General features: G+C 49.4%; 80 protein-coding genes across 80 annotated transcripts; 48 read left to right on the top strand and 32 right to left on the bottom strand.

The window, feature by feature from the left end:
- The first annotated feature begins 282 nt into the window (after positions 1–282).
- On the top strand, positions 283–2,908 carry EI90DRAFT_3044009 (uncharacterized protein). The gene is made up of 2 exons (XM_039059303.1): positions 283–1,783; positions 1,836–2,908. The coding sequence occupies exons 1-2, from the start codon at positions 589–591 to the stop codon at positions 2,429–2,431; spliced, it is 1,791 nt and encodes a 596-aa protein (XP_038919554.1). The 5' UTR covers positions 283–588; the 3' UTR covers positions 2,432–2,908.
- EI90DRAFT_82949 (uncharacterized protein) lies at positions 2,264–4,003 on the bottom strand. Its single transcript, XM_039068117.1, has 3 exons — positions 3,773–4,003; positions 3,084–3,693; positions 2,264–3,033 (listed from the first exon to the last, which is right to left on the bottom strand). Exons 2-3 carry the CDS (start codon positions 3,595–3,597, stop codon positions 2,438–2,440), a joined length of 1,110 nt encoding a protein of 369 aa, XP_038919553.1. The 5' UTR covers positions 3,598–3,693; positions 3,773–4,003; the 3' UTR covers positions 2,264–2,437.
- Positions 4,004–5,560: 1,557 nt separating this feature from the next.
- On the top strand, positions 5,561–9,225 carry EI90DRAFT_3013878 (uncharacterized protein; the record flags this gene model as incomplete). Its single annotated transcript, XM_039056708.1, has 6 exons — positions 5,561–6,700; positions 6,756–7,241; positions 7,301–7,723; positions 7,784–7,862; positions 8,748–8,821; positions 8,878–9,225. 6 exons carry the CDS (start codon positions 5,561–5,563, stop codon positions 9,223–9,225), a joined length of 2,550 nt encoding a protein of 849 aa, XP_038919552.1.
- A 2,604-nt stretch (positions 9,226–11,829) lies between these two features.
- Positions 11,830–12,691, top strand: EI90DRAFT_82692 (uncharacterized protein). Its single transcript, XM_039068110.1, has 3 exons — positions 11,830–11,966; positions 12,037–12,323; positions 12,392–12,691. The coding sequence occupies exons 1-3, from the start codon at positions 11,962–11,964 to the stop codon at positions 12,571–12,573; spliced, it is 474 nt and encodes a 157-aa protein (XP_038919551.1). The 5' UTR covers positions 11,830–11,961; the 3' UTR covers positions 12,574–12,691.
- A 323-nt stretch (positions 12,692–13,014) lies between these two features.
- Positions 13,015–13,872, bottom strand: EI90DRAFT_3044005 (uncharacterized protein). The gene is made up of 2 exons (XM_039059302.1): positions 13,616–13,872; positions 13,015–13,557 (listed from the first exon to the last, which is right to left on the bottom strand). Exons 1-2 carry the CDS (start codon positions 13,650–13,652, stop codon positions 13,037–13,039), a joined length of 558 nt encoding a protein of 185 aa, XP_038919550.1. The 5' UTR covers positions 13,653–13,872; the 3' UTR covers positions 13,015–13,036.
- A 10,613-nt stretch (positions 13,873–24,485) lies between these two features.
- Positions 24,486–25,451, top strand: EI90DRAFT_3043972 (uncharacterized protein; the record flags this gene model as incomplete). Its single annotated transcript, XM_039059301.1, has 4 exons — positions 24,486–24,545; positions 24,633–24,728; positions 24,833–25,174; positions 25,308–25,451. The coding sequence occupies exons 1-4, from the start codon at positions 24,498–24,500 to the stop codon at positions 25,449–25,451; spliced, it is 630 nt and encodes a 209-aa protein (XP_038919549.1). The 5' UTR covers positions 24,486–24,497.
- A 667-nt stretch (positions 25,452–26,118) lies between these two features.
- EI90DRAFT_81962 (uncharacterized protein) lies at positions 26,119–28,672 on the top strand. Its single transcript, XM_039068094.1, has 3 exons — positions 26,119–26,283; positions 26,336–27,934; positions 27,992–28,672. Exons 1-3 carry the CDS (start codon positions 26,232–26,234, stop codon positions 28,588–28,590), a joined length of 2,250 nt encoding a protein of 749 aa, XP_038919548.1. The 5' UTR covers positions 26,119–26,231; the 3' UTR covers positions 28,591–28,672.
- On the bottom strand, positions 28,568–31,319 carry EI90DRAFT_3043966 (uncharacterized protein). Its single transcript, XM_039059300.1, has 5 exons — positions 30,784–31,319; positions 30,649–30,726; positions 30,204–30,591; positions 29,237–30,156; positions 28,568–29,188 (listed from the first exon to the last, which is right to left on the bottom strand). The coding sequence occupies exons 1-5, from the start codon at positions 30,992–30,994 to the stop codon at positions 28,599–28,601; spliced, it is 2,187 nt and encodes a 728-aa protein (XP_038919547.1). The 5' UTR covers positions 30,995–31,319; the 3' UTR covers positions 28,568–28,598.
- A 981-nt stretch (positions 31,320–32,300) lies between these two features.
- Positions 32,301–33,057, bottom strand: EI90DRAFT_3043961 (uncharacterized protein). The gene is made up of 2 exons (XM_039059299.1): positions 32,736–33,057; positions 32,301–32,649 (listed from the first exon to the last, which is right to left on the bottom strand). Exons 1-2 carry the CDS (start codon positions 32,822–32,824, stop codon positions 32,505–32,507), a joined length of 234 nt encoding a protein of 77 aa, XP_038919546.1. The 5' UTR covers positions 32,825–33,057; the 3' UTR covers positions 32,301–32,504.
- Positions 33,058–33,616: 559 nt separating this feature from the next.
- On the bottom strand, positions 33,617–34,793 carry EI90DRAFT_3043957 (uncharacterized protein). Its single transcript, XM_039059298.1, has 2 exons — positions 34,252–34,793; positions 33,617–34,204 (listed from the first exon to the last, which is right to left on the bottom strand). The coding sequence occupies exons 1-2, from the start codon at positions 34,377–34,379 to the stop codon at positions 33,940–33,942; spliced, it is 393 nt and encodes a 130-aa protein (XP_038919545.1). The 5' UTR covers positions 34,380–34,793; the 3' UTR covers positions 33,617–33,939.
- Positions 34,794–35,049: 256 nt separating this feature from the next.
- Positions 35,050–35,787, top strand: EI90DRAFT_81926 (uncharacterized protein). The gene is made up of 2 exons (XM_039068093.1): positions 35,050–35,715; positions 35,764–35,787. Exon 1 carries the CDS (start codon positions 35,164–35,166, stop codon positions 35,665–35,667), a length of 504 nt encoding a protein of 167 aa, XP_038919544.1. The 5' UTR covers positions 35,050–35,163; the 3' UTR covers positions 35,668–35,715; positions 35,764–35,787.
- A 5,138-nt stretch (positions 35,788–40,925) lies between these two features.
- Positions 40,926–42,669, top strand: EI90DRAFT_3043949 (cytochrome P450; the record flags this gene model as incomplete). The annotated part of the gene is given in 11 exon segments (XM_039059297.1): positions 40,926–40,960; positions 41,015–41,021; positions 41,032–41,130; positions 41,200–41,299; positions 41,364–41,502; positions 41,574–41,683; positions 41,742–41,758; positions 41,814–41,839; positions 41,888–42,034; positions 42,100–42,243; positions 42,316–42,669. Coding segments are annotated over 7 exon segments (614 nt in total), but the record flags the coding sequence as incomplete, so codon positions are not given.
- On the top strand, positions 41,011–41,181 carry EI90DRAFT_2911026 (uncharacterized protein; the record flags this gene model as incomplete). The annotated part of the gene is made up of 1 exon (XM_039054414.1): positions 41,011–41,181. A coding segment is annotated over one exon (171 nt), but the record flags the coding sequence as incomplete, so codon positions are not given.
- A 381-nt stretch (positions 42,670–43,050) lies between the features above and the next one.
- EI90DRAFT_3152322 (acetate--CoA ligase) lies at positions 43,051–46,442 on the bottom strand. The gene is made up of 8 exons (XM_039065784.1): positions 45,977–46,442; positions 45,416–45,565; positions 44,847–45,353; positions 44,598–44,749; positions 43,929–44,502; positions 43,781–43,862; positions 43,569–43,716; positions 43,051–43,503 (listed from the first exon to the last, which is right to left on the bottom strand). Exons 1-8 carry the CDS (start codon positions 46,124–46,126, stop codon positions 43,233–43,235), a joined length of 2,034 nt encoding a protein of 677 aa, XP_038919541.1. The 5' UTR covers positions 46,127–46,442; the 3' UTR covers positions 43,051–43,232.
- Positions 46,228–47,379, top strand: EI90DRAFT_80126 (uncharacterized protein). The gene is made up of 2 exons (XM_039068069.1): positions 46,228–46,602; positions 46,687–47,379. Exons 1-2 carry the CDS (start codon positions 46,328–46,330, stop codon positions 47,006–47,008), a joined length of 597 nt encoding a protein of 198 aa, XP_038919540.1. The 5' UTR covers positions 46,228–46,327; the 3' UTR covers positions 47,009–47,379.
- On the bottom strand, positions 47,288–49,919 carry EI90DRAFT_3119194 (Peroxin-3; the record flags this gene model as incomplete). Its single annotated transcript, XM_039063186.1, has 6 exons — positions 47,288–47,717; positions 48,101–48,226; positions 48,349–48,712; positions 48,772–48,916; positions 48,983–49,598; positions 49,756–49,919. 6 exons carry the CDS (start codon positions 49,917–49,919, stop codon positions 47,288–47,290), a joined length of 1,845 nt encoding a protein of 614 aa, XP_038919539.1.
- Positions 49,920–50,244: 325 nt separating this feature from the next.
- EI90DRAFT_3043935 (uncharacterized protein) lies at positions 50,245–50,842 on the top strand (the record flags this gene model as incomplete). Its single annotated transcript, XM_039059296.1, has 4 exons — positions 50,245–50,494; positions 50,556–50,657; positions 50,709–50,738; positions 50,796–50,842. A coding segment is annotated over exon 1 (158 nt), but the record flags the coding sequence as incomplete, so codon positions are not given.
- Positions 50,245–51,025, bottom strand: EI90DRAFT_2968629 (DUF543-domain-containing protein; the record flags this gene model as incomplete). The annotated part of the gene is made up of 6 exons (XM_039055625.1): positions 50,245–50,494; positions 50,556–50,657; positions 50,709–50,738; positions 50,796–50,845; positions 50,896–50,930; positions 50,981–51,025. 5 exons carry the CDS (start codon positions 51,023–51,025, stop codon positions 50,560–50,562), a joined length of 258 nt encoding a protein of 85 aa, XP_038919537.1. The 3' UTR covers positions 50,245–50,494; positions 50,556–50,559.
- A 994-nt stretch (positions 51,026–52,019) lies between these two features.
- On the top strand, positions 52,020–52,980 carry EI90DRAFT_2911367 (nucleoporin complex subunit 54-domain-containing protein; the record flags this gene model as incomplete). Its single annotated transcript, XM_039054420.1, has 4 exons — positions 52,020–52,225; positions 52,280–52,373; positions 52,432–52,806; positions 52,870–52,980. 4 exons carry the CDS (start codon positions 52,020–52,022, stop codon positions 52,978–52,980), a joined length of 786 nt encoding a protein of 261 aa, XP_038919536.1.
- A 662-nt stretch (positions 52,981–53,642) lies between these two features.
- On the top strand, positions 53,643–55,299 carry EI90DRAFT_80189 (uncharacterized protein). The gene is made up of 4 exons (XM_039068071.1): positions 53,643–54,076; positions 54,133–54,649; positions 54,710–54,775; positions 54,829–55,299. The coding sequence occupies exons 1-4, from the start codon at positions 53,985–53,987 to the stop codon at positions 55,021–55,023; spliced, it is 870 nt and encodes a 289-aa protein (XP_038919535.1). The 5' UTR covers positions 53,643–53,984; the 3' UTR covers positions 55,024–55,299.
- A 197-nt stretch (positions 55,300–55,496) lies between these two features.
- On the top strand, positions 55,497–56,675 carry EI90DRAFT_3043929 (uncharacterized protein). The gene is made up of 3 exons (XM_039059295.1): positions 55,497–55,556; positions 55,657–56,039; positions 56,097–56,675. Exons 1-3 carry the CDS (start codon positions 55,532–55,534, stop codon positions 56,598–56,600), a joined length of 912 nt encoding a protein of 303 aa, XP_038919534.1. The 5' UTR covers positions 55,497–55,531; the 3' UTR covers positions 56,601–56,675.
- Positions 56,676–58,176: 1,501 nt separating this feature from the next.
- Positions 58,177–60,309, top strand: EI90DRAFT_3144589 (uncharacterized protein; the record flags this gene model as incomplete). The annotated part of the gene is made up of 14 exons (XM_039065163.1): positions 58,177–58,192; positions 58,247–58,265; positions 58,321–58,472; positions 58,535–58,634; positions 58,692–58,743; positions 58,883–59,196; positions 59,255–59,318; positions 59,375–59,401; positions 59,457–59,570; positions 59,621–59,674; positions 59,727–59,783; positions 59,848–59,935; positions 60,005–60,138; positions 60,244–60,309. The coding sequence occupies 14 exons, from the start codon at positions 58,177–58,179 to the stop codon at positions 60,307–60,309; spliced, it is 1,257 nt and encodes a 418-aa protein (XP_038919533.1).
- A 129-nt stretch (positions 60,310–60,438) lies between these two features.
- EI90DRAFT_3119190 (uncharacterized protein) lies at positions 60,439–61,646 on the top strand (the record flags this gene model as incomplete). The annotated part of the gene is made up of 8 exons (XM_039063185.1): positions 60,439–60,698; positions 60,765–60,782; positions 60,852–60,976; positions 61,059–61,077; positions 61,142–61,148; positions 61,212–61,434; positions 61,489–61,569; positions 61,630–61,646. The coding sequence occupies 8 exons, from the start codon at positions 60,439–60,441 to the stop codon at positions 61,644–61,646; spliced, it is 750 nt and encodes a 249-aa protein (XP_038919532.1).
- A 390-nt stretch (positions 61,647–62,036) lies between these two features.
- On the bottom strand, positions 62,037–63,884 carry EI90DRAFT_3119189 (uncharacterized protein; the record flags this gene model as incomplete). The annotated part of the gene is made up of 4 exons (XM_039063184.1): positions 62,037–62,468; positions 62,524–63,289; positions 63,348–63,796; positions 63,855–63,884. 4 exons carry the CDS (start codon positions 63,882–63,884, stop codon positions 62,037–62,039), a joined length of 1,677 nt encoding a protein of 558 aa, XP_038919531.1.
- A 1,154-nt stretch (positions 63,885–65,038) lies between these two features.
- On the top strand, positions 65,039–65,630 carry EI90DRAFT_3013863 (uncharacterized protein; the record flags this gene model as incomplete). The annotated part of the gene is given in 4 exon segments (XM_039056707.1): positions 65,039–65,187; positions 65,267–65,492; positions 65,555–65,593; positions 65,613–65,630. 4 exon segments carry the CDS (start codon positions 65,039–65,041, stop codon positions 65,628–65,630), a joined length of 432 nt encoding a protein of 143 aa, XP_038919530.1.
- A 639-nt stretch (positions 65,631–66,269) lies between these two features.
- EI90DRAFT_3043897 (uncharacterized protein) lies at positions 66,270–68,236 on the bottom strand. The gene is made up of 3 exons (XM_039059294.1): positions 67,843–68,236; positions 66,991–67,792; positions 66,270–66,930 (listed from the first exon to the last, which is right to left on the bottom strand). The coding sequence occupies exons 1-3, from the start codon at positions 68,226–68,228 to the stop codon at positions 66,451–66,453; spliced, it is 1,668 nt and encodes a 555-aa protein (XP_038919529.1). The 5' UTR covers positions 68,229–68,236; the 3' UTR covers positions 66,270–66,450.
- Positions 68,237–69,273: 1,037 nt separating this feature from the next.
- EI90DRAFT_3043894 (uncharacterized protein) lies at positions 69,274–74,042 on the bottom strand. The gene is made up of 11 exons (XM_039059293.1): positions 72,968–74,042; positions 72,880–72,946; positions 72,376–72,767; positions 72,125–72,292; positions 71,378–72,041; positions 70,992–71,290; positions 70,799–70,928; positions 70,285–70,731; positions 70,081–70,214; positions 69,603–70,008; positions 69,274–69,512 (listed from the first exon to the last, which is right to left on the bottom strand). Exons 1-11 carry the CDS (start codon positions 73,817–73,819, stop codon positions 69,418–69,420), a joined length of 3,654 nt encoding a protein of 1,217 aa, XP_038919528.1. The 5' UTR covers positions 73,820–74,042; the 3' UTR covers positions 69,274–69,417.
- A 665-nt stretch (positions 74,043–74,707) lies between these two features.
- Positions 74,708–76,213, bottom strand: EI90DRAFT_3043892 (Arv1-like family-domain-containing protein). The gene is made up of 8 exons (XM_039059292.1): positions 76,092–76,213; positions 75,779–76,000; positions 75,662–75,716; positions 75,585–75,605; positions 75,450–75,533; positions 75,276–75,381; positions 74,951–75,210; positions 74,708–74,874 (listed from the first exon to the last, which is right to left on the bottom strand). The coding sequence occupies exons 1-8, from the start codon at positions 76,176–76,178 to the stop codon at positions 74,735–74,737; spliced, it is 975 nt and encodes a 324-aa protein (XP_038919527.1). The 5' UTR covers positions 76,179–76,213; the 3' UTR covers positions 74,708–74,734.
- Positions 76,214–78,930: 2,717 nt separating this feature from the next.
- EI90DRAFT_3013859 (metalloprotease) lies at positions 78,931–80,075 on the top strand (the record flags this gene model as incomplete). The annotated part of the gene is made up of 5 exons (XM_039056706.1): positions 78,931–79,165; positions 79,222–79,378; positions 79,445–79,686; positions 79,763–79,913; positions 79,979–80,075. The coding sequence occupies 5 exons, from the start codon at positions 78,931–78,933 to the stop codon at positions 80,073–80,075; spliced, it is 882 nt and encodes a 293-aa protein (XP_038919526.1).
- A 667-nt stretch (positions 80,076–80,742) lies between these two features.
- EI90DRAFT_3043883 (uncharacterized protein) lies at positions 80,743–82,507 on the top strand. The gene has a single exon (XM_039059291.1). It carries the CDS (start codon positions 80,885–80,887, stop codon positions 82,046–82,048), a length of 1,164 nt encoding a protein of 387 aa, XP_038919525.1. The 5' UTR covers positions 80,743–80,884; the 3' UTR covers positions 82,049–82,507.
- A 655-nt stretch (positions 82,508–83,162) lies between these two features.
- EI90DRAFT_3043880 (uncharacterized protein) lies at positions 83,163–83,741 on the top strand (the record flags this gene model as incomplete). Its single annotated transcript, XM_039059290.1, has 1 exon — positions 83,163–83,741. A coding segment is annotated over one exon (225 nt), but the record flags the coding sequence as incomplete, so codon positions are not given.
- A 149-nt stretch (positions 83,742–83,890) lies between these two features.
- On the top strand, positions 83,891–85,041 carry EI90DRAFT_78879 (uncharacterized protein). The gene is made up of 4 exons (XM_039068049.1): positions 83,891–84,264; positions 84,346–84,483; positions 84,539–84,599; positions 84,649–85,041. Exons 1-4 carry the CDS (start codon positions 84,185–84,187, stop codon positions 84,871–84,873), a joined length of 504 nt encoding a protein of 167 aa, XP_038919523.1. The 5' UTR covers positions 83,891–84,184; the 3' UTR covers positions 84,874–85,041.
- On the top strand, positions 85,042–87,048 carry EI90DRAFT_79049 (uncharacterized protein). The gene is made up of 3 exons (XM_039068052.1): positions 85,042–86,306; positions 86,371–86,605; positions 86,664–87,048. Exons 1-3 carry the CDS (start codon positions 85,209–85,211, stop codon positions 86,933–86,935), a joined length of 1,605 nt encoding a protein of 534 aa, XP_038919522.1. The 5' UTR covers positions 85,042–85,208; the 3' UTR covers positions 86,936–87,048.
- Positions 87,049–88,937: 1,889 nt separating this feature from the next.
- On the bottom strand, positions 88,938–92,835 carry EI90DRAFT_3043868 (BRO1-like domain-containing protein). The gene is made up of 6 exons (XM_039059289.1): positions 92,686–92,835; positions 91,956–92,633; positions 90,987–91,892; positions 90,534–90,932; positions 90,167–90,474; positions 88,938–90,112 (listed from the first exon to the last, which is right to left on the bottom strand). The coding sequence occupies exons 1-6, from the start codon at positions 92,701–92,703 to the stop codon at positions 89,245–89,247; spliced, it is 3,177 nt and encodes a 1,058-aa protein (XP_038919521.1). The 5' UTR covers positions 92,704–92,835; the 3' UTR covers positions 88,938–89,244.
- A 2,078-nt stretch (positions 92,836–94,913) lies between these two features.
- On the bottom strand, positions 94,914–95,955 carry EI90DRAFT_3013854 (uncharacterized protein; the record flags this gene model as incomplete). Its single annotated transcript, XM_039056705.1, has 5 exons — positions 94,914–95,233; positions 95,438–95,441; positions 95,492–95,582; positions 95,748–95,836; positions 95,887–95,955. 5 exons carry the CDS (start codon positions 95,953–95,955, stop codon positions 94,914–94,916), a joined length of 573 nt encoding a protein of 190 aa, XP_038919520.1.
- Positions 95,956–98,429: 2,474 nt separating this feature from the next.
- On the top strand, positions 98,430–99,258 carry EI90DRAFT_2875848 (uncharacterized protein; the record flags this gene model as incomplete). The annotated part of the gene is made up of 3 exons (XM_039053880.1): positions 98,430–98,479; positions 98,534–99,011; positions 99,061–99,258. Coding segments are annotated over 3 exons (726 nt in total), but the record flags the coding sequence as incomplete, so codon positions are not given.
- A 10,299-nt stretch (positions 99,259–109,557) lies between these two features.
- EI90DRAFT_3119179 (uncharacterized protein) lies at positions 109,558–112,464 on the bottom strand (the record flags this gene model as incomplete). Its single annotated transcript, XM_039063183.1, has 7 exons — positions 109,558–110,630; positions 110,690–110,914; positions 110,966–111,282; positions 111,330–111,613; positions 111,672–111,886; positions 111,936–112,061; positions 112,128–112,464. The coding sequence occupies 7 exons, from the start codon at positions 112,462–112,464 to the stop codon at positions 109,558–109,560; spliced, it is 2,577 nt and encodes an 858-aa protein (XP_038919518.1).
- A 2,855-nt stretch (positions 112,465–115,319) lies between these two features.
- EI90DRAFT_2910760 (uncharacterized protein) lies at positions 115,320–119,299 on the bottom strand (the record flags this gene model as incomplete). The annotated part of the gene is made up of 4 exons (XM_039054409.1): positions 115,320–116,326; positions 116,391–117,799; positions 117,860–118,436; positions 118,507–119,299. The coding sequence occupies 4 exons, from the start codon at positions 119,297–119,299 to the stop codon at positions 115,320–115,322; spliced, it is 3,786 nt and encodes a 1,261-aa protein (XP_038919517.1).
- A 3,570-nt stretch (positions 119,300–122,869) lies between these two features.
- Positions 122,870–124,910, top strand: EI90DRAFT_78252 (uncharacterized protein). The gene is made up of 2 exons (XM_039068039.1): positions 122,870–124,647; positions 124,706–124,910. The coding sequence occupies exon 1, from the start codon at positions 123,307–123,309 to the stop codon at positions 124,456–124,458; it is 1,152 nt and encodes a 383-aa protein (XP_038919516.1). The 5' UTR covers positions 122,870–123,306; the 3' UTR covers positions 124,459–124,647; positions 124,706–124,910.
- On the top strand, positions 124,517–125,315 carry EI90DRAFT_3043843 (uncharacterized protein). Its single transcript, XM_039059288.1, has 2 exons — positions 124,517–124,659; positions 124,704–125,315. Exon 2 carries the CDS (start codon positions 124,768–124,770, stop codon positions 125,272–125,274), a length of 507 nt encoding a protein of 168 aa, XP_038919515.1. The 5' UTR covers positions 124,517–124,659; positions 124,704–124,767; the 3' UTR covers positions 125,275–125,315.
- EI90DRAFT_3043840 (uncharacterized protein) lies at positions 124,849–126,006 on the bottom strand. The gene is made up of 3 exons (XM_039059287.1): positions 125,342–126,006; positions 125,232–125,268; positions 124,849–125,171 (listed from the first exon to the last, which is right to left on the bottom strand). Exons 1-2 carry the CDS (start codon positions 125,598–125,600, stop codon positions 125,264–125,266), a joined length of 264 nt encoding a protein of 87 aa, XP_038919514.1. The 5' UTR covers positions 125,601–126,006; the 3' UTR covers positions 124,849–125,171; positions 125,232–125,263.
- A 677-nt stretch (positions 126,007–126,683) lies between these two features.
- On the top strand, positions 126,684–127,905 carry EI90DRAFT_3043838 (uncharacterized protein). The gene is made up of 6 exons (XM_039059286.1): positions 126,684–126,806; positions 126,831–126,961; positions 127,056–127,192; positions 127,243–127,421; positions 127,488–127,542; positions 127,594–127,905. Exons 1-6 carry the CDS (start codon positions 126,761–126,763, stop codon positions 127,691–127,693), a joined length of 648 nt encoding a protein of 215 aa, XP_038919513.1. The 5' UTR covers positions 126,684–126,760; the 3' UTR covers positions 127,694–127,905.
- A 1,381-nt stretch (positions 127,906–129,286) lies between these two features.
- Positions 129,287–131,082, top strand: EI90DRAFT_3013848 (DASH complex subunit Ask1-domain-containing protein; the record flags this gene model as incomplete). The annotated part of the gene is made up of 5 exons (XM_039056704.1): positions 129,287–129,311; positions 129,409–129,557; positions 129,608–129,715; positions 129,771–131,009; positions 131,077–131,082. 5 exons carry the CDS (start codon positions 129,287–129,289, stop codon positions 131,080–131,082), a joined length of 1,527 nt encoding a protein of 508 aa, XP_038919512.1.
- Positions 131,083–131,549: 467 nt separating this feature from the next.
- Positions 131,550–134,343, bottom strand: EI90DRAFT_2911082 (carbamoyl-phosphate synthase L chain, ATP binding domain-containing protein; the record flags this gene model as incomplete). Its single annotated transcript, XM_039054417.1, has 11 exons — positions 131,550–132,365; positions 132,422–132,737; positions 132,792–132,916; positions 132,969–132,981; positions 133,045–133,199; positions 133,254–133,626; positions 133,683–133,790; positions 133,904–133,962; positions 134,020–134,067; positions 134,118–134,220; positions 134,282–134,343. 11 exons carry the CDS (start codon positions 134,341–134,343, stop codon positions 131,550–131,552), a joined length of 2,178 nt encoding a protein of 725 aa, XP_038919511.1.
- Positions 134,344–135,041: 698 nt separating this feature from the next.
- EI90DRAFT_3119174 (uncharacterized protein) lies at positions 135,042–137,570 on the bottom strand (the record flags this gene model as incomplete). Its single annotated transcript, XM_039063182.1, has 11 exons — positions 135,042–135,206; positions 135,283–135,506; positions 135,569–135,582; positions 135,648–135,744; positions 135,798–135,961; positions 136,029–136,495; positions 136,550–136,620; positions 136,683–136,902; positions 136,959–137,051; positions 137,110–137,174; positions 137,240–137,570. 11 exons carry the CDS (start codon positions 137,568–137,570, stop codon positions 135,042–135,044), a joined length of 1,911 nt encoding a protein of 636 aa, XP_038919510.1.
- Positions 137,571–139,197: 1,627 nt separating this feature from the next.
- Positions 139,198–141,699, bottom strand: EI90DRAFT_3119173 (uncharacterized protein; the record flags this gene model as incomplete). The annotated part of the gene is made up of 11 exons (XM_039063181.1): positions 139,198–139,314; positions 139,387–139,610; positions 139,667–139,680; positions 139,746–139,842; positions 139,906–140,075; positions 140,136–140,602; positions 140,657–140,727; positions 140,790–141,009; positions 141,065–141,157; positions 141,216–141,280; positions 141,351–141,699. 11 exons carry the CDS (start codon positions 141,697–141,699, stop codon positions 139,198–139,200), a joined length of 1,887 nt encoding a protein of 628 aa, XP_038919509.1.
- Positions 141,700–143,241: 1,542 nt separating this feature from the next.
- EI90DRAFT_3043810 (uncharacterized protein) lies at positions 143,242–145,099 on the bottom strand. The gene is made up of 2 exons (XM_039059285.1): positions 144,680–145,099; positions 143,242–144,623 (listed from the first exon to the last, which is right to left on the bottom strand). The coding sequence occupies exons 1-2, from the start codon at positions 145,016–145,018 to the stop codon at positions 143,427–143,429; spliced, it is 1,536 nt and encodes a 511-aa protein (XP_038919508.1). The 5' UTR covers positions 145,019–145,099; the 3' UTR covers positions 143,242–143,426.
- An 8-nt stretch (positions 145,100–145,107) lies between these two features.
- Positions 145,108–147,356, top strand: EI90DRAFT_76118 (uncharacterized protein). Its single transcript, XM_039068010.1, has 13 exons — positions 145,108–145,445; positions 145,501–145,718; positions 145,780–145,873; positions 145,941–146,028; positions 146,087–146,147; positions 146,199–146,286; positions 146,346–146,413; positions 146,474–146,510; positions 146,570–146,578; positions 146,635–146,646; positions 146,694–146,886; positions 146,949–146,972; positions 147,034–147,356. Exons 2-13 carry the CDS (start codon positions 145,606–145,608, stop codon positions 147,231–147,233), a joined length of 987 nt encoding a protein of 328 aa, XP_038919507.1. The 5' UTR covers positions 145,108–145,445; positions 145,501–145,605; the 3' UTR covers positions 147,234–147,356.
- Positions 147,357–147,547: 191 nt separating this feature from the next.
- Positions 147,548–149,696, top strand: EI90DRAFT_3043804 (uncharacterized protein). The gene is made up of 4 exons (XM_039059284.1): positions 147,548–147,789; positions 147,856–147,990; positions 148,050–148,083; positions 148,142–149,696. Exons 2-4 carry the CDS (start codon positions 147,860–147,862, stop codon positions 149,351–149,353), a joined length of 1,377 nt encoding a protein of 458 aa, XP_038919506.1. The 5' UTR covers positions 147,548–147,789; positions 147,856–147,859; the 3' UTR covers positions 149,354–149,696.
- Positions 149,697–152,523: 2,827 nt separating this feature from the next.
- On the bottom strand, positions 152,524–154,532 carry EI90DRAFT_3043797 (uncharacterized protein). The gene is made up of 3 exons (XM_039059283.1): positions 153,318–154,532; positions 152,913–153,260; positions 152,524–152,857 (listed from the first exon to the last, which is right to left on the bottom strand). The coding sequence occupies exons 1-2, from the start codon at positions 154,506–154,508 to the stop codon at positions 152,919–152,921; spliced, it is 1,533 nt and encodes a 510-aa protein (XP_038919505.1). The 5' UTR covers positions 154,509–154,532; the 3' UTR covers positions 152,524–152,857; positions 152,913–152,918.
- Positions 154,533–154,601: 69 nt separating this feature from the next.
- EI90DRAFT_3279798 (UDP-glucose 4-epimerase) lies at positions 154,602–156,509 on the bottom strand (the record flags this gene model as incomplete). Its single annotated transcript, XM_039066713.1, has 7 exons — positions 154,602–155,039; positions 155,091–155,330; positions 155,398–155,538; positions 155,602–155,641; positions 155,714–156,223; positions 156,304–156,337; positions 156,483–156,509. 7 exons carry the CDS (start codon positions 156,507–156,509, stop codon positions 154,880–154,882), a joined length of 1,152 nt encoding a protein of 383 aa, XP_038919504.1. The 3' UTR covers positions 154,602–154,879.
- Positions 156,510–156,791: 282 nt separating this feature from the next.
- On the top strand, positions 156,792–157,724 carry EI90DRAFT_3279797 (late endosome to vacuole transport-related protein; the record flags this gene model as incomplete). Its single annotated transcript, XM_039066712.1, has 5 exons — positions 156,792–156,969; positions 157,034–157,119; positions 157,203–157,294; positions 157,352–157,584; positions 157,651–157,724. The coding sequence occupies 5 exons, from the start codon at positions 156,792–156,794 to the stop codon at positions 157,722–157,724; spliced, it is 663 nt and encodes a 220-aa protein (XP_038919503.1).
- A 1,601-nt stretch (positions 157,725–159,325) lies between these two features.
- On the top strand, positions 159,326–159,858 carry EI90DRAFT_3043791 (uncharacterized protein). Its single transcript, XM_039059282.1, has one exon. The coding sequence runs from the start codon at positions 159,360–159,362 to the stop codon at positions 159,846–159,848; it is 489 nt and encodes a 162-aa protein (XP_038919502.1). The 5' UTR covers positions 159,326–159,359; the 3' UTR covers positions 159,849–159,858.
- Positions 159,859–161,040: 1,182 nt separating this feature from the next.
- On the top strand, positions 161,041–163,340 carry EI90DRAFT_3119168 (cytochrome P450; the record flags this gene model as incomplete). The annotated part of the gene is made up of 12 exons (XM_039063180.1): positions 161,041–161,163; positions 161,224–161,386; positions 161,447–161,517; positions 161,573–161,626; positions 161,682–161,714; positions 161,771–161,966; positions 162,016–162,281; positions 162,342–162,508; positions 162,574–162,780; positions 162,848–162,991; positions 163,051–163,222; positions 163,275–163,340. 12 exons carry the CDS (start codon positions 161,041–161,043, stop codon positions 163,338–163,340), a joined length of 1,662 nt encoding a protein of 553 aa, XP_038919501.1.
- A 457-nt stretch (positions 163,341–163,797) lies between these two features.
- Positions 163,798–167,236, top strand: EI90DRAFT_3287209 (uncharacterized protein). Its single transcript, XM_039067047.1, has 4 exons — positions 163,798–164,224; positions 164,283–164,938; positions 164,992–165,490; positions 165,541–167,236. Exons 1-4 carry the CDS (start codon positions 164,030–164,032, stop codon positions 166,834–166,836), a joined length of 2,646 nt encoding a protein of 881 aa, XP_038919500.1. The 5' UTR covers positions 163,798–164,029; the 3' UTR covers positions 166,837–167,236.
- A 131-nt stretch (positions 167,237–167,367) lies between these two features.
- On the bottom strand, positions 167,368–169,401 carry EI90DRAFT_3043785 (uncharacterized protein). The gene is made up of 4 exons (XM_039059281.1): positions 168,793–169,401; positions 168,642–168,734; positions 168,490–168,568; positions 167,368–168,436 (listed from the first exon to the last, which is right to left on the bottom strand). Exons 1-4 carry the CDS (start codon positions 169,024–169,026, stop codon positions 167,607–167,609), a joined length of 1,236 nt encoding a protein of 411 aa, XP_038919499.1. The 5' UTR covers positions 169,027–169,401; the 3' UTR covers positions 167,368–167,606.
- A 3,161-nt stretch (positions 169,402–172,562) lies between these two features.
- EI90DRAFT_3119165 (uncharacterized protein) lies at positions 172,563–173,396 on the bottom strand (the record flags this gene model as incomplete). The annotated part of the gene is made up of 3 exons (XM_039063179.1): positions 172,563–172,755; positions 172,812–173,130; positions 173,195–173,396. 3 exons carry the CDS (start codon positions 173,394–173,396, stop codon positions 172,563–172,565), a joined length of 714 nt encoding a protein of 237 aa, XP_038919498.1.
- A 101-nt stretch (positions 173,397–173,497) lies between these two features.
- EI90DRAFT_3119164 (uncharacterized protein) lies at positions 173,498–174,564 on the top strand (the record flags this gene model as incomplete). The annotated part of the gene is made up of 3 exons (XM_039063178.1): positions 173,498–173,792; positions 173,856–174,092; positions 174,143–174,564. 3 exons carry the CDS (start codon positions 173,498–173,500, stop codon positions 174,562–174,564), a joined length of 954 nt encoding a protein of 317 aa, XP_038919497.1.
- A 2,014-nt stretch (positions 174,565–176,578) lies between these two features.
- EI90DRAFT_3287206 (uncharacterized protein) lies at positions 176,579–178,704 on the top strand (the record flags this gene model as incomplete). Its single annotated transcript, XM_039067046.1, has 11 exons — positions 176,579–177,018; positions 177,055–177,265; positions 177,403–177,434; positions 177,507–177,525; positions 177,575–177,633; positions 177,667–177,707; positions 177,749–177,791; positions 177,908–178,002; positions 178,309–178,414; positions 178,613–178,634; positions 178,684–178,704. Exons 1-11 carry the CDS (start codon positions 176,999–177,001, stop codon positions 178,702–178,704), a joined length of 669 nt encoding a protein of 222 aa, XP_038919496.1. The 5' UTR covers positions 176,579–176,998.
- Positions 178,705–179,620: 916 nt separating this feature from the next.
- On the top strand, positions 179,621–180,999 carry EI90DRAFT_3043776 (uncharacterized protein). The gene is made up of 4 exons (XM_039059280.1): positions 179,621–179,760; positions 179,808–179,913; positions 179,971–180,171; positions 180,231–180,999. The coding sequence occupies exons 1-4, from the start codon at positions 179,698–179,700 to the stop codon at positions 180,920–180,922; spliced, it is 1,062 nt and encodes a 353-aa protein (XP_038919495.1). The 5' UTR covers positions 179,621–179,697; the 3' UTR covers positions 180,923–180,999.
- Positions 181,000–182,960: 1,961 nt separating this feature from the next.
- EI90DRAFT_74756 (uncharacterized protein) lies at positions 182,961–184,051 on the bottom strand. Its single transcript, XM_039068008.1, has 5 exons — positions 183,934–184,051; positions 183,802–183,868; positions 183,668–183,745; positions 183,450–183,614; positions 182,961–183,380 (listed from the first exon to the last, which is right to left on the bottom strand). Exons 1-5 carry the CDS (start codon positions 183,949–183,951, stop codon positions 182,992–182,994), a joined length of 717 nt encoding a protein of 238 aa, XP_038919494.1. The 5' UTR covers positions 183,952–184,051; the 3' UTR covers positions 182,961–182,991.
- A 590-nt stretch (positions 184,052–184,641) lies between these two features.
- On the top strand, positions 184,642–185,407 carry EI90DRAFT_74069 (uncharacterized protein). The gene has a single exon (XM_039068004.1). It carries the CDS (start codon positions 184,855–184,857, stop codon positions 185,302–185,304), a length of 450 nt encoding a protein of 149 aa, XP_038919493.1. The 5' UTR covers positions 184,642–184,854; the 3' UTR covers positions 185,305–185,407.
- EI90DRAFT_3119162 (uncharacterized protein) lies at positions 185,391–185,856 on the top strand (the record flags this gene model as incomplete). The annotated part of the gene is made up of 2 exons (XM_039063177.1): positions 185,391–185,547; positions 185,612–185,856. The coding sequence occupies 2 exons, from the start codon at positions 185,391–185,393 to the stop codon at positions 185,854–185,856; spliced, it is 402 nt and encodes a 133-aa protein (XP_038919492.1).
- Positions 185,808–186,597, top strand: EI90DRAFT_74889 (uncharacterized protein). The gene has a single exon (XM_039068009.1). It carries the CDS (start codon positions 185,999–186,001, stop codon positions 186,536–186,538), a length of 540 nt encoding a protein of 179 aa, XP_038919491.1. The 5' UTR covers positions 185,808–185,998; the 3' UTR covers positions 186,539–186,597.
- Positions 186,598–187,205: 608 nt separating this feature from the next.
- Positions 187,206–188,589, bottom strand: EI90DRAFT_3043761 (uncharacterized protein). Its single transcript, XM_039059279.1, has 4 exons — positions 188,243–188,589; positions 188,120–188,195; positions 187,983–188,060; positions 187,206–187,932 (listed from the first exon to the last, which is right to left on the bottom strand). The coding sequence occupies exons 1-4, from the start codon at positions 188,396–188,398 to the stop codon at positions 187,448–187,450; spliced, it is 795 nt and encodes a 264-aa protein (XP_038919490.1). The 5' UTR covers positions 188,399–188,589; the 3' UTR covers positions 187,206–187,447.
- A 180-nt stretch (positions 188,590–188,769) lies between these two features.
- Positions 188,770–189,703, top strand: EI90DRAFT_3043755 (uncharacterized protein). Its single transcript, XM_039059278.1, has 3 exons — positions 188,770–188,863; positions 188,915–189,023; positions 189,075–189,703. The coding sequence occupies exons 1-3, from the start codon at positions 188,774–188,776 to the stop codon at positions 189,293–189,295; spliced, it is 420 nt and encodes a 139-aa protein (XP_038919489.1). The 5' UTR covers positions 188,770–188,773; the 3' UTR covers positions 189,296–189,703.
- A 1,862-nt stretch (positions 189,704–191,565) lies between these two features.
- On the top strand, positions 191,566–193,260 carry EI90DRAFT_3152288 (uncharacterized protein). The gene is made up of 6 exons (XM_039065783.1): positions 191,566–191,883; positions 191,938–191,995; positions 192,053–192,133; positions 192,194–192,245; positions 192,301–192,645; positions 192,699–193,260. The coding sequence occupies exons 2-6, from the start codon at positions 191,960–191,962 to the stop codon at positions 193,085–193,087; spliced, it is 903 nt and encodes a 300-aa protein (XP_038919488.1). The 5' UTR covers positions 191,566–191,883; positions 191,938–191,959; the 3' UTR covers positions 193,088–193,260.
- Positions 193,261–194,257: 997 nt separating this feature from the next.
- EI90DRAFT_3287201 (uncharacterized protein) lies at positions 194,258–195,474 on the bottom strand (the record flags this gene model as incomplete). The annotated part of the gene is made up of 4 exons (XM_039067045.1): positions 195,029–195,474; positions 194,885–194,977; positions 194,418–194,832; positions 194,258–194,334 (listed from the first exon to the last, which is right to left on the bottom strand). The coding sequence occupies exons 1-4, from the start codon at positions 195,143–195,145 to the stop codon at positions 194,258–194,260; spliced, it is 702 nt and encodes a 233-aa protein (XP_038919487.1). The 5' UTR covers positions 195,146–195,474.
- Positions 195,475–195,600: 126 nt separating this feature from the next.
- EI90DRAFT_3287200 (uncharacterized protein) lies at positions 195,601–196,665 on the top strand (the record flags this gene model as incomplete). Its single annotated transcript, XM_039067044.1, has 3 exons — positions 195,601–195,624; positions 195,671–195,730; positions 195,789–196,665. The coding sequence occupies 3 exons, from the start codon at positions 195,601–195,603 to the stop codon at positions 196,299–196,301; spliced, it is 597 nt and encodes a 198-aa protein (XP_038919486.1). The 3' UTR covers positions 196,302–196,665.
- Positions 196,666–196,961: 296 nt separating this feature from the next.
- On the bottom strand, positions 196,962–199,326 carry EI90DRAFT_3287199 (uncharacterized protein). Its single transcript, XM_039067043.1, has 4 exons — positions 198,690–199,326; positions 198,539–198,631; positions 198,367–198,445; positions 196,962–198,294 (listed from the first exon to the last, which is right to left on the bottom strand). The coding sequence occupies exons 1-4, from the start codon at positions 198,906–198,908 to the stop codon at positions 197,402–197,404; spliced, it is 1,284 nt and encodes a 427-aa protein (XP_038919485.1). The 5' UTR covers positions 198,909–199,326; the 3' UTR covers positions 196,962–197,401.
- Positions 199,327–199,658: 332 nt separating this feature from the next.
- EI90DRAFT_3043742 (uncharacterized protein) lies at positions 199,659–200,219 on the top strand. The gene is made up of 2 exons (XM_039059277.1): positions 199,659–199,676; positions 199,731–200,219. Exon 2 carries the CDS (start codon positions 199,846–199,848, stop codon positions 200,077–200,079), a length of 234 nt encoding a protein of 77 aa, XP_038919484.1. The 5' UTR covers positions 199,659–199,676; positions 199,731–199,845; the 3' UTR covers positions 200,080–200,219.
- Positions 200,142–200,606, top strand: EI90DRAFT_3013829 (uncharacterized protein; the record flags this gene model as incomplete). The annotated part of the gene is made up of 1 exon (XM_039056703.1): positions 200,142–200,606. One exon carries the CDS (start codon positions 200,142–200,144, stop codon positions 200,604–200,606), a length of 465 nt encoding a protein of 154 aa, XP_038919483.1.
- A 2,237-nt stretch (positions 200,607–202,843) lies between these two features.
- Positions 202,844–203,684, bottom strand: EI90DRAFT_3043739 (uncharacterized protein). The gene is made up of 3 exons (XM_039059276.1): positions 203,570–203,684; positions 203,441–203,518; positions 202,844–203,386 (listed from the first exon to the last, which is right to left on the bottom strand). Exons 2-3 carry the CDS (start codon positions 203,466–203,468, stop codon positions 202,878–202,880), a joined length of 537 nt encoding a protein of 178 aa, XP_038919482.1. The 5' UTR covers positions 203,469–203,518; positions 203,570–203,684; the 3' UTR covers positions 202,844–202,877.
- Positions 203,685–204,053: 369 nt separating this feature from the next.
- On the top strand, positions 204,054–206,016 carry EI90DRAFT_3119153 (uncharacterized protein; the record flags this gene model as incomplete). Its single annotated transcript, XM_039063176.1, has 6 exons — positions 204,054–204,096; positions 204,145–204,215; positions 204,263–204,353; positions 204,403–204,900; positions 204,963–205,163; positions 205,232–206,016. The coding sequence occupies 6 exons, from the start codon at positions 204,054–204,056 to the stop codon at positions 206,014–206,016; spliced, it is 1,689 nt and encodes a 562-aa protein (XP_038919481.1).
- Positions 206,017–206,815: 799 nt separating this feature from the next.
- On the bottom strand, positions 206,816–207,936 carry EI90DRAFT_3013826 (uncharacterized protein; the record flags this gene model as incomplete). The annotated part of the gene is made up of 6 exons (XM_039056702.1): positions 206,816–206,887; positions 206,939–207,250; positions 207,309–207,361; positions 207,417–207,485; positions 207,547–207,762; positions 207,816–207,936. The coding sequence occupies 6 exons, from the start codon at positions 207,934–207,936 to the stop codon at positions 206,816–206,818; spliced, it is 843 nt and encodes a 280-aa protein (XP_038919480.1).
- A 7,054-nt stretch (positions 207,937–214,990) lies between these two features.
- Positions 214,991–216,383, top strand: EI90DRAFT_73757 (uncharacterized protein). Its single transcript, XM_039068003.1, has 5 exons — positions 214,991–215,454; positions 215,523–215,643; positions 215,706–215,874; positions 215,932–216,001; positions 216,062–216,383. The coding sequence occupies exons 1-5, from the start codon at positions 215,330–215,332 to the stop codon at positions 216,279–216,281; spliced, it is 705 nt and encodes a 234-aa protein (XP_038919479.1). The 5' UTR covers positions 214,991–215,329; the 3' UTR covers positions 216,282–216,383.
- Positions 216,384–217,877: 1,494 nt separating this feature from the next.
- Positions 217,878–219,423, top strand: EI90DRAFT_3043716 (uncharacterized protein). The gene is made up of 6 exons (XM_039059275.1): positions 217,878–217,911; positions 217,977–218,032; positions 218,089–218,169; positions 218,250–218,307; positions 218,363–218,731; positions 218,802–219,423. The coding sequence occupies exons 2-6, from the start codon at positions 217,997–217,999 to the stop codon at positions 219,158–219,160; spliced, it is 903 nt and encodes a 300-aa protein (XP_038919478.1). The 5' UTR covers positions 217,878–217,911; positions 217,977–217,996; the 3' UTR covers positions 219,161–219,423.
- Positions 219,424–219,932: 509 nt separating this feature from the next.
- On the bottom strand, positions 219,933–221,619 carry EI90DRAFT_73381 (uncharacterized protein). The gene is made up of 4 exons (XM_039068001.1): positions 221,455–221,619; positions 221,322–221,404; positions 221,164–221,256; positions 219,933–221,102 (listed from the first exon to the last, which is right to left on the bottom strand). Exons 2-4 carry the CDS (start codon positions 221,355–221,357, stop codon positions 220,029–220,031), a joined length of 1,203 nt encoding a protein of 400 aa, XP_038919477.1. The 5' UTR covers positions 221,358–221,404; positions 221,455–221,619; the 3' UTR covers positions 219,933–220,028.
- A 266-nt stretch (positions 221,620–221,885) lies between these two features.
- EI90DRAFT_73411 (uncharacterized protein) lies at positions 221,886–222,866 on the top strand. Its single transcript, XM_039068002.1, has 3 exons — positions 221,886–221,985; positions 222,038–222,097; positions 222,145–222,866. The coding sequence occupies exons 2-3, from the start codon at positions 222,085–222,087 to the stop codon at positions 222,678–222,680; spliced, it is 549 nt and encodes a 182-aa protein (XP_038919476.1). The 5' UTR covers positions 221,886–221,985; positions 222,038–222,084; the 3' UTR covers positions 222,681–222,866.
- A 773-nt stretch (positions 222,867–223,639) lies between these two features.
- Positions 223,640–226,112, top strand: EI90DRAFT_3043699 (uncharacterized protein). The gene is given in 14 exon segments (XM_039059274.1): positions 223,640–223,694; positions 223,766–223,947; positions 223,963–224,000; positions 224,055–224,186; positions 224,235–224,358; positions 224,420–224,480; positions 224,554–224,605; positions 224,676–224,717; positions 224,846–225,087; positions 225,148–225,250; positions 225,374–225,723; positions 225,780–225,828; positions 225,891–225,929; positions 225,991–226,112. The coding sequence occupies 12 exon segments, from the start codon at positions 223,977–223,979 to the stop codon at positions 226,039–226,041; spliced, it is 1,269 nt and encodes a 422-aa protein (XP_038919475.1). The 5' UTR covers positions 223,640–223,694; positions 223,766–223,947; positions 223,963–223,976; the 3' UTR covers positions 226,042–226,112.
- The last annotated feature ends 33,197 nt before the right edge of the window (positions 226,113–259,309 follow it).

Below are 259,309 nucleotides of genomic sequence, written 5' to 3'. Positions count from 1 at the left end.
TCAGATCTGTATAGTTATTCGGTTGTTGTGAACTGTCTCGAGGCATAATTTACCGACCCCGCTGTAGTGAGTTTTCCCTTCAAACCAAAGCATCCAAGCGCAATCCTGACTCTTCGGGCTCGCAGATCACCTCTCCATTGTCTCCATATGCACCAGGAAGCATCTTTTTCTGTCTTAGAGCCAGGGAAACAGAGGATCATGGCTCCAGGTCCGTCGTGCGACTCCAAACGACTTTCTGTTCAAGACTGACCTCCATAAGCATATTTGTTATCTAAATTACGACAGAGGACGAAGCGACTTCTCAGTGGAACTGGAGTTCATGTCCATAATACTCTCGCATGTCGGGAACATGAAGACCAATCGTATGACAGGTCGGATGCACAAACACAAATTTTGGTTGGTCTCTCAGCACCAAGACCCACTGTCGCACCAGCGGAACCCCCACCTAATCCACCCGAGGAGAGCCACATTCAAGTGAATTTGACGGATTTTTGTAATGCAGTATTTGGAACGCCACCTCCACAACTGTCCGAGGCAGCCGAGCGAGTGGTAAAAAGTAGGAAATTCCTTTCCTGCAGAAAACGATACATGGAAATGTACGGTTTCAAGAAGGACTTGCCTGTGTTCAGAGCGGACCCGGATATTCAGCTCATGCGTCTTTTCAACCTGATACTGATCAAAGTACGCGAATTCGCCTTCGATCAGCAGTACCTCCACGACATACACTATGCCAAGCGTCCCGGGCGATCCAAGTCAGGTCAGTCACCTTCCTCCAGATGTCTCGGCGTTGAGGTGCATACAACGGCGAACGGGAAGCTCAAATTCGGGTTTTCAAATGCACTCGTAATCATCGATGTAAACCCCAGCCTTATTCCTTCACCCTCTTCCGACGCAAGTTCATGGCGACCCCCCGACAATCGAACCTCGCCTTCGTCTTCCCCTTACCATTCTCCCGAGCCACGACATGATCACTCTCCAGGAGGAACCAAACGTCAACATCGCGAGTCGCCACCTGATATGTCCGCCGAGTGCAGTCGACATGGAAAACGACAAAAGCACAACCCCATTCCCGAAACATGGTCACCTCCAACCCCCGATCCTTCTTCGCTCAAGCAGTGCGCTCTTCGTACCTTATCAGCAATTGGAAACCGACGCCATGTTTTGGGGATTCATGTCGACGGGAACATGTTTCAGCTTTGGTATTTCGATCGTGCCGGTTCAATCTGCTCGAGTAAGATTAGCATTAAGGACGATGCAGAGCTATTCGCTACCTCCATTGTGTTGTTCTCGCTCGCTAGCAAAGAGCGGCTTGGCTATGAACCCTTTTTCGAAGCGCCAGCTAGCGTAAAGCGTCGGTCGTGGTTCACCATCCAGAATCACGAGATTGGAGTGGAAGGACATCGTCTCAGGATATTAGGAATCGTTCATCCTGCTGCGTCATTGTATGGGCGAGGAACGGTCGTGTACGAAGCTCAGCCGATAGCAGGCTCGATAGACTTGTCCAGCCGGGTGGTTGTCAAGTGCTCCTGGCAGCTTATCGCGAAGCACTCTGAAGATAAACTTTATCGCTTAGCCAATCAAAGAGGAGTGAAAGGCTTGGCGACTCTGCACACCTCATGCACGGTTGCCTTACTGTCTGAGGGTGTGCGTGGTGATCTCTGTGCAAACCACACTTACCGCGATCGTGAACTTCGAGTGCAAGTATTGAGTCCATTTTGTGTGCCACTTTATGCGGTTAAGAATATAAACACATTTCAAATGGCATTCATATCACTGATAGAAGGTTCATGTTGTCGTTCTTCCTCCTGCATTCTTACGCTAATGCTCTCATGTAGCTCACCATGAGCTTCACAAGAAGGCTGGAATTTTACACAGGGACATCAGTTTCAACAATCTGATGGTTGATTCCGATGATCCTACCAAAGGAATCCTCATCGACTTGGATATGGCGGTCTGCGACAAAGATGCCGACACTGGGGAAACTCTCGATGTACCAGACCTCCCTGGCGGCACTCCGCATTCCCGAGCCATAGACCTTTGCCAACCTGATCCACTGCCTCGGGCCCTTTATCGTCACGATCTAGAGTCATTCTTTTATGTGTTGTTCCTCATTTGTTACAAACGTGCAAATATCGCCGACCCGGTGGATTACTTTACGGACTGGAGTACGAGAACATGGACAGACATGTGCACCTTAAAAGAGGGGTTCTTATTGGTTGCCATATCGGACCCAGTAACTGATGCTGTGCCATTAGGAGCGAGCTGGATCCAACCTCTCCGGTTGATCTTTCGCGATGGCTATTCAGCAAAGAATCAAAGACGTCGACGGCGATTCGTGAATTCGCAACTACCCCCATTTGACGAGGAGACTTTAGATCACCATGTCACCTACGAAAGGTGTATGACAATTCTAAGGACCGGGTCTGCATAACAGCTGCTATTCTACCGCACGCTTGAGTGCAGCCACAAAGTTTGTGTATACAATATGGCCGTCTGCCGTTTCAACATTCGTTTTCTGAGTCCTCCTCTCCAACACATTTTGACCTCTGGATATCATATCACCCAGTGCGGAGAGGCACTCTGTCACGCCTGCATGCGACAGACTGGTTTGTTTACTCATCTGCAGCGTCTCAAGCACATCATGTTGCCCTCTATCCAGGAAAGCGAATTTTGAGAACTTGCGATGACCTACATTACCCTGCTCCCATCGTGACACCATCGCGAACTTGTCGAGGTCGACAATTCCCACTTTTGAAATGATGATTGACCAAAGGACCCAAAAGAAGGATTCAAGATCGTGTCGATAGAAGCGAGATGAGCATTCCTTTTGAAGTAGATCGACTGCGAGGAATGCAACGTTAAGCGTGAAAGCACTCTGCTGAGGATCTTCGGGAGGATGAGAAACTGGGCCGCTGGCAAAATCCCAATCTATCAGCACCCCGACGGGTCGCCCGTCTTCTATCCCCCACATGAGGTTGTTTGTGTGGATGTCACGATGGAGGATCCCTGCCTCCACGTATGCCCGGTGATGTGCTGGGAAAGCGTTACTGTGTGGTGAGCTGGAGCGAAATCTGCATACTCACTTTCAACAATGGAAAGGAAGATCCGAAAGAACAGCTTGGTGTCCTTGTTTATATCGATCGATGTGATAGGCTTGTACTTGTCGGCCATGACAATGGCCTCCAGATAGCGTATGGGACCAAACACGTAATGAGGTAAACATTTCATAAGTGCTCCTCGAGGTCCATCCCCAAGGCTGCTCAGCTTTTGGGCGCACAGGATCTCAGGTACACCTTCGATTCCCTTTTCCGCCAACAATCGGTAGTGGTCAATTTCTGATATGATACGGCGAGAAGGCTGATACGATAGTTTCAGCACGCACGTTCGGTCTCGACCAGTGACATCGTCTCGGGTGCTTGCAGTAAAAACGGATGTGCATCTCCCAGTGAGACCTCGCGTGACGTATATGGGCTTAGAGGGATCGAATGAAATGACATGGCCTTCAACGGTTATTCGTTGCCGGTCATGAGGGACGGGCCAATTGAAAGTGTCAAAGTGAGGGCAGAAACCGACTTCCTGAGGGCTCGCATACGTCATCGCCAAGATATGCCTACAGAACAACTCGAAGTCGTCCGGTTTCCGAATGTCTATGATACTCGACCCAATCGGCCCACAGTGATCGTAGTACCAGGTCTCGACAAGGGAACCAATAACGACCATGCCGGTACCGAAGCGGTTAAGAGAATTGCTTGACAGTTGTTCCAAACCATACCCAGCCAATTGTTGCCTCCCATCCAACGCTGCCTCGCCGGCCTTCTCAGACTCCCGCTCAATCTGCTCCTCTGTCATTTCACTATCTGAGGTGGGAGGGAGCAGTGAAGCACGGAAATTCTCCTTTCGCTTCAGGTCGATGGGAAAAAGAACATCTCTCCAATGTACTTGATCGGGGGGTATCGGGGCCCTCCGCCCGCGTCTCTTGCGAACAAAAACACCATCGGGACTAATGAACTCAAAGGTTTCAGCATTAAAGCGATGGTGAAATCATGGGGACGAGATGACGTGCCTCCTCATTGCACTACTTAAGGCTCCTAGAAGCTTCTTCTTCCCGTGCGTTTTTACGTAATCGATCCTCCCTCCATTGGCCTTGATAATACTGGAGACCATCTCGGCAAAGGGGGCATACAAATCGCGCTCTAGGCTATCTTTCTTATCGACCACCTCAAGATACTCATCCCGGAGCTTGCGTAGCGGACCTTTGACCTTCCTGAGCAGGTCCGGTGGTAGTTCCTTCAAGGTGGGATGTATGACATCCAAGAACTGGTCATAGGGGATTCCTCTAGCGTTCATTTTCCCGAGTTCGCATCTTAGTTTATGATGTTCCGTTGATTTGCGTCCATCAGAATTTGGGATTCCCGCGACGGTTGAGGTTGAACGCATTGACCCTATAGAGAGACTCAGGAGGTTGCTCATTTGAGAAATAAATAGGCCACGTACCATATCTACGATCCTCACAGTCAGGAGCTCTTGGCGAAACATTTACGTCGCCAACTAAAGTGACACTCGTCAAAAGGCCTGAGAACACTGGTGAGTGGACGTGGGATTGAAATAGCCGACAAATACTTTTTCCATCCTCAATTTCGTCCTTCCACTTTACCGTCCCAGCTGGACTGTCCACGACGCCGTCTGGTATCTTAGTCTCCGAGATGATAGGGGAGGGATCCGGAGTGCTGGAAGCCAAGTGGAGACGGGACGCCCTAGTGCGTCCGATGGTATCGAAGTGATACACATACTCCTTTGTAAGACGTTTCCGCTTCGTTTTTGCTTTGGGAAGCGTCGTATTGAGGCGGGAGGATGATGCGATGGATGGGCTCATGCTCGCCTTGCCCTCAGGTAAGTTAAGCCGCAGGGGATCGGAATGGGTGTACTAAGGAGGTCGGGGGAGGGGAGAACAAAGATCAACTCAGGGTGGCACAAGATGAATGGTGGCGAGAATGAGCATCCAACTTGGGAACTTCATGAGTGGCACTGTAGTTTTGAGTGGTCCGGTGGTTCGGTGGCCAAGATCGCTGACGACGCGTACACATAGGTAAACAGCACGTGCCGCACGTCAGCGCGTTTCCAAAGGAAGAACGCGCCACTAACTCCGCGTTCCTATTGTTATCTCAATTAATAAGCAAGCCTTTGTTGGCGGTGGATCTGCAGCACTCCGTTCATACCACCCCTGACATGTGGCTCGATCCAGTTGTACACGACGCTCGTCTTTCTGTTGCCATCGAGCACAGCCGACGATTAGGCAGGATACCAGCCTCTAAGTATACTGTACTATAACGACCATAGGTTCATTCCCACGGTTTTCGGGGATTGCCGTGTCCTGCTCGCTTAGTTCATCTATGCATGTGACATGTGACATTCGCTGCCCGAGGTTCAATGTCTATTCAAGGTTGCCATCTCATTAAACCTTTTCTGGCGTCCTGGTGTGGCGTCTACCAGCTAAGTCTAGGACGGAGAATCGTGTTTCGATGATAAATAGGTGGAGAATATCTATAGGTACGCTTAGGTGATGTCCATGGATCCCTTTGCATTTGCTAGCTACATTGAAGCGCTCACAACAAAACCTTGTAATTTCAAGGATGTTCCACTGTCCCTTATCGGGACTCTCTTGCCTGACCCACATCTCTCTGTGATGTCTTTTCTCGAATTTTCCCTTCCACAATTGCCACTCGAGGATGCGGAGACACATCTCACCTACACATCTTACATTCCTATCACTCCCCTTGACCTTAAGGTGGTCGAGTCTCTGCGATGGCCTCCACTATACTCTATCAGGCATTTTCTTGCTCTGAGTCCGCCTCCTGGTACCCGATCTATCGCCATCAATGACACCCCATATCCACTGAACTTAGCTCCAGTCCTGCAATCCATACTATTGGTGCGGGATCTCCAGGACCTATGGCGTACTGCCTTCAAGTGGCTGACCAATGGCCTGCGTCAAGAGGCCTTATCGCTTGAGTTGAAAGAAATTTTCCACTTGTTGCTTGGGATGACCACATGGTCCGAATGTGTTCATGGCTTCAGGGACATGCTGGGGGTGAGCTCGCTGGTACGGATTGTGTCACATGCGTGTCTGAATGACACTGACCATGAGCGGTACTGCTCAATTCTTCGTGGAGAACCTGAAATAACTCGTGCTGCCGTCCACGTTGCGTCCCCCAACTTTTTTGATCGGGTCCGTGAATTTTTTGGTGAAGAGAATTTGCCTCCAAAAGTGTATGGCTCTCGATCTTACCGTTTTATGCGAGACTGTGCAGCGCAATTAGCAGATGGGACATTGGAGACACTTATTGGGATTGCATTTGTCAATCAAAATCACTGGATCGCTATTGTCATAGAAGGTAGATCGAAGACCATCCGAGTTGGGGACTCATTGTTTCATCCAACAACTGCCCATAAGGTCCCTATCTGTGCAGTTCCACTCATTAATGCTCTTTCCCGGTGGCTTATGTATCCTCCATTTGCTGCGGGGTCTGTTGAAACTGTTTTAATTCCGACTACACATCAAGATGACGTTTCTTCATGTGGTCTACATGCACAGAACGTGCTTGACAGCATATTTCGACCAGAAATCAAGTACCTATCAACTTCGCAATTTCGCCTCTGTTTATTTGCTTTTATGCGGGTTCTGAACCACCACTTGCTTAATGTAAGCTTTTCAGTTGGTCTCTTACTGTTCACGCATTAATGTATTGACTATCCAGACTGGTGCATCAGTTGATGGCGTGGTCGAACAGACACTATCACTATTGGTACCCTCCATGACATTGTCTCTTCTGCCTACCTCTCCCACATCGTTAAGGTCCCCGCTTCCCTTTTCCCCTGCCCCGACACCACCCTCATCTCCCAAAGCACTAGGGGCTGCAGCTAAGGCTCCGAAGGAAATCATTCCGAAGGTTGAGAAGGTGATGAAGTTAAAGCTGGATCTCTGTTCAGACATCTCCAGTGCGGTGGATGGTGAAGGGCTACTCAGTTTTTTCCCCCAAATAACCCCGGAGCAAAAGGTTCTTCAGACAAAGCACCAATTTGAAGAGCTACGTGAATCCCAGGACTCCAGGGCCAAAGCTGTGAAGTTGAGGGCAGTGATGGTTGCGGCTGATCGGAGGGAATATGATCGTGTACGACAAGCCAATTATCGTGCTAGGAAGCGGACATTTGATGGGGAGTCAAGGAAGGACAGTGGGAAAAGGGTATGTTGCTAGCTATTCAGCTGATTACTATTTTTTTCACATGAAGTTATCGTGAACAGCATCAAACTGACACTCCAGACACCGTGACAGACCCAGAATCACATTCTACTCAGTTGAATGTTGCTCAAATTTCTCGTGCTAAGCGTGGATTGGCAGTCATCAAACACGAGTTACATAAGGTGAAGGAACCTCACCGAAGTGGACGGAAACAGACAAAAGAGGTCAAGGCTGCTGTACGGACCTATTGGTGGGGCCCTACATTCTTTTTGCTTCTAACAGAGGCTGCAAAGAAAGTTCATTGGGCAAACCCGTCGAAAATTGTACAGCAGGCACAACGTACCTCGCCTTCACTCTTCAAGAAGCTCACTTCTCAAGTAATTGGGAGACATATCATCAAAGGGAAAGGGTGGAATGAGGATGCTTTGAGGAAGGCAGCACAACGAGATTCTCCAGGTGGTAAAACAACGCGGCGGGGGATTTTGGTATGTAATTCATGCTAGTTATCACAATAGTTTTTTCATACTAAGTTCCCCTCTCTCAAGGATGGCTACCCCGAAATCACCGCTGAGATTACTCAAAAACTTAAGGGCTTGAGACAGATAGGCGCTGCAGTATCTCTTAGTGATGCACGCTGTCTGATCATTGCTACAATTCAGTTCCGTGACCCTTCTATATTCAAGAAGAAGTTTAAGGATAGAAGTGTCTTTCGTGCAACTGAAGGGTGGGTCTTGAAGTTTCTCCACAATACCGTGGGTTGGAGCTATCGGAGGCCTACCCAGGCCTCGCAAAAAGCCCCAAGTGATGCTCAAGTTCTTATTCACAATTCACTTCTTCGCCAAGCATGGTCAATCCGCTCATACAACATACCCGCTGAACTTCATGTCAACTCTGATCAAACTCAAGTTGTTTACTCTGATCCGAAGACATCAACATGGAACGATATTGGGGCAAAGCAAGTCTCAGTTTTTGGAAAGGAGGAGAAGCGCGCAATCACGGTGAACATTGCGATCTCGGCAAGTGGTATACTGCTGCCGCTTCAGGCTATTTTCCGTGGCCACACTGCCAAATCCCTCCCCCTTCCATCATCTCCCTACTATAATGAAGCTATGGAATTGGGGTTTTGCTTTGTCATCTCGAACACAGACACCTATTGGGCAACTATTGAGACGATGAAGCAATATGTTGAAGACATTTTAGTGCCATACTTCCGTCAACAGAAGAGAAGACTCATGCTTCCTGAGGATTACCACTGTATCTGGCAACTCGATGTATGGGCTGTCCATACATCTCGGGAATTTCGTGAATGGCTTTATAGCCAATTCCCTTGGATTATTCTCGATTACGTCCCCGGAGGTTGCACTGGTCTCTTTCAACCTTGTGACCTTGTTATTCAACGGGCATTCAAGCTTGCTGTCAATCGAGAGCACCGTGTTGACACAATTAATGATGTCCTCAAGCAGCTCGAAGAGAGGAGGGATGTTGTTGCAGTGGAGAATGGCCTTCCAGAATTGCGCCGACGGATGGTTCGCATCCTTGTCAAGGCTTTCCATGAAGTAAACAAGCCCCACATCGTACTTAAGGTATGAGTGCTTTGCAAACTGACTCATGTGCAACTGCCACTCATTCCTCCTATCAGGCCTTCGAGAAAGCGCAATCTGGTGAATTCAGTCTATCACATTCCAGCCTCACAAGCCCTGCCATGCTTGACATCCTGAGGACTCTCCACATCGACAACCCACTGCTCTTTTCCGAGTTCTCAAAACCTCGATCAGCTCCAATAGCACCACGCAACCGCACTCAGCGTGCAGATGGCACACAATTGGATGAGCCCCCATTCCCACCTGATGTCAACGAACCATCTGATATTCCCTTCGACGCCGCACTTACACATACTCTCACAGGGGAGGTTTGCGAGGGTCTTATGCTTCAACCTGGCACCCAAATCCTTCAGCCACGGCCTACATGTTGGAGGAGCAAGTCATAATGGGTGTTGTGCACTTTCCATACTTGTCTCGATGTGTATTTACATGTATTTACACCGACAAATATATCTTCAGAGTCTACTGCCATCCCAACCGAGCCACCGCACTGAGTGGTGCAACTTTAGGTTATGAGCCCAGAGCGGCTCACCTGGGTTGGTTCAAGTATAAGTCCACATGACTCTCGTGGCACCCTGGCCAGGTTCAAGTGGCTTATGAGGAAGACTTCAAGTTTGTCTGCGATAAGTCCTTGAAAAGGCACGCATCTTTGGAAAACCCAAGGCTGAGATACAATCTTGGAAAGCCCTATTTGAGGCTGATTGCAAGCCCCTTGGATGAAGCCCTCACACTGGGAATGCGGCACAGACTACCACTCCTTCTCTATTTTCCGTCGTGCCACGTCATAAAATTCCCACGGTCTTTGCGCTGCGAACCATAACCCTCTGAAGCATGGAATGCTCTCAGGAGGGACTTGGAGATCTCTTGGGCTGATCCTTTGGATCTTTATTCTTTGGGACTGATATATTCCACATGAATGAGAGGAGGACTAGGAACTGATTTGGACATGCGCGCGCGATTCTTGCGGCTTTTATGCATGCAATATACTCCCTTAACATCGCCTCAAGCAATTTTACTGTTGACTCCACACCCCTTGGGCTGGGGGCATGATGCAAATTCAACAGGACCGGGTTCAGCTTGGCTCCGGACCATGCTTTATAAAAATGCGCAATATTTCCACTTCCACCTCCCGTTTTCGTCCTCGCTATCACACCAATTGGCTCCGGCCTTAATCCACCTCAATAAATCAACAATCACATACTGCAACATCTACAAATGCGGCAGCGTCCTATGAGTCAGCTTATAATCAGCGACTCCGATGCAAATAGCTATGGAGCGCAACCCGCTTTTCAATGCATGCAGGGGGGGGACTAAGATTCCCTTTTGAGGACAAGGATCTTTTGAAGCGAAGACATATGTGAGCAAAAAAAAACTCATGCAAAACTACCATTCATGTCCCGTTTGCCCATTTTACGATCATTTTCGTGCACAATCCATTCCTTTCCAACAATCGCCCTGTGACCAATCCGAACCACCATCACACATGCCCCTTTCCCTAACACCTGAGGGGGAGAATAGTCGCTATGCTTCAATCAGCTGTCATAGAAGGAGGGGGAGCTGCCTAACTAAGGGCATTGATAATAAGGAGTGGGTGGTATAATGCGACCAAGAAGGACGCTGAGGGGGAGGTCATCGATTTAAGGGCACAGCAAATGGAGGAATCATAAGGCCATCAAACATTTCTTTATTGGCATAGTCTTTATGACAGCCAACACCTTTGTTGCTCATCATATTGAATATGGTAATGATTTCTACATTCGTTTTTGTCCTATGGACAATTTTCTATCAACCTCTCCTATCAAGTTGTTACTTGATTCCACATTCATTGAATACTTTTGGATCATGACTTGAGGGGGAGTGTTGGAGGAGCAAGTCATAATGGGTGTTGTGCACTTTCCATACTTGTCTCGATGTGTATTTACATGTATTTACACCGACAAATATATCTTCAGAGTCTACTGCCATCCCAACCGAGCCGCCGCACTGAGTGGTGCAACTTTACTACACTCGCAAATGAGCTAGATAATGACTTTCCTGAGGCTGATGCCAATGCTATGGGTGACCACTTCAGTGTGGTTGAAGATGGAATGAGTGAGCTTAAACAAGGATCCAGTGATTCGGATGATTATAACAACAACAGAGCACCTTGTAATCAGGAATCAAACTGGGATTCGGAGCCAGCACGTCGAGGGGGAAGATTGAGGAAACCTGTTGATTTGGTGGCACGAAATAGATGGTGGGAAGGGTGGTAGCATGCATGGAGAATAATATCTTGATTGCTAACTTGATTTGCGGGGACATCCTGCTTCGTTAGTTCAAAGTCCCAATGTGACATGTGACAGAACCTCTTTTAGTTCAGTTCAACAATCTCGTGTGACATGTGACTGAACCTATGGTCGTTATAGTACAGTAGCCGACGATCATGAACTTCTTATCAGAACTAGAGACCTGATTTCAATCGTTCCACATGCGTCAACCCCTCATCAGTCGATAACTATGCAATAATCCATTATCCTCTTTTCTTTCATTCACCTTGCGCACCTCCGGACCTATACCAGCAGAGGTAGCAAAGTGCAAAAAAAAAAAAAAGTCCAATCAGGGGAAAAATGGTGGTCGATCATCATTTATTTGCTGCCTTTTTGGATGATCACATGACTTTCACGGTTATTCATCCAGATCGGGCGCGCCGATTTTTTTGCACCTTCATTTTACGCCATTATGTAGTGCAATTCATCGTCGTCCCCGTTTCTCGCTCGATTCGCCTAATTGTTTTTCTCTTCGATAACGGTCATCAACGATAAACGACGCCCAGATCAGGATCATGCTCCGAGTCTACTTGAGTTTGGATGAACGCTGCCATGGGGTTGCCATGGAGTTTAGAGAAGAGCCGACGTTCAGGAAGCGAGTAAGAACCGGCTTACCTAATCGAAGTTGTTTGCAAGAGCTCAAATCCACCCTAAAGATGAAGACGAAGTGATATTCCATGAAAATTACCCGAACCCAGACATCTGGTCGCCTTCGCCCGGGCCGCTTGCTCATTTCGAGGGGTAAAAATCCATACTGTCAGATGGACGGGGGAGTCCGCTTACCTGTGGAGAAAAGGGGTCGTCTATATATTGCTCATGACGTGTGTCGCCGTCCAACGTGTCGGCGGACACCAGACTTCCATGTGCCTGATCCCTTTGGAATCCCCACAGCGAGATACTTGGTGTACTGCCTGTCGCCTCTCAAAAGGGCCTACCTACGCTTCAAACCGTATACAAGAACGCGCGCTCATATCAGTTTTTCACACACACACACACACTTCGTCCAAAGCCGAACTGGAAGGCTGATCTGGACCATATCTGTAAATGGATGTTACATGAGGCAACTATCAAACACGCAGGAGCCCGTCGATTTCACCATTCCCGTCTTCTTCGGGAATCCTGCAGGAGATCATTCAACGTATATATACGTAGCAAGACCTTTGTAATTCAAGTCCAGGGTTCGTGGGTTACGAACAAATGGTCATCTATACCCGGAACCCTGATCCTGCAATCTTTCTCGATCTAGGTGCTCAAACATCAAGCGTCTATACACTGCGTTCTAGACGCGTAGTTTTTGCAGGGTCAGGGAAACTGGCCGGTCCACCACCTCGGGAAACCAAGAAATCGGTGGGAACGTGCCATAAGAAGATAGTAACGACTGGTATCTCATCGTGGCGCAAGGTTGCTCTTCCGAAACTTATTCGGTGATGCCTCACCGATTTGGGAGGATGGCTTTGGTAGAAGAGACCGTCGTGCTGAATTGGCGCGACGCCAAAACGCCACAAAGAGAGGCTGGTGACCTGCCTACCAAAGAGCCTAGTTTCGAGATCACCTGGTGCCTGGTGGGAATTCCCCCTTATTGTGCGCTCTCAAATAATCCTTTTTTCTGGAGTTGTTTCTCTTTTTCTTTTTTTTGGTCCGCCGTATAGCTCACTTCGTGCTTTTCCCTCTAACGTTCTGGTCTCTTCCTAATTGGTTACCGCTGTGACGCTCGGCAACCCTTTCGTCCAGCTCGCCAGTCAGCCTCCTGTCGAAAGATCCAGGGTTTATGGGTGAATCACAACTCCTCCTTGTGTCTTGTACAGAGTGAGTTAAGGCCGGCCATGTCTCTCATTCGAAACAGCGTTATACAGTAACATACTAGTATGAATCCCATTTCGTGTCCATCATCTTAGCCGGACGGTCCATACGTCTTAACTCCGTTGTCCTGCGTACGGGGTTCCAGGGATGATGGAGGGCGCTGAGATAGTGGGGAAGGAGCGTGGAGCGCCGGAAGACATGACGCCCTGGTGGTGTCGAAGTGATATGGATAATCCTTCCGAGACGTTCTCGCTTCATTTCTTCCTTTGAAGCCATCGTATTGAGGCGGGAGGGGGAGGTGGTCATATCGGTGGGCTAGGCTGGCTGGGTCTGAGTCGGGTAGGTGGTACGTGGAGGTAGTAGGGAAGTGCAAAAACGGCCCAGGTGTAGCAGGCCCGCAGGTGTCTAGGAAGAACTTTAAGCGAGGCGCCTGGGCCATTTTCTCATTTCCGGGAGGGAGCCCGTTCGCGCCAGCGACCATGTTCCGTAGAAAATATGTCGCTCCAGGCCCAGGTTGTGACTCTGACATGGTGCCGACAGCGCCGTCGACCTCACTGATTCTATATATCTCGTTATGCATATTTGCCAGTTCTTCGACGGCAGTGAGTATTTCTGTGAGAATTGATGTTACACACCAGTGGGGAAAACCAATCTACTAGCAGAAGCCTACCTTTGTACGCGTTGCTTCGACGACCCCGGCTCCGCATGGCTTCGCGAAGTTGTTCCTCGGCTTCCTCCCTTTTAGCCTTCAGCTTCTAATTACAGGGGCAGATACGTGGTGAAGGTGGCGGTAGTGGACGTGACAGTAAGATGGTGGTTGCTTACAGGAGGAGTTGACCTAAGTGAACCATTTAATTTGACACATTTAAGTCCAAAACGTTCGCAGGCGTCGCAGCTCAGCCCACAAAGAGGACGACACCTCTGATGAGGCGAGAAAGCGCTGTCAACAGCTGAGCAAGGCCACGGATCCCGAACAACATACCTTCTTCCTTAAGCGGCAATTCACGCAGCCTCGGCTGCTTCGAACGTATCTTTTGGGGTGCTGTGCCGACATCGAGGGAGGGGTGGTGAGGAGGGACAGTAGAGAGTGTCGAAGCCTCGCCTTTTATTCCCAAACGCGCCATGGTTAATCGTCAGGTTCAAGTCAACGGGGAAAATTCCCTCTTTTTTCTGGAATATGGTACAAATTTTATACGATACAATACATACCTATGTGTATAACAATTCATCGTGCATCAATAGGAGATACCAGATATATCCCGCGAAACTCAGTCCCTGTATAACGCCATCCTGAGAAAAGAAGTCATTGTTTGTTACGAGTCCCCCCTGGATCCCACAAAACCCGCTAACGCTGAAATTCCCAACTGAAGCTGATAAAACAGTTATCTGGGCCGTTGAAGGGGCATGAGCGGAAGTAGGCATTGAGTCCCAGGAGACTTCGTTTGGAGGGGTTCAATTCGCTTTAGGTCACCTGAGCTAGCGACCAGAGTGAAAAATTGGCAATCGAGGAGCAACTTATTGCGGCGAATGCAGTCAGTGCCATTACCCAAATCCGTAATATTTTTTACACTCGCTGCAACGCGTGAGGGATTATCAACTCGTCCTGATTGGATTGCCAGCTGTGGTGATCCCAGAGTGCCGGCGCACAGCCTGTCAGGGTCGAAAGCCCAGGTCGGAGAGCTGAGATTTGATCAATTAACCACCCCAACGTGGGGAATTGTTTGTACGATGACGCATATTCAGTGGCGTCACCAAATTTTAGATGTTTCCCACGTCATTAATTTAATTGAATCCAAATTTTTTAATTTTCGTGGTAACAGTATTGCATCCTGAAGATCCCCGCTGTGAACGTATTCGGTGTCCCTGGTTGGGGGGGGGATTGAGACCACCATTGAGCCGCAGTCCATTGCATGCAACCCAGTGTCGCGGCGGCTCGGGACCTGCACGATTTTCACCAAACCACAAGCTGGCGTTTTCGGAGGACCGAAAGGAGGGACTACCCCTGAACCCGTGAGTGAGTTCGTGATCGTACACATGCGTTATTTTTGTTATACATCGCTGTCCTCCGCATCAGCGAGCGGGGACATGCGGTTTCATCATGTCCCAAAGCACCACGTTTTCTGGATGGGCGGATACCTGAGCGGTGAAACTCTTCATGTCGTGACAGAAATTCACTGTGTGCATTCGGTATTCACGACCCACAAAGCCTCTTCCTTCCACGAAATCGTTCACATGCACGAAAATTGACGCGTGGAGACGTCCAATTCAGAGGGCTGACGCAGTCTAAGGATCGCAATATATCCTTGGAAATGTGGCCTCAATAAAATATTGCCTAGTCGAATTCTAACGTCCACACCTTGGGACAAGTCAATGCAGCGGGACTAAATAAACGTACTTCGTAAATGCGACCCGACACAGACTAGTTGATGCCTGTCTCCACGCCTCGCTTGAGTATATATGCATGTCTTGGTGAGCCTTTCCATATCCACCTTCGCTTGCAAGCTAGATGCAGCGTACGCCCCCCGCATTGACACATGTCATTGCGCCTACAGGCATCTCGCAGTGTGAGCGACGAGTCGGGTTTTTCCTTTGGTCGCAACGTTCTTCGAGAAAATTGTCGTTAGGATGGAAGATACCGAGTATATGAAAGTCCCTCTGCTTTGGTTTTCTCGACGTATTTTATCCAATCAGAGAGGACAACTAACCGCGCGGCCACTAAATGTACCGAGGTTTCCTCTGTGACTTCTGGTAAACGGAACGTTCCTCCGGAGAGCCCAGGACTCCATATCTGTGCGTGTTGATTCTCCAGAAAGGGTCACCTGGTCGCCCGTTCCACCATAACTACCCCACATATTCCTAGTATCCCACGCTAATCTCCGCTGCGACGGCTCAGCGTGTAGGATGGAAGCTGGAAAGAATGAATTTGGCGTTTGAAATAAGTATTGTGGACGTGTGTTGGATATGTACGTATGTTGTTGCTGCCCAGGTGGCGCGGGAGCGCGCGGATAGTTGTAAGTACAAGGAGTCCCAGGGACAGGAGAGACGTACTGACTCAGCTCAGAGAAGTGTGGTGAGAGTTTTGGTGCTGTCAACTTAAGGGCGGCGGCTGCTGTTTTACAAGCCACTGCGGGGAGTGTAGCAACTCGTATGATGATTTATGTATGGAGGGTCCCCTATAGTCACAGCATGGTGCGGGGTGGAATCGAATAGGGATATGCCAGAACTGCCTGAATGCGAAAAGTACTACTGTTCGGTGCCACAGTCGTGGAGGAATATCCCAGTCCAAAGGGGATGAACACCGTTGAGCCCGAGCCATAGATTGCCGGAAGAGGAACATATCAGCGCTGAATTTGACTTCGTCGTCCATAGAACGTAGGAGACGAAGGATTAGCGGCGCGCGGCTAGCTGTCACCATATGGACTATAACTGTATTCAGAGTTGAACTCAATTAAAGCTTCCCTATCCTCTTTTAACCGTGTTCGAGTCTCATGGCCGTTGCCTGTGGAAGGGACGATCCAAGTTGCCTTACGAAGCGGGGTTCGACCTTCCATTCGTGCTGGTTGTACCGAAAGGGGTTCCATAAGGATTCCTAAGACAGATCTCGCTTACCTGCAAACAAGAACCCAGGGGCGAAGGACCAAAATCAACCAGAAACGGTGGCGTCGTCACCAATAACTCCGGATGGCCCTTACGGATTGGGAGTCTTTGATTAATGCCCTGAGTGAAGGCGGTGACCGAGATCTGTGCTCTTAATGCTCACCCCAGATAAATTGGTACTTATATAGCTCGTTTTTCCAGTCCGAGTATCTGAAGATGGGAATTTTGTCCTTACGGTATCCGCGCCGCCGCTAATCCATAAAGGTATGTCCCTGGGGCCCTGCTGGACCGTTTTGAGTGAGGTGGCAAAGTTACTAAAAGGGCTCACTGGAATGTGCCGTTGATGAGGGATTTTGTGCTATACCGTCCTATCACGAGGAGTCCAAGAACTGGTTCTGCTCTACCCCCACTTCCCCGCTTCCCCATTCCCTACTTCCTCCTGTGTTGAGTAGCGTCAAACTCTCGTAGAGAGCGTAGCGCTGATTTCGGAGTCGCGCCGCCATGCAGTCTCGCCACCATACCTCGCAGGAGACGAGAGAGAGACCTCACGAAGAATTTCTGAGTCTCGTCCTTTAGTACTAGGTGACCGCTACATCATCAACACCAAACGTTGAACTCGCCGGGTCGGCTGGCGGAAGGGGGATCCGCACCAGAGCCTGGAGGCCCTTTTTCCTGAGGTTGAGACAACGTTTATAGATCAGTTAAACTCACGTCCTTCCCTCTGCCAGACCTGAATTGCACATGGCCTTCGTACAAGTATGACTACGCTACGTAGAGACCCAAACCAATAGCTAACCAAAAGCCAAGACCGCGGTAATCGCCCCGTCAACGTGTATTGTAATGGGTTATGCCTGATGTGCATGTGAGTTGGGCGATAGAGACAGCCAGTTCATCCCCACTAATGGTGAGCGCTGACGACAATCCAATCTTGCATGCGCTTGAACCCCACCCTCACCACATGATGGCATTTGTCAAAACCAAACAGTTCCAAGCTGTCCCGTCCGCCCATTAGCATCCCCAGTCACCCGTCCATCTCAACCCCGGACATGATTTCACCTGGTTCCTACTATCGGACTTCACACTTCGATGCACCGTTACTTGGCTAATCACATCGCAACAGCCAGAATCAATGTACAACGGGGTCACCAGGTGTGCTGGGCTGCTTTGCGCTTCACAATGGAAGGGTCTGAGGATGTTGGACGAAACCGCTTGATGGGTGAATTCCACAAGGTCAGCCAGAACATAGAAAGCTCATTACTGGCTAGCATCTCAAAGATTCCCACAGACCATCAGGAAGCAGAACCTAAAATTAACAGACTTCGCCGCTTATCCCTTCCCGACACGGAACCGATGGCCACCCCGTGCCCATATCCAGCGTCTTCCCTGATCTTTAACACTATTGTCCACGACACCACCAAAAATTAGTCGAGCTATCTTCCAAACTAAGGACCATCGCTACACATGTGGCATAATTCGGGTGTCATCGACGAGACTCGTGCTCATATAAAAATATAAAAGTCACAAAGGCGTGCACCTGTCGCTGGCAGCGAGAAATGAGGGAGCATTTGTCATTCGTCTCCAGAACCAATTATATCAGTGGGTACCTAATCGGTGTTGAATCCCTCGTTTACTCCATTAGAAGCATGAAAAGGCAATGGGGGATGCATCCATATAACGGAAACTACCACAGGAGCGGAGGACGAGGAAGTCTGCCGAGGATGAATAGCAAGCCACGAGCGTAATCAAGTAAGTTCAGTTCAGTTATATAATTTTCGATGGTCGCTGATCAGAGTTAGCCGAGCAATCGGATTGGGAGTCACATCCTAGCCCCATCACTAAACAGCCCGGTCTCACAGGACGCAGGAGACTGGGGTGGTGAGAGCAGGACGGGACCACGGCAAAATTCCGAATCTACGATGGCTCAGAGACTTTCCCTCCCCAGCACGCGCCTCCGGCCATATGAGTTGTATGATCTCGAAGGTTTGGCGTTGTCAAATGTTTACTTTTGGCTGCCTAGTATCCTTGCCCAGTCTAGGTAACCAAATGTAGTATCTATAGTAAGCGCGGCGCCGCCAGTGCATATTCTATGTTCTTCCCTCGGCAGCCGTTTGCGAATACCCAAAAGAATCGCCCCATAGAAGAGCGTTAGTTCCAAAAACGTAGGGTGTCGCGTCAATTGATTCAGATGTATCACGTGTACAAATACATTTCTGCCCCTTGATTTGCGCTACCGTGTTGATGGACTTGCAATTCCCCATGGTGATCGCAGATCGCGGAGGAGATTGAATCCCAGCCCTTTGGGTTGTAACTCGTGCTCGAACTTTTATGTCAGTATTGTCTACCCAGTTCTGGCCACTTACAAATTGGAGACTATTTTAAAATCCTCAGGCTGGGTTCTAAACGTAATGCGCATGCTTAGGATTATCCAGTATCAAAGGGAATCCACAAAGTCGTATTACTTGGGTGACCATTTCCTCCAATCAGTGACAGCAAGGCTCTGGCTTTGGGAAAAGTGTCTGGCCTGTTGGTGTGGCGGTTTCTTACGGGCTATTGCATTCTCCACAGAGTTTGGACCACGCCAAGGGCATAAGTTCCACGGGATATAGCCGGCACTGCCTCAAATCGGACATGAGTTACGAAGCCATGTATTACGATTGCTTTATAATCCCTATAATAAAAAGCGCATCCCCGTTCCCTTTACTATCCATCCTCACGAATATTCTCCCCAGTCCATCGGGCTCCATGCAGCCGAGGCTTGAAAGGAGGCTAGTTGTTGTCATCACGCGTGTTCACCTCCATCACTTCTTGAAAGCTAGGGCCGTATAGTATAGAGAAATGGCCCAACCCGATGAGTGGTTGTTGTGAGCAATGATCATCTCACTCTAATATATCTGGCGATGAGACAAGGCATCAAAACTTAAGAGAAGCCAGTGGGCAGAGGACGCGACCTGGTAGCGCCGAAGCAACACATACAGAAGTGCGCTCCTGCTAAACCGGCTTTCTTGGTTCATTTGTAAGGTTACGTTTTCAGAATTCGAAATGCTCCCGCCATTGAGGAATTTGCAGACCTTCAGAGAAAGGAACGTAGGATCAGTGGGATTGGAGTCATCATCGCGCCTAAGGGGGGAGGGAACCATGGCGGAACGGGCCTCGGACGGTAACCGAACGTCGGCGCCCAAGACATACCGCCAGAGGATCTCCTTGCCGGACTTGAGACTCACTCAAGCACCTTTCCCCATGTCCATCCCGGATGCCAACGGATCTTCCTATAACCTCCAGTCGCGGTTGTTCGTTGTTGTCCTGTGAGTGCGAGAACTGTCAAAGTAGGCCCTCGGTATGGCGATCCCACGGGCTCGACAAGCGACGACATCGGTCACGGTTTCATTATGTCCCAAAAGCATCACTTGCGGGATGAATATCTGAACAACAAGAATTTTGTATCCGTACAGAATTGGTCGGTGCCGATGACTCACCATGCCCCTCGGCGCCAAGCGGCCCCCCTCCATGAAAGCATTCATATCCACGGGAACCAGGCATGAAGACGTCGAAATTCAAGTGGCCGATACAGTCTCAAGAGGGCAGTGTGTCCCATGGTCGGTCGTGAAATGTAAGTTCATACCTGGCATATATATAACCTTAATAAGATGCCACTCCTTCCGAGCAAATTCTAATGTCCACACCTTAGTATCTGGCTTGGGATGGGGCACCTTAGCGGGACCCGCGCAGGCCAACTGATACATGTCCCAAGCTACAGCTCGAGACGTACCACCTGGCAGGTGCCTGCGATAAGGTATGCTTGAACGAGCCCTCTTGTAGGCTGAACGCAACATAGAGAGCCTGAACATTGACACGCGTCACAGAAGTCTTGCCGTATGAACCGTTTGTGCTTTGGTCGCACGTACGAAGAAAGATTACGTATGCCATCCAATCAGATAGGGGGGGGGGTTAGCCGCGCGGCAATGACTCGACATGTTGGATGGGAGCTGGCAAGGATGCTGGTGTTAAAGCAGGTATCACAGTGAGTGGGCACGCATGCGGTTGCTTTCCAGGTGGCAGGGGAGGATGCAGGAACAATGGTCATAAAGATATGAAATGCCTACGCTTCCTAAAGGGGTGGGATGGGCGAGTGATGTAAAAACAGGTTCCTTGACTGCCGGTAGCTTGGTTTGAGGTCTTAGGGGCAGATAGTTGTAAGCGCAACGGAGTTCCAGGGGAAACAGTGAGAGGCTGACTCAGCCTGAAGAGGTGCGACGAGAGTTTCGGGGCTATTAACTTGAGGCAGGGGCTGTTGTCTCCCTGGCCACTGCAGGGAATGTATGTTGCGACGCTTGGGGAGCTTGAGGCCACCCGTATGATGGCTTATGTAGTATGAATGGTTTACCGTAGTAGTCACAGTACGGTACGGGGTGGAATTGAATGCAAATGTGTATGGCCGTGTCAGGGCGCCAAACTATTGCTGTTCGGCGCCACAGTAAAACCCTCAATCGCAGTGGAAAGGCATCCCCATCCGCGACATTGGGCTATATCTGTCAGACAAGCAAGGAGCCGTTTGATGGATAACCTCCGCAGTTGCGCAGCAGAAGTACTCCAGTCCAAAGGGGGCGAATACCGTCGGGCCTATGTTGAGTTGTAGATTTCCGGGGGAAAAAAACGTTGAGCTCGTTAGCACCAGATTCGACCACGTCCGCAGAGTGTAAGGGGAGGGTTAGCTAGCCGTCGCCATATAAACTATAACTGTATTCAGAATTTGAACTCGATTGAATACTTTTCCCTTATCCTTCCTTATAACCATTCATAGGTCCTGTGGTCGTCGCCTCTGTAAGGGATGATCCGGATTGCCCTACGAAGCGGGGTTCGGCCTTCCATTCGTGCTGGTTGTACTGAGAGGGAGCCGAATACCTATAAGGAATCCTAAGACAAAACTCGCTTACCTGTAAGAATCCAGGAGTAAAAAGAAACGGTAGCCTTGACACCAATAACTCCGGATGGCCCCGTACGAATCGAACGTTTCTGATAAATCTGAATTAATGTAAAATGCCTTGAGCGAGGACATCAACCTTGATCTGTGCTTTTATTATTGCTTGACGGATAAATTGTTACTAATTTCCACGAACGTACCATTTTTTTTTAGTCCGAGTATCTCGAGATGGGAGCTTTGTCCTTGCGGCAATTACAATAGTTGCTTCTGGTCCTCATAAGTAAAGGTATGACCCTGAAGTCTTGCTAGACCACATTTGAGTGAAGAGGTGGAGCCACTAAGGGGGGGATTTCTTATCACATGTGCCGTTTTGAGGGATTTATTCTATACCACCCCATCACAACGAGTCCACAAAATGATTCTCCTATTCATCTATCCGCGCTTCTCCCTGTCCTGCTCCCTCGTGTTTTGAGCAACATCGAACTTTCGTGGAGAGGGTGCCCTCAACTTGCAGGTCGCGTCATCGCGCAGTCTAACCACTATGTCTCAGGAGACGAGAGCGGCTTCTCCCCGAAAAAGTTGCTCGTAGAAGGGGCCGGAGCCCAGAGACGCTCCTTTTGTTAAGGACAGGTTCCGAAGACAAGTTGGACTCGTGTCCTCCCTTCTGCCAGGCCTAATTTACACATGGCCGTCGTACAGGTCTAGTTGTACCACGCAGAGACCCAGGCCAATCGCCAGCCGAAGTCAAAAGAATTGTCTTGTCAACGCGCATGGCATGTAATGGTTGTGCTTGATGTCTATTTGAGTTGGGCGACAGAAACTGCTGGTGCTTGCCTGTTGATGGTGAGTACTGGCGACAATCTAATTCTGCAAGCGCCTGCGCCCCCACCCCCCCGCATGATCAGGGCCAAACAATTTCCAGCAGCCTCGTACGTCTATCATCAACCCCAGTCACTCGCCCATCTTAATCCCTGATATCAACTCACCAGGTCCATCTTGTTTATCCCCACACACCAATGCACCATTACTCTGCTAGTCGCTTCAGAACGGAAGTGAGCGCACTGTACTGCTTCTAGGTTTTACATTGGGGATCTGAAAATGTTGGACAGAACTGCTTGACATGTTACAAGGTCAGTCAAACTATAGAGAACTTGTACTGGTCAACATTCTAATGCAGTGATTGGAACTCCCACAGACCATCAGAACGAGAGACTGGTTAACCCAGAATTGACAGATGATCCCTCTATCGTGCCCCGACGCGACCCGATGACCACCCAACTCCTGTATCATCTTCCACAATCCCTATACTTGTCATATTCCCCACGACACCACTAGCCAAGTGACCGTGCAAACCACTTCCGGCCATTGGAATGATTTATCAACGGAACTTACTCAGGTATAAACAAGACAAGGCATATACCTGTCGTTAGCGGAAACATAGGTAACATCCGTCATCTGTGTGTCACGAAATGAAATCTTCAACAATTGGATCAGTGGGTACCTGATTGGGTGTCGAACGCATCATTCACTCTCCATTAAAAGCATATGGCAGAAACTATGAGGGAGGTGGAGATACGAGAAATCCCGCGAGAAAGTCACAGGTAAGTTCATTTCAGAAATGGGGTTTTTCGAAAGTCGCTAACTCAGGGTTGGCTGTGGAGGTCTCATCCTCCCCGCACCACCAACAGCTCCGATAAAGAAAACTGAAATGGTGAAGCCAGGATGAGACCACGACCATTCCGATTACACGAGAGATCAGAGGTTCCATCTACAGAGGCATACGCCTCGTGTACACTATTGAATCGCTTCGAAAGTTTGGTATGATCATCTATGGTAGGTATCACCCCTGCACTTAGTCTGCTGGCATCATATCTAAGCTCTCTTCCCATAGCAGCTATCCAACTATCGGCGGACGCGAATACGGCTCTTAACGCCGGCGGTTCAGGGTTCACCGGGCAAGATTCTAGATCAGTGCTATACAAAAGGACATAGAGTTCGCCAATAAGCGAAACCCAATAGACAGTCCGCCCGACCTTTCAAAATAAGAGTGAGTGAGGGCCAAGCTCCAAAAATGGTCAGAAGCTCAGGCGTAACTCAGAGTCACGCCATCATTCTCCTTGCGGCTGCAATATCGTAGCGGAGTTGGCCGAACCAATTGTCTGTATTGTAACGGAGTTGTCCGCATTATATTGTTATTCTATGTATTTGGAATTGGTGCTTGCGCTTCACTCAAGGTTTACTGCACCAATAAGTAATATAATAAGTGAACCCTTGATCGCAGAGCACGGAGACGCTGAGTCCCAGCTTCCTGGGCTGTGTATTTACACAAATTGGATTCATTGATGTCGATGCGTTCGAAATTCAATTTCCGCCGGTTCGAGTTTGATGGTCACCGGTGACCGGGCCTGCCAGTCTATCCATCAGACTAATTAAGCCGAGCGCCCCCCGTTACTTAGTATCCCTCACACATCGAAAAACAGTGATATTACGAAACCCTGGTCGTATTTGTATTTAAATGCTTTGCCCACTCATTACGATTGTCCGCCCAGCTGCAGCCCTGACTACACACAAAATTAGAGAAATGCGCGGATTTGTAAACCTCATTACGAACCCCCAATATGTCATCCATTTCCTTAGGTGATATGACCATCTTCGGTGATTCCTTCCTCTCAATCGGCAGCAGCGCTAGTAATTTGCCAGCTCTATTTCTAGCAAAGATATCTGTTCTGCGTGTTCTGCGGACGTAGTATTTTCCTGAGGGTGAGAAGACCCAAAAAGGTGGTGTGCTTCTTTTTCCTGGGATGACGTTCGGGGGTGAGATTCGCAAAACAAATCCGGTATCCCCCAATTTATGCGTACCAAATCAGTCATAAAGTTGCATCACATTTCATGAATTTTTTTCCAATTGCCCATACCAGAAAATACCAAACGTTTCCGTTCTCCTCCAATTGAACCCAAGGATCGACCACAGCATGCCTGGAAATAAAAGGCGCCCCTCTTCCCCCTTTCTTACGCATCCTTGCCACTTCCTCCCCTCATGCCAACACAGAGGTCTGCAAGACGCTCTCAGAGTAGCCAGGGCTGTGTTGCCTGCAGAATACGAAAGAAGGCATGTTGTTTGGCACCCTGGGGCACTCATCAGCCGTCAACGGTACATTTCTTCCGACATTAGCGATGTGTACATCTGGACGGGGAGAGTTGTGTAGCATGCGAACGGTTTAGGCTCCAGTGCGTGCCAATAAAGGGCCCAATTCGATCAACAACTATTGTAAGCAACGACCATCTCCCTCACGTTCATGTCTGCTGTGGTTACCCTAACACATCTGGCCACGGGATTAGACGTTGAAGCTTAAAAGGGAAGCCGCTAAGAAGCAAGTACGCGCAGCAGTACGCACCTGGCGACTTCGATGCGATACAAGCAGGGGTGGGCTTCTGTCAGACCGGTTTTCTTGGTTCGCTTGTGACACCATCTCTTCAGTTATACTCCCTGCCGTCCAAGAATTAGCGGAGCTGCACGAGGAGCATCGGACCAGTGGGGGTGACGACGACATTGGGCCTGAAGTCGGGGAAGAAAGCTCTATGGAGTTCCAACCCGAGTTCCTCGCCTCTCCGAGCGTGGTCTTTCAAGATATTTTTCCAGAATGCACGCCTCATGACGTGGAGAGACCCCCTCCTGGACTCAAGATACTGGCTGAAGCACTCGGCCTGACGCTCGTCCCCGATACTGGCGGGCCATCCCCTAACCTCCACCCCCACCCCGAGACGATCATGGTTCCCGTCCCTCATCCTCACGATATTAGCGCATTTCTCTGGGACATATACCTCGGCGTCCACACCCTGGCACGAGACTGGGGCTACTGCGCGGTGCCACCTGAATCCTTTGAGTGACATATGTCGCTCCGGCCTTCGTCACCAGGAGCACACAATGATTCGCTCCGCTGAAACTGGGTGGTTATACCGATCTATTGTTATGAGATGTCAATGGCTGTGAAACAGGATCCTTGGTAGGATAAAGCGCGACAAGTGTTCTGTGTATATAGTTGAGGCAATGTCATCACACGGTTTGAATGTGCCATAGGGCCAACAGGATTTTGACAGCTTGTTCAAGGATGCTGCAGCAACTGGAGGCTCCGAAATGATTCCGACATGAAAGCGATCAAGGGACTGTGGTGACTTCACGCGAGAGACTTCAAGCGGCGAAAACACAAAGGGCACAGATAGCGGACAAGCCTGAATACTGGAAACCCTGATCCAGCTGGTTTGAATCGTTTATCAGTCATGGCGCTCTAGTCTACCATGGTCTTGGTTGGGACGAGGGCTCCCAACCTTGCTTCCGGTGTGGGCCTTGTAATCAGCTTCGGTGAGGGTTGCACGCACACGATCGGACATAGATCCCACAAACTGCCTTTAACAACTGCATCTGAGACTTATTTCGGCAATAAAAAAATTGTGCTCAGACAGGCAGTGAAAAGCGGTGGCAGTGCAAGACGGCCGTTGTTTCTTCGCGACGGGGGAACTCGGACTTCGCACACCGTCAACGAATGACAGTAGCTTAAGCTTGATCTGAGATACCTTAGCCTCTGGATCGGATTTGCGTGTTTGTCGGACGCGCTTCATCTTGGACTAAAATTGGCCTACTACGACTTGTCTGCTCTTTACCTTAGTTTGGCGTTACCTCGTCGGGACAGTTGAAGAACATTCTGGAGTTGCGAGGTTCTCTGCGCTGGAGAATTGACCCTCTTCCCTCCCAAATTGCTGTATGTAATAAGGGATGGCTGCGTCTTCTGTCGAAGTGCTGGGGCAGGGAGGAACAGTGACCTTAGGTCTGTGGCGTCTCTCCCGGAAACCCTCTATTCACCAACTGACTCACATAAGGTCTTTTACCCAAACTCCGTAAGAGGATGAGTCCCTCCCTCCGCTCAAACACGATATATGCCTATAACACCTTGACACATCGAGAACACGAAGATCAACCATATACCACGTCGAATGCACATACCCAAACCACCGCCAACTCTTCCTCATCACCCGAGTCTCTCCCTGCACCAACACAACTTGTCTATAACCCGCCAGGGGAAAGCCATTTGCGAACTTCCTTCACGGATTTCTGCGACGCAGCGTTCGGAGCTCCGCCTCCTAGTTTACCAAAGGCGGCGGAACGCTTGTCAAAAAGTGACACTTTCCTCGCTTACAGAAAGCAATATATAGAAACGTACGATCACAAAAAACTGAGTCCTACATACCCTCACGATCCAGATATTGAACTTATGCGTCTATTCAACTTGATATTGGTCGAGGCTCGGGACTGTGGATTCACCCAACGCTACGCTCACGATATTCACTATGCTAAGCGCATTTCAGCCCAAACGAAAAAATCCAGATCAGGATCATCTCCTACTCCTCAATGCCTTGGTGTGGATGCACAAGCAACGGACAACGGAGCACTGCAATTTGAATTTTCCAATGCGCTTGTCATCATTGAGGCGAATACGAGTCTTATCCCTGTTCCTGGTTCCGACGAAAGCAGATCATGGACGCCTTCGTCACATGGGTCACCGCAACCTTCTCTTGCAACCGCATTTTCGATCCATCCACCTCATCATCATTCCCCTGGAGGAATGGAAAGACGTCGTCGCGAACCGATCCTTGATACTTCTGTGGGGTTTCCGTATCGTACACAGAAAAGACAAAGGTCCAATCACGTTGTCGATTCTATCATACCTGCACAAAATGCTCCCCCTTCTGCCGTTCAGGACGATCCTCCGTTCCTGAAACAATACGCGCTTTCCACGCTATCGTCAGTTGGAAATAGGCGTCACGTACTAGGATTCCATATTAACGGACTAGATTTTCAATTCTGGTATTTCGACCGTGCAGGATCTATCTGTTCATCTACTGTCAACATTCTACACCAGTCAAAGCAGTTCATCACTTCGATTATTCAATTATCTCTCGCAGACAAGGAATGTCTTGGCTATGAGGCTCTCTTTCGGGCTCCAATGGGTTCAAAACGTCGATCATGGTCAGACATTCGGGATCATGAAGTTGAAGTAGAAGGACATTGGTTCAAACTCATTAGTGTCGTCCATTCTTCTTCATCATTATACGGACGAGGGACTTCCGTGTACGAGGCCACCAAAATACCAAGCACAGCATCATCGCACTCTTCGGGCGCATCATTTTCTGAATCCGATCACGTTGTCGTCAAATTATCATGGCAACCCGTTTCGAAACATCTCGAAGATGGGCTCTACCGTCTAGCTCACGAGAAAGGAGTCAAGGGCTTAGCAGCTTTACATGCGTCATGTACAGCCTTCGTTTTATCCGAAGGTCACATCCGTCGCACGCTTTGTAAAGTTGGATCCTATCAAGATCGCGAGTTGCGTGCGCAAGTATTGTCACCCTTTTGTGTTCCTTTGTATACGGTAGAGAGTATAGACACGTTCAAGGAGGCGTTTGTATCGCTGGTGGAAGGTTCGTGTTTGCTTCCCCGCACGCCTTTTCTAACTTCGTGCGATTAACCTCTTCCAGCCCATCGTGAACTATACAACAAAGCTGGAATATTACATCGTGACATCAGCTACAACAACTTAATGGTCGACTCCAATGATCATACTCGAGGCATTCTCATTGACCTCGATATGGCTGTTCGCGATAGAAACCCGGGCACTGGAGAGGTTCTTGATGTTCCTGCGCTTCCTGGTGGCACTGTAGCATTCCGATCCGCCGATTTATGTGGCCCAGAACCTCTCCCCCGGGCCCTTTATCGACACGACCTAGAGTCTTTCTTTTACGTGCTTTTCTTAATGTGCTACGAGCGCGCGGATATACCAGAGAAACGAGATTACTTCTCAAACTGGAGCTCTGGAACGTGGGCAGATGTACGTGCTTCCAAGGAAGGTTGGTTGTTGATTGCACCTTCGGCACCGATTCCCGATGCGGTGCCACTTGTTACCACTTGGATACAGCCCCTCCGACTGGCATTTCGCAACGGCTATTCATCCAGAAACCGGAGGAGCAAACGTCTCCTATTGAAACCGGATTTGCAGAGCCCCTTTGACGACCAAACGTTGGGTGATCATATCACATACGATCAATTCATAACTATCTTGAAGGCTCCGGGCCTATAATCATGTAATCATTGTATCGCAAGCTCCAGAGCAGCTACAAACTTGGCATATGTGATGTGATCATCAGCAGTCTCAACGTTCGTCACCTCAGTCCTGTATAGCAAAGCGTCCTGACCATCGGAAATAAGAAAGCTCAACTGGACAAGACACTCTATGACGCCCGAATGGGAGAGACCGCTCTCTTCGCATTCCATCAATCTTGCAATTACTTCCTGCACTGTCCGATCGAGGAAATACGTTTTCCGGGCCCTACGTTCGTCTACGGTGTCTTGCTCCCATTTAGACACAATTTCCCCCCACTCGACGATACTGGCTTGCGTTAGAACAATTGACCAAAGGAGCCAAAAGAACGATTCGAGATCGTGGCGATAGAAGCGGGCCTGAGATTCTGTTCGGAGGAGATCAATGGCAAGAAACTTCCCATTCAGTGTGAAGGCAGTTTGCTCTAGATTCTCCGGGGGATGAGAATCCGGCCCACTAGCAAAATCCCAGTCGATCAAAAATCCCGTTGGTCCCCCATCTACATCCATACACATGAGATTGTCGACGTGAATGTCCCGGTGGAGTATGTTTGCTTTCGCAAATGCCTGACGATGTACTGAAGACGGTTGAGCTTCTCAAAATGAGGCAGCGCTGTTAAACTCACTTTCAATGGTGGAAAGGAAAACTTGGAAAAACACTTTGGTGTCCTTATTGATATCGATGGACGTGATAGGCTTCAATTTGTCAGCCATGACAATAGCTTCAAGATATCGCATCGGACCGAATTCATGACCAGGGAGATGTTTCATGAGTGCACCCCGTGGCCCTTCCTCTGCAAGACTGGGGAATTTCTCCGAACAGAGAATTTCCGGTATGCCCTCAACTCCCTTTGCCAACAGGAGGGCATAATGGTCTGCCTCCGAAGGCTTACGGTCGCAGGGTTGGTAAGAGAGCTTTAGAACGTATGGGGGTTCCGACTCGGTACCGAAGGTTTTCTCCCACGCAGGGAACACGGTCGTGCACCTCCCAGTGAGCCCGCGTGAGATATGAATAGGCTTAGACGCGTCGAATGAGATGAGCCGGCCGCCGATGGTGATCTTCTGGGAATCGACAGGAATCGGCCATTTGATGGTATTAAAATGAGGATTGAAACCAAGGCCGGAAGGATTTGCGCCCGATATCGCCACCATGTGCTGATAAAACTGCTCAAAATGGTCTTCCTTCCGAAGGTCGATAACTTCAGTTCCTATGGGTCCAGAGCGATCGTAGTACCACATTTCGACGAAGTGGCCAATGACAACCATGCCATAACAAAACTGCTTGAGCGGGTTGCTCGAGAGTTGTTCCAACCCGTAGCTAGCAAGTTGCTGCCTCCCGTCCAATCTCACGCCGCCATCCTTCTTCAACTCATTCTTAATCTGGTCCTCCGTCATCCCCGAATTCGACTTGGGAGGGTTCAGTGAAGCCCCGAAGTTCTTCGTTGTCTTCAAGTCAATGACAAGGTGGAGATTTCTCCAATTCAAATCATCGGCATTTGTTGGGTCGCTCTTTTCACTCGGCTTGCGGATAACGACTCCATCAGGGCTGATGAAATTGGTTAACCGTAGTGCCAAACGAGGTCACTAGGACACATACCCTCGCGCTGCCCCCCGACCGCGCCACCGATCTTTCGTTTCCTATGCGACGGTACATATTCATATTCACTCAGCCCTGCATTGTCACGCAAAAATCCGTGCATGAGATTCGCAAAGGGCGTGTAGAGATCTTCCTCCTTGCTGCCCGGATTCTTCGCAACCTCCAAGTATTTGTCCCTTAGCTCGAGTAATTCATTTCGTAGCTTGTTGACCAAATTTGCGGGAAGGTCTTTCCAGGTGGGAAACGTGGCATCTAAAAACTTCGCGTAGGGAATGCCTCTGGCGTTCATCTTTCCTACTTCGCATCTTAATCTACGATCCTCGGTCCGTCGGTGACCATTTGAGTTGGGAATACCTGCAACCGTTGAAGATGACCGCATTTTGCCTGGGAGAAATGAAGTATTGAGAGCGATGCACTCGAAGCCCAAAAATTATTGCTTGCCATGCCCACTGCTACTCGACTTAACCGCCTTTGAGCGGACTTGTGATACCTCCACAAGTGTGACGTCCGACACAGAACCTGAGGACGCAAATGATTCACGCACGTGCGAAAGCAGAGAAAACCTGATATGCGTACTCTCTCCCTTTGCTCCATTCCTGTCCTTCTGGACCTTTACTGTCGTCCGATGTTCACGCGTCGAACGAGTTTCTCGTGCATTTCGCCGCGGTTGGGATGGCTGAGCCCGCGATCGCCCCCGAGTAGTTGGAACTGTCTTGAGCCCATGGGTACCCAGAGCGCGACACACTCTCCCATGCGAGTTCGATGTGGATCGAGCCGTTCCTTTCATGCTGCCTTCTCAAGACTTTAGGGAGTGGGGAAGAGGGTGCGGGCAGGACTGAGAAGTGGTATCGATAAATAGTCAACAAGGCGGCATAGCACCGTTGGGTGGCATGGCTTGATTGAATTCAATTCCAGTTCAGTGGCCAAAATGTTGCTCCTTGAACAAAGGGTTCCCCAAGCGAAACACCACATGCGGAGTTGTCATAAAATGTGGCATGCTAGAACTAGTAGCATTGGTACAAGCCAACCAGGCAGCATAGCACCGTTGTGTAGGATGTTGATTTGGCCCACAAAGGGTACACTGAAGTACACAGAGCCAAACAGCACGTGGGGTGATGTCATAAACGCTTTGGCGTGTTTACATAAGCTGGTGCCAAAGTCATTGGATGTCATAGAGATGGTTTATCGCCGCACCAGGAATTGAATTGGTCAGTCTTCACGACAACACTGGCAGATCGTCCAGACTTAGTTGGATAGGACCCAGGTGCTGCCAACAGCCTCAGCGAGTTTCATCATCAGAGTCAATGACTATGGAATTGCTCATATGGATCATTCCGCAATCATGGACCCATTTCGCCTGGTTAATCAAGTAGGCCCAACACTGGCATATCCAGAGTGCGTCGGAAGCGAACAGGATTGTTGGAAAACGCCGCCTATGCTGCTCCCAATCTTGAGGATTTTAGCATGTTGGTATTGGAGATGGGGAAGATTCGCATGGTCCGTTGTTGAAAAAATCGCACGGTCACCGGTCTCCTCAAGTTGAGACTCGCAAAGTTAACACATGTCGCTTGCGTCCCCCAGTAAACTCAATTTCTGCACCCCCGGTAGTTATGGTGATGTAGGTACAGCGCTCACTTTGAAATGTCCGTCCGGTAATGCGCCGGATCCGGCTGGGGGCTTTCACTACGGTGCCGCCCCAAGATTGACCTCTCATTCTTGCCACCACTCGGCCTGAGTTCTTCCTGCTCTTCTCGCGTCCACATATCACCCTCAACTCAATCTTACGCTTAAGGCAAGGCTTCGTTGTCTCACAGATCATTTGCTCGGACGCCCTCTTTTCCGGAGTTCAAAAATAAACGCAAACAGGATCCGAGTTGGTCAACAGGTACGTGGCGATATCTCCGCTGCTGGTGGATTAGGTCACACCAGCAAGCTCCTCTGAGATGCGGCCCGAGCAAGCATTACATCACCTCCCTTCTGGTGGTAGCAGGCGAGGAACAAGAAGCCTGGACAGTTTATGAGAGTGCAAACTTAGCCGAGGAGTGGAACTTGGAACCATTTGTGCCGAGCGGATGTATGTAGATATGCTCAGATCAGACCATGGACAATATTATGTGATACGCGTCGTGAGCACTTTGATACAGGCTGTATCTGGGTGAAGCTATTGGCAACTATAGTAGGTAACACTAATAAGAGTGCAGGGAAAATAGAGCTTTCATTCACCTTATGAAAGCCGATATCGCTGGGTGTCTGCACTCCCTCCCGCTCCCATTCGCAAAAAGAATCGAATCTTGTCCTTATATTTGGACCACCATCGGGTTGACACGTGAAGCACTCTTCCCGAGGCGTCTTCTCGACTGTTTGACCGTTTCTCGATGTCGTTTTTTGCATTTATGCAGCAGTTCTGACCGTGTTTCCCCCCATCGACGCTCGATCTCTTCACTGTATGACGCAATGAAGGGATGGGGAGGCAAGTTGTCAGCAAAACGTCTAGTACAGGAGGCGTAAAACGCGATGGGGCAACATACTCAGTTTGGACTTTCCAGAATCCCCCAGACTCGAACCATCTCTCTTCCCTTGCGATGTCAAATATATCCTTAGCCTTTGAGCCTTTCATTTTCCCCTTCGCCTCGCGAGCGAATGGAGGAATTTCAAAGAATAATGGAGTCTGCGGATCAAACGTCACCGCCGCACCCTGACCACTTGCCGGGATGGAAATGGGGCCGGAGGATTCCACCGGCTCAACGAAGGTAGAATAATATTGATCTGGCTCATAGATGGCGAGATCTTCCAGTTCGAAATCGGAGAGCGCGCCGCTGAACCCCAGATTTCCGAGAAGCGAGAATCCGGCTGAACAAGAATGCGGCCATCATCGGTAAGGCACGAGAACAAACTCTAACTTACAGTCCTGTTCTTGTGGCTTAAAAAGATCTTTCAATGACACGGATTGAATGGCTTCCTTGATAGATGGCACGGCGACGTGTTCACGAGATTCCTCTGTGGGGCTGTTACGATCTGTCCTTTGCTGCTGGATGCCGTGACAGACCTGAAAGCACGGGGTTTTGGGAAACAAGAGAAAGGTTATGCGCAGAGTTACTTGAGGGGCGCTTCAGTATGCCATTCTTTCTTCCTCTCTGGAAAACGGGGTGAGAATAGTCTATAGATTAATAGTATGGGACACGCCTTTTCGCTCGCGGGGCTAAAATGAGGTGTGTCTGCCGCACTCCCCGACGCGCTCTCCTTCGGTGGCACCCCTGATTTCATCCCGTCCTTCAGCTGCTTGGCATTATGCGCTGCAGGGTCCGTTGCATCAGGTCGTCGTTTCATTCCTTTTCTTCAAAGCGTAAGTACTAGTAGTCTGAATTACTGAATCCCCGAGTAGATCCACGTGAGCACAAAATGTGACAAACACCACCAAGGTCGAAGCAGGTTCTCTTGAGAATCAAATTATCAAGGCTTCGCTATTCTGCATTTCGACATGTGATAGGAAGATCGACATGCGCCCACCACGTTGGAGGCATCTGTGATTTTTTACTTTCTGATGCGCGTTACAACCTGTGCATGGATTGGTCGTTGCGATCGAACTATGGGTCTACGATGTCTTCTAATAGACTCAGCGTAGTCGCAACTTGCGACCTGAGTCGCAATGCTTGCTTCGTCACATTCATGCAACCGCTGACCTCAACGAAGATAACCAACGAGCACCTCGACGAGCATGTGTTCCTCGTGAATTCACCTCGTAGCCAAGGATTGCACGACACTCAGCATGCACGACATGCTATGAAGTTTTTGGACTGCGGAGGATGAGGTCCATGCAACATTGGACCCAATCAACTCAATAATGAAATATCCTCCAAAGGACACAGAGGGTATCAGATATATCCTGTAACGGCGCAGAATCCATAAAGGGAACCAATCGGCAATAAAGAGGACAAAGTATGTTTCATAAATGACGCGTTTCCTTGCATTGCCGTTGCCTCCACTTTCAACGATAGTTGTAAGCGAAATGTCGTTGGCGCCGCGTGCCCACTAATCCTCCTTTAGGGAACAGGAAGAAGTGCGATGATTCCCTCAAGAGGTGGGGTTGCCAACCTGTCAACTACATCATGTCCGGTTTGCCAGTGCCCCCTACGACTCCGCAGCGCTGGTCTCATTGCAAAGTCTCTTTGCATTTACGCTCAGGCATATACTAATCTAGGTCTTAATTGACGGACTTCAGCACTCCCATGCCGAATTGTGGCATCTGCAGCGTTCTTCGCGCACATGTAGAACGATCAGAATAAATTCCGGGGTGTTATTGGTCCCGGAGAACCTCCTAGCTCCCACCCCGACACGGCAATACCACTTGCCAACACTAGCCACACAGTAAAAGTTCTGAAGGAGCTCGCAAACAAACTATTTCAGCTGGAAATTCCTCTGACCAGTGATCACAATATACTTAATCTGATTACTTGATTGGTACTGGTTTACTCACAGCTTCCTAGCAAGCCCTCATCAAGCGGCATATTTCTAGCTTAGTCGCACCATTGGAACTCAGTCCATGCGCCATCTTTGGATGTCAGTCCTTACTCAGCGCATTCCATGGCGTAGGGGACGGTAGTACGGAGCCATGGGATTTGGCATGGACTGTTAATATGAGCACGGGATCGTCTATGCCTCACTAGTAGTGCTTCTGAATTCCTCTCCGAATCCCCCTCCAAAGGGACGTTTCCAGGGACGGCCGACATTGGTCCAGGAAGATAGTATTAGACAACTCGGGACTATGTAAAGCCACAGCCTTGGTTGCCGCGCCAACACGGTCCTCTGGATGTTCACGTTGCTGGGATACTATACTGCTGAGCTATTGGGTTGTTGCCATGGGGTTGAGAACCGGAGCAAGTGGAACAGGAGTACCCGCTTGGCAGAACTAGCATTTTGGGGTGTTTAGGCAGGGTATCGGTCGTACTTTATGAATATATGAGGGGTTATCGGGCATTCTGTATTAGCCCGATCATTTCGCTGGTGGGATTATATAGGCTAGACTTCCGGTTCTTTGCCTGCGTGTTCATTACAGATCCAGCGTGCAGGACAAATCCCTCTATATATTGGGTCTTTGGGTACTTTCTAGTACTCCATATCTCCCTGTTCAGGATGTACCACTTTTTCTTCGTGGGTGTGGTCCTTGCTATCACTTGGCTATTCCAGCAGAGAAACAAAAGGAAGCTACCCTACCCTCCTGGACCAAAAGGCTATCCAATCATTGGAAATGCTACAGAACTTAAAGTATCTCACTCATGGGTGTATTACCAGAAGTTAAAAGAACAATATGGCACGTACCCTACGCTATTGATACAAAACCTCGTGATAGAGCCAAGAGGAATTAACATAACATATAGGGGACGTTGTTTATTTGTCCGCTATGGGGCAACCCATACTCATTTTGAACTCTCGCAAAGCCATTCAAGATCTTGTCATCGATAAAGCTGCCATATTTGCCAATCGTCCCAAATTGACGATGTGCGGCGAGCTGTAAGAGGATATGTGTCTTCTTGACTGTCGAGCGCTTACACTTCACAGCGTCGGCTGGGAAAAAACTATCGGGCTGGCCAGTCAAGGTCAGAGGTTCAACTGGATGCGGAGATTGGCCCATCAGTACCTCGGGAAGCCTGCCATTCAAAACTTCCATCCAGTGATCGAAAAATTGGTGCATGAGCTTTTGAAGCCGTGCTGGACATCCCCAGACACCTTTGCGAATATTTTCAAATTGTGAGCCCGTCCTCCCCATTATGATGGATTTCGTCTCAATAGTTCCGCATCAAGCTGTTGTAACTCAGGTTATGGCACCTCTGAGGATGACTTTAGTGTTTATACAAGTAGTAGAAACAGTATATACAGGGAGACTTGCCTGAGGATGACTTTAGTGTTTATACAAGTAGTAGAAACAGTAAAGTCCGACTCAGTAGTCATGTGACTCATATGGAGTGAGATTGAATAGAAAGAAAAGGATAACTTCAACACTCCCCCCCAATCTAGCTCCATCTTCTAAGTCCCAATAATGAGCATTGCTCTTGGTGAAGATCTCTAGGCAGTGCCTTGGTTAGAATATCTGCACAATTACCCCTAGATGGCACCCATTCAACCCTCAAATTTCCCAAGTCCACCTGGTCTCTGATCCAATAATACTTGGTATCCAAGTGTTTCATCCTCCCATGATGTTCTGGATTTTTGCTGACCTTGATGGTAGATTGGTTGTCCATTTTCAGTGGGAAGCAGGCTTGAGGATAACCAAGTTCTTGAAGTAAATGCACCATCCATATCCCATCTGATGCTCCTGCATTGGCTGCAATCAGTTCTGCCTCTGTGGTGGACTTGGCCACAACATCTTGACGTCTGCTAGACCAGTTGACACAAGATGCTCCAATGAATGAGGCATAGCCAGAAGTAGAGCAAGCCTTCTCTGTGTCACCAGCATAGTCAGAGTCAGAAAAGACAGAGGCAGTAACTCCCCCAGAAATAGAAGGCCCAAACTCCAAACAGAAATCCAAAGTCCCCACCAAATACCTGAATACTCTCTGAACTGCATGCCAGTGAATTTTGGCTGGACATGAGTTGAAACGACTGAGCAACCCAACAGCATATGCAATGTCAGGTCTGGTACCAATGGCCAAATACATGAGGCTCCCAATTGCACTCAAGTATGGCACACCCTTCATAAACTCCTTTTCCTCTCCAGACAGATGGTCGACTTTAGAAAGAGTGATTTGGGGGTCAAGGGGTGTGACAACAGGCCTGGAATGTTGGTGGTTGAAGCGTTGTAAGATGTCCTGTGTATGTTTTCGTTGGGAAAGCCAGATCTTGCGATTTGGTCGATTTCTGTGCACTTCTAGTCCAAGGATGTAACTGAGCTCCCCCAAGTCCCTCATCTCAAATTTGGACTTAAGCTCTGCTTTGAGTGAAGTTAGAGCAGCCAAATCATTGCAGGCTAGAGTGAGGTCATCCACATAGACTGGAATAATGACTTTGACCTTGTCCTTGGCCCAAACCCAAATGGAATTGTCACTAGGACACCTCTTGAAGCCCAGATCTGTGAAGGTCTCATGCAACTTCTGATACCACTGGCGAGGGCTTTGTTTCAGACCATAAAGAGACTTCTTCAAGTGGCAAACTAGATGCTCCTTCCCAGGCTCCACAAATCCTTCTGGTTGCACCATATAGATATCCTCAGAGAGATCACCATGTAAGAAAGCAGATGACACATCCATATGATGAATCTCCAAGTCCTCAATGGCAGAGATTGCTAGAATGGTTCTGAGGGAGGAAAATTTGGTGACAGGGGCAAAGGTTTCTGTGTAATCCAAGTGGGGTTTCTGGGAGAAGCCTTGTGCCACAATTCTAGCCTTGTACCTTTCAATGGATCCATCAGAGTTCTGCTTGATCTTGAAAACCCACTTTGATCCAACTGGTTTCCTCCCCTTTGGAAGAGGCACTAAGTCCCAAGTGTTATGAGAGAGCATTTGGGTGTATTCCTTTAAAGCAGCTTCATGCCAGAGAGCCCAATCATCTCGTGTTTTTGCTTCTTTCATTGACTTGGGCTCAACTGTAGAAGTAGCTAAGGAAAACTCAACCATCTCCTCAAGGGACAATGCCTTAGACTGGGATTTGGCAAGTAGGGCAGCAGCAGAAGCCATAGCCAGTTCATCCTCTGATGAATCTTCCTCATGGAGTTCTTCAGCATCTGCATCAGACTCAGAGGATTCAACACCAGGGGTGGACTCTCTAGCTTCCCACTTGCTGACTGGGGGTGAAGGGGCAGGCTTTATTTTCCACCACTCACCAGGGGGTTTACCAGCATTGGATCTAGTGGTCCTACGAAGAGTGGGAGGTTCAGGAGGAGCAGGAGTTGAAGAAGGTGAGGGAATGGGAGAAGGTGAAAGAGAAGGTGAAGGAGGTAGTTTAGGAAGTGGATGGGAATCAGTGTCAGAGGGCAAGAACTCATTGTTAGGCAATGGAGTAAAGCGATTTTGAGATGAAGTACCTCCCCCTGACTCTGGCACTGAGTTAGAGTTAGAGTTAGAGTGTAGAGGGAGATAAGAAATAATGGAGTGGCTAGAAATCCCAGGCATAGTTTGTTCATCAAACACTGCATCCCTAGAAATGATAATCTTCTTAGTGGATGGGTTGTAGAATCTCCAACCTTTGAAGTCAGCTGGGTAGCCAATGAAGATACAACGTTCAGACTTTGGTTGGAAACTTGTTCTCTTGTCCTTTTGAATATGCACATATGCCTGGCACCCAAAAACTCTGAAATGAGAGACAGAAGGCTTGTGTCCAAACCAGCCCTCATAAGGTGTGATCCCCTCCACAGCAGAAGAGGGAGAGCGATTCAGGACATGGAGTAGAGCACCCAAAGCATGTCCCCAGAATGAGCCAGGTAACTTAGCTTCATTCAGGATGGAGGTGATGCCCTCATCGAGAATTCGATTAGAGCGTTCAGCAACTCCATTCTGCTGAGGAGTTGAGGTGGTAGTGTGCTCCCTAAGAATGCCATGTTCCTTCATAAAATCATCCATTTCCCTACTCATGTACTCCCCCCCTTTATCATCCCTAAGTGCCTTGATGCGATAGCCAGTTTGGTTCTCAGCAAAAGCCTTGAAGATCTTGAAGGCAGCAAAGACATCTGACTTCTTGTGAAGGAGGTAGATAGTGCGATAGCGAGTGCAGTCATCCACAAAGCTAACCCAATACCTATGCTGCTCAGGGGTTTGAACTGACACTGGACCATGGACATCTGAGTGTATAAGTTCTAGAGGCTGAGTACGTCTATTTGAAGCAGCATGAGGGAAAGGGGAGCGATGGTGTTTGCCAGCTATGCAGTGTTCACAAATGTCAGGGAGTGGGGAAGAGAGAGAAGAGGTCCCAATGTTCAAGTCCTTCACATATGTCCCAGAGATAAGTTGTTTGAGTCGATTTCTACCAATATGGCAGAAACGATGATGCCAGAGATCAGGAGATGAGGGAGTGGCCCTCAGAGCAGACTGAACCACTGTAGAACCATCCAACAAGGCACTGTTCTCATCAGAGACAGAAGCTTCAAACAGAAGTTGAGAACTACGAGTGAACTTCATTGTTGACTCCTTGATGGTCACCTCAAAGTTGTGCTTTCTAGTGAGGGAGAGAACAGATAGGAGGTTGTTGGCAAGTAAGGGAACATGGAGGACATTGGAGAACTCGATTTGGCGTAAGGGGACTTTATTCTTGATTGGAGTAAAGACAATGGTCCCTACACCAGCAGCATAGATGATATTGTTGTCTGCGAGACGAACAGGGACTTTGCAAGGAGTATATTCCTTGAACCACTGACGATGTGGAGTCATGTGGGAAGTTGCACCTGTGTCTGCAATCCAATAATCTGGTGCTGAGCTGGAAACAGAAGAGAGGGCACTGGCATTGCCAGCAAGTTCCTGAGGCTGAGTCCTTTTTCGCTTATTTGCACAGTGTTTTCTAGACTGCTTCATTTTCCGACAATTAATGGTCTTGTGTGAACCCCTGGTGTTGCAAAAGGTGCAGTGAAGGAGGGATTTGGATGGGGAAGCAGTGGGAGTGCAGCTGGGAATGTGTTGATAGGACATGGGATGCAGGAGGTTGGATGTGGTGATATTGTGCAAACGACTAATGCGATCGGTGCGAAAATTGGAGGGACGAAAGGTCGTCAATGTTCAAATTGTTGGTCCGAGTTTCAAAGCGATCGATAAGAAAGTAGAGCCGCTAGAGCAGTTTCAAATCGCAGAAATGTTTGCCTTATAACAGGCAAGCGAGTGATGTGATCGTCGCGAAAATTTGCGTGATGATAGAGACCTAAACGATGTATGTTGTCTATCGATTTGAAAACGATCTACACAATTGCTGAGGTGCTGTAGCTGTTTTAAGAATTGCTATATTTTAACACTCGATTTTTTGGATGAATGAGTGATGCGATCGATGCGGGAATGACAGCGCTGCGAGAATGATATACGAAGTAGGTCGAGTATAAATTTTAGCGCGATTCGTCAAAGGATAGAGCAGCTAGAGCAGTGCCAAGATGATGGAATTGTTTGTCAATTATCAGCAGAGTGTGTGGTTCGATCGGCGCGAAAATCGGAGGGTGTCGAGTTCGTCGAACGGTGATAACGTGGTAGCGATTTCGCGTCGATTGAAACAAATCTCAGGGTGCTATGGCAGAAACTAGCGTAGAGAGACTTTCAGAGGTTGATTTGAGCAGCAGGGAGGTGTGTTTTCAACCAGGTGGATAGAGAAGTAAGCAGATAGGTGAAAAGTCAGCCTAAGCGCGAAAATTCTGAAAGCCCTCAGTAGTCTGGGCTCATAACCTGTTGTAACTCAGGTTATGGCACCTCTGAGGATGACTTTAGTGTTTATACAAGTAGTAGAAACAGTATATACAGGGAGACTTGCCTGAGGATGACTTTAGTGTTTATACAAGTAGTAGAAACAGTAAAGTCCGACTCAGTAGTCATGTGACTCATATGGAGTGAGATTGAATAGAAAGAAAAGGATAACTTCAACACAAGCACCGTGTTGAAGATTATTTTTGAGTCTCTGTATGGAATCACTCCTGCATCACCCGAAGACCCGGTCTGTATATTTCTCGCTCATCCCATTGCAATTCTGACATTCAGTTGCCCTTGAATCAAGCTCGTCACGATCATGAGCAGGGCGGCGTGTACTTTTGGCGAAGCGAGCCAGCCCGGAGCGTTCCTTGTCGATACATTCCCTATATGTGAGATCCGACAAGAATAAGATTTCACCACCGGTCATATCAATCAGGTTTCAGTGAAGCATGTTCCATCTTGGTTCCCATTCGCCGGTTTTAAACGTCAAGCAAGGACTTGGGCTAAGATCGCCCACAACTCTCTGGAATTACCATTTGAGGTGACCAAGCAAGACGTTGTACGCCGCCTCACTCCTCTCCCCACTTCGCTCAGCGATATGCCTGCGTGACTAATATCTGCTCTTCAGCTGGAAGGAGCAAGCAATACATCATTTACGGCCAATATCCTGAGGGATATAGGGTTAGAAGGGGATTACGAGGATCTAAAATATCTCTCAGGGGCTCTTGGTAAAGCCTCCCTTTAGTGCATTAGTGCACCATGCGCGTAATATTCATTTTTCCACCCTTCCAGTAGGCGCCTCTGTAGACACTACGGCCACTACAGTTGGGACTTTCGTCTGCGCTATGATTCTTAATCCGGAGGCTCAGAAGCGGGCCCAACAGGAAATTGAATCTGTAATCGGATGCAATAGATTGCCTACATTTGCAGAGTCAGCACCAATCCCGCTTACCCACATCTATATACGTTCCTGATTGGTTAATGCGATACTGAATTTTTAAGCCGGGAGAGTCTTCCGTATGTCGAAGCTATCTTGAAAGAAACATTACGGTGGCAGCCTGCCGCGCCCATTCCCCTCCCGTACCGGTGTTCGGAGAGCGTTGAATATGAGGGTAAGTATGGCCATAATGATAACAGGGTTGGGATTAATCTGATAGAGCCACGAAAAAGGGTATTTCATCCCCAAGGCAGGCTTTCCAACTACGCGATTAAATGAGTATTAACCTTTCGTCCACCTCAAAGGACGCGACCATCATTGCGAACTCCTGGTTCGTTCAAGCTGTTTTGGGAATACTTGCTTGCTTATTCCCCCACAGGCACATATCCCGAGACGAGAACCTGCATCGTGACCCGGAATCCTTCATTCCCGAACGCTTTTTGGTCCCTCCGACTTTTCGATTTGACGCTGAGGATGCAGGAACACCCCTGGATCCCACAACGTACGTTTTTGGATACGGACGAAGGTGGCACACCCTTCTTCCCAAGTGTTGACAATTACAAACCTGAATTTGTCCATCCGCTTATGTAGGAAATGTCCTGGGATCCACTTTGCTGATTCGATGCTCTGGTTTACCATTGTTACGCTTCTTGCTACGACTCGTATCCTGCCTGCAAAAGATTCAGATGGGAAAGATATCTTGCCGAGGGTAGAATATACTGGAGGGTTGGTCCGGTAAGTGTAACTTCATCCCGGCTATCGAATCAACAAGATGGATACCTAATACTTTGTCAAAACGTTTGATAGGGAGCTCCTTCCAACGCCGTATCATTTTGAGCCGCTTTCTGCGACTCATGCGGCAATTGTATCAGATCTGGTCACTTCCATTGAGTGAGAAACGCAACCCTCTTATACTCCGCATGTATCCCTTGGCCTTTCTCCCTCAGCGAGGTGAAAGTAGTCATCCTCACTTTATTAGGACTCTTCCGTGAGTAGAGGGGAAGACACAAGTCATTGTATAACTTCTGTACTACTGCGGCGCCACAATTTTCTCACCCTTTATGTGTTACCACACGAACATGCGCTAGTTCAAGTATGACCCCCGTAGCTGGAACGCTAACATAAGTTCTGCCCACGGACAATAGATGCTGCATGAGCTAGTCCAGAAATATAATTTTGTCATCACTTGAGGCTTGGCAACATGACTAACTGTATTCAATTTTCTGGCGTGTATGAAGATCTTCGCTGTTAATTTCATCGATCTTCGTACCTTAAACCCACCTCATTCCCCATTCCTGCAGAGGGAGGGGGTCAGTGTGCCCCAACTTCGCAGCTGTGGGAGATCGGTGATGCCGTATACTGCGACCTTATATTATATATACCGTCATGCATATGCAAGGTATTTCTGGGTCCGAGCCGATCGAGCTTCGCCCTGATCATAGAAGAGATGCACACTCCGTACTACGTAGTAGCTCCGTAAACTCTTTCCACAAAAATTGCGCAATCGCATGCCCATTGACGCACGAGGACAACGACTTTATAACAGACCATACAGATCATAGGTATGTACGTACACTTCATAACAGGAGAGAGAAACATGACAGAAACAACTTTATTACATACCGATATCATTCACAGAAAGAGATCTTTTGAAAAAAGGAAAGGAAGGAAGAAGAGGAAGCCAGCCAGCACATAGGTAAAGGGGACTCCCCCGCTCGCTCTCCCTACAATTTTGCCTGAGCTTTGGCCACATACTTCTTGATATCCTCCACGACGCTCGGATCTGCAAGGGTGCTCAAATCACCCAACTGGTCCCCCTGTCCATCCACGATCTTTCTCAAGATCCTCCGCATGATCTTTCCCGACCGAGTCTTCGGTAGATCCGAAACGATGAAGATTCGTTTCGGCGCTGCGAACGGCCCGATGGTCTTTCGTACCTGGAGGATGAGCTCTTTAACGAGGGAGGAGTCGTCTTCCTTGTTGTATTGGAAGTCGCTGAAACAACACAAGGGAAGAAGTGAGACGGTGTGGAATTAGGGGACAAAGAGAGACAGACGTACGGCTTGAGAGTAGCAAAAGCATTAACGGCTTGGCCGGTCAAATCATCCGCAGTTCCAATGACGGCAGTCTCGGCAACACCACTATGGAGGATGAGCGCGCTTTCGATCTCAGCGGTCGAGAGACGATGTCCGGAAACGTTGATGACGTCTGGGACAAGAACATTAGCCAAACCCTCGCCCAAATGCACAGGGAACGGGGAGAGGTAACTCACCATCCACGCGCCCTTTGATCCAAATGTATCCATCTGCATCACGAGCAGCACCGTCACCGGTGAAAAAGTATCCGGGGTAAGGCTACGAAATAGTCGAACCAATGGTTAGCCCAATGCACCTTATGAATGTGAAGTGTAACTAACTAACCTTCATGTATGTCTCTAAATACCTCGCATGATCCCTCCAAATGGTCCTCGCGATACTTGGCCAAGGCTTCGTAATCACTAGCACACCCTCGTGAGGTTTAACCTTTCCTTCACCCAATCGACCAGCAGCCACAGCCTCATCCTCAACGATCTTCCCCGAAGTAGGGTCAACAATTGCAGGATTAATTCCCCAGAACGGCAACGTTGCGCTACCGGGTTTAGTGGGAATACCACCAGGCAAAGGTGTAATCATGATGCTACCAGTTTCGGTTTGCCACCACGTGTCAACGATGGCACATTGTCCCCTTCCCACGTGTTCGTTGTACCATAACCACGCCTCAGGATTGATGGGTTCACCTACAGTGCCTATGACTCGGAGAGAGGTGAGTTTGTAGGGGGCGGCATGTTCTCCACCATGACGACGGAGCAGACGAATAGCAGTTGGGGCACTGTAGAAGTGCGTAAGTTGGTGTTTATCGACCGTTTGCCAGTAACGAGAGGGAGTTGGGTAGACGGGGGTTGATTCGAATACGGTCGTTGTCACGCCATTTGCAAGAGGTCCGTAGATAATGTACCTGTAATTGGAAGGGAAAGGAATTGAGTCAGCAGTGTTGATTATACAGTTTGAATTGGATTGTCCCAAGGAAGGAAAGGAGAATATTAAACTTACGTGTGACCCGTGATCCAACCGACGTCGGCCATGCATGCAAATTTGTCCTCGGGATGAACATCAAAGACGTACTTGACGGTGAGTGCCGCACCCAGAAGGTAACCACCGGTGGTATGTACAACACCCTTTGGCTTACCCGTAGAACCAGACGTCTAAACCAAGGAATAGAATAGAAAAGCCACTGATCAGCACTCAATAGAACCGAAGGAAATGAAGCTTCCCTCAAAAGCAGTGAAAAAGAGCACTCACATAAAGAATAAACAACGGATCCTCAGCACTCATCACCTCTGGAACGCAATAAGCGGGAACCTTCTCGATCTCCTCATGCCACCACTTGTCTCTTCCCTCAACCCAAGGCACAGGCTTTCCGGTCCTCTTCAAAACGAGTACATGCTCCACACCTTCAACCTCCCTGAGGGCAGCATCGACAATAGCCTTTGTAGCAATTGTCTTGCCGCCTCTCTTCCCTTCATCGCTGGTAATAACTACACGACATCCACAGTCCTTCACGCGGTCCCTGAGAGCTTCAGATGAGAATCCGGCGAAGACGACGGAGTGAATGGCGCCAATTCGGGCACAGGCGAGGAAGGCGGCTACAGCATGCCAGGTCATGGGAAGGTAAACCGAGACAGTGTCGCCTTTCTTGACGCCGAAGGATTTGAGTACATTAGCGATACGGGAGACTTCATTGAAAAGCTGAGAAAAAGTGATGATTTTACTGTCAGAAGGCTCGTCGGCTTCGTATATGATAGCGGGCTTTTTGAGGTTGCGACAAGCAAGGTGAGTTGACAGCCCAAAGACAACGTAAATGAACACACCTTGTCGGGGTTCTTGTACGCCCATCGATCAACGCAATTATAGCTGGCGTTCAAAGCGCCCTCGACGAACCACGCTATATCTCCGCGCTCAAAGGATCCGGTACGGACAGTCTTGAAGTCACGATGCCAATAAAGTAGCTCGCGAGCGGCCTAGAACAAGGAAACCAAGGCACAAGGCACAAAAGAAAAATTCCAGAATGATCGCCACCCATTCAAGATCCAGGGCGTGATGAAAATCGGTTGCCGTGGGGTACCAAGGAGCCGAATTTACATGGCATTTCCAATCGTTCGGAAGCAAGCATTTTTGGACCATGTATCGAAAGTGTGGAGAAATCGAATCACAAGGACGAGAGGAGACGGGGACCGCAACGAGATCAAGTTGTATGGGTCGATATCGAAGAGTTGAACAATCGACAGGATGGGGATGTGCAATGATCGGAGACGTATGGAGGAAGCAACGGAGTCCATCAGTAAATTGCGCAATGTCTTCGCATAACCCTCTCTCTGGAGCGCGCTTCTCGAATCGAGAGAGAGTCCAGAATCAGATGGACATGAACTCACGTTAGCCCACCACTCATCGCTCTGCTCGCCAATCGTCTGGCCGTGGAACGTTTTGTACGCGGCGATGTCAGGTCCAACATGAACTTTGGGACGTGTTGGGTCTGAACCATTCGTGCGGGGAGCGACAGGGAAAGCCTTGACTTCTGCCATTTTCGCGATCAACTACTTTGACTTGTCGATGGGACTTGGAGAAGAGATTTGGAGTGGGGGGATGGGTTTGGGTTTGAAATCCACTTTCGGGGGTGGTCTCTTATATATATCCTGCCTCGCCGTTGCCTAAGGATTTGGAAATGAGGACTAAATGTACATTACCATAAATGCTCTGTCACAAGAAGCAACACCTTCCGTCATATGCACATACCACGCTTCCTGCCTCAATGTACTTTGACTACACTGCTGTCATCCAAACCCTGGATAACCCGATCGATCCATTCATGTGGGTCATTAGATGCTGAGAGTCACACGGCAATCTCCACACTTCACCCAACACATGCATGGATGAAAAGTGAGAACGGGCAATACGCACCGCGGGCTTTTTCTGATGCATCACGATCTTGTCTTGATTTGCGACTTACTTTTCTCGGATGGAAACTGCTTTGTTCCTTTTTGATATTTGAGACAGCAAGGCACGGCTCACAAATTTCAAGTGATAAATCAGTGTGGGACTGACCAGCGTTACATCTTGGGACCCCCAAAATATGTAAACATAGCGGTAGCTGCTATAAGCCAGCAAACGGGGGCGATAGACATCAGTTTCTCCTTTTTTTTTATGCAGGCACAACCCATCGGACAACCCATGAACGCGATATAGCTGCCAGGCCGGCTGGCGACGGAAACTGGTCATGCACAACAAACATTATCATTCCACGCATCCGTCATATCTTGTCCTGGAATGAACTAAACAACAACGCAGAGAATGCTATCATCTCTTGCATTTCGCCCAGCGCCTTTCACGCAATAAAGTCGGTTTGGAAGGGAATGTGGGATTGCACCGAGTTAGCGCGCCGAACCAGTGAGTTCAAGGCAGAATGAAAATATATCAAAACCATCCCACGAATCGCAGGGTCAACGCACCCGTCCACGGACGTAAGAGTGACGAAGACCCAGAAGTGTTGGCGAGATAATCAATCGAGCGTGGCCAACCCGTGTCGGAGCAGGCCATTCATGCAAAGCACAGGTTTTCCGGGGCCCACGATGCGGGAGTATAGAGAAAAAGGAAAGAAGATATTATCAATAACCGTAATAATTTTTGTGATCAAAGATAACACCGCCACCAAGGAATCACCCCACGAGGAGGCGACAGTCCAGCTCTCAGAAGAGCCCAGAAAGGGGGAACAGAACCATGCGCTCGCCACTCACCTCGACAAGTTCATTCGGAATTCCGTTAACCGCCAAATGAGCCCACCGAGATACTCCCGGCAATATCGCCGCAAGCCTCACCTTCTCGGCCCTTTCTTCGACCCCTCTCCCACTCTCATCATAATCCCCCCCACCTTCGTGGCTTCCCATCCCATAAACGTTTTCTCTCAAATTGCGCATCAACGCTTCTACGCCTCTTTCGATTGCAACGCCAAGTACGACACCGAAATCTGCACTTGATGCGAAGGCAGAAGTCTCGTCTAGTAATGCACGGAGCATCGGGTCTATGTAGGCGTCATGGGAAGAAAGTCCGCCTTGGAGGAGAACAAATTCTGTTTCATGATCGGAATGAGAAGATGGTGGGAGAAGTGCTCGGAGGAAGCTAGTGCGGAGAGCAGATACGAATTTGACGAGGTGAGGCGTAGACAATCATGGAAAGTGAAGACAAAGTATATCAGTGAATTGGTTAAGAGTTAAAATGATGGGAAGGGGACGAATGAATGAAACGCAGAATAAGGTGCAGATGACTTAAAAATGAATCAGGACGGGTGATATCGGGTTATTTGTTGCGAACGCTAAACCTCTCGGAGCTTCCAACAACAGTGGCAACTCCTTAGGCTAATGTTTTCAGCCTCGGGATGAGACGCCGGAAATGAATATGAAGACGCACGCCACAAAAGGGCAATCGTGAAGCTATCCGCGCCACAAAGGGTCGGAATGAAGGAGGAAAGCGACTGAAAAAATTATCTAGATATATGGACTCACTTTACACGACGTGCCTCGGCTGAGATGTCCGCTCCGTCGGATTCGTTCTCAAATTCCACCCTTTTCCGTACCTCACTTATTAACCGCTCGACATCTTGCGGACCCAAATTTGCTTTGAGGGATACGCTGTCGGAAATAGAAGAGACGAATAATAGTCAGCATTTTCTTTTCAGTTAAAACAAATGCCAAGAAAAACAAGCGGAAACGGAGGGGGCAAAGCAAAAGAAGCGAAACCAGAGCGGACGGACCTTTGAAAAACATTCTCGACAGCCTCTCTAACTCGTTCCCCTACATCCCTCCAACCCACATTAAGCAACCACCAACTCATCGTCAGAAACTTGCGCTCAGTCTCCTCCGTGAGTGATTCTAACTCATCAATACCGCCTTCCCAACGTCCAGGCTCTTCTTCATCCTCGTCCTCACCAGGACCATCGCCAAAAAACAAACCACCAATGGAAAAGTTGGCAGTGACTTCCTCAGCTTGACGTGCCTCTCGAGCAAGTTGACGGACAGACTCGACATATTTCCGAGTCCCTATGAGATTAAGTTGGATGTGAGTCAGGAGTGCGAGCAAGGTTGTAGTATAAATGATCGTTAGAGCTCGGCTGAAAGCTGGACCAATGCGAGCGGCATTAGATGAGCCTTTCGGCGACAACATCGTGCACACGAACCTAATACTTTCATCTCACGCCATAACTCTGTCTTTTCCTTTGATGTCAAGGGCACGTGTTTATGTATTTCGGGAGAAGGAGGCTGGAACGTTATCAATTCTGGTGCAGCAGATTGGCGCGTTATTACCGAGGAAGCGTCAACCAGCTAGCCGAGATTACAAAGCGAATAATTAAATTCATTTCCCGACACTAGGCAACAACATGGACTCACGACGCCGCTCTCTGCAACGCTCCCTTCGATGGATATTTCGCTCTCTGTGCCCTCAGTAACGTAGCCCCCACTTACGCCACTATCGCTGAACCCTGTCTCGTGACTGCTAGTTGGACTTCCATCCACGGCGCCTGTCAATGCTAGTGACCTTGCGAGCTGCGCCTGCTGTGCTCGGAACTCTGTGACCCAATCAAGGCCAGCAGACGAAGATTGCATTCCGGAAGTATCGAACGATGGACCGGCGTGGGATGTTGCAGAAGCTCCTGGAGGTGGCGGTTGGAAATGAGATGATGGGTTTACATGAGGTGCTGACGAGGATGATTGGGGGCGGGAATGAGGTGGGTGGGGTCCATCGTCTGTCAAGTCGCTCGCAGCTGTGCTTGTAGGTTCGGATATTACAGAGTCGGATAATCCCCTCGAAGGCCCTTCAGGCTGTAAATGGGCGGCGCTCAAAGGTGAATTCTTCGCCTGAGATGTGGTCGTGCGTGATTGTTGGAGTTGAAGAGTGATTCGTTCTACATCCATTTCTTCTAGTATGGAATTTCCTAGGGTCGGCAAGAGGGCAAGAATATGATAGCTACAATCCTCTTGGTTTTGTTGGAAACGTTTCCGGAGGCTGTCGTTTTGAAAACATCGGGATCATCAACCCAAATGCACGGCCAGCATAGGCATATCAGGACATTCAATTCGATGCACCAGTTGTGAAATTCAAGAGCATGACGATTAGTTAGCATAGATATACCCAATGTGCTCGAGCTTAAGTGACCACGTACTTTTCCCTCGCAGCTCGATCTTGGATGACTTTGTCGCGCATCTCTTCCAATCTCCCCCAAATGTACTGCGCCATTAAATAGAAACCCCCGAAAAATCCAGCAGCTGTTAACAATCCCCTCCGCCGGTCCCATAGCCAACCGCGCACAGCTTTGAGTACTGGCATCTCGGGCACACTGTTAATGGCCTCCTTTTAGTCGCCAATGATGAATCTTTTCAGGAAGGACGTTGCGGGAAATTATACGGGCAGTATCTCAAACACAGTATACGGTAGACACAATACTGAGAGTACGAAGCGACGCGGACGGAGCTGACCCGTAGCCGGAAGCGCCCGCCAATTGGTTCGTGGGAAATTAACTTGGACATCGCGTGTGGCATCCCCAAGCTTGCAGTATATGTAGATGCCACCAACTGGAAATGCCCATTCTGGTCCAACACCAAGGCAAAGACAGCTGAGGACAATCATCATAAGTGCACCCTTTCTGGTCGTTACAACAGTGAGTATCTCAGTTCGAGGTTTTTTTAAGCACAGGAGTTGCTGGTAGTAACTACGCGAATTAAATGGATAGTTTATTCTATACAGACGCATGTATCTGGGCGAAGAACAGCGTAAACTACCGCGTCCCGAAGACACACAGGCTATGCGGACAAGTCTATTTCAGCAGGCAAACGTTGACCAAGTCGGTGTCGCTCAGAACGATCAACGGAGGACCACATAATTGAGGTGCGTTCGATGAGAGTCTGTTCAGGCCATAACTGAACCTTTCAAAGCGGAGGGGAGCGTAAGGGATAAGGGACATACGAATTCATTTTGACTCTGTGGATGGGATGATACGGGTGCCAGGAATGCGGGCAGGATTGAAACTCCTGTCACAGTCAGCGTATGATATGCCAGCGCCGAAACCTGATGCAGCACACTCAGACAAAGCCTCGTGGGACAAATCATTGTACACACCGGTAGTGAGAGCAATAGGCCATGCACGACCTTTGTGAGAAGTTCATCAGTGAGTCTGATGAAGAGACAAAAGTATAGATTGCATACGTCGAAAGAAAATAACTGAAGCAACCACGCCGACCCCAAAGCCGATGCCACTGTCAAGACGCGTTTACATTTGTATGCAGGTGTGATAATATTCACGCACGACTTCACAATTAGATCTGCTAGACAGCGATCATACTGAGGGTCTCCTTGAGCAAGACACGAATGAGTCCTAAGCCAAGGCCCACCTTCTGAACGACACCGTGCTCACTTGATGCTGGTGTCGAGCTCATGATTGGTGTTGAACTGCAGCCAAGAACTGAATTAGACGGGAGCGGCCGACATCACGTGAAGACCACTCCTCAGCTCACTCTTGAGCCAGTTGAGCCGTCAGAACAGCTAGTGTTGGATAAAGGATGTCCGCATTTGGTAGGCACCCCCATCTTCCTCCTCAGGCATTACCACTTTCTAAGGGGCTTTGACAGGTTCATCTTCCACGCCGAACGCGTTTAGCGCATTCGCGCAAAACAACTCTTCGGCGCCTAAACCATCCGTCTTTGGGTCTGCATCAACATCCAACCCACCCCCATTCGCTACTTTTGCACAGCAGGCCCCTCAAAACATGCAGAATAATCTCCAGCAGAGTAGTCAGCCACCGCAGCAACAGACCAGTCCATTTGGTACCACCACTGCTTCTACATCCAATCCTACCCCTGCATTTGGCGCGTCAACTAGCACGACTGCACCTGCGTCAACATATACACCTGCCTTTGGAAGCGGTACTACCACGGGCACGAGCAACATATTTAGTTCGTTTCCTTCGACAGCAACTAGTGCTGCTTCGGGCCAACAGCAGCAGCAACCACAACAACCACAACAACCACAACAACAACCAAGCACCAGCACTAACATATTTGGTTCCAACCTCGCTCCTCCAACAAACACCCAGCTGACAACGGGATCCAATATATTTGGAAATTTTGGACAGCCTCAAAGTCAAACCAATGCTCAGCAGCCCACCACATCATCCACCAACATATTCGGCAAGCCAGCAACATCCCCTTTCGGCACGTCAGGCACTAGCACTACTCCTGCTTTCGGATCTACTTTACTGGGGAATAATAATACTACCACACAGCCAGCAACGACGTTTGGCTCGACGACTCAACCCATATCCAGCACAACCACAGGCCTGTTTGGGTCATCGACTAATACAAGTGTTCCTGTGACTACTCAGTCAATAGATTCAAATTCCGTAGAGGCACAACTTAAAGCAATCCATAATGCATGGGACACATCTTCGCCGAATTGCAAGTTCCAGGTGGGGCTACCTCATTTCCGAATCCCTGTGTGGACTTAACACGTAGTGTTTTACAGTATTTTTTCTATAATCTAGTTGATGAATCGGAAGTACACAAGTATGGACGTCCGCAAACTGCCACAAACGAGACACTCTGGCAGAGGGCTGTGCGAGATAATCCGTTGCCATCCAGGTACAGTCAATTCACTCGAAACCCTATCGTTATCCTCTCACCGCTTGCTTCAAGGCTTGTTCTGGCTCATGCTATCGGTTTCGAAGATCTCAAAAAGAGGATCGCCGCTCAGAAGGCACAAACTGAAGCACAACTTGCGGGGATGAAAGTGAAGTCTATAAATCACTTGTTTTCCAATCGTTACCAACCAATTGCACTTTCCATAGATGCTAAAACAAGAAATCAATAAAATGACTGAGGCACATGTGCTCAAGACGTCGCCACGACTGTCCACACTCTCCCACGCGCAGGCAGACCTTCAATCACGGATCACTAAACTAGTACACCACCTCCACCTTTTCATACCATCCATACGGTCAACACCTATACAACAAGATGAGGAACTTTTACGAAGTAAGCTGGAGTCTATCGAAACCGAGTTAAGAGGCCCTGGGGGGTTGGGAAGAATAGGAGGACGAGTCGGGGAGCTTTGGGGCCTGGTTGGGAGGGTCAAGGCGTCGAGAGAAGCCGGGAAAACTTCGCTAGATCGCGAAGGGGGCTGGGCTGTGATCGATGAGCGAGCCTTTGAGGAAATCAAATTGGTCAGTTCCTTCTAACCTTGTCAGCCCACGTGAAGAACTCTCTTATCTTGGCGTCTCGTGTAGATTCTGGCGGAGGAGCAACATGGGCTCAAGTTCCTTACAGAGCTACTTCGGACCGCACTTGAGGATATTAGTCGGATACGAGGGGGTCTGGAGGATTTGACTGTAACTTGACAAACGCGCTTGAAGTAGCGATAATGATAATGGGGCACGTTTTAAATGTTGAAACCAGTTTTCGTCCTCTTGTGCTAATCCAACATTTCCGTCTGAGAACAGATATTTGAGATGTCAATATAATGCCGTTTTGGCATTGCAGAAGCTTCTGTCTTGCATCATCTAAATTGTAGGACCACATACTTTCCACCGCGAATAAAGAAATCCCAGCATCGCACGCGTTCTCCACAAGGTGCCCAACCTGTGTCCGGGCTCCTGTCTGACGACTGACTCCTGTTTCATCGATAAATACTAGTTGGCCCGGCCGATAGTGTGCTCCCATGTGCTGTTTAAAGTTAGCATGCCTCTCTTCATCTCGTTCAGCCGCTATCTTCTGAAGCTAAAATACAGGCCAGTAGCAATTGTACTTGGAAAGTGCATGATGAATTACCTTTTTGTAAGTCAGATCACGGCGCTTCATTTCACGGAGAATTGTGCTTTGGCTGGTTGGATCTCAAACTCCTCATTGACAGCATCCTGCGGCTCAGAGAAGATAGTACGTATGTGCACTTAACTTTATTTGGTCTCACATTTGTAAACGTTTCTACCTTGAAAATATTGGGGATGTCGATCATATTGCATGCTATATAGATAGATAGCCAATCAAGGTTCAGGGTAAGGCATCGGGAACTGCCGTTTGACGCCCAGCCCCCTAAAAATTTAGATCAGACTGACCAAGGCTTCACTCACGTATCTCTGATGAATAGCCGAGCCGTTGGATTGACTGAAGACATCTACTATCAAATTATAGAGCAGCTCGCCCCATTGTCGTCTGATTCTCTTGTGTCTGTCAGTCTGGTCAACCGTGCATTTTATAGGATCACTACTGTCATCTGGTTCCGAATCATTGAAGTCGGTTATTGGGAGGTGTCGTTGGCGTATGAACTCGGCCGTCTTCAGCGATTAGAAGAGAATCCATCACTCCTTTCACACGTCCGCAAAGTAGTCATTAATGAACCCCCCTGATGGGGGGGAAAAAGTCAGAAGAGGGAGGGGTGGAAATTGTAAGAAAGATTCTGGATCTACTTCCCCGCATGATGCATCTGACGGACCTTCGGTTTGTTGGTCTTTGTTGTCTCCTGTCATTGTTTTTCTAACGCCGAGATAAATTAGCTCTTATATCCCTTTGACGATATTTTCACTTAATCGCAGCTATGTGCTCGAGGAGGGGCAAGGGCTTTCTTCCCTTCGGAAGCTTTTTTTCAACCGTATTGACGATGATGGATCATGGCGTCATAGCATTCCATGGCATAATCTTACAGACATACATTTCTCATACTTTCCCAACATTCTCCTAGATGTCGTTGGTGAAATGCGAAACCTTCGTTCCATCAAGCTGATGGGTGACACCCCCCATATCGAGATCGATTCGGGAGTCAACAAACACATTGCTGAGTTCCTTCGCAAGGTCCCTTCGGACCTAGAGGCGCTCCATCTGGAAGAGCTCACTGCCGATATCCCTGTCTCTATCTTTACCCACTCACTCAAGAGGCTCAGACTCCATAGCCATGGACATTTTCATAGCCCTGGAACGCGATCGGTTATTTCTGCCCAGCAGCTAGATGAAATGTGTGTCAGTTGTCCCCTCCTGGAAGAGCTCGAAATTGACATTAATCGCGATGGAGAATGGGTATGTAAGAAGCAGGCATTCTTCTCTAGTGGATGGTTTCATAATCAACTTCACATCTAGCCACACGTTATCCTAGACAAGGTGGCGAAATTTCCCTGCCTAAAGAAGCTCGCTCTATCCCTCGAGGTTGGGTTTAATGAAGACGAATTGGTCAAGCCCTACCTTACGCATTATTCCAGTGTCCAGCTCTACAAATATATAGCCTCACAACGAACGTCCAGTCCTCTTGCCGAGCTCATCATCCGAGCCGCACCAAACTTTTATCAACACCGTCCTTTGTTTGGCATGCACCCCCGAATGGAACGTCACCTGGGTTCCTACAAAGTTGCGCCTTGTTGGCGACTCAAGGACGCCCATGTCAGGGGCCTAGTTGATGTCTGGTGGGAGGAATGGGACTGTCATGGGGACCCTGGGACTTTCTATGGACCTGTAGGTGGGAATACCGAAGATGACAAGGTGATTGCGAGGCTTCATGAAGAGTTTTGCGAAGGGCTTGGCCCAGAGCAGCATCCGGATCACCGGATCTAGTGACAGCGGCCCTAGTGCGATGGTGCTCTAGAAAGCACTGGATCCACGGTAGGCGGTGTTGTTGCGGCAGCTAGACGCCACACAAGGACAAGGGGGGCGTGGCCGCAGGCAAAGCGTTGCCGAGTGGCGAACCCTCCGTCGCACAAAGCGTCAGAGGCGCTAGTTATCTTTTCTATATATACAGTTAGATAGGCTATAAGTAGGGCATGTTTGTTTGTTCTATTCTGGATATTTAGCCTGAAAAACCTCAGGCTGCTCGAGCGCCAAGGGTAGGGGTCTCGAGAAAAATACACGCAAATAAAGTAAAAATAACAGATAAGTCCGATCTGAGAACACTCGTCCTTCTTCGTCCGAATGAAACCCAAACCATATTCCCCTGGTGAGTCGTCACTTACAGATGTTCGGATATTGTGTTACCGGTGAGGTATTCACGATGGTTGAACCATGGCGTCATTGCATTCCATGGCATAACCTTACAGACATACATTTCTCATGCTTTCCCTACATTCTCCTCGATATCGTTGGTGAAATGCGAAACCTTCGTTTCACCGTGTCCCCCCATCCGATCATTATGAAGATGAATTGGGAAGTCAACAAACATATCGCTGAATTCTTTTCCAAGGTCCCTTCGGACCTAGAGGAGCTTGATCTAGAAGACCTCACTGCCGATATTTGTGTCTCTATCTTTACCCACTCACTCAAGAGGCTCAGCCTCCATAGCTACGGGGATTTTAATAGGGCTGGAACGCGACAGGTTAATAGAACGCGACCGGTTATTTCTGCCCAGCAGCTAGATGAAATGTGTGTTAGTTGTACCCTCTTGGAAGAGCTCGAAATTGACATTAATCGCGATGGAGAATGGGTACGTACGAGGCAAGCATTCTCTCGTGGGTGGCTTCATAATCAATTTCAATTTCAGCCTCACGATATCTTAGACAAGGTGGCGAAATTCCCCTGCCTAAAGAAGCTCACTCTATCCCTGGAGGTTGCCAGTGTCCAGCTCTACAAATATATAGCCTCACAACGAACGTTCGGTCCTTCGGTCGGACTCATCATCACACCAGACTTTGAACACCGTCTTTGTGGTAGCGTGCGATCTCTGGCGTACCCCCGAATAGAACAGCACTTGAGGACGTACAAAGTTGCGCCTTGTTGCTCATGTCGGGGCTTAGTTGATGTCTGGACGGAGCGACGGGACTGTCATCCCGGGACTTTCTATGGACCTGTCGGTGGAAATACTGAAGATGACAAGCGCTTCATGAAGAGTTTTGCGAAGAGCTTTGTCCAGAGCGGCCCCGTGCCCGAACCTCTAAGAGGCACCGGAACTACGAGCTTGCGCCCCCCTGGGCGTGTAGGCGGAGCACATCACGGCCAGTTCCGCTGGCGTCATGCGCCTACAGATGCTCATCGTTCCTCACTCTAGCCAGTAGTACGGACCATCGCCTGATTTCTCACCGTCCCCATGGTTCAACCCCAAAGTGACGGTACACCATTCTTGATCAGTGCGTTTGATTTTCCGTACTATATTTCAGTTCTTGGGTCAGCCATTACCATTTTCTCTTTTCCTGATTTCTAACTTCATTGGCTGAACTGACGGGACCCTGTCGTGTCTGGCTAATATCAATAACGACTTTTAGTTTTTGGGCTTCAGATCATTACATAATGCCAACCAAAACATCTTTGTAAACATTCTGCACCTAACTTGATGAAAGGGGAAGATGTTGGTGGGTAGACCGAAGTGCGAAGGGGTACATGTGAGCACCCTGGCAATTAATTTGTTTCCTTATAGAATGCATGACATGGGGCAAAGATACTGCAGTACTTAGCCTCCGTAGTGAAAAGACACTAGCACCGAGGTAGCATACATGAGGCCGATGAGTATCATTTATGAAGGGGCTGTTGGAAACCAAGACCCTCCCAACCGCAATTCATCCGTTCGGACCAACGAAGACCGTGACGATCGCCCTCAGATCGCCCTCAAAGACTGAAGACCTCGAGATACATGCCCATATGTCATGAATTGCAGTGGAACAAGGGTTCACCGGAATCGATTGTTGGTGGGTGATGTGATCGACGATTCATTGAGAAGCTGCGCTGCCGATGTTCGCAAATTTCGATGGTAACAAGCCTCACTGCATATTATTAGAATCTAGCGTTCAAACGCTCATTTCCGTAGTACGTGAATTGAGGAAGGACGTAACAGAGAAAAATAAGCAAGTGCACGGAATTGTGAACAAGCACATGGAAGCAAGATACCCCAGAGCGTATGTCGATATCCAAGAAATTCAACACATACATAGATGTGGTATCAATGGCGTTTCGGTAGAGGCGAGACGCACAAGCTCATCATTGTAACCCTGATCTGAGTGATTGCCTTCCGATCAATGTGCATAGTGAAGCGATGAGGTTCGCACACTGATTCGCACTTTCAGCGTTCAGATTCTACCGCATTAGAAGCCCCAAAAAAAACGTTCTGCGCTTATGATGGTAGGTTGAGGTGCATGGCTGCAGTTGATTGAATCAACGAGGTCACTTTCTTCCGTCCTCATCATAGTTGGAAACGGTGTGGCAGTGTGCCATCAACGTGGGCACGAGACATGATGAATTTGATTCTGACTGAACCTCCCAGACGAGCGTCTGGTTCTCTCTGACGCTCGGCGGCATCGTGATTCTAGGAGGGTGTTTAAGGCTCCTGTCTTGTTTCGTCATGAATGCCTCAAACGGTCTCAACCCACCTCCTGGCACCGCTGGACCCTCGTCCGATTTTGAGCGAAATGAGCCTTTCAATGGTGTCCCACAAACCTACGCTGGCTCTTCTCAGCGACCTACCGATGGCTCTAGTGACCATGATACGGCTAGCCCTGGGGTGAAGCGTAGGAAAGATGGAACAACAAAACGCCGTACGATCATTCACTGTGGTCCAGCATTGCGCCCTCGTTTACTCAGCCTCCCCTTCAGGCAAAGTCAATCATGCTTGCTTATATTGCCGCAGAAGCCATATGACGTGTGATGAAGGCGAGTGTCTCTTGCTAGGGTTTGACGTTCTCTGGAGTGCTTATTCACCAATAGGACGACCTTGTCAAAGATGGTACATTTAGCTTCGTCTCGCTCCGAGGTCATCGCTTTTAAGAGCTGTTCTACAGCATCAAGCGTGATATTGGTCATCTCTGTCATGACGAGCCCAAATCTAAACTTGGCACGGACGCCGATCACCATTCCGAAAACCATGCAACTCAGAGCCTTCAGCCTGAAAATCATATGGGGCCAAGCGCCAATATAACTCAACTACCGCAAAGTACACACTCAAATGCTTTTTTCCCTCTGCTCGCTAACTGCCTGTTGGAACTCATTCCATAGATACCGCCTTCAATTTCGGACCACCAGAACCCAACGCAGCATCATGGCCGATCTCATTCCCTCCTGACCAGTCAATGGGTAATGAATTCTCCGTACTAAGGTAGCATTTTACTCACCCTTGCGACGAAGCTGTGCTCACGGTCGTCTCGCCGACCAGCGACTTTCTCGAGTCTTTAGGAGACCAGCCTTTTCTAAACAACAATGGAGGGGTTATCAATCCTTTTCAGCCCGTTGCCCAGAGTGTGCAGGATTTCGGCAGCAATGTACGTTTCTTCTCATATGGTCACCTTGACCTGCTTCTGAAAGCAACTCGATCTCCAGAGTTCAGCAACTTTCCAACCGTCAGAGCCAAACAGTGCCATATCGTCTACGTTTTCCTCAGCGCAGACTCAAATGTCTCAGTTCGCGGAGCCCCCAGCCCCTCCGCAGCCAGCGACTCCAAATCGACCTCCAAGTCGATCACGACAGCCATCAGAACACGTCGAGGTGCTGACCGCCCCGACAAAGGCCGAGCAATTCTTCCTTACTGCGGCTGATCAAGAGGATGGTACTCGTGATGAGCGTCTCACGCGGGTGATCCATGCGAAATATGAGGCCGGACTGCTCAAACCCTTTAATTATGTTAAGGGTTACGCCCGGCTCTCTAGATGGATGGATAAGAAGCAAGTCCTGAGTACTTAGCTTTATTGCGAACCGTTACCAATGCCCATATGTGTATAGCGTTTCGTCGCAGTCAAAACAACTAATTTTGCAACCGCTATCGGTGCTTCGGCCCAAATTCCGGGTGCGCATTTTTATTATCGTTTCGCTGGTGATTTGTTCTAATCGATCTTGCCTCAGGCTATTGCACAATCCCTGACAGATATTGTGAGTCTCCAACGCAGAGCTCTGTGTTCTGCTCCCTGAGCTTCCCCCACCCCAGGATTTGGTGTTCATAGAAGAGGCCTTCGAGCGGCTGTTGCTCGATTATGATCGGGTATTCTCCGCAATGGGTATTCCTGCTTGCTTGTGGCGGAGGACGGGAGAAATATATAAGGTGGTGATTATTCACCACCAGGACTTGGGGCCTAGCTGACATTCACCCAGGGAAACAAAGAGTTCGCGGATCTAATTGGAGTGGATGTAACTCAGTTGCGAGAGGTGTTGTACTCACCATGTTGTAGGGTGACTCACTTCATAGAGTTTTTTATAGGGCCGTCTCTGCATCTATGAACTCATGACAGAAGAGTCCGCTGTAAATTATTGGGAGGTCAGGTTCCGCCTCGGCCTCTGCTGCTTCGCATCTCGAAGCTCACTTATCTTGCTTCAACTAGAAATATGGACATGTGGCATTTGACGCAGCACAAAAAGCGGTCCTGACATCATGTGTGCTTCGATATAAGCCGTTACCGGCCACTCTCAGTTACTTCTCAGCTAACCCCACAACTACGACGAGCTCTGCTGCGAGTACGGGCACTATTTCACCCACAGGGAAGAAGCTCCTCAAGCTACGCTCAAACTCAGGCCCGCCTGAAGAGGCTCTCATAAGCTGCTGTTTTTCATTTACTATACAAAGGGATTTGCATGGGATACCTACACTGATTGCAGGTATGTTTTGCCGTTCCGTGCGTCTATCATTTAAACGCAGGCGGTGTGCCCACGGGCCACGCCCCTGTGGCGTGTTTCTCTTGTAACATGGATCGCTCATCGTTTTGATATTACTCTCATAGGAAACTTCATACAGCACTAATGCCTCGCCCGTTCCTGTGCCGGCGCAGGACCGGTTCTTTGGATGATCTTCTGTGTTTGGGAGGGTTGGTGCAGGAGTTGTGATTGGTTGGTGCCGTTTCCTCTTCCTTACGTTCGTATCCCCACTCCGTTGCTGTGCGAGCGCCTTCCTTTTGTTGTTCTTTTATACCTCGAAAATGTCTCGCCCATACCATTATTATGAGCCGCAAGATTTGCCGCCGTCGCCTTATCCCTCGTCGGGGGGTGGCCACGAGGCAGATGGAACGGATTCAAATGTGAACTACCTCAACCATAACTCATCCTTCAACGTATCGAACCATCTTCACTTTGATCTGCTAAGAGGCGAACAGAAAGCGCCTTCTCGTCCTCAAGAGTACCTAGGACATCTCCCAGAGATGGCGCAGAGAGAAACCGGCCGCCTGCCACAGGCGCCAAAGTGGGTAGTCGAGCATGTTGGGGATCGAACTGTTCAATAAGGACTACTTTGCCTCCCTTTTCCCAGATACATCAACGACTTCAGGTGAGCGCAGCGAGATACGTTTCATCTGGCCAGAATGTGTGTTGACCTTTGTGCCCTATTCTGCAACAGCAAAGCCCTCGCGTCCGAAGTTCGAATATTACTTCAGGAGGTTGGAAAGCTCCGCGATGAGCGCCGGGCACTCCAATTCGAGATCGCACAGTTGATGGCGATGAAGAGCCAACATGGTCCTGGTGGTGAGTTATCCTCTTTTGCTGCAACGCGAATCAAAGCATAATCGCTAACTTATTACTGCCCACCCATGACTCTATCTCCCAGGCGAGTTCGCCCCTCACTGGTGAGTGCAAACCAATCCTGATCCGTACCTAGGTCACCATCTAATTCACTGTTGTAATCCGTAGGAAACCTGTATGATTGATTTGCACCTTCGAACACCGTCAAAAAAAATCTAACTAAAATCAATTAAATTAGGAACAGCCAGAAGCACTTTTCCCGCCACCCCCAGAACCCGCACCGGCGCCTCCAGAACCAGTTGAGCCGCCAGCACCCGCGAAATCAGGTTGGCGAACTGTCGAACAGCCTCGGAAGCGAGAACGGAAACCGCGAAAGAACATCGGTGGTCTGCCCGAGCCTGTCTCAGCACCAGTACCCCCACCTTTTGTTGAGGTAAAACCATCTTGGGCAAGCTGGAAACGTACGTTCATTTCCCTCAGATTCTTCGAAGTTCATTAATATTATTCACGTGTAGCTAATCCTCAACTCCTCGCACCTACCAGAGTGCCAGCCGCACCTGTTCCCATACCTGCACCCATGAAACCAGGACTCTTCGGTACGTACCGTTCGCGTAACAGCCTCATTTCGAAGAGCCCTAACGGTTACGCTGCATCAGGACCTGGTACCCCATGAAGAATGAAAGAATAGAACCTGAAATGATCTTATATCTGTATCTTCCAGTACTCGTATCGAAAGAGTTTTTAATGATTGCACTTACCGGTGACATTGAGTTCGCCTTCGTCTATTTTTTGGTTGCCGGTGCTGATTGCTTGAAATTGGCTCGTTCTCGCCGTATAATTACGTATGCTGTTCTTTTATCTCGCTCGCCTTGTCTAGGTAATATGACTTCCTTCTTGTTACATGTATGGTGTACGTCAATCCAATCTTGAGATAAGGCCTAGCGCATTTACAAATCATTCTAATTTTACACTTTCTTAAGCTGTTCATGAAACCTCTCATGGCACGAACATTCTGATGGTTCTTACATTGTTGCTTCCACGGTTCGGGGCCAGTATCGGTTCATCACATGTGCAGTTCGTGCCGCTCGTGAAGAGCAAATATCTTCCTGTCATCCTTGGTGTCTCCTCCAACTGGGCCATAGAAAGACTCAAGTTGTCGTCCCCAAGTTGCCTGGTCTCTCCAGACATTAAGCAGGCCAGCTTGGGCGTCCTCGAGTCGCTCACAAGGTACGACCCGGTACGACGTTGGTTTCCTCAGTATCGACGATATACCGTAACCTCCCCTCGTTTGGTGAGGCCCGCCCAGTTGAACAGCAAGTTCGTTCAGGGGACGCATGGGTCGTCGAACCGATGCTACGTATTTATAGAGCTGGACACTGCTGTAGTGGCTGGGGTAAGGTTTGACAGGCGTCCCCGCGTGGAGCCCAAGTCCAACAGACAACGTGAGCTTGTTCAGGCGCGGAAATTTAGCCACCGCGTCCAAGACATTGTATGGCTACATACAAACTTTCCAGTCAAACCATAGAAAACAAAAACAAAAATCCACATACCCATTCTCCATCGGGATTGATGTCAATCTGGAGTTCTTCCAAGTTAGGGCAGGCAACACGGATCTCGTCTAGCTGTTGAGCCGAAAACACATGCCGCGTCTCCACGTTGCCAAAGCTCCCACGGTTGTGAAACCTGAGTCTCTTGAGAGAGGGTCCAAACCTGGTAATCGTGGAAACCGGTATCACTCCGGTGAGCTCCTCCAAGTTGAGCTCTTCCAGAGCAGAAGGAACGCGGGAAAGGAATTCATTAATTGGTACTGCAGCTTGGGAACGTTCCTCATTGGTGACCCAACCAGACCCACCGCTCAGCCCGATGGAACGGAGGTTGTGCATCGTGTCAACCCGGGATCGGAGGATGGAAGGAAAGCGACGAAAATAAATGTCCTCCAGCACATCCCAGGGAACACCAAGGTTCCATGAATCATTAGGGGTAATACCATCAACCGAAAGGCTGCGAAGGGAGGATAATCTCTCTCCTGGTTCAAACGTGATATCTCCGATGGTTATAGGTCCGCGAACACAACCGCCCCACAGAACGCGCAAAGTAAGCGAACGGAAATTGGCGCTGGACAAGGCTAACTCCTTTAAGCGAACAAGGAAATTTTCAGGGCCCCGGTAGAAGTGAGTTTCGGCATCAATGGAAACAATGTTAGCACAAGACGCAAAGGTCTCATTGGTCAAAGGCATCGAGTGCAGACAAAGCTGCACAGCTGGATTGTTGCAAGAAATATGTTGTGCCAGTGAGGATCCCAAGGGGGTATAACAACTGTGAGTCATTGATATCAGCATGCGCGCAGATGGTGAGGATGGATGGTATAACGGACCAGAAATCCTTGAGATTGGTCATATGAGGAAGGAGATGCAATAGAATTGTCACGATTCCTTCGTATTCTACGTTTCTCCCTGGCTCATTGTAAATGGTGAGTTGGCGAATGTATGAGCAGAGCAATAGGTCATTTTGTAGTCGATGAAGAAGGGCTCGCTCCCTTTTTTTGGCCTCAAAACGACCTACCCAGACGCTTCGAAAGAGGACGGTGACAGTAAAGGAATGAACAGCCCGACTGACGAGGGCTACAGAAAGGAGAGATTTAGGAGAATGGGTCGCGAGTTCCTCTACTACTTTGTACAGTATGTCTTCATTGAGGCTGACAGCTTTGCGGCCAAAATTTTGCTCGTTTGTAGTAGCAGGGAGGGGTGTCGGGGTGTCGACTAGTAGTTCAGGGCGAGTTGAGGTCCTGCGAGTCAAGCGCCGCCATACCGATGACTTGGACTCCTTTGGAGACTCAGACGATCTTGAAGCAAACAGTGATCCTATCCATTCCTGTACTTACATTTCCTCCGGTCGCCCGAAGCCTCTTCATACTTGATCTCGTTGACAGGTAGGGCACCAGCCTCGATTAAGATAGAAAACAGTGTCAGTTTGGGTGTTATCGAGCTCACGTGCAACTGATTAGTTGTCGATCTGACTTTAGACTCAATATAGATCGATACATACCGTTTCTGTGCGGGACTACCAAATCGCAATTATGGAGGGATTTTATCATACATTAGTTTGATGCTAACCAGACACACCGATCTGTCGTTTAAAACATCCATTGTTCATGATGAATCTTTGTGGCTTATAAACTGATGGGGCTTCTTGAGACGTTGTAACGGACCTATCCCCCACGGCTTCAATCCGAGGCAGTGCTCCTAGAGGCTTCAAGGTCCAACAACAAAATAGCAAAATACAAATACTGACTACTGACGCACCGTACTCAACCTTGTTCGCGGCACTTGAACGTTCCTTGGTCAAGCCCGTTCATGCATGTTCGTCACGGTCAGTGTATAGGACTCGATGAGATCTTCCCGTGTTTCAACGTGTGGCAGCGTCACTCGTGCTGCACACAGGGAGCTTGGAGGGCTCAGAAGGTCATGTAATGGAAATTGGAGGGCCGTCGGTATATCACCTTTCCTCAGGGTCATTCACCAACCCCGTCATTGACGTTTCAAGGATACTCCATAGCGGGTGCAAATATTTGCGACGCGAAAACCCTTTGGTCGTGCAAGAGGTCCTCTATCATCGCCAATACCCTAGTTCCAATGCATTCCCCCTTATAGGTTACCAGGGTCCTCCTTATTTGCGGCCGAACTTGCCTCCACTTTCGCGTCCCACCTCTAGTGTAACCTTCATCTATTCATATCGCGCTCGACTCCATTTGCTTCTGTTCGCTTCCAGACCGGAGTTGTGACCACGGGGTCGGGTACAAACTTAAGCTTTTCATGCGCAAGTCGAGATCGCTAATAAAGAGCGTGAGGACACTGAAAACTAACTGCGCCCTTAGTTATGGATGCCTGAATCGTTGCTTGTGTTCTCGTTCACGCTGACTCTGCTAACTTCTTGGGTGCTATTCACCCTGGGTCGGTGGCTTACCGAAGTGCAGCGGCATCGAATGGTCAGTCTATACGTGGTACTTGGACAACACACAATGATCGCAATACACCGGCCAAGTACGACTTTTTGGGAGTGACCACCATGGCCGACGTTGGTCCTTACGGTAATCAGCGTGCCGCGCGTTTCAATGCATGGCACGAGCAAGGAGTTTGTCCCCTTTCCCCTCTTGCATTCTTCGATTCATCACTTACAACGTCCGGCAGCGCACCAAAGTTAAGTATCAAATTCAGGTGGGTATGCCCCCGCTCCATCCAAAGTGAAGAGGGAAATAGCGTGACGGAAGAAGGGGCTGTGCCTTCTGCGTTTCAGGGAACAACTTACGGTGCATGATGGTCCTGCCTCATGTCCCTGCGCCTTTGCGACGTTCGAGTTGGATCTTAGACAAGTCGCTCAGGTGGTCCTCGCACCCGGACTGGGACCTGAGTACCATTTTCGACGTACACTGCCTTCGCCTTCCATCCAGAAAGAGTTCAAGCATCACATCGACCTGCAAGCCTTTGATGACCAAGGAGCAGACATTCCTCGCGGAGTTGTTGTGAGTGGCCATCATTGGCACCGCTTCCCTTCATTTGTATGCAACTTATCCGTCTGCATTAGCTGTGGGTGACAGCTGTGTTCCGTTGCCTGATAGCACGTGTGCGTGTAATTCGCCCAGAGGGGTCTGCTTGTTTAATCTGCTCCCTGAAGAAGCCATCAGCACTCCTTTGGCTTCCAAAAAGAATATTTCCTTGTTAGCACTCCATTCCAATGGACTTGGAATACTCGGAATCTCAGTTTCAGGTGCAATCTGAATTCGTGCGTGGCATATTGGATTAAAAACCCGGTCGGAGGTGACACAACTCGAGTTGCTGGTGTTCCTAGCTGGTGGCCACCTAACTCATGTCGCTTCGATAACAGTTCGCTTTCGTGGCACCACAGGCAGTGGCGTTCAAGTGATTTAAGAGGACACGATCTTCTGGCTGCATGCAGTGCCGCTTCCCAAAATGTTGCCTGTTTGTGGGGAAGGTTAAAGCTGGGTGTTTCTCACCAGTTTGTAAGGCTCTCCGCCTATGCAGCTGAGTCATCATCAAGTCCGCCGCACTGCATTCGGTTCAAATCTGGGTTTCTGGATGTGGGTCCAATGTCCTTCCCCGGGGTGAGTGCTCTTGTGGGCTTGGAGCTCCGCCTATACTCTAACCGCGGTTGCGACTTACACGGGCGTTCTGGGCTGGTTAGGGTTTGGATATTCTTCCTGTGACATTCTCCACTACACGTTGTTGAGTACATATAGAACCAATGCATCATCATATCAAGATACTGATTGAATTACGCAGAGAGTGTCAATGCCAAATGAAAGTGAGCGAACATGCAGGGTTAAGAGTAGCGGGTTCTGCCGCATCAGGCGGCGTCCACCAGTCATAAATTTATCATCACAGTGACGAAGATGTATCACTATGTCTGTTGTCTATTCATGACAAATATAGGTTATGTAAGTGGTTGCTTTGTTGCAAATGCTATAATGCACTGAGGTCAAGACCATAAAGCTCAAATCTTGAGTTCTTTTCGCCATGTCGTTCATGAAGCGCAACAATCTCCTTGTCATCCTCGGTATTTCCTCCTACCGGACCATAAAAAAGTTTAACGCCTCCACGTAGCATTCCCCTCTTCCTCCAGACATCAAGCAAACCTGCTTGGGCATCCTCAAGTCGCTCAGAAGGCTTGACCGTGTATGTCGCTTGCTCGTCCATTTCCCACAACACCCAGGAACATGGGTAGCCCGTCCCCAATTTACGGTGTCCACCTAACTCGATAGTGAGCTCGTCCAGTGGATGACTGTTCCGTCGATGTGATGCTATGTACTTGTAAAGCTGGACGCTGCTGTAGTGGGTGGCGTACGGTTTGACAAACGTCTCCGTTTCAAGCCCAAGCTCGAGGGACAGTGTGAGCCTTCTCAATTGCGAAAATTCTGCTACAGCGTCCAGGACATCGTAAGGCTGTTATTGGGAGTGAACTGTCAAAAAATAGTTAATGAGGCGGCGACCCCACAGACGTACCCATTCACTGTTACGATTGATGTCAATCTGAAGCTCTTCCAGGCTAGGACAGGCAACACGGATCTTATCCAGCTGTTGAGCTGACAACACATGTCGCGCCCCAACCCTGTCATACTTTTCAAGGACATGAAGCCTGAGTCTCTTGAGTGAATCTCCAAACCTGGCAATGGTGGAGATTGGGACGTCTCCTGTGAGCTCCTCCAGGTCAAGCTCCTCTAGAACAGAAGGGAGACGAAGAAGGAAATCGCTGATTGGTCGTGCGATCTGCAAACGCTCTTCCTCAGTATTCCAGTAGACTTTACCAATCAGCTTGGCGGAGCGAAGATTGTGCATCTGGTCGACTTGAGTGTGGAGGATGGCGGGAAAGCGCGAAAAATATATTTCTTCGAGCGCATCCCATGGGATGCCACTGTGCCAAGATTCATCCATGGGGCAGCCGTCGATCGAGAGCTTACGAAGGGAAGAAACCCGTTCCCCTTGTTCAAACGCAATGTCGCCAGTTGAGAAATCACCCAAAAAGCAACCGCCAAAATCAACTCCTATAGTAAGCGAGCGCAAGCTCGCACTGGATAAAGCTAACTTTTTTATGTGGACAAGAAGATCCGTTTGGCCCCGGTGGTAATGTGTCCTAACATTCATGGAAACAAGGTTGGGAGAGGGGCCGAAGGATGCTCTGCTAATGGTCCATGACAGTGATCCCCCATCACTGTCCTCGTATTCACACAGATTTGCGTGGAGCCGCACATCCGGACGTTTGCGAGTGATGAATTGTACGAGCGGCGATACAAAGGAGGAGGTAGCACTGATAGATATTAACGTTAGTAGCAACAAGCGGACGATAATTATCGATGACTTAACGAAAACCAAAAGTCTGTGAGATGAGTCATATGGGAAAGTAAAGGTAACAATCTTTCCCCTAACGGTTCTGATAGCCCTCCGATTGTTATTCCTACCCGCTCGCCAAGCACAAGTTCGCGAACACACAAACAAAGAGATCGATTATCTTCTAATCGTTGAAGAATAGCCTCATCTCGTTTCGGCACGGCTAAATGGCCTACTTCAATTGTGCGAAAGAGCAAGGTAGTCGTAAAGGCATAAAAATCGCGGCTGACGAGGGTGGCGGATCGGAGAGATCTGGGGGATAAGATAGCAAGTTCCTTCACAACCTTGTAGTAAATGTCTTCAGTAAGTGCGCCAGAAGTGAGGGTAGTAATTGGCAGGCCAAGCTCGCTCGTCATAGCAAGAATCGCTGGGAGGTTGATTGATGGTACGTGTTACAGCGTTTGGGAGGCAGCAAATCCCTCCCCCCCTAAATTAATCAGTGGACGCTCAGTGGCAAGGTTGGAACCGGGGGCTGTGTTGCGGAGTACCCGCTTCGGCCAACCGTTCTTCTCTACTCATCCTGAGTGACATTCGAACTTTCGACTGTTCCGCCCGACTGCGTCCACAAGCACTGTGGAGGGCGTGTCCAAGATGTGCTATCCATGTAGCACGTGTGTAGCGCGTGAAGGGACTCCGCCTTTCAGGAACAGGGATATCAGTCGTTCTGTTAGGGTGGATGGTCCATCTCAAAATCCAAGTCGGAGGAACTGGATATCGTCTTCGAAAATTTCGCACAAATGTGCAGGTTTTCGCTCTCGGCCCCCCCGGTATGCATCGCACCCCAAAAGGATCAGGGGTTCTTTTTACGGGCGTCTTCTGCGACCGCGTCGGGTCCTAACTCTACAGCTTGCTATATCACATCTCAAAGCTTGAGAACCCTAAACGTCAAAGTCTGAGAACAAGACAGTGGGGGCACTTTCTGGTTCGCGGTTTTCAAAGGTAGCTTGTCACTGGAATCTGTGTCACCTTTGCGCTCTTTTGGTGTTGGAGCAATAGCAATAATGCGTCACTCAGAGCACCGGACTGTCTCGATGGTGGCGCGTCTGGCCTCCACGGCTTTACCATTTTAGACTTCAAACCCTTCGGGGTCACTCTTTTTTCCCCCTCAGTCACATCAGCTACCATCCAACGGACAAACGACGTATCACATGTGTCGTAGGCCTCACGGCTGCATTTGCGCATCCGTCTAACGAACAGGGGACATATTGTCGTTGTTATATTTGAGTTTGAAGGTTCTTTTGCCAATGTACCTTGTGCCACTCTTGAGTCTATTGGCCCTTCGACTCCAGGACTATCAGTGTGTCACGTCCACTTAGCGATGTCACCGGGATAAGCTCGCCCATGATGGCGAAAAAGAGTTGATCAGGGGTTCGGCGCTCGCAATACGATAGTCTCTGGGTTCGCGGCGATGATTTGAAATCAGGGTTTGGATGGCTATGGTACTAGTACATGATGAATCCGAAATGTAGAAATGTACCGCAATGCTATAATGCACAGAATGAAAAAGAAAATGGACGTGTGGGATGACATGAATAAAATATAATATCAATCAGTGACATCTCGAATGATCGTATGGATGAACAGTGTTGAGAATAGATACTGTGACATTTGCTTATCATGCAGGGGTAAATGGCGATATCCTTAAAAAAAAGAAAAGAAACGAAAGAAACACAATCCATGCAATCAACGAACTGAATGACATCCCACATTTAAAAGTTGGGAGTGCTTACCAGGCAGAAGACTCGCGAGTGAGACGCAATATACACCCAAATCATCATGACCATGCTCATCCTTGACTTGGAATCGGACGAATATCAGCTCCCGCATGTCCCCAACACAATCGAATGGAATCGCCATCGTCTCCTTCCACACAGGATTGAACCCATTATCCTTCACCACACTCGTGACATACGAAACGGTCCGTGCAGAGGAAGGGTTCGAAGAAGAAGAAGAAGAAGAAGATCCGTTGTGAGGAGGAGATGAACGTCGAGCGTTCTGGTCGGGGAGAAATGGAGAGATGGACCATTCTGGGACGTGAAGTGACACTTCGACGTAAGGGTCGATCGTACGTTTCGTGTCGATGTCTCTCCCTTGACTGCCCTCCTTGGGATGAGGGAGCTGTTGCGCTGAAATGATCTGAGAAGGAAAAAAAAAAGATCAGTCCGCATATCTTGAATGCGACAAAGTAAAGTAAATAGAAAAGCTCACCGTTACATCTAGGAAGTGCTTGGTACGCCTCGAAGCCATCTGCTTATCTTTCAGTCTCAAAGCTGCAGGCTTGAGAACGTAGCCCAAACGGCCATTCCTCATGAACATCGCATAGTTCATGATGTATCCGAGATCTGAACAAACGATGATTTGAGCTTTCTCTTCAGCATCCAAAGAAGAAAGAAGAAAAAAAGGGAAACTCACCGAATGTTTGAAAGTTAATAGCAACCAGCTGAGCCCCAGATGCCCAATACCGATGAGGCTCATAGTTCGTCGAACTCAATCTCGTCCCACTCGGATAAACTCTGATAACATGCGTCCGATTGTGCTTTATCAAATCTGCCATACTCTCCCTCATAACTTTATCCGCCATTCTCTCTGACAGGCTAAAGACGTGTTCGACGGCATACGTCTCCTTCTTGTTTAGCCCACGACACTTGATGCCCACCGTATACACGAGCAAAGCCGCAAGGGCCAATGACATCTTTGGTTTGGGTTTCTCCACGTTCCCACCACCACCACCACCACCACCACCATCCCCACCAGAAGACTTGGTCGATCTGCCTTTTAACTTTCCTCGCATCCTCCTCATGAGACCTTTAGCGCGAGACACCTCATGAGATATTTCTTCCTTGACTTCCTTCCCGAGCCCTAAAAATAAAAAAGTTGAAATCAGTGATTCTACTTTGTAATGGAAAAGCCAAAAAAAAAAACGTACCCTTCTTTTGTTCCACATCGCTACTGGAAACCTCTTCCGTCGTGGTCGTCAACACATCAACATCAACTCCACCCTCTCGCGCTTCCTCTGGTTCCGCCGTTAAAGTGGTCGTCAAGAAAGCGTTCTTCGCCTAGGTAAACGAACAAAAATAGATCCTTGTTCCCACTCTTTACAGCGATAAAAAGTCTCTCACCTTGAACAAAATCCTTCCTTTCAATGCCTCAGGACTAGGCAACGTAACGATATTCCCCTTCTCTTCCCCATTCACAGGCTCATCCACCAAGGCGCTTCCAAACTCTTTCCGCATGATCTCTGCCGCCATATCCTGCTGCTCCAAACAGCAATGAATCTCGGCAGAGATGACGACGGGGTAAGGAGATGCTACAAAGGCGTATCTCGCGATGGCACGTACGACGTCCTGAAGGCTAACTTTGGTCGTGAGCGTATGACCATGGAAGATCGCTGGTCCGTCGTCTCCATCCCATATGTCGACTACAAAGGTGAAAAATTCGTTCAGAGCACCAAGGGCGTGAGAGTATCAATCAGTGGGTGGGGGGAGGAAGGGGAGGAAAAACTTACGTTCAACGCTTCGACAACCATGTAACAGTGCCCGGATGTACCCCTCGATCGTACTATCGCCCACAAGCTGATGACCGACAAGGTACGTATTGTGCGAAGCAGAGATATAATACTCGCTCAAAGGACGCGTCATATCATCTGGATTATCACCAAAGGGTGAATTATCGGTAGAATGTAAGAAGGCTTCGAACGTTGAAAGAGACCATGGAGGTGTTGGTGAATCAGGGGTCGGAGTGGGAGGTATAGTGAGAGGTGGCGGTTCAGTGGGTGTTGGGTCAACGTCGGTAGGAGAGACGACAGTGGCGGAGTTGTCACCCGAGAATTTGATGCTTTCCCCAGGAAGTTCGTGTGGCGCCGCTTCAGGGATCTTCGTCTGTCTGCCGGTCTGGGAGTCCTTTGGTAGTTCGGGTGCAACCAAAAGCTTAGGTGCCAATGTTGACGCCGTCGCCAGGACAGCGGTGGCGAGAGAGGTAATGGGGGAGGCAGCAGAAGCCTCTCGTTGATCATTCGCACCATCTCGGACGGCTTCTTCTCCTTCTCCTGGAAGCTCATCCTCGCCCTTGATCTCTGCAGGCATCACGAGTGGGGTATTTGGCATGGAAATATATCGAGGACGACCATATTTTGCGTATATCCGTAATAGTTCCTCTTTCGATAACGTAGACTAAAAAAAAAAAAAAAAAAAAAAACCACACACAAAGTTATGACGGCTCAAAAAGTCAATCGGAAAACTATCAATGAACACACCTTTTGGGATTCCCGCATAAACCTCTCAAACACTTCAAAAGTAAACTCTGGCGAATCTCCCATGGCGTCATCGTAGATGGCAGCGATATCGGGTCGTGCCCTCAACAGCTTGACAAAGTGACGGAAATCGGCAAAATCAAGGAAACCCCTCGACTGCGAATCCGCTTGCTAAAAAAAAAATTTAAAAAAAAAAAAAAAAAAAAAATTAGTGTTCCGAATATGCATTACCAGAACCCCGGGTCTAAACTCACCATGAAACAATTCAACAACTCGCTTCGAGGAGTAGCGATGTTCAATCTCCTACACATCCTCTCCACTTCTTGAAAATCCAACTTGGCATCCCCAGTCGAATCGGCACCCTTCCAATAAAGTTTCTCCCAAACCCTCTGCCTAACCTCAGCGTTCGCATCTCCCAATCCACTCATCAACTCCTGACGCAAAGAGAAGAGTTTTCGTAAGATTACGTTCCACATTCTGAATACGTCGTCGCTCAGAGAGACCATGTGGAGGATCTTGTATTTTCCATCTCTGGCGTAGACGAGTGAGATCCATCTTGGTTCGTAGTCTGCTGAAAGACGGAGTTGTTCACGATGGTAGGACGTTTCGGGACCGGTGCGGATCTCCTTGATGTGCTCGATCGGAACTGCAAAGGGGGTGGATGATGACCAGTCAGTATGTGTGAGACGAAAATATATGGCAAGCAGGAGCAACAGAGAATTTTGACGAGATGAGAGATGAGATGCCAAGGTACTCACGAACTCCGTACCTATTCGACTCCCAAATGACTTGACCCAGATCTGGATCGAGTCGAAACATCCTCATCTTGAGTTGCTTAGAGCTCACTTTGAGCATCGGTGTCCCAGTCTGTAACAACGCAGGAACTTTCAACTCGGCTTCATCTACGCTCGCATCGCTCGTGATGTCATGGCCGGCAGCTTTAACAAGCCGAGGAGGAGGAGAAACAGGTTGATGATGATGATCCTGCTGCGATCGAGGATATTGTTCGTGTCGAAACGATCTCCTACGGACGATTGAATTACTGCCACCACCACCACCACCCCCTTCTGAACCACTTTCCGCTATAGGATTCCCAGATACGGGGGGTCCTCCGCCTGAGCCTAAGCCTGAGGGATGATCGAATTGAGGACGAGAGGTTTGTGTAGTAGGGGAGAGGAGCGATTCGGCGGCAGCAGGCATAATAGCGAAAGGTGATGATGATGATGCTGTGTCTGATTTGGAACGACCGTGTCGAGTCAATGAGAACGAAGAGGTAATATGTTTGATTGAGGACGTCACGCTGGGAGGAGACTTTTTGATTATCGGACTCGTGTATACGGGGTATTTGTCCTTGTTGTTGTTTTTATCTTTACCTTTGCTTGATGTTGGCGGGCTGCTGCCAGTACCAGTACCAGTACCAGTACCAGTACTAGTGCTTGCGACCAAAATGGAAGAGTCACGCCCGGAAGGACTGAAGCTGGTAGAAGCAAACTTTGATGATGATGACGGACTTTCCGAAGAGCTACCGTTAGGTAGGATGCTCCCCGCAGTAGCCTTGATCCTCGTCGAGATGGAGCGAGAAAGTTTGGCCGCCGAACGAAGTACCTGGGTGCGTCGTTCGATGATGTCTGGGATTGCTCCGACGGTGCTGGAGTTTGGAGGAGTGGGTGATGACTCCATTCGCTCAAAATGGGCCATGGACACGTTTGTGATTTAGACAACTCCCGGGTTGGATGACGAGGGGGGGGATCGTGGACGTTGAGGAGAAAGCAGCATGGAGGGAGGGAGGTTTAAGAGGACATATGTAAAACAACGCGCGTTAGGGTTATAGGGTGGAGAAATATAAGTGATGAGCATATCAAAAAAAGATAATCCACGCTTTTTTTGGGCGCCTGCTTTTGAAACGTTTGCACAGCCAGGGCGCGGGCCCATGAACAACGTTTATTTTATTTCAAAAAGTACAATATGGAGTAACATTAGACCACGCAACGCAGAAGAAACGGATTCTTCTGACATTGATCATTTGGTGGTGGTCAAAGGGAGGGGCTTGCCATGCCAATTACCATTCCTCAGCCCTCCAAGCCTAATTCCATGTGAAAAAGCACCCCAACCAACCCAACCAACTGACCCAACTGCTTATCGAGTTGGTCAGGATTACATGTGACCGCAGGGCTGCAACTTGAATTGAGCACTTGTCCCCCGGACTGAATGTCCACGTTGCAAGTTCTTCCCGGCGGTATACCAAAAAAGGGTGCGCCGGAATATAATTTCAAAGCAGAAAGACCTCCTCAAATGATTGACTTCCAAGTACTCCCCAGCGCAGCAACTCAATTCCCAGCAAAACTCACCCTGGAAAACTGAATCATCATCACAATTACATACATACATACCACAAACCCGCCCCCTTTCCTTTGGTACAAAGGCCACGGAATTAATATGCTGAGGAAGAGGCGCGGTGACTGGGAAGCTTACAAGCGCTTTTCACATGTGTCTTCGATGACGAGTTGACATAATCAACAAGGGCCGCCTATGACGTACCCTTACCACGCAGCTTCCAACAACTCAACAATGGGATAATTGGGATGCACAGCACAAATCGGCGGGTGAGCCCCGTCAAGGTATTGAATACACTTTCCAACGTTCATCATCTGCATCTCCCACCCATCCATGAAGCCAAAAGGCCATCAACGTCTTAGCGATCCAACCAAAGAGGATGATAAGGGTTATAAAGTAGGGATTGCAATCCAATGCCACTAATAATGAAAAGCCCAACAACAATGGTCATCGAGTGAGTCTAGATCCTGTTTTTTCGGTGGACCCATTACATACCCCGCAATCCAAATCCTGCGGCCATTCCGCCTAACAGATTGCGTATCACCCACTCACGATCCAGAACATCTTCGTCAAAGATCGTATAAAGCGATACCGCCCAAGGGATGTTCGTGATAAGCTCGGGAATGGCCGGGTTGGTGATCGTGTTGGTGACAGGAGATAAGTTGGACGATTGTTGCCAGATTGAAAGCAGAGAGAGTAAAAATAACTTTTTCAAGGATGAATAAAACAGAACGAGGGGTACATGTATCTTGAGCCTAATGAACCCTGTGTGTGTAAATCGAGGTAGATGCCGGGAGATATGACAAGGAAAATTTTTTACATTAAATTTCCACGCGTTGACGACTTGGAGTGTGGAGACCATTTGTCAAGGAGAGCCAGGACAATCCAGCTAGCTATCGTCACACCGCCATGAAAAGCGAGAGTTTCTGAATAGAAAGCATTTCAATGAAATTGCCGAAGGGTGCATAGCGAGAGCACAAGCCACAGTACTCACCCATGATACATCCAACAAGTATCCGGAAGAAGATGTTGGCCGCTGAAGGGGACCAACTCACACTTCTCGAGTCAGGAAGATGATCTAAAGTCTCATTTAGTTCCAAAGCGGAGCACGAGGGTTGGGCATACATACATCGGTAGGACCATCTAATGTCTGCAAAGTATAGATTTACTCCTTTACGCGCACCAAACAATTAAGCGATAACTCACAGGCGTCAATGGGGGTGAGGATGACAGCGAGGCGCAAGAGCGTCCATGTACGGATCTATAAGAAGAGTTATGATACCATTTATGGTAGCAGTGAAGGGGAAGGAAACAGGAACACACCTCAGCTAGCTCCTGAGCACTCTCCGAGGAGTCCTTTGCAGTTTGACTCAATAATTCATCATCGTTTTTTTCATCATCATCATCATCATCAGAACGTTTTGGTTTAGAACCTCGATTGAAGAGAAGATGTCGATAAACTCCAGGTTTCAAAAGTATCAAGTCAAGCGTGATGATGGTCAGATCATGCTCCACATAAGGATCTGCAAAAGAACCACAATGCGTCTGAGAGTGGTTTTTTTTATTTAAATTTAAATTTAAATGAGTTGAACTTGTGCTTCAAGGCCGGTTTTTTTTTTGTGGGGTAGACACGAACGCACTGATGTAAACGGAGATTATGCGATGATTGATAGACTGTGTACAGATGTGGGATGGGGGCCGTGCATGTTGTGCAAATTGGCATTCAATATGACTGCGGAAGTTGCTGTGCGAGTTTATGTACCAGGAGAAAAGCACTGAGAGCAGCAAATTAAGGTCGGGGGGGGGGGGGGATTATTCCGGCGTCCCATCACGTGCCTCAATCACCTGAAGCGGCAGATCCCGCTGACTCTCTCGCCTTGCGCGTGCTATCAACGTTGCCATATATCGGCTGAGATTCCGTCGGAGTTTCTCATCCTCAAGAAGTTGTTGTGATTTTGATTTTGTTTTCCCTTACACCTCTCGCTCCACAATCGCACCGCGAACTGTGTGGAACAACAGGCATTACCTGCATCCATACACCCACGCTTCGTTATATGTAACTCAATCTGCAAAAGCTGAAGGGATCATGCAAAGGCCATCGAATCGATATTTGGGGGCAATCTTCTGATGAAACGTAATCGCGACATGATTCCAGAAGCATATGTGCCGCATTAACGTGAACACAGTGAGGCGTCGTTCTGTATGGGCTGTAAAGGATGAGACACAAGTATAAAGGGGCAGGTAGGAAGGTGACTTTTCATGCCACAAAAAAAGGCATCATATGCACTCGCCAGCGAGCGGAATAGACTCAACTTGCTGTTTCGACGTGGGCTTAGTGACCATAAGAACGTAAACTTGTACGGGTTAATTCTCGGGCGGATTAAATGGCGATTGAGAATACATCAAAATTGTAGTGTGCCTGGTGCCCCTCTCAGGACTGTAAGTGGAGGGGTATTGGTGAAGACAATAATACGGAAGGGAAAAGAAAAGAAAAGAAAAGAAAAGAGAACCGCGGTACTCGGGATTCCCATGTAGTCCCCTACCATGGTACTAACCGAGCGGTACTCCACTTAACTTCGCAGATCGAACGGGATGCAGTGCTTTCAGAGTCCTATGACCGCAGATGCAGCGACCTGCGGTGCAAGCACTCAAAAGCAAATAAAATGCAACGTCGAATCTCGCCCAGACCAACCCGGTCGAAGGCGTGTTAAACACTAGTGAAAGATTATATTATTGCTGAGCGCTCTAAGTAACTCGCTGCAATCAATCAGCGTTCATGGTCCGTGGAACATGCCCGGGCTCTCTATGAAGCATACTAACCGTGTCGGATCGAAGTCGTGGAGTTTGGAAAGGGTAAGTATATATATAAGCTGCGAACGAATCCCGGACTGATACGCTGCCTTTGACGAAGCATTCAGGGAGTTAGACTTTGGCCCACAAGGCTGGGTAGATCAATTAGATAGAAATCAGTTGGCCTTGGACATATAAAAAAGGTCACTTGTATCTGGAGTGTTCATGGATTTTTTCGGGAGATGGGATTCATCAGTGGGTTTGGGTGGAGAGGAGAATGGAGAGAAGGTGTGCATTGGGCAGTTGGAAATGTATGGGGTGGATAAGGGACCCTGTGCATAGGACAATTGAGTCGTGGATAGGACCCGCTACGGAGTAGCGAGAATTCGACTGAGTGAAGGGGTTCGGCGACGTTGGCCATTTCGTAGTCATTTTCCTTCATTTGGGCCGCGCGCTGCAAACCCACCCTTATCCGGTGCGATACCCTCGATAGGGATGCATCGACATTTTTCGCCTGATCAATGCATTGCACACCCAACTACATATATGTACGTACCCCTGCTCCTTACCTGCGCAAGATCTTGCCGTCTGTGGCTGAACATCCCAAAATACCAATTCAAGCTCTGTGTCTCATCTGTTGTTGTTGAGCAAGGCGTAAACGATCTCAATTGGTAGAATATATTGCCGGCGAGCTTGGCCTTCTGCATTTTGCACGTTCATATAATTTCAATGAACCTGAAACATATGTCTCCTCAACCCCTAAACTTACAGCTAAGCCTGAATCAAGAAGAAAAGCTGCAAGGGCGCATCGGGCAGATAATCCCGTGCCACTGTGGATCGGGGGGATGAACCGCTGGGTCGGGTCCATCTAGGGGCTGCAGGTGCCAAATCGCCCATGCCTAACGAGTGGGAAATGCAATGTCAGCACTCACCGGATCTTTCCACCTGTTCCCACGCTTTCAAATTCACGTCAGGTCAAGGTGTTTTGGCTCTGAAATAGGCTGTGTGCCACTTGGTTGCAGTCACCTAGGGTCACGGTCGCCCACGGCCAACCGCACCAGGTGTCCGAAGATGACGCTGACTACACAACGTGATCGTTGCTCATGGCTCTTATGATTTAATCTGGATGAGACTCCTGAAACTCATATGCTTGGCACTGCGTTGGCTTTATTTATGTAAACATCATCTAAGTTTCCAGTGTTCCTTTTTGCCAATCTTTGCAACGCGATGCGTCCTGGATTACGGGTCTCGAGCAAGTCCCCACTGGCAGGCGCATGGCGCTATCATCTCACCGCGTCAAACTGGTCTTAGAAGGCACATCGTTGTTGCCTTTGGACTCACAACTTGGACTCGTCCTTCAAGGATACCCGATGCGTGGCCGGGTCATCACCCACCGCATCACAGCTTCTGCCATCAGACTTAACGCACAGCTCTGTTTTTTTTCAAACCTTGACAAAGCGTCACTTTCATGACCGATCCCCAGCATCGGACAATGGCCGTGCTCTTTGGCGGTGTGGCTTAATGCGCTTGTTCCTAGAGCAACCCACAGCGATGCTTCCCTGTCACGAGCATCCCCACAGCGACGTTGGTATTTAACCCGATAAGGAGGAGCTTAAAAGCTCGGGCGGACGTGCTTCCCTTTCCCTCTCCAAGAAGTGCCTTCTTCCCCAGCTCGCATCGCAAATATGAGATTGTCTACCCTTGCCGCTCTAATGGCACTCTTCGGCCTTCCCGTCTTTGCTGCACCCACGAACATCACTCGTCACATATGTGGTAGCCACTTAAGCTCTGCCAAACTCCAATCACTTGCGGCAGAATTACCCGGCCATGAAGCGACTTGGAAGAGCCTTGTGGAAGAGGGAGGGGAGAAATGCAGTCCAAAAATTATCAATATTCACTGGCATGCTATTCAGATCGGGAGTACGTTTTGTCTCCCCTAACTCCCCATGCGTACTCATTGAGCACTTTGATCTCAGAAACGGGTGCTTTGGGGCATGTCACCGCAGCGACCATCAAAGCACAGATCCACAGATTGAACCTTGACTATGCAGCATCCGGCTATTCGTTCCGCCTTGCGGGTCCCGTGAATCATGTCACCAAGAAAGAGTGGTTTGACTTGGGTGATATTAGCGAGTGAGTAGATTCTCTGCCTGTCGCTCTGTTACTCTTGCTTCAATACTAACGGAAATCCTATGGAAGAGCGCGCGCAATCGCTATGAAGAACGCCCTTCGAGTGGGTGGTATTCACGACCTCAACGTGTACAGCGTGAGGAGCGTGACCGGCGACGGGGAGTCCCTCCTGGGGGTTGCAGCCTGGCCATGGGATTATTCCTTCGATCCTCAGCTCGATGGTATTGTCGTGATCCTCGACTCACTGCCGGGAAGCAAGGCATTCAATGGGGCCTACTCTCTGGGTCGTACACTTGTTCATGAAACTGGCCGTACGTGAAATCCCTCCCCTCTTTCAAGCTTCCTCAGTAGAGTAACCTGGGACTCGGAACTGCCTCGCCCTGCTAGATTGGCTCGGTCTTCTCCATACGTTCCAGGGAGGTTGCACTGGAGTTGGCGACCTCGTGAATGACACTCCGCCCGAGAGAACAGCTACGTTCGGTTGTCCCACAGGGAAGGATACTTGCCTCGGGGGAGGTCCTGATCCAATCCACAACTTGTGCGTTACTCGTGTTAGGACTCCGTTTTTATGTTGAATCGACCGTGACCACTTTTTTTCGTTAGCATGGATTATTCGGATGATAGTTGTACGACGCAATTCACCGCCGGGCAGATCCAGCGCGCAAGAATGATAACTCACATTTTCCGCGGCATTTGTTGATGCTAAGTGCTTGGTCTACCATTCGTTCTGTGATTGGACATTGGCCTTTTTTTACTTCACTCTTTTGCTCTTCCCGTCCTACAGTAACACCAATTCTATATTATACATATGTGCCCTATCTCTATTTGAATCATGATAGGACTTTCCCTTAAAATCGTCGTTCACCGGCACTCCTGATAGTGATGGGTTCTGGATGAATTCCTCTAGCTTTTTTGGTGCCAGATTTGTTCACAAAACGAGCTTCCAAAAGACTTGGGATTAAACTGCAGGCTCAGACCATACTTATGCAACGCGAGCTCAACAATGGAAGGGGACAAGTCGGCAATACTATGTTATCGCGTGGTGAGAGTTTGCCGACTCGTGAATTCAGGGCTAGCTGGGTCTCGCTGCACCTTTCCAGCCTGCTATCATACGCCATACAAGTCACTCACGCTGTCAAAGACTCAGATACCAGCTCAATGTGTGGATTGTCAGATCTTGCAACTCCGTCATATCGATCGATATCCGTGGCACCGTTGGTCGCCGCCACAACCAATCCAGAGAGCGCTCGTCACAGCACCGATCCCATCTCTGCTAGTTAGTCAATCCGAACCGAGCAAATGCGGCACCTGATTCGGCAGAGATATGGGGACTTGCCGCCAGCTGGGTGTTGACTGTTCCGATTAGCCCGGAGCAGCCCGAAGTCTCCAGGCTAAATATTCAGAGTCACATCCACACGCGCGCGCGATCGGTCACCACTCCGTCTTCATTCAGAGAGCCGCAGCATCGGTGTCCTTGTTTAACGCTGCAGTGCTACAAAACTCATAACCATGCCGTCGATACCTCAGATCTCAGATGCCATCGATATCTTAAATACACATCTCTCGGGGTGCTACCCTAGCACAACGAAACCCCTCCTTCTCACTTATAATCCTTCTGCACGAATCCCCCAACGAGAGGGATACAATGAAGCACTCAAGGCAAGAGCTTCAGAGCTTTCGCAGCTCCTTTCCCTTAGAGGAGCGGTGGATAAACGAATCGCCTATATTCATGCTCAAATGAACGACATCCGCACCGCTTGTGCGGGAGCCTCCGCCCTTCCCGTGGAGATTCTTGAGTACATCTTCACTATCATCGCCCCTCCTGGGGTGCCACATCGATCCCGATTCGTGATGCGTATCGCCCAAGTTTCAAAACGATGGAGAACGGTCGCCCTGTGGCATAAAGCCTTTTGGACCGAATTCGACTTCGGTTCGCCTACAGCGGGTGAACCCGAGCTCTTGGGAACGTTCATTAAACGCGCTCGGCCCTCGAATCTCTTAACGCTTGTTGCTCACAACCCTGCCAGTCTTGATGTTGCCCTTCGATATTCCGTAGTGTCATCCTTGAAGAAACTCCATGTTGCGTTCGATGCTTCGCACCTGTCTAATGCTATTCAACATCTATCAACGAACCCTCTCTTGACAGGGCTTATCTCGCTGGGTCTGCACATCCAGGACGATGACCGGCTTCTGACAGATGGTCCCTTCATGGCCCCCAGCATTATTTCCCTCACGACCCCCAGCCTCCGGCACATCACGTTCACCAAGTGCAGAACTTGGGATGTGTCAATAGAACAGTACTGCCGCATAGAGTCGTTGGCCTTCTCACAATGTGACTTTTGGCCTCCCTTTATCGCGTTGTTTGGGTACTTAAGGGACTTGCGACTTGTGAGAGTGGAAACGCCTCGGTCCGGTGGAGACGCAGGATTCGAATTAAGATGCCTCGGCAGCCTCGTGATACAGTCGTGCTCGGAAGCCTTCATCGAATGCTTCTTTCGGATGATCACTTTCCCTGCCCTGCGCTCTTGTCGTCTCATCTCCCCCTCTACCAGCCATTTTCCGAGCGAGTTAAACTACACTGAGGATATTGCACGTGTAAGCGGAAACAGTCACGGTTGTCGTTTAGTTCCTCTAATGTTACTGATGTTACTCAATTCCTCCGTAGGCTCTTAAGAGAAGCACTGAACTAAATCACTTGCTCCTTGCAGGAACCAGCGCCTACATCTTATGTATGCTTCGGCATGTGTACAACATGTCGGATATCTGGCCCCCGCTCGGCGTCGAAGGTGATGCGGATGATCATGAACCGTGTGTGTTTCCTTTGGCAAAACTCACAGTCCTACACTACCGAAACCATGAGACTGACGAACCGAGGAGTATTTTCATGTCCATACCTAACGCTCTATCTTGCGCTGTCAGTGCATGTTTGCCCACGCTTTATTGTCTGGAGATTACCAGCGATATCTTGGGTTCTAATGCATGTTGGTACCAACAAGTTGTTCCCCGGGTCCTGCTCCATCCTCCTCTGTCAGAGTCAATCCTTCGTGGCTGGGAGGAGTCTCTTCGACATCCAGGAGACTGGTGGCCCCAACAGTATTCTGCTCTCTCTGAACATCCATCTCCTGATTAGGCAGGGTCCCAGCCTCCACGATGACATTCATCGTCCCCTGCCCCCTATTCCCCATGCAAAGTGATGTAGTCACATTTTCAGTCTCGACATAAGTGCGCCTTGTAATGCGTCAGCCCCGAGAAGCACACATCATATGTCCATGTTCCCCCCGTTTTGTTAACGTCTTTGATTATTGCCTTCCTGTTTCGATAACATTCCTCACAGTAGTTCAACCAACTGCCTCGTTTCAGGCGCAGTGTAATTAAGTAAACTATCAATTCATTGAACGGAGATGATCATCGTGGCCGGCATTTAGGCAGGACTCCAGCCTCTATGATAGCCGACACTGTCAGTGCGACTTCACATTCGGTGGAGACTTCTTCAACTTACGGTTCCAATTATTGTCCCCCTCATTCCACAGAGTGGATTAGGCTGCGACTATTTGGACAACGCTTCTGTGGGAGCCACGGAAATGCAGACGTTTAATAGGACAGTCAATATGGCTGCAAGCTCCTGTGTAAGGATATGATCCCTATCGGTGTTCACCAGTCATAATAATTGCCATTTGGGTCATGAACCATCCGAACGTGTGAAACATCACAAAAGGATCATGGCATGGGGGTAATGCAATCGCCTTGCCATTGCACTACCACTCGGTCTCTGTAGTTACCAGCCGTACCGAAGCCCAAAGGAATATTTAATGGAGATATCGAGCAAACATACTACCACAGGTACGTCAATTCGATTGAATACCTAACGAACGAACGCACTGAGCTGACGTATATCCAGGGCACCAGTACTACCGCCCGGGCACAGACTCATAACGCATGAAAGTGCTCGCGAAAACGCCAAAGATCCATTCGGACAGTGCACAACGCGTCAGGTTGTGCCCTGGCTCGGGTTAGGCTACTGAGCCTTGGACTGGTGCCGCCTGATATGGCACACCGAGTGGATACTCCCCATCTCCCACCCTGGCAAAGCGGTGCCTTTTGGGCGCGGCTTAATACACTTATTCCCTTGGCTCTAGTAGTCTTGTTAACTTTCGAGAGAAACCCATAATGGTGTTTTCCTGTCATGCTGAGCATCTCCCATCCCGAGAACCCGGGGGACATGCCACCCTTTTCCCCTCCAAGAAGTGGCCCATTCACCTGCTTGCATTGTAGACATGCGATCCTCTACCCTTGCTGGTTTTATGGCGCCCTTCGGCCTTCCCGCCTTCGCTGCGTCCTCCAACAATACTGGTCCCGTATGTGGTAGCCATCTAAGCCCTGCCGAACTCCAGCAGAATTTTCTAGCTTTGGAGGAAGCTTGTGGGAGAGGAAGAGGACCGGAGCGACAAGAAATGCTGTCCAAAGATTATCTATGTTCACTAGCACACTATTCAGATTGGGGACACCATAACTCAGCGTGCATCATTTGATTTCAGAAACAGAGGCTTTGGGACATATCACTACAGCGACCATCAACGCAGATTGAACCTCGACTACTTACGCAGCATCTAGCTATGCGTACCGCTTTGCGGGTCCTGTAAATTATGTCACCAAAATACTGATGGGTGGGTATACCTTTGCATGCGCCCTGTAACTCTCGCTTCAATAGAAATTCCTACGGAGAGTGTCTGCAAAGCAAGCAGGCCGTAATTCGCACAGCGTGAGGAGCGAATCAATATCTGTCACACACGTGATTTCCTGCGCTCATCAATGTTGTCTCAGAGGGGTTATGTTGGCTCACTGACAGGGGGATTATCCCTTACTCGATGGCATCGTCGTACTTCCCGGAAGTGAGGCATACAACTGCGCTTATTCTTTGGGCCGCCCGCTTGTTTATGGAACTAGTCTTAAGTAAATCCGCCCCCTACTAGATTGGATCGGTCTTCTTCGCACCTTCCAGGGACCCGCACTGGAGTTGGCGACATTGTGGATGACACTCCACCTGAGTACACATCTACATCTGGGTGTCCCATCGAGAAGGACACTTGCCCCGAAGAAATCCAAAACTTGTATGTTACTCACGTTGGACTCCGTTCACGTTGACGCCGACCACTTTTTCGTTAGCATGGACTACTACCCAGACGGCAGTTGGATGATGCGATTCACCGTTGGACAGATCAAGCGCGTAAGAATCACTACGCATACCTCCGAGCGCTCTACCACTTGTTCTTTAGACTTTGCTTTGCTGTTTTTGGTTTTCTCGTCCTGCGGTTGGCCGGTGGTGCCAAATTACCCACTTAAATCCGGTGGTAGGTGATCTGTTAATGCAATACATATATCGCAGCAAATGTGGGTATGTGGATCGCGACAAGACCGCAAAGGACTATTCGTGTGGATCGTGTTCAAGTGTGCGGTGCCGTGGGTTGGTCCCAGGAAGCCGAGGGCAGTCCCTATGGTAACATCGTTCGATTCCTATTTACATATTATTTGCAAGTTGACACGTATAAATACTGTAAATGAACTGAACCGAAATACCCTGGTCGCCCAGCTTCCCCCCGTGCTTGTCCCTTTGCCCGACATCGAGTATCCGCCGCCGCCGGGTTGAGCTCATAACAACAACCCAGAAGTCATTATGTTACTTACAAGGAAACTTATCTGGAACTTGCCGTCAGCTAGCGTCAGCTCATGGGTGCTGCACCTGTTGGGCGTCGATCTCCCCGTTTTCGTTCAGGGACACGTATAAATTGGCCTCTTGTTTGACGCTGGTCTAGCCGCGCTACAGAACCTCATCGCCATGTCGTCAACACTTCAAATCTCAGAAGCCATCGACACCTTAAATGCACATTTCTCGGGGTGTTGCTCCAGCACAGCGAAGCCCCTCCTTCTCACTTATCATCCTTCAGCTCGAATATCCCAACGGGAGGGATACAACGAAGCACTCAAGACAAAAGCTTCAGAACTTTCCCTGCTCCTCGCATTCAGAGAAGCGATGGACCAGCGAATTGCTCATATTTGTGTTCAAATGAACGACATCCGCACCGCTTGTGCTGGAGCCTCCGCCCTTCCCGTGGAGATACTTGAGCACATATTCACTATCATCGCCCCTCCTGGGATGCCACATCGATCCCGATTCGTCATGCGCATCGCTCAAGTTTCAAAGCGATGGAGAACGATCGCCCTGTCGCATAAAGCTTTTTGGACCGAATTTGACTTCGGTTCGCCTATAGTGGGTGAATCCGAGCTTTTGGGGATGTTCATTAAACGTGCCCGACCCCTGAAACTCTTGACGCTGGTCGCTCACAATCCCGCCAGTCTTGATGTTGCCCTTCGATATTCCGTGGTGTCATCCTTACGGAAACTCCACCTTGCATTCGATGCCTCGCATGTGTCTAATGCCGTGAACCATCTATTAACCCACCCTTTCTTAGCTAGGCCTACCTCGCTGGGTCTGCACATTCGAGGCAGCGACCAGCTTCTAGTTGATATCCCCAACCCAGGCCTCCACCCCAGCCTCGAGCATATCACTTTCACAAACTGCTGCGGAGGATGGGAAATGATGACGGATCAGCTTTGTGGCACCTTAGAAACACTGGCTTTTATACAATGCGATCTGTCCCCTCACTTTTGCTTGTCGTTAGGTTATGACCGGTTGAAGGACTTGCGGCTTGTGAGAGTGGCAATGGCCGACATTCCATGGCTCAGTGAAGATGAAGATTTAATAGTCGAGTTCAATTGCCTCCAAAGCCTTGCGATACATTCGTGCTCGGAAACATTCATCGATCGCTTCTTTCGGTTTACCGTTTTTCCTGCCTTACGCTCTTGCCGCCTCATCTTCCCCTCCACCAGCCTCCACTTCCCAAGCGATTCCTGCCACACTAGGAACATCGCACGAGTAAGCAGAAGCAATTACAGGTTGTCACTGTGGCTCCATCTAACGTTACTCGTTTCCTTCCTAGTCTCTTAAGAGAAGCACTGAATTAAACCACTTGTTCCTTGCAGGGACTAGCGCCTACATCTTGCGCATGCTTCGGCGCGTCTCCGACATGTGGGATGTCCGCCCTCTCAATGCTGGACCATGTGTGTCACGCATCTTTCCCTTGGGAAAACTCACAGTCCTACACTATCGAGATCATGCAGTTGATGAACCCACTGTGCTCCCCCTTTTACCTGGCGCTCTGTCTTCCGCCGTCGGTGCGTGTTTGACCACGCTTCGTTGTCTGGAGATTACCAGCGATATCTTGGGTCACAGGGCGGATTGGTACCAGAAAGTTGTTCCACGGGTTTTGTTGCACCCTCCCTTGTCACAATCTGTCTTTCACCGTTGGGAGGAGTGCCTCCAACACCCCGGAGACTGGTGGTTCTAGCTGCGGCTGCGGCATCCCCCCCTGTTGGGAAGTTCCGTGGCTAAGCATCCATCTCCAGATAACCCTCATTACTCCCTTGCCCCCAAAAGGCACTCGATATGTTCTTTTTGTTTTGCGTCTTCGATCATTGCCTTTCTGTTTTCGATACCATTCCTAACGGTGGTTACCCCGTTTCAGGCACTGTGTGCTTACACTCCGTGTCGTTGAGTAAACTTAAAATTATAAATTCGTTGAACATCATCGCCCGGTGCGACTTCACATTCAGCGTCCGCTCGAGCCTTACCCAAGGCTCTCACGAGCCGAAAGATTCTCAACCCGGCTGATTGGGTGGTCTGGCGGGAAGAAATCGTTGGTCAATGGATCTCGAGCACATGCGACCGAATTTACTTACAGTTTTCACATGCACGAAAGGGATGAAACGAAGTAGGGAACGGAACAAAAACAGAGCAGAGAACGAAGAAATGGAGCAGGAAATCAAGCAACAAAAAATAGCAAGATGAGACCGAGCTGAATAAGGCGCGTATGCGATTCGGCAGCATTATATATGATCCTCATGATAATATAGCTACCTACGGTGCGCTCCGAACATCATTAGCATGATTGTGCTCGTGCCCTCTGACGAGCATTGGTTCAAAATCTTTCACCTTCTGAATTAAGGAATTCACTGTTGGTCAAGCCATTCTCACCTGGTTTTTCGGGCACCTCCAAGGTATCATTGCTGGGGTCATCTGAGTGACCCCTGTCACCACCCCTGTCCAGCTGCTCGTGCGTATCCACTTAACGCTCCAAGAGCCTTTGAAAAGAATTCCGTGACGATGTCAAATGACACTTGAATTGGTGGCGTACTCGTACCCAGAATCTACGACCCATTCAGTCATTGATCCCTCTCCGAAAAGTGTATTCTTCCGTCAGAAGAACATATGTTTTGAATTCCTTTTTCTTGGCGCTCTTCGGAGAGCTCTGAGACTTGGCCGGGCGCTGTCCTTTGTTGGAATATCAACAATCGGTTCCGACGACGGAGTGGCGAGGACGGGGTTGATTGTTGGTGGCGGAAGTGAGGTTTGGGGGTTGAACTTTACACCCCCATTTTTTCTTCTTTATGCGACGGGCTCGCCACTGGTGTAGTTCGCGTATAAGAAGGGAGTTTTTTGGACTCCCTCTCCCTCAGATCTCTAACACGAGTCTGAGGTGAGATAGATTGTATTATTCTTTACAAAACTGTCTAACTGTTGGCGCAGACACTTACGCGCCATAGGTACATACAAATTCCAGATCTCTAACACGAGTCTGAGACACTTACGCGCTATAGCCTTATATTTAAAATCCTTCTGACCTCCCTTCAGCCCAACATGCACTGTTTGAAAGTATGCCCCTCCTCTCTGCATGAGGATTTGGGCTATGAGCTTGTCGCAGGCTATCGTTGATGCATCGTCGAGGTCCGCTAAAGTTATCGCCTTGAGCGTATCGCACGGCTCTGGTAGCGCTTCCGACACTATCATGGCAAATTTGCCATCAGTGTAAGTGTCTCCATGGGTTGCCAAACGATCACGTAGTTCACGCATCTGGATCAGTTGAGGCTCCAAGGGTTTGAAGTCGTCCAGTTGATAATGGTGAAGCTGCATCATCAATCTCGCGGCATCTAGTGCACTAACACCATTATATCGTCTCACCAGTTCTAGCCGTGCTACTTTTGCGAGTTCGACGATGGCAAGAGGCGTATCTTCGACGGTAAGTCCAATTTGTGTTAATGCAGTGTCGTTCTTCCTGTCCTATACGCAGAAGGGGAGCATCTATGACAGCAGGATCAGGTGATGTTGCGGCCAGAGGACGAAGCGTTGGGTGATAAGGAAGAGGAAGAGAGGAGAAGGACGATCAGAGGTCTTTGACTTGGGATCGATAGCTTCCCAAAGTCCTCGATCCATGAGAACCATTTAACCCACATATTATAGTTGAATCCTTTTCAGTGCTGTAAAGACTTTTGGAACCAGTATCGTTTGAAGTGGTAGCGGCCATGTCTGGGCGCCATGCAGCGTTAGCTCAGACTCGAATAAATGAGGGAGGCAGTTCCAAAAAAAAAATCTGTTTCTTTATATGCAATCATCACCCAGTGGTGAGGTTGTTGTACAAAAGAGATTAGGATGATCAAAGCTTTATCAAAGCCCTCCTGCTTCATCAAAGCCCCCGCCACACATTATTCTTCGTCACTACACATTTCCCTATTTGATATTCTAACACAGCGCATAACATTACATTAGTCGCTCAGCCTGACAAGGAAGCGACACGCATACTAATAGGGCTTCTCTGCTTCAAGTGATGACTCGTCTCGTCGGTTTCCTACATCACAGCGTTAATTGAATCAACTACGTTAGGTCAGATACACAATTAACAACACAAAAAGTATGATATTTTGCGACAGATATGTGTGGTGCTCCGGCGCTAGCGGGGAACCAGTCCTAGAATGCCATTTTATCGTCCATATCCTTGTTGGCCATGGTCCTGTCCATACCATTGTGGCGGGCTTGTGGGCCTGGTTGGCGCCGGATTCTTTCCCGGACTCGAGTAAACTTCTTTTTGGTTACTATGCAATTGAGGCTGAGCCTGCTGGAGTGCTAGAGGTGGCGGATATTGAGAGTATTGACTAGGCGGCGAGATACTGGGAGGGGGAGGAGGTAGTGGGGGAGGTAGACCATATTGTCCATATTGAGCAGGTGGTCGGGAAGGGGGAGGCGGAAAAGCTGGGTAGGAGCCGCTGTAGTAGCCAGAAGTCTGTTGTGAAGGAGGTGAAGAATGACTAGTTGGAGGTAGCGGTGGAGGTGGAATAAAGAGTTGTTGCGAATTTGACGAGGTATTTAGCGAGAAGGCGGAGGAAATTCCAGGTGTGTTGAACAAGTCGGCATATGGGTCAAGCGACGGTGGCGATGCGTTTGGTTGATTGTAGGGAGTTGGTGGCGGGGGAAGTATTGGGCTAGTGTAATGAGCCTGAGGGGGAGAAGAATATGTACTCGTAGTGGGGATGTTTTGTCGTCGTTCAGGAGCAGACGCTGGCGGACGTGGGGGTGCAGGGGACGACAGGCCCAATCCCGAGAAAGATGAGGATAAACCCGATAGGATTGGTGCCTGTCCCGCTGGGCCAGGTGGAGGAGGCACGCGAGGTTTCTCAGGAACCAGTGGAGGCGCAGACGAAGATGGCGGCGGAGATTTCAGGCGACGCTTAGTTTCGATTCGAGCCACAATAGTTTCTCGTTCCCTCGTTCTCGGTCGAACGAACTCACGGATCTTCTGGTAGAGTTCACTGACCAATTCTCCTAGCTGCTTGTAGTATTGAGTCCCTTTCCTAGAAGTGCGAAGTAAGGTTTGTATTCTCACATATCAGAATAGCGTTACTCACTCTAGCCCATGGCTGATTGTTAGCCACGCGTCGTAGGCCGTTGCAAACCGACCAAGGACTTCCGCTTTCTTTTTCTCTTTCTCTTCCGCGCCTTTCACCCATGATCGACCCTTGCCTTTTGTTAGAGCCTTCCATAGTGCAGCAGTTTCGTCCAACAAGGCTTCTTGCTGCTGAATCAGTGTAGTTAGTTTAGCTTGATAAGGACGGAATTTCTCGAGTTCGTTTGCGAAGATAGTTGGTTCTATTGCGGATGGATTTGGGGACCTGGAATGGAGAATGAGAACGTGAGAAACGTCGTCATTCTGCACCTAGGGTTGTGATTGCGCGAGTTAGATGGCCCGTGAGAGGAAAAAAAGAAATCAGTTACTCTTTCTTTCAAATCCTTTAGTACGACTCCTCTTTCCCTTTTGATCTTGTTCAAAGTGCCAAGCTTTTCCCCGATCTCTCGTACACTGGACTTAATCTCGTTCAGGACCTTTTCCTTCTCGCCCTGTCCTCCCATACCGCCCTCGTCAAGGTCCAGTAAACTGTCTAAACCCGGCTGTGGCTCGTTTGAACCCGTGGCCTGCTTCCACACGGCAAGTAACGATGGAACCCCCTTCTGGAGGAGGTCAATGTCGTCTTCAAATTCGCTCAGGAGGCTGGTGATCTGACTATCGGAAGCAGCCGCTGCAGTGAAAGTCTCCGAACGTGTCTTAAAGTCGGCACGGAGTTCGCGGGTGAGCGGAGCGGACGGGGCCTGTGTAAACTCGTGTTCGTACTTGACCTGACAGGAGATCTATAAGCAAATTGATGAAGAACTCCAAATTAAATAACATACCCTCATAATCTCGCACTCCCGGGATTCTTCGTCCAACTCGTTTCGGGTCGCATCAAGTTCTTCAGCAGTTTTCGCTCTCAGATCCTCGAGCCCTCTCAGAGACTTTTTGAATCCAGCTAACCCCCCCACACGGCGGATGTCGTCTCCCCAAACTTTCAATTCCTGAGGGAAGCCCGAGGCGATTCCGTCGTCGTCTTCACTACCGCCTTCTTCAGCATCAATAATCTCCTTCCATCTGTTCAGATCTCCCGGGAGTCCGAGTTTTCCTAAAGCCTCTGAAGCGGCAGCGTCTGCAATTTCGGATCTCTCAGCTTCTGCGCGCACGACTTTCGCCTTCTCCTCAGAGTATATCGATGCGGAACGGTGAACTGCCATCGGAATAAGTCTCGCGAAGAGATCGGGGCCTATTACTCGCTGCATCTCCGACGGGGAGGGGGCGGCTGCGGAGGGCCCTTGTTTGGAACTTGGAGCGGCGCCCGCTGTTGACCCATTATAAAGTTCCTGTATACTAATGGGACGTGCCACAACCAGCTTTTCGACAGCAGGAAGGTTAGCCGCTGGTGTCGGGACTGCATTGTAAATGAGGTCATTTGTTCGTGAGTACTCTTTGAGTGTAGAGCTGGTGAGAATGCTTAAGGCTTGTGCAATCTCCGTCAGAGCGGAGGATGCATCGGGTGGAAGAGTGGGATACGAAGACCACTTGATGTCCATGAACATACTTCCGGATGATTGTGTGCTCATTGAGAGGTAATAGGGTGTAAATGCTGATACACAAGTCTTATGTGCCTCCTTAGCTTGGGATTCAGCTAACTGGATTCGCGAAAGGGCATCCCCATGTTTGGACGCGGCATCATCGACGAGATGCCGGTGGTAATGGGTCAGGGCGGAAAAGTATGTGGCTTTTATCTGAGAGAACCGATGCGTGACTTTTTTGACGAGTTGTCAAACAGAAGATTTGGATCGACCCACCTGAATTAAATTTACCCAATTGCGGTCGATGATTCCCTTTCCATAAAAATCTTTGACTTCTTCTGTCAACCCAGCATACAAGGACGCCGTCTGTGATGCGACCTTGCTTATCAACGCATTTCCCTTCTTTTCGTTAATAACTCTCTCCAAGAAAATCTCCGTCGCCTGAGCCATCATTATGCCGACCAAATATTTAACAACCTCTTTGCTCATATCGGTGCTGGGAGCGTGCAGGAAATTCTCGTTTATATAGGTGAGCATGCCTGCGGCGCAGCGAAAGTAATGGAATGCGCGCTTCTGGCCCTCGGGATCCGACCGCATCTGTGCTGCTGCAATAGTCGAATGCGTCGCACCCATCTGGAATATGATGCTGGCTTTTTCGAAAGCGAGGGAAGTTTGGGTGGTTAGCTTGTTGGTGAAGGCATCTTGCCAAGGAAAGGGGACTTTGATCTCAGAGAAACGCAATTCGAGAAACTCAAGTTGACCAAAGTATTTGTAAAGGAGATCGCGGGCCGTCAGATCGGAGCCAGCACCTCTCACAGCATCCTGGCGAAAGCGTTGAAGCTGGGCGCACTCTGCGGCATACGAGTCGGGGCTTTCCCCATATGAGTTCGTAATAACGGTGCGAACCGGCGTCGTCCAGTCAACCTCCTCAGTCTTCTTGCGTGGAATCCATATCTATTGTTTACATTAATTCGATGCCGGAAACCTTTCGGGATGTAATCCTCACCATTGGCGACTGTGGCATGGCGATCAAAGGGCGACCAAGACGGAGCCTCGTCAGATCGAAACAAGATGTTCAAACAGGTGGGGCTGATGCGGCCAAGAAGGCCTGGGGAGATCGGCAAGCCGTCAAGTGCTACTTTTGGGTGCTGCGTAGATCACGTGATGTCAGAAAGTACCCTATACCAATTAAACGCTACATATCAGCTTCGAGCGCGATCTTTTTAGCGTCGTCGATTAGAAACAGAAACACAAGGAAACATTTCACTAAATATTGACCCGTTTGACCACCTTCATCCCCGTGAGAACCAATTCAATCGTGGGGTATGCATGTCCCCGAAACGGGCTCTCGGCCAAAGCCGGGCCAGCCGTTTCATTCACAAACCGTGAACGTCGTTGTAGGTAAGGCGCGTCGATCGACGTCCTCAACATCAGGATAACCGTACGTTGCACTACAGACCCATCCTCTATTCCTTGGGTGTTCTACTTCTTATTTATTGCCATAAGTGGCATATTCGGTAAGCTCGAAATCCGTCGTTGGCATCATTCCCAGCCCTGCACCTAACAGAACGCACTACGTTTGCCTCCAATCTCGTTATAGATATCATTAAAAAGGACCACTCTTTGTATTTAACTGAAATCCACTGGAGGCGCTGTAGGAATATAAAAGTTACAACACTAAAACAACCAGAAACCATCACAAAAAAATTGGATAAGAATCATACAACCTCCACGGACCAGAAACAAAAATAGGAATAAAATCATAACTCAACAAAATGAATTGAAATAAAATATCGGAAAAATAATGAAGAACAGAGTCGATGAATTGAGTATCTACGCGAACTTTCAAGTCTAGGGATTAAAAGATGGTTCAGAAAATGAAGAAAAACAGCAAATAAACTCACATGAAAACAAAAAACAAGGTTTCCTGTATCAAATAAAATATTAGAAATTCGTAGTAACGTGGGAAAATAGTTTTACGAACGTACGAAACGAATGACAAAGAGAAATCGGAAGGAAATCAAGGCATTCATATAATGAAAAATGGTCGGGTACGAGGAAAAGATGAAAGAATTGGAAATATTTATATGAGGAAAATAGGGAAAAATATGAATCTTTGTCGGTCTTAAAGAGTTGAAGTATAGGTCTGTGTTCGAAAAGATTTCATGTTAAAATCTGAAGAATTGAGGGAGAAACGGATTTAACAAGATTAAAACACACTTGCAGAGAAGACTGGCTCAAACATCCTGAGTTTGTGGTTAAAACGGATGAGCTGGAAATGCGAAACTAAAGAGTTCGAGTCCAGGAACGAGGCATAATTTATCCAGAATTAATTGTAAGAAAATGGATGAGCTAATGCCAAAGCAATCTGGAGAACCTCAAAATTAAATCTTGAAAAATTCATATCTTCATAAATAATCCTCGTAGTTTACTGTTGTTTATACCGACGGAAAGCTACACCCTTAAGCTAACAAATAACCCCATGACATGTGACTTAGAATAAAGTGAGTAAACAAGGGTAAACAAGGTCATGATGGGTGTTAGGCAATGCAATTGGCTAATTCCCACGCCAAAACTTCCAGAAAGTTCTAGAAGCAGAATGGGATGCTGATCGCTTACATAAGAGGATTGCTAAGCTCAATATAAGATTACTCAGCAATGTAAATAGTAAAGTGACATGTGAAAACAGAGCCCTTAGGAAAGGTATAAAAGACCACATTTTCTGGTCTGACCCCTCTTCCTTCTTTACTCCTCTCCCCTACGTGCTCTGGCTCATAGGTCATAAGGCGTCCTAATAAAAATTAAGTTTTATTAGTATAAGTGTGCAGTTCAGATCACATCTGAGTAAAAGTGATCAACCCTCAGTAAAAAGTTAAGAAGAAGTTAAGAAATAGTGACGTCAAGTCAAGTCGGTTGGAGTCGCTCCGAGTTAAAAGTGACAAGACAGAGGTGAAACAACTGAAAATAGTAGGTCTATAGCGTGATTTTCGTGTGGAACAATCAGGTAGACAAGTGAATTGAACCCTGAGAGTTTCATACACACACAAATAATCAGTAACACATACAAATATCAATACACAAAGCAACCAAAACGCTACAGTGGTTGAGTTAAAGTACCAATACTAACATATAAGTATCAGAAGAAAGAACAGCCTTTTATAGGATTTCTGTTCTCCTCCTTCAGCGCTTAGCGCGTTGCTAGTGCACCACGGTTAACGACAGGGATCCCCCCAATCAACCCAGCCCTCTGAGTACACCGTCTACGTAGAGTAACGGTTTCTCCAGGCCGTTCTGTATATTCTGCACAAGGATTTGGGGCTTGTCCGTGGAGACACCTGCAGAGGGCCGGAGGTTGCACCTAGCACCGCTGGTACTTGCGGTTGTTTGGTTCGTCTGGGCCACCTGCCGCAAAAACCGATCCCCCGCTCCGATTTCGTGCCATACATCGACAGCTATACACCTTCCTAGGCCCCCATCAAAATCTTTCACCCAAACGGTCGCACCGACACGCAATTCCCCTCCCTGCTTGCTTGCACACCGACCCTCAGATCTCGCTGTTTGCGCTTATACACCCTAAAACGCTCTGTGTGTCGTCTTTTGTTATCGAACGGGTGCAAAAGATCTCAGCGAGCAGAACCGTTGGGTGTTCGCCACGATCCTCTACACCCTCGTATTACGCGCTATCCCCTTGTCCAATCCGTATCAGTGGGACCGTATTCATATTCGCTGTCCGCTGTCCAGTCATATCATACACACACCTTCCTAGGCCCCCATCAGAACATCTTACCCAAACGGTGTATTGCATTACGCACCGACACGCGATTCCCCTCCCTGCTTGCTTGCGCACTGACCCTCAGATCTCGCTGTCTGCGCTCATACATCCCTAAAACGGCGACAAATGCTCTGTGCGTCGTCTTCTGTCATCGAACGGGCGTCAAACGGGTGCAAAAGATCTCAGAATTGTTGAGTATCCGCCACGATCCTCTACACCACGCGCTATCCTCTTGTCCAATCCATATCAGTGGGACCGTATTCATATTCGCTATCCGCTGTCCAGCAATCACGCACCCCTGGTACTCGCAGTTGTTTGGTTCGTCTGGGCCACCCGCTGCAAAAGCCGATCTCCCACTCCGATTTCGTGTCATACATACACCTTCCTAGGCCCCCATCAAATCATCTTACCCAAACGGTGTATTGCATTACGCACCGACACGCAATTCCCCTCCCTGCTTGCTTGCGCACTGACCCTCAGATCTCGCCGTCTGCGCTCATACATCCCTAAAACGGTGACAAACGCTGTGTGCGTCGTCTTTTGTCATCGAACGGGTGCAAAAGATCTCAGAATTGTTGGGTGTTCGCCACGATCCTCTACACTCTCGTATCGCGCACTATCCTCTTGTCCAATCCGTATCAGTGGGACCGTATTCATATCCGCTGTCCAGCAACTACGCACCCCTCAATCGGCACTAAAGCGACGTCAGAAACGGCACAGTTGGGCTGGGACTTCAACCCGACGTGTGCCCTCGCCACTGCCTGCCACTGAATATCCAATACCCAAAGACCTTTATAAGACCAGTGCCCGTGCTATACATATATTCCTCAGCGCCGAGCGAGCACCAGTAATCGCCCTTCTTCGCCGCAAATTGCCCCGTTTGGTGTCCGTTCCTATTGGTATGTACTACAGCTACACACATGAATATGCAGCTGAGTGCATGTCTCTCTTACAGGTCGGCTACCGGCGTAACTCGGCCGATATACCCACACTTGTTGGGGGAGACCTATCCCGTTCTGCTCCTTTGACCCGAACCCATTAGTTTCTTTAGCAGCTACTCCCATGCCGAGGCATAAGCCTGTAATTCCACCCCTTACTACTTCGCCTGTGAAAAAATATCAGCTGTATAATTTAAAAAGACCTAAAAAATATGCCGATTTCCTTGGCCCCCAATCTGCACCTGAATCCGAACCCTCAACGTCCAAAAAGAAAGGACATAAGCACGTCCCAGCCGCTGAAGTCCCTATTTCCCAGCCGTCACGACGCGTTGAGATAGCAAACGCCAGCGGCACCGTGATGACGCAACGCTGGGGGCCTGGCATTGAGCCTACGCATTGGTGGCAGGTGCCAAATCGCCACGATCACGTAGGAAATGCAATGTCGGCGGATGCCAGCGATGTTTCGACTCCCCCTTCAACGCCAGCTCTAAAAAAGGAATCACCAATATGGGAAGCATCCCCTCAGGGTTGGCTGGAAAATATCGCAGAGCCCACTCCTTCGGGCCCAGACACTGCTCTGTCCCCTACACTGTTGGGGTCAGCTTCCCGAAAGCGGGCCAAGAGAGCATTACGAAATCTGCAAAAGCAAGTTGCATGGCTCCATTGGCGCCGCGATGTAATACACAAAGCGGTGGAAATCTATCTAGGTCTAGAGGCAAAGAAGGCAGGACGCGTGCCCCTTGCCGCCCCCAGCGAGACGTCGTATGATAGAAACGGAAAACTGCAAACACCAGCAGCATCTGTCAGGGCCCGGCCCTCTTTCCGTGACGGGCCCAAGGGGATCCTCCGAGTCGCTGGGGTATCTAGTCCCAGTCCGAGGTCTTCAAACTCACTGAGGGGGCTAGCCCCAGCCTTCACAGGAAATGAGTTGCTACGCATTTAGGAAGTAGCTTAGTTACACTTGCCTTCACAGGAAATGAGTTGAGAAGAAGGGTAACCTTCTCAACCTCCTGTGAAGCCGCTACAAATGGGAGCCGGGAACTATACAGTTTTCGGCTCTTTGCCGACTTTCCATAATTGGCACCCCCCCGTGGGAAGATTCTGGGCGAGCAGCTCGCCCAGAAAGTTCCCACGGTTGTGGCTGTGATGGTTTCTGGGCGAGTAACTCGCCCAGAACGTTCCCACGGTCTGCATGCATGCGGGATTGTGGAACAGTGAAGGGAAAAATAGGAGAAAATGGGGGAAGGGTACCTGAGGGTGTGTGGGGTCAGGGGCTGTGCCCTGACAGCATCGCTGTGCTCCCACTGCAATACATCTTTCCAGTTTCATTCACTCATGACGATCGCATTCTCAGGTACGTTTGCATTCTGACCTCCCTTAGCAGTGTCCCAATGACCCCGAGCCAGGTGCCACGTGGCGGACGTTCGAATATTGCAAATGTCCGTCCAATACTCTCCCGCTTAGCATCATCCAGTCTGGCTACTTTCCAGGGTCACCTGTAACGCCCCAAGTTGCCTTTCATTTCGACGTCCTTTCGCTGTATTCAGCTTTGCATGTGGACTCGTACACCCCGATTGCCTCCTTTCATGCCGCTTTGTTTGCCATGTTACGAGAGAACGGTTACGAATTCACCCACAACGTAAGATCTATTTGTTGCATGTCGGGAATTGGCACCTTCATGATCCGGCGCGCATATAGGACCCCTTTCTGCAGTCGTTTAGCGAGGCGATAACATGGTTTCAAGCCCTACGTGACTCGGTAGAGGTTGAAACGGAGAGAGAGTTTCTCCTACCCACATCCCCTGTGGCACCCGATGCACCGCTATGTCGTTCCGCGCCGGTCGAGTCCGCTGCGTTTACCCATGTCGCTCCTGCCCACAACGGCGATCCATCGGTCACTGCATCCCATGGCGTGATGACCGTTAACCACGGCATCCCAACCTCCATAGGGACGTCACCGGACCTTCCATCGATGGTCCATGAGCGAACAAAGCTGATTCGCAACCCGTCCGACAGCAGCGCAAGTCCATACCTCCGCGCGAGATGCCCGCAATGTTTTGGAGGCTCGATGTGGGGCAACTCAGCCAACGAGTTAGTCCTCTCATACATATGCTTCGGGAACAGGTATACTAAGCGATTCCCTAGATATCCTGATGTCATCGTCGCCATGGATGGTAATATGCAACATAAGCAATACATGTTCGTTGGAGGAGAGATGATTCTTCCCTGGAATGAAACTTGCACATTCCTCACCGATGCCGAAATCGAGGAAGCTGCCCGCCATATCTCTGATGCACGAGCTGCATCTAGAGGCTGTTCGGAAGTATCTCGTCCCTCATCCCTTGTACCAGATGGTGCTATTGATGAATGCGAAGAATCACACAGAGCCACGAAACGTGGAAAGCAGTCAGCCTCAAAAACGGATACCTTCTGTTCGAAGGGCCTGATGGCAACCGTATGCCGTCATGACATCCCCCTTTTCCTCTGCGATGTACGCACTCCGGGTGAACAGCAGCACTTTTCGATTGCCATGCTCCTTGCACTTAGCCGCCAACTACCCTCAAATGCCACTATTGGATTAATGTATGATGTTGGGTGTGTTCTTGATCGATCGATCGCCAAGGTATGGCCTCGCATGGTCTGCAACTACAACCTCTGATATTTGAACAAAGTACAATCTTATCCCTGAAATCGCTCCTAGATTGAGCATCGCCGTTTCAGTCTTCCATGCCTACGCACATCAATTCTGTTGTCAAATCGCATTTCACCCCTGGAAACGAAATGGGTTCGGAAAGTCAAACGGGGAAGGAAATGAGCGATTATGGTCCTTGATTGTTGATACAATTGCGCCTGAACGCATAATGAGTGTGAGTCCCAACACTGTTCGGTCGACAACCCTCTCTTATGCAATGTTGTCCCAAAACTATAGCCGGCAAAACGAATCACAACTATCGACAACAAAATCAAGATGATCGCGTGCCGTGGCCGAGACCGCCTTGCTTCATTGGCTAGGTCCAAATTGGCCGCCATTGTTCGTGAGGAGGCGCTTCTAACCGACCTCCTGCAAGATTTGAAGAGTAAGAGGGGATTCACAACTCCTTTCCTTCAATCCCAGTGGGAAGAGCAAAAGTCTTTGCAGCTCTCCGTTCGAGCCTGTATGCCCATTCCCGATCTCATGTTCGGCGTTGACTTATGCTGTTATGCCCTAGACAATGATCAAGCCGGAATGAAAAAGTTCGCCAAACTTTTGGAAGCCGAACGATCAGCCCAGGCACATTCGGACGCATTGGACGCCGTAAAGAAGGAGCTGGACCGAATCAGCTTGGCACGAACACTGTCCCATAGTCCTATCGACCTCACGGAGCATTTCCAAGCCGCTCAGCGTGTATGATCGTTGCATGATAAATCTCAAGAATGCCTACACGATCTGACAGCTCAAATTGGCCTGTCCGATTTGAAACTTCCGCAAAATCCGTCTAGCACAGAAAGGGACTACATGGAGAAGTACATTCTGGCCCGATTCCGCAAACATGCCATCCTTATCCGCTTAGCCAAGTACCAGGACGAGATTAACCCTATTCGGAGCTCACAACGGCGTGGAGGACGGCTGGTTACAAAAGTCGGTAAGCATACCCCATTTGAGGCGAATTCTGATGTGCTCGAAAATTCATCCGGTACTTTGAGGATATTCGAAAATGGTCTCAGTGTTCAATAGCGCAAACGACCGTGCCCGTATTATTTCCGCCCATGTTGCGCAATATAACGAGCTTGTCGACTGCCTCGAGCGTTCTGTTAGGCCATCCTGGCTCCCGGACTCTTTGAAACACGCCAAAATGAATGTCAAGGAGCTGCTTAACATGGATCCCAGTGATGAACAGTGGACAAAGATGTGGGAGAGCCTGTGGGATTCCAACTGGAACTTGGATGAGAAACCACCAGCTTTTATCGTCGACCAACAGGTTCGCCATGGCATAGTAGCGGTGCTATCGCTTGCTCGTATTGAGGAGGAAAAGCTTAGGCTCGCTCGAGAGGAACTTAACGCGCGCACCTGGATTGTCCAATCGGTAGACTTGTTGATTCGGATCACGGACGATATTCATCGTATGTCCTACAAATTCCACATTACCAATGCGCTGATTTGTCCTCGATCCCAGCCCTGTTTAAATATCGATGGCAACTCCGCCTAAAGTCGTTACTCAAATGCCGTGATACGATCGTGAACGGACCGTTTCCTCATGTCAATCTATGGCGTGCATCGCCGCACTATCTGCTAGCAAACCTAAAACGTCCAGACTCCCAAGCTGCACCGAGTACCGCGGAGTATTCTTCTTTCCGCCTTCCCCCCCCGGTTCTGCCACTCTGGCCTCAGGAACCAACGGCATAGACCCCGAAGATGATTCTCAAGTTAGAAACGAGCTAAGCGCACTCGATGGACTTATCAGGATGAGCCCAGAGCTGGGTGTAGCTGATGACGATGAGCATGTTGAGCCCTACCTGTCTACCGACAGTGGCAGTGGCCCAGGCGATACTCTCGGCCCTGAGATGCCGGTAAACCTTCCAGATAGCGAACCTGAGACATGGCCAGATGAGACAATGGACCCCACAGACAATGTCGAAACACATGCTGAGCCTCTTACCGACTTGGTCCCTCCTAGTGGGTTCGGAGATGTGGATAGTCCCAGCTGTGACGAGGATATTGAGGAGAGGTTCTGGAATGAGAACCCTCGTCCCCAAAGCCTTCCTCCAATTAGAACAATCTTCGATGCCATCCACTCACCCACCCAGTCTACCCAACAACAAAAGCCAACAAAAATCTGGAAGGAAATAACGGAGTTGCATTTACCTCAAGAGACTGAAAAAGTAAGAATGTTTCCAAGTTCCCCTGTGACTGACGCCACTGATGTCTCATTAGATAGTGAACGACAGCAAGACCAGAGACAAAGCAAGATATTACAAACATATTGCGATCTTCTCTGATGCACTACCAACAGTCAATCGCCGGCGGCTGATACACGGAGCAATAATCGATGCCTATGTTGAGATGCTGAAAGACCTTACAGACGAAAAGCTGCGGGACATACTCAAGACCACTCGTCCCCATGTGATTATGTTTCCTACCCAGTGTGAAGGAATGAGACATTGTATGGCAGTTCGCCTGTTGGATGTATGTGGGAATACACCGATGGAATCTGTACTGACCAATATTTTAGCGAGCGACAAAGAAAGTCCAAACCGATCTTTTCGATGCAACCAGTTGGACGATTCCGTGTTACTCAAGGAGGCGTGGTCACTGGCTGCTCGGTGTTGTCAACTTCGAACAACGAGAGCTGCGCTATCTTGACAGCATACCTCTACAACAAAGCGCCCATATCAATCGCCACGGTCCACAGTGGGTGTTTACAGTGCGTTTCCTAATTCTAGCCCACATTCCAGTCTTAATGTTACCGCTTTCTTCAGATACTTCGAGGCCTAGTTAATGCCATCTGGTTGTTCATTCACCCTGATGATGAGCATGGATACAACTGGTCCAATTGGTCCACCAGAGTAATCACTGTAGGTGTGCCATCTTGCTGTATGAACATCATATACATTACAAGTCCTAGATGGAACAGCGCCAATGGAACGGGTATGATTGTGGGGTTTGGACCATGGCTGACATTCAAGCTGTACACATCGGGCTCGATGCTGCACCGAAAGACACGAACATCGATGATTTTCGGGATAGGGTGAAACACCAAATCCTTTCTATTCCTCTGTTAACACCGAGCTGGCAGCCTACCTGGAGAACCCTAAATCCTGACCTTATTTGCGAACTGCGGTGCCGAGCCACTAAAGTGGCCGCAAACTTTCCGTTGATTATGCCCAGCTTGGAATTGATCATACGGACGTTCCTTTAGTGTTAGATAATGAACAGGAAAAAATAGATTTAACTGACTAGCGGAGTTTATGTATGCCGGTGTTGAGCCTCTCCTAATAAGATACTTGATGCACCAGTCAAGAGTCAAGCATTCTAGGCCGATGCCAGGTAGCAGCAACCTGGAAACGATGACATGGGACGCCAGGAGGCACTCTTAACCTCCTTGGCTTATGTTCCGTCATTTTGAAGAACTGTCAGTTGTAATCGGTACGAAAACAGCTCGCGTTCCCAATTAAGCGGACATACATTCCAGTACTCCACAAGCACGTCGAGGCAGGCGAAGTGGAAGACAATCCATCCGAATCGTCTTTTGGTGACTTGAACTGCAGGAAGTGGTAGGCGAGTATAAATTTGGTGGTGCTACATGGTACTATGCTCGTTTAAGTGAAGTTATTCAGAAGGTTGCCTGTATTGGGGGACTTCTTGCCGCTCTCGTTCCTGCAACACTGCATGAAACGGACATGTGTACACCTGTAGGACATCGTCCCTTCCGGAGCTTTTGAGCGGTCCACATGCTCAAAATCCAGATCGGCCCGAAACCACACTTCATAACCATCCTCACTGCAAAACGCTCAAAATTTCGAACGGTGTGCCATCTGGTTTCATGAACAGTGAGCTGGGGCGTTCGACGTCTGCACGAGGTGCAGTGACATCCGTCATATAAGCCCGTAACCTCTAGCTGGACCATTTCGCATCACCAAGCGTGTAATGGGTGAACTTCCTACTTTGTAAACCCCGTCGCAGCGATCTCCCCGCGTCTCCCGTACGTTTCGGCTTAACTTCTCTCTTTATGTTCATTATGCTAACTTACATCTTGTACCTTTTAGTTTTTCCCGTGTTTCCTCAGAGCGTGTTGTTCTTTTGTTGGCTTGCTTCTCTCCTACCTCGCCTTTCACCATGTGATACAGTAAGTCATTCATTCTTGCCAATGGTGAAGACGCTATCTTCGGTGGGTTTCGGCAAGTTGGGCCCCGAATGAGTTTGTGCTGTGACCGCCCTTCCTTTTTGTCATCTACAAGTGGGTTCTTCTCTTTCTAACCTGGGCTTTCACATCTTCTGTATCGGCGCTACCGCCCTCCCCTATCTCCTCTTGTTAGTTTTTCCTTTCTTTTTATCGTTGTACGTCCGGGCCCATGCTCTGTCCGTTTGCACGCATGATGTATAATGGCTAAAACGTGTCAACATAATGTATTTTCAGCTCCCCCCAACAAACACCCGGAACCTGGGCAGTAACTTCTGGATAAGTAAACTAAACTAAGGCGCCCGTTGAGATCTCTGTTCGAAGTCTCTGGAAGTCTCTGAACATCGTCCTCCAGCTCCATGCATCTCGATGCGAGCCATGCATACTCGTCGACATTGACGCCGCAGTGGGGGCACTTCGGGTTCTCTCCGATGGCAGGCCAACGTTCCATAGCTGAGAATTCGTCATCCATTTCTAGCGTGCCTGAATGCGCCATTCGCGGTACCGGATGTAGTGCTGGTTTGGCCTGCCTTAGTATTCCTTAGTATTCAGCCTTGCCTATTAGCGAGGCGTCTTACCGCTCAGGTTTGTGAGTTCCTGTTGAATGAGTAGGGGATACCTTGGTTGCGGCATTCAGGGGTTCCGATACAAGCCCGATCTCTCTTATTCAACGTCATGTTAGCCTACAATCTATTTCTGACATTCACGATTGTCTCCTACGCTTTGAGTCTTCCACGACGATTGCGTTGTTTCAGTGTATTAGCTGCCCGGCGCTCATCAGCTGTTGTGTACAATCGGGGGCGTCCGCGACCCCGTTTCTCCACAACACCAGCTGATACGGTGCTTCCGTCCTATAATACATTATATCAGCGGTTAAAGAGTCATCAGAAGAGGCAGGTAGCACCTCATGAGTATTCACGACAGCTTCAGAATTATTCATGACAGCTTCAGAATTATTCATGACAGCTTCAGAATTATTATGACAACTTCACATGCCAATTGAAGTCACGAGCCTGCAAGATCAAACACCGTTTTCAACACTGTTTATCTTTTCGAATATGCATATCGCCTCTGAGCCCCGCCGTTAAATATTAGTGCACATCTGTTCTATAATACACTATTAAAGAACCATCAGAAGAGGTGGGTGGCATCCCCCTTGATTGTCCATGACAATATTGTCACGATTAACTCAATAGAGGTCACGAGCCAGTGGTTTCGTTCACCCGCTCCACCTCTCCCCATCTTGCTTCCTCACCTTGTGGCTCCGCCACCGTGGCCAGTGTCACATCTTTTCTCTCAGTCAGGTCCCAGACGTATAGCCGCATCGTCAAGTAAGTAACAACCTCACTTAATATATTCTACAGTTCCCGTTCGAAACAGAGGAGCCGCAGCTTAGCGGCGTTTGGTGTTTCTGGAAAGCAGAGTGTTCTAGCGACTCGCTGCTATTACAGAGACATCAGATGCCCCCGCCCACTCTAATCACTCAGGTCGTGCGGGGTGTTTACACACTGCTGTACCAGGGTGCGAGAGATCTTTCCACTGCGGTATCGCTTTGACTTCCCTTCGCTCGGCATCCCAGGGCAAAGCCCACCGGTAGGCCACGCCCGGCTTTCGACACGTCTCCAACTACTCAGGTCGTGCGGAGTGCTTACACACTGCTGTACCAGGGTACGATAGATATCTCTGTGTTTGTCGCCTTTGCACCTTTTCGCCCAGCACCCTAGCTCGAAGCCCGATACCAGGCCACACCTGGCTTTACACACGGCTGATCTTCCAACTGCCATCTTACTCCCTTCCTCCACGAAGCCACTTTCCTCCAGCTTGCACTGCATTTGCATTCGCGAACATGAGTTCTGAAGCTGTTGTGACATCGCCTATCCCTGTTCCCAATGCTGAGCGCGCTCACCAAGGCTGGAAAGTAAACCATCAGGGTGTATTCTATATTCGTGCACTTGGGCCACCCACACAGGACGGCCCACTGCGTCCCGGTCGCTTTCTTTCAGGCGCGGAACGAATTGCGAAGGTGGAGGAGGTGATTAGTCCTGTTGTGGATCATTCACTGGATGGAACGTTTCAGAGATGTAAACTGGATCCATCGTACTCGACGCATTACTACCATGCTGTGTTTGATGTATACGTCCTTCCATCCTTAATCCTCATTCCCCGACCGTGGCTTCAAAATGCGATTAATTCATGTATACAAAACGACTCCGCACTCCTTCCTCCAGAATATAACCAATTTCCCCATGGAGCGCGACGGTATTTGCGGTGTTTTGTTCATCCTATGCCGCCGCCTATACCATCGCCCGAGCCTATTCCCTTCGCATACCCTGACGGTAAAGCCGGCTGGACTGTAGGAAAGACTTTCGGAGAAGTCTTCCTCAAGAGGCTTGACCCATCCGAGTGGACGAAGTCTATGAGGAAGGCGACAATGGACAATGACCAGGGTATTGCGGAATGCATCTGCGTGCAGCACTACATAGAGAATATCGATTATGCAGCATCAGGATCGCTCGGCATATTGCATGAGATGGCCTCAATATTCGACGATACCCGTTATCGCAACCGTTACAGGCCCGCCGGACCAACGTACCCTCCTGGGGCGGTTCGGTTCTTTTCTCTGTACACTTTGACACAGGATGGACATATCCTGCTGAGATTCCATGGTCATCCGTTCCGCGCCCGGAGGATGATGATGGTGTTTCATCCGATCCAGAAGAGTTCCTTAGCGAGAATGACTGGGATGAAGAGGAGCCTTCTGCGTCAGCCTCAGAAAGGGATAATTCTCCTGTACTATCAACGTCACGCACCTCTCGCCTCCGCTCCCAGCACGGTGGAAGGCCTAGGGGGCGTTCGCCGCGTCCACAGGTCCCCCCTCAGAGGCCAAGCTCCGTTCACCAGTGGTGTCGACGAAGCCGTTCCCCTCACCAGCGCTCACCTGCACGAAGAAGAGGATCGCCTGGTCTCCCACCAGATTCGTACCATCGCTCTGAGGTGCGAGAGGGTGAGCAGCGTCCACTTCATCGAAGCTCCCGGCGTCCACGTCTGGTGTCTTCCAGATCGCCTTCGCCCCATGAAGTCTCTCGTCCTTCTTCCCGTTTCACGCACCGTTCAGGATCCGGAACCTTTGCACGCCATCGCCATGGGCCTGAAAAGCCTCCATACGCTCCACCACGCCACCACGCCCCGCCTCCAGCCGTGGAAGGTCGATTCCACGAAGCCCGAATGCCATCGGCCCAAGCTTCCGTTCCCATTCCCCAATACCGACCAGAATTCCAGCCTTCTCATTCACTTCCCTTGCCATCCTCCGCGGAGCCGCCAGCACCTCCGTATGACCCAGAACGTCGTCACCCTCCTCCATCCATGGAAGACGTTCGGTTCAGCGAAGCCCAAATCCCATCGGCCCATACCCCAGTCCCCATCTCGCAGTACCGTCCAGAATCCCCGCCCCATCGTCCACTCCCCCTGCCCTCCTCCTACGATCCACCGCCAAGACTAAGGGCGCCACCACCAGATATCGCACGCTTCATCTCAGTTGAACAGATCATGGCGCAGGACGGAGGAACAACGTCCTTGCTAAGAGATGCTATGGTTATTCAAGGTATGCATAGTATGTCTAGGAATGTTTTAATTGTTATTCTCACACAGTGTGATGTTTTCGCCAGGTGCGCCTCTTCGACCCGTTCAGCCACTTTCCCCCACCCCTGAGGCTGCGGCCCACGTTGAAAATTGGAGAACAGAATTATCCCGTAAGCTGATCGCTATCGCCTCATTCCCAGTCTAATACATAAAGGATGTCCTAGGTGGCACCGTGAAGCGCGCTTACCGTCAGACGCCGATTCGTATCATGGCGGTGAACACCCATGCTATGTGCTCCTATGATGGATCGTACGCCTCATGGGTGAACGCCACCCCTTCAACGAGGACAAGTGTCCTTAACACCTCTCAAAGATATCGCGAGTTTGTGGACTTTTGTCGGAGACCAGTCAGCTTCGACCTGCTCCGCCTGCACCTCCCGCTTATCGAATGCCATTCCCCTTTTCATTATATCCCATCGCCTATTCTTAATATTGACTTGCAACGTTCCCCTGACGGTTTGAATTGGCTCCCAACGTCTGAGTGGAGGGAGCGGATTATAGGCACGAACTCGTTGCTGAAACAACTTCTTCGCCACGTTCGGACTACCGTTTCTCATCTCTGCCGCGCAGAAATCCTCCCTTCACATCGTGAAACTATGGCGATACTCAAGCATGAATCGGATGTCTACCTTGAGAAGCTGCTTCAATCCTGGATGATTGCGGAGTCCGAGAACTATCACCATGAAACGGTTGGTGAGATTGAACGTCGGATTGGAGAGCTACGAGGCTATCTTCGTTATTGCCTCCTCGTTTCCCTCGATGCATGCGCCATACTGGGTGGTATGGAACTTCCGACGTGGCCAATTCAAAAATTAGCCATTGGGACCATCTTCGACGGCTCGGACGGCACTCACACCGAGGTCCACGACTCCACCCTCAGTGCTTCTGCTCAGGCTTTTGCCCTCACTCTGGAATGGTGGGGAGTTCCTCATTGGAGGGTGGAATATGGTGAAAAACGCTTTGCAGTCTGTCGATCATGTTCACCGTTGCATGATCATGCAGCAGAACATGCCCTTCAACAGGAGATACGGAGCCGTGCTCAGGCCAAGGCTTCGAACGGCATCATGAAGGGGGATATCACTGTGGGATTCGACTTTGTTGTTACGGAAACCGTTACATGTTCCCGCCCACAGCAATTCCTGCTCGCAGCTCCACAAGATGATCCCCCTACTCAGCGCTTTGCCATGGAACAATGTCTGAAAGCGCTTGCCCCTGAGGGGGATCCTACTTCGTTCAAAAACCTCTCTACCTTAATGAAGGGTGTGCTTCAAGGAGTCTGGCTGGATTTAAAATACAAGGAGGGCCTGCATTTGAGCGCGGCCTTGGAAGGGGCCAAATGGAAGAAAATGAGAGTACCATTCCCCATCGGTGCGCATGCTCCACTGATGGCGGCGTTTATCAAAATCCCTTTCTCGTACTACCAACCTCAACATCCCCTTCCGTTGTCGAATCAGTCCGTACCCTTTACTGGCACGTCCAGTGCTATTTCGTTGTCCGAGGCCGGCTCTGTTACCGCCACTGACACATGGCTAGGCATATCCATATGCCTGTCAGGCCCTACGCTGGAGCTACGTCATGACTTGGAAGCGGTCAAGCAGCGGGGCGTTCTTGCCTACCGAGAAGTGCGTGACCGCACGGTGAATCAGAAAGTGGACAGGTGGGACGGTTCGATGCACTGTCTTAACCTACTCTGCAAGACACAGGAGGAAGCCCAAAGCCTTAAGCGGTACCTCCAAGCAAGATTCCCTGACGCCCTTCTCAGAGATATCAATATGCAGGATTATACCCCAAGCGGGTACATTGGCGTCTATGAGCTTGGATATACTGGTGAAGTCTTTTCTCATGGATTTGACAAAACTACAATCAAAACCCTACTGGATCACGCACCAGCCCCGCTCATCCCTCAGGGCCCCGACACATTACCATCCGAAGCAACAGAGCTATGGACGCGCATGTATTCACAGGATCTCTTCGAATACAATCGCTTCCGGATTATGACGATGACAACCAGCCGAGGGCGTACGCCGTTCAATATGGTGGAGGTGACCTTCAAATGCGAAGTGTTAAAAAAAATATGCCTGCGTAGGCCATTCGAGTTAAGCGAAGAAGAGTACTTTGGCCTCCTTCATTTTTGTCTCATTCTCTGTCGCCTTCACCGCTTCAAACGCGCATTCCGCCAGCGGATCTACCCTGCCGAAGACTCTATTTACCCTCATGTTGTCCGTTTCATTGCCGATTCTGGGAGGCAGCTTTTCGAGGGCATTGAATTCCGATCAACCGAGATGTTGAAGAGATCAGGAAACCCGCCTCAAGAAGAGTTTGAGTCCATTCGCTGGCAGCCAAAAACTGGTCTTTTTGCGCTCAAAGTTGCAGAGAGCCCTCCTGCTCCCCCAAACAAGCCGACTCCAGAAGAGTTAAGCGGCAAGTAGTAGTCGGAGAGCATCACGCAATAGCTGTCTGTGACCGTTTTCCGTTCACTTTGTATATACTCTAGAATAATTTGTAGCATATAACTTCCCGATGTATTTTACGTTTGCTGAGCTTACGCCTTGCACTTGTGCCCAGCCCATAGGTTTAATAATGATGCGTGCAATATTTTCATTTTAAGATACCTACGTATCCTTCCAATGATCGGTTGTGATGTTTGGGTCACTCAACTGGGCAACATCTGTATCCACGTAGCTATCACATCCTCGTCGTCATTCACTTCCAACTCGTCAAGCAGTTGGACCACCCTCCTGGCAACCTTTCCTACATCAGCCCCCCTGTCACGAAGCTCGTTTCCAACGGCGCTAATCATTCTCCAGTGTTGAGTGACATCTAAGACTTCAGGAGGTGGCTCCTTCTCGGTAACGTGCAGGGCAATGATGTCGATGTTGACTAGGAGTTCAACGTTTTCTTCCATTAGCGCCTTCAAACGAACCGCCGGCAACATTTTCGATGCAGCCCGCCACACTGAGTTTCGTGCACACCTGAACAAGGTGTCAAAGGTGGGAGGCTCACCGCTTAGGCTTGATACGGATGACGGTGCCTCCGACGGTGCCCGGGACGTTGGACCTTCGTTCACAGTGAGGTGCGTACTTCCATTAATCTTCAACACTGGTTGAACTTTGAGGGGAGTACTATGCAGTGTTGGATGGATGAGCCTAATTGGAGGGATGACCATTGGCGTATGTGATTCCAGAACGGCTTGCTCCATGAAGACGTCGTTTTCTGGGTCATCAGGGAGTTGCGGTCCACGCCCTTGCTGGAAGCCTGAGCGTACACCCGATGGGAACGTTGTCAGGTTTATTGCCTCTAACTTTACTGATGATGATGAAGACCCGCCCGGTTCAGGTGAGTTGCGAGGTGGTGTCTCGGGTACGATGCCATCGTCCTGTGGACCTTTCACCTCGTTCTCTGGTACCGCGGCTTCTTTCATTTGGTTGTGGCCCCCAGGTGTCACATGGGGAGGTTTTGCCTTCGTGAGGGTGCGTGCACGAGTGGCTTTGGACTTCTTGCGTCGCTTGGAAGACGGGGATGATATTTGATTATCACCAACCGAATCTCCTTCCATCTCCACAGTTGGGGAGTTTGGCGTGCTGTCCTTATGTTTTTGGGTTCGTGCGGGGACGACCGCTGTCCTCGCAATTGCCCTCCTTGTCTCGTGTTCAGGCAATAGGTATTTCGTAATATTCCCTTTCGCATCTGGTGCATAGTGTAGCACCTCACGCGTCAGGTACTCGTCTGGTAAGCCCAAACCGGTGAGCTGTGTTTTTTTGAAGTTTCATTGACATTTTCCTCACCATCTGTCATTTGTTCCACCCTCAACGTCTGCTCCGGATCCTGGTGAGTGAGCTGCATTATACACCGTGCAGACTCGCGTGGGGTCCAATCGCACGGTAGTGACTTGTTCAAGCGTGGGACACCACGATGCCAACCAACAAAACGGAGACGATGCTCAAGCATGAATGAAAGTATGTTGGCGACTCTCCAGTTGTGCCCAAGCTCAGTTATCCCTGTTGCCTCCACTACAAGTAGATGTCAGATGAGCAATCAGACGGCACGGCAAAAGGACATACGAATGATTGCTTTAAGCCGCCCAGCACACTCAGTGCGGCGTTGGGGATGCGAGCCGTAGGTCTCGTCTGCAAAGGCGAGGCCTTCCTTCCTTTTTAATGCAGGTGTGTGGTAATCCACATTGTTCGCATCGCCCTCAACCTCTGATTTGATGGCCGTGTTTCCCGTTCCATTTCCCAAATACCTGTCCAGATCATCGCTGAAATGGACACTTTGCTTCATGTGCATCACGACGGTCTTCATGAGGCTTGAGGCACCAAACACCTCGCTGGTAGATTTATCGGGGTTCGTAAACGCCCCAAGATGTTGAAGAAAGGTTCTGCACCTATTTCAGCCAATGCGGGCTAGGAGACAAATTGCTCATACCTCTGTTTAATGGCGTTGGGTTGATATGGGCTGGAAGGATATGAGTAAGTTATTTGTGCCTTTCCTGCATAAACCTTGTACCTGAATGCCTTTATCCCGTCGTAGAAGTTCCTCATGGCTAAGGCACTATCCTCTGTGAGGGGTAGGCCCATAGCTTTGACCATTTCCGCAATCATTGGTGAGCTCGTAAATGCGATAGTCGAATCCCGAGGGGCAAGCTTGTCATCTGCTATGAACCCCACTAACGCCACCCCAACAGGATGAATGGAGCTGAGTGCAGCGAGCTATCAGCAAATTTTTCAGTACAATCGATTGCGATAGTTACTGGATTCTGTACTATACCTGAGCAGCATATTTTCCCGTTATTTTCTGCAACAGATAAAGGCCTTCATTTGGTTGAGCCTCCCTCTCGTCCTTCGATAAAACAAGGTCCCCGCAATGTATCAGAATTTTATCATAGAACGCTTTTGCTTCTTCTGCCTGGTCAGGGTACTTCCTATCGATATCCTGTTGCTGTAATTTACGCAGGCATGCTGCTTCTTGACTGTCAATTCCAGCTAGGAAATGATTAGTTCCTAATATCTTGCGAGTATGTGGTTAACTTACGGTGAAGCTTAAGCCATGTTTGCCAAGCCGTTTGGCCCGCTTCAGTGGGATTGTGTAAACGGAACCTCTTCATGACTTCTTGGGGGGACTTCCCCTTTTTCTGTGCGTAACCGGCAATGCAAGCTTCTAAAAAAACTGCAGGGGGTCCTTGAGTATTTCTAAACGGTGTAAGCAACAAAGACACCAACGCACCTTCGAGGCTCAAATCATCTGTAACAAGTCCCTTCTCCAGTATATCGCCAATATCTCCGACTGTCTCAATAGATGAATGACCCCATATTTTCTGCACAATCCCCTTCACAATTTGATCGGGGGGGACAAGTGGTTGGAATTGTGGCCTGTCTTCGATGGAAGTATGTTGTGCAATAAGCTCTTTCAACTCTGCAAACGGGCCATCTGTAGCTCTGAGGAAGTTGTTGGCAGTGGAAGCCGTAGTCAACAAGGTCATGCCACTGGAGAAAGTGGCCTGAAGGGTCAGAATTGATGAGTCAAATGCATTTGAAGATGCGTTCTGTGGGAGGGAAGGCATTCTGGGGTGATTTCTTGTTCTACCAGTGATTTTTGGTTTGGGGGGAACGGAAAATTTTCCTCAAATTTGCATCCGAACTATCAATTTTGATCTAGCAACAAGCCTGAAGAGAGGAATTTGTATCTACGCCGTTTCACCAGCCTTTACCCCGTTCAACCCATGGTCTACATTGCAACCTTGTATCAGGTAGCAGACACAGAATTCAAATGGAAAATTGGACATTCAGACCCTTTCCTCAATGTTGCACATCTACACCCATCTGCAACCAACTACAGGCCGATTTCCCCTTTAGCACCCCGTTTGACTTGTTCGCCGGTCCAACACAGTGTGCAAGAGCTCTAAGTGGCGCTCCGGAACATCGAGCAGGCCGCGATCGGAGCCGCTATTTGTATTGTAAGTACGGTCAGGGTTTCAATGTAAATAATCGGCATGTGAACGAAATGTCCCTGGATCTGAATCGTGTGTGTCGGCAGAGACAGTGGGGCCCAGGCCGCTTCCCTCAATAACCCAAACGGTGTAATCTGCGCAAGGTCTACGGAGGTCAGGTGTAGTGGGTGGTGGCAGTGCCACCCCCGTTTGACCACATTCATACCCCATCACTCCTATATCACGCGACCATATGCATTCCCCCCAAACGGGACATAGCCACCTGAAACATTTCGAAAGAATTTGCTCAGTTCATCTCAACTGGTTGCGCAATCACTAGTTGTCCGGAACTAGCTGAAGACGAGTGATACCCTCGAGAGCACTGTTGGGGTGCTGTCGAAGGGCGAAAAGCCTCGCTTTCTCACCAGTGTTTAGGCGACATGGGGACACCAGGTCCATGCCTAGATAGTTCCCGCAGGTCGGTCATCATACTCCGGTCACCACCACCACCCGACTCGGTCGTCAGGCAGCCATTGCTTTTCCATGCTGGCAACTCGTCCTGAAATTTCCTTGCTCTGCGCACAATCCTCCCAATTCGTATGACCCAGCTTTCCGCCTTCACGTCCCTCTCTTGCATCCTACTCTTGTGCCAGCTGATGCCGTTCATGCTGTGGTGCGACTCCGTGTCCCAACAGATCGACACAGCAAAGAATACGAGTTGTTGCTCCGACCGAATCACAAATCATCTGCTAAACCTGTGGTGAAGAACGGTGTTAAGTACATATCTACTAGACTAGGCTCTCGCCGGATCCTAAACTCTACTGCGTCCCTTTGTCTCCTCGTCAGTCAGTTCGTCCTCGTTCTCCTCCGCGCCAAACCCCTGGACCACAGTGAGCGAATAAGGATTCTCGACAAGAGTAGGTAATTTTTAGCGGTGACATGGTGTCCCCACAAGGACGACACACGTCGCATTCTATCCGTGCATCCAGTTCTTCAAGTTCTCATCTCTAGGCCTTGCGGCGCTGAAGTTATTCGAGATTTCATCGATTTCGGAAGCACCCTCACCGAGTAGATGAGCAACCGGTCTTGTTTAAACATCATGACGTTTAGATAGTCAAGCGCAATAATGGCGCTTTTCGTTACCCAGTGATGATGGCTTATTCCGCAAATTTCTCAATTCTACCAGCCCTCCGCGCCGGAAGAAGTGACTGTTCTTCCCGACCGCTTACTCTAGGATGTTCCGTTAGTTTCGAGGCACAAATGCTTGCACGGCATCCATTGCCTCTCGTCAGGTTTGCCGTGCAATGGAGATGCCCTGCGTCTTTGTGGAGTGTATAAGGGGATGATCGACAATCCAACATCACGTAGGCATACTACAGGGAGTTGGGTCCCGATATGATTCAACTTGGTGCTTGTCATTTTGTGCGAAGGATGCATAGACATTGTCACACATCGGTGGTAGATCGATGATGTGACGCTTTGGACAAAGTTAATAGTTTGGAGAAAACCGTGACATAGAAAAAATTCGTATGCAGTGAAATTTAGGCCAGTGTGAGTTACGGTCCATTACAGCGGCGTGACATGAGAGGCGGAACATAAATTAAAACAGAAGGGTACATTGGTACGGGAAAAGGATGTCGCAGGAGGGGGAAAGGGAGAAGAGTAAGGGGCAGCAGATGCGACAGATTCGAGTCACGTAATCTTCTGTCTTTAGACCAAGTATCTCATCCGTAGGAAGATACTGGATGTTCGTTAGTGTCCACGAATCCAAGTCATGGTGCGGGTGCGGTTGGTTCGGGGGAAAGAGACATTCTATTGATGACCAGGTTGAGAGGGTATTAGGCGGTGAGGTCAAGTCGCTTAAGATCCGTAACGGCTGTATGGGGATTGAGCCGGAGCCGCACCGGGTGGAAGGGTAGTCGCAGGTGACAACGCGGAAGCTCTTGAAGCTCTTGAAGGCTGTCCCCTCACCAACGAAGGGTCCGAGGGAGGTGGTGATGCTGGGCCTTGAGTGGAGGACCGTCTGGGCTGGCGAGATATGCGTCGGACTTGCTGATCAGCATTGGTAGAAGGTACAACGCCAGGATCCGTGAGCGTTACACCACGATTAGGGCGGCGAACGGGCTGTGTAGGCCGGGGGAGACCCCGCGATGGGAGGACTGCTGCCGATTGAGGCGATAGGTATTCGGTATCACGTGGAGCGTAAGGTTGCTGATCGAACGAAACGTAAGGCCCTTGAGAATATCGTAAGTTATTCGTGTCCATGGGAGAGTTGTGAATCGAGTATGGTGTGTTGGGACCTCGGTCGTCGTAGACTGGATAGGGGGAAGGGGAAGCCACACCCTCGTGAGACGAACTGGAAGGTGATTCATCGCGAACACCATATCCGGATGCTGTGCTGACAGGTCGTGGCGCTTCGGCACGAGGGTTGAGCGACTCGTCATACTGCGATGCAGGCACAATAGCCTGTTGGGAGGTTCGAGACACCGTCATCGTGTCAGTATTGGTGTCAGCGGATGAGCCCATAGAATATCTCTTCTCGAGACCCCTAGAACAATATCGTTAGAGATAGAACAAGGACTAGCAATGAAAACGTTCCACCTCTTGGGTGCCGAGTTGTTCTGCTGCACAACATCAAAAGAGGAATCTGCCGAGTTCATCCCACTCTTCCACCTCCTCTCGCGCTCAAATTCCACCCAACGCTTCATGATAATATGAGACGAGTCAAATTCGCCTTCCTTATCACCCTCGTTGCCTCGGTGATCACCTGAAACCTTCCGTGTCTGACCCCAGGAAAAGTCGTCAAAGTGCCAATAAGCGTACGCAGGGAGGACGAAGTTCCATATTGGCAGGGATAGCAAATAGACCAACATCCAACCGACGTAGGCAATCTTTCGCGAGGTGATGACGATGAGCAAGCCAGGCAGACCAAGGATGATAGCAAGAAGGATAAGAGGGATTGTCGTGTTAGTTCCGCTAGGAACGATGGAGATGATGATGAGATAAATCGTGAACGCGATAGCGGCAGGTAAGACCAGTGTACCGACAAGTTCCATACCGACCACGAACTGCATGGAGAAACAGAAGGTACCGCAAAGATCACGCACAAAGAGTAATTCGGCTAAGTTATGCACAGTGGAGTTGATCCAACGACGACGTTGTGACAACAGCACGCTAAACGTGTCTGGCACAATAGTCTTGCATACGGCCTGGGGGCAGAAGATCATCTTCCGCTTAGGGAAGGTTTTCAGCATGAGAGTAGACAAGTATCGATCTTCACCCAGGAGTAGCAGATTCTTCTTGTGCAAGGTATCGACGATGTTTTCTGAGTAGTGCACGACGATATCGGGATTCGCGAGAATAGGCACCCAATAATTTGACGAGCCCTTGGGAGCTTTGATCCGGTACATACTGAAGCAACCAGGCAAACAAGTGACACCACCGAACATCGACTCGAAAGCCTTCGTAAGATGGTGAGAAATGTAATATTCAAACACTTAGGATTAAAGAAAATCCAACATTCATTAGCGTCTCACATAACCAGTTGATTGATTGCTTACCCTGAATCATAGTGACCCATGTCTCTGACTTATTCGCAATCTTCGTCTCCCCACAAAGACCCATGATCTCTTCATCATGTGCCATGCAAGACGCCATCCTCGTCAAGGAATCCGGAAAAATCTTCGTATCCGCATCGACACAAAGCACAACCTCGTACCGATCCGGGCTAACCCCCGTACATCTCCAAATCGAGTTGAAGAATTCGTACTCCATGGTCGTCATCCGCTCGTCGAACATGACCTTTTGCAGGAATGCCATAAGAACCATCTGACTGTCTCGTTTGCCTCGATTACCGGGTTTCGGATCGTTAACCTCAAGACCATTACCTGTCTTCGCCACGAGCACGATCGGTACTCTCTGTTGCTTCGAAGGCTCGACAGTGTTGTCGTCATAATCGTAAAAACCAGCATAGACTTTCGCCATATTATGTCTCTTATGGCCATCAGCGATGGACACGTACGAGTGAGCCTCCACCTCCTGAGTAGGTACGACGAGATCTTTCATCATACCTAGTATGATGTCGGGAGTTGTGCGAGTGTTGCCATGGCCTTTGACCATACCGTCCGCGATGACCATGAGGAGCTTATGACTATTCGGATAATCTGAGGTGGCAAGCGAATCCAGAGTCGTCCGAATACCTTCCAACGATTCCGAATATGCAGTGACGAGGCAAATTGCATATAACGGACGAAACCCAAATGGTGCGAAATTTGGTGGTGGTTGAGGAACGACATTATGCAGCGGGAAAGGGCACAGTGCCTGATTCTTGTCACTGTCAGACAAAGACAAGGAGCTCGCCCCACGCACGGGGACGTCATAGGGCGACAGGGACCCCTTGTTTGGACCGCGGCGATCGGACGAGACGTATGCGGGTGCATCAGCCCTACTGAACCTGGAAGTAGTGGGCAGGAACTGCGCTGCACTCTTGGGTCCGCCATATCCACCAGGGCTCTTTGCGTTGGCTGACGTTGGGTTAAGCACGACACTTGGCCGATACCGACTCGGAGCAGGTCGGTAGATATTATCCGTCCAATTCTCAATCTCCTGAGCACGAGCCATTCGCTGCCTATACGACTCCTTCTTGAACGCTCCTATCCGCCACGAGACAAACCAGCCGAAATAAACGGCCATGATAAATCGTATGGCAACGACGCCAATGATAAAGACGAGAGACACCCAGAGAACCACTTGGGAGGCAACACAGCCGATAGTTTTCGTATCAATGAATCCTACCGTTATGGTTGACTGCAAGCACTTGGCAATATTTTGCAGGTTTGATCGGTAAATCCACATCGTAATATCGCGCTTGTTGAACGTGTCATTTGCCTTCTTGAAGTCGTTGAACAAAGGAGGATACTGAATTTGCGACGTGTCCAGCCAGTTCAGGAGGTTAAGGTCAAGCACAGTTCTGTTAAGGTTGAGGCTAGATGTTAGAATCCCCCAGGTAAACTCCGATCAGAAAACTCACGATTCATAAACTGCCAAATTCCTGGAATCATCGTTGACATCGTCCCAAGTATAGTATACCTGCCCGGAGGGCTTATGGGCCGCAACTAGGGCTTGTGTCCCCGCCCTGATATGACAATTCGTCGAGTTCTCATACCCAGTGAAATTCACAGTGCTCGTCCCAAACTGATTGAAGGGATTACAAGGAAACAGCCAATCAGGCAGTCCACTATGAGAGGTGATCGCACTGCCATTGGGAGCAGTGAGAATCCCATAACACGACTGGTCAGTATACTGGAACATGAAGCTAAGATCCATTCCCGCGACGTTGTAACTTCCTTCGTATAGGGGATTCGAATTGCCAGTGAAGACCCCGGAGACCTGGGGATGCTTAAAATGCGAGAAATCGTAGTCGTATCCATGAATGATGATAGATGCTTTGTCGATAGTTCCGGCGTGATATCTGTTTGGTGGTTTGCCACACACAGCGGCGTTGAAGCCGAAGGTGAGGAAACCTACACCGGCCATGAAACAGAGAATAATGGCCATGAGGCCCATTTTTTCCCGCCATGCACGTTGCTGCTCTGGTGTAGATATGCCTGATGTTCGTTGTATGCACGGTGCATCAATCTGAGAGAAAAAGTGGAAAGATTGGAAATCGGTGCCTACCACATTGTCTGAGGAGAAATGGAGGGACACAGCAAGTCAAAAGCCAACAATAAACCATCCACCCATCGACAGGACCCGGCGCGATGCTCTGGAAAACCCCCCCATTTGACGTCGGGAGATCTGCTCCAGGCCCTGCTTGGTTTGAAGGTGTTGCTCCCGTCGTATTGGGCCTCTTCCTCCGCAAAGTGTTTGCACTTTTTTTAAATACATTCAAGCCCAAATCCTGCAAATCCTCTTCTCTTCCAAGGAGCGATTTGCCCCGTTTCAAACCGGAATGGGGGACATTCCCGGTGCGAGAGGGTTCAATACCTATATACGTTCCACTAGAACTTCCGTCCATGAGGGCCGCATGAGAGTGGTAATGATATTGCGGGTGACCTGGTTCGATTTTACCGCGGTCAGGCCGAACAAGCGACTTCTTACGGCGAAAATCTGTCTCAGCGAACGGATGATAGCCATCCTCTAAGTCAGCGCCAGGCTTAGATGAAGAAGCGTGCACATCTGCATAAGAGACTGGAGGTTTGTTTTCGTACGTTGGCCTGCGACGATACTCTGGGGGAGAGACGGCAGGGTTGGTGTTCAGAGGTGTTCTGTACTCCTCAGGCTCCTGAAAGCTGATGATGTTCGAACGCTGCTGAGGTGGGACAGGGCCGGCTGACCGCGGTGGTCGTCCTGGGGTGGGAGCAGGGTGGTCGTCAGGGTTCGTTAGTATGCGAGGATAGGATGGTCGTTGTGGATGTTGCGAGTCACCCTTATCTGGTGGAAAACCATAGCCGTTGTCACGATAGCTCATGATTCCAGCTTCGACCGAAAGCTGCTACGGCAGAAAGAAATGAGGGACGCCGGCACCGTCTTCACTGGGAATGACGGAAGGGAGTGTGTGGTTGGGGGTCGTTGGTGCTGGAGGGACGTAACGGAGTTCTCGCCTGCCGCAAGTCGTTTATTCGCAATGATGTAAAAGCATGCCCTCATGTGGGTCTCTCTATTGCCAGAATTTCTTTAAAAAATCCCTTAACACGCTGAACTATCTACACAGACATTCCCTCTATTTTGAACACTAATCGTCGCACAGGGTCGTTGGCGCCGTCGACGACAAGACACAAAGACGTAAAACTTCATCACGTGGGTCTCGCTTGAAATGTTATGTAACCATAGACAGTCAGTACTATTCAGCGCTGAGCAATCAGTCACGTTTGTGCATAATCGCTCCAGGGCCAAATGCGCTTGTTTTCGTCTCGTCATGCTTGTGCGCGACGCTGAGCAGTCCCTGCAACATACCATGGATTAATTGTGCTGGCTGTGCAACCCGCCTTCCGGGCACTCCTGAATTTTCCAATTTGATTCTCTCGGCGTCAGCATAGGCAGGTGACCAGCCTCTCTTTAGGGAGCGTCAGCACTGCATCTGAGGAACTGGTCAATCCCACACACCTTCACAGCCTGTCTGACATTCACGAAATGAAGTTACGGAATTTTTTTTTTTTCCCTTTGGCTGGTCCTTCTCGTTTTCAATGTGCAATTTCACGTTGGTTCCCCCTGCCCTTGGCGCTCTCAGGAGCAACCTGAAGTCACACACGCGTTAGTGGTTCAACCGAAAGACCCGAATTCGCTGCTACCGATAAACCCTAGCAACCCATCACTCCAGGACTGCATTTGCATTCTGCGACTGACTGACTGACTGATAAGAATCATACCAATTCACTGCCAAGTGCGGCCGATGGACATTAGTCAACTCACAATCGTTCATCAGCTTTATCGATCGTCTCCGCCAACCTCACAAGCATTCGTGGGTAATTTGCTAATGACAGTACTTCCTCAGAGCCGTCCCTTCACCGATTGAAATCGTCGGCAAGGGCTGAAGGAAGGGCGAGATAATTGAAAATCGAAGCGTTCCATGCACTAGGCCTGAGGTAGCCTTGAACAAGGATTTGATAGGTTGTGCAATTGTCCAAGTGACCTCATGTCACATCGACTCCCCTATTGATGCAGACAACACCTGGGAAGTCGCATCCTCTCCCCTCTGGAGATGACGAATAACCCAAAGACCTGAGGATCATCTGAGTACGACCCGAAATAGATAAACCAACAGTATCAAAGGCGCATTCCATTGGATAAAATGACCCTTCGAAGTAGCCAAAGTAACGTTTGCCAGAAGTTTACATTTTAATCAGGTAGCAATGCTGGGGGCCACTCATGTCAAATTGGTGCCGGATACCATACAACCCTCCCGGCGTCCATTGCGGAATTAGGACTTTCAACCTAGCGCCGCAGTCCAGTGGAGGGCCAAATGGGCTCCACCAGGAGTTGTGACGATCGTAAGATGAGAGGCTGGGACCAACACGGTACCAGCGTGATTGCCAGCATCCAGTGCCACTATCATATTGTTACGAAGTTATAGAGGCTGCCTTGCCCAGCGGCGTTCCGATATGAGCGGTGGAAAGATACCGGATGTTTCCGCTCCGCACGTTGCCAGCCCAACCAACCAAACCAGACCGCTAATCCTATACGGAGCAGCGACTGCGTTCCATTACCAAGGAGCCTGGGAGCTAGCCACGTATCGAATGGGTACTAGCCGACATTCAAACCACATGCATGAAGGTGGCAGGCCATCGTATATGTCATGGCGACGCCGACGGTGCCGAAAACCACCCATGCAAGAACAGCTTGAAATCAGGGTGTGTCTACACAATAAACCGCCTGCTTCTAAGCCAGTACTCTTCGTGCTGCCAGTGATGTTGATGGCAAATGGATCAGAACTAGCTGCTGTCATTAGTTTTGATGTTGTAGGTCAGTTCGGCGGTCCGTGGGTTACCGACCCCCCGCCTCCGGGGCACTACGGCCTGTGGCTTTTAAATGAGAAGCTCTAGGGAGTCAGCAGAGACCGTGAAATTCGAGGCGCAACACTCGTAACCACCGGTCAAAAGCCCAGTTTTCCCATCGCCGATCCTTCCGTCACCTCTGGGGTCTGCAGGCGGTTTGGCTTGACTTGACTTCGATGGATCGGAACAAACTCGCATTTTTCAGCATACGACAGCGTTCTAGCCACCTGGTGCCACACAATGCCGGAGCGTGATTAGATCAATGCGTTCTCTATCCTCCAAGCCGACTCATCCTTCCCGCCAGGGTTTCAAGGACTCGACCTTATTTGCATCAGAGAAGCACCTATATTCAAATTACTTAAACGATGCACTCCAATGCGATCTCAATCAGTCATTCGAGTTCCCTGCACCTAGATTCCTAACACACCACTATAGGCTACCCCCGGCTTTGGAGAACTTCCACTCTCTCGTACGGTGATGCGACACTGCACCGTGGGTTCGCATCAAGCTCGGACTAAAGATTCACTACCAACCCAGCATCGTCTGGAACTTGGTCCTGATGAGGAATCTGCTCGTCCTAGTCCTCTTTGCCATAATGGTGCATGGGCCGCCTAAATGGAGACGCTTAATCCCTAACTTGCATCATTAGATCACGGAGGCATGCGCGTCGTACATGTGATGTCCTAGTCCCTACCGCACTCTTTAAACTGTTCGGCGAGGGAAAGACTCATAGTAATCTCAATACCACAGTGTCCGCAGTAATGTATACATCCCAGTGCTTTACTCCACGCTCTATGAAAAAGCGCTGCCCACGTATAGTCTAGCGAACCGAACCGACCGCAATCCGAATTTCGTTCCACGACTGGAGGGAAACCATAGCAGCCCCACTCGAACGTCGCTCTTGAACGCCAGTGGTTTATCTTGCTCAGTCTCCTAAAAATCAACCTCGTTGAATCGCCGATACGGATCATTCTCATGCCTCCCACCCAGCATATCCTGCGCCACCTTGAACCCGTCTCAAGGATGTTTTTCGAAGGCTTCTCCATCAAGTACGTATGAAAGGGTAGGTCCGTAATCACGCAAATAACCAGCTCCTCTCTGTCTGGTCATAAAGTTGTGTCTATTGTTCAGGAGACAAACCGGAGATACGCATGCGTGGTTCCTATGCACACTGTTCCATCTGCTGAGCGTCCGGTGGTTCGTGGGCGGATCTGGGATACGTTTCCTGCGTGACGGCGCTGGTGGTGGCCCTGTATTGTGAAGGGTGACTAATTTTGGGCTTGACGATGCTGATCAGCTGAGGGGGCACCTGCGACTCAAGCGTAACTCTCATCCAATCTGGAATCCCTCACCTACATCCATCGTCAACATGATATCCGGAACCTTGGGACTTGGGGGAAGTGGAGTGGCACGCCGGTGACGTTCCTAGGGGTTATGTGGAATCCTCGTGTGCTCGTGGTTTATTCATTTAAAGCTTTTACACCAGCTGGTTACGTCCTGCCTCCGTCCCACCCATGATCGTCTATGTTTGACTATCATCACTGTGATCGTACCACTTGCACGCGACGCCGTGAATCATCGAGATCGGGACATAAGAACCCATGAGTAGCCTATTTTTGTCCAATTTATCAGCGGCCCTTCTATAATGCAGCTATTGAGCACAATTCAACCACCCAAGCAAGCACCAATACCGCACTAAATTATCTTGCCAATTTTTATTCACTTGATCGTTGGCTCCGCGCCCTTGCCAAAGACTGGGACGTCAACGTGTCGCAACTGCTACGGTCAGGGGGATCTTCTAGGCAATATGCCGAGATGGGCATTGTCAACAGGCTACTGTACCCTGGCGTGAAGTGGAGGCTAGTGGATCCGGAGGCGCAGCGGCCCTCTTCAACAGGGGGAGAGAAGTTCCTTTAAGGCCAGCGATAGATTAAGGAATGACAACAGTGCCATTGCACAAACATGCTGGAGAGGCAATTTTTTGATGGATCATCGCTCGGACCAAACAAACAAGTCCAAACCAACAGTGGTTTTTTTCCCTCGTGCCTTCGTTCATCGCCTTGTAAACCGGTCAACTAGCAAGCAGGGACCTTCTTACCCCACACCTAAGTTTGTTAAGATCCTGCTAGTGAGGACTGCCAACATGCTCGAATCAATAGCTGTTGCATACCATGAAGTCTCACTGCAAGATTTTATTTCCGCTACTTCGGACGCTCCCTATGACCCGGAAATGATCAAAATCATCGCGGAGGACATTAGATCTTCCGAAACTTTCACCGAAGAACACCAGAGTTTGGTGTCAGCTCTTGCGCATGAGACCCTTGCTGCGCTGAAAAGCAGCCTCAGCAATATCCTGCGCATTGTCCGTGAAAGATGTCAGGAATTCGTCTCCAACCAACAAACCCCCCGCGAGCTCCCACCCATCATCAGGAAACGTCGAAGCGCAAACAACTTGCCGATTGTTCTTCAGGTGCAACATCACACAACAATCTTCCCCAACTATCTTGTTCATTCCGAACCCACCATCGCGTACCAAGAAGGCACCGAGACCGACTACCATCACGGGTACTCCGAAGAATTTCAGTCCATGACGAGACCCGACAAAATTGTGCTCAGATTCCCCCTTCCACGATGGGCACATCGTCTTCATGCAAAAGCAGAAGATGCGATGGCAGCTCAGGGAAACAGGAGGCACGTTCTAGGCATCCTCGCAAACCATTCCAACATCACCTTCTGGTATTTTGATCGTGCTGGTGGCTTCTATTCGGCACCTATTGATTTCACCAACCGCCCACTCGAATTCCTCCCTGCACTTGTCCAACTCAATTTGAGTTCTGCATTTGCTCTTGGCCTTGAGCCAATAATTGAATCTCCTGACCCCTGGGAGGCGCTCATTGCCATGAAGAGGACAACCATCCGAGTTCAGGGTATTCCTTTTTTGATACAGAAAACCCTGCATGTCTCGCACGACCTTGAGGGTCGCGGATTGATTCTGTTATCGGCAAGGCAAGAGGCCAACCACGAGCCTACGACCATCCCAGAAGATGTAATTCTCAAGATGTCGTGGGAGGATCCATCATCAAGAGCATCCGACTTCCTCTACCGCCACGCTGAGCAGTACGGTGTGCAGGGGTAGCCCAATTGTATTGCTCCTCAAACATGGGACGCTTTTCAGAAGGTCCCAGAACCCAACTCAAACTTACATCCGGAACCCACTATCAAGATCGGGAGCTGCGAGTGCAGGTCCTGGGACCATCATGTGTTCCGCTTCACCGCGTTTTTCCTGACAAAGACTTTGAAAAAGCCTTTCGATCTTTAATGGAAGGTACTCCAGTGACCCGGCCCTCATTGCCATTCATCCACTAATTCATTATCGGTTATAGCCCATCATGCGCTCTACAAGAACGCCGGGATCCTGCATTGCAATCTGAATCCGAGCAGTCTTATGGCTTCAAAGGATTCCCCACCCCGTGGGATCCTGATAGATCTTGACTTCGCGACTCAAGTTCGGGATGGAGATAGAATATTGTCACCTGAGCCTACCTTCACTGGCACCCTCCCTTTCCTTTCCATTGACCTATTGACCGCCTCAGGCCCCGCTCCCCAAAGGTTGTACAGGCATGACCTGGAATCCTTTTTTTACATACTTGGTTGGATGCTTGCCAGGTATGACGCACATGGGAGGCGCAAACCACTGCACCAATTTACAACATGGTACAAGGGGCCGCTAGACGACATCATTTCGGCCAAACGAAAGTTCATGGGAGTTCCCAGCCGTGTTCCATCGGATAGATCTTTGCCTTCACTTCAAACCTGGTTACGGAACCTTTGTCGGATTGTTGACAGTGGCTACAAAGAGAAGGATCGTGAGCCACAGAATCCGCACTTCGACTCCGAAACCTTCATAACCTTCGACACATTCATGGGCGCAACTCCGCAGATTACCCTATGAATTCACCCACCCAAGTCCCCCTCTGTTCACTACACGCCAACACGCAGTAGAAATTTGTATTTCGTACCTCTCGAAATGATATTTCTCTCCCTGATCACGGTGGCGTCGATATTGAACTGAGCACCAAATCTAGAACACCCAAACCTGGCGAGGAAGACGATAGATATTGTACCGCATTTGCGCCTCAAAGCTAAGGGTAGATACCAAAGTAAGCGATCGGGAAGTGTGGTCATCTCCCCCGGCACAGTGGGCCGGAAGAATAGAGGAATCCGCGGAATGAGCCAACACTGAGTAACGAAAGTGCCATTCTTGTGCTTGGAGCGCATCTCTCGGGACGTGTTTTCGAAATCAACGAAATAACGCGAGAAGTTGAGTGTGAAATATCGAATAGTTTCACGCTCATGCTGCAGGATCTAGAATATCATAATCACTCCACCCCTTAGTTGGACCTGTCAAGAAGTCCCATCTCACTCATTCGGATTGTGACACATGCGGTTTGAAGGTTGGAAAGCGGAGGATAGCTCGGTGCGGAAGAGAGCGACGACGAACTGATAGACGAGAAGACAAAGGGGCGCAGTGCTGAAGTCTAGGATTCAGTGCATATATGTGGACTCGGAGGCATCCCGATCGGTCGATGCGGTTTGCTCCGTGATACGGATCTGCCTAGTGCTCTCGATCTCATGGAGAAGCATTATGACTAACAGAGGGCGAAGTCAGGTGATGACGGAGGCGGAAGTAAAGAACCCCAGCTTAGCTCTCCCCCACAAAATCGGCAGCGACCCCATGTAAGCAGGGACTCCAATGGTCAGGGAACTGCTTGACTCCCCCATTATTTTCGTGTACTCGGATTCAGCATGTGCCAGGGGCAGGTGACAGTGCGTGCGCCGGTAGGGTGGAAGATTTGATGGTGCATCCCGTCAACATACATCGTAAGCAAATACTCGCTGGAGGAACATGGTTACAACGGACGAGTCCATTTGGAGTCCATCCAGATTCACCTTGTTGTCTCTTCTTTGTTTGCGTATATTTATCACCTCTCGGGTGTTCTAGTGCCGCCCGTCTCAAGTTAATTCCGAATGCTGCTTCCCTTGACCCCCGCCACTCTGCATGCTGTGACTTCGACGATTGCCTCCATGTGGTCAAGCGTGTTTTTGCGCTCCATGGATAGCCTAAGTAGAAGGCGCCGCAATCAAGTCAACTACGAGTCGTTGCTGTTCCAGGCCCGGTTCTCCGATGGGGTAGGATGCGATCGTGCGTCGAATTACTTTGTTCTGAAAAGTCTAGTTGTTTGTGTCTTCCAGCACCTTGTATTCCCATGCGCCACGATGCCTTGGTTTCGGTCCTCTAGAGTCAGATGAATTGTCTTGGTTGACTATAGTGTATGCAAGGACAGGGTCCTACAGATCGAACAGGGATTCCGAAGGGTGGATCATTGGGGTGTGGACGAGGGGAATGTGTTTTCGCACTGGCTGTGTGATCACTCTGTATGAGGCTCCCGATCCCACCAAGTGTCATCCTGTCGGCCTTATGTAGTCTGCCTTTCTGCCCATTTTGAGCTTTCCGCCTCCCTTGGTGTCTTTTTTCTCGCCGGCGTCTCAGATGGTTTCCACCAGCATGGCCTGCCGGCCCTGTTCTAGCCTTCGTATTCACACCTCTCTTTCTTGGGGGTATAAACATATTATTATATGTGCGCGCGCGATTTCCGCTCTCTGCCGCTGCGATATGATGCTTTATGGGGGCACAGTGTTATTGGTCCGCTGGACGTCTTGTGTATGGCTCAGTGCGAAATTGGGTCGCGCAAAGCACTGATCGAACCACACTTAGATTTCGTCAACACAGGATGCCAGCATCTTTCTCTGAACATGGGGACTTATCAGGCGCATTTGATTTCGGGGTTTGAACTCGTAGGACTGGCAGGGTTCATCTTGCATACCTTTCCCGTTAGCCACTTGCCTGAACCTTCGAAAGGCATATTTACATCGTGGCGGCTTCTGTTGTCGGTTTCTATCAATCCTTTGCTCAATGGTCATCCATACAAGGCTGGACTCTGACGATGGGCTATTATCTGGCTGTTAGCATAGACGGTAATAAACGGCCAAACCGTCCCTTTTGTCGTCGCTTAGGAGCTGCACTCGAACATCGTACATGTGAGAGGGTCTCCTGGTTTTTGGCTCCACTTTCAAATCATCTTTGCCTTGTGTTCGCCCCTCCAGGGGCTGCGCCAATACACAATCCGAATGATTCAACAAGCGAATTCATGTATACATGGTATGACGATAAGTCACCCCGCTGTCCGTGCTGACTTAATGGGCTCATTAGTACAGGGAGTGGTCCTATCGCTACGGACAGAGGTGATGATTATCGACCGGTCGTTCTGGTCCGAATTCTCCCCTTTGTGAGATCGAACAACGCTATTTGATTCTGAGGGACTCCCAAGCTCCCAACAAGGATTTGATCCCTTCATCGCTGGGCAATGCATAACAGGAACAGAAGAATTGCACGTCATATGCCGTGCGGTCACGGGGAATCAATAATCTTGACAAATAGGAAGTATCTTAATCAGACAAAGCGTATGCAGGAGTTCCGTTTCGTAAATGCGTACATCACCATCGAGCAGCCCTGTCGGGGCCAGTTCTTGCTCTTGAAATTTTCGTGACAATGGCAACTCTGGGAATTGCAGATTCTGGACACTGGTTTGCTGGACCAGGTGCAGCCTAGGACAAATCACTGGCATCGCATTTCATATATGACTATTCCTTCGGCGACACATTTCGTCTCGGAGTTCCCGTGAGCCACGCTCTTCTCCCTCAGCAAGCATGAGACTCCCTCTCATGTCTATTTTTTCAGCCATTTGCTTCAGCCTTGCCGCCTTCGCTGGTCCCGCAAATAACACATTGCGGTAGCGATGTAAGCCCTGAGAGGCTCAAGTCTTTCTCGTCGGAAATCGCTGCCTCTGAGGCGGCATTGCAGAAAGTCGGGGATAAGGTGGTGGCAAACAGTGCTTTCCTCAGGTCATCCGGCTTTACTGGCGTGTCATCCAGAGCGGGGGTATGTCGCACGAAACCGATTAGCCAAGTGTACTCATCAAGAAGTCTCTTCTCAGATTTCAGGTTCCAGCTCGCTAGTATTACTTACATCACTGGTGCTGCATGGTTTAACCTCCCCACCTGGGACGGATAAGTATCTGTGTCCCTTGATTTGTGCCTGAAAATGATGTGTATGCCGACCCGACGCAACCGCCATGAAGGCCGCACTTCATGTTGGCGGGGTTCATGACCTCAATGCTTATAGCGTAGGAAGCGTGGGCGGACTTGGAGGAGTTTCCACCACCCCATGGGATCTCCCTTTCAACGCAGTGTCCAGTACGGGCCGTGCGCTCGTTCATTAAACTGGCCGTATGCACATCACTCTTACCATAAGCCACGGTCTGACGCCACCATCCCTCCTACCCGATAGACTGGCTCCGTCGCTCGGTGATCTCGTGGACAACACTCCACCCCAGCCCTCATTCGGTTGTCCCATTGGTCGTGGCACTTACCCTGGCGGGGGTCCCGATCCGATCCATAATTTGTAACTTACGCGTGAACTCAGCGTAAGCATGCCTAGCCAACTGGTCTTTTAGCATGGACTACACAATAGATGCTTGCAAGACGAGAGTTCACCCCGAGGAAAACCAAGCGCGCGAAGTTGATTACCTACATCTTCCGTGGTGTCTGGGCCTGGTGCTATATAGTGAACTATTTTTTGATGGACTTTACACACAGTTTCCTTGTTCTACGGTGACTGGACTCGATGTACACGTGGAATATTCCGTCATTGTTAGAACGAATGGACTAGATACAATGTTTACATTCTCCGAACCTCCCACAGATCATCCTTTTGCGCGACGCTGTGTACGAATCTTTGTTTGAAAATCCCCTCTTCCGCGGAGTTGCTCGCTTAGTGGCACGTCCGTAAGCGAAATATATTGACCGAACCCTATGGATGAGATTCCTACTTGCCCAATGGCATCATGCAATTCTACTATTTCAGTGAGGGTAAGTTCTATAAGCGGGGTTCGCCAGGTAGCCAATGCCGTTGTCAACCGACGTGACGCGTGGCACTGTCACACTCACAGAGACATCTTCATCTCAGGTCGCGCCATTCGGGACATCTTCCTGATGTCGTCAATTCGCGTCCCAAACCCTGATCCAGGCTCTATAGTCGTTCCTGGTCTTGATACAAGCGCGCCAGCCGGCGACCAGATCGAGTACATGGACCAATTAATCACTCAAAAACTTCAAGTTGAGTTGTTGCCCCGAAGGCATAGAACTTGATTGACCTCGCTCTGTAGAATATTGATGAGATATTCGCGGATATACACAATATCATCATCAGCCAACTCCTACCTACAATTAGAGAGTACTCGAAAGCCACGCAGCCAACCCGAGAAGCTGCTCGTGTACGTATTGATCGAGATCATACAACAGACATATGTTGACTTGTCCGTCTCCCAGTTTTGGAAGAACTTCTTTGAGATGGCCGCAAACGTAAAGATAGGCGACCCCGAAGGAGAAAAATTGGGCGAGGATGTTGAGGGGAGCGAAGGTGAACACGGCGACGATACTATTAACGCCTCCGTGAACCCACCCAAAGTTAACGAGGGGGGCGGGGAACTTTCTCTCGAGCAAGATGGAACTCCCCGTTTCGAGCATTCCTTTGCGTCCGATCGCACCCCCGATAACGTTTCTTTCGCTCCACCGGTTGCGTCAACCCCTGCCTCGGGTCTGCACCGCGAAGTGGAGTATTCATCCAGCACAATTGGTAGCACGGGTGATATAAGCACGGACATATCTCTCCCCCACATCACCACCGTTCACACGTTGGGCACCAGTGCTCAACTTTCGGGTGTTAACAAAGAAGATGTTCCCACTACCTCCCAATCGGCGGGCTTGTCTTCGAATGTGTTTTCGAGCACTCCCTCTCCCGGGAAAAAACAGAGACGACGTGATTCTGAGCTTCGTCAAACCGTTCTGCGTCAGAATCTCAAGAATGCAGCTACCCCGAGGCGTCCGCTGATCAAGGGAGTCAATCCTTTTCAGCCTTCGACCTCGAAGAAAAAGTGGAATGGGATTGTCGACCTGCAACATTATACTCCAAGTACCACCGAAGAATCAACAATTGATTTTGGCTTCACTCCCGCCGAGAAGCTCAAATTCTTGGCCACACCTCGATATAAGCTGATGCGAAATACAGCCGAAGAAGCGGTGGCTATTCGGATGGCTGAAGTCAGGGCTCGTCTTCCACCCTCCGATACAAGTCAAAGTAACCACAGCACCTCCACTTCCATTTCTGAGCTCGTCATTCCACCCACTCCACTCAGCGCCGCCAAGCGTAAGCAGCAACTCCGTCAATCTCTTCTTCCGCGACGATCGCTTGGGATTAAGAGATCAAATCTTTTGAGAGACGACGACGATCTCGTTGGTTGGGATGATGGTGATACCGATTTCGATGACTCACCAGACATCTCAAGAAAAACCCCAAGTCAGCCTCAGTCAATACAGGATGACTCGGACTCGGATTCAGACTTTGGATACAATGGAAATGATGAGTCTCCTATCGCGCGTCCCCAAATTTATAATTCCAACTCGGACACAGATTCGAATGCCTCGTCAGACTCTCGTGCTCCGCCACCACCAATAGTGCCATTCAATGCTGAAGACGATGATTTTGACGATGATGACGACTCTCTTCCTGTGCCACCTCAGCGTGATGATAGCAACTTTGAGACGGAGTACCCTCGCAATAAACTCAAACTTGCAGACCTGAGCCTCACCGAGGAGCGCTCGGAGCGCACGGGCCCCACGGAGACGCTCTTTGGCGTCCAACCTGCCCAAAGGCAGCAACAACACTTGCAGCAGAAAAGACTCGAGTTCGCAAGAAACCTGAACAAACCCTTAGGAAGGTTTGCCTTGCCGCATCCGCAACCATTTGACAGTCCCACTCCTGGGGCCAGCCTTAGTAGTGGTGCTGGAGGGAAGCCATCGATGAAGTCATGAAGGAACCAAGGAGTTGCGCAGTGCCGATCCTGGAAAGTATCACTGCTACATTGTTGATGGGTGAAGAATGTGTTAAGATCTGACTCCGCGAAGCTCGGCTTTGTCTTAATGGTGGCTAAATATTGCCGACTAGCCGCCATTGGCACAAAGAGCATCGGAATGCCGCTTCAGCATAATGTATGACGCATGGTATTGTGCATTGTCACGACCAGCCGAACACCATCAGTATTCTATCATCTACTCGGCGCTATCTTCCTCTTCGAACATCACCAATTGTTGCCCTTCCCCCACCATCTCGCCCTTAGAGCAAGCAATGGACTTAAGCTTCCCATCCTTTTCCGCCCTTAGGACTGTCTCCGTCTTCATACTCTCGAGGATAACGACAGCTTGTCCTTTCTTCACTTGCTCACCGACCTGTACTCGTATGTCGACGACCACAGATGGCATGGGCGCCGTGATGCCCTTACTCCTTGCGTCACCTAGGATATCATCTGCAAGCGACGACAGCCAGCTTGGTGGTGGGCGCACGAGAGTGATTCTCTCGCCTCCGTGGAAGACATGTAATCTTTCCGAATTTGATTGAGAAGGCGGGACTTGCGGGTTTGGTGCAGCTTGAGGCACAACAGTCGTCACAATTTTGGAGTTGTTTAGCAATGTAGTGATCTCGTTTGGCCCAGTGATCCTCGCTGTGACAGCGGAAATGGCAGTTTTCATGGTTTCACTTCCGGCGTCTGATACTGTTTTTACAAGGATGTCGAACGTCTGGGGGCTGGACGAAGTGGCTGGGTGCGCAACTACTTGCACCGTAGACGTCGACGTTACGGCAGCATGCCGGCCTCGCATGCCGGGCACTGTTTCATGCTGGAATACAAATTCTTGAGACGAGAGGTCGCCCCCAAAACGACGGAATTGCAATGTACTCCACGGTGACGGATTCTCGCCCGAAGATGAAGCACCGGCAAAAGCCTCCTTGAGTGTGACATAAAGAGCTGCTTGGGTGAGGGTTTCGGCGGTCGGCGGTGCGGGGGGCGGGAATAGAGCATCGCGATGTTTCTGAATTTGGCCAGTCACGTTTACCCACTGTTGCTAAAGTACTGATATGATCGTACCTCAATAAAACCTGTCTCGACTTCCCCTGCAATGAAGTTGGGGTTACTGGCGAGGGTTCGCAAGAACTCAATATTGGTAGACAGTCCAACAACGTGGTATTCTTCTAAAGCTTTACCAAGGACTCGCAGAGCTTCGGTTCGATTACGCCCGTGCGCTACAAGCTTGCTGATAAGGGGGTCATAGAAAACTTCAATGTTGGAGCCTTGCCGGAAACCTTCCTCTAGACGCAGCGAAGGTGATGGAGGGGGTGTGGAGAGGTATAGCAATGGACCAACGTCTGGTAGAAAGTTGTTCCGCGGATTCTCGGCGTATATTCTAGGCGAAGTGCGTCAGGGAAGACTGGTGAACTGGAATAGTGAAACTTCTCACCGTGCCTCAAAAGCATGTCCAATCCTAGGGATCTCGCTTTGGGATAAAGGTAGTGGATTCCCAGACGCAACTTCAAGTTGCCATTGTACAAGGTCTTGCCTGGTAATCATCTCTGTTACTGGGTGCTTGAAGATAGCCTTGATTTAGTAATGCACGCGTACAGAAGTATATACCAACCTCAACTTGAAGTCTATGCAAGACATCATGAGCAAAGACGACTACAAGCATAGTACGTATGGAGAGAAAGGCATACCGAGTATTCATTTCCATGAAGTAGAACTGTGATGTGTCATTGTCAAAGATGAATTCCACCGTCCCAGCACCCACGTAGTTGACTGCCTTGGCGGCCGCTACTGCCTTACCGATGAGATCTGCTCGGATCTTCTCATCCAACCCCGGGGCAGGGGCCTGTGGATGATCTGTCAGCACTCTCTTCAATCATTGTCGTCACATTCAAACGACCTCTTCTATAATTTTTTGATGCCGTCGTTGGACGCTACAGTCACGCTCCCACAGTCCCACAACATTCCCGAACTGGTCACCAAAGATTTGCACTTCAATGTGCCTCGGCCTTACGATATACTTCTCGACCAACACACTGTCATCCGAGAAAGACTTCATGGCCTCACGCTTAGCTGATTCGAGAGCTTGGTTAAACTCCTCGGCAGAGTACACAATGCGCATCCCTTTCCCTCCACCGCCTAGAACGGCCTTAATAAGGACGGGGAAGCCAATAGACTCCGCTTGGGCAAGGAGATTGGAGGAAGACTGGTCGGTACCATGATAGCCGGGAACGCATGGTACGCCAGCTTTTGTCATGATTTCTTTTGACTCGCTATATAGGATTCCAGGATGAGGGAGCTTGATGATCTGCGTATTCCATGCACAGACCTCTTCGAGCCCATGCTCATTATGGCGGACGAAGGGGGTCCAATAAAAACGATTCCTTCGGATGCAAGGAGCTGTGCAAATTTCGCGTTTTCGCTGAGAAAACCATATCTATAGAGTTACATCAGCTAGGGGTTCGTATCAACTTGACTCGTTGGGCGACTTGCCCCGGATGGACAGCCTAGATGGGAGCATGTCAAACCAAAAGAACCATGAAAGGTGACATCGGTATTACCTGTGCTCCAGATTTTCGTGCTATTTCCACTACTTTATCCATCCGCAACTGCGACCCGCCACCAATGAGTAATTCGAGCAGCAAGCAAGGGCCAGAAGTACGCACATAACTTTCTGCAGAGGGTGCCGGTCCAACGCAATACGCTTCGTCGGCCTAATCCAGGCTCAGGAACTCACGAAGACTTTATGTAACAATGCACATACCATGTGGACGTGCATGGCGTCACTGTCAACCTCAGAGTACACAGCGACAGTCTTAATACCAAGCTTCTTCGCCGTCCGTATCACTCTACATGCTATCTCCCCCCTAGAAGCAAGAGCATCCGAACTGCCAAAAAAAAAGAAAAGAAAATATGTGGCACAATTACCGGTTAGCGATGAGAATCTTGTCGAATAGTGGTTTCGGTTCATGCGACTTGTGGGCTGGCATAATCTGATGGATGGTCTAGTACTGATGAGCGAGGTAGTGAACGTACCTATAGCAGCGGGAGATCGACGGGTTACTGTCGTATTGACATACTGAACCCGAATTCTGGGTAACACGAGGGAACCAGTCCGGCGACGGCCCCTATAACTGGTTACGAAGTCCCTCGACTGTAATGTGCTAAGAGGCGAAGAAACAGAAGACGAGCGCGATACGGACGTCCTTGCAGATTGCTGGATTGCCTGCCTCGTAGCTCTCATGTAAGTACCACCGGTTTCGGTTTGCTTGACACGTGACTCACCCAGTCGGCAATTAATTTAAATCCATGTCGGGGAGCTCTTCATCATCCAACTAGGTTGGTCAAAAAGGATAGCCTCATTCTCATTTTGCTCGCGGCTAGCTCGGGTTGCTGGAACCCAATCAAAGCGTGAGCCCAATTATGCTCTAAACATAAATGCTTTGTCTCGAAGAAGGAAAAAACAAAACACATCGAATGCATGACGCAGACGTCTGAACATGACTATGTTGTCGACAACCTTGCGACTTTTCAAAAACGACACACCCCAACGTTTCCCTTGAGCCACCATCTATAGAGCATGAGAGTGTACTAAAAAACTGAACTCATTATACGCAAAAAGTACATGTATATCGTCCATATCCCGAAGGTCCGTCTGCGTGTATCCGAAATAGATGAAATAAATCCTCTAGGCGGTTGAAGAGCCAGAAAGAGGGGTATATCGATGCCTCGGACTGCTTTGGGGACTGAATCCCTGCGCCAGCCTAGGACTTCGTGCAACGAGATTATAGGTGTGTGGCCCTTCCGCATATCCAGCAGTATATCCTTCCTCCACCCTTAGTCGTCCAGTACTCTGCCGCAAGTGAGATTGATCAAACGAGAATCAGTCACGGAATAGTGGGGGAGCTGCGTCCCTAACGAGTTCTTACCGTATCAAGGCTGAACGATAGGTCCGATAATTTAATCTTCATATCCGTCACCGTGTCCTCCTCGGCTAAAAGGGACGATAGCTTGGATTGCCCAGCAATGGCTACGGCCGCAGCGATGGTCCCAGGAGGCGTGAAGAGTCTAAGATTCGCTATGTCTCTTTGATGAAGGACAATGACGAAGATTGCTCCCAGAGCGATTAGAAAGAAGAGGGCAGCGAGGACGTCTGCCACATCGAGATGAGCGACGGCACGATTCAGATGATCGACCCTCTATAAAAGAACTTACGAGTGATAGCTTCGCTGGAGGCCACATGATGCGGCAAACCATCAGCACTGGAGCCCATGAACTCAAGACCAAGACGTACGAAATGAACAATCTATCACTAGCAGGATTCAAACCCCCACTGACCGTTGTGTTCTCTAGGGGTGTATAATACATGATACTTGACACCATGCCGAGATCTAGATCAAAAGTGAAGCGTCTAGCATCACTGGGACACAGTTCACATGCTTACAATGGCCATAAACTTGGGAGGCGGCGGAGGTCAAAACATCGGCAGTAGGATTCGCTTGCATGCCCGCAACGACACTTTGAACTACAGCCTTCCCAACACTATGTACCGCCGAATTGAGCATCGTACGATCCCACTCGGTAGCCGAAGCGTTCGACGGGAACAATCTTCGGAACGTCCAAACGATCATGAGTAATAATCGGGTAAAAAAAAAAACAACATCAGGAAACCTACCCATTGAAAGCAGTCCCATTAAATGGCGTATTATTCAAATCGATCCTAGCGAGTTCCTCCGTTCCGGGTGGCCCTCCATCCACAATACGCAACAACGAGAGCGTTGAACTGTTCAAAGATGCCGTAGCCTTGTTCAGAAAAATTTCTCCCACGCACACAGTTGCAAGTGGCTGAGGATTTGAATAACCACCAACATTCTCCAACATCCAAAAGACAACTGGACTCGAAAATGGGTTTCTGCCGTCATTGCAAACTGTTATGCCATAGGGGTACGGTGCTTCATTGAAGCCCGGGGAATCAGAGGCAACAGTTTGGAAGGAACATTGGAACTTCTGAGATACGCCTGAGATGACGCCAGTGCCAACGTTGTACGCCACGCTATCGGCATTGGAACAATTACTAGTGGACTTGATACAAACGATCTCAGCAGAGGCAACACCTGCTTCATTTATCGGGGAACTCAGATTCTACAAAGAAGGTGTCATGTCCCGCCGCAAACATTAGCGAGAGAATAAACATACGACACGAGTGGCTGCCCAAGATCCACCTGGAAGAAAGCGCACAAAGGGAGGTGGTGAGAGCTGAAAAGACGCTGGGAATTCAACGGACATGTGCTCGCATCATAGGAAATGTCGTCATAGGCATTGGACTCACATGCAGCCTTCATAAATCCTGCAGCAGCGTCAACTCTTACAAGGTCCAGTGAGCTCGGTAGTCCTAATCTTTCTTGGACTTGGACATTTTTCAGTGGTATGTTGAACTCTGGGGGAGGGGCTTGGTAATAGATGTACGATGTTGAAAGAGGAGATAGGACTACGCAAATGAGGCATAACGTCGTGGATAGAAATGCCGTCAGATGGCCGTTTCGCAGTGTCTGGAAATTCATTGAACCTGAGATAAAAGGCCAGAGAACAAGTGATGCAATCGTACCGCAGGCAGGACCGAGATTTGAATTTTTTGGGAGTAATCAAGCAGCACACTACGCTCTGCAGTTGCTTTCCCTTTTGTCATGTCAACGTAGGGCTGACCAGTAAGATTAACTGCATGCCAGTGGATTGAACTACCACTTGGGACGACGCACTTGAAGTACCTTGATGTTTCTATCTACCTCATTCATGTGCAGAGCGAGTACCCAACCGAGGAGCCCTGCACCAAGATCGTTCGAAGCTGTGGTCAGAAATGACTGACTGAATGGGAACGCCGACACTCACCAGGCACAGCAGTCAACAACACATGAAAGTTTTTGATCCGTTTGGCAAAGCGAGGCAGTGGCCATCCGAACGCTTTCTGATTAAAATGCAAAGCAGCCTCCAATGCGATGGCGAAACAGAAGCATAATACGACGATGAACACCATGACATGCGTTCGCAGATGGAATGGCCCCCATGGTCTTAATCGGCTTTGATCGAAAGGATGGGCGGCAGTGGGACGACGTCGCTGCGGAAAGACGGAGGAGGAAGATGGCGTTGGATCTTCTGAAAACGACGGAAGTGTTGACAAGTCGTTATCGCGCAGATTGAGGGTGGCAGGCCTCCTAGCCATGGAAGTCCCGGGCAGAGATTGATTTCGACTCAAGGGATCCCAATTGACTGGCTAATTTGGCAGCAGTGTGTCGGCGAGACGATAGATGTTAACGTCGCCGGAGTTCGCGGAAAGACGAGGTTGTCCTAGGGGATCCTGAAAGGGGAATACGAATAGAAGGAGATAGTTTGCACTTGTGAACAGGAACAGCCATCACGGATCAAGCCGGACGATCTCAGCGTGCAGATTCCTGATTAGTTTAATTTGCACAGTCCCACCCACCGGGCGTCTAACTGTTACTTCTATGTGGCAATCTGGTGGTCCAAAGCGGATCCAACCCGGAGGGGACTTGGTTTCTTATTCCCACACTCACGCCACTAAGCCACCTCGCTTCTCTTGCGTGCTGTGGGTGCTGCAAGCCTGCCATAGGAAGCGTGGCGCTTCGAGGAATGAACGGGGTGAGATGCATCGTATTTCAAATTCGTTAGACACGGAGGAGAAAGCACTCGCACCTGAACTATGACATCGCTCTGCCCCTCTGCTGCGTACCCTTTTCCCTCCCACAATATTAGTCATCGATCATCTTCGAAACTGGACTCATGCGAAAAATCCGTGCCAGCCATCTCATTTATCGACCTCTTTTGAGTATCTAAGAACTACCGGACTCGCCGGAGGAACGCATTTTCCATATTTTTCGTGTCTACTATACATAGAACCAGTCGCGTCCAAAGTTGTGACGCATTACAATGAGCCCAATGAGCAACCGGGGTTGCTGATGTTTGTATTTGCAGCAGGAAAGCCAGCTGCCAAGCGTGAGAAGTGTCGGTGAGGGCCATAGAGAAGTCGGCTATTAGATAGTGACGTTCTCGAACTGATCGTAAGATTCAAACATTCCGCTTTATAAGCAGGCGTTTTCAATGCGCACTGGCGCGAGAAAACCAAAAGAGGAAAGCAAGGCGCCACATCAACAACGTGAGTTGCCCTACAGCGCACGCTATGTCCCAAGAAATCAAACGCGCCCAATCGCTGGGCCTTGTGTTATCCTATCGCGACTCGAACTTTGGGTGCGGTAGGCCTTTGTGATGACGTCGGCAACCTCGACCGTTCGTCGGATGTACCAGGTGTGATATGACTGATATCGCGGTTCTCAACTTGAATGTCGAACGCCAATATGTTTAGTGCGAGTGTGAAACGTAGGATTGGACGCAAGCGCGATAGCACCTTGATTGTCAATAAATGGCGCGGTGGATCGGAGTGAGCGATGACGAAACGAATGTCGCAGAGGAACAATGGGCCTCCTTAGTTGCACGGGTCGTTGCTATGTACTCGCCTTCTGTACTTGACCTCGTAATAGATGTTTGATTCTTCAAGCTCCGCCGCCGCGCCGGCCAGAGCGAAAACGAATCCAGATACGGAACGAAAGTCCCTTGCTTGCTTTGTCTCAAAAAAAAAACGCATCAAATGCAAGACGCACACGTTTGGACACGACTACATCGTTGACAGCCTTCCAACTCTTTAATAGCGAACAACAAATCCCTTGGGCCACCATCGATAGAGCAAATGTATGTACAAAGAAACTAATAATACAACGGGCGGCATCCATATCCTAAGCTCGTGTATGTGATCCAAAATAGATGAAATAAATCGTTTAAGGGGCTTTAGGGCCGGACCCGGAAAGAGGACTCCGTGGAAGGACATCATAGGTGTCTGGCCGTTCCGTATGTCCAGCAGTATGTTCTTCCTCCACCCTTAGTTGTCCAGTATGCTGCCACAAGTAAGATTGAACGAGAATCAGTCATGGAACAGTTGGGAAGTTGCATTCCTAATGAGTTCTCACCGAATCAAGGCTGAACGATAGGCCTGATAATTTAGTCTTTATGTCTGTCACTGTGTCCTTCTCGGCTAGAAGGTACGGCAGCTCGGATTGTCCAGCAACGGCTACGGCCGCAGCGATGGTCCCAGGAGGGGATCCGAGTATAAGATTCGTCATGTCTCTGTGATGCAGGACAATGATGAAGATTGATCCCTGAGCGATTAGAAAGAAGAGGACAGCGAGGACGTCTGTCGCGTCGAGATGAGCGATGGCACGATTCAGATGACTATAAAAAAGAACTCACGAGTGATAGCTCCGCTGGAGGCCACATGATACGGAAAACCGTCAGCACTGGAGCCCGTGAACTCAAAGCCAAGACTTACGAAATGAACAATCTATCACCAACAGGATACAAATCCCCACTGGTCGTTGTGTTCTCTAGGGGTGTATAATACATGATGCTTGCTACCATGCCAAGATCTAGATCAAAAGTGAAGCGTTTAGCATCCGTAAGAAGTACTGGTACAGAGTGCACATCCTTACAATGACCATAGACCTGGGAGGTGGTGGAGGTCAAATCATCGGCAGTAATATTCACTTGCGTCACGGTGCCCGCGATGACATTTTGAACCACAGCCTTCCCAACACTATGTATCGTCGAATTGAGCATCGCACGATCCTGCACGGTAGCGGAAGCGTTCGAAGGGAACAGTCTTCGAAACGTCGAAACGAGCATGAGCAATGATCGGGTAAAACAACATCGGAAAACCCACCCATTGAAAGCAGTCCCATTAAATGGCGCATTGTTCAAATCGATCCTAGCGAGGTCCCCTGTTCCGGGTGGCCCCTCATCCACAATATGCAACAACGAGAGCGTTGAACTGTTCAAAGATGCCGTAGAATTGTTCAGAAAAATTTCCCCCGTGCACACAGTTGCAAGTGGCTGAGGATTTGAATGACCATCAACATTCTCCAACATCCAAAAGACGACTGGACTCGAAAATGTGTTTTTACCGTCATTGCAAACTGTTATGCCATAGGGGTACGGTACTTCGTTAAAGCCCGGGGAATCGGAGGCAACGGTTTGGAAGGAACATTGAAACTTCTGAGATACGCCTGAGATGACGCCAGTGTCGACGTTGTATGCCACACTATCGGCATTGGAACAATTACTAGCGGACCTGATACAAATCATCTCAGCAAAGGCGACACCTGCTTCGTTTACCGGAGAAGTCAGATTCTACAAAGAACGTGTCATGTCCCGTCGCAAACATTCAGTGAGAGATAAACATACGACACGAGTGGCTGTCCAAGATCCACCTGGAAGAAAGCGCACAAAGGGAGGTGGCGAGAGTTCAAAAGACGCTGGAAATTCAACAGACATGTGTTCGTATCATAGGAAATGTCGTTATAGGCATTGGACTCACATGCAGCCTTCATAAATGCTCCAGCAGCGTCAACTTTTACAAGGTCCAATGAGCTCGGTAGTCCCAATCTTTCTTGGATTTGGACATTTTTCAGTGGTATGGTGAACTCTGGGGGAGGGGCTTGGTAGTAGATGTACGAGGATGTAAGAGGAGATAGGATGAGGCAAACGATGCATAACATCGTGGACAGAAATGCCGTCAGATGACCATTTCGCAGTGTCTGGAAGTTCATTGAACCTGAGATAAGGGTCAGAGAACAAGTGATGCAATCGTACCGCAGGCAGGACCACGAATTGGCTTTCTCGTGTGTAATCAAGCAGCACACTAAGCTCTGCACTTGCTCCCCCTTTTGTCATGTCGACGTAAGGCTGAACAGTAAGATTAGCTACATGCCAGTGAATTGAACCACCGTTTGGGACGACGCACTTGAAGTAGCTTGATATCTCGATCCACCTCACGAACGTGCATAGAGAGTGCCCAAGCGAGGAACACTGCACCGAGATCATTCAAAGCCGTGGTCAGAAGTGTAACTGTAGGACTGATGGGAACGTCGACACTCACCAGGCACAGCAGTAAATATCACATGAAAGTTTTTGGACCGTTTAGCGAAGGGGGGCAGTGGCCATCCGAATGCTTTCTTATTGAAATACAAAACAACCTCCAATGCGACGGTGAAACAGAAGCATAATACGATGATGGACACCATGACCTGCGTTCGCAGCTGCATCGGCTCCCATGGTTTTGACGGGGTTTGGCCTAGAGGATGGGTGGCGGTAGTGCGAGAAACACGACGTCGCTGGTGAATACGATCCGCGAAGGAGGAGGAAGTTGGCGTTGGGCCTTCTGTCAACGATGGAAGTGTCGACAAGTCCTTCTCGAGCAGATCGTTGCTGATAGGTCTCTTAGCCATGGCAGTCCCGGAATACTAGGGAATACTAGGAGGTGCGAATGTGCTTTGGATTTGTGAACCATTATATGGTGGTCCGGTGATGTCAACTGTGCGGATTCCCAACTCCGACGGCACTTGAACATCGTGCTTATTTGCAATTTCTTTCGCTTATGCCTTGGGAGGGAGTTCAAAATAGACCAATGGGAACTAGCCTAACCGGAAGATCCATTGCGAAATTAACAATGGTTTGCACGATAGCAAAGATAAGAGGAGATGTGGGTAAGCGAGAAATTTGAGGACCACAGAGTAGCGGGAATAGACAGCCGCCTTTCTTCCGCATTTCAACCCTCATCTGACGGAATGACGCACGGATAATTTGCGTCGGGTTCTTAAGAGGGGCGCGCACACCGCGTGACACCGGAGATTTCAATCGGCGATCCACTTTCAGACAGAAATAATGGAAATATTAGGACGCAATCACAACGGCATATATTTGCGGGGTGGGACATCCTTGGATATATGCACTTTAATCAGCCTGCACATGTGAGCGAAGAGGCGTTAAGGCAGTCAAACGACGCAGTAAGATTCCCAACGGGTGCGGACGCCGAATGCACAAACTAAAGCACATAGCTGAAACACAGACAGGCGATATGAAGCGCGCGCATTAGTCACCAGCGTCACTGCTGATATCGGACCTACCAGTTCAAACTAGCAGGGACGCGAAAGTGATAAGCGCTGGGGAGCAGCAGGACCTAGTCACGAGTTGTACAAAGGGGCAAGCCCCAAATTTGCTGTGGTGAGCGCCCCCAAAATCCCATTAGCGCTCTAAAACGCAGGATAACAGAGCACCACTCTCGTCGCATGATACCACCACGATTGGCCGTGTGGAGTGGGGCCACAAGCGGAGCGCTATATGGGCATGCTGGCAGGGAGGGCTCGGGGATTAGGGTAGTTAGCATGTACCCAGGTTGGTTTGGGCCCGCTTAGAACGCCGCGCGTGATTAGAGGTCAACTTGGAACACACAATTTTGTATGGTAGCTGGGCATCGTTGGCAGTACATAAGAGTGGTTTTGCCTGTGCAACTTCGATGAAGACATATCAGCAGCCCTGCATCCACTCCTATCAGTGGCGTGGATGAGCAAACACCTTTGTTAGAACACCTGTTCCAAACTGGTGCATGTGGTCGAACATATACGAAATATCCTGAGATCGACAGTCCCGATCAAGATCATGAGAAAGGATCCTGATCACACTTCCCGAAGGACCAGATTGCAAGCGAAATCTGTCTGATCGGAGGTACTGATCTCAAGATCGGCACGCATTCATAATGGGTCCACGGTGACCATAAACCAGATTGATGAGGGAATGTGGGCGTCCTGGGAACCAGGGGGGTGAGGAAGAAGTGCTAACTATGTTTAAGACATGAAAGGAGGTAAAGGCGAACAGTGCTCGTCGCGCACTATAAAAATTCAAATCAAATTTTAAGCGCCTAATTTTGCTTCACACCGCTTGTTGCACGTGCATGCCCACATGTGTAACAATGTTAACAAACTAGTACTGTTGCGGTGACATGATGGGAAGCATACAAAATGCGACAGGACGATGCGATTGACTGACACTGGGAATAGTACACAATATATATCTACAGTACAACAGACAAGTTACATGGCAGAACAGCGGCTTGACAAGATGCCAGAACGTACCCACCCACAACGGAAACCACCCAAAAAACCACGCTAGATCTAATTTATTCCTCTTTTGCCTCTGCATCGAGAAGCTGTAACTTTCCCGAAAACATTCTCTTCCATCTGTGCATCTCGACTTGATCGCCGGCCAACCTTGCTCCTCGGCTTGCGGTCACCAAATCGCTCCGCAACCATTTAGATTTGGTCCACACTATCGTCTTGAGCCCGTTAACAGCCTGACTGCTCATTTTTCCCTTCGGTGAAATAGCAGGAGCATCGGCTCCAGCATCGACCCTGGTATGTGCATTCGAAACCAGAGCCTGGACAAAGGGAAGTAGAGCTGGCAGTGGTCGAGGGAAGAGTAATGTGCGCAAAGGAGTGTCAGGAGTCGGGAGAAGTAGTAGTGGGGGGAGCGGGAAACACAAGTTCAATTGGGTGAGCTTGGGAAGGATGTGCAATATAGATTCAGAATTGTAGGCTGCTGGTGATGGACGATAGGAAGCATAATCAGGGGGTGGCCAGTCAGGGGGTAGGGTGAGAATGAGCGATTCAATAGTTTCTCCATGATTCGCAAGGAAGGTGGCTGATGGGGAAGGGGAAAATGGAGAAGGATACACTGTGATGGTGAGAAAACTTAATGATGGCAATTTCGACCGCATCAGTGAATAGAAGAATGGTGCCTGCGGTATCCCTATGATTGATAGTCTCCGTAGGTGAAGTAGAGATATGGGCTCCAATTTTAGCTCATGAGAATCGATGGCACCCAAAAAAGTCTCTTCATCTTGGATCAAGCCTGGTCCTATCACTTCCAGAACCTCCAAATTTGAGCACGCCCGAACGAGCGAGATTAGTGGGTCAGACTGAATGAGCCATTGGCTAGAAGGCATGGCTGCCGAATCAGGGCACACGAGTAGTTCTTTAAGAACCTTCAGCCTCAGCCCGCAGCCTTCGGCTAGAGCCGCCATCGCTCTGCGACTGAGGCATATTTTTGCATGCAGGGTTAACGAAGAGAGAAATGGGGTGAAGCGAAAGAGGTTGCTTAGAAGGGTATCAGCGTGTAGTTTGGTGGTGCGCGTGGTGAGTGAGTCAGCAAGGCCAGTGAAGTCTAGTGATTGAATCCATCGGCCCGGAGTCGAATAGGGTATTCGTCGTAAACTGTCCCACTGTTGATCAGAGGACTGAAGCACATCATGGAGAATCTGTAACGAAGCGAGGCTTCTGATTTTTATATGGGAGTACAATATTGGTGTGGCGAGAGTCTGCAACGAATAATATCAGTATCCAAGCGCAGGCGATATGGAGTAGAATGACACACCTTGAACGTTTTGCTCACGCAAGGGAGCTCCCTCCTGCATTTCTCATACCTCTCGTACTCCATCCGAAGTAGTGACGTCCTCTCATGCGTCAAGTCCATGGCAAAGTGCAAGCACCTTCGCCAGAGTTCAGCAGGGAGCTCAGCTTTCGGGGGAGGAGGGGGGAGCAAAGGCAAAAGAACAAGTCGGGCTCCCGAGCGTCGTGCAGGATTCAGATAAACAGCTCCGTCGTATAGAGGATCCGGACTTTGCTGTGGTTTGGCACCAAAGAAAGGAGCCCCTACTAAGGTAGCTATTGATGAGGTGTATGATTTAACTAGCTCAAACGTCATGAGTGCCATGGCATAAATGTAGTAGCGGTGTCCTTAGGCTACAAAGGAGAGTGGACAGGGTAAGCCACGAAACGGAACCATGCACGTGACTGTTTCTAAACGGGATCTTGCGATTGCCGCACAAATCGGCGGATCGTATCGCCCCTGTCGATCGTCGCAGGTCAACTGTACAACTACATGGAGGGTTTCCTCGCGTGGTGTGATCTCTATACCCCGCCAGGAGGGGAAATAATCTCCGGAAGTTGCGTGATCTGTCCTCCCATAGCCAGCTCCCTTTCGCACCGTGGGGACTACTCACGTTGGTGAGAGTGCGGCGTACTCTTGCCATTCTTGGTGTCTTGGCTCCTACGCTTGTGCGCTACTCAGAGCGCTACGCTTATAAGCATGAAAATTATTTACGTCTTCCCTCAGTTCACTGTACTAGTACTGAACTGAGGTAAAATACTTCTCTGCCAGTTGTTCAACGCTTGTATGCAACTCATGTACCCTAGTTTCGTATCGCTAGTATTCTAATACCTATTGCGCCGTGGGAGAACCTTTTTCAGAGGGAACATTGGGCGTCACCACTCCTTCACACGGATTGGGTTGCTAGGTCTATGCCTGCGATAACTTCAGGAAGTTCAACGATATTGGTCACTGGAGCTAACGGTTATATTGGCTCCTGGGTGGTCGATTATCTCCTACAAAGAGGATTTAGGGTACGAGCGGTGTTAGTCTCAATATCTTTTCAATCAGAAACGTCTCGAATACTCATCATCCTCGCCCTACAGTGTCGTTTCACAATCAGCAGCGGAGGCTCAAGCGTCTCACTTTGCTGACCATGAGTCCAGTCTCGAATATGTCATTATACCTGATATCACACTCGTGAGTTTCCCACCCAGGAATCCCCAGCGAGCAGTCCCTCTCTTCCCCCAACTAAGCTGATTAATAGGATGGCGCTTGTGATGATGTAGTGCGAGGAATTGATGGAATAATTCACACGGCCGCGCCTGCTCACATCCTTGCAGATGACCCTCAAGGCATGAATGCACCGTGGGTCGGCAGTCTCCTCTGTACACTAACCTCGTAGGCCCGCAGAGATTATTGGCCCTGCTGTTAAAGCGGCAACCAGTCTTCTCCAAAGCGCCTTCAAGTTCGGGTGAGCTAATTGTTATGATTGACCATGTCATTCCACTCAAGGAGTGAGCAGACGTGACGTCAAGCGCGTGGTGTATACGTCCTCGGTCGGTGCACAGCCAAACCCAGTAATTTTAGGCAAAGAAATAGTCATTCAGGAGGTCTGTGTCTACCCTGAAACGTCCCGGGTTGGTTTCATTGCTGACACGGTATGGATTAGGATGACTGGAATGATGCAGTTGTGACCTTCGTTTACAAAAAGGGACGTCTGGCTTCTGGGATGACCAAGTACGTCGCGTCCAAGACCTTGGCGGAAAGGGCTGTTTGCCACTTTGTGGAGCACAATAGGCCAAATTTCGATGTAGTCAGGATTCTCCCTGCTACGGTGAGCGAATCCCCGCCTTGTTCAGAGAATTCCCCAGGTCGCTCACCCCGTCTTTTCAGTGCATTGGGGTTGGTAAAGATTATTTGTGGCCAGTCCTGAGTCTTATCATATCTCACTCCTGCAGCCAGTGCTACAGGTGATCCCGCCATTACTCCTACGAATGCACTTATTGACGTGACGAAGCTCCCCGACACCGTTGCTGCACTTTCCGGCTCTCCCATCCTGTTCATGGGATTGCTTACTGAAGACCCGAGCACCAATTCCTCATTCTTGCCAGGGGGGAATGATTGGATTGATGTTCGTGATGCCGCACTTCTCCACGTCCTCTCTTTGCTCGCCGAGAAAGCGGGCGGGATGCGAGTCGTCGCTTCCAATGGTGCATTTCATGTTCATTGCAGTCCAATTCCTATCATCCTGACAATATATTCAACCGTTCAGGTCGCTTCATCGTTCAAGATATCTGTAGGCTCCTCCATTGAAGGTGTGAATGACCTCATGACACGATCTCCCCCTTCTCACATAGACGACACGCTCAATTCTCTCAATCCACCTCTGGAGAACATCCCTAAAGGGTCACGCAGTGTGGTTCCAAGCCAGAGGTCTCTCGTCATCCGGAGGGACGATCGGAGGCGGGACCTTTTCCCCGGAATCGAACTGAGGGATCCGAAGGAGTCCTTCGTCGAGTTAGTGAGGCAGTTTGAATCCAAGGGATGGATTTCGTAAAAAAATATAAGTACATATCGAGGTGAGAAAGTTGATGAAGTCATCTAGTGCGTGTTTGTGTGCATATTAGTATGAGCAAGTACGTCTGTACAGATCGCCAGCAAATGACATGCGAATGGTTAACCGATTAACCCCGAGCGGGTGACCTCGCCGTGCTACGATATCTTGGAATTCACTGTCTCCAAGACGGAAATCCCATGAAGTGAATGTGGCAGTGAAGGCTTGTTTTTTCATCTTCCTGGCCCATGCAGGCCGAGCCAACTCGCACTCTCTGTACACTTGATGCACTACCAGCTGAGCTCTACCATGAAATATTGGCGCATACACCGAACTCCGAACTCCAGAGAACGACCGCGGCATTGAGACTTGCTTTGCCTCGTTCCCCCGTGCCCTCATACGAACTATTCTTGCATATCCAACTCACTTCGAGGGATCAAATACTAAAGTTGTGGAGGGTGTTATCGAAGCTCCAAGAAAGCGGTGGCATTTCTATTGCAAGCGGAACGCAGTCGTTAGCGCTTTATGCATGGGATCCGGACGCTGACGTTTTCATCAAGTACGTCTCTATTCTGGCGTATCGATAAGTATCAAGACCGTTTCACATATGACTTATGTCATCAAGCACGATGGAGCTATTTTCTCAGCTGAAGTACCTGCATCTCAATATTGGCACGACGTTCTCTCCCGAGCATCTGAACGACCTGTTCAAGAGGGCCCAGACAGCTCTAAAGCACATGTCACTGAGATTTAGACCTTAGTGAGGCCTCGGTGTTCCTTTGTAGTTGTTCGCTGCTTATCTTTACTGTCATTGCACAGCGTGGAGAAAGTCACTTACTACCAGTTTCTAAAGGTATCGCAATGATTGCAGCCTCTTTTGGCACAGGCTCTTCGTAATTACCCATCGCTAGGGTTCGTACAGCGACAGCATGATAGAAGAAATGTCAAAATGGCCTGCTTTGAATGACTTCAAGTATCTTTCTATACTCCAAGACCCTCTACCCACGGGAGCCTTTGCCCCCCAGACAAATTTTGCCCAACCTATCGTGTTTTTCAGCCTTGAGGTCATAAGGTTGCTTGCTGTCTCGTCTTTAGCCTCCACTCTCACCCACCTTCGGATACGAGTGCCTTCGCGACCCGTGGTTGCGCAGCTTTTAACACCAGGATCCTTCCCCAATGTTTCGGTACTCGATATTGGCACGACCGCTCTAGGAAATCCCCTCGTATCCTTGCCTAAACTCATGAATGCCATGCCCCGGGTGAAGCACTTGCTCCTGGATAGTTGCTGCCTCAGTCGCGAGGGATGGAAAGATCTTGGTAGAGGGCTAGCTATCGCAGGGCTTTCAAAGGCAACCGCACGTGAGAAAGCAGTGAAGGTTTGGGTGGAAGAGAATCAGCCTCGCACCGCTGACCATGAAACAGAAGATGCCCCGCGACCCGGCGCTTCCACGCCTCGGCGAGCTCGTAGAGGTCGAAGGGGCCTGGCTGCAGCAACATTCTCCATTCGAGCCCGGTCCCCTCCTCGGCAACCCTCTTCTCAAGCTGTGTCTTCTCAGTTGACCTCGAGCGATGCACAGATCTTACGCACTGGTTCGATCGAGAAAATACGGATACTTCCCCAACTCTCGACTCTCGAGTCTTTTTCGACGACCCTCTCCCCGAAACCAGATAGCATCAAGCGCGATGAATGGCAAGATGAATTCGCTTCGGGGTGGCTCTCTGGTGTAGCTACCATCAGTGCGGTATGGTCACGGCTTCAGGGGTCTTTCCGTGCAGGGAACGTGCGTTTGATGCGGTTTGATGAGAGCTACGTCCCAATAGGACTACGAGTGGATGAATCTCCCGCTGGCACTGCCGGGTTGTTAGACGTGGAAACAATCGATGAAGAATTCTGGGAGTGGAAGAGTTCGGTTCCCACGATTTGTTTTGGAACAAATCGTCTCCATTCCCGGGAGCATGGCATGGACTTAGGTATTGGATCGGGCCCTCATATTGAGGCCCCTTCCGGCCCTAAGAAATTGGCAACCTCCGATGCGCAAGAGGACGACCATGAGCCTGAGTGCGGGCATGCTCGATTTGGGGACTCATGGGATCTGTACGCCAGAATGGACAGAGACAGATAAAATCCCCCCCCACCAATTCGTTCTATGCATTATTGTAATTTACCTAATCGTGATTTGGTACTTCGTTGCCCCTCTGTTATTCCGGGATGTACATCTTGCCCCCCCGACGCTGGGAGTATTCAAGTCGAAAGCAGGAGGCTACGGGCGATCCTGTGGAACGTTTAATAAGTGGGGACGTAGAGTCAGGTTCCTAGTTCAATCAGCATGGGCCGGTGTCATTCCGCATCGCAATCTTACTCCACAATCAGGAACCCCCCAGGACCAAGTGGGCCTCCTGCGGTGAGGGAAGTGATAGGGCCTTTAAATGTGCCGCCGCCAGAGGTGTACTCAAGGCAGTGAGAAATTGCTACCTCGATTTGATTGTGGAATCGTGGAATTATTTACTCCATGATCAAACTACTCCTATTGATGCTACTGTGCTTTAATCTGGTCGCTGCAGGGCGGTGCGGGGTGGGGCGGTGGTTTCTGCCTTCGGCGCGGTATCGGCGTTTTTCATTATGCACTCACCACCCCGTGTTGAAATCTGAACGATGAAACATAAGGATATTGTGGCCGAAATCGTTGAGACGTCAAATCCCACGAGTTGAATGCGACAGAATGGCTGGCGATTCGTGGGGGTTCCTAGTACGTCAGCTGCAACAAACATAAATCACAATCACACAATCACAATCATGCTCATCAGCGATGATATGAAGAGCCCCTTCATTGTTGCAGAATTCTTCATGATGAAATTCGAGGTGACCCCCAAAGTTTCCAATCCCCCACTCCGCTTGTAAAGGTGTCCCGGGTTTGCAAAGCCTCATTTCTATCATCCCCATCATCCAAATCAGTAGCTGGCGTTCGTAAAACCATGGATTGGGTGCGAGTTGGATGGAATGAGTGCGTGCTTGACGGAGTGATTGAAAGGGAGTTCGTGAGACGTGTTTGAACGTTTGTTGGGCGGATCCTGTCTATGGTAGCTAGCGGAGTTAATTGTGAGTAGGTGGGATCGCTTCGTTGATTCTCAGGGCATCGCCCCCAAATTCGAGGACGATCTGAAAGCATCCAGGGATGGCGAACAGAACGTGTCGTTGGAGGTCCGCATCTGCGACCGGCCGCGCATCGCCTACAGAACCTTGCGAACAAGCGCACCCCGCCACGAATTAGACGGGCCCACCATGAACTGGTTGCAGAGGATTCAAAGAATATCCTGTATCGCTGGTCATCAGGAGATGATCGAATTCGGTAGTGAGTGCCGGTAAAGTAAAGGATTCTTCGGGTTCGGGGAGACCAGCTCCCATGCTTTGGGAGTCTAGGGATGGAGGAGGCTGGCTACTTGCACCGGTTATAGGTGAAGGGCCCTCTCCAGCTTCAGGTTCGTTTAGCGTCAGTGCCGAAGATTAAAAAATCTCAGGAGTTGACTGACGGAAATTTCCTTGCTGAATTTGGGTGTTTGGTGTTTCGCCCGGAAACACGCAAAGCAGCCCACGCTGTGCGCATCGCGCGCATCTAAGTGTCTTAATCCCAGAAAAGCGCTCGACTCGCGGAGTTGACTTAAAAGCAGGCTTAGGAAAAGGGTAATGGTGCGGATTTGACCGTGGAACCCTAGTTCATTGAGCAATCGGCCGACAACTACACCAAAGGAAGCAACATGAGTTCGTCGCGTCGGGACTGAGAACGCACAAACGCATCCAGCGCAGGTATGGCTTCGCTCTCAACTAAAATTGTAGATGCATCAAAAGATTCAATCCTAGGGTGCGTATTTCGGGTGCTGTGATCCGCTTCAAAAGGTGCGCCACCATGAGGATTTGTGGGTTTCTCGAAGATTAGGAGATGAACCGGGGCCATGCCCATGTCCGGTCCTGAGAAGGTAGGTTCAAAAATACCATAATGCATATGGAGGGTGTGCAGTTGAGGGCAACCCCGTATTAGCGCCATCAAGATGACATCGTCCATGAAAATATCAAAGGCTGGACGTTCGTGACCTACTCCGAAAATGTGTGCCTTAGTATCACCCTGGCTCGGTGAGGCGAGGAAACTTTGTGTCTGTCAGAAATCGCCCAGTGGCATCTCCCTGACAGGTTGACAATATTCAGGATCGAGAAATTGGTGAATCGGAGACTGTGTCTTATAGTTAGCTGCGCCATGCTGAATGAGGGAGTTGGCTCTCCAATTCCATGGAGATACACGTCACTCGGGAAGCGAACTCCTCGCTGACAATCCACGGTGGGATTATTCCAGCCGAACCACTAGACAAGGAAGGGTGGCTTGTATTTTCCGTGGCCTCGAAAGCTCGAAAGCGTTCAGGACTTTGCAGGTTCACCTCGATATTTGACGGAGAGGAGAGAATAAGTAAGTGGTTTCCGCGTAGGGAAAACCAGCAGTAGTTGCTCCGAAGCACCCAGATATCATCGGAAAAGACCACGCTGGAAAGGATAGATTTCGGGTGGGAGGGAAAATATGAAGGACAGCATATTTTGAAAGGCGCCGCGACGGCGTGCTATCTTCATGTTGAACTCCTGGAACTTCTGTGCAATAGCGCCCTTACGAGCCATTGGTTCATCCATTAGATGAAGTGATCCTTTGCGTGCTCTGTCATCTTGGCGCGTATGGCTGAAGAAGAGGCATCGCATCGACGACGCAAACATGTGAAGATTCAGTGCATCCAGGAGGACCAGTTCATTGATGATAGTGGGAGGGTCGGACATCCCTGGTGGAGGCCCAATCCCGTGGTACTACGTAATTGGTAGCTGCCACTCGAACGCGGAGATCTTCGAGCTCGGGTCCAGGTGCCTCAGCGAGGCAGTTTCAAGGCCAAAGATGTGGCATCTAGTCCATGATTGTCAGCGACATGAGTTACTTCTAGTTTCGCGTCCATGAAGCGAGATCTGTCCATGGATACACCAGAGATCGATTGGTTTCGAACCCATACTCGAACCGAACCGCAAGAACCATTGAAGGGTTGCATGTTGGATATTGCGCATACAATCATAAAATATCTTGTTCAGGGCTTTAGTCTAAGAGATCAGGGTCTTTGTGTCGGACCGAAAAAAAAAATCCAAGCATAATAGATAGCGATGGCCGTTCCAACAGTTCCGTTCCGAACCGAACCGGGACGGAACCGAAAATGCGGTGTTCAGATATTGCTTGTGTTCGTGCACTGGCCGAGCTGGCTCAAGGGTGTACGTTATAGCTGTGACGACAGCCCCGACTTGTGCCGAGACTTCTGAATTGAGGGTAAAAAACTAAACTAGCTTGTACATATAACCAAGGGGAGGGTAGCGCAGAACAGACACAGCAGGAGATGTGAAGGCATGGGAACTCTGAACCAATCAAAGAAAATTTGATGAACTCCTATTGCAAATAGGAGGCACCCCACACGCGCGTTGCCAAAACGTGCTGATCCCGAGACATGACAAAGCGTGAGGCATAGTCATTCAAAGCCCCAGCTTTGTGTGCCTTGGTCCCGCCATATCGGTAATTGATTACCGTTAGCACCGGCCTTTCCTAGGCAGGACCCAGCCTCTGTATAGGTCTTTCCATGAATATCGATAGCACATCCGTGTCAGCTATAACTCACACAATCTCAATCACGCTTATCAGCGATGATACGGACGACCCCAACATACTGCTCCAACGTTACGGAGTCATCCGTGATGAAATTGGAGGTAGCCTCCAAAGTTTCTAATCGGCCACCCCGCTCATGAAGGCGTTCTACCAGGGTCCGGAGTTGCGAGGCTTCATTTCCGTAACCGTTATCACCCAAACCAGCAACTGGTGTCCGTAAAACCAACCGTCTCAGTCCCAGAAAAGCACTCGACCCACGCGGTTGAGTCTTCGTTAAAAGCAGGCTTAGGAAGAGGGTCATTGTGTGGATTTGGCCACGGAACTCTAATTCGTTGAACGATTGGTGCACAATGCCCGACAACTAACTAGAGGATGCAGTGAGTCCATCATGCCCGAAAATTAGGGATCGAGAACTCACAAACGCATCCAGTGCAGATATGCCTTCAGCCACACCTAAAGATGCAGATGTATCCCGAAAAGGTGCAGACGTAATTCTGAGGGTGCGTATTTCGGGCGCTCTGATCCGCGTAAAAAGCTGGACCATTATGAAGATTTTAGAGAATGTAACGTGGATTTCTCGGAGATGAGGGAGATGAATTGGTGTCATGCTCATATCCGGTCTCACAAAGCCAGAATAATAACCATAACGCATGTGCAGGGTGTGCAGTTGAGGACAGCACCGCATCAGAGCCACCAAAGTGACATTGTCCATAAAGGCACCTTCCAGAACCAAAAATCTGATATTCATGATCTGCTCCAGAGGTGTGGATGTTAGTGTTACCCCAGAGAGGTGAAGTTTGGTGAGGCGAGGAAATCTCCTGTCTGATAGAAACTGGATCAGAGGCAACGGGAATCTCTCGTTGTTCGAATCGCCCGTGATCTTCAAGATTGAGAGCTTGGTGAACAGGGGACTGTTTCTTGTGATTAATGGTGCCCATAATGACTGAGTGAGGTCGTTGTCTAATTGAACACAGAGACGCGTCACCCGGGAGGCAAAATCTTCGCTGGCGATCCACGGGGGAATCTTTCGAACCCAATGAGGAGGCGAATTTGAACCTGAGAGAAGGATAACTTGTATTTTTCGTGGCTTTGACCGCTCGAAGTAAGCGTGACAACGTTTGGAGGCTCCCAGGTACATTGTGAAACCCGCCCAGAGCTCCGGAGATGAGAGAATAAGCGATTTCCACGCGGAGCAAACGAGCAACAGCCTCTCCGGCGGCACCCGACAACGACTGGCGAAGACAACTCTGGAAAGGATGTTGAGTAGGATTTCGGTTGGCAGAGAAAATACAGGCGATAGCGTATTTTGGAGGGCACTGTGGCGCCGGTTCATGTTCTGCTCAAACGCCTTGAACTTCAGCGCAATAGTGCCTACTCGGGTTATTTGCTCGTGCATTCGGTGAATACGATCCTTTTCGTGCTGTATCATCTCGGTGCGCCTGGATGGATGGTACTGAAGAAGAATGGGTGTAGCATTGACAAAGTTCGTAGATACGTAAAGATTTAGTGCATCTAGGAGCGCACCCAGCTCATTGATCATCGTAGGAAACTCAGACATCCCAGTTGGGGGCTCCATCTTCTGATGTTTAATGCTTTGGGTGGTGAACATTGAGTTCTTTGCACAAGAGTTCAATGCGACTCGGAGCTTGGAAATCTCCGAGATCGAAAACTTGGCGGATTCATGTGCGGGCAGGCCCAAGCGACCGAGGTCCACAAGGTTGTGGAATTTATCAACAACATGGGTATCAATGATGTAAGTTACTTCTACTAGTCTCCAGTCCAACTCAAGTCCGTATAGCGAGATATGTCCATGAGTACACAAGATAGCGATGAGAGCCAGAATAGTAGTATAAGAATAACCGTGAACTGTGACTCAGACTCCTAACACCCAAACTTTCTTAACCTCCGCAGTAGCTTCAATGACAACCTCCTGACCAGGAACTTCGACAATGATGGATTTGGTGAGTTTCTTCTGGATAGTTAGCTCCGTTGGGCTCTTTGAGTACCGTAGCCAGCTGGGTTCTTTGCCTGCCAGTTCCAGAGATCACGGCAAATCCTCTCGAGGTCAGATGAAGCCGAGAAGCCAAGTTCCGTCTTGGCTAGAGCTGGGTCGGCTGTCAGGGTTGGAGCGTCGCCGGCACTGTAAACTTGGTATTGAATATCAAACATGTGAGTGGTAGGGACTACCCACCGGGGGTTACCAAACTTTATCTCGTATGCGAAATTTGTGACTTCTTTCATTACGTTGACAACCTCCAGTACGGTTTTCCCATGTCCTGTGCCAAGGTTGTAAGCCTTGTAATTGACATTATTTCCCGCGACGTTTCCGAACGTCTTCTGGAGCGACCCATCCGAGAGAGCTTCTAGTGCCAGACGGTGGCCTTCCGCCAAGTCGACAACATGAATGTAATCTCTGACGCAAGTGCCATCCCTTCTCAAGCCCACCCAGGTCTGATGTTAGTCCGTCGTGGCAATATCATTAGGGAACTTAGACACACCTGGTATTATATTCATTCCCGAACACATTTACAGGGCCTTCCACTTGTTCTGCAGCCATTTGGGCAAGACGAGGCAGCAAATTTTCAGGAATTCCCACGGGGTGTTCGCCTATTTGACCCGATTCATATGCACCTGCGGGGCTATTCTCACAGAATCATTTCTCAGCTGAGAACGAATTCGAAGGGAAATCGACCATCACTCACTTGAAATATCGTAACGATATTACGCGCCATTTCGGGTTCGCTAAAGGAGTCGTGCATATTGATAGGCCAAACACTCGGTGAATAGAGTTGTATGGAATAAGGTTGTACATACACTGGCATATATCCTTGATAATGGTTTCGGATATGGCCTTCGTACGTCCATAGACGCTTTTAGCTTTGAGAGCTGTAGTTTCAGGGGTGGGAATTTTTGGTGGAATACCGTACACTGCCGCGGAAGAAGAGTATACAAGTCTATGCAATTCGAATTCGTCCATGAGTTGTAAGAGAGTTATTGTAGCAGCAACGTTGACGCGATAATATTCTATAGGGACCGTTCCGGATTCCCCAACAGCTTTCAGTGCAGCGATATGGATAAGACCCCAGATGTTGCCTTTGCCGTAGGCTTCGAAGACTTCGCGAACCGCAAGCGAATTAGTGAGATCTACTTTGCGATCATCTATTATTACACTAAATTTATCTTCTTCTGACGCGTCCACTGGCAGGGATTCGCGTGCAATTTTTGAAACACGTTCGAGAGACTCTGCGTGCGAGTTGGAATAGTTATCGATAGAAATGATTTTGAATTTTCTGGTAAGTAAAAGCGAGAGGATTACGTGAGACCCTAATTAGACGCGAAATAACGCGTCAGTGATTGCATGCGACGTGGAGGATAGTGTCAAATCAGGAATTGTGGCGGCGTACCTATATATCCGGCACCGCCGGTGACAATGATATTCTACCGATAGGATTGTGCTCTGTAGGGGCGTAGTTCTCCAGAAACCTGTCTCTCACCTGAAGAACCATGGAAGTGCCTGCTTATTTCGAGGATAAATTAGAATGCTTTTCCATTACAGAGTTGGCAGGGAATTCGGGGGAATCACGTGGAACGATGTTTCACCGTGTTCCATGGGTGGGGCTGCGCAGAGAGAGGCCAGAAAACATGATTTCATCTCCTCAGATTATGCTGGCTTCGAATCCTCGGTGCGAACGAGCCTGTACACCCTGCTACATTTAGCAGACAGAGCGTGGTAAGCATTGCCTGTTGTGGAAATAAGCTCGCACTAATTTCGGCAGTCGCCGGCCAGATCGGTCACTTGGTTGCTACTGCATTCGTTGCGTCCGAACCGCAACTGCGCCACAGCTTCTAATCCCTTTCTCCCAATCGCCACAATCGAAAGGCTCTTTCCACAATGTCGGGTTGGATGTCATGGTTCACAGGACCAAAGGACACCAAGAGACCTGCTCGAGAAGCTATCATCAAGCTGAGGCAGAACCTGCAGCTCCTTGAGAGAAAGGAGGAGCATCTGCAGAAGCAGATCGATGAACAGCATGCCAAGGCTAAAGCAAACGCTGTTACTAATCAGAACTGTCTGTGTGACGCGTTCCATGGTCTCCGATACCTGTGACTGATGGTGTATCCCAACGACTTTAGTGGCGAAAGAGGCGCTGAAGCGGAAGAAAGTCCTACAGGCGGATCTCGACAGGCTCAGCGGGCAGAAATTCACACTCGAATCCCAGGTGCGCCATCCAAATCATGCTTTGCATCCGTCGAGTCATTCAACTCCTGATACCTATTTCCGTCCACCCCGGCGGCTCCATAGGTGAACGCGCTCGAGAGCGCTAACATCAACCAGGAAGTGTTGGACGCTATGACGAGTGGCGCCAATGCACTCTCCAAGATCCATGGAAAGATGTACGCCCGCACCTTATTTTTTCCGTGCTGTAAACGCATCGTGTGACATTTCTGCAGGACAGTCGAACAAGTCGAAACGACAATGGATTCGATCCGAGAACAAATGGCCGTTACACAAGAAATTTCAAACGCTATTTCCACTCCCATGGTTGCAGGAATTGAGATAGATGACTTTGAGCTGGACAAAGAGTTAGAGGAGCTAGAACAGGAGGAGCTCAATACCCGATTAAAGGGTGCTGAACGCGTGCCGATACAACCTCCGGTTTCGCCAACAAGAGAGACTGCAGATAGTACGTATCTTTTAGCGGATTTGGGCCCAACCTTATTCACTTACCTCGTTTTCCACTCCTCAACAGAAGGGAAACGGCGAACAGAAGAGTCAGAAGAAGAGCGGGAGCTGCGGGAACTCCAAGCCTCGTTGGCTATGTGACGTTTCGGACAACTTTGCGATCCGATTCGGTACCACACTCACTTCTTTGGGATCAATTTTGCATGAACTACTTCTGCCATCCTTCTTTTTTTGATAATGACATTCCGTTAATAACTGTACATACCACTACATCGTACGGTTCTTACAGTATATCTCAGCACTCTAAGGAATGGGCACATGAAGTGCTTGCAAAGGTAGAAATATTGTGGAAGTTGTGGAATCACCAACGAACTTGCGGATGCAAACGCCTTTGGTCACGAGTTTGAAACATACATCAATATCCACTTAATTACGGCGGGCCGGCCCTTTCCTCAAGTTAGATGTCATAAACACCACTAGTGCGCTTGGCCGCCGGCTTTCCTGTCATGTATTCGTGAATATAAACAGCAACAAGCGCGGCATCGTGGCTTTGAAGAGCGGCGTCGATCGTCCTTCCATGGCCCCGTCTACCTCATCCCCAACCCTCCTTCCTTAGCATCCATTAGGGGAGGGGGGAGCTATTTTCTCAATGATTCGTCTCTTCACTATATATGTGTTGCTTACTTATATGCATGCAACATGCCGCATCAGCGGCGGAGCCTCCAAGGAATTTCATTCAATTCACGACTTCCCAACTTACGGGATGATTCGTTTGTTCGTTGTTGATGATACATATACACCTCTCTGATCTGCGTTCCAGGTTTTCATAACCGCCCTTGGTGAGAAGTTCACTCCATGGTTTTCGGATACCGAACGACGGCTCCAAGAGAGCGATCAATGGTATAACCAGCATAGAATCCTCGCGCAACTGGTTTCTCTATGGATTCCTGGGGGACGATTAACGACTGCAATTCCCAAAGGAAAAGGGGGCCAGGCGGAGGTGACGGAGTTGGAATATTGACCGCTTCAGGTATAACTGCGTTCTCCGCGCCAGGAAGCTGAGTGAGTCCGTGGGAGAGAGCTTTCGGAATGAGGTCTCCCATAGTTTGTTGCAAGATGGTTCCAAATATGAAATGATGCAAGCGGAGACAAATACCTCCTGCCTATTATCATTCATGGGATGCTGGACGGGGTAAAGATACCCTTACCTATCCTTGCTCGTTTAAGTGTGATATCAGTGATAGTAGGTCCGAGTCCGTCGTGGAAGCTGGCTACACTACTGGCTTAACTTGCCATGCCGTAGACCATACGGAGCGCAGGGCGGTAGGTGACTGCACCAGTTGAGTGATTCCTATTTAGATACTGAGAGGCAGAGATGCTGCTGCTGTTGGCTCAGTGTTACAATACGCACGCGCACTTGAGATGTAAGGCATCCTACAGCAATCCAATTTTTGGAGGAATGCCCTTAGTGTAGCTGGCACATGTTGGAGTGGCTTGGTGGCTGCGTTGGTTATGATTCCATTGAACAATTGGTCCCCTAACCTTAACTCAACGGGGCAATTAATCCCGCCAGCCACGGGGACCCATCTGATCATCAATCGGGCTATTTCCATCTCCGTCGTGGCTTGCAACTAGCGTGCGAAGCCAATTATCCCGTTATTTTGATTACCGCAATCACCCGAAGCTACTTTTCCAATTAGAAAATTGTCATGTCGCCGAGCCGCATTACCCTCACAAGCTCTCTCCGTTTCCTCCTTCTACAATTGTCATTTTAAGATGTGTGCCTATGCCAAGAACGGAACCTCCCCCGAGCTGTCATATGACGTCAGCTCCATATGTCTGATTCTCCTGGTCCAACCGTTACTTTGGTTGCTATGGGAGAGCGCGCCCAGGGACTTCGTTTTCCCGTTTCCGTCTGAACGTGCACATTTCCCTGCGATGGCTTGGTATTCCACGGGCAAGGAGATGGGCGGCCATACGTCCACCTTTGGTTATCCTGATGGGACCGATGTGCAATATCGCGGATCCACCCCCGGGCTCGGAAATCCCACAAGCGGACCGTTACATACAATCGGCTGGTCACTGACCATACATCTATCTCAAACTACGTCTAATCCACCTAAAGATGCGAACCTGAGCACCCGGAATTCAACAGTAACGTCTGGGCGAGCCGAGCGGGAAAACAAAAAAAGGGGTGTAAATGCCATACAGCATGAAACAGCATGCAATTCCGTATACGAGGAGGTTGTGCAATCGACGGCGTGAGAACTTGGCGTGGGAATCTTGGAGGAACTGAAGTTGATGTCAACCGCAACTGCCTCACGACTGCGATTCACGAACTACAGCAGGGCTCATATCTTGGAAAATACCTCATTGGAGGTAGAGATTGAGATTTTCCCACTGTTACCGCACTGGCTTCGATTCCAATGGCGATTTGCCTACAGAGCCTGACAAACTTTTCCGTCAACGCCCCGTTCTCCATCCAATGTCACCTACATAATGTCACGCGGTAGCAGTCTATTCACTAGGAAGAGGATATCGCTCCGGATTGATAGATCCTGGCTGACTCCCTTTGCAAGTGGCAGCCACTCCTGAGGCGGTCGCCGTGATCCCTGCACAGGTGCAGGGGCTGGGCTCCCGCGTAGTAACCAATGTCTCTGAATGACGAACGCGCCCCAAGCTATACGAGAGATCCCACTGCTATGCTATCCCTATGCGCCTCTCCACACCGTCCGACCGACGCTTGATGCATGGCGTGGTCCTCCGCTCACCGATCGCGACTATGTAACCGGATTTCTGACTGACTGTGAGTAACACATCTCCTTGGGTTCTGATGCATCATTATACCACCTTCTACTGATCTAGGCATGCGCGCTCGGCTTCCGAATCCATTGGGCCCGATCCCCCCGCTCTCAGCTGTGCTGTGCAGATCGCCTATCATGATCATTCACATATCATTTTTTGGTTGCGTTCCATCCCTGTGTGCGATCCTAACAACTGTGTTGGCACTTCTCTGCTGTCCCTCAAATTAGGGTTTTTTTTTGCATCAGTCATCATCCATCTGGGCAACAACCGACTGCGCTGGCAGGGATCATCTTGGTGTGAATCTTATATCGTTCAATCCATATTCATTCCTCCTTACCCCCCTTGTCAATTATACGCGGCGTCGTTACGATCAGACGCCTTTGTTTGGACATTCTATCTGAGTCGCCGGGAACCGCATCGGGCTATAGGGAGGCTGGACCGCATGGGCTCCTGAGGCATCATTCCGTTTGCAGTTCACGACCCCGTGCGGCGGTGTTATTACACCATAATGCTCCGCGCCGTGGGTAAAGGCGCAACCCCCTTTCGTCATAAAAGTAGCTTGATTTCTTAGCTGTTGCTGTAGACCTCTCTGAAGAGCCTTCGACGAATACGTGTAATTATCACCAACGTGATACTAGATTACCGAATCATAATGCACCTTCCTTCTTCGCCATCCATCGAGTATTTGTCGTATACCTTACTTTACACCGATAGACAAGTCCGCTCTATCCCCCTTGTCATAATCACTCTTCCCTTGCTTATCGTATCATCCATTGTACGTTTTGACGAACCTGTCATTCGACAGAGCGCTGACGAAACCTTTTCTGCCCTCAAGACACTACTTTTATTATTCAATTACTTCCGTGACGCATACGGATATAATGACTCAACTCGAATCCCAGGTCCACTGATGGCCAGATTATCCGACCTATGGCTCTACAGAGCTGCTACGTCCGGGCGTCGCTCAATACTCGTGCATGAGTTGCACAAGCGATATGGTAAGATCGGTGCAATCGTTTTTTTGCAATTTCCAGGTCCCTGATCGTCTTCCAACATAGGCCCATTTGTGCGCATTGCACCGAATCATATCTCGATATCGGATCCTGATGCCATTCGAGAGGTTTATGCTGTGAGTCATTTTCTGATCCCTTCGATCTCATTTGTCAGATGTAACCCACTTTTAGTACTCTGGGACTTTGAAATCAGATTTCTACGATGCTTTCCGTTCTACGCATGGCGTATGTTCTCATGCAGGCTGCCTACTATGGGCAACGACTCACTCGCGCTTAATAGACAATCTTCTCGACACGCGATAAGGCTGATCATGTATGACCTCTGTCTTCATTTTTGCTTGCGCTTTATTCTTATTTCTTACTCCACAGGGCCGACGACGCAAGATGATTGCACCAGTTTTCTCCCAGACTAGTATTGTAGACTTCCAACCGTACCTCCAAACTATCATCGCGAGCATGCTCCAGAAATGGGACTCACTCTGTGACAAGGCTCCCCAAAAATCTGAGGAGATCGTGCAGGAAGTATACAAGAAGGATGGTAGAGCATGGCTCAACTGTGCGGATTGTAGGTCATCGTTTCTCGCGCACACTCTGTACTTACCACTGCCGGAAAGGGTACAATTTCTTGACATTCGACATCATTGGCGATCTCGCGTTCGGTTCCCCGTTCGGAATGATCGAAGCCGGATGTGATCGTGCGCCATACATCGATGTAAATGACTCAACTCGGAAAGTGCAGTACCTTCCTGCTATCAAGATCCTCGATGAAAGGGAGTTATGGGCAAGCACTCTTGGTGTGGTTCCGCCTATCCTTCGAGGCTTGTTCAAAAAGACTCCCTCCTTTTCGGTTGGCAATGAAGCCGCTAAGAAACTCTACGGTGTACGTATCCCTTCCTCGCTTTGGTCCTCAGTTATTGATTAATTCGGTCGAATTATTTAGATGTCTAACGCTGCGGTCACGAAGCGTATCGAGAATCCCAATGATCGGAAGGACGTTCTCGGAGGGCTACTTCGAGGGCGTGACGTCAATGGGAAGTCCATGGATAAGTGGGAATTGACTGCGGAGTCTATCACCCAGATCATCGGCGGCAGTGATACGACGTCCATGTAAGTATCGCATTGTAGGGGGGTGCCAAGGGCAAGTGGACTAGAGCTGATCTCATTCCTCGTAGTATCATTTGTGCCATTACATATCACCTGGCAATGAACCCTACCATTCTCCGCAAGCTTCAGGCCGAGTTGGACGAAGCCCTTGGACTTGAATTTGGGAAAGATGATGACGCTCCATTGGAGGAGTCTGTAGTACCTTATGACCTCATCAAGTCGCTGCCTTACCTTGACGCCGTCGTCAACGAAGGTCTTCGCTTACAGTCTGTTGTGTAGGTTTCCCAAATACTAGTTTTTAACTCAGGTATGAGGTTGGCTGACACTGAAAATATTACTCAGGGCTGTCGGGTTGCCTCGTGTCGTGCAAGAGGGCGGTTTGGTCGTGAGAGGCAGATTCTTCAAGCCTGGAAGTATTCTCAGCGTCCCGATATATTCAGTTCATCGTGATGAGACTGTTTGGGGCGCTGATGTAGATGGCTTTAGGTGAGCATGCAGCGCATGTCTCAATAGAGTTTCACTGATTGATTTTTTGGTCATCTTAGACCTGAAAGGTGGTTCGAAGGCAACACTGAAGCGATGCAAAAAGCATTCATTCCATTCTCGTGGGGTCCACGGGCATGCATCGCGAAGAATCTGGCGAAAATGGAGCTGCTACAAGTTGCAGCTACGATATTTCGGCGGTACGATATTGCTCCGTTGCATGAGAATATGGACGTGAGTGGCATGATTTGGCCTAGAACTGGGGCCCACGCTGATGATATATTAGTTCAAGATTCGTGAAGGCTTCGTGAGGAAAATGTCGAGCTGTTTTATTGGTATTAGGAGACGTTAGAATTGATGGTTACTGCCACAAATTCATAAAATAATTTGTTGAATTCGGGCCCCCCCTTTAGGCTAAGATCGTGATTAACTATGGCGTGGATATTGCCAAGGGATTTCCTAAATGTGTGCCCTTTGTGTGTGTATGTGCGATTGTGTACATGTACGTCGAGAAACATGAACAAAATGCATATTTCATGAGGAGGTAGCGCAGAAAAATGCGAAAGGACTATGCAAGCGACTCCCACGTGCAAGCCATGTGTTGAGCTTATTACAGTTTACATTGCCTAGGTCCAGCTGGAGAAACGAAGGTAATGATGGGCTGTGCAGTTATTCACTGAAACGTGATCGGGTTCCGCACCCATGGGTGCATTGTGATCATAATTGGATCATAATTAGATGGGGGCGCACACGGAACAGCCAATCCCCTCTTGATCGCCGTTCAAGGACGGTTCTTAGGATGCCGTGCCCGAATCGCTTGCGCGGTGTTCACTCTGAGTCGGAAACTCCACATGACGACAGGTGCATCGCCACTACTAAACAACAGCCAACAGATGTACCCGTTCCATCGTTTCGGTGTCGGACCTAGTACTGGTCCAGTGCCGGTCCTGTCGTGGCTCTGTGAAGCTCCTGTTTCCATTTTGTTTGGGTCCCCCTCTTGCTGCGAATTCGTCCTTGATAAACGTCGCTGCGGTCTACTGAATGAGCGGGGACACCCTAAAACAAGCGCGGCCAGCGGGACTTGGAATACCGCTGACCGAAGATAGAATGAAACCGGAGCTGGGGACCGTCTCTATAGCCCAAGCGAGGATGCCACGGACTCTACCTTTCGACCTGTCTTCCGTGGCTTCGAACCAGGATGCAGGAAGAATGCGAAAGGTGCCCAAAGATGAGGTGGTGAGAACGCTCATTATCATAGTCCAATGTTCTCTGGCTCAATCCACTGAATGCTAAGGTTCAAAAGGATCCATCTAGCATTGACGCCTCCGAGTTTCCAGACATTTATTCCAACCATTCCGACGTTCAACGCCGTCGAAAGTCTATTCCTTCGTCTTTCCTCTTTTTCTCTCGGAGATCATCTGATCAACCCTCAGCTGCTCGACCCAATTCTCTGCAAAAAAGAAATTCTGCTCCAGCGTCAATCACGCTTGTCAATCCTTACTCACCCCCTCAGGAAATTTATCCTTCCCAGAGTGGTTTGTCTGTCACGGAAAAGCCGCACAATCGAACGAAAATTGGACTCGACTTGGTTCTAGATGGTGATTTGGTCGTAGAAGGCGGCCAATTGTGCGGGTCGTTGAAGATTAAAGTGCCTTTCTCAGAAAAGAAAAATGGATCGCTCCTATCGGCAGGCGTAAGGCTAAGGGTTGTTGGCATTGAGAGCGCTGGGAGAAACCAACATCCTTTTATGCAACACTCTCGGTTTCTTCATGAAATCTCTCCATCGATTGGCAGCCTGTACTGTTCGGATGCCGACAGAGAAGGATTTAGAGCTCTGAGGGCGGGTTTACACAAAATACAATTTAATTTCCCGATTCCTATTGGGTCCGGTGCAAAAGGCGTTCTTGAGGAAGGATCGTCCTCTTCATCGGTTCACTATATCATTGCTGTGTAAGCTATCCCTCTTGTCTCAATTGTCTCTGGAATATTTATTCCTCCGGTAGGTCTATGAAGGTCCTCCCAAGTCGACAACAGTCCCCTTGCGTAGTTCACTTTCATCGAATGTGCCAAATATATCCCATCCTCGACCCAAACTTGTTGCTTCGTCCCTCTCCAACCCCTATTTCCGGAACAGCTGAGGGGTCTCTAGTCTTCGGTACTGGTACTTTGAAGGTTACTGGAATTCTTGAACGATTGGCTTGGATTGCAGGTCAAGTCTGTTGGGTTTACGTTCTAATCGAAAACAACACTACCAAGCGTGTCAAGAATTTGACACTTTCTCTGATTCGTCACTTGACAGTCTTCAAAGTCTTCTCTGATTCTCTCACACAGTCTTCGGGTCAAGTTGGCTCCGATGTTTGTGAAACCAACCATCGACAAGTTGCGGAGGCGATTCTCGAGGTTGGCCAAAGAGGGTGCAAGGGCCAAGCCAGTGCGAAAGGCTGGTGGCTTGGGGTGGATCCCGGAGGGAGGGCTTCTCCACGACACGGCATTATGATCCCAGTGAGTTGTCATGTCCTCACCCACACTAACTTTTTGACATCAGTCTCCAGTCCAATGCCTTAAGCGTCCCCCGAAGCCGACTCATTGAAGTACAATACTTCATCAGGGTGGAAGTGAGCGCTGGCCGATTCTCGGACGTGAAGGTTGATCTCCCGATTACTATCGTGAACCTAGTGTCTCTCTATCCACCTCGCGAATTAGTGCTGCACTCTCCATCTTCGAAAGTCCCTCGTCCCCCAGCTCAGCGTTCTAAGCCTGACGTCAGCATGCTTAGGCCTCCTGTGGCTCCTGTTTCAGTTCCTGTCGGGCCTGGACAGAGGAGCACGACTCCTCCCTTGTTACACGACACGAAAGATACTCCATATCGTAAAAATTCTGTCCTACCTAAAGGCATTCCCCGACAGGCACCTTTCCCGTCATCTCTACTCCCTCCTTCGCTGGCTATCGAACAGTCTCGACCTCTCAACCTAAGACCGGATCCTCATTTCCGACCCGCCTCATATCGTAAAAAGACTGCTGATGATTCTATGGGCTATTCTCAAGCGGTGGAATCGCAAAGCACGTCACCGCCTTATGTATCCTCCCCAATGGGACCAAGCGGGGAGGCAACATCATCTGCTTCGAAACTTTGGCAATCTATTATCCGCTCCAGTGAATTCAAAGATATAGTGGGCAGTCGCCAGAACACCAGTAGCACAGCGGATAAGAAACTCTATGCATCTTTTGGGATTTCTGTGGACTGTGATGGAAACACATCCGGCTCTGAGGATGATCTCAACCGCCTTATGGTCGCTACTCTATCCGAAGTATTGTCCCCCGATGACATACACTCAGAACCACTTCACCCCTCTCGGACTCGACATCCAGCGGAAAACACAAAGCCTGAACCCGGCGCTGATGTTCTCTCACTTGCGAGTCCATGTAATTTAAGTGCAGCTGAAGACAAAAATCAGTGCGCCGATACTCACATGGATCGGATTTTGCGACCAAATCCTGTGCAGGATATGCTGAACTCTGATTCCATGGAATCTGTTCGCAGTGCACCTGATAGTGAACCCAAACTCCGCGCCTCAAATCCGAGTCTTCCACAAGAGGGAAAACTCTCTGTCTTTGATTCCTTCTCCAAATTGCATTTATCGTCATCAGCAGTTCCTCCCAACGCAGCTACGGTGATATCTCCCAATTCTGGAGCAGATTCAGTGATCGCTTCCAAGACACGGAGCACTCCAGGCCCATCCCCTATGCCCTTAAACTCTGTGAAAGCAAGAGTGGCCATGCTTGAGCAAAAGAGTCGAAACGAACGCCTGGAAGTGCCAGCTTGGCGGTCCAAAGCTCTGAATCGCTAAACAACTGATATGGCACTGCAACGCTGGGCCAAAAGTATGGTTACCTTGTGGCTTCATTATTCAAGTGATTATGATCCTTCAACTTTGAAATTAATTCAGCTGATTTGTGTAGCACAAAATACCCGGCCGTGGGTTTTTACACCGTGCTTGCATCGAATCCTAGGATATCGGCATTAAGTATCCCTATCACAGACGCGTCCAACCGGTCCGATGTCAGGGCTAGCGCGTCTCGACTAGTTTACCGTTGGCGCAAGCGCCGACGGAAGACCGAACGTCATTACTTACTGAGTATTGATCGAAATAGATTCTTATGAGTTAGATTTATTCAAATATACGTGGGAAGGACATTGTAACTATTGGAACTATGCTGTTGGTGTAGAGTGATGATACAATGATGACTATATGGAAAGTGATATGGGCGTAATTGAGTCCAAAGAATTTTGAGCTGTAATGGTATCGTCTGAGGAGTAATCGGGGTGGTCTGGAAGCACTGAATAATGTAGAGGGGATCTGTCCGCGTAAATCTGTGACGAAGATCGTAAAATGGGATTATTTTGTATGAACCGCAGACTCTTAGGTCCATACTGCCAACTAAATGGACGAGGCGATTTCCATACCGATGAGTATGGACAACCGCTCCCGCTTAAACAAGTCCAAGCAAGGGTATACACGTACATTGTCTGTAGAGTGTTAAGCCGTCTCCGGGGCTGTGGTGAGAGTTTCCAGCCTGGGCATGGTCCCATAGGCGGACCCTGTGAACTGCCGCTCATCTAAATGAGCCGACGAGGACTTCCATAATTCGCACGGTCCAACAGTGCGCTCAGGTCCACAAGCTCTGGGCCCTCGCTACTCTCGATTTCGATAACGATACGGGAAGTCTTCGGGTATAATGTTCTGACGTAATCTTTGAACTGGGCGAATTGCTCGTATGGGTTCAAATTTCTTTGGGAACCTCCAGGAACATCGTTGCACAGCGCAGACATCGATAGGATCGGGGGACCTGGGTCCGGTGAGACAGGGAAATGGCTAGCCGCGTGCCCTTGGGCACAGTTGGACGCAGGATAATTCTCCGACCTGTAGCCCCAAAACTGCGGAGGATGGGGGCTCGAAGCTGTGAAAAGACTTTCCACTCCAGTCGCTTGAGACTGACGTGTCGACAACATCTCGTCGGGGGGGATCAGGTATTCGTTCATACCGAATCCATCCCAGAACGAGCCTCCCGAAGGTCCAGGGGAATCGAGAGGAACAGTCAGATCGAGACGCCCAGTAGAATCTTGACTTCTGAGAGGTGGATTGCTCGTGGACGCTGAGGAGCTCAACGGCAGCCCAAAACTCTGCGGAAGGATGGGAAGATTAGTCTCTTCGATAAGGGTATTATCTGATGCTATAGGATAGCTCGAAGACGGTGGTGGCATATGCAAAACGTTTGAATGTGTTCCTGATTTAATCGAGGCTGGATCAGACCCTAATTGACTTCCCGTAGGCGGGGCGGCCCTCATCGATGTCACGGGATCCTGCCGCACTGATCGCGAGACCTTGTGTGACGCCCTAGATTCCACGGGTTTCGCCTTAGTCCTCTGAGCCATGGAAGCGGATAGGCCTAGGACGTTCCGATGAGCATTGTTCATCTGGAAAAGGGTGGTGAAGGCTCACTGGCATTGTACCGAGCCTTGCGGGCGGTCCTCGCGTCCTTGCGTCTCCTCAAGTTAAACTCATTCCGCGCTTGATCAGACTACCCATACGACCGACCCCATTGGCAGTCAGTAAGCTGGTAATTGACTTGTTGAATAACCGGTATGACACACCATCCCTTCCCACTGAAGGTTTTGGACGCAATGCAATGAAAGTCTCGCGCATTCTTTACAATACCCCCGCTCATCATAATCAAGGGGACATCGCTGGCCAGAAGGGAGAGTGTAAGACATTACGAAAACAGTGGGGAAACACGCGACCGACCTTCTTCCTTTCCGTACAAGTGCGGCATTTCTCCCCAGCCAACGCCCCAGAATGTTCGTCGGAGCCGAAATGTTCGGGGCCTTGCGTCGCTAGCGTATCTGCGCCGCGGTCAGTCGAGGTGATTCTGTGCCAAGTTCGTTGCACGTTCAGTGTGCTCAAGTCATTCGTCAACGTGGTGGCCACAGTCAGCACTGTGGGTGGTAACAGTGGGGTCGAACGCGGAACAACGGCCATAAGCTACAAGAAACTTTCGCGGACTCAGCCGCAGTATGAGGGCCTTGAAGAGGTAGCAATCACTGAGATCCATGGTGATTCGATGAAATTTATGCGGCCACACGAGGGGCCCGCGCGGAGAGTGCAGAGGAATTCCGGGGACCACATCTATATCCGTCGTTGTAAGCTGTGTGTCGCGCCATTATTGCGTTGTGCGCGCGCCATTCAGATGCTTATTAGATGCTGTGGTTTAAGTCCTTCGCTAGGGCGTCTATAATCGCGGCAAGCATCCAGACGCGGGAAGGTGTGTGAATAAGAAAACACAGCAGGTACAGCACCAATTGAGAGCACAAGGATGTAACGGTCCCAGTTGAACGATTACAGCGGCCCCATGAGTGATTAGAAGGTCATGTGATCATCCAATCATTTTAGTTGCACATGTGTCGCAGGCATTCGCTGTTGAAGATTCCGCCCCAGGTCCGGAGATGCTGCTTTCTCTTGTGACTTGGATTCCTCGCTATTGGTGTCGCTGATCCAAATTGGTCGTGCTGATTTTTTTGCGTACCGTTGTATGTGACGAAAAAGGAGATCGGAACAAGTGGCTGTATTGCACCATTCCCAACTCAATGGCGACCACGACGTGAATGGTCAATCTCCCGCGCGTCCAGAGACCTCGTGGACGCGCGCTTTGAAGGGCTGTGTGATACAGCTTTTCGGAGTAGCTATACCGATACAGAGGAGCCTTCATGCCTGGCGCACAGGGAGGCTTTGTTCCATCTCGCTTCCGCGCGTACCTAACGCCGGGTGCATCATTTCACTAATGAGGGGAGGAAATTGCATGAAAAATCATGTCATCAACATGTTACAGCCAAGCGCCTGTGCTGATGTGTTAAAAGACTGAGCTACCAGATCAGCGAATACCATAACTCACCTCTGAGGGTTGGCTTAGTTATACAAATCCTAATATCCCGACCGATATGGCTACCCACCTAGCTAGCTGCTCGTGCAATGGGGTACTTTGCGCCCCCTATCACACTGGCTTCTTATGTCTGACATGTTCCACGTAGTGCTGGCCATCTTCCTCCGCCTTAGACGCCCCTAGCCCGATTCACGCCGAGCCGGTATGCGCGTTAACCCTCTCCGAAAATACAGCCCCTCACCGTTTTGGGCCAGAATCTTGGGGAGTTCTCTAGCACTGGTTTCGGCACGGCATCATGCCCACTTCTCGAATCCCGTACTCATGGTAATGCCTATTTCCATGCACTATCTTGGGTTTATCTGGTATTGAAGGAGCCGAAGGGGACTCTATTAGATCACCGGAAATTCAGCCTAGGACTCCCAAAACGAATCGACACGTTCATCGTCGTCAGCCGTCCCGGACCGCCCTGCGGAACTCCTCGCAATCGCAATACCAGCGTTCCGCCCAATTGGCCTCCCCTAGATTCGAGCTCAAGAGGCTAAATAAGCGGAAGTCAACAACTGAAACCACTAAGGCGGTTGGTCAATCTGGCGGCAGTGGTATGGGATCCTCCCAGAACGACGAAGTTAACGGATCAGTAAACTCGCCCTCGGCAAGCTGGCACAATAACAGCATATCATGTCATGGTGTCCAATTGGTTATTGAGCCGGAAGTTGGTTCGAACGATGCTCCTGCTTTCCAAGAGGCTACGCAAAAAAACCCAGATGCAAATGATCCACACAAAGATCCTCTTCATCATATCCCTGATCGATTCTTAGCTTTCCTTGCTTCCCATTTCCCCGGTGTTTCCCGCGTGGTTGTCAAGGTTGGGGAACCCGAACCTTATAATACCCTTTGTTCCCTTATGGATCAGGTTGATCTCCAGACCCTAGAGGTGTCTACAGTCGGAGACAACGATGCGTCAATTCCGAGGTCTTTTCGCCGTTCCCAAAGCGGTCTGGTTCTTGGTCGTCTTTGACCATTGCATCCCTTATACGTGCCGTTCCTGTCTTCGGCCCCAATGCGGGCGAAAGGACCGTGCAATCGTTTGGACGAATCATCTTGGTAACAGTGTGTCACATCCCGGCGTCTTACGTCCCCCTTAGGGAGAACCAAAACTTTTGAACCAACAATTGTAAAGTCCGTTTGTCACAGGCGCGGCTGATCGTTAACAACCTTTCATGTAGTGTTTGAGAACATCAGTGCAACCCTGCTCTCATCCTATTGTGTTCCTTGTACGCCCCACCTCCCAGATTTTGAGCGCTTGTTTGGAGGTGCCACACTAGCTTGTATGTACGTCAGTCAACATGTTGAAGACTCTTGGAAACCTGAAAACACCCATGGAGGCGCTAGAATTGTGCTGATGAGCCCCCTTGCTCCCAGTCGTATAGCCGTTGCGGACGCCCCTTGTCTTATAATTGACCTCTAGACTAATTGCTGACCCACCTGTCAGCAAATCCGACCTACACTTGCCGGGAGAATTAAGCTGGCACGTGGCGCGTTACTTGAGTTTGAAGGAAATAACGGTGCCATTGCGTAAATTTTACTACGAGCTCCGAGCGCGAGGGCCGGACGGGATTGGTGGCCATACACCCTCTGTCAGAAGTACCCAACGGCAATCCCAACCCAATGGATAGGCTATGGTTTTGTGAAATCCATTGCTATGATCCTCGGGTGTCAGTAATTGGGGCCTCTGGGTTCGTGCGGATCTATCACTCAGTACACGTAACAGATTTTCATCATTTTATTTTAGTCAGAGCAGGAAGTTCTCGGATGCGTGTAATTCAGAACAATTCGTGTTTCCTTGAATTTGCTATAGCCCAATTCTAGTCTGGTGCAAGTAAGGCCCCGCTTAATCTCAATGCTATATTTGTTCCCTTCGAAAATAGTTCTCGAATTCGAAGGTGATGTCCCGAAGACTAACGAGACGACCACTTCAAATTGCATCTCAGCGATAGTAGATTGATCCCACGCATATAACGATCCCTTGTCACGAATGCGCCTCCTTCTGCCTCAAAATCAATTTCATCCAGCTCTTCACATACCTTCTTCATTCTACCGTAGGCGAGCATCCTGGTGCGCCAGGTTGCTCCCACCTTTTCCCTTCCGCGCAGTGATCTTGGCATACGCTTTCACGTGTGATACCCAACTGCGATCTTAGCGCACCAACGACCCTTCCCGACACCATACTAACTCAGCAGTTTGCGACAACCATCTTAAATGGTTACGAGGGACGTCACGGAACAACAAATCCATTAAACCACTACTCAGCACAAACAGTGCCATTATGTGCAGAAAAGATGGTATATTCAGAAGTGATGCATGATTGAAGGGCCTGGTGTCATTTTCCTTTTTTGTCGTTGTTCCTAGCCAGGGCGGTACTTTCAGCAGAATCCCATCAGATTTCCTTTTTTGGGTTCGAGCCACGGTGAAAAAAAAAACCCGCCAGATTTCATTGGAACGACCGACCACAGGACGGAACGTTCTAATCATTACACATTCCAGGCATGCGGGTACGTAGCAAGTATCGGTTCTCCGGACTTCACATTGATTGGATGGCACGAAAAACTAGAAAGAAAGAAAAACCAACGGATCGCATTCACAAGCGGCTTCGTGGATGACCTAGCATGTGGCTGAGCTGATCTCGGGGCTGGCGGTTACGCGTGTTCTGTCGAAGGACAGGGAATTGGTCCGCAGCGCTGTTGGTCCTGACCACTATCCTACGAAGAGTAGGGTATTGGACAGCGAGGGCATCGAGACATTGCTTCGTTACCGGATCTTCAAGGAGATGCCTGGAGAGACAGGGATCGGGAGAATCCAACTTGCAACGAGAGTTGCCTCTGCGTACAATGGAATCACGCATCGAGAGATCACAGGTCGTATGATCCACAATAAACTCGATCCCAGAGTACGTTGGCACAGATGAGCAATTCTGTTGGGAGACGTCTGGATGGGCGCAATTGTTATATGGATCTTGATGTCCGGTAACTTCTTGGGGTCCTTTCCGTCCCCTCCAGTAGAAATGCTAAGGTCCACATCATTCGGAGGGGGATTGTCTCTTTGATAGAGCGGATAGGCGCTAGTGCTATGACGCCAGGGGGGCAGTGGGGGAGGTCGGTCCTGCGAATGGACTAGTTCCCCGGACCACGGGATGCGGCGAATATGCTCTAGACCATTAACAGGGAGTGCGATTATGATCAGATATACGAGATAGCTTTATATGGGGCATACTCTTCGCGGTTCCGAGGTCCAACTTTTGAAGCTGTTCGCTAGCAATCGCAAGCGCCCAATCGAGTTCGGGGCGTTCATAATGACCTGTCTTTCCGTCCCCTGGAGCAGAGCAAATCTTCAGGCCGACATCGTTCAAAGGATCGGGGGTGTTTCGCAACGATTGCCTAGTGAAACGCACGATTGAAAACGAGTCGGGACTCATTGACAGCTTTAAGATGAGGATGCGATTAGCTGGACCTGCAATCGACGAGCCTGAGTCTAACTCATTTGTCGCTGACGAAAATTGCGGATTAACTAACGGCAATGGCGGCACACCGTACAAACTCTTGCTTCCTTGATTTTGTCACAGCTCCATTCCACCCGCGCACAGGTTTCAAATCTCCGTACCCTCCAAGGGGAAATGGAAATGCATTGGTCCATCAGACTCCCCAATTTGATTACGCAGGGGCCCCATCTCAGCAGCTACCGGCATCGGAGAACGTAGACGAAGATGACGAAAATGGTTCCTGCTCCCTTACCGCCGCAAGCGATTTAAGTGGTTTCAGCCTCGCAAGAGGGATATCGGAGTGGAACGATCCAATGGAAGGCTCTTCTATCAGTACGTTCGTTTCACGATCTCCTGAACCGGTGTGCTTTCCATATTTCTCTTTCTCCGGCGCAGACTCCGTTGGGCCCGACCAGAGCCAAGACAACTCTTTAGGTGGAAGCGCATGGGACCATCAGGCTCCTCAACTTTCCTATTCAGAAGCCTCATCATCCCAGCGGCTGCCCACATTCCAAGAGATGGGGGATGATAGTGGCAGTTGTTTGCCCTTCTTTACCACAGGCAATGCCAACAATCCCAGTATTGCAAGAGAGGGATTGGAATGGGACGGTTCTACTACGGGCTCTCTTACCAGTACGTTCTGTTCTACTGTAACTTGCCCTATTTCTCTTATCTGCGCATAGACTCTATTGAGTCCGACGTGGATCAGGGTCCAGATCGGACTCGGGATTTTCCGTACTCGACCCACCCGGCCAGCCTTGAACACTCATACCCCGAGGGGAGAAATACGCTCAATCCCACCAGTTTTGAATATACCTTAATTGCAAGACCACTGCCAAGGCGGAGCCCCTTCGCCAGCGCTCAAACGACAATGGCGGACGATCGAGGATATGTGAGCACCCCGAGGGAGACACCAGCTTACTGGGTTCCCGGACTCGCCGACGCCAGTGTACAAGCTGCATCGTCGGGACAACCGCCAGGAAATGCAATCCCTGCTCGGCTCCAACGACATATACTTTTGACACTTCCGGGAAACGTTCAATTGGTCCTGGAGTTTGGTGGTGATTCCCCTGAGGACGCCGAGGAGCATGCATTCGTTCAATGAGAGCAATGTTTCGTCAGAGAGGTTCCCCATTCTCAATTTATCAAATCTGTCATACCAGGGCAACAATGCCCTAGGACAAGCTCGTGTAGCAACTGGTTATTTTATTCTCGTGTATTCCACATCCCATTTGCATCTCACCAGATGTACACGTCAGGGAGATTGCTTTGAATAGTGACAATGTTTTCATGACTAGCCCGATATGGACGTAGCGCTCGGCAGCTACACTCGCATTGGTATTGCGAGGGACTAAAGATGGGACCAGAATCATTCTAGATAAGAGGGATCGATCGATAGTGGCCATAAAATCGACAATTATTGTTAGTTGTGTATATGCAGTACTTATAGTATAACAAGGCTATGCTGCAGGTCAAGCAACGCACAGACATGTCGGAGAGGCGGTATAATCTAGAATGGACATGGGATGCTGCGCATCTGCGCCGCATGCACGCTGCCGAAGGGGTATGATGACTTGTATTCCAACAGATAACGAGAGACGGGCAATGGGGCGACCAAGGGTCCTCCCCAACCGAACTATCTTTGTGGGGAAAACTCCCAGCATCTAGAATGTCCTAAGCTTTGCATGGGGCGGGTCCAGTCGCCAGTGCCTGTCCGATTCCCACTTTCGCCGCTTTGCCCAGAGCGTATGTACATGGAGTGTAAGCCCTGCATTTTATGATTGAGTCCGTTACTTCGTTTGAAGTCGCTCCTCCGTGCAGCTCATATCAAGATTTGACGTAGGCTCTCCTCACAAAGCATCTGACATGGGAAAGGAAAATGGATGACTTTATGGGTAGAAGTCCCAGAAAACGAAGTAGAAATATCAGCAAGGGCGAAGGAACATAAAGATAAACTGAGTTCCAATGAGTATCGCATTTTAATTTGTGCTTGGCCTGTGCTAATCGCAAGATAACTCAGTAATTATCATAATAATCAGTCGAAGTATCGCTCTCACCTCAGCTTCACGTCAAAGTGAACTGAGGGAGACGATAAAGCGAGAAGGCGAATGTTTTATAGATAAGTGTTGGGGCCCCAGTAGTACGCCAGGCCAGAGAGCGATCGGGGCCGAGGCAAAGCGAAGTATCAAAGCGCTCAAAGCGCAATGTCTCAACGAAGAAGAATAAAGAAATATGAGTTTCAACTACGCCACCTTAAACCCATGATAGCCGTAGGGCCTAAGCTCCTACTGTGTGCCCGTTGAATTCCAACATAACCTGGAAGTCCGAAGATCAGGATACGGATTTTCAGCAATTCCACTGCGACAACGTTATTCTCAAAGGCAAGGGAGGGGGCGAGGGTTGACGTCTATGATGCAGAGATGGAGCAAGGCACAGAACACGTACCTAGTCACTTTTGGGTCACTTGACTCAACGATAAGTGAATTCTCCTGAGCTAGATATCAAATGAGTGCCTGGTCACGAAAACACCAAAGGGAATGACCTTTCTGACTCACTGGCGAAAGAAGGTACATTCCTCCCCTCTGACTATCCTTTTGAATTATCAGCAGCGTCCATGTGGTGTTGAAATCTTGGTTTTCTTGTACGCTGTGGCCATCTCACAATGTGATGTTGAGCTAGCGGCGCTTTATTTCCTTTCTTGGTATTCCTGCTACCAAAGTCAGTGCGCCATTGAGGCGACTGCTTAAAAAAGCAGTGAACAAGTTTTCACTTTCGTCTCCCTCAGTTCAACAACGATTGACTGAGCGTAAAACGCTAGCGTAAATCGCTAACATCCTAATATGTGGAACACTAACGCTAGCCCTTGAAGAAGATTCATTGGATCGAGACATGGGCAGTTCAAAGACGCAATGGTGAAACGAAGATTTCGCCACTAAACAGATAATCAGTTCGAAATAGCAAGGCTCCGCTTAGTCTCAATGCTATATATGCTCCCTTCAAAAATAGTTCTCGAATTTGAAAAAATTGATTTCATTCTACGGAGCTTCCTGGTACGCCGGACTACCGCATCTTTTACCTTCTGCGCAGTAATCTTGGCACGCGCTTTCCCATGATGCCGACGAATATCTCTCTTACGTGCGATACCCAATTGCAATTTTAGCATACCGATGACTCTTCCCGCCACCATGCTAACATAGCAGTTTGCGACAACCATCTTGAGAGTTACGGACGTCACCGAACAAGTCCATTGAACCACTGGCACGATAGCGCTCAGCGCAAATAGTGTCATTACCTGCAGAAAAAACGGTATATTCAGAAGTGATGTATGGTTGAAGGGCTTGGCGATGGTGTCATTTTCCTTGTTGTTCCTAGCCAGGGCATTGGAACGATCGGCTGCCAGGCAGAGCGCTTAGTTGTTACATACATTCCAGGAATGCAGGTACGTAGAAAGCATCGGTCCTCCGGACTTCACGGTGATTGGATGGCACGAAAACTAAATAACAAAAAACCGGATCGCATCTTCGGGGAAAACCTAGCGCATGGCTGGGCTGGCGGTTATGTGTGTTCTGTTGAGGGACAGGAAATTGGTTCACAGTGCTGTCCGTCCGGACCACTATCCTACGAAGAGCAGGGTATTGGACAGCGAGAGCCTCGAGACATCGCTGCGTTACCGGATCTTCAAGGAGACGCCTGGAGAGACAGGGATCAGGGGAATTCAACTTGCAAAGGAGGTTGTCTTTGCGTATAACCGAACCATACATCGAGAGATCACAGGCCGTCTGATCCACAATAAATTCGATCCCAGAGTACGTTGGCACAGATGGTCTGGAATATGATTGGGAGGTTCAAGTCCGGTAACTTCTGAAGAGGTCTTTCCGTTCCCTTTAATGGACATCCTAAGGTCCACATCGTTCGGAGGGGCCGAGTTGTCCATTTGATACAGCGGATGGGCGCCGGTACTATGACGCCGAGGAGGTCAGTCCTGCGAATGGACTAGTTTCCTACCTGATCTGATCGACGGGATGTTGTGTTCTAAACCATTCACAGGGAGCGCAATTATGGTCAGGTATGCAAGGTAACTTTGCATGTGGCGTGCTAGTTACCTCTCTTTGCAGTTCCGAGGTCCGACTTTCGGAGCTAGTCGCGGGCGCCCGGTCGAGTTCAAGGCGTTCAGGTAGGATATAGCCTGTCTCTCCGCCCCCTGCAGTGGAGGGGATCCTCAGGTCGACACCGTTCGGATGATGGGGGGTGTTTCGTCTCCATGACAGGAAGATGGTAATGGGATGCAGGATTGGATAATCATGCGCCCAGACGAATCTTGGGTTTAACAGCGTGAGTTGCGTGGGTTCCAAATCATTAGCTGGACCTGCAATACGAGCCCGAGTTCAATTTATTTGTCGCTGAGGAAAATTTCGGATTAACCAGAATTCTCTGATGTTTCTTTGGAGAGTGTACAATCACACTTATGTAACACAGCGACTCTCACAATACTACCACGAGGATTTTAGCGAATATCATTTAATGGATAAGAACGCCCTAGGGTGTGAGCCGCCATGCAAGTCGTGCTGATTGACATCTTCACTTTCTTTGTTTCGTTGGATTCATCGCGAGCTAGCTCCAGCCGCGGATCATGATCGGATCTATGACATCACGTTGTAGGTGCTACTTACCAACTAACCTAAACAGGATCCCAGCCTCTACTAAAGCAAAAGCTGGGACTCTGTACTTCCTCAATGCTGGGCATGCGATTATTGCATAGGAGAATGCCAAAAAAGAGTTGCAACAAGCGAACACATGCAGCCAAAAAGACCGCATAGCCTCAACTTACGCTATAACATCTGCACTATAGCACACCAACAGTTACAAATAATATTTAAACAGATCACGGACACTATTCAGTATTCCCTCATGCGGCATTTCCATATCTGGCCATATTCTGACCTCTATTCAGTAGGGTCAGTCGGATCCCAGACTTGCAAGAGGGTTTTCTAGGTGAAGGAACACCAGATTTCTACGGAGCATTACTTCTCTGCTAAGCCGAATTATTATATTCAGTTGTGCCTAATTGAGGATAGTCCGGTGCCAGTCTCGCGTAAGCACATCGATCCCTTCTTACATCCCTGCATAGATGATTGCTTTGCTTTCCCCCTCAGTTCTTCATTCACGGAGACTGAGGTTAGTATCACAGTTATGAGTACTTGTTACATTGTACTTTGTACTATAGTCTTTAGTACTACCGAAGTAATTGAGTTTACGGAAACTGAGTCCTCCGCCGATAGCTCTCCTAGTACTTAAATGATGCTGCGCCGCAGAATTAATTACACATCAGCAAAACCCCAAAGGATTGGATTTTGATCGGGATCAGCAATCAAAACCATTCAAAGATAACTACTCGCAGTGGGTTCGTTTTATCGTGGGGAACCCTACGCTACGGTGTATCGACGGGACAGCCGCACTGCCACGACATCACGAGGCCGCGGGGTATTAAGATAGATTTATCATCATCGTGGGGAACCCTCATAACATTAATTAACAATAAATTCGGTCAACTCCGCTACAATACAGCTAACGTCATAACTGAAAAGCTAGACCTCACCTTAAGCCTGGCATTTTACCTCCGTAACACGTACACCCAATGCCATCCTCGTTCACGACTGAGCCAATCGCATCCCGCAGATGAGCGACCATGTTTATTGAACACCTCCGTAACGTGCTACACAGAGCTCAGTAGAAAGCATCGAGTCAGTATGCATACCAAGTGGCAAGTATTTACTGCACTAGGAAACTTCGACCTGATTATCCTCTATATAAGCTGGAGTCCTGTCTAGACTTGATTGAACGATTAGGGCGATTCTCATTTAAATAAACGAATTGACGGAGATCCCCTCATTCGGATAATCACCTGGAAGTTTCCTCGAGGCCAAACGTGTACGGCATTACGAAAATCGGACGCAAGGCCCTCTATTCCAGAGACCCACGGAGACCCACGGAGACTCTAAGAGCACCTGGGCACGCCTGGAAGGTTTTCGTGATGGACTAGACCGTCATCGGATCTCGCAGTCGTGAAGATGATTATTTATGGTAGAAAGATACGTGCGCGGTGTCAATTCAGGAGTCAGTGCAAGACTTATGTAATTGGCATTTCTCGGCCGCCTCGGAGACGCCCTTTCATCTTCATCTTAAATAGATGCTGGCCTGGTAGCATATACCACCATTCAGCATCACTCGAAAACTTATAATGTGCTTGACCCCTCCTATTACCCAACAAGCACGATGCATATCTTGTAAGGACGCCCACCAGGTACGTTGTTCTTTACGATTCGGTCTCTATTTTCCAAAGTCCAGTAGCATTGCGATTTTATTGGGGGAGACAAATGTGCCCGATGTGCCCGCCTTGGAAAGTTTTGCAACCTTTCATCCACCACCTCGGCTCAGCGCACTGGTAGAAATCGACGTCAGCCAACCCCACTCGCTTCTTAACTCTGTATCTGACTTTCGTCGTCGGTGCTAGGCGAGTTGCAAGCTGGGGGCTTTCACTCGCATTGCGCCGGCCCTAGCACTCAACTTCCATTTACACAGAGCGTTGGTCATCCTCCAGCTTACCAGCTTGTGGAGAATATGGAGAACAGTCATCTTTTCCCAGTCCCTCCCTCGGGACCTGTACAACCGATTCGAGCAATTCAGGCCATGGGATCTTTCACTCCATGCGAAGGTGCTCCTCTTCTCGAATCGATAAGTCAAATAACTCATATTCCCTTGGTTTTGTCACAGCTCCTTTCCACCCGGGCACAGGTTTCACATCTCCGTATTCAGCAAACCCTCCAGGGGGAAGTGCATTGGTTCATCAGACTCCTCAACTTCATTACGCAGGGGCCTCGTCATCTCAGTGGCTGCCGCCGGTCCAAGAGCCAAAGGGCACAGATGGGGATGATGGCAATGGTTCTCGCACATTTACTGCCGCAAATGATTTCAACTTCTCTTTTGTCCGCACTGACTTGGTTGGGCCCAATCCGGGCCTCGACGACCCCTCAGGTGGAAGCGTATGGGGCGATCCTCCAGATCAGACTCAGGGTTTCCCGTACTCGACTTGCTCGGCCAGTCTTGAACACCCATACTGGGACAGAAACCCCGCCAGTTTTGAATATACCTCCGTTGCAAGACCTCTGCAGAGGAGTCCCACCGTCAGCGCTCAAATGACGAATGGCCCAGTAACCCGAGGATATATGAACACGCTGAGGCAGACACCAGCTCACTGGATTCCCGGACTCGCCGACACCAATATACGAGGTGCATTGTTGGGGCAACCGCTAGGAGATGCAATTCCTGCTCAGCTCCAACGGCACATACTTTTTGCCCTGCCGGGAAACGCCCAATTGGTCCTGGAGTTCGGTGGCAATTCCCCTGAGAACGCCGAGGATAGTATGGCGTTCTCGCATGTGTTTAATGATAGCGATGTTTCCTAAGAGATCCACATCGTTACGACGCACTCAGCGGGGGATTTTCGAGCATAGGAATAGAACGAAGATCGGATTAATCTGTGCCTGTCAGCATGTATGATACTTAGAGGAATGAAGATATCAAAAAGATATCAGAAAGAAATACCACGAAACGTAGAGATGATCAATGAGCGACGCGAAGTAATGAGCTGCACCAAGCGATGAAACAGCGGGCGTAAGGTAAGCGGAGGCCAAGGCAGCGGTTATAACAGTAAGACAGTGGACAGTCGCCATGGCTTGTTCACCCGACACATACATAGTACTTCTCTGCCTGAAACATATGAGAATCTTGCTTCATTCGCGGATGTCTGCGCTCTTAATAGTTGGAAATCAACTTCTAAACATGTAATTACACGTCCTGCTGAGCTGGTTCTTCCACATTTATTGAAGAAATTCAACACTGCTAGCGCTATAGACTTATGTCATGAATTCAACTGAGGTAAACCAGGTGACTGGACAAATGACATAAAATGGACAAGCCTGGTATCGAACCCAGGACCTCTAGCGTGCATCCATACACTACTCACCCGTTATGCCAGGGAGGTTACTCCATCCCTGATGGTTATTCCAACATTTATTACTGTGCGCGCATTGACGAACGTGCCGAATCGAACCGACTGAAAAACATATTGTTCAGACAGACCTGCCATTCATCCCATAAGTACGTGCGGTGTACTAAATCATGTTGAAAATCCAACGGGGCTTATACTACTACTCCATGAGGTGATGTGGCCACAATCATCGTTCCTGTCATTCTCTTTTTGTTTAACTTGAACTGCTTCCTTTCTGCAGTGATATGTATTTTCGGGCAAAATTCTGCGCTCTCAGCCTCAGATAATGCCCATCCTCAAAAGGTGGAATACTTGATAGTATGTGTGTGTTGGATCACAAGCCACGCTACCGACTTACCTCCCGGGCATAGCTCCACACCCGACGGCACCGCCTCCCCGATCCGTCTGTACACCGATCATTTTGTGGCATAGCCCTGATGTATGATAAGCTTCGATACTTATCTGAAGATCTGAAGTGCCTCTTTTGCTGCCATGTGGCCGCTGAGCGCCTATAAAAACCGCCTCATAACAACGGTGTGCATGTCGCCAGGACGGGGAGGGCAAGAAACAACAAAGGCCAAGGAACGATCTGTACAGACTCGAGCTCAAGTCGCAGAAATAGCTCAGGAAATCAGTAATGGAGCACTAGAGTGAAAGACTCAGTCCCCGTGAATGAAGATCAGAGGGAAAAATAAAACAGTCCCAAACTATACACATCATCGTCAGTTGATGGGTGTTTGCTGAGTCACGCCGGGTCGTTGCCCCGCAATAATCAATACTTGAGACATGGTACCACTCATGTAAGAAGCAACCGGGGACACAAGCTCTGCACCGCAAACCCCCAGCCGAGGACACAAGTGGGCAGTTCAAAGATGCAAGGGTAAAACGGAAAAAAAAAATCAGGAAAGTCCAGTGTGAAACCGGGGTATCATACTGTTCCCTGGATAGAGTTTTGAGGGCTCCGCCACCCACCGAATGTTGATTACATAATATGGCGTTCGGCAACTCCATGTAGCCGACAAGATCTGTATTGAGTCAGGTCGATTTTTATTGCATCACTAGTGGCCCGATGAGAGACATCAAACCAGGTAGTTGAGTCAATTAACAGAGCATGCAAGGCTTACACTCCATGTACGCTCTTGGCAAAGCGAGGAAAAATCCTCGACGTCACAGAATCGGACTCCCAAGCTTAGGGCGTTTCAGATTTTCAGATGCCGGGAGTTTTTTCATAGAGATAGTTCAGTTGGGGAACTTGACCCCTGGTCGTCTCATTGCCCGTCCCTCATTATGACTATTCCAAGCAATTAATCTTCCTGACGTATACATGTGATGAGATGCAAATGGGAGGTGGAATACACGAGAATAAAATGCCAGCTACATGTGCTCGTCCTAGGACATTGCCCTGGCATGACAGAATTAGATAAATTGAGAATGGGGGACCTCTGACACCCCCGAAATTCTAACGTGGAATGAATAGATAGCCATCTAGAGGTGACTCGAGACAAGATCCGCAGAATCGGAACACCCGAAGTTGCGTCTGCCCTGATGATCGCCCAATTGGATGACAGGGTCTGTCTGTTGGTGGCCGCAGAACAGCGAGACTTGATTGCCAGGAACTTGGTTGCCAGGAATAGATAGGCTGTCCGTCCGTATCACGATCCTACGAAGAGTCGGATAACGGGCTGCGAAAGCTTGAAGGTACTGCATGGTCAGAGGGTCCTGCAGAAGATGAATGGCGAGGGTGCGATTGGGAGATTTCAATGCGCAAGGGAAATTTTGTTTACGGATTACTGGATCATGGTCGGAGACGTCACGAGTCGTGTGATCAACGATTAATTCGATCCCGGCGTATGACACCGGGAAATTGTCATTCTCTTGAAGCAGACCCGAATAGTCATCATTAGACAGGTGACTGCAACACGGGTAACTGGATTCAACAGTACCTGGGGAGGTCTTTGCGTCCCCTTCTGCAGAAATTGTGGTATCCATACTGTTCGGAGGCTCCAGGTTGTTTCCTTGGTATGGTAAACATGCATCGGCAGTCAAGTGGTCATGTGCATGGGCGACATTTTTACACGAAACATGTCCTAGAACGGAATTATTGGTAACTGCGACTGTAATTAGAGCTGCAACAAAACCATGGAGTCTGCGTGTTGCTTACCACAGTCGGGAGCTTCAGGATGCGGCCTCCGAAGTTGTTCCCCCGAAAATTCACTTCCCTGGGCACGTTCAGAACAGCCTAAAAAGATACAGTGAATGATGCTGGGAAAAGGACGGTCTGCCAGGATAATTCACTTGAATGAGGTCGACGGCACATCAGGCACCCATCTGAGTGGTATTGTGGGCATTCCCTGCAAGTAGTCTGGGGGCGAAGCCGGAAGCATTGAACCAACCGAGCGTGGAAGAGGAATGAGACGACATACGTACCTTGGACCTTGGTTGCATTTGTGGCTCGCTGCAGTATAAATGTTTTATAGAATTGGCGTTGGGGGAAAATACTCAGCCTCGAAGGCGCTCTTATAAGCACTTGGCTGAATAAACCGTGTCATTTGATCATGTTTTGATGTTAAACACGCGCGCAACGGGAGGCGAAGGGTTTCGTTGCTGTTCTCACGGCTGAGTCGCCAATTCGATCGCGCGCCGCTCTATTCCAATAAAGGCTGGATACCTACACAGCGCGCCGCGCAGTCCAGCGCGTGTGGGCCTGGTTGTAACCACGCGCCAGTCCTATACCACAGGCTGGCCAGCCCGAATCTTGACGGGAAGGAGTGATAGAATCGTCTTGGCCGTATATATACCGACTTACGCGAATACCAATTTAAGGGTGCCCGTCGTGACGCCGTCTCGCGGGACAATATTAATATTCTTCTGTGTAAATACAATGGATGCATGTACTTAATAGGTTTGGAGTGGGGGTTAGCATTGAGGAGGTTCGTTTGTATGTATGAATAATGATGCCGCTGAAGCTCGGATCGGGTCCTGTTCCACATTGGAACTGCACTTGTTCAAGTGCGCTCCTTTATGCAAGCACTGTGGCTAGGTCCATCCCGCTCACAAGTGATGCCGACCTCCTACTAGTTAACGCGATAATCGATGCTTAGGGCGAATCATATTCAACCAGACGCATTGCTTGGAGCTGTGTGACCCAGATTAAGGACGTGACGCGTATAGTGGTGCTTTCTTGGTGCATCCCATGCGTAGTGCGCGTTCTTCTAGTGGAGGTGGCGAGTCTGTTTTTATTACACCGTAGCCCCGAGCGGCCACTCCGCCTACTTGTCATGCGGCTCACATGAGTGGGATCGTCAACACATGGTTGCGTTGTTTTCTTATTGCTATTTGTGGAAATGAATGGCGCGCTTACCTCCGTGTGAAGGCGTGGAGTTGACTTTTTGCACTCGAACACATGAAACTGCGCGCCGCGGTCTGCTTCCTTGCGTCGAGCACGTCGCGTTGTGTTATGGCGCGCTACCCAACGAACACTATATAACTCTACAATCGTCCCTCAAACTTTTTTCGTTGAGCTGCAAACCGATGTCCGCACCCAGTCGCATACCAAGGAATCGGACTCGGTGTCAACTTTGCAAGAACATCCACCAAGTAAGACACCCTTTCAATAGTAGTAATCTTCATCCTCTTAATTCTAGTAGTATGGTGGAGGCAGAACAGAAGACGATAGATGCGCGCGATGCGCACGGCGTGGGCTGCCTTGCGTGTTTCCAGGCGAAACACCAAGCACCCAAATTCAGCAAGGAAATTTCCGTCAGTCAACTCCTGAGATTTTTTAATCTTCGGCACTGACGTTAAACGAACCTGAAGCTGGAGAGGGCCCTTCACCTATAACCAGTGCAAGTAGCCAGCCTCCTCCATCCCTAGACTCCCAAAGCATGGGAGCTGGTCTCCCCGAACCCGAAGAATCCTTTACTTTACCGGCACTCTCTACCGAATTCGATCAGCTCCTGATGACCAGCGATACAGGATATTCCTTCAATCTTCTGCAACCAGTTCATGGAGAAGCGGTGGGCCCGTCTAATTCATGGCAAGGTACGCTTATTCGCAAGGAATCAATCCATTTCAAAGAACAAAGGTTTTGACTTCCCTCTTCCAGCAGGCAGAGAGGCCGCAGATATCGTGGGGCAGGATACGTTTCATCAGGTTCCAGGACTCGCTTATACCACTTCAGGAGCTTCATTTCAGCAACTTCAAGGTTCTGTAGGCGATGCGCGGCCGGTCGCAGATGCGGACCTCCAACGACACGTTCTGTTCGCCATCCCTGGATGCTTTCAGATCGTCCTCGAATTTGGGGGCGATGCCCTGAGAATCAACGAAGCGATCCCACCTACTCACAATTAACTCGGTAGTTAGCATAGACAGGATCCGCCCGACGGGCGTTCAAACACGCCTCGCGAACCCCCTTTCAATCACTTCGTCAAGCACGCACTCATTCCATCCAACTTGCACTCAATCCATCCAGCTCACACTCATCCCATCCAACATGCACTCATTCCATTCAACTCACACTCATCCCATATCCAACTCACACTCATTCCATTCAACTTGCACTCATTCCATTCAACTCGCACTCATTCCATTCAACTCGCACTCATTCCATTCAACTCGCACTCATTCCATTCAACTCGCACTCATTCCATTCAACTCGCACTCATTCCATTCAACTTGCGCTCATTCCATTCAACTCGCACTCATCCCATTCAACTCGCACTCATTCCATCCAACTCGCACTCTCTATTGTCTCTCTTTTCATCTAACAGGCTCCCCGTACATTCTAATCAACTCGCTTTCTAGCTCGTTCTCCGCATTCCGTCCCCAAATCTCTCTCCGCCGCATCCAGCTCCCTCCTCCCTCTCCCTCTCTCCCACCATCCCACTTTCAGACGTCACATATGTCATGGTGCGCTGAGCTTTTCAAAACTCACCAGCCGTTCCCACCTTTTTTTTGGCTTGCTGTAAGTTGCTCCGCTGACCTCCTTGTGTTTCCATGCTGTACAGACAGTGCTATTAGTTTCCGTCAATGATCATTACCGTGTTTTGTTATTCTATTTGTCAAGTGGGACCCACGAGGACCACACACGATGGATATAACTCTCCTGGTAACGTGTATGAAATAGAAATGGTTGGTTGATACTGTGCCCGTCAATCCCCCCCCCCCCCCCCCCGGCTCGGCGTGCATGTACCCACCAATGGTCCATGAGGGTGATATTGGGCCAAACAGCCATTAATGCGACAGCAAGCTGCAAGCCACAAAACTTGTGGGAGTCCCGCGCACGCGAATAATTGAAACTTTGGTGTGACTATGAGATAGGAGTCACTCGTGTATCTTCGGCCTATCATTGACTGCGAAGACTGGCACCGTGCATGCCTCGTCCGTCCACCTTTGAGAAGCTGAGGTTTTTTCCGTCTGTGCGTCATGGCAGTCTCAACGTTAGTGTTCTCGGTGTTCACGATGCGCAACATAGAATCCTTCATTATTCAAAGGCTCTCACTCGGCTTAACCAACGTACGTACGGGCCGAGTAACTGAAACAGATTATTTACGTGTACGTCACATTGATGAGCTGTTCGCTCGTTGTGAAAATATTTCATCTCCACCTACCGCGCATTCCGTATGGGGTCCACAGATCACCGGTCCTGCCTGAAAAGCGGGATGCCAGAAAACCGAAAGTGTTCGATATCTCCATATTCAAACAGACACGGCACTTGTGCGATCGCGCCTGAGGGATGACTGATTTAGCCCTACTTCAACTCGGAACTCTCAGCACAATTTCATCGAGGAACAGGATCATACACATTGGATTGAAGCTCCGAGCCCAGCGAGCCCAACCAAGCCGCGATAAGAGGGAAAACGGGTCGGAGAACGTCATGCACATTCAGCAAAAAAAAAAACCCACAAAGTAGCCACTGCAAAACCCTTTAGTTCGGAGGAACTTAAAGGTTAGTGCGGACAAGATCCGCAGAACAAGGTATCCCCAAATGACTTCTTGTTTGCTCATCCCCAAATTGGTTAACGGGCTTCGGCTGCACATCCCCCCGGCTAGCGCACGACCCCACGGGCGGTGGGGGTTGGCCATCCGTCTGGACCACGATCCTGCGAAGGGTGGGATAACGGGAAGCAAAGTCTGAGAGAAATTGCCTCGTCACTGGATCCTCGAGAAGCTTCACGGAGATGGTCGTATCGACAGCATCTAATGTGTGACAGGAGCACACTTGCTTCTCGGTTTCCTCTCCTTGGGTATCACGGTTTGCTAGAACAACGCTTAGCTGAATGCCAGCGTAGGAATGAGGGGGAGGTACGACACAGGATCCGAGGGACCCCGCATCGTTGGGAAGCGTGTTGCTTCGTGCGCGACTGGATTCCTGGGAACGTACCAAGCTTTCGCTTGCGTCAGGCGACACATCACTATCATCTGGTTCTGGGACCACGATCAAATCACTGTATTTTCCTTGCACACGACTCACCCACCACCCATTGCATTCTGAGCACTCTGCGTTTGGGGCTGATCCTTGTGATCAAATGATATGAGGCTAAATCCGGGGCGTACTAGTAAAAAAAAGCTACAATGAATCGATGGTGATGCGGTGAAGCCAAGCCAGATTTACTGATCCCAAGTGAACGGCATTGTGAGCAAGCAAGGGGTCCGGTTAAGACTGTTACTGCATCAGGCGGACAGTGTCCCTGGCGGTTGATTAATGTGGTGTAAAGGGGAAGGGGAAGTGGCATACCTTCCTTTGTAGCAGGCGATGTACATCTCTGATACAATCCAAATCTGTGGAGGGAGGCATCGTAGTTCCAACCAAGGAGTAGAAGATGAGGGTAGGTAGTGAAGGGTGGTGTCGTAGGTCCAAACGAAGTGATGGGAGATGACGAGTGGCGCACATGGAATATATATACAGGTCAAGCCATTTCAGGGGGTTGACGCCCCGCGCAATAAGTCCCGGAACGCGCCGATTGGAGAACCGCCCCGCGGACAAGATGAAATGGCGGTGTTGCCAACTCAGTTATGTCACTGGGTAGCTTCTAAATCGAGTGAGTGATTAAACATCCCGCGGGACTCTGACTTCTGTAAGCGCTGTTCGATGTCCACAATCCTATATAGTCCGCTCTTGCCCCACATTCTCTCCCCCTCTTCTCCACGATTCGTCCCTGAATATCACTCGTTTCTGCAATTGCGCCACCTCCATTCTCTTCATAAGACAGTGGGTGTACTTGGCTCCATCAAACATACCGGCTGATTTAGGGGCCAGGAATTTCCGATGGCTTCTTCATTGGCAGGAAGCCGAAATCAGGCCCCAGCAAGGAATCACTGGCAGCAAACTTGTACGGGCTGCAGAGCCATTCACCAAGTAAGGGTTTCCTTATCCATTCATTATTATACCCTAAAACTTTATTGGCAGCATTGTGGAGGAAGGTCCCATAGCGGAGGGCCATGTGCGCGTTGTGCGCGTCGCGGGATTCGTTGCGTGTTTCCTGAGCCGCCAGCTGTTCTGCCATCAAGGAATTGCCGTCAGTCGACCTGCATGTTTTCCGAGTCTAAATCACTGACTTTCGCGTTAGCGACAAACGAATTGTACGCAGGCTCGTCTTCGGGGGTCGCTAGGAACTGGATCCAGCCTTCGGTTGTCACAATTCCTTCAGGAGTCGCGCCCAGTCCTCCCACTGGGGCGCACTGCCTCCCGCAGGCCCATGGTGCAGGACACTCCTTGGAACCGCCCAACGGGGCGGGGGGACTATGGCAAAGTACGTCCTTTGGTGCGGGACGGGGAGAACTCATCTAATTCTTGAAATCATGATCACTTACTTGATCTCGCTGAAGATTTCGTTACGCCCAGCTGTGGCCAAGCTCAATACCGCTATGAGCCTGTTCCATCACCTATCTCGTCAGCAAGTGCTAGAGGAACATCCGGTGGACACGGATATGACACAGCATGGGCATCACTATTTCCCACTGCCCAAAGTGCTTCTGCAGCCCGAGGACTCTTGGGAAGCCCCCAAAGAGCAGAAGACGCAATGGCTGACTTCATGCGGTTCCAGCGACATATTCTCCTCGCGGTGCCGGGATCATTTCGGATCGTTTTTGAGGTCGAAGGCGGCGATCAGGCCATAGTGAACCTTCAAGACGCACCTACGTTGAATAGAGGTGGTGGTGCTCAAGCCGTCAGAGTTGAAAGTCATGAACCGGCCAGCTTCAGCAATAATGGTGTCAGTGCTCAAACCATTGTCGATCCTCATAGCTCAACTTACTTGGCGGCGATCAATGGCGGCAATGCTGGGATAGGGCCAACTTTCACTTACTAATCTGAGTCGCATCCTTGGCATCATACTCTGACTGGCAATTGGACCTATCATGTGAAGATCGAATGTTTTATGACTTACTCATTTTTCAAATTGCTCAACATCTCAGGTCCAGGATGATCAAATGCTATCATAGCCTGTACATATGCATTTAGTACGACTGTAATACGAACTGTTCTTGCACTGGAATCTTGCCGTTGCTCGGCACTTCCACGTTGCGTGGTAGTTATGATGTCCTTTGGTGGCGGCTACTACGGAGAGCAGGGGGGTATCAAGTAGGTCACCGGCGATTTATGGACTACCTGTCTAGAAAGACAGGAACATGAGGTCCGTAAACGAGCGGTTTGAACCTGAATAAGTAACCGTGTCACTCCATGACGGGGGTGGGTTGTTGGATGGATGTATGGGAACTCAAGCTAGAGCTGCAGTGGTAGCTCAGGAAAAACAAAGATACGAAGAGAAGGCGCGAAGGAGTCAGGGACGCAATGACGGACATAAGACGCAAGCCATGGACCATAAACCCCCAATTGGGAACACGGATCTCAAACGCAAACCTGCATGACCACCCTTGGAGGGGCGATCCAAAAGAATCGGCTATCGAATTGATCCAATAGGTCGCTGGGGGTGTCGGCTTCTGGTGGGGAATGATCCGTTTTGATCACGATCCTGCGGAGCGCGAGGAAACGGGCAGCCAAGGAAGAGAGAAGCTGCATCGTTACGGGGTCTTGGAGAAGACTCATTGAGAGGGCGAGGTTTGGAGAATTCAAGCGGCAGCCAGAAGTCTCCTCATGTCCGGCGGAACTTGTCCTGTGCATCGAGAGGCTCGTGATCCACGACTATTCCGAATCTGGTACAGGGAAAACAGTATTTTCTTGTTGGGGTTCTGAAGGAGTGTTGCCTAATGAGTGATCGGTGGGTGGAGGGCTGTGAGTGGCGGCGTTCGAGGGAGGCCGTGATTCTACAGTGGCACCATTGGGAGCTGGAAACGTGCTGTCGCGATGTGGAACGGTAGATGGAGATATAGATAGTCCCGAAACGCAAGGGTATAGGGGGGAATGCGAGTAATCAGGAAAGCCCGGTGCGAAATCGGGGAGTCGTACCGTTTCCTGAATCACGAGGGAAAACTTTGGCACCCCGAGAGCTGAACGGACTGCTCGAGCTCTGTGACGCGCAGGCTCTACTACAATTTCCAGGGCCTAATCGAGACGGGTTTAAATATTACATTCGTCCAGAATTGAAGAGGTTGCTCACCAGCACATTTGTAGCAGTCACTATCTGGATTTTCTGGTGGGAGACACAGTGAAAGTGGATGATGATAGATTGAAGCTAGATTTACCTAGCTGCGTTGTGAACTCCTCTTTCTTAGAAGGGATTGGAAGCCTTGCCGAGGCGGGCGGTGCCCTACTTCCTTGCTGATTGGGCTTCAGCACATAGCCCCAGATTTAACCTTGTACGGATGAAAGAGGGGATGACACACGTGAAAGGCTTGTTATAGAGTTCTGCTCCCCAGATGAGATATGCTAGTTGTGGATGAATATGGTACTACCAGTTCACAGCACTTTGCGGGGGGAAGGGATGAGCTGCTACCTAGGGCGTGAACGTTTATGAGGGATGTATATATACCTCCAATCTGCCCATTGGACATTAACCAAGTGTCGGCCGGCCGAGGAGCTAGAGGAAGCATGACGCGTTGGCAATATTAGGTAATCTATAATGAGGTACAATTCAAATTGCTTATCAGCCTCGAACACGCCACGAGGTGATCCCGCGCAAATTAACTCCGCGCACGCGCGCAACCGAAAGTTTGAAATAGTTCCTCGTGACGTGATAGGAGTATCACAGGAATGATTTTGCCGTTTGTTGACTACATACTTCACCTCATTGAAGAGTTGCGGAAACCTGCTGCTTCCTTCGCGCGTCAAATATCGATACTCTCACGGCGCGCAATATGGATGCCGCCAACAGAGGCATATAAGTTGGATTGGAGAACCAGACAGCCCCTCTCTGCCAACACATCGTCGCCCTGCCTCTTGGCATATCTTCACTTTGTTTATCTTTTACCGTGAATACTGTATGTTTCCCCATTCCCTTCCACATGACCAAACCTAAAGCCCAGATGATAAAGGGCTTCATACATAAGAACGTAGATGGCGCGATGCTCCAGCTGTAAGCGTCGAAGAAAGGTAAGGCGTTGTTTTGACTGAGTCCTCATTCTCTATAACCGTGGCCCTTTCTTGCAGTTTTGCGGGGGTCAGACCCACCGCGGTAAGTGCGCCGAATGCGCACGACTGGATCTCGCTTGTGTCTTTTTGGAAAAAACGGTAACCAGCTCCCAGATTTTCATCGATCTCCCTAGCGTGCTGATGAACGCCCTGTTTTAGAATGGCGCACGGGCTCAAGGCAACCTACAGGCTCGACGACCAAGAACTCACTGTCAATTAAGCTTATATCGTTTCATTTATACGTCATTCTTAATGTTCCCTAACAGTCTCGAATTCTCTCGGATTATCTGTGGATCGCAGGTCGACCCAGACTGTCGCTTTGGAAGGGCAACAAATGGCGCCGGCTGCTGTCGGTGTACCATGGGATGTTGGAACGAGTGCCCCTGCATGCACTCCCCCTCACCAGACGTACGCCGACTTGAATATGCAACCTGTCCCGGTGACAGGAGTGGAACCTTTTCTATCGGGTCTAGAATCTTGGGGCCATCCATATCAACCAAACGGCAAGGGCAGAACTGATCCCATTTCAACCAGGCTCAATCCAGGACAGGGGCTGGAATGGTCGGAGTCAACGGTGAATATGGCTGCGGAAGCCCGCGGCTCTTTGCCCAGTGAGCTCCTTTCACAATCTTGATGGCTGTCTAAACAGTATACTTCTCTTCAGGTTCTGTCGAACTCCGTCGAAGCCAAGGCCACATGAATCATAATTTACAGGAGATAGGTCCCTCTCCCGTGGCGAGTCTGGGACCTGTAGCCCCTTGGGATATTCAAAATGCGGCCGGCTCCGGATATGGCTTTACGGCCCCCCAACAAGAACAGCCCGCAAGGCAACATCGCCCTCTGGCCAATCCTCATACAGTAGACGATCCATCGGCAGATCTGGCTCGGTTCCAACGACATATTATATTTGCCGTTCCCGGGGTGTTCCGCCTGGTTTTCGAACTTGAGCGTAATGGACAAGGTGGCGAAAACCTTGATGATCTAGTCAACCATGAGAGCACCACTAATACTGTTGAAATGAACACTGCGATGTTTGACCAGCCTCGATTCTGAGTTGGGAGGTTCAGAAGCTGGAGACCTGGTGACAAGTGCTGGCCTGGACGGCGGTTGTCTTCCCGTGTCTCCTTGTACTTACTTTTTCTGCTGGAGCGGCCACTCTCTTGGCCAATGCGTTAGCGCCTTTCTGCCGTTTTAGCTGTATACCATGCTAATAGATTGGCGTTGTTTCTCCCCTGTGATGTCCTGTCACAAAACTTCGTCGTGTGTGCCATGCAGGTCGAGAGTACAGTTTGCCAATCACACGATGGCCTGTTCACATCTGCCCCTATGGCCGCCATTCCGAATAACCGTGGCAATTGGGCCGAGCTAGCTATTGCAGGTTTGGTTGCCGGCGATGCCAGAGTTTGAGCAAACGCGAGGCGTTGGCTGACAGTCGACCGAGACCGTTGGTGATAGTTTGTCTAGGGGCAAAAGTATTCTGGTTGAGTGGCGAGCGTACCTTGTGTGAATATGCGCCTTGCATGACGCCTCTCACAATATGAAACGTCAAGCCGCAAAGCAAGGAGGGACAAAGCGTGGACCCCTTTTCCCAGGGGATAATGTTGTGCTTGGACGAAGAATGAGGGTAACCATCGGCGGGTGGTTAACCCCACGCATGTACCGAGAAACAACCATGACAAAAACTAATCCATTATAGGTCGAAGCAGCCTCTATCAATCCATTATAGGGTGAAAAACGAGGTAATGTAGCAAAAAGAGTTGTCATCTATCAGGTGTCACACGAAAATCAGGCAAAAAGACGGTGCGAACAGAATGTTCGGCATATGATGCCAGGATACAGCACTCATAAATAGAAGAATCAGCTCACTCAGAACCCCTGCTAGTCTAGAAGCGATGGCGATGACGGGGCTTGACAGCAATTGTGACGGGACCAACGCAATTCGCGTGTTCAACCAAGGCGGCGAGACTCTCAGCAGCTGTTTCATCGCCTTCCACCTCGATAACAATACGGGAGGCACTCGGGATGGTGGATGAAATATAATTCTGGAAGCGAAGTAATTCACTCCTAGAAAGTTGGAATGCTGGAACATTTCCACCTGCAGCCACAGCCCCGCCCCCGCCCACAGCCGGGTGATCACTATCACCGGGAGAAGTAAGTTGGTTGGATAACCTATTGCGCCCACGGGTTAAGTTTTGCCGGCCTCCCGACGGCATATATTGGGCGTCAACCGGGGTGAAATTTTGAAATTGATTTGGCGGGTAGCGACTTGAAGCGGCTGAGGTCCCGGCGCCGCCCCAGCTCTGGGCTCCATGAGCATGTGCCGAGCGGGGTGTCCGTATCATGCTTGGATGTATAGTTTGCGCGTCATCCTGAAGGAACGCACCACCATCGCCAGTGGGAAACAAAGAATACCCGTAATTCGTACCACGGTCAGATACGGGGGGGAATGCGAAAGCTGGGCTGAAATGCTCAGGAATGACCTGAGGCGGTGGATGAGCGGCGAACTCCATGCCCCCGGCATTTTCCGTAGAAACTTCGGCGCTCCCGAACCTGTTGAAGCCTGTCTCGGAGAGGTTGTGGGTGCCGTGGGTCTGCGCGGCAAGATAGCTTGTAGCGCCGGATGCACCACTCGGAAGTACTTGCTCTCCTGCATTCTGCTGATGGACGTACTGCCTTGTGGGGTTAAAAGTTGGCATCTGTGGTTCCAGTGCAGCCGAGCCATTCCTGTTGTGGGGCCTTCTTGTTTCTTTGGCTGCCCTTTTCCTTTCATCTTGAAAGTTTAATAGTTGTGACGGTGTCTATTTGAAGATATGAGGAAGTCTGTAACCCAAACCGCAGGCGAGAACTCACCATCTTCTTACCGTCTTCATTGCTGAGGCACCTCAAGTGCAGTCGGGCACAATCCCAACATTTCCCCTCGGAGTCATATCTGCGAGGGCAACGCTAGGAAGCACGACGTCAGACTCAAATGACTGGTGCTGGTGACTCAGTCACCTTCTTTCGATCGGCACACGTGAAACACCCAGGCATTTCGGACTTTGTACCAACAAAGCCCGATCCCTCAGTGGGCTCTCTCGCCGAGGTGTTTAGCACTCTGCCTGGACCCAGCATCGTTGCTCGCCTGGGGGGGGTGCAAGGACAAGCTCTCTAGAAGTGATTGGAGCAACAGTCTATATCCCACACAACTCGGGCCCCCGCGCGGGACAAGGGTGGCGCCTTAGCACCCCAGTTGCTGGCCGTCCAGTCTGGCCACATGACAAAGTAGGCGCTCGGCGTTCGCCCACTGGCAAAGCTGTGTAACCCCAATTCATCCGCGCGCTTGCTTGCGTTGTTTTTGCGCGCTGGCGTGTCTCAGGGCGCCTATGTGATGAAAAGACCTCTCTTGCAAATTTTGACACGCATCGATGCTGCACTGCCCAAATGTCGCGCGGTATCAGATGAACGCAGGCATACGCCTCGGCAAGTTCCGCGCGGTGTGTCTGGGCGCTTCACCGAACCACAACATATAATAGGGCCACAACAAGCCTCATCACCTAAAACCTTTCCGCCCCCTCTAACTTTTCTCTATGAGCTTCAGCACCAGTTCCGATGTGAGCACCTGGCTATATTACTTTACTCATTACTTATTATCGGCAGATCTGTCCCGCAGGGAACTGTGACTATCGCGAATCCGAAGCTTCCGAAAAACGCTATTCGGTCAGTAATTGTCGCTAGTCTCAGTTTTTGCTCTAGCTAGCTCAAGAACAACGTGAAGAATTCCGGTACTAGACATCGTGTCAGGCCGCTCGATAATTTATCATCCAGTCTCTGCAGATGTGCAGACGAATCCAGGGCTCGGGTCGTTCGTCATGCTCAGATCGCGTCAACGGCTTCACCGCCAAGGAACACATCCGTTCACGCCTCATATGATGGTGTGGAGATGATCATCGAACCGGAGACTTATATGAGTAGTGCAACTGGCCGCTTGGCCGGTGTTGGTAAAGCCTCAGGCGTTGAGTCCGCCGGAGGGGCACAAATGCAACCCAACCCTCTTGATCATCCCATTGTCGCTCGATTCGTGGAAACTCTCATAGCGCGCTGCCCTGGGGTCCGCCGAGTTATCATTAAAACGGACGATGCAGGGTCCCACAGACTTCAGACGTCGCGCGAATGGCCCGGACATCTCGAAAAACTTTTCAGCAATATGCATTTGGAATCAGGCATCCCGGATTTTGAATGTGATGCGGACTACCAGGGTTCAGCCCCAAAGAAACCAAGCCAATTTTAGGTCGCTTTCCACACCCATCCATGGGATTTGCTAATCCGGCGTTGGACTAGCCAACGTGACGCTTTCCGAGATCAATACCCCCAACGTTGCTGGACAGTTGTACTCTTTACCCTATTCTGATATCCGCCTGGCTGCCTGGCAATTGTTTCTGTGATTCAAGCTATCTGAAAAATCCTATCGCCGAATTCCTTTCTTTGTTTCTGTATCTTGTATGTCGCTGGAGCACCTTCCAGAACGCGCTGTCGACTCACTGATGTTGTCATTTGATCAAGCTGTGTACCTACTTCTCAACAGGCTTCGTACTGATTATGCGGACAATGCGGACTACCTGGAAAAGTAATATACTATACCCTGTTAACATTATTCGAAACCCAGTGTCATCCATCAGGCGCCGAAATGAAGGGCATCATGGTGAGGTGTAAGCTCCTAGTTAGTGATCCTCGAGGTTGTGATGTCTGAGCGCGAATCGATGTCAGTACCAACTCGTATTTTCTTTCACCATCCTTCGAGTTGTGTGTAGTTCAGTTGATTTTGTGTAGGTTTTTGCATTCCGGAAAGTCGGCGTTAGTTGTTAAATTAATTGATATGAAATAAGCGTCAGCGAGGGTCGGATCCAGCTTGCTGTCACCATCCATGGGCACCAACGGAAGGCCGAAGCCCAAAACAACATCGCTACATAATGATTGCCAATCAAGTAGATTCCGATACATTAAATTATGTCATCTAAGTTGCCGCAACGAAACTAGACCGGTACTGGTGTAAGGTTGATAATAGGGTGGCAGAATCGGGTATTATGATCAGAGATTTTTGTGAGTAAGAGGGAATTGTGAGCTGCGATAGTATGGAGTATCAAGAAAACAGAATGAGGCCGTGAGCCACGTGGGTTTGGGTATTGGAGTAGGGTCTACACAAAGGATATAAAAATAGGATAACGTCCTGCGGCCCCAGACCCTCGGTAGGCAGGTGACCAGCCTCTCTTTAACGGGAAGGACCCTCGGTATAAACCATCAAACAAAATCAAGTGAAAGTAGGGTGAAATAGATACGCAAATGGATTCAAGCCGCCATACAACACGGATGTCCATGCAAAGTCAAGGGATTCTAAGTCGCCTCCGAATCAAAGGATTCTAGTCTAGTAAGAGATGAACTCAACGGTAAATATTGTGGCCTTTCATTTGTCTGAATAAGCCTTGGATTATTAATATAGTCCAATAATGCACTCAGGTCCACAAGCTCTGGGCCCCTGTCGTTCTCGACTTCGATGACAATGCGGGAAGTATTGGGGAATAGCGTCGTAATGTAGTCTTTGAAGTGAGCAACCGGCTGAAATGGGTTCAAGCATGTTTGGGGAGAGAGATTGTGACGGATATTGTTGGGATGTGCAGAGGCTGACAGAGGCGGTCCTGGGCCTTGTGCAACAGATAAATGATTTGGCACATATTCCTGGGTGTGGTATGAGGTAGGGGAAGGATGAGAAGGAAGTTTCGATTCGAGGCCCCAGTGCTGCGGGGGCTGCTGGAGGTCCCCAGCCGTAAAAGGACTTCTCGGTCTGGCCGCTGGGAACGGATGCGTTGATAATATGTCATCACCCGGGATTGGACATTCTTTCCAGTCGAACACATCCCATGAAATGCTTCCATGGAGTCCAGCGGGTTCACGGGAAACGTGCAAGTCAAGATGTGTACTGGAATCTTGAGTCCTGAGAGGCTGATTATATGTGGAGGATGACGAGCCCAACGGGAGCCCGAAACTCTGCGGGAGGGTTGGAAGATTCATCTCTTGGGGAGGGGCGTCAGACGACGCCGCTTGACTCGAAAGTGATAGTAGCGTGTCTACAATATTTGAATGCTCCCCGGACATAGTTGTGATTAGCTCGGACGTCGGTTGGTTTCTCGGAGGCGGGTTGACCCGTGTTGGTGTTCGGAGGCGCCGCCGAAATGATAGCGAGGTTTCGCGCGAAGACTGCATTCTAGATAGCGCACGTCTGGCCTTAGCTGTGGGTACGACGGAAGCCGATAAGCCAATGGGTTTTGGTAGGAACATTAATGATCCCATAAAAAACTTACGAGCATTGTAACGAGCCTTTCGAGCAGATTTTGCAGCCCGGCGTCTTTCCAGGTTAAAGTCGATCCGCGCCTGGTAAGACTAGTTTAGTAGTTATACCGTCGATCCCATTGGCATTGGCATTGACAATCAGAAACATGCGCATGACTCCAGTGGGTACACGATATTACTCACCATCACTTCCCAATGACTATTTTGGACGCAATCTAATGACAGTCTTGCGCATTCTTGGCAACGACCATGCTCATCGTAGCCAAGCGGACATCTCTAATCCAAAGACGGTCCATAAGAAATCATTCAGAAAGTTGGGAGAGATGTAACTAACCTTCTTCCTTTCCGTACAAGTGCGGCACTTCTCTGTAATGAACTCCCCCGAATTTACGTCAGGGAAGAGATTGTTGGAGACCTGCGTCTCAAGAGTCTGTGTTCCATCTCTCGGGTCTGACGGGTTGACGCGGTGCTCTTGTTGCATGTCGTTCGTTACCTTGCCCGCAGTTGGCACAGAGGATAGCCACGATGGGGTTGCACGGGGAACAGTGCTCATCGAGGATGGAAACTAGTTTGGGCAGAGCAACAAGAGAACTCAAACGATAGCGAAGCAACAATCATCTGGATGCTTTTTGATTCGATGGATTTATGCTATAATGCGAAGGCCCCGCGCGGGAGGTGGGGAGTATACCGGAAACAACGGCTGTGGCCGTTGTCGTGAGCGGGCGAGAGCTGTGCTTCATGCGACGGATTGTGGAGGAGACGTGTACGCTTGGTGTGCGCGCGCGCAATTAATATCCTGCAAGATATGTGCTCATTTGGCGCGCTGGAGATTGGGCCGCAGTCGAGTACGTGCACAGCATAGCATAGCAAGGCAACGAATTGGGAGTAACGCCCGGGTTTCGCGCGCCAGATTGACCAGGAAGGGAAGTCGTAAGAGGCTGGTCCTGGTCACCTGTCTAATCAGAATACTGTTGAATAGCGGCTGTACCGCATTTCCAGTCGCCGCAAAATGACGGACCTCAGTGCTTTTGCCAACGCGCGCGCTTTCAGGGGTTGTGAGGCACACCCCTGACGAATCCCGCAGTTCACAGGAGCCTCCATATGCAGAGCACAGGAATCTTTCGTCGCATCTCATTTTGAGCGCCTATGCACCCGGCGCATCATTTCACTGATGAGTAACCGCAATGATGGCTGAGACTATGCAGTGGACATCGGTGCCGAGATAGGTTGCTTAAAGACCAAGCTGCCGGTTCAGCATCCACTATCACCTACCCCAAGCCATCTCCTTTGTTACATGGATCTAAACAGCTTGTGTAATAAGGTGCTTCGTCTTGCCCATTGTATCCGCTATTCGTTTTTAATATGCACCTTGCAGTGCGGGCCTTCTTCCTTGACACAACCCACTCGTCCTTCAACGTATGCTGAACTGGTATGCGCGTTGACCTCCAATGAGATTGTTTCGGGCCAGGATCATAAGGGACTATTGAAAAATGGCTCTGCCACAGCATCACGTTCGTCGGTCAGATTTTCTACTGAGGGTAGAGCTTATTTGCCTGCTTCTCCAATTTCGTCTGATATTGATGGCCCCGAAGGGGACTCTGTTAGATCACCAGAAATACAGCCTAGGACTCCCAGAGCGAATCAGCATGTCCATCGTCACCGGCCCTCACGGAGTACTCTGCGGAACTTTTCGCAATCCCTATATCAGCGTCCCACAGAACTAGCTGCCCCTAAATTCGAGCTTAGAAGAGTTAACAAGCGGAAACCAACAGTGGACACCACTGAAATGGCCACTGAGGGGGCAGTTGGCCTACCAGAAGACAGTGAAGCCGGCTACTCACCAAACACTGGAGCTAGAGAAACCGTAAATCCATCCTCCTCAAGTCGGTCCGGTACTAACAGTATATCATTCAATGGCATCCAATTGGTTATTGAGCCAGAAGTTGATTCGAAAGATCCCTCTGCTTTCCCAAAAGTTACGCACGAAAACCTAGATACAAGTAACTCGCAAATAGATCCCCTTCGTCATCACACCCCTGCCCAATTCCTTGCTTTCCTTGCTTCCCATTTTCCCGGTGTCTCTCGGGTCATTGTCAAAGTTGGGGAACCCGAGCCTTCTCGTGTTCTTTGTTCCCTTATGGATCGGGTCGATCTCCAGACCCCGGAGGAGTCTACAACCGGGCACAGCGATATGTCAATTCCTGAGTCTTTCCGGCGTTTCCCCAACGGCCTGGTCCTCAGTCGTCTTTAATCATTGCATCCTTATTCGTACTAGTTCTGCGCGCATGATATGTATCCAGTATCGATGCGGGCGAAAAGGCCATACAGTCGTTTGGACGAATCATCTTGTTAATAGAGTGTGTAACCCATCCCGGTGTTTTACACCCCTCTTATAGAGCCCAGAACCTTTTAACCAACGATTATGATGAAGTCCGCTTGTCGCAGGGGCGGCTGATCGTTGATGACCTTGCAGGTTGGTGTTTGAGGATCTCTGTACGATCTTACTCTCATCTTATTGTGTCTCGCGAATCCCGCTTCCCAGATCTTGAGCGCTCGTTTGAAGCTAAAGGTGCCATATTAACTCCAAATGTGCCACTGCCATGTTGGAGATGCTCCTGAACTCGGAGAGACATTTTGCATAATTTGGTGCTAGGTTTATTCTTCTGGACCCCCCCCCCTTCTCCTACCCAGGCTGTATATTGTGCCCGTCTCCACAAGCCACATCGACCTCCAGACTAATTCTCAAACTACTTGTCGGCAAATTGTGAACAAAGTGACTTGCTTGGGGAGGATAGCGGTGCCATAGCAGATACTCTGTTGCTAACCTCGAGCGCAAGGATCGGAGGGGATTAATAACAATGTGCCCTTCGCCAGGAGCATTCCACAGTATCGGAGCACCTGTCCTTGTTTCTGAACCTTGTGGCGAAAAAAGGACAGACTGTGAGTTGATTGACATCCGTGTGGATCTATCGCCTAACGAATACAACGGATTTTGCCTCGAAATATCCACAACAGGAAATTCTTGCAAACGATCTGATATAATTCAGTGTAGGAAGCCTTTCTGGAACTCGGACAGTGCTGTTGGTTGATGCGTGCTAGTACGCTTCTTGAGGGGTGCGTAAGTGCAGCGCGTCCTCTGACCTAGTGGTCCCGGAAGCACACGTAAGGCGATTTCCATCGTGCGCGAAATAACGTGCTGATTGACGTTCCGCTATGAAGGCTGCCGGTCTGCCAATAATAGCCCGCCATCACACGCCACAATCATGATATCCTGGAGCGCTTTTATAATTTATGTCTGACTCTCGGGCCGTATCCGTTAGAACTAGATTGTAGGCCTTTTTCTATTATTGATGAATGTCCTCACGCATTTGCGAGCTTGTTAAATCCGGATTCAGGATATTGTGATCTTAGTGTGTCAGTGTGCTCCTCCCCGCTAGGGAGATAGGTTCAACCACAACAGTCATCGTAGGTATCTCCTCTACCAGGAGGAAGTTTTCACAGCGCGAAACGCCATGGTGTTATGGTGCGGATTGGTCAATGATCCTCCCAATAATTTGTCGTTCCCAGCTAGTTAGTAGTCAATACGATAGGCTAGAAAGCCGAGCGGAGATTTTCCCCAGGGAAAGGCTTTTTTTTGGCACCAGTAAGATCCTTGTGCCTGTTGGAAAACCTGCTCAGCGAGGCAGCTCACTTAGGTTAGCAATTAGCTTGGTTATGGATTCGCTCCGGCCGGACTTCCTCCCTCGGGCATCCCAATCGCCGCAGTCTCTGCACACTTTGTATGTCAGTTCAGCCTTCATGCATATAAGGAGCTGGCCAGTAAAGCCTGAAGTTTTAATAAGTCGCCGAGGGTCCCTTCCTGATCAATCTCTTGTCTTGCCGCTCTGTGATCTTTGCTCTCAGTTGTGATCTTCTCCCAATTCCCACACTTTGTCGATGTTGACAGGCTCAAGAATTGCCGACACAAATAATGGTAAATACATTAGTTACTGATATATACCTACCATATTGCGAGGACACCGATAGGAAGTTACCAGGGTCGGACGAACTTGGAGAAGGACTAACCACTGCCCGTAAGCTTGCCGGCGTTTCGCCTGCTGGGTTCTTCCTTCTGCAAAGGATGGCTCGGTTTTGCATTCCCCAATTAGCCCTCGGTTTTGTTTTTCTCAAGACCCCACCCTGAGGTGGGAGGCGAGAAGCGATAAGGGATATGGAGCGTACTAGAATGGGAATACCATTGATTTTTGATGCATGACTCAGAGGTTTAATTCGCTTGTCCCCATGCTGCAGCTACCTCAGCGAAATCCGTGTAAAGTGATTAGGCGGTCAGGTCAAACATGTCAGCCATTCTGGATGTGGTACATGGAAAACAGCCACCAAACAAAATAGAACAGTGACACAAACGGGGCGGGGCTGGCCAGGAGAAAATGTATATGAGTTGCGTTCGGATAGTGCAAAGTGGGACCTGGAGCTAGGCGTTGCACTTAGCCACAAACTAGTCTGTCTATCTATCGGAACTATCCTAGAGATGACTGCGAACTCGATCGGCAGAGTCAGTTCTACCCAAATCCGCGCTCCTTTGATCACCATCGAGTCCGTCGGCGGGTGGGTCGGTGGGTCCAAGGGCAGAGCAGGGTTCAGAGGCATGTCTACCCATTCTGACTGTGATTCTGCGGAGGTTGGGGTAACGGGAAGCGAAATCCGAAAGGAATTGTATGGTGACTGGGTCTTGAAGGAGCAGCTCGGAGAGTGCGGTATCGACAGCACCCAACGAGTTCCGAGAATGCCCTCCCTTCTGTCCCCATCTATCTTGCGTGTCAGGGGTAGCGTGAACAACTTTCAACTCGATCCTGCGATGTTCCATCAAGGGAGAAGGAGGGCTCGGCGTTGCGCATACCGAGCTACCGTTCGAGGATATGGCATCCACCATTCCTCCGTTAGATAGGGATTTGGAGCAATGCTTGGGAGGTCGAGAGGTCGAGCCTTCGATTGTGGGCGTAGGGTCGAGATGTTCACAACCATTATTCGGTTCTGCAACCCCGGTCACATGTATTTGGTTACTGGACTCATTCACACGTCGCTCACCATTTATCGTAACCCGAGCCATCTGCATCTGGAGCTGATCTTCGTGAGCCAGCAATGTCGAATCAACGCGAGTACATCCTGGTTAGACATGTGGTAAGCTGATGGTGGTGGTGATTGAGTACGATCTACCTTTCTTCAAGAGGCTACACTCCAAACAGCCGAGGGCTGGACAGACCTACGGTTCTACATAGGTAGACGAAGATCTTGACAAAGGAACAAGGTATGATCATACCTTTCGTTCTGGCGCGCACAAGTTAAGCAAGAACATTATAAAAGTGGGGGACAATTTCACGAGTGCTCTTTCGCCGGATTGATTATATATAGTATAGAGGATCGAGGGTGCAGATAACATCTCAGTCACACGCAAAAATGATAGCCGCCGGTATTTTCATTGATTGGCGCCCCCGCGCCGCGGGGGGTGCAAGGGAGCAGGGCCCGGCGCGCGCCGTTTGGTGCAGTCAATTCATTTGCCCCATTGATTAGAATCGAGGGTGCTTCACATCCCCGCGGCCAGTGAATTCTTCATCATTACCAAATCAGAATTAGCCTCCAGCCTGAGGATATTTAATGTCGTATATATACACGCACATCTTCCCCCACGCATCCCCTCTTCATGGCCTCCGATCCCACCCACTTGGTGCCCCACGTGCTCCACAGTGAGTAGCACGACCCAGCCAAGCATGCACGGCTAACCTTGGAGCCAGCTGACGATGGATCCAACGGAACGAGGAAAGTGAAGAAGCTGGTTTGCGACACTTGCAGGAAGGCTCACAGCGTAAGGCGTTCTTATCCATTACTCGTTATTGATTAAAACCCTGGTAGCAGTTTTGTGAGGGGACTAATCCATGCTCGCGTTGCAAGCGGTGCGAGCTTGATTGTACACTTCCCAAAGAAACATCACCAGAGAATTCCAGTTAGTCAATCCGCATATCTCTGAATCTAAGTTCCTGAATTTTCTTCAGCGACAAACGAAACGCACCAGACCTGCCATACGTTCATCGCTACAAGCCCTTCACCTTATGGTGCAACCCCTCCACTCGCTCGACATACCTCCCGCATCGAACCAAACCCGTACTCTATTGTTCGTGAGAACTGTCTGGCGAGGAAGTATCGGGTTTTTGGAGAGATAAACTATTATCGTTCCTTGATAACGAAGGCCGCGGAAAATCCTCAATCTGTATTGTCCTTTTTGCAGCGTTGGGACGCGGAGATGTGCCTCGCTAAGATCAAAGATGAGCCAGAGCGCCTCGATTCACTCGATCGTGGACTGTACTGCCTGGAACGCCTAGAGTCTCTGGCATGCTACGATGAGGCAGAACGTCGCAAGTTTGTGATGGCGTCACTCGATACTGAGGCGAAACGCCGCGAGTTGCTGGCGGCGGCACTCTATGCTAGTGGGGTGCAACCCCTTGATCTGGAAGAGCCGACTCACGATGCGTGGCCGAAATCTTTCAGAGGAAGTACGTCCTTTCACATGACGTGGAAACGTGAAGGACTCATCTAATCTCTATGATCCCTTCAGATTCCGTCGAGCCCTGCCGTAGCCCCGCTCGATCCTATAACCCTACCTCCCCGGCACATGTTGGAGAAGCATACAGTCGACCCGCCTATGCCACATCATATGCTTCATCGTCTTCTGCGGTCCAGAGCTCCTCCACAATCCAGGACTCTTCTTGGAAGGGACTGCAGGGAGAAGGTTTTACGCGACCGAGCTGCCTCAGAAGTATGTTTTCTTCGCATGATGCGAGCATCTGACCTTGATCACTTAAATCATTGCTCCTCAATATAAAGCTCAACACCCCAACACGTTTGGGACCCACCCTGGGACGCCCACATATAACGACCCCGAGGCCATAGTGAAGACTTCATTGCCTGAACAGTCTTCGGTCGCCCATAAGCCGCCCATGACCCTAAACAGCTTTTTGGGGACCCCGCAGAATACAGATACAGAACATGTGATGGCGCATCTAAACCGATTCGACCGCCATATTCATAACCAAGTGAAAGTACCGTTTGACATCGTTCTTGAAGACGGAGAGGGCAGTCAAGCCGTTTGGAACTCTTGGACCCCGCCCACTCTCACGCTGGGAAATGATGGCGGTGGCCCTGGAACTATGATAGACCGTCATAGCCAACTCCATTGGGACAATACTGAGAGTGTAGGCCCTCAGGGCCCGCCTATACTGGAGAGCAGTGGCGATGGCTCCGGAATCATCATAGACCATGACCAACCCCATTGGGAGAATACTATTGGAGGTGGTGGGCAATTTGTCTTGGACCTCTACAGCGGGCCCATCCTGGGAAATGGCGGCGACGGTCCTCAAATCACTGCCGACCATCATAGCAATCATCATTGGGAGAATATTAATGGAGGAGATGACTTCCATGGCCCGCTCTCACCGGTGGATAGCGATGGTGGACCTCAAATTATCTTCGACCCCTCCGGTCCACCACATTGGGAGAATACCAACGATGGCGCTACTCAGGCCGTTGTGCACCTCCACGCCCCATCCATCTTAGAGAACAGTGGTGGTGGTGATCATAGACCATGGTCAGTCTCATTGGGACCGTACTGACGGAGAGGCCCTCCGGCCATCACAGAACGTCACGAACCACTTGTGTGTCTCATCTTCTGCACCCCTACTTGTATTCCCCTGGTCACGCTTCATCTTTCTTACCCTTACCAAACGATTTGTTACTTGTTTGTTGTTTAGCAGCATTGTCGGAGCGGATAGCTCCGTCACCCCCATGGCTTGTTCTGGATTTATTCGAACCCTTCGATCGGTCCCCTAGTAGCCTGACAACATACTGCTCATGTTGCGACAACACGCTATTCTTGATGCTATGTTGCAGTCGCAACAGAAGCGAGGTCACCCAAATCCTGACCTTGTTTATTAGGCGGGTGTTATCCACGATGCGCCAATTGTGACAATCACTCAAGGCTTCAAGTGCTCCATATGTAATCTACGTCAGTGGCAGCCATGCATCATGGGCGCACGTCCACATCCATTAGCTGGCTACGCATGAATGGTATTGGAGCGCAAAGCTGCAAAGAACGCACAAGATATTATTGGTATTAACGCTGTCCGTACGCTGCCTGCTGACTTGCGTGGTGTGCCTCCACATCCGTGAAAAAACAATTATATGTAATTGGGAATCACACTGGTTCTACTGCTACACGCGGGAATCTGGGAAAGTCTGAAGAAGTCATGACAGTGAACATAAACAGCCCAAGAGAGAGGATCTTCCAAAAAAAGCATAGGTAGAATGATGCAGCAAGCTGGAATTGTACTTCAACTCCAGGAATTTCTGCTGGAGCGGAACTGTTTTCTTATCCCACCTTCCCTCCACTGCCCTTCCGTACGTGGTCCTCATTTAACGGGAACGAGAAGCCATTGTCATGGCAAGGAAAAAAAGGGCAACGAGGAACATGAGACACCAGCCAACCTGCAGGATTCGAGTCATTACATTGTGTTATGAAGCTAGAGGTCTACGCACCCAAATCATATTATACATTTTACCAGCGGCAGCTTTGAGCAGGATACCGGCCTTCAATGGCCTACGCGTTCCACATGGGGAAGGGTCATAGAAATTATCGATCGAGTTATATTCACCGATGTCCGTGACAGAGATCGCGAAATTCATGAAGAATTCGGCTATCCCCAGTATTAGGAGGAGGGCGATTGCACCTCCTGCTGGATCATCCCCAGAGGGACTCGTGCACAAACATAGAAGGGAAGTGAACAAGTAGATCGCGCAGCCGATGCCGTTGAGAACAATCGTAGCCAAAATTACGCGCCGATGGATCACCTGAGGTCCCGCGGCCGTTTTAGTGGGTCGATTTGATACACATCGTCAATGGACTCACATCTGACATTATTGCTGAGAAAAACACGCTGTTATCCTGTACGTGGGTCAGGTCTGTGTTGCTTTGTAAACGCTCGTTCCCCATACAATACTGAATATTGATGCTTACTGTACTGGGGGTTTGAGTAGGATGGCTTCGTACAGTACACCCTCCCGTCAAGATCGCGATTGCACGAACCTTGAAGTCAGGAGTAGGGATTAATTGGAATGTTATAATCGACAAGGATCGAATCCCATACCAAGAGGCCCTATCCAAATTGTTGCTTGGGAATAGTTCGCGGTGTTGGAGGCACGTTTCACTGTGCCCTCATTCAGGAAGGTAGAGCGTCTGAATCTCATCAGCGGTTCGCCTCGCGGAAGAGGTTCAGACGTGTTGACGAAGCGGGTACTAGAGTTGGTGAATGTCCCAGGTTGACAGGCGTTCGGGGGAACATAACCGGAAGGCTCTTCATAAGCTGTTGGGGGGTTGATGACACAGTGACGCTTGTCAAAATGGACTCTAGCTTACGAATAAATTTGAGTAAAGAGTCGTCTGGATTATGTTTGAGCCAGGGAACGGGGGACAAGTAGGCGTTCAGCTGGATGATGAAACCAGCAATGAAAAAGATATTGCCAACGAGATGCCACATCGTGGTCGACAGAAGCGCTGCCCGGGAGGTGGAAAAGAATGTTTGGGCTTTTATGTGGAAACCTCACAAGTCCACTGCGCGCCAATCAAAAATACCACGATCTGGGTATCTAAATAAAGGTATATTCTTATCTGCACGGAATGAATCCCATTCAGCTGGTCCCGTGCAACAGCCACCCAACTAGGCGGTGCATAAGCATAAGGGATGTGGCAATTGGGTGAACACAGCCATGGCCGCACGACTACCGCGCGATTTTGACTGGATCTATTTGCGAAGTGGATGCAGGAAGCATAACCTGCTAGGTTCGGTAGGGTGCAGGTTGCCTCCAAAGGGCAAACACACAATCTGAGAACGATGGTGTGAAGGGTAGTCGAATCGGAAACTAATCGGAAAGCAGGCGTCTCATCGCAATATTCGATACAAATACAGATGAACCCGTCACCGATGTGCGACAGCAGAATGTGCTGTACACCAATAGGGTGGCGTTCTACGTGTAAACTTTAGTTTGGTAGGCGCCGGAATGTCCCGCTATTTGCAATGGCCTGCAGAAACGCTCTAGGGAAAAGTCACCGGTTCCGAGAAGGCGCGCAGCGAGCAGTTCACCATCAATAAACGCAGGATGACCCCTGTTAGCCAAGGGGTGAGAATGAGCCATTATTTCTCGGAGTGGTAATGTCAACAAGTCGCTTGATTCAGAAAAATGGACCCTGTGTGCTTCTCGGGCATCCTTTTAAATCATAGCAAGCGAAGGATTGCCAGGCAAAAGTATGGAGACCCAGCAGTGCAGTGTCGGTTAACCTTCGTCACTGGTACTCCTGGTGTCGGTCGCCTCTACTAACCACTTCTATAACTTGTATAGTCCTCGTTCGCAGCAGGAAAAAATGAGATTGGAATGATGGAGAATTTCTTTCCCCAGTCGCGACGGTAACGATGCGCAGAAATTCGGATACTGGAGCCCCGCAGAAAAACGCGCTTCCCGCCGGAATCCGAGAAACCAAATCCAAACAGCGGAGGTGAGAAACTTCTTTGACGAAGTGCGTAACACTCCTTTAGATCGCATCAGCTGCATGTGTCAAACAAGTGGGAGAACCACTGAGGCACCCGATTTAGGTTTCCGTTGTTGTTAAATTCTGTAAACTCAGAAGTCGCTTAACGTAGGCTCAACGATACTTAATTTCTCAGTTACGTCCGTTGCTAAACTACCACTCGGTAAGTGCTGCGTTACCGAGAAGGCTTCCAACTTGCGTTGAAGCATCAGTGGGATGGCTGTAGACTCTTGCGATGTAATTGTCGATGTAAATACATGTAAATACAGATCAATAGCATCCGTCACGACTTGTTATCCAGCAATAGGCAGGACTCCAGCCTCTATTAGAATAGAATCCAGCAACCTGGATTAAAAAAAGAGGAAGAGGGAGGACACTATATCAGAATTGGATTATCGAGGTGTCGAAGAAGTGGACGCGATTGATTTTCCCTTTGTAGGGTTAGAAGACAGTGTTGGGGTGCCGATATTTGTGAAGTGTAGGTCGTAACGTGCATGAGCGCCGGCGCTTTTGGCCACACTCGGAGCCACATCTTGGGTAGAGTGAGGGGGCACTGCCAAAGGAAGTGGAAAAGGAAGTTCAAATTTTTATGCGGAAACTCGTGTTGCTTACAGGCCAACCAGGCGTCTATCAGAGAACCACAATCTTGGTGCCTAGACAAGGCCCATTCCGGGTCTGCAAGGAACGGGGCACCTGCCCAATCCACAGGCGATGTGACAGCGCGGCAACTCAGTGAGCACAGCCATGACACCGCCACATTAACTAGGAACCGTCTTCAAACAGGTGCAGGAGGTACAGCCTAGGACTGGCGGGGGGCTATTCCCAGTGAGCATGTAAGAAGATGCGTGGAAAATAGTACGTTGTCAACAAGCACAGGATGACCCGACATGACCCAAAAATGAAATATTCAGAAGTTATTCCCTCGATGAGTAATGGTAACGAGGGAGGGTATTTTCGTTGTGAAAGACTTCCATGGCATCATCTGGCAGAAGACAAAATCTGATGCGGGTGGTTGTGCATCTGGAACGCCCACTGGAGAAGGGAACGACTGTACTCAGCCAAGTCAAATGGCGTTCATCAGGATCTGAAATTTGGAATAAAAAAAGCAGATGGAAAGCAACGGGCAATCGGGAAACTTCGCTGACGGCGTGCAACATTCTTTCGGATCGCATCTGGATCCGTTCTTTTCTTACATCATGGTGCCTGGCCACTGATCAGCATACGGTATTCGAGTACCACTCAGCCAAGCTGAGCGCTGAAATGCATGACGGTGAGTTTCAAAACTCCGGATAGGTGGGACAGCATCTATGCCTGGGGAAAAGGTAATGGTTGACCGCACGTGGATGTGCGTTTGTTTAATTCCCGCTACTCCGTAGCGGGTTCTGCGTTTTTTTTTCTCCCAAACTCAATTGTCCTGTATGACCCCAAACCCAGGGTCCATTCTCTGCCTCATACAGTTCTATTCCGCTCGTTGCATGGCTGCAGTGTTCCTGCAATCAGAGTATGTGGTGGATTTACCGAGCGAGAGCGAATCTCGGGGTTCGTTTTAGCCAATAGCAACGTTGAGAGTGAACATACATGCGAGGTAAGAGTAGCGGGATCTGCCGCTTGTTCCCCAGTTATACGGCGAGCAGTCATGTATTATGTAAACGTGACTGTGACTTTCAATACAAACCCAACTTCGTAAGATTTTGAAATTGCCCCTTCGCGGCTCCACGAGCGACGACAAACTGGGCAAGAGTCTGCCCACATTGTGCAAAGCTGAAATTGTGCCAAGCGCTGCGCGCGGAAGCAATTGTCAGCCGTAGATGCTTACCCTGATGATCTCGCTAGTTAGAGGTTTGGTTCATTGCGACTTAGAGCATTTCTTGGACGTGCGTGGCGAAGCCGCGGAGGGTGGTTCGCGAAACTGTGCGAACTTGCTCTCAACAATAGTCACAGCATCAGTCGACGAATCAACTTCAAATGTGAAGCCCGTGTCAGCTCATGGTCGACAGCCCCGAATCCTGCTGCGTGCATCAGGGTCCCGCGCAACTCGTCTAACTCTCGCATGACTGGGAGGTCGGTTCGGAGCCGAACTGAATTGGTCATGGAGCGTGGTTCAATACTGAGCAGTCCTCCTTCAACATACCAGAATATGAGCCGACCTGTTGCCGTGCTCGCGCTTTGTGACTCATTCGGTCAGGCTCTGAACCTGGCCATAGCATCCCTAAGACTCATAAGGGCTAGTGGCCTGCCTAACGTCATGTTCCCTTGTTGACGGCGCTCGACCACGAAACTACACACCATGACCTCTTCCCTTGTGACACTGCAAAGCCTCCATAACTCTGCAATTCCCCTCGAGGACGCCCCTCCTCCGGATGCACAATAATTTGCTGCGACCGGATCCTGCACAATGTAGACGTGACTCTCGGTATCCTTTTGGACGAGGCTGTGCATACTCATATTCCACCAAGTGTGTGTTAGCTACCCATGGGTTTTTCAGGGGGGCCCAGTCCGGCATCAGTGAGGAGCCATTCAATGCCAGGGCCGCAAGAGCAGCCATTCGAATAAGACTTTGCTCCCATTTTTACTGGACGCAAGCAGCCCTGTGCGCACGTATAGGCTGGGTGGTGGGTTTGTAGGAGAAATGCCCAGCGCCCGCCCCGGTCAGCAAATCAATCTCCATTGTTCCCTACACTACACATGCCTGCCTTTAGACGCCAGTGTTATGAATGAACCAGAAGCGGGGAGCTTGTCTTTGCGTATCGCAAATATGTAGAGCACACAGCTGGTCATCTTCCAGCATCGGCACATCATGTCTCGTGGCGTGGCCCATCCTTCGGAGCCAATACTGGAGGAAGTTCATGGAACAGCCCGTCTGTTCACAGTCAGTCAATCCGTTTCGAAGCAGCTCGCGTTTCCTTGATTTCATCGCAGCTCATCCGGCTTATTCATGGCCTGAAGCAAGGTCACAGCTCCTCTCCACTTCCAGCATCCTGAGGCAGGGTGTGTCGGTTCCTGAATCTGCTTGTCCCACTACAGGAGCTTCACCTTTTCAACAACCACACTAATCGCAGCCCAGAATTGGCGGGTCCTGGTCCTGTTCGACCTGGCGTTATGTTCTTTTTGCATTTCGGGTGTTTGCGTATCATTCCTGAATTCGAATGCTATGACCCAGAGAAGGGCCCGTGGGACCAATGACCCAGACTACCACCTAGGGTACCATTTCAACAGTGGTAGAATGTGGCCACGGTTTTCGGATTCCTCGCATTACGGCATAAAATTGAGAGCCTCAGGTCATTTCATCCATCCTTTTCCCTCAATTCCGCTACGGTGCCCCTTCCTTCACCCACACAAGTACAGAGGTCTTAATATACGCTTCTCGCCGATGCTGATGAATGCCCTCCCATGTGTTTGTACACTGTCTGCGCTGACCACATTTCCATTTTACAATGGATTTGCTAGATTGGTATCGGCCGCTCGATCTCTACCCTAATGAAGGCACCAACCGAAGTTCAATAGATATGATCGTGGAACGTTACACCGCTAGCTACCCTGCAGCCAGGCAGGGGATATTTACAGTAGCAAACATCGTTGAAGGAAAATGGGTAGCGGCCATGGGCGTCCGCTAAAGCCCCATCACTGACACTTACAGAATTACAGTCGTAACACAAGTCAGCTAGAGCCGACTCGAGACGAAAGCCGCATTACCACTCCGCAAGTTGCGGCTAAATTGGTAATCACTGGTTTGGAGGACAGGGTCCTCCTGTGGGCGACCACACGGTGGAGTTTCAAGAGGAACGCTGTCCGTCTTGATCACGATTCTACGGAGGTTGGGATATCGAGCAGCGAAGGCAGAAAGATATTGCATTGTGATTGGATCTTGGAGGAGGCGCGTGGAGAGTGTGTGATTGGGGGAATTTAACGTGCAATGAAAGTTTTCCTTGCGTATCGTTGAACCGGAGGAGTCATCACGGGTGGTGTGATCAACGATTAGTTCGATTCCGGCATAAGATGGCATGGGTTGGGCGTGATCCTCTTGGGAGATTCCTGGTCGATCGTCGTTTAAAGAATAACTGGAACATGGAAGACCGGGTTTGGTGGTACCTGCGGATACGGCGTCCATTTCAATGGTGCCATCGGCATCGGCATCGTTCGGGTGGTCTGCGTTGTTTCCCTCCTGCAGCTGACAAACGTCGTTGCGAGGGAGCGACCGACGGTCCCGTGCACGGGCTAAGTTTCCGACCGGATTGAACGATGGTCAGTGATACGCGCCCCAGTATAATCAGATTACTGCGCAGATATTTTGCATGTTACTTACAATTCCTTGGTACTCCAAGATCCAGCACCCGGAGCCGTTTTCTAGTACGCGCATTTGCCCGAGCGCGCCCAAGGCCATCCGGGAAGGTACAGTGAGCCGGGAAGGCACAGTGAGCCGGAGGCCAAAGGTTTGTCGATAATTCACTTGTACGACGTTGACACTTTGTGATGGCTTCCGACTCAAGTGAGCAGCGCTTCCTGCACTTTCTGCATGCCGCACAGCTGTTCTTTGGGCAAAGCTGGAAGTCACTCGTTTAGCATCGAGGGAAAATGACGCGACACACACCTCGCGTTTCACTGGGTGTAGCATTATTCCGACAAGGTGACCTGTTTGGGGAACTAGGGAGTACGAGGGGACATGAGTTTGATTTGCTTTTATACGCTGAACAATGTATCCTGCTTTGGTGAGATACGTGCTGCGCGCGCACAATATGACCTGTTTCGCATCATTCACCCCGTTTTTCTTTGTTCCTTTCACCCAGGGGCCTCAATTAATCACAACTGAATAGAACAACATCGATCGCGCGGCATACACAGTGGCGCGAGTCCTCCTCGTTGCAAGCACGCGGTACAAACCGGCCAACGCCTATGAGAAGGTAATGTGGACAATCATCGTCCTAGATCTAACCGGCTCGCGAGAGGGTCTTTGTGGCCTTGTTTTTTGATTACCAGCCTGAGACTACAGTCCTCGTCACAATACTGCTCTGCACCAAGCAACAACGATACAACGAATGCCATTGTTCTTGGATACTGCTATTGTGCGTGACGGGAATGAACTGGGGACAAAGCAAAGGGTTTAACATGTAAAAATGATGCTGACTATGGTTGGATAAGCTGGGCGAATCGCATGCTATGCCCAAACGTTGAAATTGTATCGAAGAGCCCTCTTTTGCCTCGTGCAGGCGTTACAAGGAGAGCCTTGGAAGTAACTCCGTAGGGGAGTCGAGTTGCTTCATACATGGCGCGGCCTCGAAAAAAATGATACATCTACTATATATAAAGTGCGCGGACACGCTCCACGAATCGCGAACGCCGATTGGTTGGAGCGAGATACACTGTCAAGAAAACGCGAGTCAGAATTAAGTCTACATCCATTGAGAGTTGCATACATAAGACCCTCGGCTAAGGTGAATGGGATCCAATCAGACCCATCCTTTGGCATGGTTTCTGTGGACGGTGGAAAAAAATGAGGCGGGATCTTGGGGCAGGTTCGCTGGAAATATTTCTAGCCGGACAAGACACCGCTACAGATTATGCCATGAATGACGGAGTGTTCCAGATCGAGGGTCAGCACGAGGCGTATATAAGTGAGCGGTTTTTAGGTGCTGCATGCGGCTTCCCCTCCCAGGCTGCAAACTCGAGGTAAGTCAAAGCGCGGCGCGCGCATCATTAGCCGCCGTCAAAAAAAACAGCGCATCCAATTTCAATGGATATATCGGGAAACAACTTATCTGATCGATGAAAATGAGCACCCGTCATCGTGTCCCAGTGACCGCCAAAATTGGAGATTAGGCCCTCAACCACGTTCACCGCTACCTTTAGGCAGGATCCCAGCCTCTACTAAAGTAGACGCTACCTTACCAATCACAATGGGCAAACACCTCAAGCGTCCTGTACATACCATCCACAACCCACAAAGGCACTACCCTGACCGCCTTACTGAGACGCGTGACCGACCACACTCAAGCCCCCGGCACACGGAGCGCTAAAAGGGCGATGTATTGACACCCCTGATTCCCTACCATTTTCGGACAATCACGAGACCCACGTGGGTCATTCATCCGCGCGCTGTTTTTTTTTGACGGCGCTGATGTATGGAAAAGCCGAAAGCTACAGCGCGGTGATGTACTCTGACGTGCTCCAAAACGGCCTGTAACAATGTGGTTCAATTTCGAATCATATATCGCAGCTTGTACGTACGTATCTGACTTTGTGGAAAGTACTGCTGGCTTGGCCAATTTCAGACACCTGTTCAACTTGAAGCCTAGAGCCGCGCGGCCAATGACTGACCGCGGGGTAACAAATGAGACCCGCCGTCATGAGATATGAGGCTCACACGTTGTAGCCTGCGTGTGGCCTTGCAGCAACGTTTCACCAGCCATTCCCCTTTCCCCGTACCGCGGCGCGTCTATTCCATGAATGGCGTGCTACCCAACAGTCCCAGATTTAAGTATATAAGCAATATTCTTTTGAACCTAGGCCTCTCTCAAACCCGTTCTTCCGTCAATCCCTGAGCAGGGATAACTCTTCTTGCGCCCTCTGGGCGCGTGGATTTAACACCCCAATTCTGATGGGCCCTTCGAGAAAGATACATCGTAAGTCACCGTCTCGGTGCTCTCAGTGTCGGAGCAGTCACCAGGTAAGATGCTGTTGATGCATTAATATCTGTTCACACACACACACACACTCTCTCTCTCTCAGCATTGCTCGGGCAAGATCCAGCAATCCGGCTGCGCCCGATGCTCACGTCTAAGACAACCATGTCAATTTTCCAGTGAAATCACCAGTACCACGCAGACAGAACAGCTAACTCCCGCACTCATCGCCGGTTCGATGAACTCACCTCACCTAATCGTAGGAACAGAAACCGGTCAGTTCCTGCAATCCAATCCACAATTCCTGGGCCCGGTTTTATAATCCTTTCTAGTAGGGGACTCTTATGTCCAAGAGACTAATTTCTCGCCCACGGAGACAGCCATAGTATCAGGGCAGGGTACGTTTATTCGCGAGGACTCATTATACGTCACACCTCTCACATTTCTTTGACTTTACTGGAGCCCTCATCCAAGCAAGTCCATCTTCACAACGAAACTTTCCACAAAACTTTCCATCGAACGCTCCAGAGCAAAATACGTTGGCTTGGCAAGCCCCAAAACTTGTGTATTCACGAGATTCATCTCAGCTGCCGCCCGCGATGCAAAGACCGAACGACGTGGGCAGTCATGGCAATCACTCGTTCGCCACTTCGGGCGATTCGGCCAATTTCGACTTCACTGAACTGGGGTTGGAATGGCACAAACTAACCGGGGCCTCCTTTTTCAGTACGTTCGTTTCGCAATCTTGAGGCGCTTCCTTAATTTCCCTGATCTCTACATAGACTCCGGCGAACTCTTTCCAGATCAAGGCCAGGCACACGATTTCCCACAGTTGGTCCCCCCGCATGACTCGCCCAGCCTCGAGCCCGCGTACAGAAACACGCTACATCCGGCCCGTCCTGACTACCTTTTGAGACCGCTCCAGCATGAACAATCGGCGAGGCCACGCCCCTCTTTTGCCGGGCCTCAAGTGACTGGCGATCCGATAGTTGGAGGATATGCGAGCACTGCAAGACAGGACACATCGGCTAATCAGGCTCCTGGACTCGCCGATACCAGTACACGCACTTCGTCCTCTCGACAGCCACCAGTATATGTTGATCCGGTTGGATTCCAGCGGCATATACTTTACGCCGTCCCAGGCTGCTTTCGGTTGGTCCTTGAGTTTGACGGTGATTCCGCTAGAACTAGCATGCATACGTCCAATGACTCGGATGGTGCCATTTCACAAGAAGACTCAGGAAAGGGAAAGGGGCGTGCTCAAAACTGATTTTTGTTCAGAGTAGGTTCGCTTTTGAAGATTTGTGGACAACGATGTCTCCGTATTCGCTGGCTATTTGTTGTTTGGCATCCCGAGACAACATTAGTCCTGTCGGATGTGTAGTGTGTACAGTGATGTGGAATGCAATTTTGATGACGAGGGCTGCGTGAGGCCCGATATTTCACGCGCAATATGTGTGGAGTTGCCGATCCCAGCTATTTAAAACGTGCGTCTTTATGAAGTGTAGAGAGCTAGGCTGGGCGTAGGGCCAGACCACGTGAGACTATACATAGGAGAATGAATGAGGGACTTCTTGTTTCTCTAAGAGGGTGAATTAAGGCCATCACAATTTCTCCATTTCACCTCGCCCGGCTTCGAGTGGCGCCGATGAACATCCGATGTGGGTTCGGAGGCGAGGAAGGGCATGTCTCACGAACAACAAGTGAACCTGCAAGGTCCATTGAAAGTTCGAGATAAGCTACTACACTAGCCCGAGCCGGCAGATAGCTCTATCATAGGATCGGCAATTTCGGCCTTGCGGTTGAAGTTGAATAACGGATGTATCGCCCGCTGCGACTAATGTCATCCTGCTTGCAGCAACGAAGAGCTGCGCACGGCGTTGTGAAGGCGCGCTTATTAAGTAATATAATTTGGCCATTTTTACGTGTGATTAGGTGCATTGAGCCTCGTTGAAGACGTCACGAGGGTCCGCGAGCGCGCGCAATTAAATTTTTGAAATAGAGCTGGGCGCGAACATGAGAGAAACGTCAATGCTGAGGAATAATTTCGCCATTTGATGACTGCGCAGTCGCCATGCTTGATCCCACTCTCTGGCCTCGTTGGAAAGCTACAGCAACTTGCTGTTCTCTTCCCCCCCCCCCCCGCGCGTTACAATATTTGAATATCTCACTATTCAGATGGCGCGCAATATGAATTTTTTGTTACATCTCAATATTGCCAACTGAAGAGTATAAAAGTCGGTCAGATTGGAGCTCCAGATGTTCACTCTACCTGATCCATACCGTCACCCCACATTTACTAATCACATACCGTGAGTACCGTATACTTTCCGCTTCCTTCCCCATGTCCATGAGCATAACTGAACCCGATGCACAGATAAATCTATAAGAACGTGGATGGCGCGATGCTCGAGTTGTAAGCATCGACGTAAAGTAAGGCGGGTTTTCTGACTCTGAGTGGATCACTCTCTGAGACCTTTTTCTCGTAGTATTGCGGGGGCAGGTCCCACCGCGGTAAGTGCGCCGAATGCGCACGACTCAACCTTACTTGTATCTTCTTGGAACAATCGGTAGATAACTCCCAGATTGTCACCGGTCTCCATAACGAGCTGATGAACAACCCCCCCCCCCAACACACACACCATTTTAGAATGGCGCACGGGCTCACCGGCAAAGCAACTCACAGGGTCGACGCCCAAGAACTCACTGTCAGTTCAGCTTGAATCGTCCCATGTATGCTCCGTTCTTGATGTTCCCTAACAGCTTCGAATTCTCCCGGATTATCTCTGGATCGCAGGCCGGCCCAGACTGCTGCTTGGGAGAAGCCACAGATAGCACCGGCTGCTGTCGGCATACCACAGAGCGCTGGAGCGACTGGCCCCGCGTGCGCTCCTCCGCATCCCTTGCTACAGACGTACGCCGAATTGAACATGCAACCTATCCCAGTGACAGCAGTTGCGATGGAACCTCTGCTACGAGGCCAAGGATCTCAAGACTATCTGCATCAGCCAGATGGCATGAGCGAAAGTAACGCCACTTGGAATAATTTGGCCAGGTCCAACCTTGCAGGACAAGGGTCTGAGTGGTTCGAGTCGATGGACGTGGCTGCAGGAGTACACGGTTCTTTGCTCGGTACGCTCTCCGACAATCAATGTTGATACGTTTCTAAACAGTATCCTACTTTTCCCTTATCTTTGCACAGGTTCTGTTGGGCACCGTCAAGGCCAAGGCCACAATCACGATTTTCCGCCGATAGCTCCCTCTCCAGCGGCGAGTCTGGGACCCGCGACCCCTTGGAATATGCCAGACCCCGCCAGTCCCGGAAATGCTTTTGGAGCGGGGCGAACTGCAACACTCCAACAAGAACAGTTTGGGAGACAACGTCACCCTTTGGTCGACCCTCCTACGACAGACGATCCATCAGTGGATCTCACTCGGTTCCAACGACATATCATATTTGCGCTTCCTGGAGTATTCCGCCTGGTTTTCGAACTCGAGGGTAATGTGCAGGGTGGCGAAGACCTTCGTGATCTACTCAACCATGAGAGCAGTGGCAGTTAGCGGTGTTGAAGTGAATACCGCAATATTCGCACAGCCTCGATTCTGAGCTGGATCTTCGGGAGTTGGTGGATACGTGTCAGTCTCGATAGTCATTGTTCTCCCGCATCTCCCCTTTTCTCCTGCCTGGTGACGCTCGTAGTAAATGCACTGAAATCTTTTCTGTCTGCACTGGATGCTGATTGCTTGATATGTCCGGTCACATCTTACGGTTGTACTGTGCAGCAGGTTGAAAGGACGGTTCACCAATCATACACTAATCCATCCATTCTTATGTTGTGTCATTCCGCGCTATCTGTTTTTCTTCTTAGGCCGGCAGGGCTTGTCATGCCTGCTGATTGTGGTCGTTTCCAGTGGTGGGATAGAGGGCACAATCCAGTGGCGCCAACAATTGAGTATACACGAGGAGAGCAGCCGACGCTTTGAGCTCGAATGACGATTGTGCTGCCCCAGTTGCCTCGCAATCTAGCTTCCATAGCTACGTGGGGGTATTTTTGTTAGTAGCAAGCGTACCTTGTATACTGTGCCTTGCACAAGTCCCCTCCCAACGCCAGATGATGGATCGTGATGCGAGCAAGGGATAACATGCGGTCCCCGTTCCCCGTTTCTCGGGGACCAATCCAGCGTGCACACACTTTGAGCTCCTGTCTCGCACTTGCACAATGATGTAGCTAGTCATGTGTAAGCGGTCAACCCAAAACACGGGCCGGAAACAACCATAGACAACCAATATTCTCTATTCGTAAGGTAAAACGAAAGAATGTAGGAAAAAGAGCGTCCAGATCGCACGAAAGATGGAGGCAGAGTCCTCGAAAGGGAATGCTTCGTGTGTGCGGCAAGAGATTGCCGACAGGAGAGAGAGTTGACTCCATTACGATGGAGGGGGATGACGACGACGACGACGCTTGACAGGCACGGCGTCGATTGCGACGGGACCAACGGCACTAGCACGTTCGAACAGGGCCTCAAGGCCCCTCGTCACTCCATCGTCACCTTCCACCTCGATCACGATACGAGCGACACCGGGGATGTTGGACCAGATATACCTCTGGAAACGATTCAACTCACCCTCGGGATCGTCCGTGGGAGGCGGTGGCATCAACTGGGATGTTGGGATGTTTTGAAGGCCGGAGGTAGTGGCAACCGGCATACCACCCACAAAAGAGGAGCCTCTGTTCATGGATGAGGTAGATTCATTGAACGGCCTACCAGCGCTCTCATACGCCAAGCCGGGACGATTTCCCGACGCTACATGTCGGTTAGAGTCGGCGGGATTCAAGTTTCGTGAGCGACGTGGTGGGGGGCGGCTCGGGATAGCCGAGGTCCTAGAATCCGTGATCCGACCCCATTGGGCCCACGTAGGGCCAGAGGGGGGTCCCAAATCTGGGAATGTGGCCTGTGCTCCATCAGGCAGGAACTCGATACCCGGACCGCTGGCAGAAAACACATCCGTGCTGCTTGCGTTCGGGCCACCGGCCACAATAAATCCAGGCCACTGGGGGTAGTCGTGATCCCCATCATATTCAAATGCTGGGGGGAATAGTGAAGGATTCATGGCTGAGTTGAGAAACTCATCAGATTCATGTTGGGGACGTGTGATCTGGTGCTGGGGCACGCGGCTAACTCCAGGCCCGGCATTCCCCGTGGGGCCAAAACTCCATTCGTCAAAGATGTCATCCAATGATTCATGGCCTTGTATTACAGTGTAGCGTGAAGCCTCGGATATGTCTCTAGGAAGCGTTTGCTCTCCTGCATTCTGCTGGTGGGCGGCTATACCACTGGCATTGAGAGAATTCGTGGGCCCCACACCACGTACATGATTCGGAAGTGATGTGACTGTGGATGATGGCTTTTGTACTTCCAACGCACTCCTACTATGGGCGCTTCTGGATTCTTTGGTCGCCCTGAGCCTCTCTTGTCGGAAATCTGTAAGCTCTGGTAGACTCTATTATTGGGCACATCATTGCATGAGCTACAATGATAGGCAGAAGTTGGGCAAGGCCCACCATATTTTTTCCATCTTCATCCCTAATACATCTCAAGCGAAGTCGGGAACATTCCACACAATTTCCTTCACTGTCGTACTCGCGAGGACAGCGCTATACGGGTATGGGCAAATGTTATTGGGTCCACTAGCCGCAATGAATCGGAGACGCTCGCTTACCTTCTTTCGGTCTGCACAGGTGAAGCACCCGGGCATTTTTTGGTTTTGTGTGAATGAAGTTCACAGTCTCGCAGCAAGTTTCTCTGTTGGCGTCGTTAGTTCTTTGTCTGTTACTGACTCAGAGGGAGCGAACCCAGGAGTCGGAGCTGAACTTCTGATATACTGGTTGTTGTCCTCCGCGCGGATCGAACGCGCCTCGACGCTCTTAATCACTACCTTGAAGGTCTATCCGCACGGCCTGCTGTCAGTAGGCGCTCGGCGCTCGCCCCCGCGGAATGTTGACCCATGGCTGTACACCTTAATTCATCCGCGCGCCTTTTTGCGTCCTTTTTGCGCGCTGGCGGCCTCTGTGAAGCTGTGAAGATCACTTGGTGCGGAATGAGCTTCCCTGCGACTTTACATACAACCGTATCCATGTGGTACTGCGGATGATGCCCAAATATTGCGCGGCAGCTGATCAGATGGGAACCCTGATACAGAGATAGGGGAAAGGGATTCGTATAGCGTTCCCATGTGTTCCTGCGGGTACATCTTTTCCCGCGCGCAGTGCATATGGGCGCTTCAAGCAGATGGCCCGTATAATAAGGCGACTAGAGCTTCGGCTCGATCCAAAAATTTTCCGCTTCAAGGAAACTCCCTCATGAACATCAGTTCCAGCTCCGATGTGAGTACTCAAACCCTACCATAGTCATTCCCAAATTTATAGTCATTTATAGAATTGTTTTACTGGTGGCCGTGGCCGTCGTGGACGTGACACTTTCACATGGGAGCATCCGGTCAGTTGTCGTTGTTGACCTGAGTTTCGTGCTCGAATGGCTTAGAGGCAACCTGCAGAGTTCTGGCACTAGATCCCGTCTCAATCCACTCGATATCTCAAATCATTTCAGAAGCGGTGAATATTCAAACGGAACCAGGACTCAGGGGAATGAATTGGCACAGCCTAGACGCAGTGTGAACACCCCCCAGGATTCGTCAATGGACTGCTTGGCCCGGGGCTCATCTTTGAGTGCAACACATAATGGCGTTGAAATGCTCATTGAACCCGAGTTGGGGTCCACAATTCGCCGCTCGGATGGCACAGAAATCGATAGCGGGGAGGGAAATCCACTCCAGCATCCAATACCTGCTCGGTTCGCGGCTGTCCTCACAGCGCAATTCCCTCAGATCCGTCGAATTATCATCAAAACGAGCAACGACGACTCTTGCGAGCCTCTTGATAAACTTTTTGGGAAGATGCGTATAGGATCAGGCGCGCACGACCGAGACCTCTGCGGAGTTCCCGATGATATGGCCGGGGTGCCGGGCGCTTGTCAGGGCTGCGATACTTCACACTTACCCACGAGATTTGCTGGCCCCTGATTGGCCAAGCTTTTTTGGCACGAGCACAGCTTTGGATGAATGTTTGCGGGCGTTCGGACACTCTCACTTTGCCACCGATGCACTGAAGCTTGCCAGGCATTTCTCATACTCCCTAGGACTTCATTTGTGATCCGAATTGTCTAGAATACCACGAACTGTCCTTGGTGCCTGTATTCGTCTGTTGCTGAAGTAGCTCTGAGAAGTGGACTTGTAAATGCGCCTTTGGAACCAGTAAAGTATCTATGTACTCTATTACTCCCTCTCTTGGTAATAGTGATTATCTGAGATCTAGTGTCATTTGCACCGCTTCCGTTCAGTGGTTGGGTTCGTGGGATGGGGCCTTGGAATCCCCTGAGTCTATGCTGTATCATCCTTGGCTGCAAGCCCTCATCTTGGGTAAATGATAATGCCTTATGGACTAATGCGCGCGCTCGGGTCTCACATGCAAGATCTTCTAGTGAAGACTTAGAGAGCCGAAAGCCACCATCATGGCAGTTGTGCGAATGGCAACGGAAGTGAAGTGGAAGTCTGAGGGAAGTGAGACGGAATCAGAACGGGGGAACGGGAAGTTGCATTCAAAACGAGTGATATGGCGGAGACAGGGGGAGGGTGAAATCTATGGAGAGATACAAGTTTGGAGGTGGCTTATGATTGGATTGATTATCAATTGCAGTGTCGTGCAGAAAGCCACCGATACTAATTGTACTAAATTAATAAATATGGCTGGATCATGGTTCTGGACCTAGGCCGAGCCCACCACTCATGAGGGCAAGCACCTCTGAAACATCACACACTACCTCATGCACACACTGACAGTTCAAGAAATGCATTGGGGGTGGCACAAGCTTGCAAATCACGAGGCTTGGTCTATATTCTTCCCACCCCCCTTCCGATAAACGTTCGTTGATGTGGGATCACACAAATGTAATGCGTGCTCCCAAGGAAACACCGCATCGCAGGCACCCCACGATTTTACAACCACCACCAGTCCCGTCTTCCGGTCCCGACGTCGTAGCGAGTAGTTTCCCTAAACCATTCAACCTTGCAAATCTTGATGGGAGTTCAATAGAGTTTTGTAATCATAGATACCGCATATTCGTTCCTGGGGTCAACCATTGCGTTAGGTCCAATGGCATTTCGCGCCATTTCAAGTTCTGCCCCGGTGCCCAGTTATTTTTAGTGGCGCTGCGGCCCAACCAGTGTCCCCCAACTTGTTCTTGTTTTACGGCTACCCAAGTTTCCTGGTCTACGCTCAGAAACGATCAAAATCACCTGAGGTATCATTAAACGCGAAGAATGCCTGTGCTTCCTGATGACACCGTGAGTGATCCTGTGTCTATGGTCGGAATCTTCTTTAACGTATCCACCTCTCAGTACATCATTAGGAATGTTCGCCAGCAGACTCTCGTGTTAGCCGTCAGCATGGGGACAATTGCCCAGTGCATTATCGAGTCAGAAATCACTCTATCAAAGGGCCTTTTGAGCGACTCTAAATTCCAGCTAGAGGTATTCTCGTCACGTCCGTTCCGGACTTCTAAGCTGAGGTCCCTCCAGATTAGCATTCAGTATAGTCCCCATTCGGAGGGCTACAAAATATCGGTGCTCGATTCGTTCAACCAGCGGCCGAGGGTTGCTTTCCCCTCCCGAATCGACGGACTATCCCATGAATTTATGTTCTGTGAGTTTCTGTGTCGAATTTTGCTGGGATCTTCAGCACATCCCTCCTGCTCCACATCCAGTTGAGGAAGGACATGTGTTCGACGACTGGAGATTGACTTGCCATGATGGCCACAAGTACAGGTAAATCTCAGGCCATCTGGTCAACCCCCAACCTGCCTAAGCCCCCCTTCACTGATTACTGTTCCTCGAGCAGTATCGGTCTCCGTGATGGCCGGATCCTCTGTGGAAAGCGAGGGGGAAGCACTGTACGTCTTCCCTCGCTACATCGAAGCCACCCTTTCCTAACAGGATCCTCGCGATCCGCGCCGCAATCAGTGGGATCTCCAAAAAGTCGCAGAAATCACGGATCTACAGAAGGTGAATAAAACCTATAGCATAGAGTCTTCGGAAGGGTTCATTCAATTATCCGTGCCTTCCCTTTTTCTTGCCGATCCTTGTCTCCCCACACTTTCACACCTTCTGCCTTCACCTTTGCCTCACTGTAGTGGACGTTTGAGAAGATCAGAGACACGCCGAAGTCGGCCGCTGTGGCTTCGCCCATCGACACTTCTAAAACTGATCAATACACTTACAGATCATCCCCTGCATCGTTCATCACCAGTACATGGATGAGATATGACCCTCAAGATGAGAGTGACATAAAGCTTCTCGATCTAAAACGGCGTCAAGCCCAACTTCATTTGAAGAGGCAACACGGTGTGGAAGCGTTTGAGTTACTTCAGCGCGAGTACGTGCCAGCGATTTCTGTCAATAACGCCGATGCTTAACTGGATGGAACGACGCTTAGAAATGTCACGCTTACGAATATTGAGAAAGGACACCAGCTTGGGTTCGCCAACAAGCTTCGGGATGGAGCCGGTGCCATGGTTCGGCCAAGCTCTGATTGGGAGGTTCGCATCAAAAATCATCTTATCTTATTAATGCACTCAATCGCGTTTTTCTACCGACATCATCACCCACCCAATTTGGCACAATGACGTTGTTTTCTCCCCATCTTCTTCTGTCACTCCCAGTGCCGGACAATCGAGCCAATCATAAAGACCGAAAAATGTCTTAGCCTCAGCCGAAGATTACTTGCTATGGTCGTCACAGCGATGAGCTTCAAACCGGAATCTAGCTCAGGATCAAAACGTCGGCAAGTCTTCCGCTTGTTATGGAATTATCATGGGACCCGATACGTCCTCGGGTATGAGTTACCGACGCGACATGGACAAACCGTCATGTTTATGGAACGTTATCCCTCTACCCCCACCGCCGCCGGCCCTGGCCTCTCTGATGCAATAGATCTCGAAACTATCACTATGGAGAATCCAGATTGCGGTGAACACTGGGAATTGAAGCAAGTGCAGAGTGGCACATATATGTATGTTTTTTCGGCAACACGTCTCTCACAGTCTTCATTTTTTGGTTTTTGGAAAGATTTACCGTGCCTGGGACGGGGCTGGTCTTAGCAGTTAGAGATGGTGCTGTAAGATGGTCTCTTCTTCCTCCTCGATGAACACATAACTTATTCAGTCCTCACCGATGCAGGTCCGACTTGAATTCGTTCGAGGTCTCCCTACTCAAGAAGTGAGTCTTGTTCAACTAATCGCATGTTCATCCGGGGTTGTTCCTAAGACCTATGCTTCAGTGGTTAATCACCCGAGGTCCATTAAAGGGGATTGTACATGATATGCCATAGAATTATAGATATCTACATGTAAAACACTCGCCCAGCAGTCAGGCAAAAGATCTGAATTTGATAGCAAATAATCTCGCTCGGGCTTTTAGCAACTCTTTGTACTTTAACTAGAGTGCTTGCGCTTTGCGCTTCGCTTGACTCTGCACAGCCCTTGTTTCCTTTCGCCTGTCCCAGCATGAACCTATTTCTAATTTTTTTTCAGTTCATTTCGTGAATACTGTACTGACACAACCAACAACCGGTCATGCGTCACGCAGGGCAGCCGGTCCGGTACTTTTTGAAAATTTGTCACGCGTCACACGAGTATAGCGGTTCAAAAGTCCGGTGTCACGCTATTTGGGCGGATTCCAGTGGCTGTGCAAAATTATATTCAAATTTTTCCTAAATTAGTATCTATATTGCTAAAAGCGGTACCTCACCATCTCTTTGTCCAGATTTCTTGTTCACTTAACCCATTTACCTCGTCCTAACTCATCGCTGTCAACTAGATACTCCGCTGCAATAGCAAGTTCCCCAATAGACTCCACATCTTCCTCTTCAGCAGCAGTCACACCTGATTGAAGGCCACGCATCAGCAAAAGTCTGTTATGCTCCGGAGCATCAGGAGTGGCTGGAGCATGTGGGAGACAAAACAGCAGATTGGGCACTCCTGGAGCCAATAGTGTTCTCCTGGGAGGGGGTTCAGGAGCAGCTGGGAGTGGTGAGGAGTATGCAATGTGCCAGGAGCAGTGGGAGGAAAATTTTGGTCTCTAAAAAGTTGAAAAAAAAAATTAGGGAAAAAAATCAAAAAAATTCAGGAACTATAGTGCCTTTAAAGTGCTTTCAGGACATATAATTATTTGTGAAATTGAGGAAGAAATGATGGAGAAAAATGGAAAATACTTTCGGAGACCTGAGAAGTAATGAGAACTGAATTGATGGGAAAGTCTGAAAATTGAATAGGAAAGTGAGGGGAAGCCTTGTAGCATTGTTATTTTCTGCTGTTGTGATTTTTCCTGATTGTTCTTGGTCTCACTCCCAGCTGCTCCTGGACCCTCCCAGGAGCTTTCAGGAGCTTCCAGGAGTATTGAGGAGCAGCTGGGAATGAGACCAAGAAGAATCGGGAAAAATCACAACAGCAGAAAATAACAATGCTACAAGGCTTCCCCTCACTTTCCTATTCAATTTTCAGACTTTCCCATCAATTCAGTTCTCATTATTTCTTGGGTCCCCAAAAGTATTTTCCATTAGCTGCTCCTGGACCCTCCCAGGAGCTTCCAGGAGCTTCCAGGAGTATCCAGGAGCAGCTGGGAATGAGACCAAGAAGAATCAGGAAAAATTAGAACAGCAGAAAATAACAATGCTACAAGGCTTCCCCTCACTTTCCTATTCAATTTTCAGACTTTCCCATCAATTCAGTTCTCATTATTTCTTGGGTCTCCGAAAGTATTTTCCATTTTTCTCCATCATTTCTTCCTCAATTTTGCAAATAATTATATATCCTGAAAGCACTTCAAAGGCACTACAGTTCCTGAATTTTTTTGATTTTTTCCCTAATTATTTTTAGAAGTCCCTATTTTTCAAATTTTCCTCATTTCCCTCTATATTCCCCCCTCATTCTCCCCCTCATTCTCCCCCTCATTTCCCCCTCATTCTCCTCCTCATTTCCCCCCTCATTTCCCCCCTCATTCCCCCCCATTTCCCCCTCCTCCATATTCTGCAAGTCCGAAAGTGATTAAGTTGCCAGATTAATCATGTATCAGGCCATAAATTTTGACTGTGTATTGGTGAGTCTCAGTGTCCTTGATGTATAGTATAGTGTTTGATCTAAATGTTAAGTAGTGTCTTGTTGTGTTAGTCTTGTGGTAGGAGGTATTCATGGGGAGTCTTTCCTTTTCATTTTCAAATGCTCCAGGAGCTCCCAGAAGCTTCTCACCCCTATACATTTTGAAGCATTAAATTGTATTTACTGGATATGTTTGTGCACAAAGCAATGCTCCATGCCCTCCTGGGAGTGCCCTGGAGTACCTGACCAACTCTGGAGGAAATGAGCTGTTCCTGGACTGGCCAATCTCCTCCTGATTCTCCCAGTGCTCCCCATACTCTGGAGCACTCAGGAGCATAACAATTTTTTGCTGGCCATCCACCTCGGCAAGGCCATCAGGTAAAGGTCTTCCATCAAGATGATCATAAACCTCTTCTAACATTACCTCTACATCATCCTCTATAGTGCAAGAGAATTCAGCTTCGAATGGTACTGTAGCAGAGCTGGAATGGATAAGGTTGTTGTTGGAAGGATGCTGGCACGGCACAGCTATTGCTTGGGCTAGAGTGGCATCTTGTTGTGGGAGATTGTCGAGGATGGTATGGAGTGGAGGAGAAGTGAGGCTGGGTTGCGATAGATTAAATTCACCCGAACGGCACAATTCAAAGGCCTACATGCCAATACTTATTAGTTATGGTTATGGCATATGAGAAGGTGTAAATTACCTTTTGGATTCGACTCGGGTTATTGATTGAATGGTATGCATCAACCAGAGTAGCAGGGACTTGGTCCCTTAGTGTTCCAAGCTTTGTGTCAAGGACGATACTGCATGGTCCAACACCTCGCTGTAATTGAGAATAAACTTCACATACCACAGTGGTTTGCTGTGAATGCTTTATTGCAAGCTTGAGTGTGCGTTGAATACTGACATCGCAAGGTTGTGTCAGGGCAACCACACCTGACCATACAACCCCAGAACCACCTTCCCTAACCTCCCCCCACTTCCCTCATCCTCCCATCTTTCACAACTACAGCCCGCATGCGAACCCGTGGGAAAAATCATGTGGGTCAAGGCGAGCAACTCGCCTTAACCCATGTGACACCTTTTCCGCATCGCGGGAACATGCTCGGCTTCTACCCATAGTCACGCTACAAACTGTACAGTACATTTCCTTTTATAGCAGCCAAGCGGGGAATAGGGAAACTTACCCTTCTTCTCAACTCAATCCCCGCTTAGGCAAGTTGTAGCTACCTTCCATAATACATGACAACTCAATCCCCACTTAGTGAGTTTGAGGAGCTTGGGATAGGATCCAGCACCTGGCTGCCTGGGACACCGTGAGTGTCCAGCTTTGAGGTAGGGCCGCCCCCGGACGGAGGCCGGGCCCTGACAGCAGAAGAAGGGTTCAACCTACTTCCACACCCCCTGATGTCGCTAGAAGAACAGATACTAGAGCTGACCTGCCAGCTCCAAGACCTCCAGACCCAGCTGGCTACCCAAAGGCAGCCTGCCCCCCCCCCCTGCTGCTGCTGCTGCTCCGACTCGCAAGCCACCCAAAGTAGCTACCCCCACTCCCTTCTCTGGGTCGCAAGATGACCTGGACCGCTTCAAGGCAGAATGCAGGCTCTACATGAGCATGCACCATGCCGAGTTCCCAGATGAACACAGCCAAGTTCTGTTCGTCCTGTCGTACATGAAGGGAGGTGCTGCTGGCCCATGGGCTACCCAGCGCATCAACTCCCTCCTTGCCCCCGGTTCCCCAAGGATCGCTTTCGATGACTTTGCCCAAGAACTAGACTCCATGTTTGCTGACCCCAACCGCCAGGCCACAGCTCGGCAGAAGCTGGCCTCACTTCGGCAAGGCAGCGAGTCGGTGGACAAACTGATCCAGCAGTTTGAACTCCACGGACCTGTGTCACGGATGGGAGATGTTGCCCTTGTGGACCGTTTTGAGCAGGCCCTCCACCCACGCCTCCGAGAGAGCATCTACCGCCTCCGCCTGATGCCTGCAACCTGGGCCGAATGGAAGCGTGAGGCCTCCGTCCTCGACAACCAGTGGCGACGTTTCCAAGCCACCCAGCCTCGCACCATCGCAGCAAAACCCTCCCCATTCCTCTCTCGCTCCACCCCTCCCCTGGCACCATCCACCACTGCTCCTGCTGCAACCCCAAAGCCAGACCCTCAGGCAATGGATCTGGACCGCACACGCTCCCCCCGCACTGAGCAGAGACGCAGTGGGCTCTGTTTCAACTGTAACCAACCGGGGCACATAGCCCGCGACTGCCCAAGGCCGAGACCTCACCAGATCCGTGGGGCCTTCCAAGAAGAAAGCCCCAGAACCCCATCCCGGCTGGCCCCAGAGGACCTTTGAGCGATCATTGACTCGCTGAGAGGCCATCACGCAGTGGAGGCCCCTCCCCCAGAACCAGAGGAAGCGGAAGAAGATCCAACAGGGGATTTTCTAGAGGGCGACCGGTGAAGAGTGTGCCCCGGTTGCGTGATGAGAGCAATGTACCCACCTGTAAATACCGCAGCCGCCCCAGACGGGCCATGCAATCTAAGCTGCTCCGGGTAATTGCAAAAAAGAGAAAAGCCACACCAAGAAAGCCAGAAGGGGGTGAACCCCCATGCAAGGTTGCTGTCCCAGCCCCTGCAATTTACGTCCTGTCTAAGCACTCCCCCCGCTCGCTCAACCTCTCAGTGGAACTGACATCCACCACTTCACTCCGCTCAGTCACCACCTCTGCTCTACTGGACTCAGGGGCCACTGGAATGTTTATCGGACGCGACTTCGTCCAGAAGCACAACCTAGAGACTTCACCTCTAGTGCAACCGGTCCCCGTCCATAACGTGGACGGAACCCTGAACGAGAATGGATCCATCACAGAGGAGGTAGAAGTGCTCCTCCGATTCGGCCGACACACGGAGCGGGCCCGGTTTGCAGTTGCTAACCTGGGCCACCAGACAGTGATAATTGGCCATTCATGGCTCCTCCACCACAACCCAGAAGTAGACTGGGTCAAGCAGAGGGTCACCCTGTCCCGGTGTCCACCAGCCTGCTATGGCCGGAACCCAGTGCTGAAGCAGGGAACCCAGGGGGAACCCGACTTCGCCCTCGAACCCGGAGATGGAGTCTATGCGGCCATGATCCCACCAGAGTGGGGCCATGAGCTCTGAGCCACATCCACCCCCTCTCAGCGAATGGCCCAGGATGCACAGGAAGGCCCCCCGGTAGAATGCCCCTTCGAGGAACTGGTGCCAGAGCACTACCGAGACTTCCAGGATGTATTCTCCAAGGAAGCTTTCAACGAACTCCCCCCCTGGAAGCCTTGGGACCATGCCATCGACCTCGCCCCAGACACCAAGCTCCCCCGAGGGAGGACGTTCCCACTCTCACCAGCGGAGCAGAAAGAGCTGGATGCCTTCCTCAGGGAGAACCTCGCAAACGGGCGGATCAGACCATCTAAGTCCCCGACAGGGGCCCCTGTGTTCTTTGTGAAGAAAAAGGATGGGTCCCTGAGGTTAGTCCAAGACTACCGCAAGCTGAACGAGGTCACGGTTAAAAACTCCTACCCACTCCCCCTGATATCCGACGTCCTCACCTGCCTCCGGGGCGCTAAGTGGTTCTCAACCCTAGACCTACGATGGGGGTTTAACAATGTCCGGATCAAGGAGGGGGATGAGTGGAAGGCGGCCTTTGCCACCAACCGAGGGCTGTTTGAGCCTACAGTGATGTTCTTCGGCCTCTGCAACTCCCCTGCCACCTTCCAGACAATGATGAATGACATCCTGCGGGAGTTCATCGACTGAGGGGATGTCATCTGCTACATGGATGACATCCTAGTCTTCTCCCCCACTCTTGAAGAGCACCGGAAGGCCGTGTGAGAGGTTCTGGCCACCCTGAAGAGGCGGAAGCTCTTCCTCAAGCCTGAGAAGTGCAGGTTCGAGAAGAACACCATCGACTACCTGGGCCTTGTCATCTCTGAAGGTCACGTTGCGATGGACCCAGTGAAGGTGAAGGGAGTAACTGACTGGCCGGTCCCCACGAAGGTCAAGGAGGTTCAATCCTTCTTAGGCTTCGTCAACTTCTACCGCCGCTTTATCCAGGACTTCTCAGAAAAGGCAAAGCCCCTTCACCGACTCACCCGGAAGACCCAGCGTTGGGCCTGGGGCCTAGTAGAACAGACTGCCTTTGAGGACCTGAAGCGAGCAGTCACGTCGGCCCCGGTGCTCACCTTCCCCTCCAACACTGCCCCATTCCGCCTAGAGTGTGACGCCTCCAACTTTGCGACGGGGGCAGTCCTCTCACAGCTTCAGTCGGATGGAGACTACCACCCGGTGGCCTTCATGTCTAAGAGCTTCTCAGAGGTAGAAAGGAACTACGAGATCTATGACAAGGAGATGCTCGCCATAATACGAGCACTTGAGGAATGGCGCCACTTCCTAGAAGGGGCCCCAGAGAAGTTTGCCATCTTCACGGACCACAAAAACCTCTCATACTTCCGAACGGCCCAGAGGTTGAACCGGCGACAAGCACGCTGGTCCCTCTACCTCTCCCGCTTCGACTTCGTGCTAACCCATCGCCCAGGGAAGCTCATGGGGAAGCCGGACGCTCTGTCGTGCAGAGCAGACCACCCCCGAGGAGAAGGGGACAATACAGGCGTAACCCTACTGCACCCGGAGTGGTTTGAAGTCCGGGTGACGGAGGGGGTGTCGATGGGAGGAGAGGAGACGGACATGTTGAAGAGGATCCGAGAAGGGAAGGAACATGATGAGGCAGTGGTGAAGGCCTTAAGAGAACTAGGAAAAGGTTCTCTGTGCCCGGACGAATGGGATAGAGATGGGGACTTGATCCTTTACCGGGGGCGAGTATACGTCCCCAGGGACCCTCAGCTCCGCCACGACCTGGTGAAGTTGCACCATGACTCAGTCCCAGCAGGACACCCAGGCAGATGGAAGACTCTGGAACTGATCTCCCGGAACTACTGGTGGCCGGGACTGTCACGATACATAGCTAGTTATGTCTCAGGCTGCGACACCTGCCAACAGGCAAAATCCTTCCCCTCCCGGAAGGTCGGGAAGCTCATCCCAAACAAAGTGCCCTCCCACCGATGGCAGATAATCTCGGTGGACACCATAGGCGAGCTCCCAGAGTCAAAGGGCTACAATGCGATCCTGGTGGTAGTAGACCACCTCTCCAAGAGGATCCATGCTGTTCCTACCGTCACCACAGTGGACTCTGCAGGCATAGCCCGGCTGTTCCTGGAACACGTCTGGCGGCACCATGGCCTTCTGGAGGAGATCCTGAGTGACCGAGGCACAGCCTTTGTGTCCAAATTCTCCAGCGAGCTGGCAGCACTCCTAGGGATCAAGCTCACCCCATCCACCCCATACCACCCGCAGACGGATGGGCAGACAGAACGCGTGAACCAAGAGATCGAAGCCTACCTCCGCGTCTTTGTCAACCACCGGCAGGATGATTGGACTGACTGGCTCCCACTAGCTGAGTTTGCATACAACAACCGGGTCCACTCAGCCACCCGCCGGACCCCATTTGAGCTTGACTCAGGACAACACCCCCGGATGGGGACTGAGCCAACCCGCTCCTCTGATGTCGAAGCAGCAGATGCCTTTGCCTCCCGGATGATGAAAATGCAGGAAGAGGCAAAGGCAGCACTAGAGCACGCAGCAGACGAGATGGCCCGGTACTATGACAGGAACCGGAAGGCTGCCCCAGAGTACAAAGAAGGGCAGAAGGTCTGGCTCAGCTCCCGAAACTACACAACCGACCGACCAACTAAGAAGCTGGACCACAAATGGATTGGCCCCTTCCGCATCACCAAGGTGGTGTCCCCAGCAGCCGTGAAGCTGCAGCTCCCCACCCAGCTGAAGGGCGTCCACCCTGTAGTCTCGGTCACCAACATCCGCCCCTACCTCCCAGATGAGATCGCCGAGCGCACAGCAGACCCCCACCCCGGCCCAGAAGTTATTGATGGAGAAGAAGAATACGAAGTAGAAAAGATCCTAAACTCCAAGTACAGGTACGGAAAACTCTGGTATTTTGTTAAATTCTTGGGCTGGCCAAACTCGGAAAATGAATGGCTCCCCCACAAAAACTTAGAGCACTCTCAAGAGCTCATAGAAGAGTTCCATTGATCCCACCCCGATGCCCCAAGACAAGAAAGGTCCAATAGAACCCGCCAGCCAAGACACCCAGCCGCTCCGAGGCGAAGCGGCATAGAGGGGGGGTGATGTCAGGGCAACCACACCTGACCATACAACCCCAGAACCACCTTCCCTAACCTCCCCCCACTTCCCTCATCCTCCCATCTTTCACAACTACAGCCCGCATGCGAACCCGTGGGAAAAATCACGTGGGTCAAGGTGAGCAACTCGCCTTAACCCATGTGACACCTTTTCCGCATCGCGGGAACATGCTCGGCTTCTACCCATAGTCACGCTACGAACTGTACAGTACATTTCCTTTTATAGCAGCCAAGCGGGGAATAGGGAAACTTACCCTTCTTCTCAACTCAATCCCCGCTTAGGCAAGTTGTAGCTACCTTCCATAATACATGACAACTCAATCCCCGCTTAGTGAGTTTGAGGAGCTTGGGATAGGATCCAGCACCTGGCTGCCTGGGACACCGCGAGTGTCCAGCTTTGAGGTAGGGCCGCCCCCGGACGGAGGCCGGGCCCTGACAGGTTGCCAAATCCCCGTGCAACCTCCAGGGACATAATCAAGAATGATCCACTGATAGTTATCAAACATCCAAGTTTGAAACTCCAGGGATTGTCAGGGACAGCTCCGAAAGTGGCAAGGTCCTGGCGCGAGGGACTCAATGGGACAGGTGTCGGCTATGCATAGCGGCGGTCCCGTTGTGGGGTGAGTGTTGTAATGGGGATTTGCTGGTGTACCATAAACAAGCCAAATCCCGCGATTCTACCACCCTTAGCCAATGTTCTCTCCTGCATATTTCTTATTTTTCCTGATTTTTCTGATTCCATTAGAGCCTGATGTTTCCTTTTCTTATTGTTCTTTCCTTATTTGTCATTTTCGGACTCTTCCGTGATACCGTGACCAGCTGTATAGTTAGCTAGACAGTGAGGAGTAGTGGAATCCACTCCAAGTTAACGAACCTGTGCATGCGACCACTCCAACCCTCCCCCTCTCTTCTGTCTCGAGTCTAGTGGTGATAGACCCATTACAGCGTCCCCGACCACTTAGTCTGAAGTGGGAAGTCGAGAAGAAGGCTGCTTCTTCTGTTCCCACCCCAGGTGCTATTATATACATGTGGTTGGGGTCACATGGGAGGAGCCACATCATCCCTGCTGAAGGAGAGAATGAAGGAAGGTCAGTTGGGAGGTTCAAACGAGACCACCACCAAGCTGTTCCCTGGTTCTTTAGTTAGGATGGGGAAGTGTACTAGTGTTATTTATTGTAAATATAGTACCAATCCGAGTGTTTTGGCTAATTCTATTTTTATGGGTTAGTTTTAAAGTTCCTGGGAATTGACTTACAGATAAACCGAGCCCTGCAGAGCTGTTTCTTTATTGAAATTTCTTAATTTGTCTAGGTGTAATTCTGTGTAGCGTGGTTTAATTTGGAATTTAACTTGAATTTAATCTTCTACTTGGTGAAGTTTCAAGGATTCTATTCAGTTAATGGATTTGGATTGTGTCTGGAGTGTCCCTTGGGTTTGTTTTATTTTTGTCTTATTTTATTGCATGTTTTAACAGTAGCAAGATAACTGTTTTGTGTTTACACTTTGAAATCTGGAGTGTTAACCAGCTCTCCTGTTGAAATATTTACTTAATATTTCTCTCCTTAATTGCTGCCTTTTACTACAGTGGCAATCTTAACTGTATATCACTTTTTCGCACTGGAGTGACAACCAGAAATGCTTGAGAAAAATTTTCTTACTTCTCTAAGGGGGCGAAAAGTCGCAGAAAGGGTCTCCCTTTTATACTCCTTGGGTCGCCTTCCTTTTTCACACTCTACCTTCTATTTACAGGATTTATTTACAGTGTATTTTTCTCAAACTGAATAAAAAATGAAATTTTCATGCTATAGTTCTACTGCGCTGAACTGCAGTTCTACTGCAGACAGACTGCGCCTAGAATCCTTATTGTCCTCCCTCGCCTAAGCTATTTTAATGGTTAATTAGAACTTGGCTGCACTGCATTTGTTGCAGTTACCTATTTCAAATTCCCTATATATACCATTAAATTTGCTATGACTCGATGATTCTGAATTCAAACTTTGCATTAATATGTGTACGGCTGTGCTGAGACCTTCAGCTGATTTATTCCATTTTTATTTAATGATATTTAGTTAAAATGAGACTGAAATGGTAAATGAGTGAATTATTCAGGTTTAAAACTGAAAGAAAAAGTTGCTAGTAGTCAAGAATTACTCAAATGAATGTATTATAGCTCTCTACTTCATTATAATATCGTTCCCTAAAATTCCCGCCATGGTCCATCGTAGTTTAGTGGTTTTCGTGAATTTCGTTCATGTTCCCTGATTCCCCTTTGTATTGTCACATTCTAATCCTCCATATGTATTGTTTGTCGTTATAGTAGGTCGTCCTTGAAAATATCATATTTTTATGTATTTTATTTAGGACTCTGGACCTCTTGAAGCTGTCTTCCCGCGCATTTTCAGGTTTCTAACTTCATGTCCTTGTATCTCATTCATTTCTGGATGTTTTCTCACGTTCTTGGTATCATAAATTTTCATTTATTCCCACCTTTCCAATGGTACTAAGGTTGTGTCCTATTTCCTGGTATTTGTTGAGTTAGCAAAAGTTCGCGCGCACATTCAGTAATCACATGCATCGTTCCCATAGTCGTTCATATGCGGGCACCGTTTCCGTTTAATTGTTCAGGATTTATGATATGCGCGGGTGTTTATTTCTTTCATATGGGCTTCTGTGATTTATTTCAGATTTTTCCCTCATGATCTAAGGTTGTTTTGCACTTTCCGTGCTTTGTTTTGACCGGGCTCTTCCTTATTTGGATGGAAATTGGTCTTCGCGATCTGCCGAAGTGTGGATCTCGGTTCCGATGGCCGGTTCCCTGCGCATCGCCACCCTCACGTGTCATTACACATGATGCAGATTTCTATATTCCCATCATGGGTATAACTTCACAACGACTGGACCGTTTGGGCTGAAAATTTGCATAATTATAGTTCCCCATTTTTCATAATTTCCGTGTAAATTTCGTTGTATGTTTTAATTATGGATCCTACGCAAACATTGTCTTTTCCCTGAGCTCGGACTTTTGATGTCGCTATTCCCGTTATTGGATATCTCATTAATGCATGATCCTTTTTTTATGAAAATTTAGGAGGATTAAGATTAGATCCCTTCCTTTCTAATGGGCTATCAAGTTTGTCTCGGTCGTTAATGGTTAATCTTCGCGCTTGCCTTTTAGGCGTTGTCCTCATTTTGCAGGAGTTTTAGTCATATCTTGGTCGATTGTCCCAATTCTTTGTTTAATATTTGCTATAAATTCCCCCGAGAATTCCGTCTCGTTGATGCTAAGCTTGAAATATTTTTGCTAATTTTCTTTCTTTCGATTTATCGCGTATAGTCATAATAATTCGTAAAAATTCGTAAAAATTCATTAAAATTCAGGTCCTTCTATTTTCTCATATCTACTTGTTGTATGAGGTTTTGTGATTTATCTGGCATATTTCCATAATGGGTTTTCATAGTGTGACCGTTATTTCTCCTACACCGCACACAGCCGCACTCCCCTGGGTATCTCTGTGGGAGATCCTGGAGGTGTGCCCCACTGTGAGCGGGCGCGGCAATCAGGGGAGCAGGGTTAGGTGTGTAGTAATACATAGAGAAGGGGAAGTCGACCATGGAATGGAAATAGAAAGAAAGAAGGAAAGGGGAAAGAAGAAACAGGGAGTGATAGGGGGGAGCGGAGTAGGGCGGCGCAGCGCAGGGTCAGGTGGGGTGTGCCCTGACAGGGATGTGTGAACAGACCAGACATCAAGCTGCCAGATGCACTCTTGAAGTGGATCCAGCGAGAGATGCTCTTTCTCAGAAATAAAGTACGGAGCAAGAATATTTGTGACGAAAGACTTCATTGTCATCAAATTTGCCCAGTAATTCTCGGTACCCGAGAACTCAAATTGGAAGCCAAGTTGATTGGCTTTGTCATAAAAGGGAGAGCCTGCAGCAGGGAGACTAGCTTTAGTCTTGCCTTTGAAGATTGCCTGGAATGGGAGAAGGGCACCACTAGCTGAGATGGCAATGTTAAGGGTAAATGCCTGCTTCTCATCCAGGCCAACAGTAGAAACTTGTCAAGAGCCTTTCCTCTTGTAAGTCGAAGCCAAGCTTTGCTGGTAAATAACCTGTGTCTGATTGGAGTTGACTTGTAGATTGCTGGGAATGGAATAGTGGCGGACAGAGTGGGCATGATGGAGGAGTGAGGCATGGAGCTGAAAATCAGCATCTGCAGGGACCTTCTGAGCAGCACATGTTGCCTGTCATAATGTCCAGTTCATTCCCTCTGCAAGGAACTTCCGAACCCACTTCATGCTTGCAGCAAACATGCTCCCATCACTGCTGACGATGGTCCTGAATATTTCAGGCTGAGTGTGCTGGATATGTGCAATAATCATGCCATGGATCTGGTGGATGTCCAGTGCAGCGCTTGCCTGTCGGATGCTCGATAACACATCCTTGATCTCCTTGATCGTTTCTGGGTAAGATGCCTACCTTATCATGTGAGATCATATTAATGATGGTTCATAATTGTTGGCTTACCAGCACTCCTTTTCGTGTGATCATTCCACCGGGGCAATTTCCTTTCTCGACTTTCACAAGCACTTTCGTTGACCAACATGGTTGCGATCCACTCCAATCGATCCACTTCCCAACTACATCAGCTCTCAGCAGACGGAATAGCTTCCAAGACCGTCTCTGGCAACCTCCAACTATTTTTGTTGGGCTCATCTCCTTGCCTGTCATCTCCACTACTTCACAGATTATCAACCAGAAAATCGGTTGAAACCAATTCATTGCAGATGCCAATTTACGTGCTATCTGTCTAGAATGTTGCATGGTCATGGGGACACTGTGAGTGGCTTTTCGTTGCTTGTATTCCTTTAGCCAGCGCTGAATCGTCCTCTTCGGTCTGGACATCTCTGCAACATGCACCGTTGTTGGAGATCCAAATATGGGTGGAAGCACCTGTCCATTTATGACATTTTACATCTTTCAGGCTGCATGTAAGTCATCTCCATACACACCTTTGTTTTGCTTGCCGTTATTTTTGCACAGTGCCGCTGTTGTCGTATTATGGCCAACTCTTGACGCCATTCCTGCTGCCTGTCAGAGACCAGGTCAAGATGAAGGAATGTCTCTGTGGCAGAGGGCTTTGGTCTCAGCGACTTATGCCAGGAGCGCTGTGCCAAGTAACATGTCCATGCCCTAACTTACTAAACTGGCAACCAGAACTGAAGGGGGGTAAACTCTAGTCAATCTTATTACTGAGGTGTAACCTATGTACAAGTTGAGTATATATAGTTACAACGAGGGCGGGCCCGCAAATGGTGGAGTGGAGCTAATGGGGTTAAACATTAGCCGATTGAATATTACCAACAAGTCAGGTTACGGGGTTAACGGAATGGTAGGCAATAACCCAGAAATGGAAAGGAGGGATAGACCTGAAGGTGGGCTTGCGGGGCAAGCGAGTGTATTGCCCAGTGGAGGCGGGAGTGTGCTAGCGGGTGTTGGAGCCATCCGGGAGCCTTCGGGGCTCCGTACTTAGGGAGGCATAGGTAATAAATTGAAAAGAGGGGGTGGTGACCATCGAGGGGTACTGAGGTGATTGCGGAATACGGGAGCTCCGAGGTTAGTGAAGAAGGAGCAGAGGTAGACCGGAGGGATCAGAGGGAGTGGAAGTCGATGGCTGGGGATGGATATGACAGTATCCCCTTCTTAGGCCTGAACCCTTGAAAGCCCAGAATTAATAAGGTGAGGGGAGCTGTCAGAGACCAGATTTAAGACGAAGGAATGTCTCCGTAACGGAGGGCTTTGGCCTCAGCGACTTCTGCCAGGAGCGCTGTGCCTAGTGACACGTCCGTGCCCTAACTTACTGACTGGCACTTAGAACCTAGTGGGGGTAACTCTAGTTGATTTATCTTCTGGGGCGTAACCTATGTACAAGTAGTGTATATATATGGTTACAGCGGAGACGGTTCCGCAATTGGCAGAGCCGGACGGAGCGGAGCTAACGGGGTTAAGACATTAGCCGACTGAATATTACCGACGGGTCGGTTCGCGGGGTTAGCGGAAAGGCAGGCGTTAACCCAGAAACGGAAAGGAGGGATAGGCCCGAAGGTGGACTCTGCAGGGCAGGCGAGTGTATTGCCCAGCGGAGGCGGGAGTGCGCTAGCGGACGTCGGAGCTGTCCGGAAGTCTTCGGGGCTCCGTACTTAGGGAGGCGTAGGTAATAAATTGAAATGAGGGGGTGGTGACCATCGAGGGGTACCGGGAGGTTTGCGGAATACGGGGGCTCCGAGGTTGGTGAGGGGGGAGCGGAGTTAGAACGGAGGGGTCGGAGAGCCCGGAAGTCGATGGCCGGGAATGGATATGACAGGAGCTGTGGTTAAAAAAAAATGAAAACAGAAGTGAGGAGTGGAGAGAAAGGGAGAGATGGGAGAGGAGTCGGGGTTCCTAAGGAGCTTTGGGTCCAGGTTTATCTGGGTACCGAGAGTGGAACACTTTGACAAGGTTGGAGGTGTGATTGAGTTTGCCGGCAAGGAGCCATTGTGTCTCCTTGTTGGTCCTTTCATAGCTTAGCTACTTGACCAGGTAGAGCAACTTGTTGCGTCTATGTCAGTCGATCTTGGAGTCGAGTATCTCTTCGATCTCAAACTCCATCTTGCCTTCGATTTCTGTGGGAGGCAGAGGTGGCTGGTGGCAGTTCGGAATGATGTTCAGGATGGAGGGTTCGATCTGCGAGACATGGAATACTGGGTGAATGGCTCGCATGTTTTCCGGCAGGCAGAGAGTGAGGGAGTGAGTTCCAATGCAGGCAATGATCTCGAATGGGCCGAGGTTTTTCTCGGAGAGCTTTTTGGAAGGTCGGGTGGAGTGGAAATACTTGGCCTTTACATAGACCGAGGTTCCTACCTCAAAAGCTGGGGCAGGACTCCAACAGGAGTCTGCTGGGCCCTGATAACGGATCTGAGCGAGGTGCATTTCCTTGCAAAGGAAGTGATGGAGGGAGTCGAGATCTACAGAGTACTCCTGGGCACGTACTGATGTCAGGTCTCGCTCCAGGTGAACGGTGATGTTCGGATGGTAGCCTTTGTTGGCGAAGAATGGAGAGACACCTGTGGTGGCATTTGGAGTGTTGTTGTATGCGAACTCCGTGAGAGGTAGGAGTTCGGACCAATTGTCCTGCTGGTAGTTACTGTAGATGCACAGGTACTGCTCAAGTGTCTGGTTCATCCGTTCGGTCTGACCGTCTCCTTCCGGGTGGTAACCAGAGGTGAAGTGGAGGTGGATGTCGAGGGCCTTACCAAGTGTATGGAAAAAATGAGATACAAACTCCAGACCCCTGTCGGAGGTGACGTGGGAAGGAACTCCGTGCTTGGAGAACACATGGAGGAGGAAGAGCTTGGCCAGTTCCGGGGAAGTGATGGTATTGTGGGTAGGAATGAAAATGCACTGTTTAGATAGGTGGTCCACGACGACCAAGATGGAAGTGAATCCGGAAGAGGAGGGTAGCTGTTTGAGCAAGCTGTAAGGCTTATGATGGGGGACTTTGGCATGGGCACAGGAAGTGCAGGAGGAGACATAGCTCTTGACGAAGTTATGGATGCCTGGCCAGGTATACTCACAATGTACTAAATCCAGAGTCCAGTTTTGCCCGAAGTGTCCGGAAAGTTGGTGGTCATGTTTGTCTTGCAAAATGTGGAGACGGAGATCGTTGGAATCCGGAACATAAATGCGGTTGTCCAGCCTTAACAGGCCTTTGGCATCAACAGACTGGTGGGAATTGGGGAGGTTGGGGGAAGCAAGATGAGAAGAGATTGTGGTATTGGAGGAGAGGGAGGCTAGAATGTCTCGATGGAGAGCCTCTGTGTCGATGAGTATGGCTGCTCGGATTACTGTGGCAGCTAGGAATGTGGCTTGTAAGGATGCAGTGAGCTGCTCCGAAGTGAAGACTGGTCAGAAGTTCTGTGGATTGACGCAAGCATAGTCCATATCCCCTTCTTTGGGATAGACGTCCCAGTGTCTAGTCAACACATCTGGTTTTACTCCGAGTCTTCCAGGATGGAATTGGACAGTCATGTGGAACTGGGAGAGGAACTCTGACCAGCGGGCTTGCCGCTGGGTCAAGAGTTTGGTGGTGGAAAAATACTCGAGGTTCTTGTGGTCGGTGATGACGTTGATTGGAGTTCCTGAACCTACAAGGTAGTGACGCCACGATCGGAACACATTGTGGATGGCGAGCAGTTCCTTATCATGGGTGTTGTAATTGAGCTCTGGTGCCGAGAGTGTTCTAGAGTGGAAAGTGATGGGGCGAATCTCTCTGTCATCACAATGGATGGACAGGATTCCGGAGATTGCATAATCGGAGGTGTCAGTTTCTACAATGAGGGGGGCATCGGGTACCCAATGTGTCAGGATGGGAGCAGAAGTGAAGGCTTCTTTCAAGGTGTTGAAAGCAGAGCGACAGTCGTCAGAGAATAACCAGGGGGCTCCTTTACATGTAAGGCGCATCAAGGGGACCACAATGTCAGAGTATTGGTGGATGAAATGCCAATAGAAGTTAGCGAAGCCAAGGAAGGACTGGACATCCTTGACTTTACGGGGCTCGGACCAATCTTGGATGGCTTTAACCTTCTCGATGGACATGGTGAGTCCGGAGGGAGAAAGGCAGTATCCAAGATATTCCGTAGTGTCTGTATGAAATTCGCATTTCTTCGGATTGGCGTATAGGCCGTGTTTGCGGAGTCTCCTAAGAACTTCTCGGATATGCTCCTGATGTGAAGCCATGTCTTCCGAGTAGGTAAGGATGTCATCTAGGTAGACTACCACAGAAATGTCCAAGAGGTCGGCAAAGATCATGTTGACAAATTGCTGGAAGGCTGCAGGTGCATTCGTGAGACCGAATGGCATGACAAGCCACTCATAGGAACCATAGCACATGCAGAAGGAAGTCTTCCATTTGTCACCTGCTGCAATGCAAACCAGGTGGTAAGCATGCCGGAGGTCAAGTCTGGTATAGACTGTGGCATGGCTAGGTGCATCAAGGAGGTTGGAGATGTGGGGAAGTGGGGAAGTGGGTAGTGATCCTTTTTGGTGATCTTGTTCAGCCCTCGGAAATCAACGCAAAGACGGAGGGATCCGTCCTTCTTGTGGACGAAGAAGACCGGTGCCGCATGAGCAGAAGTAGCAGGATGAATGAACCCGGAGGCTAGGTGTTCGTCTAAGAACGCCCGGAGAGCCTTGAGTTCTGAAGTAGAGAGAGAGTACATAGTACCCAAGGGTGGTGAAGTGCCTTCCTCAAGGTCGATCTTCAGGTCGTGCTCATGGTGCGGTGCCAGCGTCAAGGCTTTGCTCTTTCTGAACACATCCGTGAACTCGTGATACTCCTTCGGAACGGCCAAGAGGTCAACGGAATCGGTGTGGGATGAAGCAGCCCTCAAGCAGCTGTCCTCAGAAGGGATGGTTAGGCTGAAGGATATCGATCCTTCAAGTCGACAAGCCTTCGCGAATGTGGAATGGCTGATGAACTCGATAGATGGTAACGGAGGGATGGGAGTCTGTGACTGAGGTGCTGGCAGAACATCAGATGGTTGGATGTTGGACGACAGCAGTGGTGCCGGAGACGACAGGGGAGAGCTCGGAGTAACTGTCTTGGGAGGTTTGGAAGTTCGGAACGTAATACTGCTTGAGACCCAGTCAATCGGTGGATTGTGGCGGGTAAGCCAGTTGTGTCCTAGGACTAGGGAACATGATCCATCCAGTGATGTGACAAAGAAAGTTGTGGGGGTGATGTTTCCGGAAGCGAAGTGGAGGGGAATATCAATGGCATGGGTTATGATTGAGTTGGTGCTACCGTCGAATAGGCGTAGTTGTAGGGGTTTAATCTGATATGTCTTCAGGGCCAACTTCTTTATGAATGTGTCGTCGATGAAGCAGTCCGAAGACCCAGATTCTATGAGTGTGGGTATGTTCTCATAGGAGTGGAAAAGTTTATTGTGTGTCCTATCATTGGACAGAGGAGAAGGGACAGGAGAAGAGAAAGAAGAGAAATGGAGAGAGGTGGATCGATCTACAGAAGTAGTCGGAGGGGGTGGAGGAGAGAGTGGTACATCAGCAACACTGTCTACAACGGGTAGAACATTAACCAAAGGGTCAACATTGAGAGGAGAAAATAGACCATTTGAAAGAGGAAAAGAAATGGGAATATGGAGGGAGGATAAGTCGGAGATGGAAGACGCATTTAAACGCACTTCTTTGAGCACATGGAGGGAAGAATCGCAACCCCCGGTCTGTGCGGAGTCCACAGGGGTGCGGACTAATTTTTTGCTTCTGCGGAAGCGGATCCTTGCTCCTCGGTCTGGGCCAAACGGGCCTTAGACGCACGAGAAGAAGACTTGGGACAATCCTTGACCATGTGGCCAGACTGACCACAGAACATACAAAGTTTCTCATCGAGACGACGCTTATGCTCTTGTGGCATGAGCTTGCCGTTGTCTCCGAGTTTAGATGAAAGGTCTGGTTTAGCAGAGCTGGCCTCGGACTTCTTATTGTCCTTCGGAGGCTTGCTACCAGAAGCGGAGTTGAAAGAGGAGGAGGAAGGGACAGGGTCAGAACGAGAAGTGGCAGTGGACTTGTCGAAAACGTTAGAGGAGGAGGGTTTCACGTGACATGTAACTTCAGATTTACGCTCCCAATAGTGCGCATTGAAAGTTTGTCACAAGGCGCAAAGTTCCGAAAGAGTAGAAGGTTTACCTACTCTGGCAATATCGTCCTTGATACGTTCCGGCAATCCATTATAGAAAAAACGACGAAGCGCAGCTTCTCCGTAACCATGAAGTTGAGAGGCATGTCCGTTGAACTTGATGATGTACTTATTGATGTGGTGCCTGCCCTTCATGTCCAGGGTCATTAGTTGAACTTCGGCGTCACCCACAGGATTGTGAGGACTGAAGTTGGTTTGGAGTTCGTTGATGAACTCTTGATAGTTATTCATCCATCGCGGACAAAGCGTAGAATTTTGATTGAATAATAGATCTGGCTCGAACCAATCGAGGGCTGTTCCCTTGAGGTAGGACTGCACAAAGATGACCTTAGCGCAGTCGCTAGCAAAAGCAAGGGGATGGTCCTGGAAATTGAGTTCACATTGGACCAGAAATACTCGGAGTTCTTGGGGATCTTTTCCATCAAACTGTTCGGGCTCACGGACCTTGGTCTGGAGAGCGGAGGATGGCGGAGGTGGTGGACGTCTGGTGTGACGAGCCAAACTGGCAATGGCTTGGGCTAGTTGTGCAATAGCCACATTGGGGATGGGTTCGGCATTGTTGGCAGTTGGGACAGTGGGGATGGGAGGATCAGCAGGAGGAGGGTCGATGAAGTCGGGGACCTCGGAACCGAGTCCAAAGAAGTGAACAGGGTCTATGGGTTGTTCCGTGGTGTCTCTGAAGTCGGAATCTGCAACTGGTGATCAATTCCTAACGGGATGCATGATCAGAGTCGATGGGAGAGGGGTTTCTAGATTAGAAAAGCTATGGGACTCAACTGGGTTTCTCACCAATCGACTAGGACCAGGCTGTGAGGGTTCTGGGGATGGTGAGGCAGAGTGGGGAACTAATGTGCATAGTTGTGAACGAGTGCGAGGGGCTTTTGGTGCCATACAAGACGTGTACTAGTCAGGGAGTAATAAAATACTGTCAGAGACCAGGTCAAGACGAAGGAATGTCTCTGTGGCAAGGGCTTCAGCCTCAGCGACTTATGCCAGGAGCACTGTGCCAAGTAACATGTCCATGCCCTAACTTACTAAACTGGCAACCAGAACTGAAGGGGGGTAAACTCTAGTCGATTTTATTACTGAGGTGTAACCTATGTACAAGTTGAGTATATATAGTTACAACAAGGGCAGGCCTGCAAATGGCGGAGCTGAGCCAAGCGGAGCTAACGGGGTTAAACATTAGCTGATTGAATATTACCAACAAGTCGGGTTACGGGGTTAACGGAATGGTAGGCAATAACCCAGAAACGGAAAGGAGGGATAGGCCCAAAGGTGGGCTTGCAGGGCAAGTGAGTGTATTGCCCAGTGGAGGCAGGAGTGCGCTAGTGGACGTCGGAGCTGTCTGGAAGCCTTCGGGGCTCTGTACTTAGGGAGGCATAGGTAATAAATTGAAAAGAGGGGGTGGTGACCATCGAGGGGTACTGAGGTGATTGCAGAATATGGGAGCTCCGAGGTTAGTGAAGAAGGAGTGGAGGTAGACCGGAGGGATCGGAGGGAGTGGAAGTCGATGGCTGGGGATGGATATGTCACTGCCTCTCAGTTCTGGCTTGCATGGCCATTTTAAATTCTTGGGATCTTTCCTCAATCCTTTCAAATGCAGCCAAGGTTTGTCTGCGATATTCTTCTGGAGTCACTCGGCAGAAGTGCCGCAGCAGTCGGTCCTTTCTGCTCGCTGGTTGGGTGGTAATCTGCTGGCGCTCTTCCTTGATTAACTTACGGCTGAAAGTTGGAGGTCCTGAGCGTGGTTCCTCAGATGGCAGCATAAAGTGCAGGACTTGCTAGGGTACAAATCTGTAAGTTGATTCATTCCATTTGGCATGTTGATCTACTCACATTCTCTGTGTGACGATCGAGAATACTATTGAGAAACTGGACTCTCAGGTGAGTTGAATCACTGTGAAGTGAATATCTGGTTGGGAGAAGATGGCACGCCAATGCATTCAATGCAAAAAGCCGCAAGATGTGGCATCTTCCTGGTATGCCATTGGGAGCAAAGCAACCTTGAATTTTATTGTGGGCTTATTTGATCCCAAATAGTAGGACACGTTCAGCCACCACTGTATGATCTCCATTGCTTCTGTCATTGCCCTTGTTGTGGAGTTGCCTGCTTTATGAAGGGAGTCACCAAGAAGGACAGTCGAGTCCCCTAGATGGATTATGAAGGGTACCCAATGATTTCTGTTGATGTGGAGAATCCCCCCAAAGTGAGTCACATCTCCAGACACGAGCTCACTTCCAAGATGATGGAGTCCCTGATATATCGGAAGATGTTTGTAATTGGCCAGACTTGTGTTGCACTGGGAGACACATCCAGTAAGGTGGTGAATATCGAGTGGGGATATAACTCTGGTCATCAGGTTTGCCATGTCCACATCACTTTGTAGGATCTCAACATGGTGAATGACATCAGTCATTGTCAGGCAAGAATTGGATAGATATCGCATTAGAATGCCAATACCACTCCTTCCAAAACCTGAAAACCCCCGGATTTCCTCATTCCATCAACACAAGGTGAGTCTCTGTAATGCCACCTGTATTGCTGTCTGCTGGCTGGGGCATTGTGTTGCCAGACTCTCTGCCCATCTAAATGATTCCTTCCACAAATTCTGAAGATCCCATAGGTGGAGGTGGACTCTCCAGATTTCAAGAATGGTTATTGGGACACAACAGGAACCAATTTTGACTGACGTAGGAAGGTTCTCATCCACTGCATCCAACTCTGCAATAAGTTTCTTCATATCACATTGGCTGGGATAATTCACCAAGCGAACATCCTGCTCTGATAGTATATCCATCGATGGCTGTTTACTGCTGAGGTGTATGTTCAGGTTTCCTATTTGAGTTTGAAGGCCAGGAAGTTTGAACAATGCGAATTCCCTCACTGACAGGGCTTCATGGGGGAAGTAGGGTCCAATAAGAAATGTGGGGATATTCTTGTATGCAATGGTATCCTCAGCACACAAAGCAATTCGACTGGCAAGAGCGAAGCCATCCATAATGAGTAGTAGGACTTGAAAGGCGAAAATTTTCTGCATTTATTTCATTATATTTTCAAATTTTACGGACATTAAACACCCCAAGGGCTGGGCTGTGTCACGCTGTTCCCAAGTTGCCAGTTGGCTGTCACACGTCATGCAGCCATGCCGGTCGGAATGTCTGAACAAAATTTTTGTCATGCTCCCAACCCAGCCGGTTGTTGGTCATGCCAGTACAGTATACTTAGGCTATAAAAATATGTGTTTAATTGGAATGCAGACATCCAACAAATGCAATCCAATTTTTCAAGTCATTTGGAGTCTGGAATTATTTAAAGGCAAAGCAAAAAAGAAGGTGGTTTGGCGACAAACCACAGTGGAACCAGCATACTGTACTCACACGACCAACTACTGGTCACACATCACAGAGACCTCCCAGTCTGGTTGAAATTCAGGGTCTGTCACCCATCACAGCTGGTTGGCAGTTGGGTGTTTGGGTGTCATGCCAGTTTTGCTGAGGCAAGGTGGCTGTGCAAGGCAATTCAAATTTTCCATTTCTGGAATGTATTTACATTCAAAAATGGAAAAATTTCATTTGGTCTTCCAAGTTTCTTGTGTGCCTTGCTTGCATTCCACAGCCGAGTTCCTGCTCATGAATAGGCACAGGGAGTATGTGAACCTTGTTGGAGGACTGGAAGTGTAAACTGGATAAATTCAGTGACAGACAAGTTCCCATCTGGAAAATAGGATCCAATAAAATCACCTAGGATGATATGGATAGTTGTTGGAGGAACCATGTGCTATGGGAGGCCGGACGAGTTTTCGTACAGCCACATTCCCACATCCGAGTGAGGAACTTGCCCAGACAGCCACATTCCCGCAGTAGTGTGACTACTTAGTCACAACACCTCGTTTATATTATTTCGGACTAACCCGTGCCAGGCCACGGATATATTCATTCATTTGAATTCATTTCCTTTTCCCTCAGTTCTTCATGCATATTAGCTGAGACTGAGGTTAGTTACATTCCCTCATTGTTTTATCATTGTAACTTATATTATGTATATTACCTCTAGTATTTGCTCATAGGTAATATATTCAGTTCTTCACGCATATTAGCTGAGACTGAGTATTTGCTCATAGTCCAGCTCCGGCATCAGCAAAAGGTCCTCAGGGTTTCACTTCAAATGGTTTGAAAACAATTGAGTTCACTTCTGAACTGAATTGAAACGTGACACCTTTACTAAAATGCTTTGGGAAATTGGTCAATTCAGCCAGTTTCATTGTATTAGAAGCCACAGGATCATCAGAAGTGTCCAAAGTTGACCACAACAATTTCCTGATGGGGATCACAAGTGTCGCTCATCAACAATAGTCTCATCCGTACACAAAGCAATGCAGTGTGCAAGGGTAAAACTGTTCATGAGATGATGCACAGATGCTCAGATATTTTATGGGGGTGGTGTTTTCAAAGTTTAAAATTTAAAATTCAAGGTGCCTTTCATTAGTTAACAATTTAATATAAGTAATATAATTCAGACAACTCCGCAGCGCCCTGCCGGTTGAGTGTCATGCATCACAACAAGTTGCCAGCGGTGGTTTTATATCACGTGACAAGTCACGTGGCTGACTAAGCTGGTAGTTGGTTGTGTGAGTACAGTACATGTCATGACCCGGCATTCTTTGGAGTCAGATGACCTCCTCCCCAACCTTTTCCCATGCCCAAACACTCCCTGCATACTCCACTCACTGCCCATCACTGCCCAACTACTCCCCACTACGTTGTTGTGGGGACAACTCCGTGTACCGCAAAAAGTCGGATTCTGCGGAATTTGGTCACCAACACGCAGTACACATCTGCTGATGCTCCCGATACTCATCCTATCACTATCCAACACTCCATACACTAACTCCATATTTTTCCATATTTTCCCCATCATTCCTGACAACCCCAAGCAAAATTCCCATGCCCAACCATGCCGCCAATTTCACCCCCTCTCCAGACCTCCATACCCACACTCACAACCCAGCCGTTTTTCCACCCGATAGTGATGCTCTACCACCCTTCACCCCCGGAGCATTTCCCAGAATGGCAATCCCATACCCGGATGGTTCGAGTATACTCTCATGTGGTCTTGACAGCACCTGTCAATGGCCACATCTCAAGAACTACTGCACCAAATGGGACGAATAGGGGCTCGTTGGAAAGCTGGAGACGAGGAGGTTGCTGACGGGAGGATAGGCGGGCGCTGTGGCGAACTGTTGCGGAGTTAATTTTCACAATTTCCATTTCGGACCCGTTATCATATATTCCCCATTCATTCATATTTCTTTTATTGTTTCTTTGTTCCCAATTGGATATTCATCATTTACGGTTGCCTAACGGCCCGTTTACATTCCCCCAGTCCATTCATTTCATTTCCAACTCATATAAAATAGATAACAGCTTGTACATAACAAGTTAGTACTGAATAGACCCGTGAAGGGACAAGCAGAAGTTGCATCCAAGTGGCAAAGACGCCATCCACGACCCTAACGCCCCCTCTGAGCTAGTTGCTCACGTCTAAGACCCCTCACATCATAATACTCAGCCTTGACGTCCAAGAGAGACATAGGTGAGTGTTTGTTTGAGGTTTTTGCAGACTCAGTAGCGCCCACAGACCAAAACCCGGCCCAATGAACCACACCCATGCACACTACCACCCTCCCCCTTCTCTCTGTCTCGAGTCTAGGCAATAGACCCATTACAATGTCTTAACATTCCCTCCCCTAGTCGTCATTGAACAGCCTAGCAGTGCTGTAAGGTTGGTGTAGGTGTCATGACCTGGCTTTCCCTGGGGTCAGATGACCTCCTCCCTGACCGTTGAAGGAGGAGAACAGAAATCCTATAAAAGGCTGTTCTTTCTTCTGATACTTATATGTTAGTATTGGTACTTTAACTCAACCACTGTAGCGTTTTGGTTGCTTTGTGTATTGATATTTGTATGTGTTACTAATTGTTTGTGTGTGTATAAAACTCTCAGGGTTCAATTCACTTGTCTACCTGATTGTTCCACACGAAAATCGCGCTATAGACCTACTATTTTCAGTCGTTTCACCTCTGTCTTGTCACTTTTAACTCGGAGCGACTCCAACCGACTTGACTCAACGTCACTATTTCTTAACTTCTTCTTAACTTTTTACTGAGGGTTGATCACTTTACTCAGATGTGATCTGAACTGCACACTTATACTAATAAAACTTAATTTTTATTAGGACGCCTTATGACCTATGAGCCAGAGCACGTAGGGGAGAGGAGTAAAGAAGGAAGAGGGGTCAGACCAGAAAATGCGGTCTTTTATACCTTTCCTAAGGGCTCTGTTTTCACATGTCACTTTACTATTTACATTGCTGAGTAATCTTATATTGAGCTTAGCAATCCTCTTATGTAAGCGATCAGCATCCCATTCTGCTTCTAGAACTTTCTGGAAGTTTTGGTGTGGGAATTAGCCAATTGCATTGCCTAACACCCATCATGACCTTGTTTACCCTTGTTTACTCACTTTATTCTAAGTCACATGTCATGGGGTTATTTGTTAGCTTAAGGGTGTAGCTTTCCGTTGGTATAAACAACAGTAAACTACGAGGATTATTTATGAAGATATGAATTTTTCAAGATTTAATTTTGAGGTTCTCCAGATTGCTTTGGCATTAGCTCATCCATTTTCTTACAATTAATTCTGGATAAATTATGCCTCGTTCCTGGACTCAAACTCTTTAGTTTCGCATTTCTAGCTCATCCGTTTTTACCACAAACTCAGGATGTTTGAGCCAGTCTTCTCTGCAAGTGTGTTTTAATCTTGTTAAATCCATTTCTCCCTCAATTCTTCAGATTTTAACATGAAATCTTTTCGTACACAGACCTATACTTCAACTCTTTAAGACCGACAAAGATTCATATTTTTCCCTATTTTCCTCATATAAATATTTCCGATTCTTTCATCTTTTCCTCGTACCCGACCATTTTTCATTATATGAATGCCTTGATTTCCTTCCGATTTCTCTTTGTCATTCGTTTCGTACGTTCGTAAAACTATTTTCCCACGTTACCACGAATTTCTAATATTTTATTTGATACAGGAAACCTTGTTTTTGTTTTCATGTGAGTTTATTTGCTGTTTTTCTTCATTTTCTGAACCATCTTTTAATCCCTAGACTTGAAAGTTCGCGTAGATACTCAATTCATCGACTCTGTTCTTCAGTATTTTTCCGATATTTTATTTCAATTCATTTTGTTGAGTTATGATTTTATTCCTATTTTTATTTCTGATCCGTGGAGGTTGTATGATTTTTATCCAATTTTCTGTGATGGTTTCTGGTTGTTTTAGTGTTGTAACTTTTATATTCCTACACCGTTTCCCATGCCTGAACACTCCCCACACACTCTGCTTGCTGCCCATCATCGTCTAACCACTTCCCACCACATCTCAATGACCCCTCTCCTAATTGTCGTTGAACGACCTAGCAGTGCAGAGCACTGCGACCTTTTGTCCCATGTTTCGCTGCACCTCATTATCTTGCGGTGAAGGTCACATTTGACCTTCACTGTCTTAACCACATGCTTCTTGTTTGTTTTCCCTTTTCTTTTCTCTGCCTGCAATCTGTGAGATCTGGCAACTTACTTTCTATTCAGTTCCCTAGTGCTTATATACAGCTTGAAACTATTGCTTGTACAGCAGTTCGAAATCAACTAGAATGTCAGAGACCAGGTCGAGATGAAGGAAGGTCTCCATGGCAGAGGGCTTTGGCCTCAGCGACTTATGCCAGGAGCGCTGTGCCAAGTAACATGTCTGTGCCCTAACTTACTAACTGGCAACCAGAACTAAAAGGGGGTAAACTCTAGTCGATTTTATTACTGAGGTGTAACCTATTTACAAGTCAAGTATATATATAGTTACAGCGGGGGCGGGCCCGTAAACGATGGGGCCAAGTGGAGTGGAGCTAATGGGGTTAAACATTAGCCGATTGAATATTACCAACAAGTTGGGTTATGGGGTTAGCAGAATGGTAGGTGATAACCCAGAAACGGAAAGGAGGGATAGGCCTGAAGGTGGGCTTGCAGGGCAAGCAAGTGTATTGCCCAGCGGAGGCGGGAGTGTGCTAGCAGACGTCGGAGCTGTCCGGAAGCCTTCAGGGCTCCATACTTAGGGAGGCATAGGTAATAAATTGAAAAGAGGTGGTGGTGGCCATCGAGGGATACTGAGGTGATTGCGGAATATGGGAGCTCCAAGGTTAGTGAAGAAGGAGTGGAGGTAGTCCGGAGAGATCGGAGGTAGTGGAAGTTGATGGCTGTGGATGGATATGACATAGAATTCCCCCCTAAGCTTACCTCTGTCCCCCGTAAGACCTCTGCCTTCTGAAGTATTGGGACCGCATTGAGAACAAGGCGCAATGCTCCTCCCTGAGTCATTGAAGCCGAAATCCTGGCCCACTCATCTAAGTAGCCTTGGCCTCGAGATCAGTGAGGTTGATCCTTGCTAAAGCTCAGTTGTGAGTAGGATGCCTGTATTGTTAGCAGCCAACGTTCGGTTGCCGACAGCTATCATTGGCAAAGCTTCGCATGGTTCTGACAGAAGGTGCCAACCTTGTATCTCCTAGTTCCTCAGGTCCATCAAAGAGATAAGCTGTATAGAGCTATATTTCGATGGGTGTGGAGGAAAGGAGTTAAACTCCATTCATCTCACACTCCATTATAATATGTCATTACATTGTAGTACATTATTTATAGCAAGGGAATAAAGATGGTTGGCCTCAAGGAACATCATTCCTTACAAGTGCAGAGTGCCACTACCTCTTGTTCGATGTTTCACTACACTCTTTTATCTTGCAGTGAAGGTCATGGTCGACCTTTGCTGTCTTACTGTAAGGCCAGTTGGGGTGCTGGCCTGGGTTGACTCCTCAGTCCTCATGTAAGGGATTAACCTTACTTCACTATAATTCCGATTATAGTGATATTTATATTATGTTGCATCGCTATAATTCCCATTATTGTTAGAACTGGGCAAGGGTGGATGATTCCAGAGGGGAATGGGAGACTTAGCAAGGAGGGACCTTGGCCTCAGCGACTCGTGCGGAGCGCTGTGCCATTGCTGTTTGTCCATTTGGTCCTTAATTTCAGAAGCAGTGAGCAGGAAGTCTCTAGGAGGCATTTCCAGTCGATTTTAGACTGAAGGTCCAAAACAAGTATGTACAAGCACCTGTATATAATGGGGAGGCAAAAGCACAAGGAAATCAAAGGTGTCCAAATGGGGACAAAGGGATGACAGAAGCGGATCAGCACCAAAGGTCATAGGTTAGAACCTGTGGTACATCCGAAAGGAGATAGGGAGGGCAAAGCCCAGAGGGGCAGGAGGATGAGGTGAAGTGGGGATGATGACTGACTGGCTAGAATGGGGAGAAGCAGCAGTCTGTTAGAAACGGGCAGATTCAGACGACTCCGGAGTGGAATCGGAGACTTAGCGTGGAGGGACCTTGGCCTCAGCAACTCAAGTGGAGCGCTGTGCCATTGCTGTTTGTCCATTTGGTCCTTAATTTCACAGTAGGCGAGCAGGAAGTCTCTAGGGGGCATTTCAGGTCGATTTTGGACTGAGCCCAAAACGAGTATGTACAAGCGCCGATATATATAATGGAGGGGGAAAAAGCACAAGAGAACAAAGGGGATCTGAATCGGAACGAAGATGTCTGAATGGGAACAAAGGGTAAACAGAAGCGGAGCGGTACCGAAGGTCATAAGGCAGAACCTGTGATACGTCCGAAAGGAGGTAGGGAGGGTGAGGCCCAGAGGGGCAGGAGGATGAGGAGAAGTGGGGGTGATGACTAACTGGCTAGAATGGGAAGAAGCAGCAGTCAAAATAGGGATGAGGGGAAAACACGAGAGATTCATTACAAGCGGCGAAAGTGCCGAAGGTGATCCGCAAAGCTAGGAGGTTGCAGAGCTGTCATGACCCAGCGTTCCCCGGGGCCAGACGACCTCCTCCCTGACCCTCTCCCACGCCCGAACACTCCCCGCACACTCCGCTCGCCGCCCGTTGCCGTCTATCCACTTCCCGCCACCTCTCCACAACCCCTCCCTTGATTGTCGTTGAACGACCTAGCGGCGCAGAGCGCCGCGACCTGTTGTTCCATGTTTCGCCGCACCTTGTTACCTCGTGGCGAAGGTCACGCTTGACCTTCGCTGTCTTGAACACGTGCTCTTTGTTTGTTTTCCTCTTTCTTTTCTCTGCCCGCAATCTCCACGAGATCTGGCGACTTATTCCCCATTCAGTTCCCTAGCGCTTATATACAGCTTGTAACTAATGCTTGTACTGTAGTTCGAAATCAACTAGAATTCACCCCCTAAGCTTACCTCTGTCCCCCGTGAGACCTCCGACTTTCTGAAGTATTGGGATTGTGTTGAGAATGAGGTGCAACGCTCCTCCTCGAGTCGTTGAAGCCGAAATCCCGGCTCACTCGCCTAAGTAGCCTCGGCCTCGAGATCGGTGGGGTTTATTCCTCGCTAAAGCTTGGTCGTGTGTAGGACGCCTACTCCACTAGCGGGCAATGCTCGGTCGCCTACGGCTACCATCGGCGAAGTTTCGCACGGTTCTGACAAGAGCTTACAGAGCTTACAGAGGCGGGGTTGAAAGTCTGAGGAATATTGGCAATGGTGTTTACATAGTATGAGGTCACCAATGCAATGGACTAAGACCGAGGTGGAGTCAAAGTCTGAGGTAGGGACTATGATGGAGGCTTGGAGCAAAGGTACGATCGGTGCCTGAGTACGAAGTACAGGACAGTGGTGGAAGGTCGTAACTTGGTGGGAGGTTGGCAGAAGAGTACCAGAGGGGAGAGAGAGGAGAAAGGGAAGAGGGAAGGAGTGGCGGAAAGGAGAGTTGTCAGGTCCAAAGGTGAGTATCGGAGCAGATGGGAGAAGCGTAGGAGGATGATGGAAGGGTGGAGGTGTTGTGAGGGAGGATTGGAGGAGTAGGAGGAGGAGTAGTGGGAGGGTGGCGAGAGGGGCGGTGTTCGGTCCGAGGTGAGTATCGGAGCGGACGGAGATAGGGGAGGAGGTAAAAGGAGGTGTGTTGCCAGGACCGAAGGTGAGTATTGGAGCGGGCAGCGGTAGGGTAGGACTCCGGAGGTGAAGAGGGAGGAGGTCCGGAAGTCAGGTCAGGGTCGGGTATGCACGGATATGACACAGTCCAAGTTAGGATGAGGTGGAAAAGTGAAAGATACATTACAAGCAGTGAAAGTGCTGAGTATGATCTGTGGAGCTCGGAGGTTGTGGAGGCAGGGTTGAAGGTCCAAGGAATGTTGGCAATGGTGTTTACGTAGTATGAGGTCACCAATGCAATGGACTTAAGCCGAGGTGGAGTCAATGTCCGAGGTCGGGACTAAGATGGGATCTTGGAGTGAAGGTATGGGTGGTGTTAGACACTGGTCTGGGGTCGGCACTGAAGGTCGCCATTAGCGGGCCGCTGTAGGAGAAATAATATTCAAAGAATAAAACAATGATCTATCAGAATAGTCAACGAACAGGTGACAAGTTCAGATGTTTAACAGATCTCATGATCTTTATGAGACTGGACAGACATTAGAGGATCATTATAAATTATCTACACCCATGTAGCATGAGATTTAATCTACTACAAGCATGCCTAGAACCTGGCATAGGTGTAATATTCAAAGAATATATCCCTACAACAAGAAAATAGCACATAGACGCAGAATAAGAAGGAACATTGGGAAAGAAATGTGAATATCTCGGGAACCAGTAAACTTTTGACTGTAATCTTTTTACCATCTAAAAGGACTGTCTCTTAACTTTATCCACGGTTTTGTTTCATTCTAAAGGCTTCAAAACTGACGGAGATATTGCTCAAACGGCGAAACACCTTATAATTCATATATATTTATTTGCTAATTCTTACAAAAAGTAATGTGATTCAAGGGAAATATATTGGTGCCCGGAAGTCTGGCGAATCGAATACCATATAATAGAGTATTTCCCGGCGCGGGCGGACAGTTTTTGATTGCATCAGAAGAGGAGAAAATGCTAAAAAACCGGATCTTGTATATTTTCCCATGATTCATCAAAACTTTTTGATTTTATGCTCAAATAAATCGGAACAAAGGAATGATTGATGATATGGATCTCGGATCATAAGCATGAAGTGATTCAAAAGTCCGCGGATCAGTTAATTAATTGGGAAGGCTCTAGAACATTAGTAATGATGTGGCTTCACAAAAAGGGGTCAATTAGAGAACAGTCTAGAAAGTTCCTTTATAGCCGAGTCATTTCTAAAGATAACCGTTCGTAATTAAGGCGGTGTAGAGCATAGCTTCAGCGCTACAAGATCCCGCTAAGATCGGCCCAAAAGACAAAGAAATGAATTACTTATTGCTGAGTCATGTCCTAAGTCCATTATTAAGCTTACACAGCCCAAGCCCCTATATCATTCTAGAACTATCTATAATACAAATGTAGCACATGTAACTAGTGCGAGGCGTGGGAGTAGAGAGGCCTCTGAAAAGCATAAAAGGCCGCCGCTTCTGCCCCATCTCAAACCTCAGGTAGAAATAAAAGTTTAATTCTCCTCACCAGTGGTTGGTTCATTTGCTCCAAAAGATAAAAGCAAATATTAGTTGTTAGCTAATATAAAACTAACACGTCACTCTAAGCGTAAGTTAGGGTCAGTTAGACACAGCTGAACAAAAGTGTCACAGTGAGAATTAGTGAGAATTTGGTGGAGGGACTTCTTAATTGAATAATCTCTCAGCAATACTTGGTTATCACACCACAGGAGAAAAGTGAGCGATCCTGAACCTGCTAGATAACTAGCATGCACTCTAAGCGATAGAAAGAGCAGTTTGGTCACTCCTGTATTGAGTAACATTTATTGTGGAATTATTTTATGAGTAGATTTCCTTCAGTAAATTATCAGGAAAATCACATCCTACTGAAAAGTGGTAAATCTAGGTGTAATATTGACTAGAAATCATAGTAAAGTCAATATATAATTTTATCCATAGATGATCTATACGTCAGGTGAGATCGTTGGGGGGTATTTATTGTTGTTTAGACAGTAAACAATTATATATTTGGCAACCAAAACACAGTCGGTATGCAAATCAGCACAAACTCTAATATCGTTATTGGATGTAGGCATAAGGTGATCCAGCTCCACTCCTTCACCGCTATAGGCCGCAATGGCCGTGATGCCGTGAACAAGGCCCGAGGGTAGGGCATTTGGCCTCAGCAACTCTAAAGGAGCGCTGTGCCCCCTAGCCGTCTCTTGGCCCTCATTTCAGACTCACTGGGGTTGCCTTGCTGGGGTCAGGACTTGGGGGTCGTGGTCAAATCGATATTAGAGCTAAGGTACAATAAAGTATCATACAGGATATATATAGGGAGAAAGAATGAATGGAAGCAGACCCAGGCCGAAGGCTGAAGGGTCCGGAAGCAAACAGGAATAAGGAGCAGGGTTGGCTGCATAGCGGCCGGTAATGACCGAGGGTCAAAACAAACAATAACACATAAATAAAGGAAGGAGCATAGGGCTGCGGTAGCAGTGATGGTATTGTAGTGGCGCTGGACTTGGAGTTGGGCCAGAGTTGGGCACAGGAGGTAGTGGCCCTGTAGGGGCCAAGTGGGCAGGGTAGAGGAGTCATGCTGGGCATGGTGCCGGAGGTGGACTCGGGGTGGGAAGGTTGGTGTGGCTGTGGGGGAGTTGGCCAGGTGCAGGGGAGCCTAGGGGCAAGCAGGGAAGTGAGCAGGGAGTCCTCAGGGAGGATAGGGCTGAGGTCGGGGCTCATGCTTACGCTCACGTAGCGGGAATGGGCTCAGGCGGCATCGGGATGGGCAGCGAACAGGCCAGAATGCATGGCCGTGACAGGTGGTGTCTGAGTACAAGGTATGGGATGGTGGTGGAAGGCTGTAACTTGGTGGAGGTTGGCAGAAGAGGGTTGGAGGGAGGAGAGTGATGAGAGGAGTGGAGGAGGAATGGTGTCAGGTCCGAAGATGAGTATTGGAACAGATGGAGGTAGGGTAGGGGTAGGAGAGGGACAGAAGGGTGGAGGTGACATGAGGAGTGAGGAGGAGTAAGAGGAGGAGGGTGGTGCGAGGAGTGATGTTTGGTCTGAAGGTGAATGTCGGAATGGATGGAGGTAGGGTAGGACTCTGGAGGTGGTGAAGATGAGGGTCTGGGAGTCAGGTTGGGATCGGGTATGTATGGATATGACAATTATAGTGATGCTGTTATTTCTTTATTTGTTTGTGCCAGGATATGTAATTTACATATATATAGCTTGGAGTAGTTGTAAAGGCCTGGTAGCCTTTTACCTCTACCCCATTGAATATACAGCACATCTGTCAGGGACAGCTCCGAAAGTGGCAAAGTCCTGGTGCAAGGGACTCGATGGGACAGGTGTCGGCTATGCATAGCAGCAGTCCTGTCATGGGGTGAGCATCCCCGACCACTTAGTCTGAAGTAGGAAATTGAGAAGAAGGCT

The sequence above is a fragment of the Cantharellus anzutake genome, assembly GCF_015039405.1.
Source record: "Cantharellus anzutake strain C23 chromosome Unknown EI90scaffold_10, whole genome shotgun sequence".
NCBI classification, from domain to species: domain Eukaryota; kingdom Fungi; phylum Basidiomycota; class Agaricomycetes; order Cantharellales; family Hydnaceae; genus Cantharellus; species Cantharellus anzutake.
Note: the sequence above shows the minus strand (reverse complement) of the source record. Positions and strands in the feature narration are given on the sequence as shown.

Excerpts from the sequence above, each read along its gene's own strand:
- EI90DRAFT_3043883 (XM_039059291.1), top strand. The coding sequence starts at position 80,885 with ATGCCGTCGATACCTCAGATCTCAGATGCCATCGATATCTTAAATACA.
- EI90DRAFT_82949 (XM_039068117.1), bottom strand. The coding sequence starts at position 3,597 with ATGACGTATGCGAGCCCTCAGGAAGTCGGTTTCTGCCCTCACTTTGAC. Across the intron at positions 3,034-3,083 it reads CTTCCTTTCCATTGTTGAAA|CACATCACCGGGCATACGTG; the intron begins GTGAGTATGCAG and ends ACGCTTTCCCAG.
- EI90DRAFT_80189 (XM_039068071.1), top strand. The coding sequence starts at position 53,985 with ATGGGGGGGAAAAAGTCAGAAGAGGGAGGGGTGGAAATTGTAAGAAAG. Across the intron at positions 54,077-54,132 it reads ATGCATCTGACGGACCTTCG|CTCTTATATCCCTTTGACGA; the intron begins GTTTGTTGGTCT and ends GAGATAAATTAG. Across the intron at positions 54,776-54,828 it reads AGCTCGCTCTATCCCTCGAG|TGTCCAGCTCTACAAATATA; the intron begins GTTGGGTTTAAT and ends GCATTATTCCAG.
- EI90DRAFT_3044009 (XM_039059303.1), top strand. The coding sequence starts at position 589 with ATGGAAATGTACGGTTTCAAGAAGGACTTGCCTGTGTTCAGAGCGGAC. Across the intron at positions 1,784-1,835 it reads ATTCATATCACTGATAGAAG|CTCACCATGAGCTTCACAAG; the intron begins GTTCATGTTGTC and ends GCTCTCATGTAG.
- EI90DRAFT_3043929 (XM_039059295.1), top strand. The coding sequence starts at position 55,532 with ATGAAACCCAAACCATATTCCCCTG. Across the intron at positions 55,557-55,656 it reads ACCCAAACCATATTCCCCTG|ACATACATTTCTCATGCTTT; the intron begins GTGAGTCGTCAC and ends ATAACCTTACAG. Across the intron at positions 56,040-56,096 it reads TTAATCGCGATGGAGAATGG|CCTCACGATATCTTAGACAA; the intron begins GTACGTACGAGG and ends TTTCAATTTCAG.
- EI90DRAFT_3043739 (XM_039059276.1), bottom strand. The coding sequence starts at position 203,468 with ATGCAGATGGCTCGGGTTACGATAAATG. Across the intron at positions 203,387-203,440 it reads GGCTCGGGTTACGATAAATG|AACCGAATAATGGTTGTGAA; the intron begins GTGAGCGACGTG and ends CCGGGGTTGCAG.
- EI90DRAFT_80126 (XM_039068069.1), top strand. The coding sequence starts at position 46,328 with ATGCACATACCACGCTTCCTGCCTCAATGTACTTTGACTACACTGCTG. Across the intron at positions 46,603-46,686 it reads TTGATATTTGAGACAGCAAG|CGGTAGCTGCTATAAGCCAG; the intron begins GCACGGCTCACA and ends ATGTAAACATAG.
- EI90DRAFT_81926 (XM_039068093.1), top strand. The coding sequence starts at position 35,164 with ATGAGGGGTTATCGGGCATTCTGTATTAGCCCGATCATTTCGCTGGTG.
- EI90DRAFT_82692 (XM_039068110.1), top strand. Across the intron at positions 12,324-12,391 it reads CTTTGTAATTCAAGTCCAGG|GTGCTCAAACATCAAGCGTC; the intron begins GTTCGTGGGTTA and ends TTCTCGATCTAG.
- EI90DRAFT_3043961 (XM_039059299.1), bottom strand. The coding sequence starts at position 32,824 with ATGAAAGGCTCAAAGGCTAAGGATATATTTGACATCGCAAGGGAAGAG. Across the intron at positions 32,650-32,735 it reads TTCTGGAAAGTCCAAACTGA|TGAAGAGATCGAGCGTCGAT; the intron begins GTATGTTGCCCC and ends TGCGTCATACAG.
- EI90DRAFT_3043791 (XM_039059282.1), top strand. The coding sequence starts at position 159,360 with ATGTGTGCCTATGCCAAGAACGGAACCTCCCCCGAGCTGTCATATGAC.
- EI90DRAFT_3043838 (XM_039059286.1), top strand. The coding sequence starts at position 126,761 with ATGAGGCTCCCGATCCCACCAAGTGTCATCCTGTCGGCCTTATGTA. Across the intron at positions 127,193-127,242 it reads GAACTCGTAGGACTGGCAGG|GCATATTTACATCGTGGCGG; the intron begins GTTCATCTTGCA and ends AACCTTCGAAAG. Across the intron at positions 127,543-127,593 it reads AGCGAATTCATGTATACATG|TACAGGGAGTGGTCCTATCG; the intron begins GTATGACGATAA and ends TGGGCTCATTAG.
- EI90DRAFT_78252 (XM_039068039.1), top strand. The coding sequence starts at position 123,307 with ATGGATCATCGCTCGGACCAAACAAACAAGTCCAAACCAACAGTGGTT.
- EI90DRAFT_3043797 (XM_039059283.1), bottom strand. The coding sequence starts at position 154,508 with ATGTTCACCACCCAAAGCATTAAACATCAGAAGATGGAGCCCCCAACT. Across the intron at positions 153,261-153,317 it reads TATCTGCACTGGATGCGTTT|TTGTCGGGCATTGTGCACCA; the intron begins GTGAGTTCTCGA and ends TCCTCTAGTTAG.
- EI90DRAFT_3043776 (XM_039059280.1), top strand. The coding sequence starts at position 179,698 with ATGTGCTTGACCCCTCCTATTACCCAACAAGCACGATGCATATCTTGT. Across the intron at positions 179,761-179,807 it reads CTTGTAAGGACGCCCACCAG|CATTGCGATTTTATTGGGGG; the intron begins GTACGTTGTTCT and ends AAAGTCCAGTAG. Across the intron at positions 180,172-180,230 it reads ATCTTTCACTCCATGCGAAG|CTCCTTTCCACCCGGGCACA; the intron begins GTGCTCCTCTTC and ends GTTTTGTCACAG.
- EI90DRAFT_74756 (XM_039068008.1), bottom strand. Across the intron at positions 183,746-183,801 it reads GTGCCGTCGACCTCATTCAA|GCTGTTCTGAACGTGCCCAG; the intron begins GTGAATTATCCT and ends GTATCTTTTTAG. Across the intron at positions 183,381-183,449 it reads GGACGCAAAGACCTCCCCAG|AGAATGACAATTTCCCGGTG; the intron begins GTACTGTTGAAT and ends GTCTGCTTCAAG.
- EI90DRAFT_3043897 (XM_039059294.1), bottom strand. The coding sequence starts at position 68,228 with ATGACGAGCGAGCTTGGCCTGCCAATTACTACCCTCACTTCTGGCGCA. Across the intron at positions 67,793-67,842 it reads GACTTTTGGTTTTCGTTAAG|TGCTACCTCCTCCTTTGTAT; the intron begins TCATCGATAATT and ends AATATCTATCAG. Across the intron at positions 66,931-66,990 it reads TCAATCGTAACAGTGAATGG|CCTTACGATGTCCTGGACGC; the intron begins GTACGTCTGTGG and ends TCCCAATAACAG.
- EI90DRAFT_3043761 (XM_039059279.1), bottom strand. The coding sequence starts at position 188,398 with ATGTGCGCCACTCGTCATCTCCCATCACTTCGTTTGGACCTACGACAC. Across the intron at positions 188,061-188,119 it reads ATGCCGTTCACTTGGGATCA|TACGCCCCGGATTTAGCCTC; the intron begins GTAAATCTGGCT and ends TTTTTTTACTAG. Across the intron at positions 187,933-187,982 it reads TGCTCAGAATGCAATGGGTG|AACCAGATGATAGTGATGTG; the intron begins GTGGGTGAGTCG and ends TCGTGGTCCCAG.
- EI90DRAFT_3287209 (XM_039067047.1), top strand. The coding sequence starts at position 164,030 with ATGAGCGGGGACACCCTAAAACAAGCGCGGCCAGCGGGACTTGGAATA. Across the intron at positions 164,939-164,991 it reads GTTCACTATATCATTGCTGT|GTCTATGAAGGTCCTCCCAA; the intron begins GTAAGCTATCCC and ends TTCCTCCGGTAG. Across the intron at positions 165,491-165,540 it reads GACACGGCATTATGATCCCA|TCCAATGCCTTAAGCGTCCC; the intron begins GTGAGTTGTCAT and ends ATCAGTCTCCAG.
- EI90DRAFT_3043716 (XM_039059275.1), top strand. The coding sequence starts at position 217,997 with ATGGCGCGATGCTCGAGTTGTAAGCATCGACGTAAA. Across the intron at positions 218,170-218,249 it reads GTATCTTCTTGGAACAATCG|AATGGCGCACGGGCTCACCG; the intron begins GTAGATAACTCC and ends ACACCATTTTAG. Across the intron at positions 218,308-218,362 it reads TCGACGCCCAAGAACTCACT|CTTCGAATTCTCCCGGATTA; the intron begins GTCAGTTCAGCT and ends GTTCCCTAACAG.
- EI90DRAFT_73381 (XM_039068001.1), bottom strand. The coding sequence starts at position 221,357 with ATGCCCGGGTGCTTCACCTGTGCAGACCGAAAGAAG. Across the intron at positions 221,257-221,321 it reads CCTGTGCAGACCGAAAGAAG|CGCTGTCCTCGCGAGTACGA; the intron begins GTAAGCGAGCGT and ends ATACCCGTATAG. Across the intron at positions 221,103-221,163 it reads ATGAAGATGGAAAAAATATG|AGTCTACCAGAGCTTACAGA; the intron begins GTGGGCCTTGCC and ends GCCCAATAATAG.
- EI90DRAFT_3043810 (XM_039059285.1), bottom strand. The coding sequence starts at position 145,018 with ATGGCACTCATGACGTTTGAGCTAGTTAAATCATACACCTCATCAATA. Across the intron at positions 144,624-144,679 it reads GCGTGAGCAAAACGTTCAAG|ACTCTCGCCACACCAATATT; the intron begins GTGTGTCATTCT and ends TATTCGTTGCAG.
- EI90DRAFT_3043892 (XM_039059292.1), bottom strand. The coding sequence starts at position 76,178 with ATGCCAATTTGCACAACATGCACGGCCCCCATCCCACATCTGTACACA. Across the intron at positions 75,717-75,778 it reads GTGCTCAGGAGCTAGCTGAG|ATCCGTACATGGACGCTCTT; the intron begins GTGTGTTCCTGT and ends CTCTTCTTATAG. Across the intron at positions 74,875-74,950 it reads CGCAGGATTTGGATTGCGGG|TGGCATTGGATTGCAATCCC; the intron begins GTATGTAATGGG and ends TTTCATTATTAG.
- EI90DRAFT_3043742 (XM_039059277.1), top strand. The coding sequence starts at position 199,846 with ATGGCTCTGCCACAGCATCACGTTCGTCGGTCAGATTTTCTACTGAGG.
- EI90DRAFT_81962 (XM_039068094.1), top strand. The coding sequence starts at position 26,232 with ATGGCTGCGTCTTCTGTCGAAGTGCTGGGGCAGGGAGGAACAGTGACC. Across the intron at positions 26,284-26,335 it reads GGGAGGAACAGTGACCTTAG|GTCTTTTACCCAAACTCCGT; the intron begins GTCTGTGGCGTC and ends GACTCACATAAG. Across the intron at positions 27,935-27,991 it reads GTTTGTATCGCTGGTGGAAG|CCCATCGTGAACTATACAAC; the intron begins GTTCGTGTTTGC and ends AACCTCTTCCAG.
- EI90DRAFT_3043894 (XM_039059293.1), bottom strand. The coding sequence starts at position 73,819 with ATGGCCCATTTTGAGCGAATGGAGTCATCACCCACTCCTCCAAACTCC. Across the intron at positions 72,042-72,124 it reads TTATGCGGGAATCCCAAAAG|TCTACGTTATCGAAAGAGGA; the intron begins GTGTGTTCATTG and ends TTTTTTTTTTAG. Across the intron at positions 71,291-71,377 it reads TGGTTGTCGAAGCGTTGAAC|TCGACATATGGGATGGAGAC; the intron begins GTAAGTTTTTCC and ends TCACCTTTGTAG.
- EI90DRAFT_79049 (XM_039068052.1), top strand. The coding sequence starts at position 85,209 with ATGTCGTCAACACTTCAAATCTCAGAAGCCATCGACACCTTAAATGCA. Across the intron at positions 86,307-86,370 it reads ACACTAGGAACATCGCACGA|TCTCTTAAGAGAAGCACTGA; the intron begins GTAAGCAGAAGC and ends TTTCCTTCCTAG. Across the intron at positions 86,606-86,663 it reads CGCTCTGTCTTCCGCCGTCG|GGCGGATTGGTACCAGAAAG; the intron begins GTGCGTGTTTGA and ends CTTGGGTCACAG.
- EI90DRAFT_3043755 (XM_039059278.1), top strand. The coding sequence starts at position 188,774 with ATGGCTTCTTCATTGGCAGGAAGCCGAAATCAGGCCCCAGCAAGGAAT. Across the intron at positions 188,864-188,914 it reads GCTGCAGAGCCATTCACCAA|CATTGTGGAGGAAGGTCCCA; the intron begins GTAAGGGTTTCC and ends CTTTATTGGCAG. Across the intron at positions 189,024-189,074 it reads TCTGCCATCAAGGAATTGCC|CGACAAACGAATTGTACGCA; the intron begins GTCAGTCGACCT and ends CTTTCGCGTTAG.
- EI90DRAFT_3043966 (XM_039059300.1), bottom strand. The coding sequence starts at position 30,994 with ATGAAAGGAACGGCTCGATCCACATCGAACTCGCATGGGAGAGTGTGT. Across the intron at positions 30,727-30,783 it reads GAATGGAGCAAAGGGAGAGA|GTTCTGTGTCGGACGTCACA; the intron begins GTACGCATATCA and ends TTGCGTCCTCAG. Across the intron at positions 29,189-29,236 it reads TTTCCTTTCCACCATTGAAA|TACATCGTCAGGCATTTGCG; the intron begins GTGAGTTTAACA and ends AACCGTCTTCAG.
- EI90DRAFT_76118 (XM_039068010.1), top strand. The coding sequence starts at position 145,606 with ATGCCTGCGATAACTTCAGGAAGTTCAACGATATTGGTCACTGGAGCT. Across the intron at positions 145,719-145,779 it reads GGATTTAGGGTACGAGCGGT|TGTCGTTTCACAATCAGCAG; the intron begins GTTAGTCTCAAT and ends CTCGCCCTACAG. Across the intron at positions 146,414-146,473 it reads CTGGCTTCTGGGATGACCAA|GCCAAATTTCGATGTAGTCA; the intron begins GTACGTCGCGTC and ends GGAGCACAATAG.
- EI90DRAFT_3043804 (XM_039059284.1), top strand. The coding sequence starts at position 147,860 with ATGGAGCTATTTTCTCAGCTGAAGTACCTGCATCTCAATATTGGCACG. Across the intron at positions 147,991-148,049 it reads TCACTGAGATTTAGACCTTA|CGTGGAGAAAGTCACTTACT; the intron begins GTGAGGCCTCGG and ends GTCATTGCACAG. Across the intron at positions 148,084-148,141 it reads CTTACTACCAGTTTCTAAAG|GGTTCGTACAGCGACAGCAT; the intron begins GTATCGCAATGA and ends ACCCATCGCTAG.
- EI90DRAFT_3043840 (XM_039059287.1), bottom strand. The coding sequence starts at position 125,600 with ATGCGCTCCAAGCACAAGAATGGCACTTTCGTTACTCAGTGTTGGCTC.
- EI90DRAFT_3043785 (XM_039059281.1), bottom strand. The coding sequence starts at position 169,026 with ATGGCCGTTGTTCCGCGTTCGACCCCACTGTTACCACCCACAGTGCTG. Across the intron at positions 168,569-168,641 it reads ACCTTCAGTGGGAAGGGATG|TCTGATCAAGCGCGGAATGA; the intron begins GTGTGTCATACC and ends TCGTATGGGTAG. Across the intron at positions 168,437-168,489 it reads CAAGGCTCGGTACAATGCCA|GCCTATCCGCTTCCATGGCT; the intron begins GTGAGCCTTCAC and ends GGAACGTCCTAG.
- EI90DRAFT_74069 (XM_039068004.1), top strand. The coding sequence starts at position 184,855 with ATGGCGCGCTTACCTCCGTGTGAAGGCGTGGAGTTGACTTTTTGCACT.
- EI90DRAFT_3044005 (XM_039059302.1), bottom strand. The coding sequence starts at position 13,652 with ATGCGGAGCCGGGGTCGTCGAAGCAACGCGTACAAAG. Across the intron at positions 13,558-13,615 it reads TCGAAGCAACGCGTACAAAG|AAATACTCACTGCCGTCGAA; the intron begins GTAGGCTTCTGC and ends CAATTCTCACAG.
- EI90DRAFT_3043843 (XM_039059288.1), top strand. The coding sequence starts at position 124,768 with ATGGCTTCAAAGGATTCCCCACCCCGTGGGATCCTGATAGATCTTGAC.
- EI90DRAFT_3043868 (XM_039059289.1), bottom strand. Across the intron at positions 90,933-90,986 it reads GGGAGTGCGAGATTATGAGG|GTCAAGTACGAACACGAGTT; the intron begins GTATGTTATTTA and ends ATCTCCTGTCAG. Across the intron at positions 90,113-90,166 it reads ACAATCAGCCATGGGCTAGA|GAAAGGGACTCAATACTACA; the intron begins GTGAGTAACGCT and ends TCGCACTTCTAG.
- EI90DRAFT_3152322 (XM_039065784.1), bottom strand. The coding sequence starts at position 46,126 with ATGGCAGAAGTCAAGGCTTTCCCTGTCGCTCCCCGCACGAATGGTTCA. Across the intron at positions 45,354-45,415 it reads CGTACAAGAACCCCGACAAG|CCCGCTATCATATACGAAGC; the intron begins GTGTGTTCATTT and ends AACCTCAAAAAG. Across the intron at positions 43,504-43,568 it reads GCTTTTGCTACTCTCAAGCC|CGACTTCCAATACAACAAGG; the intron begins GTACGTCTGTCT and ends GTGTTGTTTCAG.
- EI90DRAFT_74889 (XM_039068009.1), top strand. The coding sequence starts at position 185,999 with ATGCACTCATTCCATTCAACTCACACTCATCCCATATCCAACTCACAC.
- EI90DRAFT_3152288 (XM_039065783.1), top strand. The coding sequence starts at position 191,960 with ATGGCGCGATGCTCCAGCTGTAAGCGTCGAAGAAAG. Across the intron at positions 192,134-192,193 it reads GTGTCTTTTTGGAAAAAACG|AATGGCGCACGGGCTCAAGG; the intron begins GTAACCAGCTCC and ends GCCCTGTTTTAG. Across the intron at positions 192,246-192,300 it reads TCGACGACCAAGAACTCACT|TCTCGAATTCTCTCGGATTA; the intron begins GTCAATTAAGCT and ends GTTCCCTAACAG.
- EI90DRAFT_73757 (XM_039068003.1), top strand. The coding sequence starts at position 215,330 with ATGAGGCTCACACGTTGTAGCCTGCGTGTGGCCTTGCAGCAACGTTTC. Across the intron at positions 215,644-215,705 it reads AGTGTCGGAGCAGTCACCAG|CATTGCTCGGGCAAGATCCA; the intron begins GTAAGATGCTGT and ends TCTCTCTCTCAG. Across the intron at positions 215,875-215,931 it reads AATCGTAGGAACAGAAACCG|TAGGGGACTCTTATGTCCAA; the intron begins GTCAGTTCCTGC and ends AATCCTTTCTAG.
- EI90DRAFT_78879 (XM_039068049.1), top strand. The coding sequence starts at position 84,185 with ATGTTGTCTCAGAGGGGTTATGTTGGCTCACTGACAGGGGGATTATCC. Across the intron at positions 84,265-84,345 it reads CATCGTCGTACTTCCCGGAA|ATTGGATCGGTCTTCTTCGC; the intron begins GTGAGGCATACA and ends GCCCCCTACTAG. Across the intron at positions 84,484-84,538 it reads CCCGAAGAAATCCAAAACTT|CATGGACTACTACCCAGACG; the intron begins GTATGTTACTCA and ends CTTTTTCGTTAG.
- EI90DRAFT_3043699 (XM_039059274.1), top strand. The coding sequence starts at position 223,977 with ATGCCTGTGCTTCCTGATGACACC. Across the intron at positions 224,481-224,553 it reads CATGATGGCCACAAGTACAG|TATCGGTCTCCGTGATGGCC; the intron begins GTAAATCTCAGG and ends TTCCTCGAGCAG. Across the intron at positions 225,829-225,890 it reads TAGCAGTTAGAGATGGTGCT|GTCCGACTTGAATTCGTTCG; the intron begins GTAAGATGGTCT and ends TCACCGATGCAG.
- EI90DRAFT_3287199 (XM_039067043.1), bottom strand. The coding sequence starts at position 198,908 with ATGAGCACTGTTCCCCGTGCAACCCCATCGTGGCTATCCTCTGTGCCA. Across the intron at positions 198,632-198,689 it reads CTTGTACGGAAAGGAAGAAG|AGATGTCCGCTTGGCTACGA; the intron begins GTTAGTTACATC and ends TCTTTGGATTAG. Across the intron at positions 198,295-198,366 it reads AAAGGCTCGTTACAATGCTC|CTAAGGCCAGACGTGCGCTA; the intron begins GTAAGTTTTTTA and ends TCGTACCCACAG.
- EI90DRAFT_3043957 (XM_039059298.1), bottom strand. The coding sequence starts at position 34,379 with ATGCAAAGAGACTTTGCAATGAGACCAGCGCTGCGGAGTCGTAGGGGG. Across the intron at positions 34,205-34,251 it reads ATCGCACTTCTTCCTGTTCC|AACTATCGTTGAAAGTGGAG; the intron begins CTAAAGGAGGAT and ends CATTTCGCTTAC.